The following is a 288,358-nucleotide window of genomic DNA, read 5'->3' as shown; positions in this document are numbered from 1 at the left end:
ACATGTTCACTAAGCATGAAAGAACCAAAAATAGTAAAAGATGCCTTAGAAGATGTGGACTAGAGTAAGGCCATGGAAGAAGAAATTGAACAAATTGAGAAAAACAAGATGGTGTAGGAGCACCTACATAAAGAGTTTTTTAATTTCATTTCCACATGTACATATGTCCATCATGCATTATGATAGATCATGTTATTCATGTTTGATAGGTTGTGTTCATGTCATCTAGTCTTTTAATTGCATTTAGTTATAATAAAGGCTTATTGTGTAAGGCACTTACATGATTTGGCACACATATAAGCCATCATGTTCAAGTTGTCAACTAGTCTATAAGCATGTAATTAGTTCATTTAATTCAATATTAGGATCATCTAACTGTTTCATAAGGGTCACACAAATAGAAATGCATGGTAGTTTAATATTGCTTGCATAATACAAAGTTGCACTTTTAAAACTAGGAAATTCTAGAAATTTTAGAAGTATAAGAATCTTTTAAATACACAAGAGCTCAAAAGGCCAAGAGTCACATTTATATATGTTTTTTTTGTTGAATTATATCATAGGGAAAATGTATGAACAATGAAAAGGGTTTTTTTGACAAGTTTGGATATAGAAACAAGAGAGATTTTTTGATGTTTGAAAACATGTTTGTTGTTGTCTAGTTCCCATTTGTATATGAAACCTTGTTAAGGTCTAAAACTTATATGGTTGGATATATTTTTTAATTATCTTTCAAAAAAATCCATTTAGAGGTTCTAACTCTTCCATATGAGGGAGAAAACTAAAATTTACTGATTAATGGTTAAAATTTTAGGTATATTGTTTTTCAGTTTTTTTTCTTGTTTCCAACTTTGTCATGTATTTGTGTGGAAGGATAAGGGTTTGAATCCTTCATAAATATTTAGGGGGTTGGAATATCTTTCAAATTAATTAGATTTGAAGTCTTTAGATGCTAGGATGTGTGAAATATGATAAAATCTTTGACAAAAGGTCTGAATTTGCTTGAAAACCAAGGGTTTTACAAAGAAATTTGTTGTTTTTGATATCTTTGCATCACAAGACATGGACTCTAGTTCCTAGACTTGAAGAAAAAAGTGTGATTGGCACCAAGTGGGTGTACAAAAATAAGCTAGATGAAAATGTTGAAGTCACAAGGAATAAGGAAAGATTAGTCTATAAAGGATATGCACAAGAAGGAATTGACTATGGAGAAACATTTGCCCCTGTTGCTAGATTAGAAGGAGTAAGAACTCTACTTGCTTATTCTACATATAAAGGTTTCAAATTTTATCGAATGGATGCTAAATCTATATTTCTGAATGGTATATTAGAGGAAGAAGTTTATATAGAACAGCTAGAAGGATTTGTTGATGTTAACAATAAAATATGTTATGTAGATTACACAAAGCTTTATATGGTTTGAAGCAAGCACCAAGAGCATGGTATGAGAGATTTCATAATTATCTTGTGAAGATTGGATTTAAAAGGATTGATGATAACAAAAATCTATAGTTGAAGATAGAGAAAGGCAAATGTATTTTTTTTCTAAATTTTTTGTTGATGATATCATATTTGGAGGTCAAGATACTTTATGTAAGTCTTTTGCAAATGAAATGAAGCAAGAATTTGAGATGCCTATGTTTGGAGACCAAGTTCTTTGTGGGTTTGCAAGTACACCAGATAGAATATGATATACACATCACTCAATCAAAGTATTTTAAGGAGATACTGAAAACTTTTAGATTGGAAGATTCTAAGCCAGTAAGTACACCTATGGTGACAAGACATAAATTGTCAAGAATGATGATTCAACTGAGGTGAATCAAACATTATACAATTCTATGATTGAAAAAGTATAATATGTAGTACACAACAGACCTAATATTGCATTATCTGTAGGGATAGTTGCAAGATTCTTCACTAATCCCAAGGAGAACCATTTGATGGTTGTAAAAAGAATAATGAGATATCTAAAAGGAATAGAGAAATATGGTCTATACTACAAGAAAAATGAGAAATTTGAATTAAGAGCTTATACTAATGCTAATTGGGCTAGGAATATTGATGATTGCATGGACTAGTAAGAAACATAACTACACTTCTTAATCTACTGCTGAAGCTGAATATGTTGTTGCTACAGTAAATTGTACAAACATTGTATGGATCAAACAACTACTTAAAGAAATGAAGGAAGAGATTACTAAACCAGTGATACTTTATTGTGATAATACAAGTGTTGTAAATATATCAAAGAATCATGTGATGCACACAAAGACTAGCACATTGCAATCAAGTATCATTACCTAAGAGAATTAGTTCAAGATAAAGAGGTGAAGATAGAATATGTTAACACAAAAGAGAAAATTATTGATATCTTCACAAAAGCATTACCTAAGGATGCTCATTAGTATCTAAGAGGTAACCTATAGGTGATACCCCTATCAAAGGCTATCTAAGAAACAAGAGGAGTGCCCTACATCAAAAAAGTTGATTAACATATGTTACACATTGATGCAGTGGATCTTACTTTAGGAGCTGCCTAAAGTAATCAAAGATCTGAAACTACTAATTAGTCACAAGCAAGGTGACAAAGGGAGGAACTGAAAAAGTTCATATCTTCATGTTAAGGTGACAAGTCTTCGGCATTGTTGTCAAAGATAGAGATAGTAACCGATCAAAAGGGAGATATACAGGATTGGGGAGATAGTAACTGATTAGAAGAGCTAGTGAAGACACACATTGAAATTGAACAAAAAGGGAGAAATCCTACAATATAGTATGAGAGAGAAAGTGTATCTGTAGGTTACATCTACCTAGTAAGAGGAATATAATGTAGAAGGAGATATAAGAAGTAATTTAGAGGGAGTTGTAAGGATGAATTAATTGGCTGTTGATTAGAACATAACAAATTTTTGTAACCTATTCAAAAGATGAAATTTGTTGATAGAAGGAGAGATTTCAATACAAGGAATTATTTTCCTTTTTGGTATTTTGTTGGTCTTACTATTTAAACCAAATTAGTTTGGCTGATTTGTTTGGTTTTCCATCAATGCCAAAGAGGGATATTGTTGAAAATAGATTGATACAATTATGATAGATGTGTTTCAATCATTATTTTGTCACTAATGTCAAACTTGCTATTTGTTGGTAAGACAATTGCTTATATGATTTAAGTACTATCACTTATTTGATTGATGAAGAGGATTTGATCAAATGATGTAACAATAGTACCTAGAGGAAAGATTGAGTTATGATATGAAAAGAAGTACAAGAATCAGTCAAGATAGTGATATCATAGTGCATTGATAATCTACTTAAGGTTGCAAAGGTTTGTTACACTAGGAAAGTTCAGAAGAACAAGTTAAATAAAGTTTGTCTACCAAGCTTGACCAAGTAGACAGTAGGTGCCAAGCAAAGTTAGTATAAGCCAAGTAGAAAATCAGTTGGAGCCAAGTAAAAGTCTATTCTAGTGTAAGCTGAGTGAAATAGTTGATATTGAGTAAAGTTCAGTTGATGCCAAGCACCAATAAACTTTAGTTTGTGCCAAGTGTTTTTATAGAGGATGATGAGAAACACAATATATGTCAAGAATCAAAAGCAAGTTAATGTTGAGTGTCAGCATTATTAGAAAGATCATGAATTCAATGGATCTAAGCTAACAAATTTGTTTTCTTCGATTGTGTGAACCATGTGGAAGATAAGATTGATGAGTTGGTGGCACAAAATTCATGGTAAATCATTTTGAGGAAAATTCAAAGAGGATTGGAGGAGAAGTTTCCAGAATGGGGATGCAATAAAATAACGGGTCCCAAATTAGGATTCCACGTAAATCATTGTGTCAAGTTTTTTATTGAATCTTTTATGTTTCATGTTTACAATTCTGCAAATTGATTTGATAGTAACCTACAAGTTTTAAGTGATTGCATAATCTTATGGATGCATGCATGATGATAAATTTTTTATGGGTTCACTAAGCTAAGAAATTTTTTATTTGTACATCTGGACCTTGGATAATTGATTCACCCCCTCTCAATTATTCTAAAGAATTCCAACACAAAACACTTTTTCCACATTTGGGAAAGTATCTTGGAAGACTAACAGATCAGTTGCAATATAGATAGGTGAATTTATAGAGCAACTTGGAGATAATTTTGAGAGTGTAATGACTAGCTATTTTGAAGACTTCAAGAAGTCAATGAAACAAAGACATAGGATTCTAGAGTCACTAGTTGAGAAGTACTTCAATGATGTTTTCTTTCTAGTTGATACTAATTTCACATATGTTCAAGTTATTGTTCCAAGGGTGAGATGGCTCAAACCAATGCCTTATGAGATTAATGTTGATGAGGCATTTGCAGCCATCATTTCTTTACTAGTAGAAGAAGTAGATAAGGATGCTACTAATTTTGGAAACTATGATGTAGCAAAGAAAAAGATCACAACAGATTTAAAGATAGCTTTTGTGATAAGGAAAAATAATAAGCTTGTGAAGAAACTCAAAGAACAATTTAGTGAAGGGACAGAAGGAGATGAAGAAGAAGAAGATAATGAAGATGATGAAGATGCACCTACCCAAGCACCACTTGTCATCACACAGGGTCAAGGTGAGGACCAAAGTGAAGAGGCTCGATGAAGGTGTTGAGCGAGAAGATTCCAATGAAGCACCTCTAGCCAAAGAAAAGAAGAAAAGAAAATCTAAAGCTCCAATAGTTAGAAAACCAAAGAAGGTTGTAAAACCTACACAACCTAAGCCTATAGTTCTTATTACCAGGGCTAGCACTAGAGTTACTACCAAGAAGACCCAGGAGGTTCAAAAGCCTAAAGGAAAGAGAGCTAGTACAACTACAAAAGGAGAAGAACCTCAGCAGAAGAAAAGGAGGAAGTATATTTTCCTAGCTGAATCAAATGAGGAGAGAATAGAGTCAGATGACAACAACCAATTCAAAGTTGTAAGTCACCATCCCTCTTCTAATTTGGACAACTTGTGTGAAAATATTAAGCATAATGTTGATTTAAGTGGATTCACACATGTTGAGTTTGATAAATTTGGAAAGTTAGATATGGATAAAGTAGAAGAGTTTGTATATGCCATGATGGAAAATTTTAAGATGACACTAATTGAGATTCAAACTCTCTACCAAAGAACATATATGATAGAGTTGAGCAAAGGTGGAAATATAGTCTCACAATAGAGAGAAATATTAGAAAGATTGCACTTGTAAGTGTGATCCCAGATTTTCACAAATCTGAGATGATAAAATCTATTGATAAGTACAAGGGAAGTTTTGCTCCAAAACACCAAGATTTTAACATTTTATAGAATAAGATTAAAGTTGTTGTCTAGCAAAGCACACAAATATGGAAGGTAATTTATGGGCCAATAATAGAAAAGGCTATTGAGCAAGAACCTCAAGAAGTAGGTGAAGAAAAAAAAGAGGAAGAGGTAGGTGAAGCAACAAATGATGAATCTATGATGGAAGTACATGGGGAAGGCGCTACAGAGGTAATAGTTGAAGAAGAGCAATAGCTAGACCAAAATGTACCAGTAGTACAAATGTTGAGTGCCAGTCCTCAAGCATATATAGTAAAGGTTAAGGATGTGTCTGACACCACCATTCAGAACATCAATCCCCTAATAGGGGAGGATATATAGAAGATACTAACTATTTCCACCACCAAGGCACAATTATGCAATCATCCTATATTGGTGAGTGTGGATGAGATTGAGAAGGCAGAATTGGCATCTGCATGGGAGAAAACTCAAGCATTATCAAGTACCCCCTCTTAATCTACAGAGGTGCAATCTACCATGCATATGGTAGTGTACCACAAAAAGGACATCATGCCTTCACATATCAACACCAAGGTACCAGTAACTACAATAATTGAAAAAGAAAGGACACCAGTTCAAACAGGCCAGGAAGCCAATCCTGCACCTACACCACAAGCAAAAGGTGGAGAAAAAATCAAAGAGAAGGAGAAGGATAGGACTGAAGATTCAATCTTAACTATGAAGTCTGAGGAGAAATTAGCAATACAAACATTGGTTACTTTTCCAAAAACTACTACTCCTCCAAGTCAAGCACTTCATAGGCTAAGTGTAGAAGCTACAACTTTGCAAGCCTCAAGTCCAAGTCCTAGCACATCTAAGGTTGATGAGGTTACATCCTATGGTGACATCAAATTAGATGAGATGATTGAGTTACCAAAGTATGATCTTAATACAATCACAATAGAGAAGTGTTAGAATCTGATAAGATTAATAACCCAGAAAACTAGTGCAAAGAATAAATATATAAACTATGAATGCAAATGATACAAAATCAAAATAGCATCATAGAGTTAGTCTCCGAGAGAGTAATGCAAATGTTGGAAGAAAAATAGCATTAAGAGGATGCAAAAACAAGAGATGCAAATACAAGCCAAGTAGCATGCTTATATAGGCTAGGAAGAGGGAGGAGGTGGCAACACCAACCAATGAGGAGCAACCATCTATCGGACTAAAGATAGCAAAGTATCTTCCCAAGATAGCTAATGGATGCTCACATGTAGGAAGGTGACACCTCACAACCATTCACCTAATAAGACATGCTTTATTAACCTAAGCGAGATTATTAAAAGTGTAGGAAAAACCTAGCAAAATAGGAACAATAAAAAACTACACTAACAAGAAGATGAGCATATTGCAGGATGCTCTAGCAAGGAAGAAATACCAAGAACTACCCAGAAGGGAGTACAAGTAGAAACAAACACTTCATGACATCAAGGACATATTTCTTGATGCATTCAACCTCCCTACACCTGATGAAGCCAAGCCCATCATTGAGCACTTGACAAATATTATAGAGAAAATTAATAATGAAGACCTAGGTACCAATGTCAAATTATTGGAATGGTCTAGGAAGAAATGTCAAACCAAGGTGGATGAATAGATGTCTAGTGTCATTGCACTACACCAGGTTGAGTTAGCAACCAAGATTGAGGGTGTGAAGAAAGTATTAGAGAATATTTTCTCTTTACACCAAGTTGTGTGATACAATTCTATTCACACAAGAAGTGTAGTACCATATTACAAATCTAGAGAGAGATATGAAGATGACAGGTACTACTTTGCCAAATTCTCTAGCTTAGAGTCAAAATCACTTCAGGAATTTGATGAATTCCTAAGGTCAGTTGGTAGTCCTGCATGCTCAAGATGCAAATATTTGAGCCACATTGATAAGCATCCAATCTATGTTGACCCCACACATGGACATATTACATAGGGAAATCGCCTTTGCAAAAAAATTAATGAAGAAATATCCCCATATTTATACACATGAAGGCTTAGTTCACCTTGTCACCAAGTTATCTATCCAAATCAAATCATTGGAAGTAGCATGTGATAATTGTTGATGCAGCTCTTAAGATAATACTTGAGGTCCATAAAACTTTCTTGGACAAACACACAATTCGTGTACAACCCATGACATAAGTGTCAAAAGGGATAGAATAAATGAAGGGAGAGAATGAAAAAAGGGGGAGAATGCATGAAAGGAGAGATAATTTTTGGGGGAAACTAAACAAAGACAAAGTCAGCATAGCAGATCTACTCACCAAGAGTATTCAATTTCAGTTTAGAATTTAGAATAGAATAATCAACTTAGGGGAAGTTATTGAATTTTGAGGTATCACTGATGAGTCATAGGTTTTGTAAAATTTTGAATTTTTTTGAAATTTCGTATGTAAGACAAATACCAAATGGATATTATCTAAGTTGTGCTTGAAAGGCTAAGGTTATTCATGCATAACAAAGTATTTTGCCACTCATGTCAAAGGGCAAGATTGTTAATCTTAGATTGGTTTCAACATATGAGTGGCAATATACTTAAGTCATTTACTTAGTACATGCCAAACAAGTAATGTATGTTGAGCATAAGTTGTCAGATAGTATATGTCGAGCAAGAAATATATAGTATATGTTGAGTAACAAGTAAGTGTCAAGTCACTCAAGTGTTAAGAAGATAGTAAGTGCCAAGTCATTCAGATGTCGAGTGATTAGTGAATGCTGAGTCATTTAGAGGTTGAGTTAACACATTGAAGTTTCAATTGATGTCAAGCATCAGGAACTTCAAGTGTTGAGTAATATAGTTTTGACATAGTTGTTTGTAATGGCACAAACTACTACATAAACCATTTTGGAGCCAACTTGAGGATTGTTTTGCAATCCTAGATGATAAGGATGAATCTTTATCCGGAATCCCTATGTATTTCATGCAGCCAATTAGAAAAAGAGAACGAATAGGCAACAATATGGGTGAATCAAAATTGTTGATTCATACCTAAGCCTAATTCACCTAGGTCTTCTTAAGGAGGACAAACCATAAATTTTTTATGAAAGTAGAAGGGAAAAAAAGAGAAGTTTGCATGCGCAAATAAAGCATTCATAGTGACTAAGGTATTGTGAATTGAGATACATTGCAGAATCAATTAGAAGAGAACATAAAGGAGGTTAGAGGATAGATGAAATATATCTAATTAGTGAGGATCAAGTTGTTGGTAACATGGTCAGTTATACATCTTGATGGTTGACATTTATGGCAACATATACTCAGTATTTCATTTATACATTCATAGACTTGTCTAAGTATTAGACAGTTTGCAGGAGTACAATGAATAGATATTAACAATATGAATGATGCACAAAGAGTTAAGCTTATGCATAGTTGAGGAAGGTCTGTAACATTTCCATGATGATGTGTATGAGTACACATGTATGTACAGTCAATACTGCGCAAGTTATAGTAAGTTTAACTATGCTTGTATTTAACAGTGCCAAACAGAGCATTGCAGAAACCAAAGGTGTTACAACTTTAAGAATTTTTTTGATTTCAAAATAATTACTAAGTCATGATAAGATGACTATATGGATATTATTTTATATTATGTTAAGTGTGTGAAGACATGGAAGCCAACTGAGCAACAATGTACGAATGCACAAGATATAAGTAAAGATCTTATGTTGCGCAAATAGGTGGGAAAGTATATTGCGCAACAAATAGATGGGATGTGAAAATACCGTGGAAGTTGCATGATTAGATGTGACATGTGGACTATTTTGATAACCATTTGTGAGGCTTATGTGATGAGAAATCTTATGTAAGATCAGAGTAAGTGCAAATTACAATAGCAAGCAAGTATTATATGTATATCTATTCTATGAAGGAACTGAATTGTATAATTGCATGTTAGGACAATGGACTCTTCTTGCATACATTGTAATTGATCTTTCAACTCCTAATGGGGTTGAGGCTTCTAACAAGGCTTAGTCCTCTAACAAGGACTTGAGACACTATATGTACTTCATAGACTCCTAACATGGTCAATATTCTTAACAGGATCCTATTGTTTAGTGAATCATCTAGTAGGTATCATATCCACCAGGGTTTTCCCTTGGCTAGGGTTTCCTTAGTTAAAAAATTATAATGTTATGAGTTCTATATGTGTATGGTTATATTTACTATTCAACATTGTTGGTTTACTTTCATATGCAAGTTATAAAGTAAGTAACAATATTCTGTTAATGGCAAAAATTTATAGAATACTGATTCACACACCCCCCCCCCCCCGCGCCCCTCTTAGTATTATCTATTTCTAACACAAGTGCACATTAGGAAAGAGGTGATCTATTATCTAGCAGCAAAGTGCTAACTAAAGGATCATTGTTGACACATTCTAACAGGTGAATAAATTAAATCCCTTAATAGAGTAGTCTTAATAGTTTGTTGTAAATCTTTTAACAAGGTGCTTACTTCACTATAAGTTAATGTCCTTTTACTAGGCACACTTCTAACAGTGTGTTGAAATCCTTTAATAGGGTAAGATCTAACAATCTTGTAAGCCATTAACATGGTAGACCTTTCACAGGGTAGATCACGTTTCATGATCAAACATTGTAACCTTCATTGGATACACTTTATTACTGCAGTGTTGGTACCCAATATGGACCCAATTTTTAAAATTTTAAGTGTGAGATCTTGAACCTCTTTGAACAAAAGTTCAAAGCAGTTTGAAGTGGTTTGGTGGTCCAAATTGTTCATTTTGTAGGTTCAACATGGAAGTCCAATGATTTGAAGATCAACAATTCCAAGTTCAAATCTTGTGTTACAGATTCTAAATGGCAGGTTTCAGATTAAGATTCAAATCCCTAACATGCAAATTTGAGTGTCATTATAAGATCCATAAGCATGAGGGTTGAAGTTCAAAGTTTGATACTATGTTGTGGTTTGAATTCAGTGATTCATTTCCAATTCAGAAGTGTAGCTCATCAATTCAACATGGTTCACCGTGGTCCATCTAGTATAGTTTCTTGATTGGCACATAAAGCTTCCTCTATAAATGTGAAGATAGATAGAAAGTATCCCCAAGATGTATATTTGCATAATAATGGAGGGAAATTACATGTCACTATGGAGGTACTAGATATACACAAACTCTCCCTCTCCTAAAAAGGGAGTCGATCTTAAAATTTCAACAAAGTTGGTCACACACTATTGTCTGAGTCACAATGTGAATTCCAATTGTTTCTATTCTAGAAGAGGAATGCAAATCATTTTCAGAGAGATGCCAAAACTGGTGTTCTATTCGTGATATGCAGCTCAAACAATCCAGAATGCAATGAGCTCATCCCTCATACTAAGGCAAGTAAAATACAACATAAAAGCAATAGGAGTAAATCAAGCACCACGGGAAACAATAGGAACAATGTCTAGTTTGTCAAATTAAACAAATGCAAATGGCTTCTTATGATAAGTGGTCGGTTATGGTGAATACATGAAGTGAAATTCTGAATGGGAACATGGTCTATATATACGATACCAACTCCAGACCTAAGCCTTATTAACACAATAGATTAATGGTCATTGCTACCGCTCATCACCTTCATACAAAGATTAGCAAATGTCAAAGCACAGATGGTTCAAGGTCCAACTATTGAGCTTTAACACCAAACGTTTTAAATAACCCAATCCATCTCCATGTTCACAAATCATGCCTGGCAGAATGACATGGATTGTCACTCAGGCCGAAGGAAGCGCAGTATAAGGGAATTTAGGTGAACGTGTATATCTAAGTGCTACCCGTAGTGATGTCAGACTATCATGGAGGATTTCGATCACGATCTTAGGAAGGATCGAGTTCTTGCCAAATTTTGAATGGTTGAGCATTCCAAATGCCTAGTTCAATTCACAAAGCAACAATGTCTGATTAGCATGATGGCCAAGGAGTTTATACATAGAGGCTCTAAATGTAATTATGGATGTCAGCGCTAACCTAAATCATGTTTCTTTTATGAATGCTCAAATTCAACCAAGCATTCTAAATAACTTGGAAGGAGATACCAAGTGTCAAAACAAATTGTGAAAGCAAGAACGGTGTGTGTGAAATATTTGATAGAGATATTTGTGTCCCTCCTTCGCATCATCCAAATTTTCACTTAAATGATTGGCCTGAGTCTTCAAAGGAATGGTGTGCAGTTCTTCAATGATGTAATAATAATATAAATATTGGCTTAATCAAAATTGTAGAGCAATGAAAGTTGGGAAGTCATCTCGTAATTGTTTGACATAATGCACAAACTGATCTTTTGGCATTGTGTCACAAAGAGACATCGAATTGATAACACATTTGGGGGTTGTAAGATCCAAAAAGAGGAAGGATAAACCCCCTCTCACATGGTAGGTCTCTAGCTTCGACATGCAAGGATGCTAGAAGACGCACATGGACTATTAAGCAAAAGCCGATGCATAGTCATTTCAAGATTTAAAGTTTGAAACCCACGAGATGTCATTTTGAAGGTACCAATTACTCAATAACAAAAACTTGCACTATTTTCCAAAGTGGTACCAAACACCGGTCGTTTACCAAATTCCTAATTCATGCATGGTAAGTATTAATTTGTTAGTAGGTGTGCAGTAAGGGTGATCACGACTGGTCTGTAGGAATAACAATGTCGTCATGGTTGTGTTTCCATATCAAGTGCTCAATTTTTAGAATGATCCGGAGTTGCATTATTTGTGTATTGGGATTTAAAGAGTAAAGATTGGTTCGTCGTAGGTTACATTGATAACAACCACCAGAATAAATATGAACAAGGATGAAATCATACTTGTATAATCACAAGAAGTTACACACCTAGAATATAATTAGGACTTTATATAATCTTTTCCACAGACAGAATGCTCGAATCAAGAAAACACGTGGAATGATACAGGGGACAAAGACCTCAAGAGGGATAAGTATTGGCAACCTCTTGGAATCATTCAAGATGTTCCATATTCATGTGCAGTAACCCACAATTATTTGCAAAATACTCTATGAGTAATTTCATGTCTAATACTCCTGATTGATATTTGTTTTAAAACCTATCAATTAAATATGTGTGATCACCAGAGTTATATATGGTAAAGTTTAGGTATCTACACATTTGGTTAGATATCATAAAAATTATTAAGAGGATATGATTTTCTATTTGCAATGAAATAATGTGCAGAGAGATAGACAAAAGAAAGGGTAATTATAATTTCCAAGATTCCGTTATTGTAACTATGAATATCATCAAAGTGAGAGGAGGTAATATAAATATGCCAAAAACAATAAGAGAGGAGACTTTTTTTCTCTTTTCGAAGGGCAGACTTGGTGCTACAACAAGAAAGAGAGAGAGTAGATTATGCGACTATAGAAGAGCAGATCTTTATTTTCTTTTCTGAACTTTGTGTTAGTAAGAATAGGAAATTTTGATTTTAAGTGTAATGTAAAGGAGGGAAACTCTATTTTATTCCAAATAGTGATTTTGATGCAATATGTATTAAAGTCTGTGTAATTTTATACATGTTAGAGAAGGGAGATTTGGGAGAAAATTGTATACCAAAATTTTGAGTTTGAGCAGTTTTCTTTCCACTGATTGTTATCTTTGTGTAACTTTCAATTTTCTCTAAACACATTTAGTGTCACTATTTCCTGAATATATTTGATTTCAAGATACCTTTAAATTTTTTATTCTTCACTTTCTCAAGATTTTCATTCACTTTGTAATGCAACATCTGAGCAAATGAACTTTGTGTCATTTTGTTGTTCATTTTCCTTTAGCTTCTTAGTTTTTTCGCATCTATTTCGTGTTTATGGATATATGTTTGTAAACATTTTGTGATTTCTAATTAAAAGCATCCATATTTGTATTGCTATGAATTCATTGTAAATCATGTATGGGGAGTTGTACCAAGATAAATTCAGAGGAAGGTTATCAATTTAATGATAATCTATCCAACTATTAGTGCTGATTTCGTCTTCTCATCTGGGCATTTACGGTTATTTTGTATATATTTTCTTGGAAGACAATCTATTCACTAACAGATTTTTGGTAACTTCGCTGGAGATTTGGAAACAAAGATCAGCATTAATATTTGTTTCATTAGTTTTTTTATTATCTCAGTGTGTAGGAGATTGGCGACTCTATAAAGACCATGCCAGATATTAAAACCATGAAAAGATCAAGGCCAAACCCTTCTCTCCCAAAACTTTATCAAATGGATGATAAAGTATTGCATGAATTTGTGGATAGCTACAAAGAAAGCATTTCTCAGGGTGCCTAGAACAATATAAGTCTCAAAGATGATGCCTCATCTTAGTTGCTATGGAAAAGCCTCTACAAGAGATTTCATAAGTTGAAAGAGTTGCAAGAGCTTGAGCAGAAAGTATCTCTATCGAAGAAACATTTGGAGGTGGATGACGATGAAGCCCCAATTGTATCTTCACATTTCATCTCATGCAATTATTCAGTCCTGAGTGAGAAAGGATTCCAAACAGCTAACAATGGACAAAAGTTAAGCACTAATAATGAAATCTTGCCTCAAGATCCTGCTTCACCTCATGTAGAAAGCTTTCCAGTTGAGAATCATGATGATCATTCTTTTCTTAAAGTTTCCATTGAAATGCCTTCTAACAATGCATTATTAGAAGATGAGTCTTGAGATGTCATGAGAGATTATAAGAATATTGGTTTTTGTATGTAAATGTTGAAAAGGACCCTATTCTAGAATCCTTTCACTTTGGAAATAATGTAGCAGTAGGCATTATTGTTAATGTTGATTTTAAAGATGATGCTGAAATTTGTCTTGAAAGAGATTATGTTGTGACTGAATTTTCTACCAAAGGGCTGAATATAGAAACAAAATCACAACAAGAGTCGTTCTTCCTTCAAGAAATATCATAGCCTCACAAAGATCAGAGAGGGGTAGATAAAGACTCTCAAGCTGAAAGTGAAAACCATGGTAGCAGTGACAATGAAGGTAAGGATGGGTTGCCAATTAAGAGGGAAGAATCCTCAATAACGTCATCTCACATCACTCCTAACTACCATTTTGTTATTGCTGATCATGATGGTACTCAGAGAAGTATTAATGAAGGTTCCTCTAAATCATTCTCCTCTCTAGCTTTAGAAAGTTTCAATTTTGAGAGTGATAATGTTCATTTTGTTTCAGAAGTTTCTAGTTATGAAAACTTGCTGCCAGAATTTCAGTCTTTCACCTTTAATGAAATGGACGAAAGTGATAATGGTCATCTTTCTTTAGAGAGTTTTGTTTGCAGAAAATTTCAGAATAACATGCAGCTTGAAAGTGAACTTTCCACACATGTGGAAAATAAATATGAGCCCTCATGTTTAAACACTTGTAATTAGCCTACAAAGAGGCCTGATATGTTTAAGGAGAAACTCTATCTTGAGGACAAGGTGAAAGTATGTGTAGAAAATTTTTCTTCTCATGCTAAAAATTAGATTGAAGAAAGAGATGCAGAAGTTATCACTCAGCCTATAGGTTATCCAGCTAAAACATGGAGAGACACATTACTTGGTCAAGAAGAAGAAATCATAAGCAAGTTCTTATTATCTCTTTACCTAGAAGACCTCTCTCAGAGGTATGAAGCTAACTTCCAACCTAGTGGTGACTCGACTGGTATGTGGAAGGACACTCTTCTCAATGAGGAAGAAGAGATTATAGACACATTTTTATCATCACTTAAGCCAGATCATTTCTTTAATGATGACTCAAGTATTCACTCAAATCACATTGAGAATGAAGCATTGATTGATAAATTTTCTTTCCATTCTTCTATGTGTGGCTTTGATGATTTGGATATTGGAAGTAGTGTTGGAAAATGTGATAGCACTTTGGAAAAGGAAAAAGATGGAATGTGTGGCATGTTTGATAACAGTTTGGTTCTTGAAAGAGATGAAGAAAATACATATTCAAGGTTTGATCCCATGTTGGATGAGGCATCCCTATGGTTGCGAGTTGACCATGACATTAAAAGCAATGTCCAAAAGCTAAATCTTGAGGACAACATTTTTAGACATTATACACCATTTCTTGATGAGGTTTATGCTTTTCATTTTTTTCAATTTAAAATGAAATTTGATCTGATGAATGTGAAAGATCAAACCTTAAGTGAAGAAGAATGCTATGATGAGTTATGGCTCTTCGGGAAGAAATGCTTGGTCAACATATGCATGTGTACTTTCAGCTTGAGTTTTAGCATTGAATAGATCACTAGAAGGCAGTGGTTCAGAGCTACCCTATTGAGGAATGGGTTTTTGATGTAGAAAGGCTCCTACTTATCCCAGCTGGTAAATGGATTCAAATGAATTTTTCTTTCTTCCTATTCTCATGGTAGGTTCTCTTCCTACCTTTGTAAATATTGTAAATATGTTTTGGTGTGCGTAGGATTAATTTGAATAATGTTCAAGCTTCGTGCTTGTTGGTAGCTTAGGTGTTTTGGTTAGTTGGCTTTGCCCTACTCCCCTCTGCCCTCTCTACAAGTATCTCCTAGTTTTCTCTTCTTGGTGACCCTATCACCCAATGGATAAGGCACTAGTCTTTTATTAGACATTGTTGGAGTTCTCTATTTTTGTATAAAAAATAGTCCCGCAGTTAGAGCCCCTGTTGGTACCCAATATGGACCCAATTTTTAAAATTTTAAGTTTGAGATATTGAGCCTCTTTGAACCAAGGTTCAAATTAGTTCAAAGTGGTTTAGTGGTTCAAATTTTTCATTTTACAAGTTTAGCATGGAAGTCCAGTGATTTGAAGATCAACAGTTCCAAGTTCAAATCTTGTGTTGCGAATTCTAAATGTCAGGTTTCAAATTAAGATTCAAATCCCTGACATGCAAATTTGAGTATCATTATTAGATCCATAAGCATTAGGTTTAAAGTTCAAAGTTTGATATTATGTTATGGTTTGAATTCAATGATTCATTTCCAGTTAAGAAGTGGAACTCATAAATTCAACATGGCTCACCATGGTCCATCTAGTATAGTTTCTTAATTGGCACATAAAGCTTCCTCTGTGAATGTGAAGGTAGATGGAAAGTATCCCCTAGATGTATCTTTGCATACTAATGGAGGGAAATTACATGTCACTGTAAGGGTACTAGATATACACAAACTCTCCCTCTCCTAAAAAGGGGGTCAATCTTAAAATTTGAACAAAGTTGGTGACACACTATTTTCTAAGTCACAATTTGAATTTTAATGGTTTCTATTTTAGAGGAGGAATGTGAATTATTTTTTAGACAGATGCCAAAAGTGATGTTCTATTCATGATATGTAGCTCAAACAATCCAAACCACAACGAGCTCATCCCTGATACTAAGGTAAGTAAAATACAACATAAAGCAATGGAAGTAAATTGAGCACCATTGCAAATAATACAAATAATGTCTAGTTTGTCAAATTAAACAAATGTAGATGACTTCTTATGATAAGTGGTTAGTTATGGTGAATACGTGAAGTGAAATTCTAAATGGGAGCATGGTCTATATATAGAATGCCAACTCTAGACCTGGGCCTTATCAACATGATAGATTCATGGTCATCGCAACCGCTCATTACCTTCATACAAAGATTAGCAAATGACAAATCATAGATGGTTCAAGGTCCAACTATTGAGCTTTAACACCAAACATTTTAAATAACCTGATCCATCTCCATGTTCACAAATCATGCCTGGCAGAATGACATGGATTATCACTTGGTCTGAAGGAAGCACAATATAAGGGAATTTAGGTGAACATGTATATCTAAGTGCTACCCATAGTGATGTTAGATTGTCAAGGAGGATTTTGATCATGATCCAAGGAAGGATTGGGTTCTTGCCAACTTTTCCAATGGTTGACCATTCCAAATGCCTAGTTCAAGTCACAAAGCAACAATGTCTGATTAACATGATGGCCAAGGAGTTTATAAATAGGGGCTATAAATGTAATTATGGATGTCAGCTCTAACCTGAATAATGTTTCTTTTATGAATGCTCAAATTCAATCACGCATTCTAAATAACTTGGAAGGAGATACCAAGTGTCAAAATGAATTGTGAAAGCAAGAACAATGTGTGTGAAATATCTAACAGAGATGTTTGTGTCCCTCCTTTGCATCATATAGATTTTCACTTAAATGATTGGCATGAATCTTCAAAGGAATGGTGTGTAGTTCTTCAATGATGTAATAATAATATAAATATTGGTTTAATCAAAATTGTAGAGCAATGAAAGTTGAGAGGTCATCTCATAACTGTTTGACATAATGCACAAACCGATCTTTTGGCATTGTGTCACAAAGAGACACTGAATTAATAACACATTTAGGGTTGTAAGATCCAAAAAGAGGAAGGATAGGCCCCCTCTTGCATGGTAGGTCTCTAGCTTTGACATGCGAGGATGTTGGAAGATACACATGGATTGTTAAGCAAAAGTCGATGCATAGTCATTTTGAGATTTAAATTTTGAAACCCATGAGATGTCATTTTGAAGGTACCAATTACTCAATAACAAAAACTTGCACTAATTTCCAAAGTGGTACCAAACACCAACCATTTACTAGATTCCTAATTTGTGCATGGTGAGTATTAATTTGTCAGTAGGTGTGCAGTAAGGGTGATCACGACTGGTTTGTAGGAATAACAATGTCATCATGGTTCTGTTTCCATATCAAGTGCTCAATTTTAAGAATGATGGGGAGTTGCACTATTTGTGTATTGGGATTTAAAGAGTAAAGATTGGTTCATGGTAGGTTACATTGATAACAATCACTAGAATAAATATGAACAAGGCTGAAATAATACTTGTATACTCACAAGAAGGTACACACCTAGAATATAATTAGAACTTTATATAATTTTTTCCACAAACAAAATACTCGAATCAGGAAAACATGTGGAATGATACAGGGGCCAAAGACCTCGAGAGGGATGAGTATTTCCAACCTCTTGGAATCATTCGAGAGGTTCCATATTCATGTGCAATAACCCATAATTATTAGCAAAATACTCTATGAGTAATTTCATGTCTAATACTCCTGATTGATATTTGTTTTAGAACTTATCAATTAAATATGTGTGATCACTGGAGTTATATATGGTAAAGTTTAGTTATCTACACATTTGGTTAGATATCATAAAAATTATTAAGAGGATATGATTTTCTATTTACAATGAAATAATGTGCAGAGAGATAGACAAAAGAAAGGGTAATTATGATTTCCAAGATTCAGTTATTGTAACTAATGAATATCATCAAAGCGAGAGGAGGTAATATAAATATGCCAAAAACAACAAGAGAGGAGACTTTTTTTCTCTTTCTAGAGGGCAGACTTGGTGCTATAGCATGAAAGAGAGAGAGCAAATTCTGGGACTATAGAAGAATAGATCATTATTTTCTTTTCTGAACTTTGTGTTAGTAAGAATAGGAAATTTTGATTTTAAGTGTAATATAAAGGAGGGAAATTCTATTTTATTTTAGATAGTGATTCAGATGCAATATGTATTGAGGTTTATGTAATTTTATACATGTTAGAGAAGGGAGATTTGGGAGAAAATTTTATACCAAAACTTTGAGTTTGGGCAGTTTTCTTTCCACCGATCGTTATCTTTGTGTAACTTTCAGTTTTATCTAAACACATTTAGTGTTACTATTTCCTGAATATATTTGATTTCAAGATACCTTTAAATTTTTGATTCTTCACTTTCTTAGGATTTTTATTCGCTTTGTAATGTAGCATCTGGGCAAATGAACTTTGTGCCATTTTGCTATTCAGTTTCCTCTAGCTTCTTAGTTTTTCCTCATCTATTTTGTGTTTACTGATAGATGCTTGTAAACCTTCTGTGCTTTTTGTTTAAAAGCATCCATATTTTTATTTCTGTGAATTCATTGTAAATCATGTAAAGGGATATGTACCCAAATAAATTCAGAGGAAGGTAATCAATTTAATGATAACCTATCCACCTGTTAGTGCTGATTTATTCTTGTCAACTAGGCGTTGAGGGTTATTTTGTATGTATTTTCTTGGAAGATAATCTGTTCACTAACATGTAGTAGTGGAGATTTTTGGGTGTCATCCCCACCCCATTTTTACCTTTTCATTGGAGGGTGTCTTGTGTCATACATGTGTTGAATTTTATTTGCTTTCATACTATGGATGAATATGTTTAGCTAGCTATTTCAGTTTACATGTACATTGCAAGATGGATGTGTGGTGAATGAATTTATGGTTAAAGGGTTGATTCACACCCCCCCCTGCCTAAGAGTTTACTTTCCCTGTTGTATTTCCAATAAATTCTTGTGGCACTCGATTCTTTTTAGAGAAGATGTTCTTGAAGACTGATTTTTTCCATACTTATATCTTATTCTGAAGATATAGCAGCTTCATATGAAATTGACACATTCATGTGCCATCAAAAAAAGGGGTAGATAGCCATCACTATTTGATACAAGGAAGGAATTGTGGATTCCTCAACCACATCTTCTCAAATTTAAAGGATCATTGTAGTTTCTTGGGAATAGAAGAATGAATAATGGAGAGAAAGATTGGTGAATGATTTGATGATATGAGGTGTAAAATATATGATTTCATACTTGTGTTTAGTTGATACCAATTCCTAAAGAGGAGGAATCTATCCAATCTCTAAGCTATTTCATGAAATCCTCAATGGTGATTGTTGGTGAATATATATCTAGTGATTTCATCATTGAAGTCCCCCCACCACCACCACCCCCCCCCCCCCCCCCTGAGAATAAATTTTTGAATAAGGTGGTATTGAAACAAAGATGAAAATCTATTTCATAGCTTTCTTTAGGCATCATTTGAATCTGGACCATAAACATTATATAATATTAATTAAGTGTCAAAGAAAGAAAATTGAAAAAGATACCAATGGAAGTGTGATGAAATATTATCGACCTGTATTGTTTTGGGGTTCCATAGGTACCTTTTGTTGCTTGAGAAAAGAAGTTGCATTTCTTCCATTTTGTAAAGATGTCATTTGCCAATGAAAGGGACAATTTAGTCTCTTGCAGTAGAATGAGATCTAGTCCTTCTACACCCAAATTTGAATAATATGTTGATGCATCTATAGTGAAGTCTCATGCCAGTACAAGAGTTGAAGAAGGAAATCCTTCTAATTGATCTTCCCTATCTGAGTTATAATCCATGTAATCAATTTCTACCTTTGGTTACTAGCTACCTCTAGGAGTAACAATTGTCTGCATCAAGAGTTGCTAAAGGTTGAGAAATGACATTGCGAAGCACAAAAATAGTGGAGGAGCACAATCATTATAAATCAATATCACCCCTTAACAACAATACCATTTTGGCTACCCACCATTGGTGTAAATGGTTAATTCTGCAGATTCAACTAGATTTGAGAATTGTAAGTTTCTTGGGGAATACATGATGGTGCCTTTCAAGATAGCAAAATCTTGTCATCTTGTTCAGACACATCGCAAACCATCATTTGATTACATTTGTATGGGTAAAGGGTGAGTGTGTGACAGTCATGACAAACATTAGAAGAATGTTCCACCACCACTTGTTGAAGTTGAATCCTAGAGACAAGTAAGCTTTATATGAGTCAAGAAGGCTTTGGATGTATTTATTAGGATGCATATCCTAGCATGAATAGATGGATTTGAGTAAATAACTTCATCCAATTGGAGAAAAATCCCAATTTTATTGGCAATAAATTCCAAGATTTATTGTTCCCCATATTCTAAAGGAAGATGGGGAAGTTGAATCCAGAAAGGTGCAAATCTAGAATCAAAATGAGAAGGGATAAAATTTGGATTCCACGGTTGCATGCATAAGCTATATTCTTCATGGATCCAGGCTTTTTGTCTAAAGACAATATTTATTTCTTCTATAGAGTCAAATAGGGAAAGAAAAATTCCAGAGATCTCCTGTGTGTAGAAAACTTGGGAGACTCTTTTCCATTCATTAAAAACAACTTTCAAGTACAAAATGTCAAAAGTTTTATTCCATAACTTACAGATTATACTTCACACCCTAAGGTTTGATGAGGCAGGAAGAATTTGACTAGTAGGGAGTGTAATCTTTGTAATGCCTTGTCTAGATAGACCATGTTCTTGAATAAAATGTACATATTTTTTGTACTCGATTCTTCTTTTTCACACATTTCATCTTGTATTAGGATTGTTTATTTCCCTTTGGATAGTTAAGGGCTCCAGATTTGACATATGGAGGGTTCTTGGATGATTCTCCTACCTCCATTGAGATGATACAATTTGTGTGTGGTATTTATCTCTCTACAAATGACTAGGTCCCTATGATCAGTGGGTGCCCTAAAATCCCCTCCCATTTTTTTGGGCAGGTTGGGGCACTGCAAGGATGAAATGAGGATTATTTTTTTGGCTTGGCTCTAATGACCATCGAAGGCCTCCTAAATATTTTCTTAAAGAGGATAGAGAAATATTCCACCCTTGAGTCTATTTCTTCCCCATATATCTCAAACATCCTATGTTGCTATTTTTATTTGGATTTTTGGCACTCTAATTAGAACCACTTACACGATGGAAGAACAATTGGGTGGCGCAAGAGCACCTAGGCTAACTCCTAGTCCTAACTCTATATGTTGGGTTTTGGCTTGTACTGATCCTTGGGTCAAGTAGGTGTGTTTGGACCTTAGAAGGTCATTTTTGGGTTTTTCCTAGGTGGATTTGACTAGGTTCAATCCACTCTAAGTGGTTTGGCTTTCTTGCTTTAGGTTGCTTGTGTTTTGGGTGTTAGGAAGCCAAACTAGGGTTATGGGTCTTATACCCTAGAAACTTCAGAAAGGTGTGGTTTTGATCTATATTTTCCTATATGATTTCTTTACATCCTTGTGCATAGATTGGAGGCTATACCTAAGTCATTTGGTAAAAGTTGAGGAAAGATGTCAAAAAGATGTCAATTGTGCAAAAGTTGTCAAATATGTAAAAATGGTCAAAACCATGTAAATTGATTTTCTAAAGGATAGATCATGATTATAAATCATAAATTGATCATAGTGGACAAATTTTGAAGTTCCCAAATGAAGGAAGTCAAAGTTTTTAGCAAATGCAAAAAATTGTCAAAGTTGAAAAGTTGCTTGACAACTTTTTGACAGCAAAGTTGCATAGTGCAAGAAAGAGGTTGATGGTTATTATAACTATCTAAATCCTCTTGGGAGACTTATAAAACCACAAAATGAACCCATCCCAAGGGTTGGAGGTTGTAATAAGCAAAGTTTTACAAGTGGATCCATGAGATATAATTCAGAATTTGACAGTTTCTGAGCTTCTTGATTGCATGTACAGATTAATGGATTGAAAGGCTCATTTTTGTGTTGGATTCATATTTTCCATGTTGTTACAATACTTTTCATTTTATAGTTCAATTTTATCAAAATTTATTTGTGTTTAAATTCTTTAAAATAACTGAGGGGGGCGTGAATTAGTTATCCAAGGTTTAGAAGTATAAATATAACGTTTCATAGCTTAGTGAACCCATATCCATAAAACATGTTCATCATGAATACATCCATTAGATCATACAATCACTTAAACTTGTAGGTTATTGTCAAATCAACTTTGTAGAAATGTAGGCATGAAACATAACAGATTCAATAACACATTTGACACAATGATTTTACGTAGAAACCCAATTTGGGAAAAACCACCAGTAACATGCTCCTCATTCTCACTCTTCTAAAGTGATACCCTATGAAAGGAAAACCCTATTAAAGGTTACAATACACACTATTAAATGTGACCCCAGTTAAAGGATTTCAATCACCCTGTTTGGAGTGAGCATTGTTAGTGGACTTCAGATCATTCACTTGGAATTTCACCTAGTTAAAAGATTTATAAATGATTGTTAGGTCAATCTTAATCCAAAGGATCTACACTAGACTTGTACAATGATTAGAAAGTAACATTAAGGCTCTATTTGATAATAACTTACAACTCACTTACAGAGTAAAGATCTTTGTTTCATTCATCCATTCTACTTGGCTTTCACGCACTTCAACTTTGATAGCTTGTTCACCCTTCAATCATCCATACTCTTAAGCCTTCTTTCTTTGCTTGCTAATAGAAGTCTCTTTTATTTGGTCTCTAAATGAAGCCATACCTTAGACCTCTTGTCTAACTTAGGTTCTCAAACTTTGATCAACCTTGCTTCTGACTAGTCATCTCTATAAATAGAAAATTAAGATTTTTTTTGTTTATCCTCTATTGTCCATCATAGGGTTAGGTAGGATTAGGTAGGATTCAATGAATCTACCCATCTTTTCATTTTAGTCCCTTCTAGATACTTCTCCTTCAATCTTTTTTTAATTTTCCTCAAAATCGTTTATCATGAATTTTATGCCACCAACTCATCATAGTTATCTTTCACACACTTGACAAAATTCAAGAAAACAAAATAGTCAACTCAAATTTAACAAATTCATGATTTAACATGAATACTAGCACTTGGCATCAATATGTTGTCACTCGGCTTCCATACTTTTCTTCCACTGGATCACTTGGCAAACACTAAAGTTTACTAGTGCTTGGCATCAACTAAACTTTACACAACTTACATTGTATCACTCGAAATACAATGAACTTTGATTTTGCTCAGCTCCAACTAATTTTTTGCTCAGCTTGCACTAATTTAACTTGGCACCTACTATCCACTCGGTCAAGCTTTGCGGACTTAATTCTTCTTACTTGTTCTTCTAGACTTTGTTAGTGTATCCAACCTTTGCAACCTTAAGTAGATAATCAATGCATTATATCATCACTGTCTTAACTGATCTTTATACTCTTTTTTCATACCATAGCTAAAACTTTTCTCTAGGCTCTTTTTTATCTCATTTGATCAAATCCTTCACATCAATAAAAAAATATGATAGTACTCAAATCAACTAAACAATTGTCTTACCAGCAAGTAGCTAGTTTGACATCAGTGATAAAACAATGATTGAAACACATTGTCATACTTGCATCAATCTATTTTCAACAATCTCCCTATTTGGCATTGATAGAAAACCAATACAAGTACAACCAACAATAATAACAAAAAGAAAATAATTCCTTGTATTGAGATCTCTCCCTCTATCAACAACTTTCATCTTTTGTATTAGTTACAAAATTATGTTCTGATCAATAGACAATCAACTCATCCATATGACTCCCTCTTGATCACTTCATTTTTAGGTATCTATCTCTGTCCTTATATCTCCCGCAGCACTATCTCCCTCTTCTTAGGTAGATGTATGTCTTTTAACCATCAGGTACACTATCTCCCTTTGAGTAGATATTTCATGTTTCTTCCTTTCTATATTTCTTTCTTTTTTGTATTTCTCCCATTTCTTTCTTCTGTTGTATTTCTCCCATTTCTTTCTATTTCTCCCTCTTTGACAAAAATGCAAAAGACTTGTCATCTCAACATGTAGATATAAACATTGACAGTTTCTCTCTTTGTCACCTAGCTTGTGACTGATCTATAGCTACAGCTCTTTGATTACTTTAGGCACCTCCTAAAGTAAGATCCACTACATCACTATGTAACATATGTCAATCATCTCAGTTGACACAGGGCACTTCTCATGCTTCTTAAATAGCCTTTGATAGGGGTATCACCCCTAGTTTATCTCTTATATAATCATGATCATCCTTAGGTAATGCTTTTGTGAAGATATCAGCTATTTACTCTTTTGTATTCACATATTCCATCTTCACCTCTTTGTCTTGAACTAACTCTCTCAAGTAATGATACTTGATTGCAATATGCTTAGTCTTTGTATGCATCACATGACTCTTTGATATATTTATAGCACTTGTGTTATCACAATAAAGTATCATAGGTTCAGTGATTTCCTCCTTCATAACTTTGAGTACTTGTTTGATCCATACAATGTTTGTACAATTTATTGCAGTGACAACATATTAAGCTTCAACAGTAGATTGAGATATGCAACTTTGTTTCCTTCTAGTCCATGTGACCAACCTTTTCCTAAGAAAAATGTTGCTCCACTAGTGCTCTTTCTATCATCAATATTTCTAGCCCAATCAACATCAATGTAGACCCTCAACTCAAATTTCTCATTTTTCTTGTAGTATAGACCATAGTCTTATGTTCCTTTCAGATATCTCATTGTTCTCTTAACAAACCATCAAATGATTCTCCCTAGAATTAGCAGAGAATCTTGCAAATATCCCAATAGATAATGCAATATCGGGTCTTCTATGTACTACATATTGCAATTTTCCAATCATAGACATGTACAATGTTTGATTCACCTTAGTTGAATCATCATTCTTTGACAATTTGTGTCTTGTCACCACATGTGTGCTCACTGGCTTGGAATCTTCCAATTCAAAAAAATTCAATATTTCCTTTACATATATTGACTAAGTGATGTATATACCATATTTCATCTGATGTACTTGCAAACCCACAAAGAACTTGATCTCTTAAAACATAGACATCTCAAATTATTTCTTCATTTCATTTGCAAAAGCTTTACATAAAGTATCCTAACCCTAAAATATGGTATCGCCAACAAAAATTTCAGCTAGTAAAATACCTTTACCTTTCTTTGTCTTCAAGTACAGATTGTTATTATCATCAGTCCTCTCAAATCCAATTTTCACAAGATAATTGTAAAGCCTTTCATACCATGCTCTTGGTGCTTGCTTCAAGCCATATAAAACTTTGTATAGTCTGCATACCATGTTTTTGTTGTTAGCATCAACAAATCCTTTTGGTTATTCTATATAAACCTCTTCTTCCAATATGACATTCATAAATGCATATTTAACATCCATTTGATAAACTTTGAAACCTTTGTATGTAGAGTAAGCAAGCAGAGTTCTTACTCCTTGTAATCTTGCAGTCTTGCAATAATAGTGAATGTTTCTCCATTGTCTATCCCTTCTTCTTGTGCATACCCCGTGCAAACTAATCTTGCCTTATTCCTTCTGACTTCACCATTTTCATCTAACTTGTTTCTGTATATACCCACTTGGTGCCAATCACATTTTTATCTTCTAGTCTAGGAACTAAAGTCCATGTCTTATTCTTTTCAATCTATTCAATCTCTTCTTTCATGGCATTACTCTGGTCCACATCTTCTAAGGCATCTTTCACTAGCTTAGATTCTTGCATGTTAAGAAAACATGTATCATTTTTCAAATTGTTCCTTGTTATTGATATTGCATCTTTATCTCCAACAATTTGTCCATAAGGGTGGTGTCTTTTGGCATACTTTGACAATCTTGGTTCTACTTTGTTTTCCTCATTCAATCTATCAACTTCTGAATCACTATGTACTTCTCTATCAGGTAATTCAACATATCTTTCATGTACACTAATCTCAAAATCAGAATGTGCCTCAACTTCATCCTATAACTCAACACTTGATTGTAGCTCGATTCCTAGATGCAACTTAACATTCATTGTATGTGACTCGATAGTCACTGAAACTTATTATTTATTTGCAACTTGATTTACAACTTCTTCATCAGTAGACATGCCTTCATAAAAGTATACAAATAATTTGAATTCATCTAGTCCCTTCATATGTTTAGCCTCATGTACCTTTGTATATTCATCAAATTTCACATTTGCACTTTTCACAACTTTGTTAGTGTTAGTATTTAAACACTTATAAGCTTTACTTCTTGCAGAATAGCCAAGGAATATACCTTCTTCACTTTTAGCATCTAATTTACCATTTCTGAAATCTCTAAGAATATAACACTAGCTTCCAAATACCTTAAAATTATTTTACATTGGGTGAGTATACATACCATAGTTCAAAAGGTGTTGAATGAGTAACTTTCTTGACTTGCACATAGCTCAAGGTATAGATAGCTATACTTATAGCCTCTCTCTCGTATTTCAAAGCAACATTTTTCTCCATCATGAGTGTCCTAGCACAATCCATTACAAATCTTTTCCTCCTTTCAGTAATTCCATTTTGTGAAGGGGGTCTAGGAGCAGATGTGTGTCTTTTGATTCCTCTATCATTAAAAAATACCTCAAACTCATTTGACATAAATTCTCCTCCTCTGTTAGATCTCAAACACTTCAAATTTTTATGTATTTACTTCTCAACTCTTGCTAAGTACCACTTAAAAATTTAGAAAGCATTAGATTTATATTTCAAAAACATAAATGTCATCATCCTAGAATAATCATCAACAAATAACATAATGTACTTATCACCTTTGTAGCTTTGCACATCAATTGATCCACACAAGTTAGTATGAACAATCTCCAAAATTTCTTTAGAGGTATGAGTCTTACTCTTAAAACTAGACTTTATTGTTTTTCCTAACTGACATTGTTTGTAAATTTTATTGTCAGGCTTCTTCAACTTAGGCAAGCTTCTACCTCTTCTCATGTTACTGATACTAACCAAGTTATCAAAATTAACATGACATAACCTCTTGTGCCATAACCGCACATCCTCAATTTCTACAACTAGACAAGTAGCATTTTTCATATCAAGATAGAATAGATTATCTCTAGGCTAATCACCTTTTCCCATTAATTTTCCATCAGTATCATATATATTAGCAATCTTTTTCTCAAACTCAACCTTACAACCTAAAATATTTAGTTGTGACACACTCAAAAAATTATAGTTAAGTCCTTCAACATAATAAGCATTGTCACATAAAATATTTTCTATGATTTTGATGGAACCTTTTCCTTTTAACAGACAGGATGCATCATTACAAAACCTTACACTTTCCATCAAAATAATTCAAGGTAATGAACTTACTTTTATCTCCAGTCATGTGTTGTGAACACCCACTATCAATGATCCATCTATCATTTTTGTTGACACAAGACACTAATGCAGTTGCCTCATCCTCATCAAAATCATCCTTCATTGCAACATACACCACTTCATCATCATGATCGTCAGATCCATCTTTGGTTTCCTCTTCTACAATGTAGTAAGACTTCTTGTCTTTGTCTTTGTAATCTTGTTGTCTTCATCTCTTCTACTCTTATATTTGTCTCCACCTCTATAGTTCTTCTTCTCTAGACATCTAGTAGCAATATAACCAACGTCATTGTAATTAAAACACATGATAGATAACTTACCTTTGAATTTTCCTTTACCTCTGTGAAATCTCCTTGCTAGAAGTGCTTCAAGTTATTCTACATCCTCCTCATCTATATCACTATCACTAGATACATAGTTTTCCTTTTTCTTCTTCTTCTCATTAGGTTCCTTTTATGATAGCTTAGCTTTGAAAGCAGATTCAAGATTGTCAGATTTGAAGTTATCAAAATTAGATAGCTCAAAAGTAGTGAGCCTACCTACCAGACCTTCAAGAGTCAGACTAGAACCTAGTATACATCTTAGTTCTTATATTGCAGAAACTCTAATAGCATAGATAGGCAATAGTGATCTCAAGAATTTGCTTAGTATAGTCTCATCATATATCTTACCAGTAGATCCTCTTATAGCATTAACAACATATTTTATCCTAGAGTAGTATTGAGCAACATTTTCACCTTCTTACATTCCCATATCATTGAAATTACCTCTAAGACATTAAGATTTGGCTCTCAAAATATTTGCATCACCTCCATAAATGGTGTGAAGAGCATCCAACACCTTCTTTGCATTGTCACAACCCTTGATGCCATCAAAATAGGCATAGCTTAGGTAGAGGCAATCTCCAACATTTCCTAATTGTGTTCTTTCTTCTTTTTCAGATCTTTAGCTGTTAGGGCTCTAGTAGGATCAACATGCTCAGTAGTGATGGCAGATTGTTCATGGTCTCCAAGACCTCCTAGATGTAGCTTCATCAGACTTGTCCATGTAGGAAATTTATCTCTATTAAGCTTGGGTACCTCTCGTTTTGACATCTTGATCTAATGCTTTTAAGTAGATGGCTTTGATACCGATTGTTGGAATTATTTAAAATAACTGATAAACGGGGTGAATCAGTTATCCAAGGTCTAGATGTACAAATAAAACTTTTCATAGCTTAATGAACCCATATCCATAAAGCATATTCATCATGCATGCATCCATTAAATCATACCATCACTTAAACTTATAGGTTTCTATCAAATCAACTTTGCAGAAATGCAAGCATGAAACATAGCCAATTCAATAACACATTTGACACAATGATTTTATGTGGAAATCCAATTTGGGAAAAACCACCAGTAACATGCTACTCATTCTCACTCTATTTAAGTGATACCGTGTGAAAGGCCAACCCTATTAAAGGTTGCAATACACACTATTAAATGTGACCTGGTTAAAGGATTTCAATCACCCCATTAGGAGTGAGCCTTCTTAGAGGAATTTAGATCATTCACTCAAAATGTCACCCGATTAAAGGATTTATGAATGGTTGTTAGGTCAATCTTAATCCAAAGGATTTACCCTAGATTGGTACAAAGATTAGAAAGTAACAGTTTGGCTTGATTTGATAACAACTTACAACTAACTTGTAGATTATAGATCTTTGTTTTTGTCCCCCATTCTACTTAGCTTTCACACACTTCAGCTTTGATAGCTTGTTCACACTTCAAGAATCCATACCCTTAAGCCTTCTTGCTTTGCTTGCCAATAGCAATCTCTTCTGTTCAATCTCTAAATGTAGCAATACCTTAGACCTCTTTGTCTAACTTAGGTGGGTAAAAGTACAAAGCTATGTCACCTTTTAGTCTGAATTATTAGAATGACTGAATTTGAGTATTTCTATCTAAAAATTAATTTTTTCCAAACATATGATCTAGATAAATTCATTCTAGCTAAGTTATATATGGTCTCACACTTTTTCAATTGAAAATGTGTATTAAATGCATCTTTTATACTAGTTTGTATCCAATTACTAAAGAAATACAATTATTTCAGAAAAGTGGCATTTCAATAACTCTTACTATTTTTTATGATTTTTTTTTAATAACATATAAACACCTTTTATAGAGCTCGGAGTCAAGAATATTCTCATAGAGAGTTTATAGTGTTTTAATTAGATATAGTATATTGTAATTAAAAAATTCTACAAGCACGTATTTTAACACTCAACAAGATGTAAATTTTGAGAAAGAAAAATATACTAAATCATATAAAAATAATTTAAAAATTATATGAAGTTCTAGAGGAGAGAGTCCTCTTTTAGAATGTATAATTTTTCTCCTAGTTAAAATAGATTTGTTTTGAAAAATGTAGTGGGAGATCAAAACTATCAATTTCAAGTGAGTTGAAGTTTGAATCATTACAAAAGAGGAAATATAGGTCTAAAGCTGATTTTTATTTTTGAATGTTCTAGCTATATATTTTATCTATAAATTAGTCTGAGATCAAAGCGAAATAAGTTTATTTCCATCTATTTTTGTGGTGGGAACTAGACCCCTAATTTTCAGTGTTTTTCAGTAGCTAAAAATTTATCTATAAAAATTAAGAAATTATATCAATTCTTATTCCAAATAATTATTAAAAATCCCAATCCTAAACTTCATCCATTTCTACACATTTCATTAGTTTACTTCATTTTAAAATTCAAAATAATAAATACCAATTTTATGTCATTGAAGGTGACCAGTTATACTTTTGTTAGCCTTTTCCTTTACAAAATGGTGACACAGGTTTGTGCTTTTACACAGGTTCTCAAACATTGACCAAGCTTGCTTCTGACCAACCACCACTATAAATAGAAAATTTAGATATTTTGTCATTCATCCTCTATCATCCATTTTAGGGTTAGGTAGGATTAGGTAGGATTTAATGAATCTACCCATCTTTTCATTTTAGTCCCTTCTAAATACTTCTTCTTCAATCCTTTTCGAATTTACCCCAAAATGGTTTAACATGAATTTTGTGCCACCAAGTCATCATAGTTATCTTCCACATGTTTCACAAGATTTAAGAAAACAAAATAGTTGGCTAAGATTCATCAAATCTATGATTTGACATGAATACTAACACTCCACATTAATATGTTGTCAATTGGCTTCAATATTGTTCTTCCACTCATCATCCACTAGATCACTCGGCAAACACTAAAGTTTACTAATGCTCGACATCAACTAAAATTTACTCAGCTTACACTGTATCACTTGGCATACATTGAACTTTGACTTTGCTCGGCTCTAACTAATTTTCTACTTGGCTTGCACTAACTTTTCTCAACATCTACTGTCCACTCGGTCAAGCTTGGAAGACTCAATTCTTCTTACTTGTTCTTCTAGAGTTTGTCAATGTATCCAACCTTTGCAACCTTAAGTAGATAATCAATGCAATATATCATTGTTGTCTTAATTTATCTTTGTACCCCTTTTTAACACCATAACTCAACATTTTCTTTAGGTGCTTTTGTTATCTCATTTGATCAAATCCTCCTCATTAATCAAACATATGATAGTAATCAAATAAACTAAACAATTGTCTTACCATTGAGTAGAAGGTTTGACATCAGTGAAAAAACAATGATTGAAACACATTGTCATACTTGTATCAACATGTTTTCAAAACATTTGTGCATAGTTAGGAAATCAATTATACATAAACTGTTAGTTATTTTTGCTTTGACAATTTTTGGGAAAATGGATCCTCCATGAATCCTCACTATGGAATCATCATTGTTTTTGGGGATATGGGATTGGAGCCCTTGTACATTGTACATAGCAAAAGAGAGGCCAGGGAAAGCATGGAAACTATTTTTAAAGTGATGCCCTAGCTAAGCCTTTGGTGCATGGCTAGGTGATCATAGATCTAACATGTTAATTTGAGTGGATTGAATGCATTGGGCAGTTCAATCTAAGTGTTGGATGAGGGATGTGTGAGGAAGCCTTGTGATAAAGGAGAAGGTTCCAAGATTATTTTTACCATATGTTTTTTTAGACCCTAATGAGTGATGTTTGGGTATGTTAGAAACCCTTGTTTTTAGGCATAAAAATAACAAAGGAGTGTATGGACAGGCTGAGGACCTCAAACCCACAAAATATTGAAATGTTAACAAAAGGGTATCCGTATCTGAGGTTATTTTACCACCTTGTTAAGGGACTTTTGAAGCTATAGCCCAAAAACCAACTTTGGAGGCCTAATTCTATTAGGACTATTTAGGATAGTTTTGTCAAGTTTGAGGAAATTGATAAGGAGACCTATGGAAATTGGGTCTAAAAGGTTAGGGAAAGTCTAAAAATCATCAATAAGAATCCCTCACTCCATGTTTAAGGAATAATGACAAGGTTTGATGAAATGGCATGTTTGAAGGACAAAGGAAGATGTCCCTAGGAAGGAAGGAAGTGTGAAAACCTTGGTGTAACTGGATAGTGAAGTGTGGAGGGTAAGTTAAATATTTTCTTGAATTTAGGGTGATAAGGAGGAGCCATAATAGGTTAGGAAGAAGTCCTAGTGAGTCCTTTGGGAAGGAAAGGATAGATCAAGCAATCCAGCTAGTGGCATGTCTTTGTATACTAAAGAATCAGTAGGGAAAGAAAAATGGTGACCAATGAAGAACTTTCCAAGGAGATGAAAGAGAAAAAGGAAAGGAATAGGCTTCTAGAGGAAGCTTTAGAGGAGATGAAGACCAAATTGGAGGAAGTTACTAAGGCAAAAAAGAAGATAGACCAAGAAGGAGAAACCAGCAATAAAGGTAAGGAAAAGGTTGATGAGGAAGACATAATACCTGAACCAAACCCTCCATTGTCTGAAGAACCAATACTAAAATTCATCAAGGCATTAGATGGAAAGGCCCTAGAAGGAATTCCTTTGTTTAGTGGGAAGATGAGCCCTGAACTAGTGATGGAATGGGTTGAAGGAATGAAAAACCAATTTGAGTGTGAGGGGGTCACTAAAGCATGGAAGGTCAAGGTGGCCAAATCTAAGCTAAGAGGATCAACACTAACCTTGTCGAAGTATCTCCATGAAGAAAGGGAGAAGGTGGGAAAGAAACCAATCACAAATTGGAAAGCATGGTGACTAAGGTAAAAGAAAAATACCTACGTGAAGACTATGAGATTAAAATACACAAGAAGAGGTAGAGCTTAAAGCAATAAGAAATGGATGTAGAAACATATACTGAGGAGTTTCAAAAGTTATGTTTGAGATCAGGGACTCAAGAAGAAGAACCTATTAAGGTGGCTAGGTATCAAGGTGGATTGAAGTGGAACATACAAGAATAAATCATCCTATGGACACCTACAATAGTTCATAGGTGCTTCCAATTGGAATTGACAATGGAAGAAAAGAACAAGAATAATTTTGACACTGATTTTAGAGGTAGAGGTAGAGGTGAAGATGGTGGGAATCAAAGAGGGGATGGTGGCATAGGTTCAGACTCAAGAAGCCAAGGGAAAAATAAGTGGACTGAACAACAAGAAGGGAATTCTAATTGAGGGGGTTTCATTAGGGTAAGAAGCTCAAACAATGGTGGAAGAAGAAGAAGAAACAATCAAGGTAGTGGATCCTATTTTGCAACCATGAAGTGCTACAATTGAAATGAGGTACCACAAGAAATGCTCAACTTCCCAAGGGAGTACAAAAAGGGTCAATTTTGTGGAAGAAAATTCTAGTAGCAGTAACAAACCATCTTAAGTGCCCTAAGAATTAGAAGAAGGAGAAAATCTAATGATAAGAATGACATTGACTAAGGAACCTAGTAAGGAAAAACCAACCCAAATAAGAGATCTCTTTAGAGTGAAGTGCAAGATGATGGGAATAGTGGGTAAGGTTGTCATAGATTTAGGTTCCACAAATAACATTGTGTTAGAGGAGGCAGTGAACAAACTAAACATGAAAAGAATTCCACATAGCATTCCCTTAAAGGTTACATGGCTTAACAAAGGACATCATGTTCTTATAAGTGAAAAAGCATGGGTTGAATTCTCAATGGGAAGGTACAAGGACAAGGTGTTATGTGACATTCTACCTATGGATGCATGGTAGACAAGTAATGCATGATGGAGCCTAAAATGTATATTCATTCAAGAAAGATGGTGTAACATTCAAGATACAGTCCTTAATAAAAGATGGAGAAGTGAAATCCCAAGTCCTAATGTACCCATGGTAGGTGAGAAAGAGTTCTTGCAAACCTTGGAGGAAGAAGAAGGAGTAGGGGTATCCCTAGTGTTGAAGCCTAAAGAAGTAGTTGCTAATAAGGAAGGAAAGAAAACAAAGCTTCGTAAAGAAGTGCAAGAAATGCTTGAAGAATACAAGGATATTGTTAGTTATGGAAAACCTACTACCCTACTTCCCAATAGACTTGTTAGCCATCAAATCAACTTCATTCAAGGAGCCACCCTTCCTAATAAAGCTACCTACAAAATGACCCCTCAACAGAGTGAGGAAAATTGTCAAGCATATCCAAGAACTCTTAGACCAAGGCCTAATTAGGAAAAGTACAAGTCCTTGTGTTGTGCCTACTATCTTAGCACATAGAAAGGGGGGAATTTGGAGACTTTGTACTGATTCAAGAGCCATAAATAGGATCAAAATTAGGTATAGGTTTCCAATACCTAGGATTGAAGACCTAATGGAATATTTAGGGGAAGCAATGTACTTTACCAAGATAGATCTTTAAAGTGGCTATCACCAAATTAAGATAAGGGAAGGGATGAATGGAAAACAACCTTCAAGACCATACAAGGTTTGTATGAATGGCTTCTCATGCCATTTGGCTTATCAAATGCTCCATCTACTTTCATGAGGCTTATGAACGAGGTGTTGAAAGACTAAATTGGTAAGTTTATTGTTGTATAGTTAGATGACATATTGATTTTTAGCAAAACTAAAGAGGAGCATATCAAGAATTTAAAAATTATTTTCAAGAAATTGCATGAGGAAAAGCTAATGATAAATTTGGAGAAGTGTGACTTCATGAAGGAGGAGTTAGTGTACCTTGGGTTTGTTTTGTCCCAATGTAACCTCAAGATGGATTAGAGTAAGGTGGATGCCATCCTAAATTGGCCTACTCCCAAAGTTGCTACAAAGGTGATAAGTTTTCATGGTTTGGCCCAATATTATAGAAAATTTATCAAACATTTTAGTGTTATTTGTTCTTCTATGTTAGACACTATGAAAGGTGGAATAAAGACAAGGTTTCATTGGACTCTTTGAGCAGATGATGGGTTTCACACACTCAAGAAGAGGATAGCAACTCAACCTATCCTTGTTCTACCTAGTTTTGACAAGCTCTTCACATTGGAGTGTGATGCTAGAAATGTGGCAATTGGGGTAGTCGTAAGCCAAGAAGGGAGGCCAATGGATTTCATAGTGAGAAGCTAAATGATGCAAAGAGAGTACTCTTTCCTAGGACCTAGAGTTGTATGCTCTAGTCCAAGCTTTAAGGAAGTGGAGGAATTACTTTCTTCCAAAGGAGTTTGTGGTCTATTTTAATAACCAAGCCCTTAGTTTCCTTAACTCCCAAGACAAAATCAATAGTAAACACATGAAATGGATGGAATATCTACAAGCCTACAATTTAACATCAAGTATAAGAGAGGGGTGCATCATAAGGTAGTTGATGCACTAAGCATGCGACTCCTAATAATGCAAGAGGTTCAGTTCTAGAGCATTGGGATTGATAGCTTCAAGGACCTATATGCTGATGATGAAGGTATACAAGGCTCGTATAAAAATAATTTCCATAGTGATTTTTTTGAATATACTTTGTAGAATAATTTACTATTTAAGGGAAACCAACTATGTGTTCCTAGGGGATTGTTGAGGGAGAATTTGATTAAGGAAAAACATAATGGGGCACTTAGTGGTCACTTTGGAGTCAATAAGACACAAGAACTAGTTTCTAGGTTCTACTTTTGGCCTAAAATGAATAGGGATATTAGACAATGTGTGGAGTATTGTGTGGTGTGAAAAAAGGAAAAATGCACATCTTCCCATGTAGGTCTTTACTAGCCCCTACCAATTCCTAGTAGACCATGGGAGTGTTTAAGCATGGATTTTGTTGTAGGGTTACAAAGGACCAAGTAAGGCTTTGATAGCATTTATGTTGTGGTGGATAGATTTAGTAAAATGACACACTTTATCTCTTGTAGGACAATACATGATGCTTGCCAAATTGCACACTTTTTCTTTAAGGAGGTTGTAAGTATCAATGGCTTACCCTTAAGTATTGTTTCAGATAGGGACACACAATTCATGAGTCATTTTTGGAAAACCTTATGGCACAAGTTGGGAACAAATTTATCCTTTGGATCTACCTACCATCCTTAGAAAGGTGGCAAAACTAAGGTCATTAATAGGAGTCTTAGCAACTTGCTCAAGTGTCTTACTAAGGAATATGGGAAAGTTTGGGATTAGTTCATTGGATAGGTTGAGTATGCTTGACACTGTCAATAGATCAACTAGTAAGAGCCCTTTTGAGGTTGCTTATAGGTTGCATCCTAGAAGGGTGTTTGAACTAAGAGAATTGAAGGATGGTGCCAAAGGGAGTGGATATGCTAAAGACTTTTCCCACTCCACAAGGGATGTCCATGAATCAATAAGGAAAACCTTAACTGACAATGTTGAGAAACTCAAGCATAAGGTGAATGACAGAAAAAGGGAGGTGCAATTCCAAGTTGGGGATCTTATAATGGTCCACCTAAAAAAAGTTAGGTTGTAGAAGGGAGTCCCTCATAAGCTGTAGAGGAGGAGGTTGGGACCTTGCCAAATATTGACCAAGTATGGTAACAATGCCTACAAGGTAGAACTTCATTAGGACATTAGGTTATCACCAGTTTTCAATGTTAGTAATCTAGTTAAGTATGAAGGCCCCCCTTCAGATGCTGATTAGATACTAAAGGAGGTCACTCAAGATGTGGCAAATCTGAAATTGACTCCACTCCCTCCTAAAATAACTAACAAAGTACTTGATTCAAGGGTCTCTGAGAAGACTGGGACTACGACTTGTTGGGAATATCTTGTCAAGTGGCATGGTCATGCAGATGTAGAGGTTACTTGGATCAAGGAAGTATACTTCAATAAGTTGGGCATAGACCCCAACTTTCTCAATCCAAGGGTGGATTGAACTTTTGTTTTCAGGTGAGTATAGTGTAGGAGCTCCTAGGCTAACTCCTAGTCCCAACTCTACATGTTTGGTTTTGGCTTGTATTGACCCTAGCCAAGTCAAGTAGGTGTGTTTGGACCTTAGAAGGTCATTTTTGGGTTTTTTCCTAGGTGGATTTGATTAGGTTCAATCCACTCTAGGTGGTTTGGTTTTCTTGCTTTAGGTTGCTTGTGTTTTGGGTGTTAGGAAGCCAAACTAGGGTTATGGGTATTATACCCTAGCAACCCAAGAAAGGTGTATTTTTAAAGCTATATTGACCTTTATGATGTTTTAACATCCTTGTGCATAGGCAGGAGGCTATACCTAAGTCATTTGGTAAAAGTTGGGGAAAGATGTCAAAGAGATGTTAATTGTGTAAAAGTTATCAAATAGGTAAAAATGGTCAAAATCATGTAAATTGATGTTCTAAAGGATAAATCATGCCTAGACATCATAAATGGATCACACTGGACAAATTTGGAAGTTCCCAAATGAAGGAAGTCAAAGTTGCTAAGAAATGCAAAAAGTTGTTAGCAACTTTGAAAAGTTGCTTGACTACTTTTTGACAAGAAAGTTGCATAGCACAAGAAAGAGGTTGATGGTTGTTCTAACTTTCCGAAACCTCATTGGAAACTAATAAAACCATGAAATGAACCCATCGCAAGGGTTGGAGATTGTAATAAGAAATTTTTTGCAAGTGGGTCCACGAGATATAATTCAAAATTTGACAGTCTTCTTGATTGCATGTAAGGATCAATGGATTGAAAGGCTCATTTTTGTGTTGGACTATTATTTTTCATGTTGTTATATTAATTTTTCATTTTAGAGTCCAAGTTGATCAAAGTTCATTTGTGCATAGTTAGGAAATGAATTGTACATAGACTGTTTGTTGTATTTGCTTTGATAGTTTTTGGGAAAATGACTCCATGAATCCTCGCTATGGAATCATCATGGTTTTTTGGGATATGGAAGTGGAGCCCTTATAGAGTGTACATAGAAAAAGAGAGACCTAGGAAAGCATGGCAGTTGTTTTTAAAGTGATGCCCCATGCAAGCCTTTGGTGCGTGGCTAGGCGATCACAGAGCTAACATATTGATTTGAGTAGATTGAATGCATTGGGTAGTTCAATCTAAGTGTTGGAGAAGGAGGAGGGATGTGTGAAGAAGCCTTGTGCAAAAGGAGAAGGTTCCAAGACTAGTTTTACCGTATATTTTGTCAGACCCTAATGAGTGATGTTTGGGTATGTTAGAAGCCCTTATTTTTAGGCATAGAAATAGCAAAGGGGTGTACGGACAGGATGACGACCTGAGACCCGAAAAATATTGAACTGTTCCCAAAAGGGTATCTATATTTAAGGTTAGTTTACCACCTTTTTAAGGGACTTTTCAAACTATAGCCCAAAAACCAACTTTGGAGGCCTAATTCTATTAAGACTATTTAGGACAATTTTGTCAAGTTTGAGGAAATCGATAAGGAGACCTATGGAAATTGAGTCTAGAAGGTTATGGTAATTCTAAAGATCATCAATTGGCATCCCTCACTCCATGTTGAAGGAAGAATGACCAAGTTTGATAAAATAGTGTGTTTGAAGGACAGAGGAAGACGTCCCCAGGAAAGAAGCAAGATTAAAAACCATGGTGTAACTGGATAGTGAAGTGTGGAGTTTAAGTTAAATACCCTCTCAAGGTTAGGGTGACAAAGAGGAGCCATAATAGTCTAAGAAGAAATCCTAGTGAGTCCTTAGGGAAGGAAAGGACAGAGCAAGCAATCCAACTTATATCATAAGGGTTGTCTTGAACATGTGAATGAGATCCCTCACCTGGCTGCAAGGTAGTAACCCACAATCATTGCCCCTCAAAGGAGCAGGGCCAATGCAATCTCACCATGGGAGTCCATTGAAACTTTCTCTATGTGAACCTTCCCTGCATGAACCTGGCATTAACTCTACAATTAAGATGTTATCTTTGTTGAACCTTTAAGTGGAATCATATTAAGAGATTTCCCCTAAACATTAAAGTGTCTCCCTTTCCCCCCTAAACATTAAGTATCATATCTTGATGGAAAATTTAAATGAGATGGAAGTCATACTATATTATATACATTTTAAAGAGTAGATTACAAATATTTTCATGATGCCTTAACCAAAGGACATAGTTTAGTATTTATCTCTTAGGTAAACTTGGGATCATATACCCTTCTAGTTAGAATTGAGATTCTTGGTATGGCATCAATCAAGTTTATGATCAACCTGGACAAATGTGACTTTATGAAGAAAGAACTTGTATATCTTGGATTTATGATGTCAAATGAAAGCTTAAAGATGGATCTTTCCAAGATTGAAACTATCCTTAATTGGCCATCCCCAAGGTAAGATGGTGATCTTAGCATTTTTATAGCCTTTATATTTTCTATAGTAGTTTCATTAAGAACTCTATCCATATATGTGCACCCATGAAAAATACCATTAAAGGAGGAAGCAAATGTAAGTTTGTTGAACTAGCAAGGTGGATAAGGGATTTGAGTATTTGAAGAAGAGAGCAATATAATAGTCTATATTAATTTTAACTGATTTAAATAAGATTTTTACTATTGAACATGATGTTGGTAATTAGGCTATGAGAGGATTTTTATGTTGGGAAGGTAAGCCTATCACATTTTTAGTAAAAAAATCTAATTAAGAAAAGAGTAAGTACTCCTTGTATGACCTAAAATTGTATGCCTACACTAAATAAATAGAGACATTATTTATTGCTAGTAAAGAATTTATTGCTTACATAGAAAAAATATTCTTTAAGTTTTCTAAATGGGAAGGTTGAATTGAATTACAATAGCATGAAATGGGTAGAGCATTTGTATGCTAACACCTTCACCATCAAACACAAAAAATATCAAGCCAACATAGTAATAGATGGACTCTAACAAGTGTCACTTGTGTTACTCTAAGCTTAGTTGTTAGAGAACAAGAATTGATTAACTCAAGGACATGAACAAGGATGATGTATATTTTAAGGAGATTTATGAGGTTTGTAGTAAGTTTCACTTGTCACAATTATATATTTTGACTTTTTATTGTATAATGGGACTATTTTTATGGTGATTTAGTTGTGTTCTAAAATGTTCAATGAGGGAAAATACTATAAAGGAAAATTTTTGTGGGAGTTTGGGGGGACATTTTGGTCTTGATAGGAACTTTGATTAGGTTAGGAAGTACTATTTCTAGTCCAAGATGTAATCATGTGTCATAAGGTCTGTCAAAGGGTGAATGATTTGTTAGAGGGCTAGATGGATAACATCGTATGCAAGACTTTATCAACCAATTCCTATTCCCAGGAGATCACAAGAAAGTGTAAGCATGAATTTTGTGTTAGGATTACCAAGAACGTAGAGATGTCATGATATAAGTTATCTACTTAGGGACAAATTCAATAAAATTGTACATTTCCTTCCATAAGAATACATTAATGATGCTTCAAACTTTGTAAGTATATTCTTCAAAGAGATTGTAAGAATCCACGAGCTATATTTGCACATTTTCTCATATAGGGGCTGGAAATTTGTAGATCACTTTTTGAAGACCTTATGGAAAATTTTGGGAACTAATTTGTCCATCAACTCTTCATACTAGTCCCAAATAGTGAGTCAAATTGTTTACATATTTACTGGGAACCTTTGAAGATGTCTAACAAAGGAAAATAGAAAACCTTGGGATATAGACCTACCTCAAGCAGAATATGCCTATAATTATTCCACAAATATGAGTACATGGAAAGTCCCATTTGAAGTGGTATATGACATGCTCTCAAGAGGTATATTTGAAAAAAAATATCTACAAAAAACAAATAGAAGAATAATACAAAGAGAATGCATTCCAATATCCATGAAGGACAACCATTAATGGGTTGGAGAGACTCTTCAAACGAGTGTAGAAAAATATGAGAAAAGGGCAGATGAAAAGGACATGGAGTTATTCCTCAAAGTAGGATATTTGATGTTAGAATATTTTCTTGAAAGAGAGAGTACAAAAGGGGAAACATACCAAATTTATGATGAATAAGATAAGACAATGTTAGATAGTTCTCAAGTTTGAGAAAAATGCCAATAAAAATAAATTGCCTTCTCCAAGATAGAAATATCCACTATCTTTAATGTCTCTAATCTATTTTCATATAAATATTTTTTTATGTAAGGTGATTCACATACAATAGTAGAGGTGAATGATAAGGGGGTTAAAGAACTACGAGCTAGCCAAACTTTGAGGCTTGAGTGTATTCTAGATAAACACGAAGTAAAGAGGACTAGAAAGAAGATATATTTAGACAATACTTGGTCAAATGACATGGTGTCCCTATAGAAGATGCCATGTGGATGGATGAAATAAAATCAAGAAGCATGGTACCTATGTTGAAGACTTGATCTTAAGAGGGACTTGATATTCATTCATTCTTAGGAGTACAACAAACAAGCATTCATGACTCCATCAATCAACTAGGATATATAGGCATGATTTCTGTGTTATTGAGATTTTAATAAGGTTTCATGGATGATTTAGGGATGTTTTGAATAATTTTGTAAGGTATTTATGCCAAATTTCCCTTTGTAATTATTCAAGACCTTATTGATCAAACTATAGTCAAATCCTCTAAATATCTTGGAATGGAGTGGAATTGATTTTTATCAGTTTTTAAAGAAACAATTGGCATATTCAAATATTTATAGGTGCATAGAAGATCATTATATAATCAAATGGAAAAAATGTAATGGTTGTAAAAGTTGCTTGAGCAAGTTTTGCAACTTTTATCGCAAAACATATCAACTTGTAATTGCAATAGTCCAATGACTTAGAAACCAATTAGGATTGGCTATAGAGGTTGTAGTTTTTCTATTTATACCTCTTTGGATTGATTCATGTGGGATTCTTGAAGCTTTAAATGTAGGCAATAAATATGTTCTTTGGATTTTCTTGTTGTATAGATTGGAAGGAGTCTAAAACATACATGGATGTGTAGATAGTTGAATTATCTTTATTTTTCTCTATTTTTTGATAGAGATCTATTGAAATTTAATGTATTCATACTCAATTTTAATTTTAATATAGTGTGAAACCCTATCTAGCTAGGGTTTTGTAATAAAAATGACCTTAGCTCTTCATTTCACCACTGAAAAAAATTCTTAAATTCTTAGTTAAATGATAGAGTTTAGGGTTATAAATAATATTTGGCAGGATTATAAGTGATCCCATATGGTGACAAGGATTAGATATGCATTTTAAGGGTCTAACCTCTCTATATGGTCAACCAAATTGTAAGATTTTGTATGCTAAATGTGTAACAATGCTAAATTTTAGAGGTTTAGGCACTATATAATGGTGGATTATGGGGTTTGGTGGAAAAATTGAACTAACCATGCCATGTGCGGGTTGTATGAAGAATCTAAAGGGTACTTGTTTTACTAAAGAGGCATAATTGTCCCATTATGCAACTCTAATTAGTCATGGATGATGCTAATGGTTTTGAGACATCTTTTGCAGTTCTCAAAAGGATGCTTGAAAATGGTCTTTGTTTTCTTTTTTGATCAGGGAGTCAATATTTATTTTCCAAAACTCACTAAATAGGGTTATAGGGCCCAATAAGGGCTAGAGGAGTAAGTTGACCATATAAAGGTGGTGGGTCTATTTGGGTGAGTTTCTCATTTTTTTTGAGTCTCAAAATGAGGTCTAACATTAATCCAAAAATCTCTATAACATTTGGTGTGATATTTTCTTATAACCTGTTGAATTAAGGATTTAGTTAGATTGTCTCATTTGAGGACTTAGATTTGGTTTGCACATGTAGTTGTTAAGTATTTTTGAGTCTCTAAGGTTATAAAAACCCTAAACTTCATATCTCTCTCTTCTTGAAGAAACTTAGTGTCATGCTTGAACAAGTAGCCTAGTCGAGGTCCTAAGCCAAGTTGGGTTTATAGTGAAGTGTTCACCTCCTACAATTTTGGGTTGTGGAGCTTTGTGTATAAGTGAAATGTGGGATTTTTTGGGTCTTCCAAGAACCCATATATCATATTGCATGACCTATTATCTTTTGTACATGATGGATATGTTTTTCTATATTTTTGGCAACCAATAATAATATTATTTTTTGTTTTTTCTTGCACAACTACTCCCTTTCTTTTCATTGCACACACAACAATATACACTTTTCTTTTTAGAATCATTATGTTACACATGGGTCTAGGAATGAATGTAACTAGTTTTCAAGGAAAGATCATGGCTTTCAATCACATGGTTCTCAATTATTTTCCAAACAAGGAAATTATCGAGTTTCTTATAAATATTTTCTCATTATTAACATCTTTACATTGACGTGCTACTCTTTTAGCAAATTTCCTTTCCTAGATTTGACAAATTTTCTCATTTATGTCGATATATCTACACACACACACACACACACACACACACACACACACACACAAATTTAACAAATTGATAATTGGCTCATCCATGTTGATGTATAAAGTAAACTAAATAAGCGTGATCTCCCTTTCTTTTCTAGTCAGTAATAAGTGTTTTTTTATTGAATTCAAATCAAATTGGGTTAACCTTGGCCTGAACCAAGGGCAGTAACAATTAGGGGTACTACCATCTTGGAGAAAACCAAGACAAACAAGAATCACTACAACAAAAAAATAGGAGCTAGAACTACAACTTTCTCCTACCCGGAGACTGAGATCGAAGAATTATCCCAAAAGGCTCTTTCGCCCCATGTTTCTCCTTTTTCATTTTCACAACCTACCATCCATCTTCAACACTTAAAAATTTCTTCTGCAAGTCTACCATCTTTTGAGTATGAATATTCTCTTGATGAATATTATCATTTTTAAGTGAGGTTTCTTATGTTGCAACAAAACCATGTATCTTACGTTTCTCCTTCCTTCTCGTGTACCAACACCATGATCAGTTTGTAACAAACTCTTTGCTCCCTCCACAATAGAAGTGTTGCCACATCATTTTTGAGGCTCTTTTGACACTACCTCTAAAGACTTCCTTGTTGGGGGCTTTGTAACAATTTGGGAGAAACTATTTTGTTTATCACCCCCTTCTACTTGCTTCTCCATAGTATAGTGTTGCAAATCACTATCTTGCCACCAAGACACATCCCTTTGGATTCTTTCTTTTGAATAATTTGAAGCCACATGTCCTACTTGGTGGCATATCTACACCTAAATGGAACACCTTCATAATCTAAGGGTTACACCCAACAACCCTTTGAAGTTCTAATCTTGATTTCTACTAGTAACCCATGTGAAATATTTATTTCTACTAAAATTAGATTAAAGGTGGAATGAAAAAGGTTTGAGGAACCATCATCTACCATTAAAAATTCACCTAACGAGTTCCCAATAGACTCCAAACAAGAATAAAACCATAAATGTAATGGAAAGTAAGGGATCCTTACTCATAAGGGTACCTTGTCAAAGTCTTCTGAGTCAAGGAAGAAGTCTGGATGACACGATTTCAACATTAGAGCACGTTGATCTTCCCAACACCAGAAATAATCGCACGAGACCATCTATCTATCTTGAGTATTTTTCAAAGACAACAATAAAAAAAACCCTTAACAATAGAGTATATTTGGATTGTCCCTGTTAGTAGGCGTCCCCAATTATCAAAAATCTATGCATGCAATTCACACAGGCTTGGCCACAAACCATTGAACCACCCTATTAAGCCTAAATAAAAAAAACTAAAACATTGTGAACTACCTCCTCATTTGCATAAGCATTCAAAGCCACCGACACTTCTTTTATTGGTTGAACACAACTTAGCAATGGATTTGTGAAATAGGGCATCTTCCCCTTAAAGTTGTTATTCTGGAACCTTACAACATTGTTTGTGCCAAAATCCCCTCCTCTCGGTTGTTGCATGAATTTTCCAAGGGAGTCGTTTAGCCCCCATTGAGCATCCCTATGTTACAATTCCACACCACTTCGCCGAATCCAAGCATACCTCTTCCCCACCCCTAAACTCGGAGCACCATGTATTTATCTAGACCTACTATAACATTGGATGTGGGATACCTTTAAGAACCCATTCTTGGATGGCTCTCCCACTTGGAAACCACCTAAGGACTTTCACTTCATTCGAAAAGCCATAGCATCACCGTCACGTGCCTTCCACAGCAAATTGCCAACCAAGCCATCACCCTAACATGATTGACCATTGCATACAATATCCTTAGGAGAAACCCTAGCCCTAACAGTGGAGGGAGCCAAAGTTGAGAGCACAATTAAAATATTTATGTTATTTTTAATAAGTGAGATCTCCCTTGATAATATAGATATGTTAGTTTTCTGTTAATAGACTTGATCCTTAAAGACTACTTTATTGTTCAAAATTTTCTCACACAATCCTTAAAGATATATCTTCTACCATCACAATTTTTAAAATAATATAATATCATATTTATACTTTATAGAAATAATGACTATTCTATTTAATAAATCCATACATATTTCCTACAATACACTTATTTTTCTCTTAAAAATCTATCTCAAATCTAAACATTCAAATTTAATTGATATCAACCTAGATTTCATGCCAGACTTTTTATTTTAGGTATACTACTAAGGTTTGAGTCTTATGGAGGGGACCTATTTAAAAATAAAGTCATTCATACTTTTTAGAATTATTTAAGATCAATGTCCGGAGTTTTTTTAGTCCATTTGAACTTAAAATTTTAAGCAGTTAAATTTAAGGAGGCTATGTTCCATAGATTTCATATTGAAAATCAACTTAAGAGATAACCTTTCAATTGTTTGGTCTCATTAATTTTTTTAAAAATTTTATCACCAATTTGAATAAAATTTTGTCTACCTTTGTAATCATACATAATATATTATTTGTTGTAGTTTATAGGAGCTATACAAGAAATAGAACACAAGTTCTTTTACAAAAGAGGAAGGATAGATTTTGCATGTTTTTCCTAAAACTATTTAAAGGGAGGACAAAAGATATATTTTGCATGTTTTTCTAAAAACAAATTAAAGGGACTAGAAGAGATTATACTTTCACAGAGATCAATGATTGCACAGAAGTACAAAACAAAATATCTAATATTTGATATAGATTTGTAAACAATGATTCAATAATATATAAATAATAAAATTTCAAAAATATAATTTGCGTAAATACATTAACTTTGAGAAAATTTTGGTTCTAATTTTTACCTTAAACTTTTGAACGTTTTTTTATTTTTATGAAAGTAAAGAATAATTGACTTGTGACAAGAGCTAATTTTAAGTAGGTGAGATATTTTCTACCACATAATGTTATATAAAAACCTTATATTCTTCATAGAAATTAAAGAATATTTCACATATAGAATATTTATACAAATCAAAAAATATTTAACATGTGATAAAAAAAAATTCTTAAATTAATGACACAAATTCTCAATTTAACAAAAGTTCTTGATGGAGCTAGAGTCCTTGCCTTTTGTGAAGAAGTGAAGGTAGATTTGTAATATTATTATTGGTGAAAAAATTAATTATTATCATATTGGGTATCAACTATACCAAACTTTTAATTTAACCCAATGTATTCTATCATATCACAATAATAGTAATTACAAATTGAATAATTATTAAATAAGATAAATATTACTCTTATAATTACTAAGTAACATTAAATTGATAAACAAATGTCTTCAAGAGATTATTAAGTTATTTTATGATTTGTTGTATAATATTAAATATAAAAAACTAAGAGAAATTTAGCACAAGTTGATGAGAAATGAGTTTATAATTAAACCATTGTAATATCGATATATTAAATATAGTTTAAATAATATGTATAATATTAGATATAATATATATTTTTAATTTTTGAGATCAAATTATTTACAAATTTAGTTAGTAGCTAAAATGATTATTATATCTTTATTACTACATGATTATATTTAATTGATAAATGAATAATTGAAGAGAATACCAAGTTATGAATTTTTTGTACAATATTAAATAAATTTATATCATATACGTTATTGATTATTAATTTAAACATGATATAAATATATAATATGAAAATAGTCAATAAAACTAAAAGCAATTTCGTAATAAATCTTATTATAAATTATTACATGTAGAATATAAAAGTTAAATTTGGAATTTAATTATTTTTAATTATTTTAAAAAAATATAGAACTTAATGCATTGTAAAATCACCAAATTTAAATTAATAGATTTTTAACCAAGAAATTTAAGATTTTTAGAATTTTATTACATAAGTTAAGTTTAGAAATTAATTATTTTTATTTTTTTAAATTAATATATATTAAAGTCTATATATAAAGCAATACAACTCTTTTTTTTTTATTAGACTGCAGGAATCGGGTGCAACACGGCCCCCCCTATAAATTGCAGTGCGCCGGGTAAACTTTTTAACGTGACCGATAGCGTTGGCGCGACATGCCCACCAGTACCACGAGGACAGGAGAGACTAGAACCCGTGACAACTTCTTGCAACAGAAAAAATTTAGCCAACCGAACTAGGGCCCCCGCCCAAAGCAATACAACTCTTAATAGAAATTATATATTTTAATAAAAAGTCAAATTTAATAATTTACAATGATTATTGATTTATATAAAACTAATTTTTAAAATAATTTAAAATATATAACATTTTAAAAACTATTTTGAAAACTAAAAATTGTGATAGTTAATATTGATTAGACATTATTTTTGGTGTGGAACATAAAAACATTACTTTTTTGAAAATCTAATAAATTGTGACAAATATGGAAAAAGATAAAGTTGTAATTAATAATAATAATAATAAACTTGTTTCAAATATGGAAAAGATAAAGTTGTAATTAATGAACTCATTAATGCATGATAAAGTTGTTAGAAAATATTGTATTTTTTGAAGTAAAAAAATAAAAAAAACCCAACAAAAATGCAAGGACCAATTAGAAAAAGAGAATAAATTAATATAAATTAATTTAAAAATAAAAAATTTGTTGAACTTTAGAACTTAGTAATTTTTTTTGGGTTGCACAAATTAATAAAGATCTAATGAAAACATTAAACCTAAAAATTCATCTAAAAACTAAATTTATAATTTATGACATGCTTTTAACCTCTACAACCTCAAAACTAATCTTAAATTGGTGACACAATTTCTTTCAATTTAAAAATTCATCTAAAAGCTACACGAGAATGCACCAATTTACAATAGAAATATATATAACTTCGTTAGACTGTGTCTGTTAGACTATTTTACAGACACTGCATGTTGGTGAATATAACTTGTCCGCTAGGCATTGGCCAACTACCTAACCCTCCACATTTATGTCCTTTTCAAGGCCCAACTATGATGAAGATTTAAGTTGGTTAAAAAAGCACGGGCGAACTTTTCCCTTTGCGCATCTGATCCGACAATGATTGAGTTTCTCCCACTCCCTTTTCTCTTTTTGGTTAAGAGGACCTCATTTCCTCCGTTGCAGGGGAATCCACATATTTTCGCTTTCCAACCAAACAATCGTTTTCCGAGAAGGGAATTCAGGCAACCCCACATGATTTGATTTGTCCCGCGCATCTTTCGTGATGTCAGAAGAGGAGAACTTTTACGGATCCATTGGCCCATTCGCCATTGCTCTTTTACGGATTCAGACCATTAATGGAAACGAGGTTTAAGGTACAAATAAATGGACCATTTCAAGTATAGCCGCTCCCAGATGAACATTTCCGGACATAAATCAATCAGGTACGCCCTTCCTCACATCAATTCTTTGCATTTTCCTGCTACATTAAGTATACGAATGAGCTGTTAGCACGGATCGCTGTCCTTTAATTGAAACATTCACAGAATTTCCTAAAGTGGCGCAAATTTACAGTCTTCAATGTACTTCTGTCTGTGGAATGAATCTGCACCATACACGTAAATATTTGTTAGCTTTCACGGCTTTCTTGAATTTAATTTTAGTTTCCTACGTTATTTTTTGAGAGGGATTTGTGTGGTGTTCTGGTGCGATCTTGTGCTTATTTTGAGACGGAGTGTGAATTTACGTTTTGAAGCTTGGATTTGAGATGGCGCCAGAGAGAATTGCGATAAAGAAAATAGAGAAGGCGGCGGCCAGACATGTGACCTTCTGCAAGCGGCGTGGGGGTTTGATTAAGAAAGCGAAGGAGCTTTCGATTTTATGTGACGCAGATGTAGGTCTTATCATATTTTCTTCATCCGGAAAGCTCTTCGAGTATGCAAGTTCCAGGTATTCATTATTTTACCGATTTTAACCAAATGATTATGGATCTGTCTTCATTTTATCCCAACATTTCTCGTTATTTGATTGATTTCAAAGAATCTAATGAAATGCGCAGAGGTTTTTTGTTTTTTAAGAAAAGCAAATTGTTTCTTCGTCATATTTCTCATTACTTTACTGATTTCAAAGAAAATATAATGCAACTTGATGAAATCTGCGAGTGGAGAGGATTTTTATTTTCAAAACAATTTATTTTATTTTATTTTAATTGTTTAATTAATTTTAATTATAAATTCTTCCTTCATTCTATCATATTTCTCATTCTTTTACTGATTCAAAGAAAATATAAAAGGAACTTGGGGAAATCTGCCAGAGGAGAGAGGAGTTTTTGATTTTCAATTTTTTTTTTCATTTTATCATAATTTTTATTCTTTTACTAATTGTAAAAAATAACAAAATTGTATTTGCTGCTACTTTCAGAAACGATTATAGATGAAACTATGAACTCATGTAAAAGCCACTATCTATAATAAAAGTTGATAAAACAATAGAAATCAAGCGAATGTTTTCTTTATTTAGCACATTTGAAATCTATGAAAAACTGCTAACCGTAAAATGGACTTTCTGCTATGTAAATATCAGACTTTCACGTTTCTGTTGGTTTAGTTTCTCTAGTGAGTGAAATTTACACGAAATTCAAAGTTACATTGCCGTACGAAGAACTTTAGCGTCAGTCCCTCCATTGCAGCAATGCGTAATCACCGTTCACATTTAGTTTAGTGCTAGCATTTTTTATTGGTAAATTTTTCGTTTATTTGATGAGTAGAGTACTGAGATTTGTGTTACTGGAAACCCCAATTTTATACCTCATTCTTTTCTGAACGTTCGAAATATGGTTTTCATTCGAAATAACTGTTACAGGGAGTTCTGCCTGAGAAGGAAAACTTGCACGGCATATTGTATTTTCCCCGTATATTTCCGAAGTTTCTAGGTTCCTCGGTAACAAAAGCATAAAACATTTTAACCTTTTTTTTAAGATACATTGGTTTTTCTTTATTATTTTTTATTTTAATTCTGTCCACATATATATTTATTTTTTATTAAGTGAGGAAATATATAATTTTCTTTTAAGCAGTGGGATGTTGAACAACACAAAGAATGTTGGTAATAACAATAATGTCATTATTAAAAATTATTTATATGTATTATTTTTATAAAATCTTTAAATTTGATCATTTTATTTCTAAAAGACTAAAAGATGAGTATGAAATAATGAGTTCAATAATGTCTCAATGTAGAAAAATTAGTTAGAAATTTGAAAATAAAAAATTTCACAATCTCGATTTAGTTGCACGCAACCTTGCAACTAAGTCAAGGAATGCTAATAGAAATGAAGATTTCTCAACTGAAGAACTCGATAGAGAGTTGTTCAATAATAATGCAAGGGTAATGCTAACTACAATCCTATGGATAGAAGTCGGTCTTGTGAATGGATCACTCGGCTATATTAGAAATATTGACTATAAACCAAGAACAACTCCACTTGAGCCATCGACATATGTTATAGTTGAATTTGATAATTACTCTGGAATACCATTTGCTGATCATCATCCAAAAATAGTACCAATAGTACCATTGCAAAGGGGTAGGACCTTCCAACTGCCATTAAGGTTGGCATGGGCATTGACAATTCACAAATCTCAAGGGCTAACCCTTTCAAAAGCCACAATTGACATAGGTCTAAGAGAAAGAGCAGGTTTAACATTTGTCGTCATGTCCTGTTTTAAGTCACTAGAAGGCTTGAGAATTATGCCACCCTTTACATATGATTGCTATGAGAAAATAAAAAGTGGGAAACAAATTTCAAAGAGAAAAGTAGAAGAATGTAGACTCAGATGTCTTGAAAATCAATAATGTATTTACCACTTATTATTAAAGAATGTAGAATTATTTTTTCTCTTATATTATCTGAACATCGCCCTTAGGTATTATATTATTAATCTTATTGCGTGCATTGCCATTTTACATTCCACATTTAATGAGAAAAAAAGTTTATATGCTCAATATTATATCATTACCTTATTATTTTAACCTTTTAATTGTACAAGTAAGTATAATCCAAACCCAACTTCTAAACCTAACTCTTTCTCTGATCATGTTTCTTGAGCCTTACATCTAACTCTAACCCAAGACCTAACCCTACCTCTAACCCTAACCACAACTCTAAACCTAACCCAATCCGTAACTCTAACTCTAACCCTAACCCCAACCCTAACCCTTACCCTTACCCTAATCCAAACCCCTAAACTAACCCTAACTCTAACCCTCACTCTAACCATAATCCTAAAGTCTATACTTGACCCTAACCTTAACCCTCACCCTAACTTTAATCTTATCTTATCCCTAATCCTAACCCTTACCATGATCCTAGCCCTAACCCCAACACTTTACTTTCACCCTAATTGTAACCCTAATCCCAACTCTATCCCTAACTCTAACCCTTACTATAGTGAAATAACTTGCATAGTGGAAGAGATAATATGAAATATTCTACAAATACTTGATAATAATTGAGAGAAATAGGCCACTTCGAGGGGGAAACCTCCAAATATCTCCAATGAGAACAAACTTCACAATATATGCCCTGAAATAAGACACAGCCTCCTATATATACCGAATTATGCTTAGGTCGAGTAAACACAACCCAATATAACACCTAGGCTGACCTACCTACCTAAACAATAATATAATCATGATAACATGACTTAATTAAGGATTAAGATAGCGACAAGTTGACTATTCATAACCCTATATACACCAATATTAAGGGCGTATCATGCCCCCTCTCTTCAAAGAAGCATTGTCCTCAATGCTAACCAAGTGTGGATTCTTTTGAATGAACTCCCCATCCTCCCATGTAGCCTCTTCAACTAGTAAATTCTTCCATTGGATGACATATTGGGTAAGGGTTCTATTCCTTAACTTCTTCGTGCATGTTTGAAGAATGCACTTTGGTTCCAAAATCATTCTTCCTTTCATCAAGCTCTGGTAGTACTATTTGAGTAGGACTGTGCTGCCCAATTACCTTCTTCAAACAAGAAACATGAAAAACTGGATGTATCTTTGTTGTTGGTGGCAACTCTAGCTTGTCGGCAACGCCACTAATCTTTTGCATGATTTGGTATGGTCCAGAATATCTTAGAGATAATTTATTATTATATTTTTGTTGCTTCATTGAGATTTGTTTATAAGGCTGCAGTCTCAAGAAGACCCAATCCCCAACTTCAAAATTTCTTTCACTACGATGTTGGTCCGCTTGTTGTTTCATTCTGTTTTGTGCCATAGCTAAATTCTCCATGAGTCTTAAAAGTACTTGTTGTTGATGAAGCAAGTGGTCCTCTACTGCCTGAACTGCTAGTGACACCTTTAATGATGATGTGATGGAAGGAGGATGGTATCAATAAAGTGCCAAAAATGGAGACATTATTGAGGAGATATGAAAAGAAGTATTCTACCACCATTTTGGTAGAGGCAACCAATCTGGCCATTGAAATTGTTTCTGTGAAGTGAAACAACATAGATATCCTTCCAAATATTTATTAACAACCTTAGTTCGCCCATCTGATTGAGGATGATACGAAGAACTATGAGCCAATTGAGTACCCAAACATGAGAATAAATCTTTCCAGAAGTGACTAGTGAATATAGGATCACAATCACTGACAATAACCTTAGGTGTACCATGTAGCTTTTGGATATTCTCCAATACTTGCTGTAAAAGGATGTAATAATAAAATGAAATGTGCATATTTAATGAGGCGATCAACTACTACCATGATGACACTATGACCTTTAGATTTGGGAAGCCCTATGATGAAGTCCATGGATACCTCTTCCCAACGTTGGCTAGGAATAAATAAGGGTTGCAAGAGACATCGTGTCTTAATTGTCTCCCCCTTATTTCTTTGACAAACCAAACATTCCGCCACAAATTTTTGAACATCACCTTTTAACCCTTCCCAAAAAAGATCTTGCTTGAACCGATGACATGTCTTCAAAAATCCTAAATGACCACCAACTGTAGACTCATGTAGCTTTGTGAGAATCTTGTGCTGAAGAGTAGAATTATCACAGAGATACACACGCTCTTTATACCAGAGAATACCCCCCTTAAAACAAAACTTATCTAAACTACTAGGATCACTTTCTACTTGTTGGATGCGATTACTTGTTGCAACATCATTTTTCCATTCTGCTTTGGCTTCTAGCACTCAATTTGCTTGTAATATTGAAAGGGCACACAATAAGGCTTCATCTTTTTCATCCTTCCTGGAAAGTGCATCAGCCTCAATATTTTCCTTCCCTTTCTTATATACAATCTCAATCATATCCCAACATCTTAGTGACCCATTTTTGTTTCTCTTCCAAGATAGTCTTTGTTCCAAAAAATATTTTAGGGTATCATGATCTGTCTTAACCTTGAAGTGTTGACCCATTACATAAGACCTCCATTGTTTAACTGCGTGAAGGATTGCTAGCATTGCCTTCTCGTAAATAGGTTTGAGCTGATTTTTACCTTTTAATTGATGACTCTCAAAAGTAATTGGTATACCTTCTTGCATGAGAACTGCTCCTATCCCATTTTCAGAAGCATCACATTCCACAATGAATTCCTTGGTGAAGTCCAGAGTGGCAAACACTGGAGTTGTACACATAGCCTCTTTCAATTGCTCAAATGCTACATTAGCAGATTCATTCCAATGAAAATAATCCTTCTTCAATACAATGGTGAAGGGTGCTGCTAGATGACCATAATTCTTCAAAAATCTTCTATAGTACATTGACAATCCCAAGAAACCCCTGAGCTTCTTATTGGTTTTTGGAATAGGTCATTCCATGATAGCCTTAATTTTGTTAAGGTCCACCTTTATTCCTTCATGTGAAACTATGTGTCCCAAATAATCTACCTCCTTAAGACCAAAAGCACACTTGGATGGCTTAGCATAGAGTTGATGATCTTTGAGTAATTATAATTTGCTTGATCTTTACATGTTGCAAATGTTCTTCCCAAGTCTTGCTGTAAATTTATCTATCATCAAAGAACCCTAACACAAACATTCTCAAGAACTCAAAAATGGAATTCATCAAACTTTGGAATGTAGATGGTGCATTGGACCCTCATGAGTTCGAAATGTTGTCTTACAAATGTCTTCCTCCTTAATCCGAACTTGGTGGTAACCTGATCTAAGACCTAACTTGGTAAAATACATAGCGCCATTTAATTCATCTAGCAAATAATTAATGATGGGAATAGGAAACTTATCTTTAATGGTGTACTTGTTGGGCACTCTATAATCTGGACACATGCGCCCAATTTCATCCTTCTTATGCACCATCACCATAGGTGAGGAGTAAGCACTTTGGCTATGCTTGATAATTCTTGCTTGTAGCATTTTCTCAACAATTTTTTGTATCTCACTTTTTTGTATGTGTGCGTATCTATAAGGCCTCATGTTTGGTGGCTAGCTCCTTGAAATTAGTCGTATGGCATGGTCATGATCCCTCTTAGGAGGAAGTCCTTTAGGGAAATCTCCAAGAATCACTGAGTGACAATCAATCATTGCCTATAAATATGGATGAGTAAGAGCATTAGATTGAGAGACTTGTAATGAGCACAGTTAGGCCACAAATCCATCCGCTCCTTTCTTAAGCAACTTTTGCATTTTATGAGAGCTTACCATTTGTGGAGATTTTGCCTTCAACCCCCTTAGCTCCACTACCTTTCCTTTTGATTGAAATCTCATGAATAGTTCTTGGAAGTTCATCTCAATTGTTCCCAATATAGTAAGCCATTGTACTCCCAAAATAATATTGACCACACCCATGGATATCACATACATTGGGGTATTAAGTTGATAATCTCCCATGGATAATTTAATGCTATGACACTTCGCTGAACAACTAACAGTACCCCCATCTGCAATCAAAAACTGAAACTTTGGGGCTCGATATATAAAATAATTTAGAAGAGTTGCCAACTTTTTGTTGATGAAATTACGAGTACAATCTGAGTCGATCAACACTGTTACTTTCTGCTTCTTTAAGAAACACATTACGTTGAGAGTTTGTGGTGCAGTGAAACCTAAAAGTGCATGATAAGAAATGATTGGTTGAGAATCTTGTGATTCCTCACCTAACTCTGTATCCTCCTCTAGTATGGGTTCATCCTCATCTTCCTCACTTGGACCTTTAATATAGAACAATTTCTTTTCACTACATTTATGTCCCCGATTGTATTTGCTATCACTATTGAAATATAACCCTGTAGCTCTTTTCTCCCCAATTTGTTGTGGAGTCAACCTAGTAGGTTGAGGAAGAGAAGGTGTTGAATATCCTTTTTCTCTTGTCACATTAGCCCCTTGCTTTCTAGGAATGAAAAATTCTCCTCTACCTTGTGTGCTAATATAAAGGACTTATTTACTAAGCTAGGACTAAACATGTGTACCTCATGTTGAATGTGATCCTTGAGACTACCCAAGAATAAATCATTCAAGTTCTCCTCTGTAATTGTATCCACTCTTAAGGATAGAATTTGGAATTTTTGAATATAATCCTTAATTGATCCTATTTCTTGAAGCTTAGCAAGCTAGCTAAAGAAATTGTTTGTCACACTATTGCTATATTGTACTCGAAGTTCTTCTGTAAAAAGTGACCGCAATACTATGAGACCCTTTTTCTTCCAATGAGTACAAAGCCAACGATACCAAATGAATTGATCTAGTTCTAGATATAAGGAAGCCATCATGAACTTTTGTCCATATGGGGTTTGATGTACTTCAAAAAATTTCTCCATTTGGTTTATTCATGTTAGAGGATCCTTACCATCAAACTTGCACATATCCACCTTTGGAAAAAAATTCCTAGATCCCATAGGATTATTAAAATTTGTGTCATTATTAGTCGACTTGAAGGTTTCACCTTGATTGCTTAAGAACTCCTTCCTTGGTTCATTCATATAGGTGCTTAACATGCTTCATATATCTAATATATCTCCTCATAGGTCACACATAGCCCTCTTAACCTCTTCCTTGAACTTACTTATTTTCTCATTGGAATTATTATCCTCTGTTGTTTCCCAATCCTTATCAGAGGTTTTCCCCGTTGTGGTAGCATTATTTTTGCCTCTTGTTGGAGGCCTCGTCATGATGAAAACGAATATTTTTGAAATAAATCACACAAATGATATGTAGATTCTTTGAATTTTTAAAAATATTTTTTTTTGCTATAACTTACTAGGGCCAAGATACCCTTATTTTGAAAAAATCCAAAAAATTAGCAAATTTTCTGCCTTGAGAGTGAATTTTCCTAATTTGCTTATTTTTGCTTCAATTTCACCAAGCTTAGAAATGTAGGCTTCTCTACTATGTATTCAAAAACTCAATACAAGTTATACTCCAATTCAACAGGATGCAAGCGATATGTAGATCTCAATAAATTGTGTAGAAATAATAATTCTGCAATAATTTGCTCAAATTTGCTCCAATCCTTTTAAACTGTAGCTTCTTTAATATGGTCTTCAAAAACCCTCTAAAAATCATTAAAAAAAGTGCTAAAATCTAAAAGTTATGCTCTTCCCAAAATCGCCTCCGATGTTGAGAAAAAATCTTGCCTCTATGGTGCCAAGATCATGCTTTGATACCACTTGTAATGTAATAACTTGTACAATGGAAGAGATAATAAGAAATATTCTACAAATACTTGATAATAACTAAAAGTAATACGCCGCTTCAAGGAGGCAACCTCCAAATATCTCCAATGAGAACACACTTCACAATATATGCCTTGAAATAAGACTCACAACCTCTTATATATAACTAATCATGCATAGGTCAAGAATAGACAAACCCTATATAACACCTAGACCGACCTACCTACCTAAATAATAATATAATAATAGTAACACGACTTAAGTAAGGATTAAGATAGCCACAAGTTGACTATTCATAACCCTATATACACCAATATTAAGGGTCTAGCACTGACTCTAATTGTAACCTTAACCTAATTTTAATAATAACTATAACCCTAACTCTAATGATAACCCTAACCCTAACCCTAATTGTAGAGTCCTAACTATAATATTTTATGTAACAATGCCTTTAAAAAAAAATAAAAAACTAAAGTAGTGCAAATTGAACACCATATATAGAATTAAAAAATAAAATGTTGAAGAATAATTGATACTAACCTTACCAAAATAGAAAAAAAATGTTTTTCCTTTTGCACTGCGACTTCCATTAGCTTATATATATATATTACTTTGAGAATAATTATTGTCGAGGTGCGTATTTTTATTTAATCTGAAGGTTAAATTTTTTTAGTTGGTATTTATGAAAATAGGCACCTTGAGAATGATTAATCTTGGTGATATATATATATGTGTGTGTGTGTGTGTGTGTGTGTGTGTGTGTGTGTGTGTATATGTATTTGTATATACATGTATATGTATGTATGTATGTATATATGTATGTATGTGTATATATATGTATGTATGTATGTATGTATATATATATATATATACATATATACATATACGTACGTATATAAATATGTACGTATATATATGTATCTATACGTACGTATATATATCTATATGTATGTATGTATGTATGTATGTACACACACACATGCCAGTTATTTTATTTCTAAAAGACTAAAGGATGAGTATGAAATAAGCTCAATACTTTATTAATGTACAAAAATTAGTTAAAAATTTGAAAATGAAAAATTTCACAATCTTGATTTAAATAAAGTAGGAAAGATATATAAGAACTTTATTTTTACTGGTTTATTCTATATAATTTATTATTATATTATAGATTTCTTTTATGGTCCAAGTATTATCTTGAAATGATACTATATCTTAATTATCCTAGGGTAAGAAATTATGAAGGATGCAACAAAATAAGGTTTGTGGTAAAAGTTGTGATACAAAACTAAAAGTCCATAAGAATATATTTAAATCGTCATCTTCTATTTAGTTTAACATAATCTTATTGTTATCCAAATATATCTATGTTTATTATCTAAGGTATTTAGACTAAATTATTCCGAAAATCTAAATTTAAATACCAGTGCACATATCCATATTAGAGCTAACAAGTGTTAACAATAATTGAATTAATTAAAAAAAACTTGTTAGAAATGCTTTTGGATTAGATCGTGTATATAGTTTTTGCAAGATAGAAATATTTTTTTTCTATCTTTTCTTTTGTGCTCTCTTGTCCTATTGAATGTGATTTGAAAGATCGATGCAAAAAATGTATAAATTTTTTTTTTGGATTAAGGTAAAAAATGTTTTACAAGGATCAAAAACCTACAAAGTATCAAATTATAAAATATAAACAACAAAGTCCAAAATAAGAACTATGTTGAAGAAATAAATAAGTCTGCATAACATCCAACAAGCTAGCATATGGAACCATCAAAAAACCAAAAAAAACAAGACACACAAATAGGAAAGAACAAAGAACCCAAACCTAAGCCAGCTCCTTAAGAGCTTTACCATCCTGGATCTCCCTCACATCGGGACTATCTTCTGGATCCTTCTAAGCCTTGGTCGTCATATTTCTATTGAGTCTACCCCTTTTCTTTTCCTAGGACCATCAACATCATCTTGTTACATTCTTTTTCTTTGTTGTACGGATTAATTTCAAGCTCAATACCCTCCAAATCCATCTTTCCTTTGTGTTTCACAATTTTTAGGATAAAAGAATGGACCATGTTGTCACTATCCTTAAGAATTTTATTTATTGTGTCCTCAAAATACTTTAATTGGTCTAGAATTTTGTCATAGTTTCCTTCCATCCTTTTCCTTACCTCCACTTCAATCTACAAACTTTTCTCCAGGATATCCACATTCTTTCAAAGGTAAATAATTTCATTATAAGCCCGACCATCAAAGGCCAAAGTAAATTCAACTTTCTCCTTAGCTTTGTTGAGAATATCCAAGGGATTTAGAGCAATGATGGTGTCTTGGTCCCCATAACTCTTCGTGTATTTCATAGGATGCACATCCCCAGAATTAGAAGTAGAGTACCCAATGATGTTAGCCACAAAATCCTCCTTCCTAATATTGTTTTGCTTACTCTATTTCTCCCAAGTCTTTTTATCCTTTTTTGGCAACAAAGTACCTATGTTCTTACTATACTTAGCGGTAGATGGAGAATTTTTATGTTTCTTAAAAGTGGGAAGCTCCTTAATCTCATCATCTATCTCCATTCCATCAACATTATCTTCCCATAGGCCCACCAATTCCCTATCATCCTGGGATTCAATAAAATTGGCATCATCCTCATCTTGCGTATCCATCTCAGATTCATCACTTTCGATACTTTTTTTTTCCCTGCTAGAAACAAGGATTTTCTACAGGTAAAGCACAAAACTATGTCACCTTTTAGGCTAACTTATCAAAACAACTAAATTTAAGTATTTCTAACTAAAAATCAATATAGGTCAAACATATGATCTGGCTAGATTCATTCTTGCTAAGTTATATAAGTGTTCAAACTTTCTCAATTGAAAATATCTATTAAATGCCTATTTTTGACTAATTTATGTCCAATTACTAAAGATATATAATTATTTTAGAAAATTGATGTTTTAATAACTCTTACTCTTTTTATGACATTTTTTAGTAATATAAAAATACAATTTTGCAGAGCTCAGAGACAAGAATATACTTATATAGGATTTATAGTATTTTGATTATGTAATGACCCCATCTTTTAGCCTTCACGTTCCCCAAAGTCTAAGTGGAGCATAAAAGGAAATTAACTTAATTTCTTATGAAGTCATTAAATAAATTAAAATTGAAAATTAAAAGGTGACTTTATATTTAATTAATTAAATTAATTATTGTATTACAAGGGAGAAGCTTCTAGAGTGTGTATTAATTATTGGAAAGGTGGAAGCCTCTAGTAATTTAATTTTCTAGAAGCACAATTAATTATTGTATTGCAAGGGAGGAGTTTCTAGAGAGTGCATTAATTATTGGAAGGGGGAAGCTTCTAGCACTTGCAATTAATTAATGTTTTAGTTCCTTCTAGAAGGGTGAAGGAAAAGGATAAATAGGGGTGAGAGTCTCCTTGTTTAGTATGCGATTTTTGGTGAATGACATTTGATAAGAGCTTGGATGTGTAAATCACATATCTTTCTTGGCAATAGAGGACGTTCATCCTCTCTTGTAACATTCTAGACGTCATTCCCTTGGGGTTTGACCTTTGGAATACATTGCTTTGTACTTGATTTCATCATTTTGAGAATTAAAATAATTTCAGCACTGGTTCCGTCTTCAGTTTGCATTAAAAAATCTATTTCGGCAATTGGTTCAGTTTTTGGGCATTCTAAGGTGCCCATTACAGTGGTATCAGAGCTATAAGTATTGCCATCCTGTGGAGATCTTAGCATTTATGTTTGAGCATGCGACAAGGGCTTTATAATTTTCGCAATACCAGAGGAAGACAAAGTAGGAGTTCAGACTTGCAGAATGAATAGGGTAGTTCATTCGTGCAGAGGGACATACAATCCAATCATACAGATACAAAGGAGACATTCTTTGAACAAGACAACAGTATGGGTGACCGAGATGATAGGAATACCGGTCCAGATCAAGAAAATGTAATGTTCAGGTTACTGGGTACATTAGAGGAGGGGCAACGGATGCAACAGGAGCAGAATAGGTGAATGGATATGATGCAATAGGAGCAAAATAGGCGAATGGATATGATGTTGCAGCTAATGGCTAGACAGATGGGCATCAATATTAATCCAAGTGATGCCAACAGTGGAAACAACAATAATAGGGGCAATGGTAAAGGAGGCCGAGACAACATTAATGGTAATAATGGACATGACAACAATGGAAATGAGGCTGATAATTTAGACATGTTGCACGCTCAACTCAAACAGTCAGGTCGAGACCTCTTCTACCCACCTTCCCACCCAGAGATCTAGTTCAACCGATTAATGAACCGCAGATTGCGAAGTTACAGGATCAGTTTAGGAGGGATTGGGAGGCTAGTGGACTGGAGTTTCAGGCGGACATTTCTCTTAGAGATTACTTGGACTTGAGGATGAGACACATGCCCTGATCAAGAGGTCGAAGTCAAAACCTTGAGCTGAGAAAGAAAGTTGGGAAACTTTCTTTACCTTATTATGATGCTTCAAGGAAGATGACCACACGAGCTTGGGTGTAGAAGATGGATACATTTTTGTAGCAGAATCCTATGCCTGAAGAGAAGGCAATAAAGTATGCGGCTATTCACTTGGATGGATCGGTGCATGAGTGGTGGCACCATGGCATGGTAACCTTGGGACATAATTAGATCACATCTTACGAGAAGTTCACTGAGAAGCTCATATAGAGATTTGATACTAGGGATCCCGAATTACAGTTTAAGGAGTTGGCACAACTCAACCAGTGGGGATCAGTTGAGACGTATATGAGTGAGTTTGAGAGGTTAGCTGTGTTGGTCACAGATATTTCAGAGAGGAGGTTAGTAGTAGTGTTTATGGATGGACTCTCAGAACCCTTGTGAGGTTGGCTCAAGGGGCATGACCCAGCTATGTTGCAGGAGGCCACTAAAAAGGCTCGTGACTTAGCACCTTCTTCATTTAGGAGCAGATTTCCGCACAAGGATTCTTATATAAAAAAGGACAAGGAGAAGGACAAAAAACCTTTTCACAAGGATGCTCAACCCAAAATAGATAAGTTGGATAATGACACCTTGAATGATTTAAGAAAGAAGAAGTTATGTTTTCATTGCAGAGAGCCTTGGGATTTATCTCATAAGTGTCCTTCCAAGGCTAAGGCATATTAAATGGAGTATTTCTCAGCAGAAGAGTCACAGTCAGAGAGGGAGGATCAACACTCTGATTCAGATGAGAATAGCACTATAGAGGAGAACAACATTCTTGAGGATGAGAAGTCATTAGCACGATTAACAGGGGCTCAGAAGGGAATCACATTTAAGGTCAGAGGTATTATCCAAGGGCGGAAAGTGATCTCACTCATTGATAACTGGGGCTACACCTAATTTTATAGATTCACAATTGGTAGCCAAGAGAGGTCTACAGATTGAGGAGCACGCTAGATTTAGAGTTATGGTAGCTAATGGTGACAAACTATTATGCACTCGGAAGATATCTAATCTTCACATTAGGTTTGGAGATGGTTATGAGTTGGAAGATGAGTTCTATGTGGTAGACATGGGAGACTATGATGTCATCCTCGGCATGGTATGGATGGCCTCGCTAGTAGAGTTCACACTTAACCTAGCGAAATTGGAGATGAAGTTTCAACATGAGGGAAGAACAGTTGTACTTAGAGGACTTTCAGATGGGAGTTGTAGAGTAGTTTCCCTGAGGAGAATGTAGAGACTTTTTTGGTATAATTACATAGAGTGGGCAGTAGAATGTTTCACTATGCCAACTTCACAAGAGTCACAGGTGAGGAGTCATCCACCAGATATCTAGGAGATATTTGACAGGCACATTAAGGTATTTGGCAAGATTCTGCATGGGGTTCCTCCTGACAGGGGGATAGAGCATGTTATTGAGTTCGAGGAGGGAGCCAAACCAGTCATGATTACTCCCTATTGTCATCCTAAGAAACATAAGGATGAGATAGAGAAGGCAATTAAGGAGTTGTTGGAAATAGAGTATATCAGGCCTAGCAAGAGCCCCTATGCTTCAGCAGTAGTGTTGGTAGAGAAGAAGGATGGGATGATGCGCATGTGCATTGATTATAGGGCATTGAACAAGAAGACTATTAAGAACAGATATCCTATCCCACGAATAGATGAGTTGATTGATGAGTTACATGGTGCATTTTTTTTACAAAGATTGATCTACGGTCAGGGTATCATTAGATCAGGATGAGGTAGGAGGACATTGAGAAGACATCTTTTCGGTGTCCACTATGGCCACTTCGAGTTTTTGGTTATGCCATTTGGGCTAACCAATGCCCTTGCTACATTCTAGAGTTGCATGAATTAGGTATTCAGGGAGCAGCTTAGGAGTTTTGTCTTGATTTTTTTTTATGACATTTTAGTCTTTAGTAAGACTTGGGAGGAGCATTTACAACATCTTGAGATGGTGTTGTCCACTTTGGAGAAAGAGTTACTGTATGCCAAGGAATCTAAGTGCGAGTTTGGGATGATTGAGCTACTATACCTTGGGCATATCATTAGCGTAGATGGAGTTCGGGTAGATCCTGAAAAGATTAGGGCTATTGTTGATTGGCCTACTCCTACGAATCTTATACAGCTTAAGGGATTCCTTGATCTTTGCGGATTTTACAGGAGATTTGTGAAAAGATTTTCATAGATCGCTGCACCCTTGACAGACCTTACCAGGAAAAGGGCCTTCACATGGACAGAGGCAGCTCAGAGAAGCTTCAATCATTTCAAGAAGGTGATGTCATCATGTCCAGTACTAGCTCTACCAGATTTCACAAAGCAATTTGAGCTTCATTGTGATGCGTTAGGAGATGGGATTGGGGCGGTCTTGATGTAGGAGAAGCATCCCATTGTTTTTTAGAGCAGGAAGCTCCGTGGAGTGGAGAGGAGCTATTCCATCTATGATCGAGAGATGTTGGCTATAATGCATGCATTGGCTAAGTTTCAGTCCTACCTAGTTGGGAGAAAGTTTTTTATCAAAATCGATCACAACAGCATCAAATACTTAATGAGCCAACGTGATTTGAATGATAGACAACAGAAGTGGATTACGAAGTTATAGGTCTACAACTTTGACATTGAGTTTGTCAAAGGTAAGAAAAATGTGGTGGCAGATGCTTTATCCAGGAGACCTCATATTTGTGCTCTAGCTAAGATTACAGGAGATTGGAGAAATAAGATCATAGAAGAGTATGCAAGGGACACTTGGGCTTCTGGAGTAGTTGCAAGCACCATACATGATGATCGTTATGTGGTGATGGACGGATTGATAAAGTTTCAGGGTAGGATATATTTGATTCCTTCATCATAGTTTAGGGAGGTAATACTGAAGGCATTTCACGATGCACCTACAACTGGACATCCAGGGGTCTTTAAGACCTACAGTCAGATCCATGAGCGGTTACATGGAAAGGGCTCAAGGATGATGTTCAAAAGCATGGCAGGGAGTGTGCAATTTGCCAGTAGAATAAGGGAGAGCACACATATCCTGCAGGGTTGTTACAGCCTTTGCCCATTCCGAGTAGGAAATGGGAAAGTATTTCTATGGACTTCATCACCGGGTTACCACGAGTACAAGGGAAAGATTGCATCTATGTGATAGTTGACTGGCTGACGAAGTTTGCTCACTTCTTTGCTATTCCATCCACTTACACAACAACACAGGTGGCTGATCTTTTCATCAGAGAGATATTCAGGTTACATGGGCTACCTAGTTTCATTGTCAGTGATCGGGACACTAAATTCATGAGTATTTTTTGGTAGGAACTGTTTAGGTTGTGTGGTACAGATCTTACACCTAGCACTAGTTATCATCCACAGACAGAGATTGTGAATAAATGGGTGGAAGGATATTTGAGGAACTATTCGACTACACAACAGAGGGCTTGGGTCAAATGGCTACATATGAGAGAGTACTGTTATAACACCACTTATCATATGTCTATCAAGATGACTCCATTCATGGCACTGTACGGTTATGAAGCACCTAGTTTCATGGATCTAGTTTTGGGGGATAGTAGAGTGCCCAAAGCAAAACACTTCTTGTAGGATAGTTAGGATATTTTGAGGGTGCTCAAGGAGAATATACAAGAAGCCCAAAATCAATAGAAATTGTATGCGGACCAACACTAGATAGAGCACAATTTTGAGGTTGGGGATATGGTTTACTTGAGGCTACAACCATACAGACAGTCATCACTCAAGAAAAGTGGAGCAGAGAAGTTGAAGCCTAGATTTTATGGCCCCTACAGAGTGATTCGCAAGGTGGATGAGGTTGCTTACGAGATTGAGGTTCTAGAGGGTAGTTGGGTACACAACGTGTTTCGTGTGTTAAGGCTTAAGAAAGCCATCAGTCAGAGAGTTGTGCCTTCAGCAAAATAAGCACCATTAGATAAGGAGGGAAAGCTCGTATTAATTCCTAACGCTATTCTGGATACTAGGGAAAGGACTTTGCGAAGCAAGTTGATTAAAGAATATTTGGTCAAATGGACATATCTGCCAGAGGAAGATGCTACTTGGGAGAGTGAGCAGGTACTACAGAAAATGGGACTGAGATTGCTTGAGGACAAGCAATTTCAAGGAGGGCGGACTGTAATGACCCCATCTTTTAGCCTTTACGTTTTCCAAAGTCTAAGTGGAGCATAAGAGGAAATTAAATTAATTTCTTATAAAGTCATTAAATAAATTAAAATAAAAAATTAAAAGGTGACTTTATATTTAATTAATTAAATTAATTATTGTATTACAAAAGAGAAGCTTCTAGAGTGTGTATTAATTATTGGAAAGGTGGAAGCCTTTAGTAATTTTATTTTCTATTAGTACAATTAATTATTGTATTGCAAGGGAGGAGTTTTTAGAGAGTGCATTAATTATTGGAAGGGGGAAGCTTCTAGCACTTGCAATTAATTAATGTTTTAGTTCTTTCTAGAAGGGTGAAGGAAAAGGATAAATAGGGGTGAGAGTCTCATTGTTTAGCATGGGATTTTTGGTGAATGACATTTGATAAGAGCTTGGATGTGTGAATCACATATCTTTCTTGGCAATAGAGGACGTTCATCCTCTCTTGTAACATTCTAGACGTCATTCGCTTGGGGTTTGACCTTTGGAATACATTGCTTTGTACTTGATTTCATCATTTTGAGAATTAATATAATTTTAGCATCGGTTCCATCTTCAGTTTGCATTAAAAAAATCTATTTCGGCAATTGGTTTAGGTTTTGGGCATTCCAGGGTGCTCATTACAGATTAGACATAACATATTGTAATTAGAAAATACTTAAAGTATGTATTTTGATAGTCAAGAAGATGTTGATTCTAAGAAAGAAAAATGGTAAATCATATCAAAAAAATTGAAAATTATAAGGTGTACTTGAGGAAAGAGTCATCTTCCAAAATGTACAATTTTTTTTTGGTTGGAATAGAGTTGTTATGAGAAATGTTGTGGGAGATGAAATCTATCAATTTGAGGTGACATAGAATCTAAATTCTTATAAAAGAAAAAATATAGTTCAAAAACCAATTTTTATTTTATATTGCACTAGCAATATATGTCATCTATAACATATTTCGAAATTAAGGGAAAAAGGGTGTTTTTACAAATGTTTTTTTGGTGGTAACTAAACCCTTGGTTTTCACACTTTTCAAATAAAATCATCTTTAAAAACTAGAAAAATCTATCAATTCTTATTTCCAATAACTAAATTAAAAATAATAATAATCCTAAACTTCATCCATTTCTACACATTTCATCAATTTACATCATTTTCAAAATTTAAACAATAATCCTACTTTTATGTTATTGAAATTGAATAGTTTTACTTTTGTTAGCCTTTTCCTTTACCCCCTCCCTTTTTATTCTTAGGCTATATTTAGGAATTTTGGCCTTGCAATGCTTTGCAAACATGAGGATAAGTCCTTCATGGAGGATGATATTAGAGGATTTTTTCTTATGTTTAGTTGGACTCCAATTTAAAGATTTCAGAATATGATATGTGAAAGAATTTTTTTCCCCATACTAAAAGTGATTAAGGAAGAAAAATTGAAAAAATGGACTCTCTTCTTTCTACCATTTGAAGTAAAATATGTGTTAACACAACTTGGAACATGCCTTGAACTGGGCTTAATTTTCTTGTTTGAAAAGTAATTACCCACCTTGACCAACGCTTTTCTTTCTTCGTTGTCCTTGGGGAATTTCTCTAGAGCCTCCTTAGTGAACTTTCTTTCCTTGAGAAAACTTAAACCCTCATAGGGAAAGCTAGTGATTATTTAGATGAAGTAAGTGTTGAGTGGAAAAGAGACCCCATACATTGATTCATTATACTCCTTCCAACCTATGAAGAACTCCATCATAGCTTCAGAATCAAACCCATTAAGCCTTTTGAGGTAAGTTGTGACCCTTCCATTCTCAAGTTGTTCCCAAACTTGCAGCATATCTCTCCATTCCATGTAGGAACTCAACTCTTGCCTCCTTGGTTCTCCCCCCATGACTCAAAACTTACTATGAAAAACGTTGAACACTTCTTTGAAACACAATGTACTCTGAACATTGCCAATGCTTATGAGAAAGAAGGCCAAAATAACCCAGAAAATGTATTGCTCATCAATGCTCTGTATGACCAAACTCCTCTGCATTAACTCATAATGATAAAGGTACATATTTGAAATACTCATCATAATTGTTTAGGTTTCCAACAAGACAACATTTCTTGTCCTTGTTTATTCTCCCTTTTATAGTATAATCTCTTACAAGAGTTTCTTGCCATAAAATTTGTTTGCTTGACCCATACACCCATGTTTGCAATGCAATTAGTAGCCGAATTTGTGTCATGATATGTATGGGAAATAATGACCTTATCAGAAGTGTTTAAAAATAATCTCACCTCTTTTATAATAGTTACAACAATCCACGTTGCTTTTTCGTAACGACAGATTAATAATGTTCTTCTAATCACCTTCCACCCAAACATTTCTGGAATTACTATCTTTGACTAACTTAATAGCTAGGAGAGAACCTTTAACTCAATCACATGGCTAGTTTGATTGCCAAGTGGATAAGCCACAACATTGATACAATTTCATTTTAGATCCCTAATTATATGTCCACAACTAGCTTGCTTGGGGTTGCCTTTGGAAGCCCCATAAAAATTGGCATTGATCCAACCCTCTGGGGGGCTAAACCAAATAGCTTTATTTGTAATTTTTTTGTTTTGAATTCTTTATATTGAAGTCACAAAATAGAGGGGCATCCTGGATTAAACTCTCATTGACGAGATCAATATTTTCCCTTATGACAAGGAAGTTTTCCTTAATACCTCTAGAATAGCTTTCCTAGCACTCACCTAGGTCAGTGCCTCCTTATACCTAAAAATATGATGGTTTCCTTCTTTCCAAATATTCTAGCATATATGAGGATGAGATATATTCCACATTGTATTGACATTGTCATTCAATGTCAAACATTTTCATTGTTTAACAAAGTCTTCAATATTTTTGGGGAAAATCTAATTAAGGTTCCAACTAGTGAGAAAGTTAACTCTAGACTTCACGAGAATAGGAGCAATCAAAAAACATATGGAAGACAGTCTCCTGATCATTTTTGCAAAGAAAATATCTATTACTCATATTAAAATGCCTTCTACAAAGATCATCCAAAGAATTTTGGTTTGAATCATAATTAAGTAGAAAATACCCACTTTCGGAGTGGTACCTCTAATCTAACAAGAGCCTAGAACGGGATTACTTCCATGGAGTTGAGGGAAGACAACCCTAAAGCAACAGAGTAAAGGCCATTTGGACTATTACACCAAATCAAAGTGCCAAAAATCTCCCCATTGACAATCCAAGCATTGATGCTTAACTGGGTATTTAGTAAGTTGGGATTGATCAAAAGAAGATTCACCCATTTACCATTCTCCCAATAACTTGAAACCAGATGGCCATAGATATCTTTACATTGGCATATAATTTCTAGATCCTCAATCTTATCCCTCAAAGGACCATCCTGTTAGTGTAGTTTTTTATTTTTTCTATTTTGCTAGGTTTTTCCTAAACTTTTAATAATCTCGCTTAGGTTAATAAAGCATGTCTTATTAGGTGAATGGTTGTGAGGTGTCACCTTCCTACATGTGAGCATCCATTAGCTATCTTGGGAAGATACTTTGCTATCTTTAGTCCGATAGATGGTTGCTCCTCATTGGTTGGTGTTGCCACCTCCTCCCTCTTCTTAGCCTATATAAGCATGCTACCTGGCTTGTATTTGTATCTCTTGTTTTTGCACCCTCTTAATGCTATTTTGCTTCCAGCATTTGCATTACTCTCTTGGAGACTAACTCTATGATGCTATTTTGATTTTGTATCATTTGCATTCATAGTTTAGATATTTACTCTTTGCACTAGTTTTCTGGGTTATTAATCTTTTCAGATTCTAACACATCCTCCATCCAAATATCCTCCAAGAAGCAAACCCTTCTCTCAATTCCTAATTTACACCTAGCACCCCTTGCTAGCCACTTGTTTACAATCCTGGTTAGATCTCTAAATTCTATGAATAATTTAATCCAAAGCACTCCTAACATTTTTCATGGATTGTGGAAATCTACTATCTTTAAAACTTTACTTATTCTTTTTTGTTGATCACATGCCCTTATTTTAATGATAGAAATGACCATGCTAATTTGGAGTCAACTTCCTTGTTTGCTCCCGATTCTATATATATTAAAAAATATTAATATTAAACACTATCTATATTCATATTGGACCTTAGTCTTGCATGAAGACACGTTAAATAATTTTATAGATTTGGTTATAAATTAATGAATAATGAGTATAGATTATAAACTATAAGCATACATCTACAAAGATTATCCATAATTATGTCTATGAATACATTTCAAATAAACTTTGTAACTATATGTAAAAGAATGTGTATGTGTCTATATATATATATATATATTTGATACATATTTAATTGATTTAAGAACTACAAATTGAAGTCCTTAGAAGCTTGTGCATGCTATCTACACAATAATATCTCTAAGATAAACTGATTATTAGTTGCTTATCTTCTCGACAAGAAGATCAGAAGCTTTAAATTGAAACTTTATATTCTAGTACAGGATAACACACTAAGAAAGACATAAGCAACAATCTAAATATATGTCCTTCCATAAGAGTATATGAAACATTATATGATTATCTATATATGTACAGTATAAAAAATTAAAATCCTTCTATACATATTTATGCATACGAATTATAACACATATATACATATATAAATAGGAATTTTAATTTGTTATAATATTTCACATATATATATATATATATATATATATATATATATATATATATATTTGCATATGTGTGTACACGTATATTTATATATATACATACATACATCTAAGTGCGTGTGTATATATATAATATACTTTATTAATATATCTACATATTAATCTTGGAAATACAACCTATTTTCTAAAAGTTCTATGAATCTAAAATAAAATAACCATAAAATAAACTCGTCACTAATGTCAAGGTTTCCTGATATGTCTGCATTTTATAATATAATCAGTTTTTTGGACTAATTTCTAGGTTTCCTGATATGTCTTAATTAAGCATTTTGTAATATAATCTTTTTTTTTTTGGAAACTAATGTCTAGGTTTCCTCATATGTCTTAATTAAGCATTTTGTAATATAATCTTTTTGTTTTTTTTGGAGGTTGGACTTTATCCAAATTCAAAATTTTTGATATAATTTATAATTTTGTTTTTAACTTTTAACTAGTTTTTAAAATTGATTTAGCTTCAAGTTTAAAAAAAAGTTATTCTAATTTATTTTTTAAATTAATAAAGATTTTTAACTTTCAAAAATAATTTAAAATTTTATTTTTATTAAAGAACTAAAGATTTTTTTAAAATTGTATTTTATTATATTGAAAACTAATTATAATTTAAGTTCATCATATAAAATTAACACTTATAGACTTGTCAATACAAGTACAGAAATGTACTACTATCAAATACTTATGGACTTATCACTACTATCAAACACTTATAGACTTATCATTACAAGTTAAAAAACGTGCAAGTAAACTGAATTTTGATAAACTATAAATATAAGTCGAGTTACTATATTAAAGAAAAAGAGTAAAATTAAAGAACTCTCTATCAGTCTGGGTCTAACTTTTGACTACTAATGTCTTTATAAAGATCATTAAGCTCTACCAGTGCCAATTCCTCATTTGAACTATCCCCCAGACCCAGAGTTGCCTTTGGTTACAATTTTCCTAGTACGACGCCTGGCAAAGGAGTTTCTAATTTGAATCCGAATTTTGTTCAAATCTAGATTCATCAAAGCCTATGGGGCCAGATATCCTTTTGCCTCCACATAGTAAATGCGCCACTCTTTATCACCCGTCTGTATCACTTGTATCCATTACAAGTGAAAACGAATGTTACACTTGATCTTTGGCCAGTGAATATTGGAGACATTTTGAAATCCTTGATTGTAATGATTAGGAACCATGCAGCGTGGGTTATCCCAGTAAAACTTCCCACATCATTGATTGTGTAGACAACATGCTCAAGAGTCCAAGATCCAATCTCAAGGAATATTTTTAGTCCCTCCCTATCTATACTCAGGGAATGTTCCTGATGGCTCCTTCAAAAACTTATTCAACTTGCAAAGGTTAAAAGTAGATTTATTTGTAAATTAATTTTTATTCAATAATTATTATTTTTATTGGCCTAGGGCTATTATTGATTTTCTATTTCAAAAATATCAAAAAAAAACTAATTTCTGAAAACTTCCGGAGAACGCTAGAACTAGTCTGTCTTACATCTTCGTTAGCAACTTCTTGAGATGACCAAGCCTGATTTAAATGTGAACCGCTGTTCTGTATAGCAAATCAAAACTATACGAGCTCCGGCCTCAACCTTCACATTATAAATTTTTAAATTCAAATTAGCTTTTGCCCCCAATTATCTGAGCATCAAATCTGCTCTAACATACTTCACATGCCAAAGCCAACAATATCAACTCCCATCAATAGCTTATGACTTTTGCTTGGCAATTGTCATTTTCTACACCATTTATGGCTTTCACGTCTGACTGGGAAGAGGAGAGTGGATTTTGCTTGTGCTTCGGCTTCGCCCAAGCTAGATTTGATTTCATTTTTGCTCTGCAACGCCGATGAGAGTGGAAATGGGTTGAGCGATGAACATAACATTATATACCCTCAAAACCATCCTGCAACAAACATATATCATTTTCATTTCCGTTCTCCGTTTAATGATATTGCATGTCAACGCAGATTCATAATAATACCAATTTTCAGGCCTGCTTGTTTTTCAATTGGAAAAATACGCACGCAGACTCATAATAATACCAATTTTCAGACGTGTTTTTTCAATTGGAGAAATGTGCTTTTATAGAGTTACATCAGAAAACATTAATGGCATTGTTGAAAGAAAGAGAGTTTGTGAACTATGGAGATGAAAAAGGTGAAAGAGGCACATTGTCGTTGAGGCGATATTGTTATGAAGTGATGCTGCCCTGTAGAAGATAGTGAAAAAATCGTCTAAAATCATTATTCGCTCCTATACTATGTTGCATGTTGCAGGCATATAGAACGAATTCCGTAGGATTTTCACCCGTTCTAGAGAGCCACAGCCAGCGAGACTCTGTCGAAGTTTCTAGAATGAGTATAGTGACTTTTGCTTTTGTAATTTTGTAGTAGAAAAAGAATTTGGAAGGTAAACAGGACGTCTACAAGTAGAGTCACCCCACCTGAAGAAAATGGACTTGTACACTGCTAAATAAATTTGTCACATGAAACCACTCCTTGACAGAGGATCTGATGTATTACAATTTCGACTCCATGTGACAACATGCCTTAAATGCCTTCACCCATCTGCACAACAGTCCTTATTGACTCCACAAGTAAAGCAATGTGTCTTGTTCAAAACAATCTGTCTTCTCAAATGTCAAACAAATCTGATAACATATAAAGATTTGCAAAACCACACAAACTATTTGCATGGCCTTGTTAGAAATATTAATTTCTACAAATCGTCCGATGCTTCTAGATTATTAGGTTTAGGTTTAAGGTGTGCCGTCTAAAGTATTTTATAGAAGTTGGGTCAGCCGTACCATTTTTCAGAAACATGTAGATGTTTTGTCTTGTCAGCTAATGTTAGATTTCTCAAAATATTGTACACTTGCCTATAAAAAGACACTATGTACTCATTTGAGATCACTGTGAATGAAATATAATATATTTTATCTTGCGACAGCACATTGTGTTTTGTGTTTGGTATTTTGTATTGTTCTGTGTTTATGTTATTTTTCCTGCTGCCCACTCAACAGATTGGTATCAGAGCTAGGTTGGATAGAAGGTTGGACAGAATTTCAGAGTGTGATAAAAAAACAAGTGTGCTGGTGCTGCTAAATGGTGGAAGATTGTTTGTGTTATGAGAATGAAGAAGACTGCACAAGAAGTGTTAAGCAGGAAAGAGGGCAAGTCGGCAAGAAATGTATGGTGCGAATTTTTATAATTATTTGATGGCATTTGAGAAATTATCCTATTGTATTTAAAAGAAAGGAAGATCATAGTCAGAAAAAGGTGTTAACTGAGAAGTGAGAAGTCTAGCTATCTAAAGGGATTATTTCAAGTTGTTTGAAGATTTCATTCTCGAAGTAAAAGGGTATTTAAAATTTTCTAAAAGACAGAGTAAAGTGTGTTAAATTGTTGATTTCAATGGGAAAAGCTGGTGGAGTTCAAAAAGAGAAGACAAATAAGTTAGAAGAAGAACTAGTGATGGTGAAGAAAGAAAATGCAAAATTATTGTGTTAAAAAGATCTTTTGCAAAAGGAATTGGAAAAAGTAAGAAATGAAATGGGAGAAGAAAAATCTAAATTTTTAAATGAAATTAGTGTCCATATAGAAGCAATTGAAGAGCTAGAGGATAAGCTAAAATTTGTGGAAGAAGTACATAATTGGTAGGTGAAGGAAACACGTAAGCTTAGAGAGAAAAATAAAGAATTAGAAGAAAAGTTAAATTTGTTTGATGATGTTGAGAAAATAAGCAAAAGATTTAGAAGAGAATGTGAAGAAATTGGAAGAGGAAAATAGTATGCTAAAGAAGGATCTGTTTACTTTGAAACAAGAGAAAGAATGTTTGAGTGTAAAACCATTTGTATGTGATGTATCTTGTGACACAAATGATTTGAGTGAATGTGATTTTTTTGAAACTGAAAGTGTTTGTGATGAAAAGTGCAAGAAAGTAAATGACAAGAGGTTTGCAGATTATGTTTGTTATGATAATAATAGTATTGGCTTGAAGATTATGAAAAGAATGGGTTTCAAAGGTAAAGGTTTAGGAAAGGATGAACAGGGATTAAGGAATCTGATTGAGGCTACAATCAGGCCAAAATATGAAGGTCTTGAATATGATGTAGGCAGTGGAAATATGAATAAAGGTTCAAGAGAATCAATTGAAAGAATAAAGATTGTACAATGTTCACATTGTAACAGGAAAGGGCATACAAAGGATAGATGTTGGGATTTAAATCCATGTAATATTTGTGGCTTAAAAAATCATTGTGACAAGACATGTTGGAATAGAGATTACAAAAATGATTCTATGGTAGGTTGTATAAAAATAGATTGTGGATGGAGCTATGGATCAAATTGGCATAAATTTGCAATACTGATCAAAGGTTTATTCGATTACAAATGTTTAAGCATAAGGAAGACTTCAATACAAATAGGAAACAAATTTGAGCAAGGCATCAAAGAGGCAAAAGTGATGCAGGCAGTGGAAAGATGAATAAAGGTTCAAGAGAATCAATTGAAGGAATAAAGATTGTACAATGTTCACATTGTAACAGGAAAGGGCATACAAAGGATAGATGTTGGGATTTAAATCCATGTAATATTTGTGGCTTAAAAAATCATTGTGACAAGACATGTTGGAATAGAGATTACAAAAATGATTCTATGGCAGGTTGTATAAAAATAGATTGTGGATGGAGCTATGTATCAAATTGGCATAAATTTGCAAGACTGATAAGAGGTTTATTCAAGTACAAATGTTCAAGCATAAGGAAGACTTCAATAGAAGGGGGAAACAAATCTGAGCAAGGCATCAAAGAGGCAAAAGGTTATCGGCATTTGTGATAGATGAGGCAAGATTATCAGTGGATCCTATGGAAAGAGGAAATCATTGGCAGCCAATTGCTTACAAAATATTGTAGAAATTAAAAGCCACAGCCTTGGGAGACACTATTAATGAAGACATTAATAGATATGAAGATTATTGAAAAATAGCATTTTGGGATTTGGATTTGTATGCAATGAAATTTGATAGTAGAAATTAGGGGGGAGTGTTAGAAATATTAATTTCTACCAATCATCCGATGCTTCTAGATTATTAGGTTTAGGTTTAGGGTGTGCCGGCTAAAGTATTTTCTAGAAGTTGGGTCAGCAGTAGCATTTTTCAGAAACATGTAGATATTTTGTCTTGTCAGCTAATGTTAGATTTCTCTACAATATTGTACACTTGCCTATAAAAAGACACTATGTACTCATTTGAGATCATTGTGAATGAAATATAATATATTTTATTGTGCGACAGCACATTATGTTTTGTGTTTGGTGTTTTGTATTCTTCTGTGTTTATGTTATTTTTCCTGCTGCCCACCCAACAGGCCTAATGTAGCTGGACAATTAGAGTTAAAATTGAACAACTTTCACCATAGATAGTTGACAGCTACTTTCCATCAACCCCAATAACCTGATCTAAACTCAAAGTACATCATTTTAACATCACAACTTATGTCAATTACATTTGGCATACATTGTTACTCGTTTTTGAATTGCAAAGTTAAACCATTAAAGAGATTTCTCACAGGGTATGAATTTGTAGTAAAAGTGTCGCCACCTAGCTGATCTAGACACAACGACCAAATTATTTTTCCACAATATCTTCAACGTGGTGCATCATTAATTAAAGTGACTATCCTTTCCTTTACTCAAATGTTTTCTTCAAATTTGGAAAAGATGGCGAAACCAATTAACCACAGGCTTCTTTCGCTTACCTCCTCAATTGAGGTTCTATGTTGAATTTTTTTCACATTTTATATCATCTATGGTTTCTTGTAGAAGTCCACGTGAAGGTATTTCATTCATTCTTCAGTCCACACAATTAATGAACCTCCATAGCTTCATAAAGTATTAACAAAACCATAGCATATTACATTTTATATATAACTTATCAGCCCATTTCGCTCTAGAATCTGACCTGACCTAACAAAAAACTCTTCGTTTAATTAAGCAACTCATCTCACTATAGAATATGACGTCAAAGGAGCTGCATTCTTGATAAACTTCTTAATTGCTGGACTTAGCAAGTGTGACATTAAAAAATGCAAAAAGTTTGGGAAAGCAAGAGATTTAATGAACAGAGACGCAGAGAAGGGTATGCAACGTGGCAAATGGCTGTGAAAGTGCTTAAATTACCAGTCTTTTAAGTTTTAATACACGACGCCACAAATCTTTTGGAGGTGGTGACCAGCAGAAGACGTGTTTGAAAAGATTCTTTCACATGGTACAGACTTTGTGGGCAGCTTAGGAAAATATAAATCGTCCGGCCGTTTGTCAAAGTGCTCATAGTTAAGGCTAGAAACTGTGAACAGTTGAGGAAACTAAATTGGATTCTCGTTAGTAATAATGCAAACAACAACTTTTTTTCAATCTTATTCACCTCACCACTCTTCACACCAATGAGTGAAACTATAATCAAAATAAATTTTCACCAAAATTTTTAATTGCACACATACGCGTATACACTTATACAGAAAGTGCTAGCCAAACCTATAAGACACATGGCATTTGAGCTAAGATTAAAATAAAACAAAAAAACTTAAGTATGTACTTTTTGATATGAAAACATTGGTAAGGGATAATAATTAATAAAAAATGATTTCTTCCTAGCTCTCATTGTTGAGATAGAATAATGGTGGATCTCTTGATTTTTCAATTAGATCAAGCTTGCTACTTCAATGAAATCATTCATATATGGTTTCACCTTTTTAATGAAATTGATTAAACAAATCTATTTTATGTATTTTTTGCAATTTTAGAATTCACTTATATCATATTTTCATTGATAAACCAAACTTTTAATTCTTAATATAATTTAGGTCATTGTGGTTTTTTAACTTATAGGATATTATTAAACATTTAGCATATATCTTATTTACATTTTAAGATTTTCACTTAATCATCTTAAACTCATACTAGATGTTTAATTTTAAATAACAAATAACTATCAATATTACGTGAAAAAAAATGATTAATCAATTTATAAATTCCCTACTAAAAGTGACTTGATAATCAATAGCTTAGTTCTTTCAGTAACACTAAGTATGGCGTAGCATGTTTTAATCCAAAGATCAAACTAGAATTAAAGGATACTACAATTAACTAACATAAACATTTGGAATAATAAATGTAAAGTGCAATCAACAAAATCAAAGTTGCTTTCAGAAAGGATCAAATCACAGTCTCCTTCATAATGTCCGCTACAATATTTGCTTCAATTTCACTTGAATGCTATTTGTGTAATTACAAACAGATTATCCAATTAGTAAATTATGTATTTGATTTACTCTATTTCAGGATTTATTTAATAAATAAACATTGATTAAAGAGAGAGAAGCAGTTGAGGCCGCAACTACGGAGAACAAGAGCAAGTATATATATCCTTCGCCCTTTGCCATTTCTATTTGTGAGGTCTCACTACTATGCGATAAATGTGATGTCTACTATAGGAGCCAAGATGAAAATCTCATTGGCTCCCTTTAGGTGATTTATGCACCCACTCTGAATATACCTATGGATTTTAATGTCACAAATTTCAGATAATGATTTCCTTGCAGAATGCCATCAAACCTAATAGAATAACTGTTCGTACTATGCTTTATCCTCTTTCCTCTGTCCTGTCAATCACACCAATCATTGTCAGACCTTATAGACCAGGTCACAAACCTTGGATCCAAATATCAAACCTCGGATCTCTAAATAAAACCTCAGCAACAAATTTTTTCCAACTTCTCTTTGTTTTGCTTATCCTTGCATATCAACTTGTTTCTCTTCTATTGTGCTCTTCGTGCTTCATGCAATCGTCCATACATAATAAACGAAAATGTCCTTCCTTTATACCAAATCCATAAAACAATTCCCTGAGTCAGCTATTACACCTTCTCAATTAATTATTATAGGACCTTATTAAGAACATGTTATACTTAGCGATAACATCAATCTATCACCTTGTAACTTGAATGGCTTTCCACACGTGTAATATTATGACGAGCAAGCTTAGCCACCTAATCTCCAACATGTCATCTACATGCCTTTAACCTTGCTTCTTAGAATAACAACTCTACGAAGAGATATAACAAGTTTACCTGAACATGTTTCTGTAAACTCTATCTTAGAACAGTCTTCACCAAAACTTGCATAACTTCTTCCAAACTTAATATCTTTTGCTCCTGAGGTTAGCTGCATATGCTAGACACTTAGTAGTATCTCTCATTAACCTTGCTAGTGAAAATACTCAACAATCTATCCGTACCAACTTGATCTTTACTGCTGTTCTTCTGTTAGATGCCACAAAAAATTGCTATGTTGACATCAATGACAAACATAGTCATGAATGTAATGTATCATCATGATAATGATCTAATCATGTTTTTTACAATACTCCCCCATAGGAATATCATCAACATTCATGTTTTCAACAGTTTTTACGTGGTTGTAATGATCTGGGAGCCTCTATGGCCATCCTATTAGAGAAAAACGACCCCTCCTTATTATTGAATTTCTCTAGCTCAATGGTTGCAGTTTTGTCACTACCATCAGGGCTCAACCTCTGCATGACTATGTATAGGATGGTAAGAACTTCCTCATCCACCTTGAAGTTAGGAAGGAAACGATATGCTGGATTAAGGGCAGAGGCAGTTGCATGGATGGGCCTATGGAGTTGATTCTACCATCTCCTATCAATATTGTCCCTAATGGGGCCATACTTCTCTGACACTCCTGCATGCTAGGCTCTAATGGCTTCCTTGGCCCTATTCATGCCCTCATATATGTAGCCTATAGAGGGCTTCTCCCCATCAATAATTCATAGGATAAATACAAGGGGTTCACTGATCTACATATAATGTAAAAGAAATTTGAGTGAAGACTATATTATAAAGCTAAATCATTAAATAATTAAAATTATTAAATAATAAATGACAATACTAAATGTTAAATTATAAAAACATTACCTTGATTATTTCTTGAGTAGGTGCCCAAAAACCATCCTCATCAAAGAGGATATTCCCCACATCTATACTCGTGGTGGTCTTAGCATAGGAAGAAGAAACAAACTCCTCCCCAACAATCATGCACCTTAGTTCTTCTCTTGATGTCATCAAGGACTTTAGTGTGATGAAATTTGAGGCAAACCTCGTGATGCCCGAATAAGCAAACTCCCTAGTTTTCATGTATTTCCTCATTGTGGTGAGGACAAATGCATGATTGCATATAAACTTGCATATAATTTTTGCCCTTTCGACACTTGATTTGACCCACTCGATCTTACCAATGTCCTCCAACATGAGGTAGGCGATTTGCAACACAAGGAGTTCAAAATGTAGTGGGGTGCTGTAATGTCCCCGTTTTTTGGAGGAGTTAAATTATTTATAAAGTTATCAATAAAAATATATTACAAGATAACTTTATATTTAATTAACTCAATAAAGTGATATTTTATAAAATAATTAAATAAATCAATCTTCTAGAGGTTGCTGGAAGAAGCAATGAATAAATAAAAAGGAGGCCGACCTATCGAGAAAAAAATAAATAAATAGGCATTGAGGGCTCATTGCCTATCATGGAGATTTATTATTGATTTTTGCTTATGTGCGTTGTGGAGCCTAGGGTTTCCGCAAGTAGTCACAATTGGCCATTGAGAACGAAAACTCTCAATTGGTAAGCAATTTTGAGGGTGTGAAAGATCACTTGAATCATTGCAGCTGTGGGAAGGATATTTCAGTCCTTTCACTTGTGCTTAATTGCTGGTTTGGAGTTTCTAGTGGAGTTGCACTTTCACCATATCATTTTCAGCATTCAGTCTCCACCATTTGATCAATCCAGGTTCTTCATTTCAATTTGGAGTTGCAACAAGTTCTCAATTGTATACAACTAGTTAGGGTTTCTCTGTAATGTGCTATGTCATAATGTTTTGGTGCTGAAATTTGCCATATCATTTGTAGAAACATTTGGTTTTCATTGAATGAATACATTGGCACTATTATTTCCTTATTTCAGCAATATATTTTAGCATTGTATTAAATTTAGGGTTTTGTTTAGTGGCCTATTGGTACGGGTCATTACAGGTGCCTCTCTATCAATAGTTTGCCTGTAGCAATTTTAAAATTAATTAGAATTTTACACATTAAGAAACTTAGAATTAGAAAAGTTCAAAATTTGATAAGTTAAACTGTTAAACATAAAACTTAAAAGTTTACCTGTAGCACATATTCTTCCCCCACCTCTGTTATGACTTCGTCAAGAACCTCACGCAAGTATGTGACGTTTTTGACTTGAGAGGAATCATCAATAGATTTGATGAACATGGTGGATTCTACAAAATTGAAATAGAGCAAAACATTTAATTATCATGATTATGATTCATGGACCATCAATAAATTAACAATCAACAAATTAGCAATCAATAAATAAAAATTAAACGTACCATGTAGGAAAGTAGAATGATCAATCTCCTCCACATGAAACAAGAAAATTGAGGAGTGTTATTCCCCTCCTATCTATCCAACCACCATCAGTCATAATGTTGCAACCCTTTATGGTCCATTCCTTTCGGTGGTCGGCTAGCTCAAACTTCATGTCCTCTACCATTTCATCTAATAGGTAGCTACTCAACTCAGCCTCAGTAGGGGCTTTAAAGCTCGGACCACAAATAGTTACAACATCTATCATGCCTTGCCAATAAGGAGTCCTGTCACAAATAGATTATGATTAGAAGTTTAGATAACAAATCATTATTTAATATCAAATATTAATCTATGATTACACAAGTAGAAATATTAAATAATTAGAAAAGAGAACAAATAAAAAAGAAATGATTACCTCGCTGCAATAAATGGAATGTTGTACAAGTACCAAGACTTGAAAATATGTTTTCTGGCAGGATCATGAATCTTTTTGGTCAAACCACCCATGCTTTCAAACGAGGGTTGTAAGCCAAGAGTAGTGCGTGACACAAAGTAACTATCCAATCTGAACTTCCACACTCTAGGCTGTAATATAATAGGCCTAGGCTCAGTATAAGAACGACTAGTACTAGGACAAGCATTAGCACTAGGACTAGCAGTAGCAGTAGCACTAGCACTAGAATAAAAGGGAGGCCTAGAAGAACCCTCTCCAATGTAACCTATGGATGCAGATGAGGGTGCATGGGAGCCAATAACACTTAACTGTTCAAGTTGTCTTTTCTTATTTAACTTCTCTTATTCTAAAGCCTCTAATGCCATAAAACATTTTCTTTTTGCCTCAGCGGTTTGTTTAGTACACAGGGTAATATCATGTTCAAGTATATCTGCAATATGATATTTGAATCTATAGATGTTACCCGAGTTGATTTCTTTACAAAAGAAACATTTTGTTTGATATTTTGTTCTTCCAAGAAATTCTTTAGTATAGATCCAAGCCTCATCCTTTTTAGGTATTATGGAAAATGAAAGCTAAGGCTGCTACAATAAGAAAAATCCATTAAAAACTTAAACTTAAAAAAAAATAGCAAACCCTACATTATTTTTGAGCAAATTGTACAATGTAAAATGAAATAGATGTTTGCAATTTGTTATAAAAAGTTAAAAACATTGTAGGGTTTGCAAGATTGCACTCTGCAAATTAGTAAAATAAACATGTAGAAACTAAAAGACATTCAAGATTTATAAATGAAAACTTAAAAAAATTGACAAAAGAATGGAAAATACATTAACATACAAAAAAAATCAACACTTACCTTTTGCAAATGAGTTGAGGAGTGTTGCTATTGGCTCCTTAAAGCTCCCAATGCAATCTTATGGCCTCCCCAAACTAATTCTTGATCTCTTTGATGCTTTTCTTTCTTGCTGTTTGCAACCCTATGATTTCTCTTTTCTCTGCTTCTCTCACTTTTCTTCTCTTCTTCTCATACTAAATAGTTAGGAAGCTCTTTAGGGTTATAAGAAAGAGGAAAGACAAAATAAATTATTGAAAAAGTGTTTAATCTTTTATGTTTTTAAGGTCCAAACTTATGCTTGCCATGACAAATGTTTCGAGCCGATTTAAGGCAATTTCTGGTGAATTGCAATTCATGGTATTTTGACCCAAAAATCAGCGAGCTGATTCACCGACTCACCATGAATTGCTTAGCCTAAGTCCGATTGCTGCATTGATTGAATCGCCTCACTCATAGCGATTCACGTTACTGTGATGGAGAATACATTCTCAAAATATTTGTAGAATGCCACATAATTATGTTGTCATCTCTTATACGCCCTACAGCTAGTTCACAAAAACTTTCCTTGTGTTAATAGAATAGAATCTGTAGTGACATTTGGAATGTTATACAATATTATTATTTTTTTAATGGATATAACACCTATAATTCTTCAACTGTCTCATAGCTTGTAACTATCCCCTTATATTTTATGTAATATTTTGCTGAATAAAAGGAATGGACTGCTAGGAAACATATCCGTAATCAATGAGAATTTTTTTAATTTCTTCTACATATCACTTTGAGGCAAAATTTTCTTGAAACCATAGGTGTAAATTGTTGACATTAAGGTCAATTTGTCTATCAGTGACTCAACACTTAGTCAAATGGTTACATTTCTATCGAACTCTATAGTTTCTATTGAGTTTATCATTCATCTAACAGTGTTAACCAAGTGTCTCAGTTGCTACCAAGCTAAACAGACAGTTTGCAGTTCATGCCAAGCTACACAATACATATACCAAGCATCAGAGACTGTTTATAGTGTGATGAAGACTCTAGTGTTAACCGAGCTCTATAATGTTAACCAAGTTCTACAGTGTTTACCGAACTCACGATGTTAACAAAGTGAAGCTAGTGTTGATTGAGTAATGCAGAGTCAACCGAGTGATTCAGTAGCTATCGAGTTTCTTAGTGTTTACCAAGTCACATAGTGTTGACCAAGTTCGAGCTACTCGAGAGTGATCAGTATGGATTGAGCTTCAACTTCAACTAAGTGACAAAGTTTGTCGATCATTGATAGTGTTTACTGTGCATCATAACATCATCGAGTTTGTCTTCAGAACCTGAGTTATAGTAGTTGGGCTGATTTTGTGAATTATGATGAATTTGGTATTGTAGCCAACTCCATAAGGTAATGAATTAGATTGGTATATATGCAATGCAATGTATCGTATCCAAATATGAATGTGAAGAAGAACAAGTGTATTAGTTAAATCCTTTAACTAGGTAGATTTAACATTCTTTTGCTAAATCTCCCAACAGAGTGCATAAAGTGTTGTATGTTTGTAAATCCTTTAACAAGGCGGACCTCACAGTCCTTATTGCTCCTAACAGGGCGGATCACCAAAAGTGGTCAATTGTAAAGTTTAACAGGTTAACTTTATACTGCAGTACTCAAACTTGCGGGTATCATCTCCACCCAGTTTTATTTTCTATTTAGAAAGTTTCTGGGTCACCTTATCTTATGTCAAAGTGTTATGAATGTTTTATTGCTTTCATTCTTTCATGCATGCAATTAGAGCAAAATAATCTATGAAGGATTAATTGGTGAAGTAAGATAAAGTTTTATTGGTTCGTGATTCACCCCTCGCCTCTTAATAATCGAGCCTGCCTTATATTTCCACAATAATTGGTATCAGAGCTACTGGTTCCCACATCAGAAATTTGATAGCTTGAGATAAGATCAGAGGCACTGGAGGTATACAGGCTAGATAAGGCAATTGAGAATGAAAATTTGGATCTAGCATTGGCCATGGAACAACTCAAGAAAAAAAGGAGCAACTCTGTCAATCATTGAAAAGAAGGAAAGATCTTGCAGTACAAATGGATGACGATCTCTATATTGAAGAAAGAATTGAATATTTATATTAAAAAAGAAACTCAGATGAAGCTGATGCAACAATCAAAGACTCTAGCAAAGAAGAATTCAAATCTTCAAGAAGTCAGAAAGTTGAAAAGAGAACAAAAAATCAAATTAGTCAAATTGTGTGTAGACATGGAACAAAAGGACAAAGCTAAAGAAGTAACAGAAGAAAAGGACAATGAAATTCAACAACTATCCCTTCAGCAATCAGACTTTATTGATCAACCCAATGGTACAAATCAAGAGCTTATCAATCTAAGGACAAAGAATGAAAGAATGTAGAATGATCTCAACATTAAAAATCAAACCAATGAGAGAATGATGAAATCTCAAGAAAGCATGAATCAATGAAATAAAAAAAATCAGTATAAACACAAAAACAAAGCTGGATTAGGATATGAAAAAGAAGGTGAATCATCTCAGCAAGGAGCTCAAAAAAACAAAAGGCCTAATTGTAATCATTTTGGTAAGATAAGTCATAGATCAAACAAATGCTTGAACAATGGTAAAGCAAAATTCAATAGAAAGTGTTGAAATTGCAACAAGCATGGACATAGAGCAAGTGAATGCAAAGAGAAACCTAAGTTTGAAGGAAAGTGTCACAATTGCAAGAAACAAGGATACAAATCTTCAGAGTGCAAGACCAAGAAGTGGAATCCAATAGAACAAATTGTGAAAGCAATATTTGAATGAGATTACAACACATGGTGTAGATGTCACTACCGTGGTAAGATTGGGCATATTGGAGCAAACTATGTGAAACATCTTATGAGGAAAAGAGATACTACAAAGCATAGTAATATGGGGACGTGTCCCCCCACCTTTTTACCCGACATCCCGGAGATTTCAACGCACTAGGGACTTGGGGACTTTGTCTCCCCATCCCTAGTGGCACCACCAGATTCTGTTACCTCCACCAAGGATGGGGGACATCCCACTATTGACTATTTACATATTCAACTATTTATGTTTAATGTTCAATGTTCCAATTCAATGCAGTGTTCAAGTATTTACTCTTTTACATCTTTATATCTTATATTGCAATACATATTTTCATAACTAGCATTTTAAGTACCATATATATATATATATATATATATATACACACCTCCTATCCCTGGCCGCCATCCCCCATCGTCCCCAAATTAAAGACCCTCTGTCCCCCCGTCCCAGAAACTTGTCCCCTCGTTCCGTCGTCCCCTGTCTCCCAAGGCAGTGTAACTATGCTACAAAGAGATGTTTTATTTGTACAAAACTTGGACATCTTTCCGAGAACTATATGAACACACGAAGAATTGAAGATGAAAAGAAAGCCAAAGCTGACAACATTAGAAAACAAATGAGGCAGCAGTGGGTACCAAAATCTCCAGAGAATGCAAACCAAAGTCATGAAATTGTTGACACCCAAGTCAATGAGTTGGGTGGCTCAACCATTTCAACTTAGTTCCCTATGGAGATCACTGGAACTGTGATTTAGAAGAATTCATCTAATATTAGTTCCAGCCAGCAAAGCAAAAAGATCCATATCAGCATTCAAGATTCACAAGGATCATTGAGCGATAATAGAAGTTCAAGACCTTACCGAGCAAGGTTGGGCTACAAGACCTTATCAAGCATGGTTGGGTTACTTATCATTTCATTATATAGACGTTGAGTTGATGATTCTAACGAGTACCAAGGTCAGAGTGAATGATGGTGATGTTATCGAGTTTTGAAGTTCTCTAAGTTGGTAGTTCCTATCGAGTTAGGAGACCTTACCGAGTTGAAGGTGTCTTCCGAGCATTAAAGACCAAATCGAGTGGAGGATAGCTTGTTACTGAGCGAGAATACATACAAAGCATTAATGGCAATTGAAAAGAGGAAATTCATTAAAAGGAAGAATTAGAATGCATTATTTCACCATAAATTTTCAGGGTACAGAGTGAAGAGTGAATTCAGGGTTTCCAAGCGATTTGAGCAATTGTTGTTGAAGATTCTCATGTATTTCAAAACCTTACCAAGCAATGGCATCTTCGAGTAGCAAAGTTAAGAAAGGATCGAAAATATTGGTTCATGGAGTGGGTTGCAAGGCTCCCGCATTCAATCTGAGTCTAGCAATTGCAGAGACTTTAGATCCCAGTGGGGCGTAATCGCAAATTTTTCCCAAGGTACTTCTTGTCCACAATATTCATTTGTTCTATCATTGTTCTATTCAAGAACTTTAAAACTTGGAAATGAATGAAGCATTGAATGAGTTATGTGTGGATGGCGTTCTCAAACCCGAACATAATCATTTGGAAACAAAGGGCTTAACACATATTATTCATATGCCGAGGGACTTTAGAGTTAAGTGGATCAGATTTATTCTGAGCCAAGTTCATAATGGATAGTGGTGGTTAGATCACCCTATCTTGATAATAAAAAAGATGATACACATAGTCATTGGATTGCCAATGTTGAATAAAGCTAAGACCACTAAAACCCTAGGTCGCGTAGAACTAAAAAAGTGGACCCTTGTTGAGTGGAAAGGAAGAGGCATGAAGCTAAGTGGTGTAACAGACATGGAGTTGAAGTTTAAGATCCATGTGATTGCTCACAAGATATACAACTCAAGCCGATTGAACAACGTGTCATGTGAGGCCGTTGATCTAGCATACAGGGTGGTGAAGAACAACTTGTCTTTTGAGCTTGCCAAACTGTTGTTGAGACAATTCAACAAGAATACGGAAAGCATTAGTGTCAAACAACAACCCGTGTAAGTTTGGTTCTCTTTTGGCATGTCTATTTTTCTTTGTTCAAAAATTTTCCCTTAAAAAGGATTTGTAGTATGGAGAAAGGATGTCTCAATATTGTACCGAATCAATGAATACATAACAAAAATGGGTGAGAATTTTCGCAAAATTATGGATAATTACTTTGAGTCGTTCAAGGAAAAGATGCAAAATAGATTTAGGATACCTAGTAAGCTTGTAGAAAACTATGAGAAAGATATTTGTTTCATGGTTGACTGTGACAAAGTTTATATTCAAGCAGTCGGACCTAGAGTGGCATGGGTTAAGCCTCTTGAATATGAGGTTAACTTTGATGACCCTAAAGATATCATTGAAGCTCTACTGAATGAGCCGATGGATCCTAAAGCCACTTATCTTGGAATATATGATGAAGCTAAGGTTAGAATTGAGCTTGAGATAAAACTACCTCAAGCAGTAAGTAGAGGAAGAAAGAGAATAGAGAAGATAATCAAGAATGCCAAATCATCAATTTCTCTTATGCTTGTCAAGGGTAAAGGAGATGATGTAGAAGATGAAGATGAAGAGGATGAAGGAGAGGAAACTAAATCTAAGAAAGGAGAGCCTCCCAAGAAAAAGGGGAAGGTCATTATAACCAAATCTGCTAAGTCCTCCCCTGCAGTGTTTACAAGAAGAGCAACTAAGTCTAAGAAGAAGTTGAAGTTGGGGGAAGATGAAACCGAATAGATTATCTACAAAAGATCTGCACCTACACATCAAGAAAAATTGAAGAAAATGGAAGAAGGATTAGGTATGGCATGTTTTAAGTGTGTTAAGTATGAGATTAGAAATGAAGAAGAGAAAAAGCAGATTAAAGATATCCTTGTAGAAAAATTGGGCAAGTGGAAATACTCACCTTATGAGCGGTTACAAAAAATTTTCAGATGAACTTTTGAATGCAATTAAACCTAGATGGGAAAGTGAAATGAAGACCACCTAGGACATCTGTGAACAAATTTTGAAACAACTTATGCCAAGTCTCAATGAGAAGGAGGTGAAGGAATCCTTGAAGTAGAATGAGAAGAAGCTCACTCTCAAATTTAATACTTGTATGATATTGCTTAAGGACATTGAATCCGTGGTGAAGACAACTACTACCACATGGAAGAACATCTATGGGTTGCACAAATCCAGTGACTTTGTGGTCCATGTTGATGACAAGGATGGTGAAGATGAGGATGCAGAAGAAGAAGTAGAAACACAGGATAATGAGATAGAGGATGTTGATCTTGATGATGAGTGGTGCATGTTGATGACAAGGATGGTGAAGATGAGGATGCAGAAGAAGAAGTAGAAACACGGGATAATGAGATAGAGGATGTTGATCTTGATGATGAGGAAGAAGGTTAGGAAGCCACCGAAGAAAATCTTCCAAAAATACAAAGAATTGAAGAAACTGATGCAGAGAAGATTGTATTATTAGTTACGACTTCATCTTGTCACTCTCCAAGCAAAGCCTTTGTCATGTCCCCAATTTCTGCCCTTCCTTAGTGACAATATTTCTAGCAGGGTTGGTCTATTATCTGGTTCCCATAGGCCAGCAAAGTGTAGAGGGAACCAACCCAGGGACTTTGAGAGTCATGCATGAGCTTCCCAAGTAGTTTGGAGCAGTAGACAACAGTTTCCTACAATTTAGGAGGGATTCCTAATTTGTAGGGATTGACTAGGAGTTGTCTAGGAGGCATTTGGAGACCTCGGCGAACGTTTTGGAGACTTAGAGTGCATCTCCTATTTTTTAGGAGGAACTCTCAGTTCAGTGACAGTTCTCTCAGAGGTGCACACAGCAGGGGAGTCATTGGGACTCAATTTTGGTTGATTGTGGCTGTCTCCTACTTTTTAGGAGCATCCCTAGATTTTAGGGATGGACTACCAATTGACACATCTTGTCCGGCATCAGTCATAGACAGGTGACAAGGTCAGATTCATGTTTGATTGGTCATTTTGGGCCTTTTGGGACCATTTGGGAAATATTTTAATATATTTAAATATTTCCTAAGTTGGTGATTAAATAAATTAAAATAAGGTTAATAATATAACCATTTTGGAGTAATAAGGAGATTTTGGCTTCAGTTGATGAGGTACACCTATGTGTTATAGCTCGTTGGAAAGGTCTCAAATTATTATACATGATTTTTACTATCTGTAGACTTTTTGGTGCCTTCAGCTATACAATTTTAATAAAGTAATGTTTTTCCTATAGCATGGACGACTTTAATTGGGAAAATGTTATTTTATTATATTTTATTTAAAGGGAAAAGTGTAATTTCCCTTTAGGGTTCGATTTACAGTTGGAAGGGGATATAAGGAGATGGAGACCTAATTTATTATTATCTTTTGCATATTGAAAAACTTGTTTTTGTGAATTGGCTCTGAGAGAGCAATTCTTCATCTGGGACGCAAACCCTAGGTTCTGGACTGGCTGGGATGTAGCCCTCAGCAGTTATTGACATTGGATTCTTTAGACAGTGTGCATTGCTATTAGGGATAGAGTACACCATTCTTTATTGTGGATTCAGGTTGCAGATTTATGGTTTCAAGGTTACAGATTGATTCTTTCAGCTGGGACGTGATTCCTTGTAGTCTTACGGCTGCCATTTGCAGCAGTTTGGCATCATTGTTGGATGTAAGCTCCTTAGAACTGTATTGCATTTATTATTTGGCTTTATAAATCAGAAATCTGCCTAGTACGATTTATAGCAATTCTGATTTGGCTCTATGTTCTTATTTATTTTCAGTCTCCTCTCATGTTTATTGTTCATTATTCATTACTGTTGTGAAAACTATCAAAAAACACAAAACAAAAACAAAACCTTATGCAACTTCTGTCTATTCTCAAAGACCATCAAAGAAATCACAAGAAAATATAGTTTATTAATTTAAAAACTACAGCAGATCAGCAAGGGCATCTATCAGGGATCTTTCAGCCTTAGTGCAATCAGGTTTCAAGAAGGCTTCTACCGAGTTGGTTGAGGTCAAACCTACTACACCAAGCACACAACCAATCTTTGGATCTATATCACAGAGTGTTACATTGAATGAAGTGCCCAACACTTCATTTGCCATGCAGCAAGCTCTTTCAACATCATGCTTGATCGAGCAACAACAAGGTATTCCTGTTGTTAGTGCTATTTCTCTACATTTATTGCTATTCCATCTATTTCTACAATTGTTTCTATACCTAGTGCAATGACAGCTGAGAACCAATTTCAATTGAGTACTGAAGTTTTAAATAAGGGTAAAGAAATTGTTTCATCAATAATTTCAAAGGTAAAGGGTAAACAGGAAGAAATTGATCCGGATGATGACATTGTTATTCCAAATTGGGATATCTCTATCCTCACTCCTGATCAAATGGATACCTTGGGAGAACTCTTGAAGAAGAGGGCTAAGCAACAGAGGCTTAGAGAAGAGAAGAAGAAAGCAAATCAAATCCTTGAGGATATACAAAGCATATTTGTTGATGCTCCGAGTATTTAGGTTGATAACGAACAACCTATTTTGGATCAGTTGGTTGAAATTGTCCACAAGTATAATAAATATTTGAATGGACAAGGAAAACTGTTTCAAAGAGCTAAAAGGAAATTTGAGAATAAAGTGTTGGAGCATGTTGTACTAAAAATTGCAATAGATCAAGTAGAACTCTCTAACATTCTTGCTACACTAGAAACATCTGTAAATAATGTTTCATTATTTTTTAAATTGAGTGACACATCTATCTTCACAAAAGAGATCAAGAATAAATTGTCCAAGATAGATGAGGATATGAAGGTAAGTACACACCGTCACTTGATCCGAGTTATAGTTCTGCACACTTCACAAAGATCAGATATATGACAAAGCTCTAGGCATACTTATTGAGAGAAGAAGCCAGAATCAAGGTCATACTTGCAGAATTAAGGGCACGATTCTTCCAAACATGGATGCACTGCAAAAGAACATTGAGCATGTAAAGACTCATCCGTGATAACAACTTCTCCATAGCTGACCACATGATGGAACTACCAACAGAAGTATAGATAGCCTTTCATGCAAGTTAGGTATTGCAAGAGAATTGAGACAAGACTATGGTGCTAATTCTAAAGGTATATTCTGATTTCTTGTCACATTTTGGTATTGATTTATACATATTATACACTTTTATGTCAAAAAGGGGGAGAAGTAAATATGCTTAGGGAGAAGATATAAGAAAAGAAGATTATTTGTATAGAGTATGATATACTATTGATAAAGGAGAAGAAGTGTATGTATAGAGAAGAATACTATGCTCCAGATGTATGTATATAGGAGAGATATATGTATGGGGGAGTAGTATAGTAATATGCAAATATCTTTACAAAAGCAATTTAAAAAAATTAGAAAAACAGAGTATTTTGTCGAGCTCCAGTAGCAAAAAGACAAAACCAAGTTACAGATATAGTATGTTGATAAAGAAATTTTTTGACTTGAAATTTGAGTATTCATATTTTTGGTTCGAGAAGTGTTTTTGTCACTAATGCCAGAGGGGGAGATTGTTGACATTAAGGTCAATTTTTCTATCAGTGACTCAACACTTACTCAAATGGTTACATTGCTCTCGAGCTCTACAATTACTACCGAGCTTATCATTCATCCAATAGTGTTAACTAAGTGTCTTAGTTACTACCTAGCTAGACAGATAGTTTGTAGTTCATGCTGAGCTACACAATATCTACCAAGCATCAGAGATAGTTTACAATAGAGCTTGAGCGTAGTAGTGTCTATCGAGCTATCTAGTGGATGTGATGAAGACTCAAATTTTAACTGAGCTCTGTAGTGTTAACCAAGTCCTACAGTGTTTACCAAGTTCGTAGCCGAGCTCACAGTGTTAACAAAGTGAATCTAGTGTTGACCAAGTCATGCAACGTCAATCGAGTGATTCAACAACTACCAAATTTCCCAGTGTTCACCAAGTCACACAGTGCTGACCGAGTTCGAGCTACTCGAGAGTGATCAGTATACCTTCAACTTCAACCGAGTGCCAGAGTTTGCCGAGCGTTGACAATGTTTTCCTTGTATGAGAACATCACCGAGTTTATCTTTAGAATCCAAGTTACAACATTGTGGCCGACTTTGTGAATTATGATGAATTTGGTATTGTAGCCAACTTGAGAAAGTAATGAATTGGATTGGCATATATGTAATGCATTGTATCATATCCAAATATGAATGTGAAGAAGAATAAGGAGTATATGAGTGCGAATTGAAGAAGGCTACAAGTAGTGTAAGCCACAATAGAGATTTATCTATCACAACCACGTGATCATTCCAATTCAAGGAATCTCATTCAGCAAAACAAAGTTTCAGATCAAAGATCAGCCATTGATTCATTCTAACAAGTGTATCAATTAAATCCTTTAACCGAGTCTACTTAACAATCTTTTGCTAAATATCCTAACAGAGTGCATACTTCGTTGTTTGTTTGTAAATCCTTTAACAAGCTTGGACCTTAGAGTTCTTATTGCTCCTAACAGGGTAGATCACCAAAAGTGGTCAATTGTAAGCCTTAACAGGTTAACATTATAATGATGTACCAAACCTTGTGGGTATCATCCCTACCCTAGTTTTACTTTCTATTTGGAAGGTTTTTGCGTCACCATATCTTGTGTCAAAGTGTTATGAATTTTTTATTGCTCTCATTCTTTCATGCATGCAATTAGATTAGAATAATATATAAGGATTAATTGGTGAAGTATGATAAAGTTTTATTGGTTCTTGATTCACCCCTCCCCTTTCAGTAACCTAGCCTAATATTTTCAACATAAATGATGTTGCATAGTTTTCTAAATGCAAATTAATACAAGGTATGCAATAAAAAACTTTAGTCTCCTACCTTAATGCTAAAGACTAACAAGACAACAAACTTATGATTTCTCTTTTGATGTTAATATACATTATTCAATAGATACATATGAAGTAAAAATTATTGTAGTTATATATTTGGATGACCTCTTTTGTGTATCTATACATATAGAGATACATCAATAGGGGTTTATTTAATAATTCATGATTATTAAATAAATACACCCAAGTTGTTTTTTCTAAAAAAGAGCGGTAAAAAATTATTACAACAGAAAGGATTACAACAAGGAGAGCTCAATAAGGAGCTCTGTCGTGATCAACAAGTTCATCAAATTCTTGTAACAGATCAAGAGGTAGCTGCCCTCTATCCAATATATTTCAGCTTGATGCATGAATAAAAGCTCATTTGGCCAAACAATTAGCATCTCTGTTCCATTTGTGAGGAATGTAACTAAACCTAACAAACTCAAGAGAGGTACAAAAGAGAAAAGTCTGATTAACAACAATAGCCTGTTGCCAGCTAACATCCTCAAGCTCTTGCGGAGCAAGAAAGTTCACCACCACTTGGGAGTCAGGCTCACAGATAATCTTCTGCCATACCCTCAAACAATAGTGTTTCACAACATATAAAATGAACTGAGCCTCCATGTGATTGTTAGAAGAAGTCAAATGTACTCAAGTTAGACTTCTTTTAATGTTTTCATTTTTTAACCCCATGCAAAGTATAAACATAGTTAATATATATAAATATATATTTATCTATATATAAATATACTATATGTATATATGCATATATATGTGTGTGTGTGCCCGTGTGTATATATGTATCTCTATACATATGTATATATGTGTGTGTGTGTGTGATTTAATCCTTATGGATCTAACGTTGCGAAGGACTTAAGTAGGATTAGTTAAGATTCTAATGAAATCATTATTTGACCTATTATTGGCTAAAACATCTGTCATTTTAAATTACCCTTCCTTTAAATATGTCAAAATTTGACATTGTTGAAATTATGAATAAGTTAAAGACAACTCTAGTTCTAAATTTAGCATCCAATTTGGTCTTTTTCTATGTCTTAACACATTGAGAATAACTCGAGAATATCCTTTAATTATTAAATTATTGATACTTGTCTCTAGGCCTAACCTTAGACCCTCAATCAAGATTTATATCTCAACCATGTTATTAGTGTCATCTTCAGTAGTTTGGCAAATTTAGCAAGAATAAAACCATTGGTAGAGTGGATGATACATCCTAATGCTACCTGCCATATGTTTCCTTAGGAAGCAACATCAAAATTCAATTTGCATCAACCAATTGAGGGGAGATTAATTACTTCTTATCAATATCAAATTTTCCGTAGTGGGAAAGAATTATGAGGTTGAATCATTTTTTTCTCATATTTGCGTCCCAAGCTGAAAATATTACCTTCTAAATTATGAATGTTCCTTAGCCTTTTATTGATGACTTATACTATACGAGCCTCTATTTTGTTTGTTAAACTATGGATATCCATTTTCTTGTCTTGAAACATTCTCGTATTTTGCTCCTACCATAATTCTAATAGTACTATTGAGAGAGCCATAAGGCAAAGGATTTTATAATGATGAGAACTTGATCTTCTTGGCCAGGAATTGAGAAGTTGAAGAATTTTTTTCAGGGAAGGGAGATTTCCAACTAAGTTGATTACAAATCCAATTCCGATATGTTAATGCATAGGGACAAGTAAAAATAATGTGATTCACATTTTCTTTGTGATTCTCACAAAGTGAGCATCTTGAAGGTTCCTAAAAGCTTGTCTTTTAAAACTATTCAGTCATAATTATTTTTTGGAGGGTAGAACATAAAATATCCAGTCATTTGGCATAGTGATTTAGTCCCAACCTAGATTAAGGGGAAGATCCACATTTTCTCATTCTTGGAAAATAATAAGAACATCATAACAACTCTTAACATTATAAGTTCCAAATTTAGACCCCCACCAGATCAATCTATCAGGCCTATTCTTCAAATCAACATGTCTAGATTCCAAGACCTCAATTGTCATCCATTCTCTAAAATGTTAGTTATGAGAGATAGGGAGTCGTTAACATATTTCCTCTAGGAGCTAAAACAAGACTTCATTTATTCTTCGTGTTTGTTTGAAACTATCCATTCATGATAATCCTTCCTACAATTCTTCCTTGAATAAAACATTTTGCCCATCCCCAATATCCTACATCAAAAAATTGAAAATTAGAGGTCTACAACCTAACATAAAATTCTAGATTCGTTACCCCCTTGATGGCTTCTTAACTCAAAATAATTGAATAGGATCAATATTTTTCAGGTGCATGTAGTATAGAATTCTAGCCTTCTTCCTATTTGACTTGTGATACATACACCAAACTTATTTGGCACCCAATGCATTATTTTACAAACCCAAGTTTCTAACACCCAACCAATCTTACTCTTGTTACATCTACTTTTATAATTGATTTGGCTCTTTTTATTAAAGCTTATTGGTTGTGTGCTAGTGAATGTTGTTGTCTTTGTGCCTCAACTTGGACCTTTCTCTTCTAGCTTATTTGTGATACCATGACGAATTGGCTGACTTGGTAGGATGTGGCTGCTAATGCTTAAGATTTTTAGATTCTAGGAGGTCGTCACATTCTTTCAATATGACCATTCATTCTCACTGCCATCATGAGACTTTACAAGAGTGTTGTTGGACATCTTAGGACTCCATAGGGCTTATTTGAATTTATTAAGAGTTCTATTGGTGTTAAGCAAGGCTACCCTCTTTCCCCTACACTTTTTAGCATCTACATTGCTAAGCTTGAGATATTCCTGAGAGGTGCTTCGTATCCTGAAGATGGGTATTGTCTTCACGGGGTTCGGGTGTCCACCCTTCTCTTTATAGATGATGTGGTGCTCCTGTCATCCTCTCCTGATGGGTTACATCATCTTTTGGATGGTTTGGCCTCCTTTTGTGATTCTCAGCAGTTGGTGGTCAACTTGGGTAAGACTTGAGTTATGGTTTTCAATAACTTGAAAATCTCTGATCGCTGATTCTTTTTCGGTGGGACTAAGGTTGAGAGGAATTCCAACTACACCTAGTTGGGCATTTTATTTTCAGGACCATGGTTCAGTTTGAGACCAACCATGACATTGTGGGTAAACAAGGGGTTGGGTTCACTGGCCTTGCTTGAGCAACAATGCTTCAAACACCATTTCCAGGATACTACGTCTAAGATGTCTATCTTAGACGCCCTGGTTAGACCTACTATCCTTTATGGTTCGAGCTCCTGGAGGCCCTTCCTCTTGACCACCAACTGAGCCTCGGTGGAGAGAGTTCAGATTCTTGTTTTGTAGCGCCTCATCTATTGTCATCCAACTACCCCTACCATTATTATTTTGGCCGAGTTCGGTGCCTGTCCCTTCAGACTTTGCACGATATTTGATCTAGTTTGATTACTTCACAGACTCAGGGGTTTGGGGACTCTATTCATGACAAATACCATTATTCTTACCTAACCTACTATTCCTCAACTTCGATTGCTACCTTAGATTTGACTAGTCGTGCTTGTTGTTGGTATGCTCAAGTTTCTAGGCTCCTCAACACTGTTGGTATTGATATTGATCACCTTCCCCCTTTTTAGTATTCATTGGATGCTCCTGCTCATCTCCTTCCCTCTCGATCGGAGCAGAACGAGATTACCAGGATGGACATCTACATGAGGTATATTCAAGTGACTTGGGTCGACTTGTTAGGGGGTCTTTGTCCTTGTATGGCCTTCTATGCGAAGAACTTTATTGACATTCAAGACGGTATCAGTGTTCATCCCTACTACTTTTCTCGACGATGGTCACATGCCCTGCGTATCTAGCTGGGCTATTTCAGAGCGGATTCTCATTGGCTCTGTATTTAGACAGATCATCAGACTAGCAGAGTTGAGAGAATTTATCAGTATTGTGACATGGATGCGGTTGAGAAGAGGATACACTTTATATTCTATTATCCCATATAGTATGAGATTAAAGGGAGGTTTTATACCTTATTCAGAGAGTGCAGGTCCTTGTCCTCCTTTTTTAGGTATGATGACCAGCGATGCCTTGCTCTTTTTCTATAGGAGGCTTTTCGTCTTCAGGATTTCGCCCTTTTGGAACTATCTGTCCCTAGGTCTGAATCTCTTCATCCACTTATCACTTCCTTTTTCACTCTGATTACCTCTCCTAGGGGAACAAAGCGGCCTTGGTGCCTGTCCACGGATACTCTCACCAGATCAAGGAGACCACGCAAAGATCACTTGCACCACCAGCAGCAACGTACCTCCTCTACTCGACATTGGGCTCAGATTTCTCTGCACACAGCTAGCTATCCTTCTGTTTTGAGCTACTTTTCCATGGTTACGAACCACTAGTTTTGCAGTTTTGTAACTCCCTTTTTGTTGTTATTCATCTTTCTTTACTTCTTGGTCTACTTGTTTCTGTTTTTCTTTGTTGTACTCTGACACCATTTGGTGGTCTGTTTGCCCTCTAGCTCATTATTTGTATTCTCAGTCCCTTAGACCCGTTTGTGGTCTCCTGTTGGACATTAATAAATTATCTTATCTCATGAGAAGGGAGCTAAAAGAAAATCTTAATGTATTCCTTAAGTGGTTATTATATTCTAGGTTGTGGGTACTTGATATCGAAACCTCGAAGGGTTGTTTGAGTTAGGCTTGTTTCCTCTTTTGTTGCTAGTTATTATATTTTTGTGTAGGTGGCGCTTTGTTTCTATATCATTTCTAGGCTATTTTTTGTGGTAGCATTTTTTCTTTGTAGGGTTTGGTCTCCTCTCATTTTTAATGTACAAGATTTTGGGCCCCCTTCAAAAATTGTATTTGTATAATAAAAAAACAAGATCTAGAATATCTCACTACAATATATTCCCTGACCTTGGGAATAACCCTTCGTGAGAAACCATGCTTTATGCTTTAGAATACTACCATTAAGATGACTTTTTGTTATACACCCATTTGCACACCCATTCACATTTCACAAGCTTATGCCCTTCAAGTAAATGCCTTGTACCATGCCCCAAGTGTTCTAGTTCTTCAAATATTTGATCTCATCTTTCACGATTTCTATTGAGGAATTTGCACCATGCTTACAATCAAAATCTAACATTTAATAACCAAATCTATTTGGTTTATAAATACTTATTGTAGACTTTCTCAAATGTTGATGTTGAGGCTATTTATCCTCATTTGCACTTCAAAAATGGTAGTGTTCTCCTTATAGGTGGTTCCATTAGGAGCTTTCCTTTCTCTCTCAAGGGTGAAAGGAATTTGAACCATCTTATTTTTTGTTGTCCACTTTCTTTACCTTTGGACGAGTAGCGACAAGTTTAATCTCTCTAAAAATAATACTTGTTTTCTACAAAACCTTCTAGATGTCATTGGATCCCAAAGCTTGTAGCCTTTTTACATCAATATCATAGCTAAAAAAGATACCCTTGGTCGTTGTATTGTCCAACATAAATCTCTTTTCACTCATAATGTGAGCATAAGATTCATAGCCAAATAGTCTAGGATATCTCATCGAGGGTTTCCTTCTTGATTATAGATATACATGTATCTTACTAGCAAGTGTTTGATGTACAAGAACTGTCGACTAGATAGTAGGGAGTAGAGATGACTTAGCCCAGATCCCTATCATATGAAGGTTGCTCCCCTTAATATTACAAACACATAACATAAATAGAAAAACAAAAACAATTTGCAATAACATAAATTGGGCTTCTTATTATCTCCAAAAGTATAAAATTAGAAATTTCATAAATACAACATGCAAAGCCACATAGGCATCTTTCTTAAAATATTCTGTAAGCTAGAGCGACCAATAACCACCCAAAACTGCCTAAGAGAACCCTCCAAGTCTTCTCTAAATAGACCATTTTACATTGCCCATGAAGTTTTTAGAAACCTAGCGTTAACCCTTAAGGCTTACCAACCCTACATTATTTTTCTTTTCATATTTTATTATGTTAGCGTCTACCTAAATAATTTTATTTTTATATTTTAAGGTTGTTCAACTTCTAGAGACCATAACGTTGTAACTATAGCTCCAATCAACTATGATAACCACTTTTTGGAAATAAAAACCTCCTAATTTACACCACCTATATAGTGTAAAAACTGTTAGTGTGGTTTAAAATTATTCTAGAGCCTCCTAGGCTTTCAAAATTGAGTTCAAAGATTTTGTGCAAAAAATTCTCAATAACTTCTCCTACATAGATGGTATTGCAATGAAACTCAATTGACAAGTTGATATATCTATAAGATGAACCTTTACATGTGAAATTAGAACATCTTGAGCTCAAATGTCCAACTTACTAAAATTAGTAAGTTTCCACAAATAACAACTCTACGCTGAAATATCCTTATTGAGAAAGATAAAAAATAAATATTTTTGGGTGATGGAAGATTCTCTTTACACCTACGATGCTTCTGTATTAGACACCTGAGGGAAGTTGAGAAGTGACCCTGTTATGTCTCAAGTGTTTAGAGTAAAACTAAGTATATTAATCTCATCGCTTGTTAGCTATGATGAATCTTCTATAGGTCGTTCTTTCCATTTGACTAGATGGTCTTCATATGTCCTATTTATTGTTCTTTTGCCAACACAATTGTCCAGTAAATCTTCGATCTCATTTACTACTGAAGTAGTTGCTGGAATACTCCATTATGCTTCTATGACCTCATCTTCAACACCTCCTTGATGATACTCTGTTAAATCTGGAATGCTAAATATTCGTGAAATATTTATTTGATTAGGGAATTTTACTTCATAGGTATTTCTTGAATCATCCTTCTTTAATATCTTACACTGTTTGAACTACTTCATTTTCAACTCATTATATGTTTCTACCTAAAATCATTTCTTTCTCAAATGATCCATGACATCATCCCCAACCTGAAATTCCTTATGCCTTCTTTTCTTATCTGCCTTGGCCTTGTACATTGCATTCAATTTAGTGATATGCTTCCTCACCTCCTCATGAATGCTCTTCAAGTGTTCTACAAAATTCCTAGCTTTAGTGCTACTTGTCTCCACTATGTCCAATTTCTTCAATTCAAAAGCATTTTTGGGACTACTTCCATATACTATTTGGAATGATGATTTACTAGTGCTCCTATTGACAAAATTTTTGTATGTACATTTTTCCTGTGCTATAATAGAATACCATCCCTTTGGCTTACTTCAACCAAACATCTTAAAAAATTTCCGAAACTCTCATTAACTGCCTCTATCCATCAATCACACTGTGAATGATGTGATGATATGAACTTCAAATATGTCTTTAACTTATTCCGTAATGTACACCAAAAGTACCCAATAAACTTGGTGTCTTGATTTGAATCTACGCTCTTTGGTAGACCATGTAGTCTCATTTCTTTGAAAAACATTTCTATCACTTAAACAACATCATTAGTCTTCTTGTAGGAAATGCAATGCACCATCTTTGAAAACATGTCAACTACTACAGAAGTTGAATTACACCCTTGTTGAGTCCTTGGTAAACTAAGAACAAAGTCCATATTGATATTCTCCCACAACTTTTCTAGTACATATAATGGCTGGTATAAATCTATATTCTTCTTTTCTCCCTTTGCCATCTGACATGCTCGACAACTATGTACAAATATCATAACATCTTGATAGAATTGCGGCAAGTAATAATTCTCACTAACTAGAGCAATAGTTTTATCTGGGCCAAAAATTCTAGCCAACCCTTCACTATGCTTCCCCTTGATGATATTCTCCCTCATAGAACAACTTGGAATGTAGAACCGGCTTCCTCTAAATAAAATACCATCATGGATGATAAAATCCAACCACTTGGATCTAATTAGACTAACAGGTTCATGTACAAGCTTTTTAAGGTTTACACAAATAAGGATCCTTTGGATACAAACTCTTGAATTCCTTGAACTCAACGATCTCAATCTACATCCTCGTGAGTAAACTATGTCTGTACTGTAAAGAGAATTTTTCACGTTGTTAGACTTCCAATTCTTGTGTTTCAAAAGAAACGTATAACTCAGAAAAATATTAATCCATTTCAAATGCCTTTGAATCAATTTTACTTGACTATTTAAATATTATAAAGCTTGAAGATCTTTTATAAAACAAGCTCTTTAGATGGACACTAATTTCTCTATTTACTCAATTCCTAAACTATAGCATAAATTTCTTGATCATAAATATAGTATTCTTTTCTTGCATCAAATTTTTTTTCATTGAAGTAAGAAATAGGTGTACATTCTTGAATCAAAATAATTCTTATTACATTATAACTAGCATCACAGTCTACTTGAAATACCTTATTAAAATTTGGAAGTGCTAAAATAGGTTATTCTATAAATTTTTCTTCAACAATTCAAAACTCTTATATGCTCTTGATGTCTACTAAAACTCCATATCCCCTCTCATTGTTTCCATCAAGGGTCTAAATGTTAGAAACAATAGTCCACCTGAATTAGTTATCCAATAATTAAAATATTTATCCACCTTAGATAATCTTAACCATTCAACTAAAGTAAACAGAAACCATAACAAGATGCATATAGACAATTACACCAGATCTTTTAACTAGGGAAACCCTTGATCAGAGGGAATATCCCGGTGGGAATGATGCCCACAAGATGATGTACTAATATAAATATTCCTTGTTAGAGGATGGATCCTGTTAGGAGTCTATTACAACATTTAGTACATATGAGTCCCTATTAGGAGACTTTGAGTCCTTGTTAGAAGATTCCAACCCTACTAGGAGTTGTGCCAACCCTATTAGAAGTTGTAGAAGACAGAAGGACCCACTATCCAACCCGCTTCTGGGGTAAGATCACTGAACTCACTGTCCAACTGATCTCTTAACTATTCCTTGTAGAATAATTGTATGTATTGTACTTTAACTTCTTCCCTCTATCTTGTCAACCAGACCAATCACTGTCAGACCTTGTAGACTAGGCCATGAACCTCGGATCTAAGTATCAAACTTCGTATCACACAATAAAACCTCGCCAATGAAGTTTCCTTCACTTCCGCTCTGCTCTACTTATCTTCGCATTCCGCTCTTTGTGCTACTTCCAATCTTTCGCATTTGTCCATACATGATAAAGAAAAATGTGCTTCCTTTATACCGAATCCGTAACGCAATTCCCAGAGTTGGCTGTTACACCTTCTCAATTAATTATTATAGGACCACATTAAGAACATGTTATAGTTAGCGATAACATTAATCTTTTGCCTTGCAACTTGAATATCATTTCATACACGTAACATTATGATGAGTGAGCTTAGCCACGTCATCACCAACATATCTTTTTTACATCTTTAACTTCGACTTCTTAGTATAACAACTCTGCTAAGAGATATAAATAGTTTACAATAGCATGCCTCTATAAACTTTATCTCAGAACAGTCTTTACCCAAACTTGCATAACTTCTTCCAGACTTAATGTCTTTTGCTTCTGAGGTTATATACTAGACACTTATTAGTATCTCCCTTTAACCTCGCTACTGAAAGTACTCAGCAATCTATCTGTACCAACTTGATCTTTTCGCTGTTCTTTTGTAAGATACCACAGAAAACTGCTATGTTGACATCAATGACAAATGTAGTTATGAATGTAACATATCATTATGATAATGATCTAATCATGTTTCTATAATACTCCCCCATCAGAATATCATCAACATTGATGCTTCCAACACTAGAGACACTCCTAAAACTCTTGATAAACTTTATGTTACAAAAGATAGCCAAACCATGAATATATCTTCCCTTAGTATCACTCCATGGATTAGGATATTTAAGGATAGCCTTCACCTTCTTTGGGTCCATTTTTAGACCTTGTGCTGAAACTACAAATCCTAGATATACTAACTCCTTCACAAAACTACACTTCTTCAAATTAACTAGAAATTTCTCTTGATTTAACTTCTCAACTACCCTCTAAATTGCATTATATGCTCCTTTGATGTCTTATTGATGTTCAAAATGTCATATAGGTAAACAATGTAAAACTTGTGCATAAATTTTTTCAATACCTTATCCATGAGCTATATTAATGTGCTTAGTGCCTTTGATTATCCTAAAAGGCATGGCTAATTACTCATACAACCTTTCCTTTATCTTAAAGGCAACATTCCATATATCTCCTCCTTTGATCCAAATCCAATGTTTAGATCTACCTCTGTAAATACACAACTTTGCTTAAACAATCAATAATATCATCCATCCTTGGCAAGAGAAACCTGCACCTGATTATGATTTTATTGATGGCTAAAACATATGTACATATTCTTCATTCTCCATTCTTCTTTAATGTTAATACTGTTGGTACAATACATGGACGTAGGCTTTTTGGGTCAATCTCTTTTATAACAACTTGCGTACTTGTCTATTCAACTCTTGACTTTCTGCTTGTGTCAATCAGTGTGCTGACTTTTTTGGAAACCTAGCTTTTGGAATCAATCCATCCGATGGCTGATCTTTCTCCCAATGGCGATCTATCAAACACATCATCAAATATAATATCCTAAAAGTCATCCAACAAGCTTGCAACTTATGCAGGTACATCATTCTATCCTTTGATGCCGTCTAGAAAATTCTTCCACCAACTAAAAATATTTTTGAATTATTACATACCTTTTCTTCTATGTCCTTCAATAGCTTTATCTTATATGTCACTGCATCCTTTGTCAAGAAATAGGTATTCACATGAACATCATGTATAACATGTGTGTCAAGCTACAACAACCTTCCCAACAATATATGATATGCATCCATGGACATGATTTTATATTGTACGTCATTATAGTAGCTCCCTATCTAGACCCTAGACAATTTGGTGTAGACATGGGTGTCTTTCTGTTGAGATTTAACTTTGGGACCATCTCCTCTAATACAAAATTGTCAGCGCTCCCACTATTGATAATAACATCACAACACTTGTTCTCACACTTGCACCCAGTCCGAAGTAAGATCCTTCTTTAATTAGGTTGATTCTCATCACTCAACACTAAGACTCTTTAGTTAACTTGGACTTCTTCTCATTCAACATCTTCAAAATATGATGATTTCACATCTTTACCTATATATACATCATTTGTCTCATCTTTAATTTTCATATTTGTCCTTTCTTGGCGTTGAGAATACTCATCAACTCTATGAACACCTTCTCTGTAGTGAAAACATGTTCCACAAAAGCCTCCTCTTCCTATTCCTCACTCTCTTCCTCTTCCTCTTTGATCCCTATTATCTTGATCATGGAAACCATTGAACTTATTTTCCCTCTAATTTTTACTACATTTGGCTCCATCCTTCTTTTTCTTATCTTCATTTTGGCCTTCATAAGACTGCCTACTGGATCTTCTACCATGACCTCCTTTACTTTGCCTTCTCTCAAACTTATTGTTCAACTTACCTCTACTCTTCAAAAAAAATAGTATGCCTCTTCAATACTCGTTATTCTAGCTAGACTCAAATCTTTCTAAATACTTGGCCTCAACCCATTAGGGTAATGTAAAATTTCTCCTTGTCAGCTTTTGCATGGCCTACTCGTATGAGGACTCAATAGAACTCTTTTGTATGTTCCTAAAAAAATCTTCCCACTTACTTCAACCCTTGCATTTTCTTTAGAAAATCAAGCTCATAATCAACATAAATGATTTGTCACTTCAACTTATCCACCCTTTGATCCCATCTTGTTCATCTTCAGAGGGTGGTCCCACAATACTGGTTCCCACTTTTTGGCCAACTTTGACATTGAAATAGATGTGTTACAAAAATTAATTTCATATTCTTATTACTACAAAATAGTACATAATTTGAAGACGATGTAAACTAGTGATTTGTAGAATTTTTGTTCTTGTTTATAAAAATATTTTTTCTTTTATTTTTTGAATTTATTGAAGTTCATTTTTCGTTCTCCTTCAAGAAGTGGCATATATGAAAAATCAAAATTTTTAAAGAATGATGGTTGTTTTGATCAATATAACTTTAAAAAATAAAAAATAGGATAATGACAAAATTCTTTCAAGGCTAAAATGGTAATATCAACACCTAGAAACTTTAGTTTGTTTCATTCAATTTTGTTAAAAATTGTGGATTTTATTCGATGGTAAAGTGACGTCAATGATAAATTAGACATAGGTTGACTTTGATCGATATAATTTATTTGGATAAATCAAAATGGATTTTTTCTTGTTTTGATAGAGGGTAACACACATACCTTTGATTAACATATTTTAAAAAAATTATTTTCTTCTGTTTTCTACTTTTTCCAAAGCTTCAAACAATGATTTATGAAATTGGCCAAACAACCCATATTTAATAAAATTACCAAAAAACCATCACAATAAACATAATATATATTAAAAGTATAGTCATTACAAAGCTTATTCCGAGTACAACAATGTGATATATTTAGTTTAAGAAATAGACCTATTTAGCCCTTGTTTGAGTCCTCAATAGGGAAAAATTTGATAGAAAATTTAGGAAGTTCGTAAAAATTTCTATTTTGGGACCTTCGAATGAAGGGGGTTTTTAATGAAGCACTTAGAGAGGCTTCAAACAAAGCAGGCTTCATTCGAAGCCCCTAAGGAGCATTTTTGGTGGCCCCAAGAGGGTTCAAATGAATCCCCTAACCCACTTTTTGGCCCTTTATCGGTCCCAGGGCATACGAAAGAAGCCCTTAGCCACTTTTTGACCATTTATTGGCCCCAGAGGCTGCATTCGAAGCAGTAGAGGCTTCATTTAAATCACTCCATGCTGATTGGCACAAGGGGCTTCGAATGAAGCCCTTAGGGCCGCGTGTTCGAATGAAACCATAGGGGGGCTTTGTCCTAATTGTAGGCTTCATTCAAAGTCGCTAGAAAATGATTTTCACACTTTCCATCCGATTTCTTTGTTATTTTCTTCTTTCCTCTTGTATTTTGCTCGAATCAAATCTCATGGCACCAAATCTTCACATGACCCTTCAATATAGCCTTTGCAAACTTGAGCTTATCAAGATCTTCAATATCTTCATACTCAAAATATTGTTAAACTCATTGATCTAGTCAATTAGTTACTTCGAGTTAAGATCTCCCAAAAAAGTGGGGACTTCAATTTTGGGTCTTTTCCGATCTTGAAAATGACCTTGAAAATCCTAAATTCCTCAAGTTTCCTAGTTTCTTGTACTCCTTATTCAACATTTCTCCCTTCAAATTCATCCTCACTTTAATCTCTTATTGTAATATTCACTTCTCTATGAAAATCCTCTTTCAATACTAGAACTTGTCTCTAGAAGGCTCAAAAGCCCTTAGTTATCACACCTCCAATACTTTTGCTATGTTCCCTTCATGAAGGCATTTTTGTGCTTCTTGCTGAAATGCACAACCACGGTCCTAATATAAAATTTGTCGTAGTCGGTGATATGTCTACACACTTAGGAACCTGACTTTGATATCTGTTGATGAAGGTTGCTCCCCTTAATATCACATACACAAAAGAATTAGAGACACAACAACTTGCAAGAACAACATATAGGCTTCTTATTATCGTTCGAAGTATAGAATTATAAATTTAAGAAAAAAAAATGTAAAGCCACATGAGCATTTTCATTATAATGTTTGGTAAGCCAAAGCCAAATAACAACCCAAAACTACCCTAGACAACCCTACAAACCTTTTTTATATAGGCAATTTTCAACTCCCCAAGAAGGTTTTAGAAATTTATCCCTAACCCTTGAGGTCGACAAAACCTAGTGTTTAGTGGAAAATAGAAGCACTTTGATATGATGTAGGCCTCCACTTTATGCTGCTAAAGCATTCCAATTTGTGTGTGTAGTGAATGAGAGAATCTCCAAATATGATTCGTCTTACAATCTAAATTAGATTGGCAAGGCCAAAAGGAAGGGATGCCAATAGTCTATGAATTGAGAAAATGAATGCAATATAAGGAAATATACTCTTTGGCCTGTGTTTGATAATGTGTATGCAAAATTCAACTAATTGACTAAGTAATATAGATCTAGATGTAAAGTATATGCAATCAGACCAATTAAGATATATAAAAAAGAATAATTTTATAAATGGAAATGAAAGATAGAAGATTCACCTTGAAATATGTAGAAGTGTTTTAACTCTAAAAGGTGCAAATTTAGACCTAACTGAAAATTGGATTGTTGGTTCCTGAATAGAATGAAAAACATAGAAAGACCCTTAAACTAATTTTCTGGCCGAGGAGCAGAGAACAAGTCAACTTGGTGACAACTATTTTGGAACGATTCCCACAAGGTCACCATGTTTCCAAATTTCTCAAAAAGCTTTTGGAGAGTTATTTCCAGATTTGTAATCATAATTTTCCCATCATCCTCTTGCACACATAACATAAAGGGTTTTGTTTTTCGGTGGGTGAGGGCTTTCCTTGGTCAAGCCCTAGGTTGGAGAATCAACTTTAAGTTGAGAAATGTAAATTTATGTAATTGAAACAAGATAAATGTAAGTATCCAGTTTTCTTGGTAAAACCCTTGTCAATAGGGATTTTTCCTTGTATATTGTAGATGCTGAATTTAACATATAAATGTACGATATCTCCACAAGTTGCAATGAATCTACCATAACCAAAGCATGGAGCCATGGATGTAAATCTGTACCAACGAATAAGATGATGAATGCCTCAATGTAGAGCTCTTATCTTGATGGGCAACAATATGCTAGATCTTGAAGAGGAAATGCTCACAAAGAATCCTTCTATGATTTATGAAACTCCTTTTCTTGAATGCTTGAATGTGTTGAATGCATAAATTTCTTTTATGCCTTGTAAGTGTAGCTTATATCGAGGTATAGGATTCCTTATGGTTTCAACTTAAAGCCTCCAAGTCCCCTTATATACTACTTTTCATTTGGGAAAATAATACAGGATGACTACACAACAAGAGTTAACAAGTTGGAACCCCAAAACTTTTTGGGCCTCGAGCCCCATGACCATGGGTGGACCAGGCCAACCTAGGTCAACTTGTTCCTAGAGAAGAGAAAGGGCACACCACAATTAGTTCAAGAGGAATGCATAAAGATCTGGGAAAAGGTTGAACAAACTAGGGGAAAAAGGGCATCAAGAATAGATCCATCCATTGTCTAGGAAGTCACTATGAAACAAGTCCCAAATGGTCTTAAATGATAAGTGCATCTTTTTATGACATTACATTTAGCCCTCACTTTAGTGGGAGTATAAGTTGCTTCAAACTCACGACAAAGTAGACAACAAACAAAGAGTTGACCTTATCATGACTTAGGAGCCAAAGAAATCATCAAGCCCCCAAGAGACTCGAGTCTTCTTCATATTTAAAATCATAATAAGAGAGATATCACTACAAGAGGGGTGTAGGTACTCACCCAATAAGGTTTTTTTTTTCCCTTATTGTGAAACTACAGGAAATCCAAATAAAAATAGAAACAGGGGGAAGGTCTCTAAAGGAGATGACATTCAATGGTCTAACAATTGTTTGTGGTATACTAGTCAACTAATTAAATATTAATTGAATGGTCTAGTAATTGTTTGTGACATGTTATTAATCCATCAAAGGATCCAACTTCAATGGAACTCCATGTCGCAAAATGAAGAAATGAAAAATAACCCAGACATAAGGATGTATGTGTCCTTAAGTAATCAAAATATGATTAGGCTTCCTAGATTGTCAGTAATTGAAAGAAAAGATCGAGCCTTCTAAATTGTTAGCAGTTAAGAGAGAGATCCAATGATACAAAGCCCTTAGGAACTATCAATAGTTCCATGAAACGAATAGTGCACAGAAGGAGAGAGAGAAAGAGATGAAGTAAAAATGCATAGATTTAAGGACAACCCAGAAAACATACCAAACATACAAGTTTAAAGCAGTCTAAGCCACACTTAGAATTTGTATTTTCTATTCCATAATCAAAAGGATGAGCAATGTGTATGCCCCCATGTTAAAGCAATTGTACACACCTCAATGAGAGGAATGGATTTAACCGAAGCATACATGCATTCACTAAAAATCTTTCCACTGTGAGATGCCCCCAACAAAAAGAACATACCAGTGGAAATGAACACATAGCAAAAAGAGAGGACACAAAGGGATCTACCAATGTTGGGGTTAGTGTGATCACATGACAACATGTAATATTATATGAAGTATGAAATATAATCATTCACAAAAGGGACTAGAAGTACAACATAATGGAGGAAAAGACACATAAGAGTTACAAAGAAGAGTTTGTTTGGCCAATAGCATGGAGACCACAAAGAATCAATGCTACCAAATCATATGTGACCACGAAGACTATATAAGATCACTGGTTTGTATCGTAGCACTGTACAACAATGTACATGACAGGTTTGATTACTTTGTCCTCTTGCACTGATAAAACAAAAAAGATCATCTAGAGAAATCTAAATAAAATATATGACAAGCAGCACAACACGGGGAAGAACACAACATAAAAAACACAAAGATTGTCATGTTAAAGGAAGTAAATTTTAAGTGTTCTGTATGCCTCCAATCTCAATCTTAAATGCTTGGGGAAGGATGGTGACTTGTGAGAGGAACGACATCAAACACATTAGGAATCACAACTAGATCCAAGCAAGAACTCTCATGGAATTCACTATGCTCGTCACTAGAAGTGATAATAAGTTTCATAGAAATCATGTTAGGAAAATAATAATATATGTTGTACGGTTTGCATTTGAGCCCTTTTTGTTTTACTGTCTGTCATTTTGCATTTAGTGCGGGAATTTATTTTAGCATATAATAGCCTCGACAATCTTTGGCCTAGCAGTTATTGCTGGTGCTGGAGTTGCTACTGCATGCGAAAATGGCCCCGCCGAGCAAATGCTCGCACAAATTTGTGTCTAAGGTATTTCATGGGGTAATTCCTCTCTCGACTTGGTTCTGAATATTTCTGCTTTTGAATCTGATTGCCATGGCTAGAAACCCAAACCCTTATTGGGTATTTTGTGGGTCGCACTCCATCTGAAAGCACGCTGCGTGAATGGGTATCCAAGGTCTGGTCCCCCTAGGGGATTCGCCTTGGAGGGATTCAAAACCTCACCAAGGGTTTTTTCTTGTTTCATTTTGGTAACCCCTCCCAGGCTGAGAGTATTTTCAACCATGGGCCATGGACAGTTCGCTCGTCTTTACTTGTTTTATAGAGATGGTCTCGAGACTTTTGCGTCTTGGATGACTGCAAACTTCGGGTTCTAGTTTGGGTAGAGTTCCCTGGGTTGCCCATCCCTTGCTGGTCTTTTCTCACTGACATTGCCCAAACTATGGGCAAAGTCATTTGTGTGGAACTGGACAAATTTTTTAATGCTCATCCTTAGCGGAGGGTCTGTGTTGAGGTCAACCTTACTAGGGACCTTAAAGAGATCGTGGAAATTTAGATTGTTGCTACCACCTTTTCTCAAAAGGTGCTTTACTTGAATCCTGTGAATACTTGTTTTCGCCGTCAATCTGCTAGTCACAAGATCAAGGATTGTCCTCTTCTTGAGCACAATCGCTCTTCGATGTAGGAACCCAAGCCGACTTTGGCTGTTTAAAAAGATGAGTGGACAACGGTTGTCAAGAAAGGCAAGGGCGTTGCTAAGCCAAACCTTGTTCCACAAGAACCTAGCCGCCCTAGCTTGAGTGCGGCTTCTCTCGTGCTCTCGGCACTAGAGGCTTCTATGGTTGTGTTGCCGCCTGTTTCAAACCTTGCATCGCAGGGGACAGCTAAGCCGGAGGTACGAGTTGCCTAGGTTTGGGCTCCTCAAGAAGCTTCTATGATTTCTTCTCCGTCTCCTCGTTGCTCTCACAGCCCTAAAGGCAATAAGCGAAGAGCCATCACTTTGGGTGACTCTTCGTTTGAATCCTCCGCTTCCTTGCATAATAGTTTTTCCTCGCTTGAGGATGAGGAGAATATGCAAGTTGGTTTATGATGAATTTTCTCTCATGGAATGTGTGGGGGCTAATAGACGTCCCCAGAAAGTATTCTATTTGTGATACCAAGCGTAGGCTTGGCAATATTGATGTTCTGTGTTTGCAAGAAGTCAAAGTCTCTAGGTTCCTTCTCAACTCAGCTTGCCGTGTGATATGGCCGGAGGGTGTTAGTTTTGCTTCTCAGAATGAAGCTGGTCAAGGTGGTGTAGTCACTTTCCTCTCCCCTCGACTTCTCCCCTTTGTTATTTTCCATGGTTCTAACCCCATGCAGAGAGTAGTTTGGATTTTTTTTGTCTTCTCAAAATCATTCTTTTAGCATTGTCAATATCTATGCCCCTAATGATGTGATTAAGCGCTCACACTTGTGGAGGTGGCTAGCTGATTCTTTTCCACCTGTTACCTGGTTATTCTGCAAGGATTTTAATATGGTTGACCTGGCTATTGATAAAGTGGGCCTTCTGCCTTTCTAATGGTCAACTAGTGAGCGAGAAGCCTGGTTCTACATGTGGAAAAAGTTGGGTTTTTTTTATCCCAATGTTCATCGCCATCGGATTGACGACGTCTGGTACAAATGGTCCAACTTTTGAGAGGGAGTTGACAGGGTCCTTAAAAGGTTGGACCGTGCTATGATTTCTGCTCAGTCCTTTTTTTCTTTTTCTCACACGAGTCTGCTACCTATCACTCTGCTCCCTGACGTGACTCTTTCAAATCATTTTCACATCCACTTCTCCATTACCTGGCATTCTGCCTCTCCTTGTAATTGTAAAGCTTAGTTTTACCTTAATACTTCCGTGCTGTCCCATCTACCCACCTCCGCTCATATTTTACAAACTTGGAACCTTGAACCTAGGCCCCACTCATCCTTTGGGTGGATTCAGTGGTGGAATGACGCCATCACCTGTACTGTGAGGTTTCTTTGCATTTATGGGAGGCAATTGGCCATGTACCGCAAGAGATCCTATAAGGCCACTATCAAAGATCTTCGTACGACCACTGAAGCTCTTGCCATGAATCCGTTTGATACGGATCTCCAAGTTTGGCTTGCCAACCTTCACCATTAAAAACAAGTTGTAGACAATTATACTGCCTAGGGAGTTCAACTCAAAGCCTGCCTTCACTGGCTGGAGGTTGGTGATCAAGCCTCCAAGGAATTCTTTAATGCATTGAGGGCACACCACTCTATGGTGGGGATCAAATGCATTCGGGAGGGTCAGCATACCCTCTGTGAGCTTCCTGATATTCTTCAAGCCTTTGTTCGCCACTATGAAAAAGTTTTCATAGTGCAGGGTCCCTCGGTGGCCAGGGACCAAGCCTTATAGGCTTGTTTGGCTGTCATGCCTAAAAGACGCGCTCTAGAACAATATGTGTTTTGTGAGTAGACTCTCACTCTAGAGGAACTCAAGGAAGCTATCTTCTCCATGGCAGATGATAAGGCCCTTGGTTGTGACCGCTTCCCTTGTGAATTTTACAAAGCATTTTTGGATGAGATTGGTCCAGACCTGCATAATGTTTATATTGAGGCATACGATTCCCGTTCTCTGGGTAATCTTATTAACAAAGGGAATATTAAGTTCATACCTAAGGTGGGCGACCTTGAAGACATCTCCAATTGGAGGCCTATCACATTGTTGAACATCTCCTTAAGATCATTGCCAAGGCTCTCTCGCTAAAAATCTCTCATCTTCTTCCTCAAATCATTCGCCCTGAACAAATGGGTTTTATCAAGTCCCATTATATCTTGCACAATATAATTGTTGTGTGGGAAGGGATGGAATGGGCTCGTCATTCCAAGCAATAGGCCATCTTTGTCAAAATTGATTTTGCCAAAACTTATGACAGGATTGAGTGGCCTTTCATTCCGGCCATGCTTTAGGCTGTTGGGTTTGGCCCTACCTTTTTGTAGTTAGTCCAAATGCTCTTTGGAGATGCCTCTGCATATATCTCCAATAATGGCCGTCAGTCTCAAGCGTATGGGCTTTATCGATCAATTCGCCAAGGCTTCCTGCTAGCACCCTCTTTATATGTATTGGTAGCAGAAGGTTTTGGGTATTTGCTCACAAATGCCATCTCTTAAAGAAGGGTCCGAGGTATTTCCCTCTTGGATTCCCTTGATCAGCTTGTGAATGGTCATTTTGCAGATGACTCTTTCCTCATTGTCATTTTGCAGATGAGGATGAAGAGAATATTGCGTCCGCTTTGCAATGTCTTGACACATTCTGTCTTGCTTCAAGATCTGCCATTTAGTGGCACAAAACCCTTTGTTATAGGCAATCTTACCTTCCTCGTCCTGCGTGGCTTGAGCAATATCAATAGAAATGGGTTCAACATCGGGAAGTTTTTCATTTTCTGGGTATCCCCTTCGCCTTCCAAGCCTCAACTGTTTAGCTCTGTAATCCGGTTCTTGCTAGAATAGAGAAGAAGTTGGAGTATTGGATTAGCAAACCTCTTTCCGTAGCGGATAAATTCCAGATTTGTTCCAAAGTGTTGGCTGCCACCCATGTTTATTATTCTTCGTGTTGGGCTCCTTCAAAGGCCTCGTACCTCAAACTTGAGCGCCTTTTACATGACTTCCTCTAGGCATTAGACGCTTCTCACCAGGGCTTTCATAGAGTTGCCTGGGATTTCTGCTGTCTTCCCAAGGAGTCTGGTGGCCTAGGCTTGTTGACCACCCAGAAGCAAGGTACTGCTTTATGTGCCAAATGGGTGATTCGAGCTCTTTTCGACAATGAAGCCTATAAGACTTTGTTAAGACATTGCATTTCCTCAGGCTTTCCGGTTCACCGGTTAGCTTGGAAGGCGATTGGGTTTCAAACCCTTCTAGTTACCCCTAAACCTATCCAAATTCAGGGTACTTTTGTTGCCAAGAGTATTTGGAAAGCCTGGGAAGCAGTTAAGCCCTAGCTTCGTTGGGTTGGCAATGGATTCAGAAATCCTTGAACCAGCATAATCTCTGGTGGTCACCTTTATTTGCTATTCAAGGTGTTCCCCTGGCTAAGGTGTACGGGGCTAGTGCTCTGCGCTTTTTTAAACGTAGCATAAGGACCCCTGAAGATCTTTTCTCCAGAGTTGCTATGAGCTTGCGGTAATGGGAAGACATGAGAGTGCAATTTCGGTTCACTCGTCCAGATTGGCAGAGTTTTGATCTCCTAGTTTTTGCGGTGACTTCACGTTTGTTACACAGTGGGCATTCAGTCTTCTCACCCTTGGTGGAAAGATTGGAAGTGGTATCTAGATACTTCGGTAACCAGCTATAAACCTAGGCTGGGTTACCGATGGCTGATTCCTCACCTGCCCATGGTTGATGTGCTCAACCAACGTTGGCATTTGCAATCCTTGCATCGCACTTGGAGTCATAAGTTCTCCATTGTGTGGCATGCCATTACTGAACCCAAAATTATGCATTTTGCTTGGTGTATTCTTTTGCAGAGCTTGCCTTTGAGCTCACGGCAGCGGCATCTGGGAGTTCCTGACCCTCGTCCTTTCTGTGGTCAACCAGAGTCCTTTTTGCACATTTTTTGGTTTTGTAGATGGGCTCAGTGTTACTGGTGATGGATCCATGATCTCTTTCGCCCCTGTCGCCTAGAACCTTTTTCTTGGCATATGGTTCTTCTGGGTGATAATACTTTGATACCCTTCAAATACGCCTAGATATGGAATGCTTTTAGATTGGAAATCTTATTTAGCATTTGGAAAGATCGCAATGCAGTCATTTATGCTCACAACACACTTGACATTAATGTGGCTATGTACGCTAAGGCATGTATTTATAACAATATCATGTTGTAGATTCAAGTACAGTCAGATAAAGAGGCTTTGGAGGTGGCTCACTTACAAGAGCTTTTGGGTTATTGGGGAAATGCCCCCTGTACAGTTGCTCGTGTTCCGTCAAATTTGGCCTGCGGCAACCGCACTCCTCACAGTCGCTATCGAGGATGTAGCAGTGTTGGGCGTTCGTTTTGCACGAGGTCAATGGCAAGAATCCATAGTGTAATTCCTCTCTTGAAAAGCAAATCTTTTTAAGGATCCACTCCAAGGTTAAATGTTTGTCTTTCGACGTACCAAAATCCGCTCAGTAGAAGATAAATGTGAATGTTCATGAGGAGGCCTTTGCTGGTTCCAAAAACTCTTTTACCTTGGAATCAAGTAAAATCTGTTTGCTGTCTCAAAATATCACACCAAAAGAACAATATTTTTGTATTTTCTATTTTTTAATGAATGCAACTCTAACAATGCAACTACTATGAGGTCCTACTCTAACAAGGGGGTTAGCAAAGCAAATAACGAAACTGAAAGCAACTAACATGAAATCAAATAACTTGAAATTGAAATTCCTAAATGGACATAAGCTACAGAACACAACACGCTACGAGTTAAACCTTCGAAGAAATCGGTAGGAAACCAATGAAAACAGGAGCAACGCTTCCTAGAATCCACTGATGCAATCGTCGGTGAGAATCTTTAACAAATCGAAAGATGTTTCACTCTTCATCAAATTGAAAGGCCACGGAAAGTGCGCTCATGTGAGACAAAAAGCTATGTAGACACAATCGGGTGATTTCTTCTCAAGCTCGTTACGTCAACAAAATTCATATATCTGTAGCAAACACCAGAACTAAAAGATCGCACAACCAGAAACAACGCAATAAACCTTTGGCTCAATCACAATCTCATGAATAAAATCCACAAAACAATGACACATTCAAGCAAGAATAACTACACTCCAAATGCTAGCACCAAAAGCATAATTTTATTGCATAATAACGACGGCGCTTTTTACATTTTACAATGGGGTATTTATAAGAAATCGTCTCCTCAATTTGTGTTGAGAGCGAGAGATATCTTGATGCAATAAAATGCTTTTAAAACATTAAAACAAACTAAATATATACAAACTGGTAATCTAACTGGTGCTTAGAGGGACTCCATCCATATTTTATTCATTAATTGGATGCATGAGCCCTTAACATGTTAAAACAATGAAAGCATGAGAGAGAAAGTAGGAGGAAGCCATCAATTGAAGTAGAAGTGTATGGAGACACCAAAAATAGAAGCTGGCCCTTAACTTGATGTGTGTCGGAGTTAACTTGCCATCAAAATGCGTTTCCAATGCATGGAAAGTGTTATTTTTGGAGCTGGCGGTCAACTGTCGGCGCACCTCTGAATTGCTGTAATGTCCCCTCTTTAGTTCGACATGGCATTGATCATGGATTTGCCTATTCCAGACTCTCGTAGGCAAATGGTGTGGAAAGAGAGTCAATTCTGCGGATCAGATAGTCATATCTTGCTCTTGAAGAAATGTTAAGAGGTTATATTTTATCATTATGTGATATTGGGGCCCACATGTTATAATTTTAATTTGAGTTGCACTTTTTATTTTATAAAATTACTTTATTATAAAAAAGTGCATTACAATGAGAAATTATAAAGGATGTTTCTAGAAGTTCTAGCAACTTCTTAGAAAAGTGAATAAATAGAGGGCTGGGCCTCTCATTTGGACATGCTTGGATTGGAGAACTCTTCTACTTCTTCATTGTGAAGACATTTGTGGACTTTGGATCTGCAAATTATTCGATCTTTGGGAACGAATCACTCCATTGGATTGGCGATTTTGAGGGTGTGAAATATCACCTGAATTGTTGCATAATTGGAGTTGGTATTCAGCCATCTCATTGGAGCTTATTGAGAATTCATTGTTAGGGTTTGTTTTTGGTTGGAATAAGGATTTCAGATTTGCCCTATCATTGGAGAAGCATTTGACAAGAGTTTGAAGACAGAATAAGTGCATTTTCAGAATTGGCAAAGCAGGGTTCGGAACCACATAATTGCTCATATCTCCTCAACCCTTTGGAGTTCTTTTTTATGGTTTTACAGGGTTACTACCTAACCCTAGGCGCCCATTTTCCTTACATTTGGGGGTCCCAAAACCCTAATATTATTTTATTTCAGCAGCCGTACAGGTACGGCCTAGTACGGCCCTGCTAGTTTGGGCAGCAGCAGCAAATTAAGGACAGTTTGGGGGTGCGGTTGGAGGTCTTCATCAACGATCTGCAGCAAAACATGGTGTTCTTCCATAGTTCTTCAAACCAGGTTCTTGCATTCTGAAATATGTCAATTTTTGGGTAAATTTGCTGTCATACAGTCATTGTAATAATCAGTCCAGAATTGGTAATAAAATAATTTCAGAATTTATTGCATTGTAATTGAAATATAGTTCAATGGCTTTATATATATTGTAATTCTGTGATTATATTCGGAAAGTATCAAATCTGAAATTACCATATTCTGAATATTGTTACTGTTACACGCCAAGTGTTTGACAAAATTCCTAAGTTCAGTTTGAGGGTTTCTGTGGCCTTTATAGAGAGGGTCATTACAGTGGTATCAGAGCTATAAGTCCTGCCATCCTGTGGAGGTCTTATAGGGAATTTGGAACAGCTGGATAGGAGGGAAAGTGTTTGACGAAATGTCAAAACACTAAAATCAGAGCATGCGACAAAGGCCTTATAATTTTCGCAATACCAAAGCAAGACAAGATAGGATTTCTGACTTGCAGAGCAAACAGTCTAGCTCATCTATCCAGGTGGACATAGAATCCAGTCATACAGACACAGGGGAGGTATTTTTTGATCAAGACTATGACTACAATGTGGATAGAGGCAGGAATGCTGGTCCAGATCCGCAAGAGGAAAGATTTTTACAGTTATTAGACACCCTGGCACAGGGACAGCGATTAGCCGAACAAAGAGCACAAGAACAGAATCAGAGAATGGAGCTTATGATGCAGATGATGGCTCGACAAATGGGGTTGAACGCTAACATAGGTGGAGGAAATAATCAGAATGGTCACAATCAGAATGGGAATAATCAGGATGAGAGATATAATGGAGGCGAATAAATTGGGAACAATTTCGGTCATGCCCCCCAGCAAGCTCGGACAGTAAGTTCAAGGCCTATGATTCCTATGTTCCTTCCTAGAGCTCCAGAGCAGCCGGTACCAGAACCCCAGATCACTGACATACAGGATCAGCTGAGGAGAGATTGGGAAGCAGGAGGACCAGATTTTACAGCTGCAATCACCTTTAGAGAGTATATGGATGTGCGGATGAAGCATATGCCCCGTGGACAAGACAGGACTCAGAACTATGAGCTACGAAAGAAAGTAGGAAAACTACAGTTACCATATTATGATGGCTCGGGGAAGTCTACAGCAAGAGCTTGGGTTCAAAAGCTTGACACATACTTTCAATTGAATCCTATGTCTGAGCAAGAAGCTATTAAGTATGCAGCAATTCACCTGGATGGGTTAGCACACGAATGGTGGCATCATGGTATGATCACTATGGGTCATGCACACATTACCTCATATGTGGAGTTTACGGAGAGACTGATTGAACGTTTTGATAAGAAAGATCCAGAACTCCATTTCAAGGAATTAGCCCAGCTTAAACAGTGGGGCTCATTGGAAACATATATTTCAGAGTTTCAGAAACTTGCAGTGTTAGTAACAGATGTATCTGAAAGAAGGCTATTGGTTTTATTTATGGATGGGTTAGTTGATCCGTTGAGAGGGTGGATTAAAGCTCTCAACCCTCCCACTTTGCAGGAAGCCATTAAGAAAGCTCGTGACATGGATTCCTCTTCAGCTTCTAAAAATAAATTTCAGGCAAAGAGTTTCCCTTCAGGAAAAGATAAGGATAGGAAACCCTTTCATAGAGAGGCACAGCTACCTAAGGAAGAAAGTAAGAGGCTGGACAAGGAGACACTTAATGACTTGCGTAGGAAGAAGCTATGCTTCTATTGCAAAGGCCCGTATGAGTACGGCCATGACTGTCCTATGAGGCCAAAAGGGAAGGCCTACCGGGCAATGTGGGCTTATTACGAAGGCTCAGATTCAGATGGTTCAGAACATCATGATGAGGATCCTGATGAAGCAGAGGGAGAGCAGGAGATAGACAGTGCAGGGAAAAGGCAGGAAACAGAGCTACATTTACAGGAAGCACGACTGTCTAGTATCCAGAGAGAGGGATCTTTCAGACTTCGGGGAGTCTTGGCTGGACAGAAGGTTATTACATTGTTGGACACAGGTGCCACGCATAATTTCATTGATGCACGATTTGTAGAGAAGCGTGGACTCATGACTGAGGAGTTCGAAGGACTAAGAGTCAAGGTAGCTGATGGATACACTCTTCGTTGTGACAGGATGGTACGAGACTTACCTTTGCGCTTGAACAACTATGAGTTTAAGGCGGATTATCATGTGGTCAACATGGGTGACATGGACATAGTACTTGGGATGCAGTGGCTACATTCATTGAAGGTGGTTACCTTGAGATTAGAGGATATGGAGATACAATTCGAAATGAATGGTAGGATTCATGTGCTAAAGGCTATCCGTAATGGAGACATCAGGACTATCTCATTTAGGCGGCTGGATAGATTAACTAGGCATAATGATATAGAGTGGGCAGCAGTTTGTGCTTTGATACCTACACAGGAGGAGCAACATAAGGCGGAATATCATCCTAATATTCAGAAGTTGAGGATTAAGTACGAAAAGGTATTCAGTGAGATTCCACCAAGCAGGCCACCAGACAGAGGTATTGAGCATATTATTGAACTGGAGGAAGGTGCTAAACCTATCATGATCACACCATATCGACATCCAAAGCGACTCAAGGATGAGATCGAAAGGACCATTGAGGAGTTGCTAGCTATGGGGCACATCCGACCTAGTAAGTCACCTTTTGCATCTTCTGTTGTTTTGGTAAAAAAGAAGGATGGAACGCTTCGGATGTGTATTGATTACAGGGCATTAAATAAGAGAACCATTAAGAATAGGTATCCTATTCCTCGCATTGATGAGTTGATAGATGAATTGCATGGGGCCTGTTATTTCATGAAAATTGATTTGAGATCAGGATATCACCAGATCAGAGTCCGTGAACATGATATTGAGAAAACTGCTTTCAGATGTCATTGTGGGCACTTTGAGTTTGTAGTCATGCCTTTCGGTCTGACCAATGCACCTGCCACTTTCCAGTCCACTATGAACAGAGTTTTCCACCATCAGTTGAGGAAATTCGTGCTGGTGTTTTTTGATGACATTTTGATCTATAGTCGATCATGGCAGGAGCATCTAGAGCATTCGGAGACGGTGTTGAGCATTCTACAGAAGGAGTCCTTGTATGCAAAGGAGTCCAAATGTGACTTAGGGATGACCGAGCTGTTATATTTAGGACACATCATTAGTGCAGAGGGAGTGCGGATGGATCCTGAAAAGATTCGCGCTATTGTTGATTGGCCTCCACCAGAGAACCTTACACAGTTAAGGGGGTTCCTTGGTTTATGTGGTTTTTATCGCAGGTTTGTCAGTGGCTACTCACGACATGCAGCTCCCATGACAGATTTACTAAAAAAAGGGGAATTTGTGTGGACTCAGAAGGCACAGGACTGTTTTATGAGATTTAAGGAGATAATGACTACGTGCCCAGTTCTAGCATTACCTGATTTCACGAAGCCATTTGAGCTTCAATGTGATGCATCTGGAGAGGGAGTAGGTGCTGTACTTATGCAGAATAAGCACCCCATAGCTTATGAGAGCAAGAAGCTCAGAGGCCCTGAGCGTTCATTCAGTATATATGATAAGGAGATGTTGGCCATCATGCTTGCTTTGGCCAAATTCAGACAATATCTTGTGGGTAGCAAGTTTTGTATTAAAACAGATCATAACAGTCTGAGGCATTTCTTGGGACAGCAGGACCTGAATGATCGCCAACAAAAGTGGGTAAGTAAGTTACAGGCATATGATTTTGACATCTCATATGTCAAGGGAACTCAGAATGTTGTTGCAGATGCTCTATCTCGAAGGCCACACCTCACTCTTATGGTTCAGATATCAGAGGATTGGCGACACTTGATTATAGCAGAGTATGCCAGGGATACATGGGCCTCCGATATAGTAGAGGGAACAGTGATTGATACCAGATACACACTTGTGGATGATTTGATCATTTACAAGAACAAGATTTACCTAGTCCCAGGATCGAAGGTTAAGCAATTGATTATGAGAGCACTTCACGACTCACCGACAGCAGGCCATCCCGGGTACTTCAAGACTTACAAGTCAGTTCGAGAGCGGTTCACTTGGAAAGGGCTAAAAGCTGATGTTTTGCAGTATGTTCGAGAGTGTCTTGTTTGCCAGCAAAACAAACAAGAACACAGCTATCCGGCAGGGCTCCTACAGCCACTTCCGATTCCCGACAGGAAGTGGGAATGCATCTCCATGGACTTTATCACAGGTTTGCCCAAGGTACAAGGACGAGATTGTATTTATGTGGTGGTAGATAGATTAACGAAATATGCTCATTTCTTTCCTATCACCACTGCACATTCAGCAGCTCAGGTGGCAGAGGTTTTCTTTCGAGAGGTTTTCAGATTGCACGGCTTGCCTCAGAACATTGTGAGTGATAGGGATAGCCGTTTCATGAGTCACTTTTGGCAGGAGGTATTCCGGTTATGTGGCACGGAGCTTACACCCAACACTAGCTATCACCCACAAACCGATGGTCAGACAGAAATTGTGAACAAATGGGTGGAAGGGTATTTAAGGAATTATGTGGCAGCTCAGCAGCGAGCTTGGGTCAGATGGATATATCTCTGTGAGTATTGTTACAATACTACATATCATATGACTATACAGATGACACCCTTCATGGCACTTTACGGTTATGAAACACCTAGTTTCTTGGATTTGTTGTTGAGCGACAGTCGGGTACCCAGTGCAGGTGAATTATTACAGGAGAGTAAGGATATAGTTGCTACCCTCAAAGACAATATTGCAAGAGCTCAGAACCAATAGAAGCAGTATGCAGACCAGAAGAGAACTAAGCGTAGTTTTGAGGTAGATGATATGGTTTACCTCATGTTGCAGCCATACAGGCAATCTACTCTTAAGAAGAGTGGGGCAGAGAAACTTAAGCCACGCTATTATGGACCATTCAGGATTATCAGGCGAGTTGGTGAAGTGGCTTATGAGTTGGAGCTTCTCGCAGACAGCAGAGTGCACAATGTGTTTCATGTGTCACGCCTCAAGAAGGCGTTGGGTCAGAATGTGGTGCCTTCTGCAGTATTACCTCCTTTAGACGATGAGGGAAAATTGATTTTAGTACCAGAATCCATCCTGGAGAGCAGAGAAAAGCAGCTTCGTAGAAGGGTGATCAGAGAATACTTGGTTAAGTGGAAAGATTTACCTGTTGAGGATGCTGCTTGGGAGGGGGAGGCTATTTTGCAACACCCAGCATTAAGATTGCTTGAGGCCAAGCAATTTCAGGAGGGGCGGACTGTAATGTCCCCTCTTTAGTTCGACATGGCATTGATCATGGATTTGCCTATTCCAGACTCTCGTAGGCAAATGGTGTGGAAAGAGAGTCAATTCTGCGGATCAGATAGTCATATCTTGCTCTTGAAGAAATGTTAAGAGGTTATATTTTATCATTATGTGATATTGGGGCCCACATGTTATAATTTTAATTTGAGTTGCACTTTTTATTTTATAAAATTACTTTATTATAAAAAAGTGCATTACAATGAGAAATTATAAAGGATGTTTCTAGAAGTTCTAGCAACTTCTTAGAAAAGTGAATAAATAGAGGGCTGGGCCTCTCATTTGGACATGCTTGGATTGGAGAACTCTTCTACTTCTTCATTGTGAAGACATTTGTGGACTTTGGATCTGCAAATTATTTGATCTTTGGGAACGAATCACTCCCTTGGATTGGTGACTTTGAGGGTGTGAAATATCACCTGAATTGTTGCATAATTGGAGTTGGTATTCAGCCATCTCATTGGAGCTTATTGAGAATTCATTGTTAGGGTTTGTTTTTGGTTAGAATAAGGATTTCAGACTTGCCTTATCATTGGAGAAGCATTTGACAAGAGTTTGAAGACAGAATAAGTGCATTTTCAGAATTAGCAAAGCAGGGTTCGGAACCACATAATTGCTCATATTTCCTCAACCCCTTGGAGTTATTTTTTATGGTTTTACAGGGTTACTACCTAACCCTAGGCGCCCATTTTCCTTACATTTGGGGGTCCCAAAACCCTAATATTATTTTATTTCAGCAGTCGTACAGGTACGGCCTGGTACGGCCCTGCTAGTTTGGGCAGCAGCAGCAAATTAAGGACAGTTTGGGGGTGCGGTTGGAGGTCTTCATCAACGATCTGCAGCAAAACGTGGTGTTCTTCCATAGTTCTTCAAACCAGGTTCTTGCATTCTGAAATATATGTCAATTTTTGGGTAAATTTGCTGTCATACAGTCATTGTAATAATCAGTCCAGAATTGGTAATAAAATAATTTCAGAATTTATTGCATTGTAATTGAAATATAGTTCAATGGCTTTATATATATTGTAATTCTGTGATTATATTCTGAAAGTATCAAATTTGAAATTACCATATTCTGAATATTGTTACTGTTACACGCCAAGTGTTTGACAAAATTCCTAAGTTCAGTTTGAGGGTTTCTGTGGCCTTTATAGAGAGGGTCATTACAATTGCAGAGTTGCGAACTTATGGATCTGCAGAGCTGCGGACCTCGACTGGGTCAAAATCTCAAAAATTTACTAAGTGTCAAAATTGGAATTCTGGCATTTGGGTTTTGCTCATGTTCATCCTAAAGATATGTTTGGATGTTTGCCCTTGAATTTCTCTATAATCTCAGTAATCTTAGTAGCATCGGAAAGATCCAAAGCCTCATACTTATCTTTGACCTTTTGTTTGTAGTTATCCACCTCAATTCGAGTTTTTGCAAAATCCCCAATTTTGGTATCCAACTCTAACAATGCTTCTTCTGTCCTGAAGGCTTGTCTGATGTCTTCATCACTGGATGCTTCCTCTAAAGTCTTTCTGAAGTTTTCTACAACCACCTCAACTGGTAAAAGCTTCTCTCTTTCTTCATCTTCAAAAATATCCAAGCATGCATCACTATATAACTTTTCTGCTTCCAAAATTCGCTCTCGGGGTTGGTCCTTGAGCCTATGTATCTCATCATGCAATGTTTCCATCACCTAATTTCCCTCTGCAATCTTTTCTATCCAATCATCTATCATGTCTAACTCTTCTCTAGTGTATACATCAATTAGAATGCGGTACCTTTGTCCTTTTATGGCCTGTAGAATTTGCAAATCCTTGCTCCAAACCCATACCTCATCCATAATACTGAAGTCTTGCCTCAAAATTGCCACGATCTTATCAACATTGTCTTGTGAAGCATGTAATAATTTCAGACTTGTTGTAATTATAGTGACACCCCTATCCTCAAGGTTGTCTCGCCAATCTTGACAGGCTCTAAAGAATGGACTGAGCCGTACACCTTCCCCTTCTTTAAGAATGGTAGTCAAAGTCTCCTCAGAGCGTTCATAATCAAGAGGACCAATAACTTCAGCTAGATATCCTTTCAAGATCTCAACTTGCCTTCGAAGTGCTCTGATTTCAATCTCATCACGTTCCATATGGTTAAGAACCTCTTTGACTCCCATAGTCATCATCTGTCGAGAAGTATCTCATCTAGGCTTCCCTAACATGATATCCTTCACTTCATAGTCCTGAAGGCTGACAGCTTCTTCATCTGTACCTTTCGGAGGATGAGTCACTTGTGCAAATAAGTCCTGATTCCGAGTAGTGGTAATGAATGCAAATGGTGTTGCATCCTGTAATGGAGAGTGAGGCTTGTTCAAAATCTCTGCAATGTCACAAATATCATCCTCTGAAGCAAGGAATTGATGCTTAGCACATCTTATTATTTCCTTTTGGAACCATCTCGGGATATGTCTTTCTGTAACCTTGGCCCTAGATGATGAAGGGATGTGTTCAACTACCTCCTCCCCTCTGTTGCTTTTGCTTGGAGTTTCCTTCTGTGAGGGTTCTTCTTCTGTAGTCTCGGTTTCTGTAGATTCCGTAGTTTGATCCTCAACTTCTTGGAAAGGCTGCTGTATACATTCCATTACCCGTGCCTCTTTTGATGGCTCACTAGTAGTCCTTGGTTCTGGTTCTCCTTGTAATGATGATTCCTTCTGAACATGTTCCTCTGAACTCAGAGGTGGAGGTGTCACTGAAACCTTATCTACCATCATAGCCTGAGGTGAAGATGGGGGCGTTGGATGAGGACCTTGTGTCTCAGGTGGCATCTGCGTCCAATCTTGTTGTTGAAATTCACCTGTTCGAGTATCTCTAATCTTATCTCCAACCAATTCTGTACCCACTGGCATGAAATCAAAATCTGGAATGGAGAGAATATTATGACCTAGCTCTCTTTGCTCATTCTCCCATCATTGTACTTCGTCTTCCGAAGAAGAGAGCTCTACCGTTTCAGCTTGGTTGGGTGGTGGGGTATTTGTGACATGCTTCTTTCTTTCCAATTCTGTGGCTTTGGCAAGTAGGGTCCTCCCTTGTAGAGGCACTTGTTCTTCCTCCCCATCTGACTCTGTCTCATCCTCATCTGATTCTCCCTCGGGAATGGTTTCAGGAACAGATGGATTAGGCACTAATCTTTTATGAACTCTCTGCCTCTTGTTCATTCTAACCTTAACCCTCCTTTGCTTCTGTGGAACCATAGGAGAAGCGGGTTCTTCATGCATCGGATGAATGGATGTCTCTGGAAGCTCTCCTTCTTCTTGTTGGCTTGACAAAACAGGAGGCAATGGAAAATCAACCTGGATATGAGAAATTCCAGGGTCTCAGGGGTCTTGGGAAGTAGATTCATGTTGCTGCAAAGGGGCCTGTTCTTCAACATGCTCTATCTGGATCCTCTGAGGAGAGGCTCTCTTCCTCTTTTCTTGCTTCTTCTCTGAATGATGGTAGTATCCCACTGGACGATCAAGCTAGTAAACTATTTTTGGCCTGATAGGAGACTGGAGCGCAAAGATAGGAACTGTGACTTTCCTCCCCTTTACCCTTTCTGGGTGAGCATGTGCATGGAATATCATTGTGTTCGGAATTGGATCAAGTGGAAATGGTTTCTTGACCCAACTCTCTGTCATTCTGATGACATGTCTTGCTCGATGATTAATATCATCTCCTTCCTTTCTATCAATTTCTGCATTTAGGATGGGCCTTTCTCCAACTTTATCTGTATTCAATAAGGGATCCAGTAGCTCCTGCAAATCTTGTAACCTTATCTCATCTGGGATGGTCAAATGGAGAGCCTTCTCAGCTAAATACAAAGTCATTCTACAATAGTCCCTGATACAAACATCATAGTCATTTGTGGCATTCATCCAATGATCTTCAATGGCGTCTTCATGGTAGAACTCTTTTCCTATCAGATTTTCCACTTTACCAACATTGTCAAAGAATGGCCGGGGAGAGTTATATTCTTCGAGAGGATAATTTTCCCATTCCCATTCGAAAGTCGTGATATCCTGCTTTCTCTTTACCTGGTATGCTCATATTACAAAAGGCCAATCCCAACAAGGCCTTCATTGTTTCTTGATCCTCTCATAAGCTGACTCAATCTGTCGAGAAATTTCCATTAGAACCAACTTGTCACTTGGGTAACTTGGGAGCTTGTTTGGATGGATAGATGCACCACCAACACGAATGTATATGAATGTCCGGAACTGGATGAAATATGCACCAAGAGCCGTGATCTATGCCTTGGCCTCATCAGATAACCTCTTCCCATAATCTCCTTCGATGAATCGAATGATGGCAAAGATGACGACATCATTCACAGTTCTGTACTCTTTGCTTTGCGGCGAGAGCTTCTTCTTAACTAGCTGAGGATAAACTATATACAGCCATGCGTTAGGATCTTGCATACTGCCCTTCTTGTACAACCCTAAATAGTCGATGGCTCTTGCTGCAAGTAGATATACCACATAAGAAATCATATAGAACTTCTTCTTGTCCTTTACTGTTCGCAACTGATCACACACGTTCTCACTAAGTGTGGTGGCCCAATCCAGTGGTATCTTTGTGTGTCTGATGGTCTCAATGAAGTTAACCATGAATGGAGCGAGATGACCCGCTGCAGCCAATCCCATAACTCTGCTCAGGAGAATGATTGAATATCCAATGTCATCCTTCATGTATCCTCGAGCCATATCTACTTTACTGATTGTCTTTCCCCGAGATGGCTTCTCAATGAAGTATGAGGAATATATGATGTTGATGGCCTCCTGGTGATGATCCTAATGCCACCTCTAAGCTTCTTCATATGAAAGCCTCATAAACTGATCAGCTCTAGGTAAGTGAAAGACTCCCTCGATATTATCAAGTCGTAGATTTAAGACCACTTCTCCAGTGATGCTCTTTACCACCCTTTCCTCGGGAACAAAATGTTGAGATACGGTCATAATCAATTTAGCTGATTGAACGGTCCCAGGATGTGATGCTGCATTTACCAATCCAGACTGGATAAAGGTAGATCTCAAAGATCTTTAAGTTGGGTTGTTACAAACCCTCAAAAATTCTCCCAAGTCCGTGTGTCCAAGTTCTGTGTCTTTGATCTCAGAGTGTTCATCGTGCAATCGTGACTTCGGGGTTATGCTTTGGAACTTGTACACAACTGGGTTTGCTGTTGATCCGGATGTGGATGCCATTTGATTATATTACCTGCACGTCACAAAGAAAAAGAATGATTAATTACCGAATACATTAAAAAACATTTTAAAAAAAACAATATTCTAGAACTTATTTTATTTGTTCTGTTTTTTTTTATTATTATTATTTTAATGTTTTTTTTTGGGTTTTTTGAATCTTATATAAAAGAAAAAAATAAAATTAAAAAAAGACAAAATAAGTGAAAAAATAATGCGACGGCGGCCCAAAGGGCGTGGCGGCCCAAGAGGCGAGCGCAGCGATGGCCGCGTGCAACCCAGGTGGCGCGCGCAGCGCCGCTCTTTTGCGCATGCAAAAGGGCGCGGCGGTAGCGGCTGCCGCACGGCCCCGGAGGCGCGTGCAGCGACGCGGCACACGAGCAGCCTAGAAGGGTGCTGCGGTGGCGTGGCGCGCGCAGCGCTGCGTTGCGTGCTTCCTCTTCTGGTTGCACACGCGTGCGAGTGCTAGGACTGCATGAAAGGTGGAGGGGGGAAGGTTTCCATACCTTTCCCTCCTCAGCTCTGTTGCTTCAACATCAAAAAATAAAAAAAAACAACGGGGGGAGGGGGTTTTTATAACTTCCCTTACTCCTTTTCTTTGCATGCGCGCGCGCGAGAATTTTTTTTTTTTTTTTTATAAATGTTTTGTTTTTTTTCCTTTTTTTTGACTTATTGACTTTTTGACTCTTAACTTATTTAACCGAGATTTCTTCTCCCGACTCTCGAACTATGAGTCCGGGAGTTTGAAAAACTAAGGGGTCCCCATTCCTAGTGAGGAATGGGGCTTGTGTTGTGGATACCACAACAAGCACTTCCATTGTCCGCTCGTAAACGACTCACTCTCAGCAGCACCACTCTCTTAGTGGTGGTGCTTTTGGGCGGTGCTGCGTTTTTGGAGGTTCTGGCGGGCAGCACCTCTCGGCCTCGCCTCTCCGGAGGTCTGGTTCGAGGTGGTCTCCAATGGCTCCTCTTGCTGAGCCATCTGCTCACCCCACTTTTGGGTGGGGCTTTGATGAATAGTTGATTTCCGGCCACTGGCCGTATGAACTCGCGAGGTGATCCTGTTTCCCCCGGCCCCTATTTAGTGAATATGTAACTTTATTGTATTTCTTTTTAATATAAGGAAGGGACTATATATATATATATATATATATATATATACACACTCATCATCACTACTAACATGTTCATCATCAAGAGTGTCTTCCATATCAAGATTAATAGAATCTAAAATACGAATAGAATCATCATGGTTATATATTTGTATATTGTTACCTTGATTAGCTTCTTCCAAATACTCAAACATAGTTTGATCAAAAGAAGGTAAAGGTTGAGAGGAAGATATGGGTTGGGAAGCAGAAGAACAAGCCTTAGCCTTAGCTTTAGCTTGATAATTCTTGCGGTGCTTATTGGTATGTTGGTTATAGATAGTTCTACGAGAGGGATTAGGATCAACTAACATAGGTTTTGAAGAGGAAAAAATTGCAGGTTTAGGAACAATAGTTGAAGGAATAGATGGAGAAGGTAAAACAAGTTCTCATGTACTTGTTGATGAGATGGACAGGGTAGGCAAGATAGGTGGAGGAGGTTCAACCTTAGGAAGGCTTATAGTAAAAATCTTGTCTACCTTATATTGTTGATTGGAGAGATAAAAGTGATCAGGGTGAGTAGGTATTTTTTCAAGAAGAGATGACCAATAAAAATAAATCTCAGCACAATCTCAAGGACACAAAGGTTTGTAAAGGTATTGGTTAACATAGATGATTTCTTCAGCATAGGGAAATTTAATGCACTTGTGAATACGAGAAGCTACAACTTGCAAAGAAGAAAACTATGGAATACCAAGGTTAACTTGACACTGATTGGAAGTAGGAATAACAATAAAGGTAGTATAAACAACCCTATTGGAAAGAGCATTAAGGGTGACATAACCTTGAGGATGATAAAGAAAACCATTGCAAGTCTGAATCCATGTAAGAGATGCATCGTAGGTATCTTTATGTAGTCATTTATTATAAAGGTGCTCTTTAGTGACCACATTCATAGGGGAAGAAGGACCAATCAAAACACCATAAGAAAGAATATGAGAAACTCTAGGAGTAATGTAAAGAGGACCATAAGGTGGCTTAAACATATTAGATTGACTAAAGCTAATAGAAGATTCTTGTTTAGGTTCAGCTGGAGACAAAATCGTAGGTTGAGGTTGAGACTTAACTTGATTAACCACATGATTAAATTTTTCTTTCTTATCATTATAACTGATGTTAGATGAAGAAGGTTGATTGATGACAGTTGTTGAATGTGCCTGCAAATGATTAGTGTAAATGGGAAAATTCTTATTACGAGGTGTAATAGATTTATTTGTACTATTAACTTGAGCATCAATAGATATAGAAATTGAATCAATAAGTTATTGAATACAATTCTTCAAAGCATAACATCTCTGAGTATCGTGACCTAATTAATGATGACATGGACAATTTTTTTGAATCAAATGACTTGTGAATTAATTGCTAGTGTCAATAGGAAAGATAGGAGGAAGCTTTAGAATTCTAGCATGAATCAATTTAGTCATGACCTCGGGTAAACGTTTTGGTAATTGAGTGTAGTTGCAAGTATGATGATACACAAACGAAGAAGTAGCCTTACCTTTGGATGTAGTAGCCACTTGATCAACAACTCTATTAGTTGACTTGATTTTGATAACGTTGTTAGGTTTAGAAAACTTATTTAAATGACCAATGACATTACTTTTATCACTGAAAATAGGAGCCATCCGAGTAGAGCTCTCAAGTTGACTCACTTGTAACTAGTAATGGTGAAGCACTACACAAAGATGTGAAAAGGAGCTATACTCAGTAAAGAGAATCTTATCTCTATTGTCTTTCTTTAAGTTATAAATAAAGATATGTTGAATATCATGATCAGGCACAGCACAAGATATCTTAGAATACAAGTGTTTAAATCTTTCAATAAAATCAGCAACTTTCTCTTTAAAAGTTCATTTGTAATCCATTAAATTAGTCAAATAAACTTGTGGACCAACATTATTCTAAAATGGTTGAATGAAAGCACTGACAGGAGTTGAAAAGGAATCTATGGATTAAAGGGGTGGAGAGAAATACTATAACAAGGTTCTATCCCTAAAAGTGCATGTATTTATTTTAGTCATAAGCCTATAGTCATGAGCAAAATCAAGTTACATATAGTCTCAAAAGTTTTAATTAGAATCAGGGATCAATCTTACTATTATAAGTCTCAAGAAAAGGTACCTCAAATGTTGCGGTATAACAACATGAATGATATCTAAGGAAAGGGGATGAAAAATACCACATGTAGGAATGTTAAACTTAGATTAAGTTTAAAATTGAGGCATCTACTGTTCTAACAAAGTGACAGTTTAAGCCAACCTACTAACACTAGGATCATAAGATTCGATATTAGGCACAGGTATGTTAAATGTGCTAGGAAAATTGTAACAAATGGAAGGAAGATGCAAAGATGTTGGCAGAGGATTAGAAGTAACATTTAAATGATTGGAAAATTTGAAAGGAACTGCAATATATGAAGGTAACAAAGAAGGTATGAAAGTAGGATAAGCACTCACATGAAGTGAAAGGTTAAGAAGACCGACACTTAGAGGAGTCGAGACGTGTAGAAGTCATCATCAGAGGTGGAGCATATGTAGGAATTCTAAAAAGGGTAGTAGAAATTGGAATATAAGGTTCAAAGATTGTTGAAGGAGGATGATAGCCTAACTCTTGATCACATTTTGTTAAAGGCTTAGCATGAGCATTAATAAGGTGAGATATACCCTTCAAGAAAGAAATTTTGTCATCATCATTATTAAAAAGATTCTTAATAGCCTCAGTCAAAGAAACACTATTTAGATTTTGACTTTTTTGTACAAGCTAAGTTTCCAATTTATCAAACTCATGAGAGAGATTATGAACTTGCAAAAGAGGAACTCTTAAGAATTCTTCTTCTGTTACAAGAGTCAAGAATTGGCAGATTAACCGATTTTCAGATGATTGATTGATTAACAGAGGAACAAATGTGTTCCTTATAAAGAATTACAAGGACGTTTCTAAAAGAAACAACGTAGACTGTATATAAATTTAGAAACAAATCTGAAGACAGGATAGGAAACATTCCTATCTAGACTGTAGACAAAAGAGACAGGATAGGAAACATCCTATCTAGATTGAAAGAGGGACTATAGACAAGTAGTTGACCATTATAGAAAGTATTTAACTAAGGAAATAATATCTTAATAAAGATATTAAAGATATTATCTTAATACCCTCCCTTAATGGTCAACGTACAGATGTCGGAACATTCTGGGATAACAGAAACCCTCACTGGATCTACAGAATGCTGAAACCAAGAAGCTTTGCCAGAAGAGTGCTATGACTCAAAATAGCTTGCAATTACAAAACTTCATTTTTATAGAAAAAAGGGTAAAACCTAGAATCTCATGCAACCTTTTGTATTACAGACAACGTGAAATGATTTTTGAGGAGAAAATCAACAAACCCAGGGAAAATAGAAATAGATTTAGAAGACGAAAAATGCAGCTTTGCCTTGATCAGGAAGCTTGATAACTTGTGCTGATGGCTTGGAAGCATTTTGCCTTGCTTGGGCAGCCAAATGTTTCTGGCACTCAAACTTCATATGGCTAAACTTGTGACAGTAATTGCACTGTACATTTTCCTTCCTAGAGCCATCTAGGGATTGAGGAGAGTGTTGATGCTGGAAAGACAGGGAAGACTGACGGTTGTCGATGTTCTATTGAAAGGATATTGTAGCAAATGTCTTCTTTGAGGAGGCTATAGAAGCACTAATACCAAATTATTGTTTCCAACGATCCTGCTGCAGAAGTTTGGTGCATAATTCTGGAAACTTTAGATCAACCTTAGTTGACGTAATGTTGAGTGTTTCTATGAAGTGCTCATAGGACGATGGTAGACTTTTCAGAGCAATGACTACCATATCCTCTTCCTCCATTTTCTGACCAATAGCTTTGAGCTAATCATGGATGTCCTTAATATTTGGCAGATGCTCTTGCAAGGATGTACGTTCATCCATCATAATGGAGAACAGCTGATTCTTCATAAAGAATGCCCAAATCTTGTCAGATGTTTTATGCAACTCCTTCAAATATTTCTAGATTTTTGCACCAGACTTGTTGGAAGGAATCTACGGTAGCTGATCATCGATAACAGAGAGCTTAAGAAGCATAACAACCTCTCGATTGCGATCATCAAACTTGTCCTGTTCTGCTTGGTCGGAGGTCGGACGAGTCTTTGTGCCTAGAACAAGCTCATCCAAACGACGATAATCGAAGATGGTTAACATGTGCTGCTTCTAGTGGTTATAATTGCGGCCATTGAATCGTAGACTACCCTCTAACATCATATTAGTCAAAGATGCCATTTCGAAGAATTCAAATACAAACTTCAAGACTGAAATTCAACAAGCATAGATTTCAAAGCAAATTCCTAGCTGACCCAGAAAAATTAGAGTGACTGAGAAGAGAGCTCGAAGGACCCAAAAATAATGTTGTCAGAATTTGGATCCGTTGGCTTGAAAATCGAGACACGTAGAAAAATCAGACAACCCAGTTGAGCTCTCATAAAACCCACCAAGAATCTGCAAACAAAAAAAATTTCGGACCCAGAAAGTTAGGGTTTTGGGGAAAAAATCAGGCGGCGGCCATGGAGGTCAAATCTGTAGGAAAATGGCAATTTCTTGGAAATAAATGGCCATTTTTGTTTTAGAGTTCTACTCGGCCCGCACTGAAGATTGGAGTTTTAACTCCACAAATGGCTGAGATTGTAGGTTGTAGGTCGCGAAAGACGTTTGCACAAAAAATGCCAAAAATGATCTTTGAAAATCGTAAGTTTGCAAATGGAAATGGGGCGATTTGCAGTTGTAGGCAGACACAAAAGGAAATACGCGATTTCCTGTCTTGATTTGCAAAGAGAACGCCAAACAAATGTGAGCACGAAGTCATGATTTTGCAAGGAAAAAATGCCAAGAAAAGTCTGCCTGCGGTTTCCAGAAAACGTGAGATGAGTTTGAAAAAATACGGGAGTTGCAGACGGGCCGATGTAGGGTTTGCAGAAAATGCCAAGAAAAATTTGCCTGTGATTTGCAGACCTTGCACTTGAAATCTCCAAAATCACGATTTGCTGACCAAATAGAAACCCTAGCTGAGATTCGAAAAATTTGAGCAAAGAATTTCGAATGAAATTATAAATCAAGTATTGGCTCTGATACCATGTTACAAGATTCAAGAATTGGCAGATTAACAAATTTTTGGATGATTGATTGATTAACAGAGGAACAAATGTGTTCCGTATAAAGAATTACAAGGACGTTGTTTCTTTTTAGAAACAATGTAGACTAAAGATGAATTTAGAAACAAATCTGAAGAAAGGATAGGAAACATTCCTATTTGGACTGAAGACAAAAGAGACAGGATAGGAAACATTCCTATCTAGATTGAAAGACGAACTATAGACAAGTAGTTAACCATTATAGAAAGTATTTAACTAAGAAGATAATATCTTAATAAAGATATTAAAGATATTATCTTAATAACTTCATCGTGGGATGAGTGAGAATATTTATGCTCCATTAAAGGATTTGGATCTTAAGGAAAGATACTAGTGTCATCATGCATCCTAGGGAGAAAAGAGGAATTGTATCAAAGAAGCCCATGAATTTATGACTTTGCCTAACTGGAATCCTATAGGTTGGGCTTAGTGTAATTAAACTCATAAAAGGGGAGATCACAAAAGGAGACTCTAATAAGATCTAACCATGCATAAATTTAAGAAATGGCTTAAAAAATAGAGATCTAATAAAAGATAGCTAAATCTAATTCTAAGATAAAAAAAAAGAATACAATATTTCACAAAAAGGAGGTAAAAACCTAAAACAAATAATCAAACACCAAAAGGGGGGACGAGTCAGGTTCACTAAAAGAAGGTAAACACCCCAAAAGAAACAATCTAATCTAAAGAGAAAGGAGCACATGTCGGTTTCACCAAAATGTTTAGTGGTGAAATAGAAGCACTTTAACAGGATGTAGGCCTCCACTTTACACTACTAAAGCATTTAAATATGTGTGTATAGTGAAAAAGAGAATCTCCACATATGATTCTTGTTAGAATCCAAATTAGATTTGCAAGGCCCAAATGAAAGGGGTTTGAATACTAAATTTGAATTAAGAAAATAAATGCAATCTAAGGAAATATACTTGTTCACCCGTGTGAGATATTGTGTATACAGATTTGAACAAATTGACTAATTAATGTAGATCTAGACGTAAAGTATATGCAATCATTCTAGTTAAGATAAAAAATTATACTAATTTTATGAATAAAAATAAAAGATAGAGGACTCACCTTGAAACATATGTAGGAAGTAATGTTTTAGCTCTAAAAGGTATGGATTCAGACCTATCATTGAAATTCTATGTGTAGAAATTGGAACAAAATGAAAAACCCAAAAACTGATTTTCCATATGAGGAGCATAGAACAAGTCGACTTGGTGGTAAATATTTTCGAATAATTCGCACAAGGTCACCATGTCCCTAGGGCACTATAACAAAGTTGACCCTAATTCATCAGGAAGCTTTCATGGAGTTATTTCAACATATGCAATCATAATTTCATTATCCTTCTCTTGCAGATAAAATAAAGGTTGTTTTTGTTTGGTGGATATGGGCTTGCCTTAGTCAAGCCCTAGGTTGAGGAATTAACCTTAAATTGAGAAATATAAATTTAGATAACTAAAACAAGAAAACTGTAAGTATTCATCTTGTTTGTGAAAACCCTTGTCAATAAGGATTTCACATTGTTGTATGTTGTGGGTGTTGAGTTCGGTATGTAAATGTAGGATATCTCCATGAGTTGCAATGGATTTACCATGACTATGTTGGCCATATGATTAGTTAGATGTCTAGAGTGTTGTCATTTATGACAACATATATTCAGTATTTCACTTATGTATTTAGAGTTAGAAAATCGTCTAAGTATTAAACAGTTTGCAACAGTACAGAGACAAATGTGATGTGTGTGAATAACACACTTTGAGTTAGCTCATGCGTAGTTGAGGATCGATAGACGACAATGTGGTGATGACGTATGTCAGTGCATAGATCTATACGGACTATACGATGCAAGTTACAATTAATTTACCAGTTTGGGTATTTAACAGAATAAAATAGAGCATATCACAGAATTGGATTGTACAACGTAAGGAATTATTTGGGTGACAAAATAATTACTAAGTCTTAATGGGTTGACATCCTAGATGTTTACCCTAAGTTAATTTTATATTAAGTCAAGCATGTGAAGACATGAAGGTTGACTAAGAAGTGTTTTATTAATTTGCGAGATATAAGTAAAGATCTTATCTTACGTAGATAAGGTGAAGTGAATAAGTGTGATGTAGGCTATTGTGAAGAAAGCTTATATTATATGCGAGCCTTATGTGATGCAAAATATGACGTATGATTAGAGAAAGTGTGAGATACAATAGTAAAGACAATATTGTATGTATACCTATTTTTACGAAGAACTTAATTGTACAATTGCATGTTAGGAGTGGGCTCTTTTTGCATAAGTTGTATTTGGTCTACCAACTCCTAACAGGGTTGAGGATTGATAAGTTGAGGATTCTAACGGGACCTAGTCCTCTAACAAGGACTCGAGACGCTATATGTATTTCACAAAATCCTAACAGGGTCAATATCCTTAACAAGATTCTTTAGTGTAGTGTATCATCTTGTGGATATCATTCCCACCGGGGTTTTCCCTTGGCCAGGGTTTCCCCAGTTAACAAATAATGGTGTTATGAGTTCTCTTTGTGTAAGGTTATATTTACTATCCAACATTGTTAGTTTACTTTCATATGCAAGTAATACAGCAATCAACAATATTAAGTTGTGGACAATAGTTTGTAGAACACTGATTCACCCCCCCCCCCCCCCCCCTCAGTATTATATATTTCTAATAATTGCTATCAGAGCCCAGTTACTCGAAATAGGCTTAAAAGCTTGAGTAAAACCCCTATGGTTAAGGAACAGTTGAAGAGAAACCTTGAAGAAACTCTTGAACAAATTGATCTCCTCACTGAAGAAAAAGACAACCTAAAAGATAGGTATGAAGATGCAAAAGTCTATATTGTTTAATTAAAATATAAGATAGATGATCTGAAGTCTAAAAAAGAACCTAGTGAGAAAATTAGCAGTAATGATGAAGTAGAAACATTGAAGAAAGAAAATGTGATCTGAAAACATGAATTTAAAAATTTTGAACTTAAGTCTAAAGAAGGATGATAGCAAGAATGAACTTGATCTGGAATATGAGAATGCATACCTTAGGTCCCAATTAAGTCAAGTAACATTTAAATTAGATTTTATCAAGATTGAGCATGCTAAATTAGAGAAGTAAAGTACACCTTTATTGTGAAAGGAGAGTTGACACAAGCTAAACAATAGTTAGAGAAACTTTATTCTAGTAGTGAGAAAATTGATGAGGAAATATTTCACCAAAGACCTTTTTATGATAAGACAGGTCTTGGTTACTTTATTGGAGAGAAATCTGCCAAGAAAGTTGAAATTAGAAAAGAACTAGATTCAGTTGTCAAATCACCTAAAAAGTACGATTTGAGTAAGATTGTATCAAGCACAACTACTGAAGTGTCAAAGGAGATTGAACTAGTTGATTTGTCTACAAGACACGATGACCCAAAGGAAATAGACAAAGTGTATAAACCTAAGAAAGATGAACTAGCCAAGGAAGTAAGACATGAATTCAGAGGTAGATGTTTCATATGCAATGAAGTTGGTCATATGAAAAGAGATTGCACAGGTAAGCCTTTTAAACCTATTACTAATGTCATGGTTATGGACATAAAGTAGTAGATTGTAAGAAACCTAAGTTTAATAGTAATAATGCAAATAGTAGAACGTCTAGGAATACTACCACTAAAGTTAATGAAAGAGGAAGATCACGAAGTAGATCTAATGATGGAGAAAGATCTAATGGCGAAAGAAAATGGTTTGTATGTTACAAGTGTAACAATCCTGGACATATTTCAAGGAATTGCAAAGTACCTGAAAGTCAAAAAGGAACCAATCAGAGAAGGAATGCACCTATATGTTAGTTATGTAATAATTTTGGACACACAATAAGATTCTGTAGAATGTACAAAAGGAAGTTGAACAAGAATCCAAATTATAGAAGGAACAATAATTGGAATGACAGAAGGAATGATAACAACAATGATATCAATAAAAAAGAAACAGTAAAAGAGCACGTGGATGAATTCAAAGAAGCATTCGTGAAAGCTAAGGATATAGAAAGTTCTTGTACACACTATTTTGCAAGAACAATATTTTGATCAACTTGATGGAAGATTGAAATCAGAAATTGTCTGTGACTCGTCTTATTTGAATTAAGCATTTACAGTAGAGGTAGAGTGTGTGTTAGTCAGAACTGATGTTGTAAAGAGAATCAAAAGTTGCATAGTTAGCAAAAGGTAGAGGACATAGAGAGGAAGCTATGGTCAAGTGCACAAGCTTAGATATGATCATAGGAAGTTGTTACTAAGAAAACAAGATTACTGGGAATCAACGACAGTCTTTGAACTTGTGGTGGATATGCATTTAATGCGAGCAAGATTTGAAATGATTATAGAGTGCAATCAAGACTTTGAGTACCATTTGATCGTGTGATGATTTTAGTGCGATTCATGAGTGATTTGACATAGATTTGTAGTGTGAAAAGAAACATTTGAAATGCAAAGTTGTAGAAGACCTAAATGTGACATTTAAGGTATTTTATGAAGCTTGAATTTGAAGTATTCTTAGACTATACAATTAAAAATTATGGCAAGTTATGTAGCATATGATGTCAGTGATAGACCGAGGTATAAATATAAGAAACACCCATTTGTATCTTTGATGGATGATCCGTTGGGAGAATTTTCACAAATCCTATTGAATGTGCTTCATGTAGAAGATATTCAAAGTTATATTCTGATGTAGGAGCATCCTAAGTCGTCGTGTTATCCTGCTCATTTGTGTTCATTCATCCAGCTGTTGTTGAGCTGCAGTCATTGTAGAGTTGTAGTAATTGTCGAGTGCCAGTAATTTTGCAGTATTTGATGAGTTGAAGTTATCCCACATCATGTTAACCTTGGGTTAGCATGTTATCCTATCTTTCTTTATAGTGTGTGCCGAGTTCCATAGTGTGTGCCAAGCGATCCTTCATGTGCCGAGTTCCATAGTGTGTGCCAAGCGATCTTGTTGATGTCGAGTGTCAACATTTAGGCTGAGTGTTCTGTGTCCTTCATGTGCCAAGTGATCTTGTTGATGTCGAGTGTCAACATTTAGGCTGAGTGTTCTGTGTTTTAGGAGTTGACTTGCGTGATTAATTTTGCTTGTGAATTTAATGATAAGATCTTGTCCTAGGATGTGTCCAGATCGTTTTTAGCTCGGCCTTTTTGTTATGTAATGTTCTAGAATCATTTGTAAGCAGTTTTAGCAAGTATAAATAGGGTGTTTAGGCTTAGAGTTAGGGCAGATTTTGGGGAGATTTTGGAGAACTTAGAAATTTTGATGCATATGTTTTTGGAAGTGCAAATTTGAAGCTGGATCTTGGATTTTGAATGTATTTTGTATCTCACCGTAACACAGAAGGCCTTACAGCTTGGCATGTATGCTGATTATTTGATGAATCAATAAAAGTGTTTCTTTCTCTCTCTTTATAGCGTTGTTCTCTTTATGTGTTTGCTTTCGTTGTGTTTACTGCAAGGTGGTATGGATTGTTGGGTGTGCCTTTGGCCCTATTTCTTCTTATCCTCCTTGTGTTAGGTGGTATCAGAGCTTGATGTTTGTCTCTGTGGAGATTGGATCTTGTAGAACCTTGATTTGATTTGCTTGTAGGGTTGCAGATCTGAAGATTTTACCTATAACTTGCATAGCATTACGATCTTGCAGGAACCTAATTTGTGAAGGTGATTTGTGGTAGAAAAAATATCGATAATGCCATATTGGATATATTGAGACAAATTGTAACTAGATTAGATGCTGTGGAGACAACCCAGAGGAGAGGAGCACATCTTGATGATGTGAGTGATGATGAAGCGGTAGCACCAAACCCTACTTCGGAACCCAAAGAAGTTCTAGATGAGGAAAGATTTTTTGAGAGTATTGGCTTGGGCACATTCAAAGCCTGTTGTAGAAGTTGGACAGCAATGTTGTGTTTGATTGGATATCTGATATGGAGAAGCCCTTTGAGTATGAAAACACTCCTGATAATAGGAAAGTGAAACTTGCAGTTACTAGGTTGAAAGGTCATGCTTCACTGTGGTGAGAGCATTTGCAAACTGATAGACATAGGAGACAAAAGGAAAAGATCATGGGTGAAAATGGTGAACAAGATAAAGAAAAAATTCCTTCTTACTGATTACCAAGTTAGCTTATTGAGAAAAATGCAATATTTGAGACAAAGAGACATGACTGTGAAGGAGTATAGTAAGGAATTTTATAGATTGGACATCAGATTTGTACATGTGGATGATGATGTTGAGAAAATTGCAAGATATCTAAATGGATTGAGATCTGGAGTTCAGGATGAAATACATGTTGTGAAATTGGAAAGTGTGGAAGAAGCATATCAATATGCCTTGAAAGTTGAGGCAATCTTGACAAAGAAGCATGAACAAAGAAAAAGAGATAGAGGTGGTAAATTCCAGAGAGGCAGAGGTAGATCTTATGGTGAAGGTGGCAAATCTAATAGTTCTATGCAAGATAAGGGCAAATCTGAATGGAAGAATGATGATAAAGGCAAGACCAAGTGGAAAGGTGGCAACTCATACCAAGGAGGTACTGCTTCATACCGAGGAAGAGGTAATTCTAATTCTAGAGGTAGTTTCTGTGGTAATTGTTTTAGATGTGGTAAAGATAGACATAGATCCATTGAATGTAGATCCTCTGAAAGTGGACAAGGTAATAGAAATGTTAAGTCATTCAAGAAGACATTGCAAGTTCACCGAGTGGACCTGAGGTTTGAGAAAATCTGATGGTGAGAAAAACTTTATGTAATAAGGGAAGTGATGAGGAACCTGTCCTAAGGAGAAGTATTTTCATGACCTAATGTAAGATGGCTGGAATAATCTTTCAAGGTGATCATTGATAGTGGAAGTTCTACGAATTTGGTATCGGAAGAGCTGGTCACAAAGTTGCAGTTGCAGATGTTGAAGCATCCTAAACCCTATCATGTTTCATGGATCAAAGATGAGCATAAGATATTGGTAAGTGAGCAATGCATTGTGAAGTTCAAGATTGGATATTATTTTGATGAAGTGCTGTGTGATATTATGCCTATGGATTGTTGTCATATTTTGTTAGCTAGACCTTGGCAATATGATAGATATGTTGTACATGATGGAAGATTGAATCAATATATTCTGTGGGTGAATGGGAGAAAGAAAATTGTTGTGTTTGATTGAAGGTCTAGATTAGGTTAAGTGTACTACTATGAGAGTTTACATGGTTAATGGAAAGAAATTTGAAAAATGAGTGAAGAAGAATCAAGTTTTTTTTGCTATAGTTCCTAGAGGAACGAGTGTTGCTACTAATGACCAAACAACCGAAGCTGGTAATGACTGAGTGATAGCAGAAATTGGTAGAGACTGAGTGCCAGAAGAAATTACAGAATTGCTGAATGAATATAAGTATATTGTTGCTGAGGATATTCTTGATGGTTTAGTGCCAGTTAGAAGTATATGTCAATGTATGGCTCTAATTCCTGGAGTTAGTTTTTTGAACAAAGCACCATATAGATTGACACCTACAGAGAATGAAGACCTTAACAAACAAGTGCATGAAGTGTTGCAGAAGGGTTTGATCATAGAAAGTTTGAGTCCATGTGTTGTACCTACTATATTAGCACCCAAAAAGAATAGAGAATGGAGGATGTTTATTGATTCCAGAGCCATTAACAAGATCACAGTGAAATATAGGTCTCCTATGCCGAGGATGGATGACATAATTGATTGTTTGAGTGGAGCAAAGTATTTTACCAAGATTGATTTGAAGAGTGGCTATCTCAGATTAGAATAAGAGAAGGTAATGAATGGAAGATTGCTTTCGAGACAAAAGATGATTTTTATGAATGGTTGGTTATGCCTTTTGGTTTGACTAATGCACCTAGTACTTTCATGAGGTTGATGAATGAAGTTTTGAAAAGATTTTTGGGTAAGTTTGTGATTATTTATTTGGATGATATTTTGATATTTAGTAAGACCAAGGAAGAACATCTTGAGCATTTTAGACAAGTATTGCAGAGATTGAAAGAGGAGAAGTTGATGATTAATTCGAAAAAGTGTTCTCCTCATCTTGAGCATTTTAGACAAGTATTGCAGAGATTGAAAGAGGAGAAATTGATGATTAATTTGAAAAAGTGTTCTTTTATGCAAGAGGAGATTGTCTATTTTGGATTTGTGATTTAAGTTGTTTGTTTGAGAATGGATCTTGAGAAGGTTAAAACAATTTTGGAATGGCCTATACCTGAGAATGTGGGTGAGGTAAGATCATTTCATGGTTTTGGTATTTTTTACAGAAAATTTATAAAGAATTTCAATGCTGTTTGTAATGCTATGACTAAGACAATGAGAGGCAATAAAAAGAAATTCAAGCGGGCACATGGAGCTGATAAGAGTTTTGAGACATTGAAACAAAAGGTTTCTGAGTTACCTATATTGACTTTGCCTGATTTCAATAAGATATTTCAAGTTGAATGTGATGCAAGTTGTACTGTAATAGGAGCTCTATTAAATCAAGAAGGTAAATTTGTTGCTTTCTTTAGTGAAAAGTTGAATGATGCTAAAAGGAAGTATTTTGTGTATGATCAAGAGTTTTATGCTCTTGTTCAAGCTTTGAAGAAGTGGAGACATTATTTGATTCCTAAGGAGTTTATGTTTTATACTGATCATAAAGCTTTACAGTACTTGGCAAGTGAACATAAATTGAATCAGAGATATATGAAGTGGGTTGAGTATTTACAGAGTTTTAATTTGTGATTAAGCATAAAAGTGGAGTTACTAATGTTATTTGTTGACTGAGATGAAAGTTGAAGTTCTTGGTTTTGATGAGATGAAAGAGTTGTATGATATTGATCTTGATTTTTTTGATGCGTAGAGAGAGGGTAGAGTACCAAATATAATAGATCACAAGTAAGTATGATGAATATTTTATTCAAGAAGGTATGTTGTTCAAAGGTATTCAATTGTGTATCCCTAGAAGTTTTATGAGAGTTAATTTGATTAAGGAAAAACATAGTGGTGGATTGGCTGAACATTTTGGAATATATAAGACATTGTGTTTGTTGAAGGAGAAGTATTATTGGCCACAAATGTATAAGGATTTTCGGAAGTTTGTGAAGATTTGTAGGGTTTGGCAAGTTGCAAAAGGAGTAAGTCAGAATACTTGATTATATGCACCTATTTTTGTTCCTGAGAAACCTTGGAGTGACATCAGTATGGATTGTGTTCTTGGATCTCTTAAAACAGCAAAGGGTATTCTTCTATATTTGTTGTTGTGGATAGATTTTCCAAAATGGCTAATTTTATACCATGTAAGAAGACATCAGATGATGAGCATGTTGCTAAAATTTTCTTCAAAGAAATTATTAGATTGCATGGTTTACCAAGTAGTATTATTTTTGATAGAGACAATAAATTTGTTGGTTACTTTTGGAGAACTTTGTGGAAGAAGATGGGTACTGAGTTGAAGTTTAGTTTTACATTCCATCCACATACTGATGGATAGACAGAGGTTGGGAATAGAAGCTTGGGTAATTTGCTGAGATGCTTAGTTGGAGATGAAACACATAATTAGGAAATGGTATTGGCACAAGTTGAGTTTGCATATAGTAATTCTCTGAATAGAAGTACAGAGAAGACACCTTTTGAGATTGTTACTAGAATGCAGCCTAGAGGAGTATTAGATTTAAGGGATGTTGCTTGTGAAGAAAAGAGAAGTGGTGCAGGAGAAGAGTTTGCTGATTTTATGGAGTCTTTACATAAGGAAATGAAGCTGAAGTTGGAACAAAGTAATCGGAAGTACATGGAGAATGTTGATAAGTCTAGAAGACACCATGGTTTTGAAGTTGGTGATAAAGTGATGGTTCATTTGAAGAAAGACATATTTCTAATTGGAACATACAATAAGTTGAAGATGAAGAAGTTTGGACCTTGTAAGATCTTGAACAAGTTTGACAGAGGTAATGCTTATGAAGTTGAGTTACTCGATGACATGGATATATCTCCTATATTCCATCATGTTGATCTATATAAGTATCATGAGTCAGATGATGAAGTTGTTGTAACTGATGATATCCTAAGAACCAGATTGAAGAGGCTGAAAAGATATTGGATCAGAGAGTTGGTTAAAGCAGAAGAGGAATAAGTACTATGAATATTTGGTAAAGTGGAAGAACATACAAGTTGAAGATGCTACATGGATTTCTCAATCTAAGTTAGATTTTGCTCAGGTTGTTACACTTGCATGACTAAGGAGAATCATTTCTGTCTACCCTGGTTGTTTGATGCAGGAGCATCCTGGGTTGATGTGGTATCCTACATATTTGTGTTCGTTCTACCGGTTGCTGCTGAGTTCCTATAATTGCCAAGTTATAGCAATTGCCGAGTGCCGGTAATTTTGTAGTATTTGCTGAGTTGAAGTTATCTCACGTAATGTCAACCTTGGGTTAACATGTTATCCCATCTCGCTTTGCAGTGTGTGGCGAGTTCCACAGTGTGTGCCGAGTGATCCTTCATGTGTCGAGTGATCCTGTTAATGCCGAGCGTCAGCATTTTGGCCGAGTTTTTTGCGTTTTGGGAGCCAACTTGCGTGATTAATTCTGATCGCGAATTTAATGATAAGATCTTGTCTTGGGATGTGTCCTGATCATTTTTGGGTCAGCCTTTCTGTTATGCAATGTTATAGAATCATCTGTAAGCCATTTTGGTAAGTATAAATAGGGTGTTTAGGCTTATAGTTAGGGCAGATTTTGGGGAGATTTTGGAGAACTTAGAAAGTTCAATTCATGTGTCTGGAAGTGCAAATTTGAAACTAGATCTTGGATCTTGAATGTATTTTGTATCTAGTCGTAACATAGAAGGCCTTAGAGCTGGGCATGTATGCTGATTATTTGATGAATCAATAAAAGTATTTCCTCCTTTCTCTGTCTCTCTGTGGTGTCATTCTCTTTGTGTGTTTGCTTCTGTTTTGTTTACTCTGCAAGGTTGTTTGCATTGCTGGGTGTGCCTTTGACCCTAGCTCTTCTTACCCTCCTTGCATCATATTCATTGCAAGATTGAAGCATCGGAGATGAAGACATACACAAGGATTTAGGAGTATTGTGTAATAATGACCTGACCTTGAAATATGAGGTTGCGCACCTAAATGAGCTGAATTTGATCAAGTATATGCTCTACACAGAGTTTGATAATCATAAGTGGACTAGTATTATCTTGGGTAGAGTTCATGATTAGATGTTTTGGATAAGTGATGTACCAGTTTCAATTGACAATGATATAATTCACAAGGTCACAAGTCTGAGCAATGAAGGATGCAATCTAGTGAATGATAGAAATGTAAGAAAGATAGTCGAGATAAACTTGTATACAACATTTGATGGAAGGATCATGAAGGTAGACATGATTTAGGACAAAGGAGTCAAGGTGTTAAGTGAAATTTTAGGATACAAGTTTAACCACAGTTCTAGAGTGAACTCAGTGTCAACATGATTTATACATATGTCATATGTAATGGCTGTAGAGAGAAGGAAAATAAAGCCATGTGAGATAGTCAGAACACAAGTATTGGGCAACATTGCAAAGTTGAAGAAGACTAAGAATGCAATCTTTAGATTTGAGTGTTTATTAACTCATCTATTCCTCTATGCAACCAACCAGTTCCCCGATATGACTAGTTGGGAAAGTAATGAATGTTCTATGAAGTTGGTAACACAATGTCACAGGGCCATATTGGAGAATGTCAAAGATAGTGACATTGACAAAATGATGAAATTTTAGACTGAAATGAGACAAAGATACAAAATCCCTCCTTCCATGGTGGAAAAGTATTAAGACGAGATATGTTTCATGGTGGAAATTGATAAAACCTGTATGGAAGCAATAGAACCTAGGGTGAAATTTATTGAACATCTGGGATATGAAATGAGTGAACTCATAGAAGGGTATGTGTAGATCATACTCTAGTTAGAGAAAGATACTAAATGCTCTAGATGGGGTACATATGAAGAAAAAGTAAGGGAAGTACATTCTGAACTTCATAGGAAGGAAATCAAGAAGAATGTGGAGAAGAAGATAGATTCTATTCTCAAGGAATCTGGTATGATTAGAGAAGAATTTAATGACATTAAAGGAATTGCGCTAGAAATGAAAGTCAGTGGATAGAATGAGGTGATAGAAGCAACACTAATTTCTATTGCATCACCATTTAAACGTGTAACAGTTGTAGAACCTAGTGCATAGGTATCTACTATATCCTATATAGCAGTTGCACAAATGTAACTAGTCAATGTTCAACAACCTAAGAAGCAACCAAAGGTTAAATCATCAATTGCATAGAGAAAGTTTGAGAGATTGATGAAAGTAAAGCAAGAATCTTCACCATCCTCCATGAAAAGGGTCAAATAGACCACTAGTGGACTAGAAAAGAGGAGAAAGACACTTTAAATCAGTGATTCAGAGGGATCAGAGGAAGAAACTGGAGACAAGCTAGTTGAGCAAGCAATCGAAGAAGGAAGAACACCTACAGGCAAGAAAACATGGAAACTGAAGGTAGAGAATCTTAATATGTAGATTATAGAAAATGAGAATTTTGTATAGTTGAATAAATATTATAGTTTGTATAGCAATATGGATGGGAGACAACTAAAGAATGCTATTGTAAGGAATATGATTCTTAGAAGCAAAAGATTTGATAGCATTCAAGGAAGTTCCCAAAAGATCTATATACTAGGTTGTTAAACAGGACAAGAAGAGTAGTAGACGAAGACTCTAAGCTGAGAGAGAGCATGATTAATAAATTATGTGAAGTAAACACAAAGGAAGACTTAGAATTTTGAAGGGCATTGAACCCTTGCTGAGGAACAAAAGAAGATCTGTTCTTCTGATGGGAGGAAATTATGAATAGGTCAGAAAAGAAACTGAGGAAGCCATGGTCAAATACATGACTTCCATGCCAAAAGATAGTGTACAACCAATATCAACAAGCCCAGTGTATGTAGAAGCGAGTACACCATCTTATGGCGAACAAGATGTTGAGGAGACACAACAAGCACATTCACCTTGTCACATAGTTATGGGTACTGAATCCATGCAAGTGGATAGTAAACACATAATAGGAAATACTAAAGAGAACCCTTTTGCAATATATGGATCGCTCAATGTTGGCAATATTACTGCATATACTAGTTCTGATGAAGAGGATGAAGAAGAGGAAAAGAAAAGGGCAGAAGAAGATGTAAGGAAGAATAATGTAGAAAAGAAATATTGAGAAGAAGAGAATGGGAAAGAAGAATAAAGGAAGAAATAGTAAGAAGAAGTAAAGAGAAAAAAAGAGGACAGAAAGAAGAAGCAAGAGGAAGAGGAAAAGAAAGAAAGCCGAAAAAAATTCAGAGTTGAAGCAGCATAGATGGAAGATTGTGATGCAAGAATCAACATTCTTGCCTAATCTAAAACATATGAAAAGGGAATCTGAGAAGGTAGAGTTTTAGCATGAAGTTGACATAACTTATGTTGCACCATCAGTTATAACTATTGCAACATCAACAACCCATCATCAGTAGTCAAACTATTGCCCTTATTATCTGATGATGATGATGATTAGAAAGGATTGATGAGCTCTTTGGGAAAATTGTTTCAAAAGAAGTCTTGGATAGGATGCTGAGGATAGTTCACACAACTGTTACAAATCTAGACTTGCAGACTAATGCAAAAGAGTTGGTGAAATCTTTTGATGAAGAATTCAAAAACTTGTCTTAAATTGCTTCAGTACAAGCAAAAGCCAAGCATGATGCATCACTATTAGATACAGTATGCACTAATGTGAGAAATGATATAAAATCACTTGATGTATGCATCAAGGACTTGAGAAAGAACATTGATGAAGGTGAGAAGTTGTATAGACAATGCACACTGTCATACAGTTACCTATTAGATTTTGAAGATAATATCAGAGGTTAAAGGAGTGAGCTTCATACACTCACTACCAGATTACAACAACTTGAGGCCATCATTGAAGATTTTGGAAATAAAGTGGAGAAGACTCACAATGCTATTAGAACAATTGAAGCTGATAAGGAACTGATAATCAGAAGGTTCTCTATTCTTGCCTCCTATGACAAATTTGCCTATATTGATTTGAGTGTGGATTACAAGTTGATTAGTGTAAGGTCACACAATTTTTGTATACAATTTTTGACACCTTTGCCATTGATGTCAGATAGGGATAAGTATATGTAAGAAAAATTGTATATGTTTGTAAAAAGAAGAATGTATATGTAAGGAGTAGAACACCTATATACCATTGTAAGGAGTGTTAAAGAATGTAATGATCCCATCAAAACATGAATGAAATATTTTCTATTTTGAAGGAAATTTTGTGTAGTTATTTTTTGGATTCATTTTTGTATGAGATCATTTTGGGACTTAGCCCATTTCCCCAAATGTTGCCATCAATTGCAAAGGGAGAGTTTGTTGGCAATATGATTAGTTAGATGTGGAGGGTGTTGTCATTTATGGCAACATATATTCAATATTTCACTTACGTATTTAGAGTTAGAAAATTATCTAAGTGTTAGATAGTTTGCAAGAGTACAAAGACATATGTGATGTGTACGAATGACACAGTTTGAGTTAGCTTATGGGCAGTTGAGGATTGACAGATGACAACGTGTTGATGACGTATATTAGTGTTGATGAAGGATGCCCTCCTTAATACCATAAACACATTACAGAAACAAAGAAATAACAAAAAATGTGAGAACAAAATATGTACTTATTATTTGCACTGCAAATGCGGAATTACAAAATTCACGCCTTCATTACAGTAATTTTCAAGACTAAGCTGCGAACTACTACCCAGAGTTGTCGTAGACAATGTTCGGGCCTTTCTTTAATCGGAAATTTTAAGGTTCTAGACAATGAAACTTAATACCTAGGGTTGCCAAACCATAATAATACATAGAGTCTGCCAAATACATCTTTGAATATTATTTTAGATATTTCGAGTAGCCCAACTTCGGAAGGCCATAACTCACGAACTGTTTCTTCAATTAGCTATTATAACGACTTTTCAGAAATGCTAGGTCTTGATCTACAGGCTTGGAACGATACAAGCACCCTTGCATCGAGTTTTTTGACCTCATCTGAGCACTCTAAGGCTTCTAATGGTGAGGCTGAATATTTTTCTGTAAATTTTCCACTGAAAATCTGCAATAACTTCTTCGATACTTATGCTTGAGCAATGAGATTTTTATGGTAGGCTTAGAACTCTAAAATGAACCTTCCTGTAGAAAATGAGAACATTCTGAGCTCATATGAAAAACTTACTAAAAATAGCAAGTTTCGATGAATAGTAACCACCTTGTCTATTATTCCTTATTAAAATATAAAAGAATGAAAATAATATATTTTTTGGGTGATGCAAGATTGCTCTTTCACCTAGTGTGCTCCTGCATCAAGTGTGTAGACTTGTGTAGACTATACGACGGAAGTTACAATTGATCTACCAATTTGGGTATTTAATAGAATATAATAGAGAATATTAGAGAACTGGATTGTACGACTTAAGGAATTATTTTGGTGATAAAATAATTATTAAGCCTTAATGGGGCAACATCCTAGATATTTACCCTAAGTTTTATATTAAGTCAGGCATGTGAAGATATGAAGGCCGACTAAGCAAAGCTATATTAATTGGTGAGATATAAGTAAAGATCTTATCTTGCACAAATAAGGTGTAGTGAATAAGTGATGGGAGCTAGTGTGAAAAAAACTTATATGATATGCGAGCCTTATGTGGTGCAAAATCTAATGTACGATCAAAGTAACTGTGAGATACAATAGTAAAGACAATATTGTATATGTACTTGCTCTTGTGAAGAACTGAATTGTATAATTGTATGTTAGGTTAGTGGGCTCTTCTTGTATACATTATATTTGGTCTACCAACTCCTAATAGGGTTGAAGCAACTCCTAACAGGGTTGAGGCTTCTAACAGGGCCTAGTCCTCTAACAAGGACTCGAGGCACTATATGTATTTCACATAATCCTAACAGGGTCAATGTCCTTAACAAGATTCTTTTCTTTAGTGGATCATCTTGTGGGTGTCATCCCCACTGGGGTTTTTCGTTGGTCAGGGTTTTCCTAGTTAACAAATAATGGTGTTATGGGTTCTCTTTGTGTATGGTCATATTCCCCCCCCCCCCTTTTAGAATTATTTGTTTCTAACAAACTGCACATTGAAGTAATGGATGTAAATATGTATCAATAAAGAAGATGATGAATACCTGAATGTAGATCTCCTCCCTTGATGGGCATCAATATGATAGAGCTTGAAGAGAAAATGCTCACAAAGAATCCTTGAATGCTTGATGAAACTCCTTCGTTTGAATGCTTGAATATCTTGTATGCCTTGTAAGTGTAGCTTGCTTCAATGTATAAGATTTATTAATGTTACAAAATGAAGCCTTCATGTCTCTTTATATACTAGTTTTCCGGTGGAAAGTCAATATTGATCGACTAGAGAACGAATGCTTACAAATTAAAACATTAAGACTTTTGGGGCCCTGAGGTCCATGATCATTAGGGAAGAGCTAATCCTGTATCAACCTATTTTGCACTAGGTCGACTTGGGACGAATGCAAAATGATTCTAGATAAGGTGGGAGAAAACAACAGAAAGAGGGCATTGAGCATAGATCCATCCATGGTGCAAGAAGTCACTATGAAACGTATCCTAGATGGTTTTAAAAGACAAGTGCATCTATTTTAAGTTGGTAAACCTACATCATTATATCTTTCATATTTTATTGCATTTGATTCATTCCAAATAATTTTATTTTTAAATTTTAAGGTAGTTAAACTTCCAGAGATGACAACTTTTTAACTGTAGCTATGATTGACTATGATAACCTCTTTTTAGAAACACCTCCTAATTTACAGCGTATCAACCGTATGAGCACCATCAACCAAGGTTTGATCTCATTCTAGAGCTTCTAGGGCCTTCAAAATATATTTAACCATTTTATACCATATATTCTCAATGACTTCACTGATACAAATGGTATTGTAATGGAACTCAATTGGCAAGCTGATATTTCTAAGATGAAGCTCCACTTATGAAAGCATAATATTCTCATCTTGACTAAAAATAATAGGTTTCTACAAATAATAACTCTTTGTTGAAAGACTCATATATGAAAAGATAACAACAATATTTTTAAGTAATACAAGATTGCCGTTACACACAGGATGCTCCTACATCACTATCCCTCTTCATTAATATCAGGGTCATCCTCTCTACATCTCCATACTGCTTAGGAGTGTATGGAGTTGTCTTATGCATATCATTCCGATATTTTTTCATGGATCCTCACAAAACTTAATACTAGTTTCATTCTCAAAAGCCATTAAGAAATAAATTACATGTCAACAACTCGTTCTTTACAAATAAATTAGGGATAGATTTGAAGAACTGAGGTAGATTACATCAACTCTTAGTTTGCACATCAAGTAAAGAGAGATTTGGAAAATCAAGATATATTCTAGATCAACTTTAAGTTTACAAACCAATGAAGTAAATTTAGAGACATTGTATTTATAATGACAATTATAAGTATTTCTCTAAGATAAAGAAGAATTCCGATCTCAACATAATTGTAAGTTAATTTTCTTTATTAATAAAATCTAACTATACATAGAAACAAGTTCTAAATATTGTGATACATTTTATAAACTTTTTTTCAAGAAATTAGTAAAAAAATAATTTAGAAATATTTTTAGTAAAAATAATTTAAAAATATTTTTAATAAAAATAATTATTCCTATTTCACTATCACAAGGACATATATAATCTCTTTTGTAGTTCATCTCCTTTGCTAATGAACTATTGTAATCAAAGTTAACTTAGAATGTAATGTCAATTTTAAGTATAGTATAAAGAAAGAATTGTTGATCTTGTGAACAAATATTATTATTTAAAAAAATAAAATGATGTTTATTTCATTATATTTTTTGTGCAGCATGAAAATGGTTTTGCAGAAATACACGGTACATGACAAACAACCCAAACTTGAGGTATACCTAGGACTTATAAATTCCTATTTATTGTACACATCACGATCATAATATTATAGTGTCTTTTTATTTTGATTTAAAAAAGACATCTATTTTTATTTTTATTTTAATTTAGCTAGACATATTAGCATTTTAAATAAGAATGCATAGTATTTATATTGAAGAATGTTACACATAGTTGTTGCACTAATTTTGAGTATTGTAGCTTAATTGAAAGTAGAATAAGTATTGATGAAAGTCTACTCCACTTCAGAGAACATTTTAGCTCCGAATAGTTTATATTATTTATTTTAAAATTGGAGAATAAGTTGGACTAAATTGGATAGCTGAATTGTCACGACCTTAGCAAGATTTTATCAAATGCCATTCTATTTGTCATTATTTTAATTAATTACTTTCCAATAGAAACTACATTTTCACAATTGTCTATTGAATACTTTTCTTACATTTTCGAAGCCTGTAGTTCTAGTTACTCTAAGAACATATTATCGAAATATTTTTGGAAGTGTGTCTTAATTAACTACTAGATTCACCAATACCATTAGGGTTTGTTAGGTTGCAGGAATCGCTGAGTGCAGCAATCGACTATGGTGGAATAAGCTCACTTTAGAAATTCACTTATTCTTAAAATAATTTCAGGAATATCACAAACCTGTTTGATTGACCCAGAAGAGAAATCTGAAGATAAATGTTTTTGTGTTTGGTTGCGAGAATCAAAATTAGATTTTTTTTTTTAATAGTTCTTTTATCAAATCTTCTGCACATTCTACAAAATGGTGCGGACTTGTCAAACATAATACATGAAATGTTGCAAGATAAATTGGCAAATAAGGGTTATTTTATTGCAGAGAACGATGGCATAGTGGGACACGATGTGCTAGAATCAAAGAGGATAATTTGGTTTGTGTTAGCAAGGATTCATTTTATGCAACGAGGATTCCACATTGGCTACATTTTAATATATTGCAAGGGTCTGACTTTGGAGATAATGTTTTCTTGTCCCAGCTTGAAGAATATATTGCCAAAAATATTTTCTTCAGTAAAAGAGGAGATATGCTTCTTTATTAATTTTGTACTTCTCACTTCTGTGTTCCTTTGTCAATCAGGACTTAAAGGATCTGGAAGTCTCTCTGAGATGATGTTTTGTGTCTCATGTTGCGCTTCATTTCACTTTCTCGCAGTTATAGGGAATACCTGAGGTGAAACTTGTATGAACTCTTCCCTCTTGCATAGACAACACCTCTATTTCCATAGAATGGGCTCTTGCTTATCTCAGAACAAATCCTCATGTCCAAGAGAAGGCTTATGAAAATATTGTACGGGAGAGTAAAAGTGGGTTTTATAGTTTGGATGATTTAAAGAAGCTACCATACATACAAAGTGTGTGTTGGAAACTTACAATTGGAACAATTATTGTTTTGTCAATGGTGTCAAATCTACTAATAAGACATGTTGCTATTTGATCTAAATGTGATATCTATTTGATTGATGAAGAGGATTTGAGAGATTGCTCATAACAATAGCACCTAGACATTGCTCATAACAATAGCACCTAGACAAAAGGTTGAGTTATGGAAATGAAGCTACAATGGACATTTGGTTAGTTAGACTTTGACAAGACAAAGTGATTGTTTATATCATGAATGTAAAGATTAACTGAGCAATAGAGTAAAAGAACAAGGAATGTTGATTGATGCTAGTGTTGACCGAGCATCAATATCGACCAAGCCAAATAGTTGATGCCAAGCCATAAATTCTATAGCACCCAAGTGATTAAGTGATCAATGAGTGTTAGAACTTAGTGATTATCGAGTGAGTGTATTTTGAATGTGTTTAAGAACTGTGATTTCAAGCTGACTCAGTTGATTTGTTGCGATATGTAAACCATGTTGAAGAAAAGATTGACGAGTTGGATCATTAAATTTAAGATGAGGATTAGGTATAATACCTATGATCCAATTCGAAGGATGATAAGTTTCTAGAGGATGATCGAGAAGATTTTTTCCAACTATTAGTTTCTTCCTTGTCAAGTTATAATTGTTGGTATTGATTGAGTTTTTGTTCAAGATTGCATGTGTAAGTAGCGTCTAGGTGACCTACTTCTCGTCCTTTCCCAAGGCTCTCACTTTGTACCTTTTTCGAGTCTCCTTGGCATGGCCTTTACCTATTCTTCCATGAGAGTTTCCTGTTATAATAATGTGTTTGGGGTCTAGGTGATTTAGGAGCGGTTGAGATGTGTTGGGCGACCCCCTAATGAGAAGTAAATTTTCTGTTTTTCAATATCTGCTATCTTGCCCTAGTATACCATTTCCTACAGATTCTAAGCAATCAAGTTGTTTTCCCCTTTGGCGAACTTCATCAAGCACGTATCTGAAGAACAAAGTCAACAAGGCATTAATAAGCTATGCATATGGTTATATTATAATGGAATGATCCACGAAGGTGCAACTCAAAGCCATGAAGGTCTCGAGTTAAGTTTCTAAGGTAAAAATCTACTCAAATTTAGAAAGACGGTTTTGCGGGTTTCTAGCTACTCACTAGTGGAAGTGAATATATTTTGTCTTGCTTCCGAAGCTAATATAGCTTGTGCCAATTTTAAGTCTTTTTGTACAAGCAGTATGAGCATGATGTTAAAAAGAACTATTTTGAGCTCATAATCAATGATGCATGCTCGAGATCTAACCTCGTAGCCATTAGACTCAGATTAAAGAAAAAATACTGCAGAGTTTTCTTTACTCCGAAAAATGTTGCTTGGAGAGGGGTTTTCCATCCCTAGGTAATGTGAAAGGCCACTTCTCCAAAGTCTTTGAAAATAGAAACTAAAGTCACTTTAATGTGCGAATATTCTCCGGAGATGCCCAAGAGATACTTCTAGAAAAGTCAGCTATGAAGGTGCGGCCCCAATATAAAGAAAACTAATTGTTAAATGATTAAGGCAAAAAATGAAAGAGTGAAGTGTGCAAGCTATTAAAGGATCATTCATCGCACTACGATTTCAAATTAAAGAAAAGTTGTGCTTATGGAAAAGTTTCTCTCTCCACTGCACATGTTAAGTTATCGAATATATCTTTATTTCGTATTCTGAAGTGCAACAAGGCACTTTCCGCAAAAGTAAAGCCCTTGTTTTGGTAAGTGACTTCTAGTGATAAAACTTTACTTTAAGTAAGAAGGCTTTTGGGGTTATGATTTTTTATGTGCGTCAAAATGGAAAGTTTAAATAGTCGTTGATTATGAAATTTAATGCAAATCCTACAATTATGATGGTTGGCATGCAAATCCTACAATTATGATGGTTGGCCGAACTTAATTTTGTTTGTGTAGCACCAACATTTGGATTCTTATATCTATTTCATCAGAATTGCTTGAAATTTGTTTCCTCAAGTATTTGAAAATGACTAGTTATCGAGAAATGCATCATGTGCAATCATAGCAAATAGAAATTAGAGTTGTGGGTTATGATAAGCTTATAGGTCTAGAGAGTGAATTGAAGGATTTAATAGATACGTCATTCAAGTTTTATGATTTAGGTGATCTCCATAGAGGACATAAGTCTCAACCTATTCACCTAATCACTCAAAAGCTAAAAGAGAGCGGATTGATAGAAACGGTCAGATTTCCCATGGTAGTACAAGCTCCAAAGTTAGTAACAGATGTATTGAGAGATACGATCCAGAAACAAAGCAAATTCTGTTTCCTGATCAGGCCATAGTTCTCTCAATCGACAAAGCTTTAATGCAATATGCGTTTGTCATCCCTCTAAAGGAATATTGTGATATTGACTTCGGCTCTTCTGTATCCATGTTGAACAACAAGAAGACCCTAAGGAGGGAGGATATGCAAAGGACTTGGTTTCAAACACCACGCTCGAATAAGAGCAAGATGCCCAAGACCCTTTTCAGAACTAATTTGAAAAGGGAGATCGTAGAGACCCTCGCCTTGCTGCTCAAGCTAAAGGAAAAGGGAGAAGTTCTAGAATTTATTGAGCACCAGTTTTTCCTAGTGCAAGCTATCTATGCCGAAGGTCTTCAAATCGATTGGCCTGAGATCATCTCTAATGAGTTAGTTTCATGGATGAATTCAGCGCAAGTATTCAAACATTTCTACATATCCTCTTATCTAATCTATGCCTTGGCTTCACATCACCTATGGCCTGACCTTCCCAATGTTCAAAATTATGATAAACGTATAAAGGTGTATGAGTGCTACTCGCACCTAGAGCTGTAAAGTAGTTTCAACGAATATGTGGCAGTGCATGATGCCTTTAGAATGCGATTGTGTTGAGAATTACAAGGCTGCCTTAAGAGAAGATTTTCACCTGAAGCAATTTCGGCTAATAGCCAATTTGGATGCTCATTCATCTAGTTTCCATGCTTCTCCTACCTATGGATATGCGCCTTTGATGGATTTCCCAAAGGACATCCTAGATACCTGGAGGACAAGGTCGTTCTGGTCTAGTTATGTCGAGAATTTCTTAAAGTGAACACCTTGTGTTCAAATGTGAAGAAGATAGCTAGGATTTCCTTCCCCATATTGGATGGACCCTATTCTAGTGCTTCTAGATCCGATGCTTGAAATCTAATGAAGAGCTTTGAAGGCAAGATCAAATTGATTGATTATGAGGTACTCAAGGCTCAATATGATCCAGTGAACCTCATGAGGGGCCATTTTAAGTTGGGATATGCCCACAGACATGTTCTAGACATCAAAGATTACTGGGTTTGATGTCTTAATGAGTACTAGACTTGGGAGAAGTTTTGGTCCTGGTTAAATATTGATGAAATTAAATTGTACAATGATTATATTGATGTTTCCGACCTTGTAGATGATGGCTCGTACATGCATACCTTGTCTTACGAGAAGATCAAAGACACTTCCATTATGTCTACCCTACCTACACGTCCTGTTGTTGACACCATGGAGGTCCTCATCCACAAAATTATAGAGAGAACGAATAACTGGGTGTAGTGGACCCGAGCAAGGAAGAAGAGAATAGGAAGCACTAGTTTTACATGTGTGGTATCTTTTAGAGTTGTCCAATCAATTGCAGCAACTACCACCACAATTGCTACTTCAACATCTGCAGGGCCAACACAGTGTATTGGCAAAGGTGGAGACCAACCTCCAGACAAGAATGTGCCAATCATTCCTACCTGTAGAGGTGGCTCTCTTCTGCACACCAAAAAAGTTTGGAAGAAGGAAGGAGACAAGGGAAAAAAGAAGGAGAAAGAGCAAGAGAAATCAGTGGCCAAGCCAACCTCTCCTGTTGAAGTCATCAATTTGGATGGTGACACTAACCCAATGGATGGACAAGATACATCACAAGAAGGAGATACTTTGGCCCTCTCAGTAACTAAAGTTGCTGCCTTCACTGCTGCTTCTTAGAGCAAGAAAACTCACCTAGTCCCTTGGAAGTTGTTTGATCCTACTGCCCTGTAGTCTGCAACCAATGTCCTCTCAACAAAGTCATTGTTGGAGGAAACCATTCATCGAAAGAAGCAAAGGTATGAAGAAGTCGACCCATCAAATGATCTTATCACACAAGCTACTTCTTCTCATCCACCCTTGAAGAAGACAAAAAAATAGAAATCCATTGCAGCTTTGGCTAGTGATACTTCTACTGGACATATATTGGTAGAGATTGTAGAGCCCCAAAAAGAGGGGAAGCTCTATGAGCTTACCGTAAATGACTTTCAGAGCAGAATGGTGGACTAGGTATCCTTATTCATGACTCCATGGTGAATATATGGAAGCCCACCAATGAGAAAATTGAGCACAGGCTAGAAGAACTAAGAGCTGAAAAAGAGGTCCTCAAGGCCTCAAACAAATATTTGATGGAATATATTACATTTGCATTTGGGAGTACCTAAACAAGCCAATTCGACCTGATTGCATAGGAGAACAACAATTTAATTATGAAGCTGCAGCGAGAAGGTAGTTCAGGCAAATTGGTTGTGCATGAGTTGATTAGATGAAGGCACAAGGTCCCCCACTCATTGAGAATTTGGGAAATCTACTGTTAGATGCTCACAAGTTAAGAGAGGCAACTTCTAGCCATCAAATTACCATGCAAAACACAACAGATAGACTAATAGAGCAATTGGCACTATTGCAAGAAGTGGTCAATAAGAAGACCAATGTTGCTATCTCCCATGGGATCCTTAAAATAGGTAATGAGCCATTGTTTCACTAGAAGCAATCTTTGGAATTTATAGTGGAAAGATCTCCAAGATCTGCAAATGAGCTTAAGGACATGAATGACCTGGTGCAAAAGCTAATAGAAAAGCTATTTGAATATTTGAAAGTGCTGAACATAGAGTCCTTTGTGGTTGCTAATGGCAAACTAGTAGATATTCAGAGGATGAAGTCAAAATTACTAACATTTGTTGATGAACCTGTTGATTCACTCAATTTCCAAATGTCAAAAATCCAAGAGCTTTCAACAGCTAACGCGAACATAAGGAGGGCATCAGAGAAGTTCCAGTCAAAGGTTGCTAGAGTGGATGAGTTAACAAAGATGCACTACTACTGGATGATTCGAGCTAACAATATCATCATCCCAGTATCGAGGAACTAGATAAAGTAATTGCTGCAATGAAAGCTTATAGAGCTAGGGCAGTTACTCCTAAGAAGGCATGATGCTCTTACATTCACCTGGACATGTCTCATTCACTTAGCTTAGCCTTTGTAATGGACAATGATTTAGTCATGTCCTATTTTTAGTTTATTTTATTTAGAGATCCTCTGCATTGCAATCATCTAATGTAACTGGCCATTCTGAGAAGGCCTATAAATGTAACCTTTTGTGAAGTTAATAAGATCGACAAAGTTACTTGTGGGAAAACCTTTGTAGCCGGGACTACTATGTCTGACTTTTAGTCCATTTTTAATTCTGCTATTCATTTAGTTACAATATTGATGCAGGAGCATCTTGGGTTGCCTTGTTATCCTACTCATTTTTGTTCATTCTGCAAGTTGGTGCTGCTTAGTTATTGTAGCAATTCTTTCATGTGCCTCGTTATTGTAGCAATTCCTTCATGTGCCGAGTTACCTAGTGTATGCCAAGTGACTCCATGTGCCGATTTACCCAGTGTATGTCGAGTAACCCTTCATGTGCTATATTTTCCTGCTTATGCCAAGTGTCAGCATTTGGACGTGATTTCTGCGAGCTAACTTGCAGGATTTATTTCAATCACAAAATTTATGTTAAGATCTTTTCTTGGGATGTGTCTAGACTATTTTTGGGTCGGCATTCGTCTTATGTAATGTTCTAGAATGATTTGTAAGCCGTTTTGGCAAGTATATATAGAGTGTTTAGACTTAGAGTTAAGCAAGTTGTTGGGAAGAGGATTGGAGAGTAGAATTGGAAAGTGCGAATTTGTTATTGGATCTTTGAATGTGAATGTATTTGTATTTTTCAATAACCCAGAAGGCCTTACAGTTGGGCATATATCAAGATATTTTGATGAATCAATAAAAGTGTTTCACTCTTCTTCCTCCTTTGGTTGTTGTTCTTTGCGTTTACTTCCGTTGTGTTAACTCTTGCAGGGTGGTTTGGATAGCTAGGTGAGCCTTTGGCCCTAGTTATTTACCCTTTACCTATGTTAGGTGGTATTAGAGCTTGAGGTTCATCCTTGTAGAGATTGGACCATGTAGAACCTTGATTTAGATTTGGTTGTAGGGTGGCAAATCTGCGGATTTGACTTATAACTTGCAGAGGGTTACGATCTTGTAGGAACCTAATTTGTAAAGATGGTTTGTGGTAGAGGAAATGCTGATAACGCCATATTGGATCAATTGAGATAAGTTGCAGCTAGATTAGATGTTGTGGAGACAACCCAGAGGTGAGGAGCACATCTTGATGATGCAAGTGATGATGAAGCAGCAACATCAAACCATAATGTTGAACCTGAAGAAGATCAAGATGAGGAAAGATTGTTGCCAGTGTTGTCTAGGGAAAATTCAAAGCCTTTTGTAGAAGTTGTTCCTTATGATGGAAAATTGGATACCAATGTTGTGTTGGATTGGATCTCTAATATGCAAACAGTCCTGATAATAGAAAGGTGAAGATTGCAGTCACTATGCTGAAAGGTCATGCGTCACTATGGTGGGAGCACTTGCAAACTGATAGATAAAAGAGAGGAAAGGAGAAGATCATAACTTGGCCAAAGGTGGTGAACAAGGTAAAGAACAAATTCTTTCTTGCTGATTACCAAGTTAGCTTGTTGAGAAAGATGCAAAATTTGAAAGAAAAGGACATGACTGTGAAACAGTATACCGAGGAATTCTATAGATTGGACATCAGATCTGGACATGTAGATGATGATGTTGAAAAAATTGCTAGGTAAAAATAGATTGAGATCTGGAATTCAAGATGAAATAAGTTTTGTGAAGTTAAAAAGCATAGAAAAGTCATATCAATATGCCTTGAAAGCTAAGGAGATCTTGACAAAGAAGCATGAACAAAGACAAAGAGGTAGAGGTAGTAGATTCTAGAGGGGTAGAGGTAGATCTTATGGTGAAGGTGGCAGATCTGACAATTTTGTGCAGGATAAAGGCAAATCTGAATGGAAGAAAGATGACAAAAACAAGACTGAGTGGAGAGGTGGTAGCTCATACCGAGGATGTTCTGGATCTTACTGAGGAAGAGGTAATTCTAGAGGTGGTTTTCGTGGTAATTGTTTCAGATGTGGTAAAGAGGGACATAGATCGTTTGAATGTAGATTGTCTGAAAGTGGGCAAGGTAACAAAAATACTGTGATTCAGGGAGATGACGAGGGTTCACCAAGTGGACTTGAGGCTGGAGAAAATTTGATGGTGAGAAGAACCTTATGTAATAAGGGAAGTGATGAGGAACCTGTTTTAAGGAGAAGTCTTTTCAAGACCAGATTTAAGATGGCTGGAAAATGCTACAAAGTGATCATTGACAGTGGAAGTTCTACAAATTTGGCATCAGAAGAGTTGGTTACAAAGTTGCAATTGCAAAGGCTAAAGCATCCTAAACCCTCTCCTATTTCATGGATCAAAGATGAGCATAAGATATTGGTAAGTGAACAATGCCTTGTGAAGTTTACGATTGGACATTACTTTGATGAAGTTTTGTGTGATATTATGTCTATGGATTGTTGTCATATTTTTTTGGGTAGACCTTGGCAATATGATAGATATGCTATGCATGATGGAAAATTGAATCAATATACTCTTTGGGTGAATGGGAAGAAGCAAATATTGTTGCCTTTGATTGAAAGTCTAGATGAGGTTAGTTGCACTACAATAAAAGTTTTTATAGTTAATGGAAAGCAATTTGAAAAAGAAGTGAAGAAGAATCAAGTCTATTTTTCCATAGTTCCTAGAGGACTGAGTGTTGGTAGTAATGACCGAGCAACAAAAGCTAGTAATGATTGAGTGACAATAGATAGTGATAGCCGAGTACCAGTAGAAATTACAGAATTGTTGAATGATTATAAAAACATTATTACTGAGGATATTCTTGATGGTTTACCTCCAGTAAGAAGTATAAGTCATTGTATGGATCTGATTCCTGGCGCTAGTTTGCCAAACAAAACACCATGTAGATTGACACCTATAGAGAATGAAGAACTTAATAGACAAGTGCATGAGATGTTGTAGAAAGGTTTGATTAGAGAAAGCTTGAGTCCATGTGTTGTACCTGCTGTATTAGCACCTAAAAAGAACGGAGAATAGAGAATGTGTACTGATTCCAGAGCCATTAACAAGATAACAGTGAAATATAGGTTTCCTATGCCGAGGATGGATGACATAATGCATTGTTTGAGTGAAGCAAAGTATTTTACCAAGATTGATTTGAAGGGTGGCTATCATCAGATCAGAATCAGAAAACTTGATGAATGGAAGATTGCTTTCAAGATAGAAGATGGTTTGTATAAATGGTTGGTTATGCCTTTTTGTTTGACTAATGCTTCTAGTACTTTCATGAGGTTGATGAATGAAGTTCTGAAAAGATTTTTGGGTAAGTTCATGATTGTTTATTTGGATGATATTTTGATATTCAGTAAGACTAAGGACGAAGATTCTGAGCATACCAGACAAGTATTGCAGAGGTTGAAAGAGGAAAAGTTGCTGATTAATTTAAAAAAGTGTTCTTTTATGCAGTAGAAGATTGTGTACTTGGGATTTGTGATTTCAGCTGATGGATTGAAGATGGTACCTGAGAAGGTCAAAGCAATTTTAGAGTGGCCTATACTTGAGAATGTGGGTGAGGTAAGATCATTTCATGGTTTGGCTAGTTTTTACAAGAAGTTTATAAGGAATTTTAGTTCTGTTTGTAATACCATGACTGAGACAATGAGGGGAGATGAAAAAGAATTCAAGTGGACACATGGAGCTGATAAGAGTTTTGAGACTTTGAAACAAAGGGTTGCCGAATTACCTGTATTGGCTTTGCTTGATTTCAACAAAGTATTTCAAGTTGAATTTGATGCAAGTGGTAATGCAATCGGAGTTGTATTTAGTCAAGAAGGTAAATCCGTTTCTTTCTTTAGTGAGAAGTTCAATGATGCTAAAAGGAAGTATTCTGTGTATGATCAAGAATTTTATGCTATTGCTCAAGCTTTGAAGAAATGGAGACATTATTTGATTCTTAAGGAGTTTGTGTTGTATACTGATCATAAAACTTTACAATACTTGGGAAGTCAACATAAATTGAATCAGAGACATATGAAGTGGGTTGAGTACTTGCAGACTTTCACATTTTTTATTAAGCATAAGAGTGGAGTTACTAAAAGAGTTGCTAATGCATTGAGTAGAATACGTTCTTTGTTGATTGAAATAAAGGTTGAAGTTCTTGGTTTTGATGAAATGAAATAGTTGTATTCTGCTGATCCTAATTTTTCTGAGGCATGGAGAGAGTGCAGAGCACCAAATCTGACAAATCACATAAGTAAGTATGATGAGTATTTCATTCAAGAAGGTATGTAGTTCAAAGGCATTCAATTGTGTATTCTTAGAAGTTCTATGAGGTTGAATCTGATTAAGGAAAAGCATAGTGGTGGATTGGCTGAACATTTTGGAATTGATAAGACATGGAGTTTGCTGAAAGAGAAGTATTATTGGCCACAAATGCATAAGGATGTCCAATTTTTTTTAAAGAATTGTGGAGTTTGTCAAATTGTAAAAAGAGCAAGTGAAAATACTAGTTTGTATACAGCTATTACTGTTCCTGAGAAACCTTGGTTTGACATCAGTGTGGATTTTATTTTGGATTACCTAAGACAATGAAGGGGTATGATTACATATTTGTTGTAGTGGACAGATTTTCTAAGATGGCTCATTTCATACCATGTAAGAAGACATCAAATCTTGAGCATGTTGTTGAACTTTTCTTTAAAGAGATTGTGAGATTGCATGGATTACCAAGAACCATTATTTTTGACAGAGACAATAGATTTGTTGGTTATTTTTGGGAAACTTTGTGGAAGAAGATGGGTACTTAATTAAAGTCTAGTTCTACATTCCATCCACAAATAGATGGACAAACAGAGGTTGTGAATAGAAGTTTAAGTAATTTGCTGAGATGTTTAGTTGGGAATAAGCCAAGTAATTGGGAGATGGTATTAGCACAAGCTGAATTTGCGTATAATAATTCTGTGAATAGGAGTACAGGGAAGACACCTTTTGAGATTGTTACTGGAATGAAGCCTAGAGGAGTATCAGATTTGAGAGATGTTGCTGGTGAAGAAAAGAGAAGCGTTGCAGGAGAAGAATTTGTTGATTTTATGGAGTCTTTGCATAAGGAAGTGAAGTTGAGGTTGGGACAAAGTAATCAGAAGTATAAGGAGAATGTTGATAAGTCTAGAAGACATCATGATTTTGAAGTTGGTGATGAGGTGATGGTTTATTTAAAGAAAGGAAGATTTCCTGTTGGAACATACAGTAAGCTGAAGATGAAGAAATTTGGACCTTGTAAGATCTTGAAGAAGTTTGACAGTGGTAATGCTTATGAAGTTGAGTTACCTGATGACATGGATATATCTCTTATATTCAATATTTCTTATTTATGTAAGTATCATGAGTTAGATGATAAAGTTGTTGTATCAGATGATTATTCTAAGAAGTAGATTGAAGAAGTTGAACAGATATTAGATCAGAGAGTTGGCAGGAGTACAAGAGGAAAGGATTACTATGAATATTTGGTGAAGTGGAATAACAGTTATATTGAAGATGCTTCATGGATTTCTCAATTTGAGTTGGATTCAACTCATGTGCCTAGTTACTGTAGCAATTCCTTCATGTGCCTAGTTACTGTAGCAATTCCTTCATGTGCTGAGTTACTATAGCAATTCCCTTATGTGTTGAGTTACTATAGCAATTCCTTCATGTGCTGAGTTACCCAGTGTATGCCAAGTGACTCTTCATGTACCGAGTTACCTAGTGTATGTCGAGTTACCCTTCATGTGCCGAGTTTTCCTTCTTATGCCGAGTGTTAGCATTTGGACGTGATTTTTGTGAACCAACTTGCGGGATTTATTTCAATCGCGAAATTTATGTTAAGATCTTTTCTTTGCATGTGCCTAGACCGTTGTTGGGTCGACATTCCTCTTATGTAATGTTCTAGATGATTTGTAAGCCGTTTTGACAAGTATATATAGAGTTTTTAGACTTAGAGTTAGGCAAGTTTTTATGAAGAGGATTGGAGAGCAGAACTGGAAAGTGTGAATTTGTTGTTGGATCTTTGAATGTGAATGTATTTGTATTTGGCCGTAACCCAAATGGCCTTACAGTTGGGCATGTATGAGGATATTTTGATGAATCAATAAAAGTATTTCACTCTTTTTACTCCTTTGGTTGTTGTTCTTTGTGTTTGCTTCCATTGTGTTCACACTTGCAGGGTGGTTTGGATAGCTGGGTGAGCATTTGGCCCTAGTTATTCACCCTTTGTCTGCGTCAAATATAGTATTTGGAATGAATGTGCTATTGTTAAAAATTGAATTATTGCGAATGAACTTGGTTTTTTTTCCTTCATTTAGTGGATTGTATGCTTTACTTTCTTCAACATAAGAATTTTTCTATTCTTCCAGCTATACACTGTAGCTTATATGTGTAGTTTAGTTCATTGTATGAGAGGGCCAGAAATTGACTAATGGATTAGTTGAAAGATAGACAATGTGGGTATTGTCAAAATATTAGTTAACTTAATAATCCAGGAATTGCCCATTTTCTCATCCTTCCTACTCTCTTTCTGTCATAGCTAGTCTTGCATGTTTCCATATTTGCATTTAAGTCACAATAGAATTCATTTCATGAGTTAGTCCCTATTTTGAATTCCCTAGGGTGTTTAAGGTGTTGAACAATATGGTCTTTGCCTCTCTCTCTCTGGTTAGGAGCATACTGCTAAAACTTGAAAAATAAAATTTATTGCAAATCTTGTATCTAAAAGGCAATTGTACCTTTCAATTTAGGGGTCTTTGATATATTACTACACTAACCCATTCTATTGGTAATGTTTTTGTTCTCCACTAGCCATTGGGGAATTTAAGAGTCAGGGTATAAACCGAAGAATTAAGGGAGACAAGCTATCAACCAATATAGATAAACAAATACAACAAACTTGATGAACCAAATCGTAAACCCTAAGATCTACAGTGATCATTGAAATTGACAAAGAAAGAATTACTTATTTAAGGAGGTATAGAACCAAACTTTGAGAGGATGCACATAGAGAAAAATGGAATAGAGATGCACAAGGGTGAACACAAGTGTCTAAGAGTGAGAGTGAGGCAAAAGGAATTACTTGCTCAAATGTCGTTGAAGTTGATAAATGAATCTATAAGTAGAAGGCTTAAGTTCTGATGTGAAGGGGGATGATTGCTTGAAGGGTTGCCAAACGAGTTAAGAGACTCAGTTGGCAAGGGGACTTATCAACGAATCAAAACATGAATGAAATAGTGATTTGAACCTGCAAAATTGAGTTATAATCATATAGATTAAAATCCTACTGCTTTCTTTCTAATCATTGTAAATAGTTTGTTTTGAAATCCTTGTAATCAAAGGTTGACCTAACAGCCATTTCAAGGACTTGAAAATCTATTTAAATCTTTCAACAAGGTGACATTCTAAATGGAATGATCAAAGTCCTCTGATAAGGCCACTGCCAACAGGGTGATTAAATCCTCTAACCAAGTCACATTTAAAAGTGATGACATGATGCTGGTGGCTTTTCCCAAATTGGGTTTCAATGTTAAATCCTAGTGTCATAACTTGTGTTGAATATTTTATGGTGATTTACATTTACATATTTACATTCAACTTAATATATTATTTTTAGGATAGTAATTTGTTTATCATTACATCAGGGAACGAGCAACAACAGGATAAGCAGAACACTGAATGTTTTGATGTATAATTGTACAAATTGTACTTATGAACTTTGAGTTATTTATTCACCCCCTCCTCTCAGTTATTCTAAACATTTATAACAATTGGTATTAGAGCTAAGTGCTTATAGAGAAAAGTGTGAAGGTACTTAAAGCTAAATATCATGACTCACAAAAGAAAAGTACCAAGGCTGAACAATGAGAACTTTCATGCATGGAAAAACTTGACAGGGTTGCATATATCCAGTATAGGTGATGCTTCTATCAATTTTGTGGACAATGAGTATGTGAAGATAACAACTACTCCTCTGATAGATGAACAACTAATACAAAAATTAAAAAACAATCAAGCAACATTGGAGATTGCTCAAGCCCTAAGCCATGTCAAGTTTGATGATATAAAAGAATGTGACAATGCAAAGAAAATGTGGGACAAACTAAAGACTATATATGGAGGTGATGAAAATGTTTTGAGAGCCAAATCAAAGAGCCTGAGAGGTAAATTTGATGAAATGAGAATGATAGATGTTGAGAATATAGTACATTAATGCTCAAGAATCAAGGAAGTTGTCAATACTATTCGAGGTGCAAATGGAACAATTGAAGATGAAATAATGATAAGCAAGGTATTGAGGACTCTACTCTGTATATATGCCATTAGAGTTTCTGCAATTCAAGAACTAAGATGTACTCGAGGTAACGCGTTATCTTTGGAAGGTGTAGTTGGTAGACTTACTGCTTTTTAGATGTCTAACTTTGATAACTATACACCTACCACTATTAAATATGTTTCTAAGTCACACCTAGTTCTTAGCAAAAAGAAATGGAAACATCTGAAGAGTGACAGTGATAGTTCTGATGATGACCTTGATGAAATTGAAGCCCTTATTGCAAAAAGATTTGGAAGAGGTAGAAGTAAATACAAATGTAAATTACCTATTATTTGTTTTTCATGCAACAATATTGGTCATATTGCTGCTAGGTGTCTTAAAAAAGAAGACAAAGATGAGAAAAATGAAAGCAATTAAAGAGGAAGAAGAGATGATTGAGACTACAAGGAAAAAAGGAATGAAAAAGGTAAGAAATCTTGTTATATTGCTGAAAATGAAACTAACACTGATTATGAAAGTAACAATGATGAAGTTGTCTATGTTGCTATGAAATGAGATTCTGATGAAGATGACAAAACTGCATTAATCTCTTATATGAAGAACAGTGATAGATGGATAATTGATAATGGATTCTATAATCATATGACTGGTGATAGAGGTAAATTTGAGGATATTGGACCATACAAAGGTGGATGTGTTAAATTTGACAATGATATTCCATGTGTTGTAAAAGGTAAGGTACAATTCAATTGACTGATAAGATCAAATGTGATAATATTTATTGGGTTGAAGGACTTAACTATTATATGTTGAGTGTTTCACAATTGAACAAATCAGGATAGAAATTTGAATTTGCATCACAAGAAGGCCAAGATATATGATGTTGATGGTAAGCTAATTGGAAGTGGTGGTCAAACAAGAGGTGACTTGTTCTATCTAGATTTATCTAATCAGACATGTTTGTTTGCACAGCAAGAAGATGTTAAGTTATGGAACAAGAGGCTATGTCATGTGAATTTTGATAATTTGATAAACATTAGTAAAATGAAGAAAGTAAGAGGGTTGCCTAAATTGAAGAAGCCTGACAATACTCTGTTTAAACAATGTCAATTGGGAAAAATGACCAAGTCTAGTTTCAAGATAAAATCATATACTTCTAGTGAAATTTTGGAATTGGTTCATATCGATCTATGTGGCCTTATTGATGTTCAAAGCTATTGTGGAGATAATTATTTCATTCTATGTGTTGATGACTATTCTAGGATGATGGGTGTGATGTTCCTTAATGCTAAATTTGATGCTTTTCAGTTATCTAAGTGGTATTTAGCTAGAGTCAAAAAATAAACAAGAAAGACTCTGAAGCGCTTGAGATCTTACACGGGTGGTGAATTCATTTCCAATGAGTTCAATATTCTACAATGATAAAGGGATCAAAAGACAAATGTCAACACCGAGGATCACTCCTTAGAATGGGATAGAAAAAAGAAGTAACAAATCAATAATGGATTGTGTAAGAACATTGATGATGGAGAAGAATATATTAGAGAAGTATTGGAGAGAAGTTGTAAGTACTGTTGGTCTGTACCCTGAACAAAGTACAAGTCAAAAAATTTACAGGTGTTATACCTTTCGAACTATGGTATGGATATGCTCCTAATGTGAAATATTTCAAACTCTTTGGAAGTAAATGCTATATACTCAAAGATAATAGGAGTGAAAAACTTGATCCAAAGAGTGATGAAGGTATATTCCTAGGATTTTCCACCAAGAGTAAAGTTTATAAGTGTTTAAATTCTGACACCAACAAAGTTTTGAAAGTGCAAATATGAAAGTAGACGAGCATACCAAAAGAAGTGACATTACATGCAATAAATAAGCAAACCAAGTTGCAGTTTCCCAATATATAGGTAATGAGGAATTGCAAAAAAAAGCTATTGAGCAACAGATAGTGGTTGCCAAAAAATAGACTGACGATGCAAAGTCGCAGATAGGCAATGCCTACCATCAGAGAAAGAATGTCGAGCATGCTGAACTTGGACTAGAACTTGAATGAGCAATAATTAATGAGCCTGAGGTTGTTTTCCAGAATAAACCTATTGAATAGTAGAGAGGGAAACCACCCATGATAGTCAAATTTGTGAGAAGAAATCACAAAGTTGAACAAATCATTGGTGATGCTGAATCAAGTGTTATGACAAGAAAAAGACTAAAAACTGATACATGCCTACTTTGTGAATTTACGCCCAAAGTAGTAAAGGATGCTCTAGACAATGAAATGTGGATTCAGGCAATGAATGAAGAAATTAAACAAATTGAGAAGAATAATACTTAGACCCTAGTGCCAAGACCTAAAGACAAAAATGTGATTGGAGAAAAATAAGTTGGTGGAAACAAACTAAATGAAAATGGTGAAGTTACAAGGAGCAAGGAAAGACTCGTATACAAAAGATATGCTCAAGAAGAGGGAGTTGATTATGGAGAAACTTTTTCTCCTATGGCAAAATTTGAAGGAGTCAGAACCCTGCTCGCATACTCATCCTACAAGAATTTCAAGGCATAGTAGATGAATGTCAAATCTGCATTTCTGAATAGTATACTCGAGGAAGAAGTGTACATTGAGCAACTTGTAGGATTTGTGGATCCAGATAAGCAGAACATGGTATGCAAACTTAATAAAGCACTCGATGGATTGAAACAAGCCCCAAAAGCATGGTATGAAAGACTACATAATTATTTGGTGAAGATTGGATTTGAAAGGACAAATGATAACAGTAACCTATATTTGAAGATTGATAAAAAAAATGAAGTAACTCTATCTAGAATCTTAGTTGATGTGATATAAAGTTGGCCTGTTAAGGCTTACATTGATCAATTATGATGATCTAGCTTGTTAGGAGCAATAAGGACTTCTAGGTCAACCTTGTGAAAGGATTTACAAACATACAATGAAGTATGCACTCGGTAAAGTGATTTACATAAGACTGTTAGGTCTACTTTGTTAAAGGATTTGACTGATCCACCTGTTAGGATGAAATAGCAGCTAATCTTTGATTTGCAACTTGGTTTGCTGAATGAGATTCCTCTAAGTGTACAAATCACTTTGCTGTGATAGATGAATCTTTGGTCCTCCTTATACTGTTGTAGCCTTTGTAATTCGCTCTTCTGCTCTTCTATGATGATTACATAACTTCCTTTTTGATTCCATACATACATTGGATGTGATATAATACATTGCATATATATCAATCCTATGACATAATTACAAAGTCGGCCACAATACAAGTTTACACGATATATTACAAAGTCGGCCAAAGTGTAGAAACTCGGGCTTTGAAGATTGATTCGGTGAGGTTTTGATACTCGGTATCCACTGTCACTGCTTGGCGTTGTCATGCACTTGGTAGACATAGAAGCTCGGTCCATACTGATCACTTCCAAGTAGTCTTGAACTCGGTCTGCACTGGTGACTGGGCGAATACTGTGAAACTCGGCATATAAACTGAATCACTTGGTTAACACTGCATAGATCGGTAAACACTATCACCTTGAGCTCAATATAAATTGAGTCACTTGGTTAACACTGAATAGCTTGGTCAATATTGGACTCACATCACATCAACTGCAAACTCGGTAAACATTGCACAACTCAATTTATACTGGTAAACTTGGCATACACTGAAATACTTGATATACACTATTGACTGTACAATATGCTCGGTATGAACTCACAATCTAAGTAAGTATATGTCACTAATAATAAACATGACTGGAATGTCAACAATCTCTCATTTAGCATGATTAGTGAAAACACTTATCAATCAAAATTGGATCATTCATCACCTTATATCTCCAACTTGGTAGAGTATACTATTTTGAGATTTTTCCAAATTATTTTTGTAAAGGATAGATGTCTTGGTAATGCTTCCTCTCAAAGATAATATACAATATACTATACATACAATATATATCTCCACACTTTCTTTGAATTTTCTCCCCCTATCTTTTTACATCTTTCTCCTCTTTATATAATTTTATATCTTTTCAATATCTTCTCCCCCTTTTGACATCAATGCCAAAGAGTTATACTATATGTATTTACACAATAATGCCAAAATGAGACAATAAATCATAATGTACCTTTAGTATGATTGCCAAAGTCTTGTCCTAGTTCTCTTGCAAGACCCTGCATGTGCGCAATGCCAGCTACACTTCTGCTGATAGTTCAATCATATGGTCTGCAATAGAGAAATTATTATCATGGATGAGAATTTTTGAATAGGCAATATGCTTCTGTAGTGCATCCATGTTAGGGAGTAACATATTCTGAATATCTACCAATGTAGATCTGATTCTGGCCTCTTCTTTAAGCAATTCTGCTTGCATGTCTGTCTAAAATCTAATCCTTTTGAAATGGGTAGAGCTTGAACTCGGGTCAAGCTGCAATTGCTGAGCACTCGTCTTTAGATCTTCATCAATCTTAGACAATTTGTATTTTACTTCCTTTGTAAAACTTGGAATATCATATAATTTACCAGAAAGTAAAGTTACATTTGTACAAGAAGTTTCAAGAGAACTCAAAGTAGTAGATAACTCTACTTGGTAAATGGCAATAAGTTCTAAGACCTTATTCTCAAACTTCTTCTCTGCTTCTTGTAATAATTTATCTTTTCCATCTTGATCTTCATTGTACTTCTGGACTGCTTCTGCTAACTGATACAAAACTAGCTGAGAAGAATCAATCTCTATACCTATAGCCTCTGCCAAAATATTCTTGGCATCCTCAATGATTTTGAATTCTTTATCTCTTTCCTTTGTTAGCCTCTGCTTCTTGGCTTTATTTTGGAGTAATTGTCCAAAGGTTTGCATTTGATCAGGATTGAGCTTTGAAATATCCCAATTAAGAAACGCAATTTCCTCATTAAGATCTACATCCTCCTCTTTTTCTTTAACTTTACCCAAAAATTTTGTGCTTAGTTGAGGCTTGGTCTCAACTTTCCTTGCACTTATTGCTTGTGAACTTGGAATGGAAAGAATAGTACAAATAGGGGGGCTTGATGCAAAAATTGATACTGCACATATTATAGAAATATTAGTAGTACCTATTAAAGCCAAAATTGATGTATCCAAAACTATTGTATTCAAAACTGTTGAAGAGGGAAGAGTCTACAGCTCGGCAGATGAAGTAGTTGATACTTCAATCAATGATGTGTTGAGCTGGACTGGTGCAAAGATTGCTTGGATGCTTGTGCTTGCGGTGCTAGACACTATCAATCTTGTAGAGGTTGTCTCTGTGCTTGATGATGTCACTATTTTGCTTGGAGAGTGAGGAAGTGAGGCAATAACTGCTGCAACAATCTTGACTGGGTCAGTTTCCTCAACTTCTTCTGCATCTAACTTGGTAGCCTATTGCTTATGTTCGTCTTCATCATTCTCACTATCAAAATGTGTTATCTCTTCATTGTCTTTTTCTTCATCCTTTTCTTGATCATCATCTTCATCATCTTTATCACTTATGCTAATTGGAAAATCACTCGGTTTGTGAAGAAGATAGATATTTTTCCATGTGTTTGTTGCATTCTTCACAACATGCTCTATTTCTTTCAACAAAATTAGACAAGTATTGAATCTTAAAGTCAAATTTTCTTCATTTTTCTTTAAAGATTCTTTGATTTCCTTGTTAGTTAGATCTGGCATCAATTGCCTCAGAGTCTGCTCATGAATGTCCTTAGATGTTTGCTTTGCATGTTCCTATCTTGGCTTGATTTTATCCATTAAAGCATTTGGAAATTGTTGAGTGAGTTGGTCAAGTGAGTATTTCCATTTGCCCATTTTAGATATTAGAATATCTTCAATCGATTTTTTCTCATCATCTGTTCTGGTCTCATATTTTAGTGCTTTGAAATTTGTTATCCTAAAACCTGATTCCAATTCCTTGATCGTCTCTTCAAATGTGGGTGGAAACCTCTTGAAAATTATGTGTCCCCCTTCTTTGTCTGCCTTCTTCCTAGAGGATCTCCTGGTGAATACTGTAGTGGATGTCTTGACAGGCTTGGTAATGTTTACCTTTGGCCCTTTTTCTTTAGTGGTTCCTCTTCTTCTGATTCTTCATCCTCTGCTTCTTCATCTTCACCTTTGCCCTTGGTTTACAAAAGAGTAGAACTTGTTTTTAACTTTGCAATCCTTTTCTTGCCTTTGCTAACAGCCTGAGGGAGCTTGATTTCCAATTCTATTTGGGCCTTAGCCTCATCACATGTTCCAAAATATGCAGCCTTGGGGTCAACTGGTTCATTAATCAGTGCCTCAATAATATCCTTAGTTTCATCAATATTTACCTCATATCCTAGAGGTTTTACCCATGCAATTCTAGGCCTAACTTCCTGAATGTATACATTATCACTATCCACCATAAAACATATATCATCCTTATAATCTTCAACTGGTTTCTTGGGGGATTCGGTATCTTTTATTCATTTTCTCCTTGAAAATATCAAAATAATTATCCATAATATTGGTATAATTTTCTCCCCTTTCAGCAATATATTCATTAATTTGATAGAGTATTATTGGTACATCTTTCCTCCACACAACAATACAGTTTGATGGAAAGAATTTTTGAACATAAAAGAATAAACATGTTAACGGAGAGCCAAATTTACACTGATTATTCTTTGATGTCTTGGTGCTCTCCATGTTTTTGTTGAATTGATTCAACAGTAGCTCGGCAAGGTGAAGAGAAAGGTTATTCTTGACAACTTTGTATGCCAGGTCAACTGCTTCATACAATACACTATTCAACTTGCTCGAACTATAGATCTTGTGTGCAATGACATGAATGCCAAACTTCGATTCTATGTCAGTGAAATTGCTAATTTTCATTCCCCTACCATCCCACTTGGCTAGGGTTTTCTTCTCTAGTTCGATCTGACCTAGGGTTTTTGTCATTTTAGCTTTAGCTAGTATAAGGAGACCAGTAATCCTATTAATCATCTTCTTTATAATAAAAATATGTTGCTCCAACCACAACTCTCCATTGTGCACACGGTTGAGGATATACCTAATCCATTTGACTTGGAAATCACGGGGCATGTGAGGAATATGGGTTAAACCTTTAACTTCGAGATGTTGGTGCTCAGGTTTCAAAACGCCATCAATACATAAGTCTTAAACATTCATCCATTTCTAGGGTGCCAATATCTTGAATTGCACATTTAAAATGACAACGGATGTTGTTGATTAATAGTACCTTGGAAGGGATTTGCAACTGCGATCCACTCGGGTCTAGGGCTTCAAAGATTGCAAGAGTAAGCTTGAAGTTTGGTACCTTCCATTCTACACCATGAAGTAGCATGTTTGACCCTTGCTTTGCCTTGCTACTTATTGTTGCCATCTTCACTCGGTAGGGTTTGAGAGAATTCGAAAGTTTTGACAACAATTCGCTCAAATCGCTCTGAATGCTCTTTAAGATCGCTCTGTGCAATTTGCTCTCAAAAATTCATGGTGAAAATGACTTTGATTTCATTCCTTTTATCAAATTTTTCCATAAATGGTTGGAACGGAAGTTAGATGGATTTGACAGATTGTCATCCACTTTGCTTGCATTGATTACTTGGTGAAGTCCTTCATCATTCGGTAACCACATGTAAAACTTAGTTGCTCCTGACCTTGCTTTGTAGAGTTTGTGACTTGACCTCACTCGGTAAGGAAGATAACGCGGTAGTAACTGGTACCTTTTACTTGGTGATCCCCTTCACATCTTGAATGTTGATATGGATCTTTTGTCTTGATATTTGGAACTTATTTAGATGTCTTCTTTGGTAGCCTAGTTCCAGTTTTCCTTTGAGAAAATCAAGTGGAAATAGTGGAGTCACCCAGTTCTTGAGTGACTTGATCATCATTGGTTGGACTTGTATTCTTGGTTGACTTTGGAACCCATTGTTGTGTCATTTGTTTTCTAATGTTGTCAGCCTTTGCCTTCTTTTCATCTTCTATTCTTCCAGTATTCATACAGTTCTTGGCAAGGTGACCAAGTTCTGTATAGATGAAACATCTTTTGGTAGTATCTCTTTTCTTCATGTGATGTTTTACACAATTCATACCAATTTGTTCGAATTCTCCACAGTAATGACATCTGCACCAGGTGTTATAGTCCCAACCAAATATAGCTTACACAATTTGTTCTGCTGGATTCAATGTCTTGGTTTTGCATTTTGATGATTTGTGACCATGCTTCTTACATTTGTGACATTTGCCTTCAAATCTTGGTTTCTCTTTGTATTCATTTGCTCTATGACCATGTTGATTACAATTGTAGCATTTTCTATTGAATTTTGCTTTCCTATTTCTTCAACATTTGTTTGAAGTATGACCTGTCTTACCACAGTGACTGCAAGTAGTCTTTTGGTTCCTTTGAGCTCCTTGCTTGGATGATTCTCCTTCTTCTGTATATCCAATTCCTGCTTTTCCCTTGTGTTTGAAGTGACTTTGTTCATTCAATTGATTCATGTCTGTTTGGGATTACAACATTCTTTCATTGGTTTGTCTTTCAATGTTTAGGTCATTCTATAATCTTCCATTCTCTGATCTCAGATTCATGATATCTTCATTTGCATTGGTGAGCTGATCAATGAAGTTTTCTTGTTGAAGGGGTAGGTGCTGAATTTCATTGTTCTTTCCTTCTATCTCTTCTCTTATCTTATTTTTCTGTTCAATGATTTCACACAATCTTACTGACTGAATTTCTTGCTTTCTTCTTAGTTTTCTTACTTCTTCTTGAAGAGTATTATTCTATTTGAGTAGTTCTTTGATTGTTTCATCAGCTTCATCTGAATTGCTTGGAATGATGTCTTCTACTCTTTCTTCAATGTAGAGTGAATCATTCATCTGGATTGCAAGATCTTTTTTTCTTTTCAAAGATTGAGAGAGTTGCTCTTTTACTTTCTTGAGTTGACCAATGGCCAATTCCAAATCTAGCTTTTCATTGTCAATAGCGTTGTCAAGTCTGAATGCCTCCATTGCCTTTGATCTTTGCTCAAGCTGTTAAATTTTTCACTAAGAACCACAAAGCTCTGATACCAATTTTTGGAAATATTATGACAAGTTAAGTTACTGAGAGGGGAGGGGTGAATCAGTAACTTCTAAAACTTTTATCCCAATTAGCAAATAATCCTTTATATGAATTCTGATCTAACACTATGCATGAGAAACTAAGAAAACATGAAAGCATACATAACACTTTGACACAAGATTTGGTGACCCAGAAACCTTCCAAATAGAAAGTATAATTGGGGTGGGGATGATACCAATAAACTTTAGTACTGTAGTATAAAGTTGGCCTGTTAAGGCTTACATTGATTACTTCTGATGATTTCTCCTGTTAGGAGCAATAAGGACTTCTAGGTCCTCGTTGTGAAAGGATTTACAAACATACAATGATGTATGCACTCGGTAAAGAGATTTACATAAGATTGTTAGGTCTACCTTGTTAAAGGATTTGACTGATCCACCTGTTAGGATGAAATTGTAACTGATCTTTGATCGGCAACTTGGTTTGCTGAATGAGATTCCTCTGAGTGTACAAATCACCTTGTTGTGATAGATGAGTTTTTGTTGCTCCTTATACTGCTGTAGCGTTTGTAATTCGCTCTTTTGCTCTTCTATGATGATTACAGTACTTCCTTTTCAATTCCATACATACATTGGATGTGATATAATATATTACATATATATCAATCCTATTACATAATTACAAAGTCGACCATAATACAAGTTTACACAAAATATTACAAAGTTGGCCAAAGTGTAAAAACTCGGGCTTTGAAGATTGACTTGGTGAGGTTCTGATACTCGGCATCCACTGTCACTACTTAGCATCTTCATGCACTCGGTAAATGTAGAAGCTTGGTCCATACTAATCACTTACAAGTAGTTTTGAACTCGATCTACACTGGTGACTTGGAAAATAGTATGAAACTTGGCATATAAACTGAATCACTTGGTTAACAGTGCATAGGTTGATAAATACTATCACTTTGAGCTTGGTATAAACTGAGTCACTTGGTTAACACTGAGTAGCTCGGTCAACACTGGACTTGCATCACATCAACTGCGAACTTGGTTTACACTAGCAAACTTGGCATACACTGAAATGCTCAGTTTACACTGCTGACTGTACAATATGCTCAGTATGAACTCACAATCTGAATAAGTTTATGTTACTAATAACAAACATGACTGGAATGTCAACATAAACAACACTAGTGGGGATGCATTCTTTTGAGGAAAGAGATTGATGTCATGGAAAAGAAAGAAACATCAGCTGAAGCCGAGAATGTGGCAGCTACAGTGAGTTGTTCAAACATTATGTGGATCAAGTGATTACTGAAAGGAATGTAGGAAGATATTACAGATCTAGTCATTATCTAGTGATGCATACTAAGACCAAGCACATTGATATCAAGTATCACTACTTGAGGGAACTAGTTCAAGACAAAGAAGTGAAGTTAGAATATGTTCACACCAAGGAACAAATTCATGACATATTCACTAAAGCCTTACCTAAATATGGTCATGAATATCTTAGAGGTAAATTAGGGGTGATTCCCATAAGTAAATCGATTTAAGGAGAAGAGGTGAATTGTATCAAATGTGCTACTTAGAATACCCTTCACATTGATGTGAAACAACTCTACCTTGGCAGATGCTTAAGGTTGGCAATTAAGGACAACATAACAGATCAATCATAGACAAACGACATAGAACTTAGCCAGACATGCAAGGATCTGCATAATCTAGATTTATGAAGTAACTGAGATAATGAATGCTAAGTGTCTTTGGCATTATTATCAAAGAGGGAGAGATATACCAAAGAGGGAGAGATATACTAGTGAAGGACAAAATCATTGAAGAAGAAGAGAGATATACCAAAAAGGGAGAGATGTACCTCAGAGAGGGAGAAAACCAATGATGCGAATCAGAATGAAACTAAGGATATTGATAGTAAAACCTTTTGCATTGCATTGTAACAAAGTGTAAGATTATTGTAAATTGTAAGACACATTAAGCTATTAAGATATTGAGGTGTTGCGAGCAATGCCAAAGAGGGAGGTTGTTGGAGACTTACAATTGGAACAATTCTTGTTCTTTCATTGATGTCAAATCTACTAATGAGACATGTTGCTATCTGCTCTAAATGTCATATCTATTTGATTGATGAAGAGGATTTGAGAGATTGCTCATAACAATAGCACTTAGAAGAAAGGTTGAGTTATGGAAAGGAAGCTACAATGGATGTTTGATTAGTTAGACTTTGACACAACAAAGTGATTATTTATATCATGAATGTAAAGTTTAACTGAGCAATAGAGTAAAAGACCAAGGAATATTGAGTGATGCTAGTGTCAACTGAGTCACAGGAAGTGCTGAGAAAATCTAGTGTTGACCGAGTGATTAGGTGATGACCAAGTGTTAGAACTTAGTGATTATCGAGTGACAATATTTTGAATGTGTTTGAGAATCGTGATTTCTAGCCAAGCCAGTCAACTTATTGCGATATGTAAACTGTGTTGAAGATAAGATTGATAAGTTGGATCATTAAATTCAAGATGAGGGTTAGGTATAATACCTATGATCAAATTCAATGGATGAGAGGTTTCTAGAGGACGATCAAGAAGATGGATAGATACAATGAACTTGATGAACCAGATCATAGACCCTAAGATCTATGGTGATCATGGAAAATGACAAATCAAGAATTACCTATTTAAGAAGCAACATATCCAAACTTTGAGGGGATGTGCATAGAGAAAGGTGGAACAGAGACACACAAGGGTGAACTGAAGTGTGTAAGAGTGAAAAGCAAAGCAAAAGGAATTGCTTGGGCAAGTATTGCTGAAGTTGATAAGTGAATCTGAGTAGAAGGCACAAGTTTGGATGCAAAGGGGGATGACTGGTTGAAGGGTTTCTGAGTGAGTTAAGCAACAGAGTTGACAAGGAGACATATTAGCGAATCAGAACAGTGATCTGAACCTACAAAAGTGAGTTGTAATCATATCGATCAAAATCCTACTATTTTCTTTTTAATCATTGTAAATAGTTTGTTTTGAAATCCTTTTAATCAAAGGTTGATGTAATTGTCATTTGAGGTACTTAAGTGTCTATGTAAATCCTTTAACAACGTGTCATTCTAAATGGAATGATCTAAGTCCTCTGACAAGGCCACTCCTAACAAGATGATTAAATCCTCTAACCAGGTATCATTTAGTAGTGTGTATTGTAACCTTTGACATGGTTGTCTCCCAACAGGGCTCACTTTGAAAGAGCAAAAACTGGTGACATGTTGCTAGTGGTTTTTCCCAAATTGGGTTTCCACATAAAATCCTAGTGTCAAAACTTGTGTTGAATGTTTTATGGTGATTTACATTTACATGTTTTCATTCAACATAGTATATTATGTTTAGGACAGTAATTTGTCTATCAGTACAGTAGAGACCAAGCAATCATAGGATAAGTAGAATAGTGAATGTTTTGATGTATAATTGTTCAAATGGTACTTATGGACCTTGAGTAACTAAAGGTACTTGGGATTATTAACCTTATAGAGGATTGTAAAGTAATGAACATCACCATTCTTGCAAACTCATGAGTGTTGTTCAATCTACACAATGTGTCAAATGATTTGGAGGCGTAGAAGGAGCCCGAGGAGTTTAGGCTAGAGAGGTTCATGGGGAATAAGAATGAGATGGAGAATGTGAGAATGATGTATCTGTTGATCCCTAAGGTGTGTTGTTTATTAGTGTCAAACACTTAGTCATTTATTTGGAAAAGCTTCTTGATCATCACTTTGGAAAAGTTGGTTGATCATCACTATGACCGAATCATCCTACTAAAGCCGAGGTCTGTATATTGGTCTTGATCATATTTCAGTTAAGGTGAAGTGATTGTTATTTCCAAAGAAGTCTATAGTCATCGAGTACTCCTATAAATGCCGAGAGAGATAGAAGACATTATAAGTCAAGCTATACAGACTCAATTCATGTCGAGCCATACAATATGTGCCATGCATATAGAGATTGAGGGACTTCATGAAGATTAGTTATGACCTAGTATCAGAGAATTCATATGTTGAGTAAACCAATTTTGACATATTTGTTTGGGACGTCAGAAACATTGAGATAAATTATTTTATCCGACTTAAATGGATGTTTTAATGATCAAGGAGTAATTTAAGGAGATGATTGCATGTTTTGTTATAGATCACTACTACCTATGCAAGGTGATTAACCATTTAGAAAAATTGAAAGTATAAGCGAAAAAAGGGAGAGATCTGGATTGTTGGTCCTTATCTAGAACCTTCTCTAGTTGGCTATAAAAGGAGGATTGAAACCCTATTTTCAAAGTGTGTATGTTTGCGCGAGAAAAGAGAAGTTTGGATGCAAAATACAAAATATATTAGATCAAAGATTGGAAAGAGGACACTTGTAATCGACATATTAAGTGTAAGCCAGAGGATCAGGCACTCACACATTGTAGCAAAGTGTTTTAGGGTAAATCTCTTAACAAAATAGTCCTAATAGACCTTTGTAAGTCTCCTAACTATAAGTCTAAATCCTTTAATCAAGGTGGACCAAATAAGTCTTGTAAGCTCTTAACAAGGAAGACCCCTCACAGAGAAGATCATCATAAGTGATCAAACTTGTAGCCCTAATAGAAAATCCTTATTGCTGCAATAGTGAAGATTTATGGGAGCCGTCCCTACCCTAGTTTTACCTTCAGCTTGGAGGGTTTTGGGTAACCAAAATCTTTGTGTCATGTGTCATTTACTTTCATATTTCATCGATGTGATTAGCTGTTAGATTTGATACATCATTACAATAAATGTTTATGTGACCTATGATATTGTTGTTAGAAGGGTTAAGGTCAAGTTAATAGATTTGATATTTGTTTCAAAGGTTAAAAGTTTTAAAGAGCTTGGTTCACCCTCCCTTCCCCCTGTCACTATCTTAGTTTTCCAATAGACTTAAAAATATTGATATCAGAGTTGTGTTCTCTTAATAGAAGTCTAACCACTTGAGAGTCAAGATCTTTTAGATGGAGGCTTACAAGCTGGGAAAGATCATTGGAAATCAAAAGCTTGATATGCAACTTGTACTGCAACAACTTGAAGCAAAATGAGAAAATATTAGGAAATTCTTAAAGAAAAGTAAGGAGTTGGAGAGGATGTAAATGTAAGGAAATTCTTAATTCTACTTGATGATGTAAATTATAGTAAAAGTGATGCAACAATATAAGATCTATTGGAGAGGAGCAACACGCTAAATAAAGTGGTAAGAGCACTAAAGAGAGAGAATGAAATCAAATCAATAAGAGTGTGTGAAGTGACTGAACAAAAAACGAAAGATGAAGAAGTTAAGATCCATATGACTGCAAGACTTGATGAAAGGAACAATGAAGTGCAAAGGCTTACACACAATCAGCTAGACATGGCTAATAGAGTACTCCTTACAACTCAAGAGTTCAATAGAAAGGATGCAGAGTTTGCAAATCTGAAATCGAAGAAACCATCTAAGAATGAATTGAAACATTAGAGAGAACATATTGAAAGTTTGAACAAACCTAAAGAAGCTGTGAGATACTATGAAGTGCTGATGAGATCACATGGAAAACCCCATGACACATCTAGACTACGTTATACTGAGAACCTATCATTTATCGACAAAGGTGAATCATCAAAGACTGGAGAATAGAAGAATGTAAAACCAAAGAAGAAACCCACATGCTATCTATCATTGTGGAAAGCTAGCCATAAAATCTATAGAAGAAAAATTTGTGAGCAAAATCCTAAGCCCAAATTTATTGGTTATTGTTTTAACTACAAGAAGAGAGGACATCAAGCATATGAGTGTAGATCAAAGGTTAGTAATGCACTAGTGGCACCTAGATTTGAAGGATATTGTTATACTTGTCAGAAGTATAGATATAAACCTCAAGAATGCAAATCTAAAGAAAAACCTATCTGGACACCTAAGAATCAAGGAAATTTACCTAAGCTAAGCAACAAAATCAATTGAGATTAGAATACAGTGTTCAATTGTCAGTGATGTGGTGAATATGGCCATGTTGCAGTAAATTGTATCAGGACACATTTTCGAGGTAACTCCAAGAGTTGGATGAATGGAAGTTTGGTTCGTCATAGTTGTCACAAGATTAGACATGTGAGAAGGAATTAAGGAACCCAAGAACCAAAACCTAGTAATGAACAAGATAAAGGTGAAAAGATGGTTGAGAAGACAAACAACCAGATGAATCAAACTTGGAAGAAGAAAGAAGCAAGCAGCAGTGGAAATACTGAAACTGAGTTCACGCAATCCAATGGATTAGGTAATCACTATACCTCAAACTAAACAAAGGTGGTATGTGAGGAATTTTAAATCAAATGATTTATCATGCATCATTTCCTAACATGTGATGTAGTAAAGTCCATATCTTCATAAGATGAGATGCATTGGGACACATCTAAAGTGAGAACCGAATAGAGAATGAATATACACTATTGATGTCGAGCATCAGTATTGATTGCTGTCGTAAGCGAGTCACACTATAGTGAGTAAGCTCCTGTATTGATCGAGTGCATACGTTTGACCAAGCTGTGATTGAGAATAGGAATGTAGTTGAGACCGTGTTAGTGAAGTAACTGAGCCAGTGAATGTAAGTATGAAGGCCTAGTTGTTTTATGCAAGTTGAGACAACTGTCATGCAATTTGCATTTACCTACTATAAGTATGGAGCATTAAATGAAAGGTTATTTGGACTATTTGAAGGCATATAGTTGATTTTGAGTTCGACTTTGCATTCGCCCAACAATTTAGAACCCTTCAAGCAATATCAAGGCAATTGTAGAGAACATTTTGTGAATTGTAGAAGGATTCTAGTGCATCTCATTGGCTAAACTATTTAAGCGTGCAAAGTTTCTTTGAACCAAATTGATCAATTTGTGAAATTACTTGGAGTTTAAAACTCTAGTTTACAATGGCATTATTTATGTCTGGAAGTGGGAAGAGAGAGGCATTGAAGGATAGAAATACTCAGATTTTGCATAATGATGGATGCCCTCCTTCAAAATTAAGGCATATCTAGATATTTTGATGACTGGAGAATCATTTGGAGCGTTGTCAACATTTCCACCCTACGTTATTATTGTGCATGATGTAAGGTCTTGCTACATGTGAAAAATTGAATACATTGGTGTTTCTATACTAAGGAACACATATGATAAACTATACGAGAATGGAGTGTTGAAGGGGCAAAACATAGTCGTGACCGACAAAGGATTAACTCGTGCCCTAGCTTTTCCCATGGTAGTCAAAGTGGAATGGTTGAGGGATGTCTATTGATACAATCACAGATTGAATCATTGAGATTGCATTCTGAGTGATTGCACATAAGTTATATCAGTTGAGCCGATTGAATAGTGTGCCTTATGTAGCAGTAGACATGGGATACAAATTGGTCAAGGACCATAGCTACAATTTTCTCGATCTACAATTGGTTCAGCTTGCAGAAAACCTAGGAATCGTCATGAAAGCCAAGAAAACATCATGAAAGTTTGGCTCTTTTTTATTATGTATATATTTTATGTTAAGAACCCTTTTCCTACAATTGGAGATATAGTGTGGGATAAGGATTGACTCGTGACTAAGTAGATTATTCAAAGCATATTAATCAATACATTGAATAATTAGGTAAAAATTTTGGAACAATTTTGGATAGATATTTTGAAGAATTCCAAAGAAAAATGAAGAATAGGATGAGAATACATAAGTCAGTGGTTGATCAATATTATGATCATATATGCTTTATGGTTGATACTGACTATACCTATACTCAATCAATCATAGCAAGGGTGGCATGATTAATGCTAATATAGTATGAGGCTAATGTTGATGAAGTGTTCAAGCAACTATTAGAAAACTATTGGCAGAAATTTAATAAGAGTGCCGAGCCATTTGATATATATGGGACTGCAAAGATCAAAATGATGATGCCAAAGAGACAGAAAATAATACAAGATTTAGAGGGTAAGCTTGGAGAATCATCACTATAGATCGCAAAAGGCAAAGGTAAAGATCATGGTAGTGAAGGTGATGATGATGCAGAGGAAGATGAAGCCAAAGGAAAAGAGCTTGGTGTTGTCGAGCCCAAGGAAACCAAGGCAAGGAATATTGTGGTGGTAGATCTGAAAGTAAAGAAGACTCTAAAGAAAGTTGTTATACTATCCACATCTACACCACATAGGAGAGTAACTAGACAAGGATCCAAGGCAGCAACTCTTGCAGCTGTCAAGCCAAAGAAAAGGCTAGTAAAGATAACAAGGCCAGTCAAAGGCAATAGTCCTAAGAAGAGGACATCAGAGGCCAAGAAGATTGAGCAAGGTGAGTAAAAGATAATCCCAAGGAGAAAACTTATGGTTAGTCCTGATGATGAGAAGGTTGATGAAGCTGTGACGACTAAATCTGATTAAGAGATCATGAAGAAAGAACGAACATCGGTAAAGGAGGTAATGTAGAGAGATCCTCATCTCTCTATTGCTGATAGTTTGGTTGATCTAGCTGCTAAACTAGAAATAAAAATTTAAATTTTAGGATCTTTTAGAACAAGTTGGCATAATGTTAGACAATTTCCACATCCTTGTGATTCAATTCCTAATTTGCAAGCATTAGTTGATTCATCAGACCCAGTTGAATGTTTGTGAGCTTCCGCAAATCTAATATACTTTCTCCATACCTAGTACCCATTACCCTTTAGTCTTCTTCATCCATAGTATTGTCCTCTTCAACTTTCTTCTTTTGTTCAATCACTTCAGATAGTCTCATTGATTGAATTTTATGCTCTCTTTTCAGTCCTCTTATTTCTTCATTTAGAAGTTTATGTTTTTAAAGTAGATCTACAGATGCTTTGTCATTTGGATTAATTATTTCAAACAATCCTTCACTTTCAACTTCTTCACAGGAAAATTGTTTTATTTGGATGGAAATTTTCTTTCTACTTTATAGGGAATCTTTGATATCTTGTCTTGGCTTCTCAAGTTTCTACAATATGAATTGGATGTCAATGACGTGATTGGCAATAACCTTATATAGTTCAAAAGCCTCCATCTCCAAGATCTAATCTCCAAGTGATTAAGCTTCTCTTAGAGAACAAATGCTTTGATACCAATTATTGACTGATGGAGGTATAAACAAGATAAACAAGACACTGAGAGGGGGGAGGGTGAATCAGAATGTTAAATACTTTAAAGTTTTTAGCAATTCATTCACATGTATTAGTAAACTTGTGTATGTAAAAACATGTAATGATAACTTGTTGTAACATAAAAATCTAATCTATCACATGCATGAAAATAAACACATAATACAATATTTGTTATCCACAAACCCTCCAAGCTGAAGGTAAAATTGGGGTGGGAATGACACCCAAAAATCTTCACTACTACAGTAATAAAGTTAACTTGTTATGGTTATAATGTTTGATCATAATATATGATCTACCCTGTGAGGGGTATACCCTGTTAAAAGCTTAAGAGACTATTAGGTCTAACATTATTAGAGGATTTAACAATTACAACAAAGTAAGGCTTCTATTAGGAGATTTACAAAGATCTGTTAAGACCACTCTGTTAAGAGATTTACCCTGATTCAAGTTTGTTAGAAGTGAAAAAAGTAAGGCTTCTATTAGGAGATTTACAAAGATCTGTTAAGACCACTCTGTTAAGAGATTTACCTTGATTCAAGTTTGTTAGAAGTGACTCAGTACCTGACTCTTGGTGTGCTTTGTAAGCTGATTTCAAGTCTTCTCCTTGCTAACAGATCCTCTCCTCTGATCTACTAATAATTGTCTTCCCCTTCCACTTCACTTCTATGATTACGTCACTTTCTTTGTTAAGTGGTAACAAAACCCTTCACTGACTTCTGATTTGATCTTGATCCTTCACTTGTATATTACTCCTTGTTTGCATGCATACACTTCTCTACTCTTGCTCTTTCTCTCTCTCTCTCGCACATGCATGTCGTTATTTAGGTTAAGATCTTTGTTATTTAAAGAGTTTCCCAAATGCTTCCATATTTTGCCTCTTCATCTGAATTGTTGATCACACAACATAGAGATTGGTGATCCACGTCATTAACAACGTCTATAGATTAAATGTTCTGTAACAACCTCTACAAACTTTAAATGTTCCTTACAAGTCGAGTTGAAATTTTTTTAACCTTAAATTATGGTCCATTTACAACTTTTATGCATAAACTCTACATTGCTCGGTCTTTACCATTTTTTGGTGCTCAACATTATTCTTGCTTTCTCTGTATTTTCTTGGCACACACTATGGAACTCGACACTTGTATCCTTGACACTTTCTTGGTCGTTGTTGACCTCAGATCATATAGACAATACTTGGGGACCATGCACTTATTTGGCTCCCATAGAGATCGATACATACTTTCTTATGTACATGACTCGTCCTAAATAAAGTAGCTTAGTTGCACTAATGATTGTTTGACTTTGCCTTGTAAATGACGAGGTGGTTGACACTAATAAGCAATAATGGTTAGAGATACTAAAAATTATACAGATTCACAAACCTTTTTGAGACAAGTATGGCTTGACCCTCACCCCTGCAGCTAGTAGTGACAAAAACGAGGGGGAAATGACACAAGTGAGAAATGAACAAGGAAATGGACATAAAAGGGAAATGCAAATGACATGGATATGATAAAAGGTATGATTCTGGAAATTTTTTAATTTATACTCATTTTGAAGTCAGAGTATGTCAGAGCTAATGTATATATGTTGTATGCTAAGGTCTTTTGGAAGACTGAGTCATAGCCTAAGGGGGAGTATTATTTTTCAGTATTCGATGTAATATTGCATCACAAAAAAGTGTTTTTGGACCACTAATGTCAAATAGGAAGATTATTGATCCCTAAGGTGTTTTGTCTATCAGTGTCAAACACTTAGTCATTTATTTGGCAGAGTTGGTTGGTTATCACTACAATTGAGCCATCCTACTAAGCCTGAGCTATATATATTGGACTTGTTCATTATTTAGTTGAGTGATTATTATTGTTGAGCAAGTCTATGGTTGCTGAGTACTCCTATACATGTCGAGTGAGACAGTAGATAGTATAAACTGAACTATAGAGAGCTAGTTCATGCCGAGCATTAGAGTATTCATATATCGCATAAACTAGTTTTAACACATTTTTTTAGGATGTCACAAACATTGAGGTAAATCATTTTAGCGGGCTTGAATGCATGTTTTATTGATCGAGGAGTAATTTGAGGAGATGATTACACATTTTGTTATGGATCATTAACCCTTACACAAAGTGATTAACCAATCATAAAAATGGAGAGTATACGTGGAAAAAGGGAGAGATCTAGATCATTGATCTTGATCTAGAATTTGCTCCAGTTGGTTATAAAAGGAGGATCCAAACCCTATTTTGAAAGTGTGTGTATATGTGTGCGAGAAGAGTGAAGTTTCAATGCTTGAAGTGAAGTTTGAAGGTGAATCAGACAGAGCAACCGAGTAGAGCAATGAAAAGAAAAAAAGATATATCAGATTAGAGATCAGATTATAGATTGGAAAGAGGAGATTTATAATCAACATATTAAGTACAATCTGAAGGATTAAGTACTGATATATTCTAGAAAAGTATTTCCGGGTAAATCTCTTAACATAGTGGTCCTAATAGAACTTTATAAATCTCCTAACAAAGTGCTTACTTAGTTGTAAGTTTAAACCTTTAATGAAAGTAGATTGAATAAGTCTTGTAAGTTCTTAACAGGGAAGACACCTCATACGATAGATCATTAGAAGTGATTGAACTTGTAGCCTTAATAGGTGAGCTTTATTGCTGCAGTGGTGAAGATCTGTAGGTGTCATTCCAACCCCAATTTTACTTTCACCATGGAGGGTTTCTAGGTAACCAAAATCTGTGTTATTTGTTGATCATTTACTTCCATATTTCATTGATGTGGTTAGTTGCTAGATCTGATACATCATTACAAACAATATATATGTGATTTATTATATTGTTGTTACAAGGGTTAATGTATAGTTATTGTATTTTGATATTGATTTCAAAGGCTACAAGTTTTAAAGATCTCGATTCACCCCACTCTCAGTATCTTACTTTTCCAATAGATTTCCAAGAATATTTTGCATTTGGAGCAGGAAGAATGGCCAATAAAAATCATTTGCCTTCATAGGCAAATGATGGAAATACACTAGACCCGACCCCACATCAATTTTTTTTTTCAAAAACATGGAATAGGAATAGGCTATTCCTATTCCACCTTTTGTGAGGGAAGAACGTCATGCCCAATTTAAACAAAATTAGATGTCCCCAATTCTAATTCTATTTTCATTGTTTACAACCAAACAACCTAGATGATAATTCCAACATTTACATTTGCCTATTCTAGCTCAATTCCTGCTACCAAACGGTGCCTTATTTTTACATATTGTGGGAGGGTTTTCCCACCAATTCTATTGTATGTCCATTAGAATGATAGGTCCACAATTTCTTAGAAAATTACAAATTATATGATTTTTTGAGGTTTGATTCACCCTACATTCACATAAGATGTGTTTGATTTAAGCCAGATACATGAAATACATGTATAGTATTTCAAATTCCTACTAAAACCACCAAATAAGGATTGGTATATATACAAATATAGATCAGATTTATTTTTCCACAATTTTTTTGATGTGGAGCTCTGAATTCAGATTAATAGCCAAGTTGTAAACTATGGACAAGCATTGTCACATCTCCGGCTACTAGTGATGCTCATTGAAAATCTGAAGGTAAGTGAATTTTTTTGAAGAGTTATAATATCATTCTTGTTAATATATTTTTACGTTTTAGTTCATTGTTTTTGGGTGGAGAGAATTCAAACATCTAGTTTCTAGGCTCCATAGCCAATGCATTTTAGAGTATGTTATTGCTTCTTATTTACAAGTAGATCTATAGATTCTTGCAGCCTTTATTTCATTGGAGATGTAAAACAAGAAGAAATGTAAGAATTGAATGTGGCGAAGACCAAAAGAGGACAATAAAATACAAAACCTTAATTTTACACTTTGACAACATTTGTGGTCAAAAAGATGAAGTGAAATCATCACAACTATGAGATTCACAGCTTACAAGGAATACTAATAAAGCAACAAATGTGATATCTTAGATGAAAATGATGAAGATATTCTAGTAGACACCCAAGGTAGTAGGAATAAAATAATTGTCATGGGCAACAACATTTATGTAATGATGATTTACAAAAGCAGAAAGGAAATCCAAAAAAAAGGGTTGGGAGAGAGAGATAGCGGAAACTTTCAAATTGACCATATATGTGAAAGTATCCATTCATTGAACTAGTTGAAAATCCAAAGAAAGGCGACAAGATGTTGCATTAAAACTTGACACTATAGAAAAGTATATTTATAAAGTTTACAGAAGCATATTATCTGCAGTTTGGAATATGATGTGGATTTGAAAAGACAAAGCAAGCTTGTCGAATGTGGACATTTTTATCAAAGGTATTTTTGGAATAACAATAATAGTAGCACATCTAGAAAAAAAATGTTAATATTTACATTTTATATTTTGACTAAAGTGCATCCTATGAAAAAATACACTATTTTTAGTACTTCATTATAATTTTTGGATGTTCCTAATAGTCATTAGTCAATACATAATGGATGTGAATGACAAGTTATCTTGTTGATGTTGAATAATAAGATATAAGTAAAAATTAAGAGATTCAAACTTTATTGTACTATCTTTAGACAAAGTCACAATAATTGATAATGTTTTGGTTATTGTTGTGGTTTCACAACAAACACCCCATTTTGCACTCAAAATGGGGAACCCTTTTTTAAAAGCACCTAGTCAGGCACCTCGATGGATCAAGATCTCCCTAAAAAATAAGAGATTCAAACTTTATTGCACTATCTTTAGACATCACAATAATCGATAATGTCTTGGGTATTGTTGTAGTTTCACAACGCACACCCCATTTTGGACTCAAAATGGGAACCCCCTGTTTTAAAAGCACCTAGTCAGGAACCTCGATGGATCAGGATCTCCCTCTAAGTATAAACCATTTTAGGGTCTCCAGTCAGGCAAGCCCAAGCAGTTCCAAAAGGTCATAAAATAAAAAAATTCTTCAAAAAGTTAAAAAAGTGTAGGTGTCTAGTAACGTAACATGCACACTCACCTACAACTCGGGACGCACACATCCACATGTGCTCATCCTCTAAGGTATGCACCCTCCTGAGCCTCCACCTATAAATGAGACACCCCTCCCCTCATACTATTCACTTGTTCGCACAACCACTCTAGTATTACACGTTTGCATCCCTACAAGCTTCACATCTCCGTAATTTTGCACCTTCACACTAGCAATCCAACCTTTGGTAAAAGATAAATTAGAGGTTTGCATAAGTGTACATGTGCATGTTGTGCATATGCGCATGTGTGCTAAGTGCACAACATGCAAACTACATCTCAATAACACTTTGCACAAGTCCTAAAGGTGTGCAAGTGCACAATTTAGACACTATTAGGGCTTTTGGGCAATTTGATCTATTTTGTTAGTTTTCAGCCAACCAAGTCATGTTTCTAAGGTCATCTTAAGTTTCCATCATTAATAATACTAATATTTTTCTTTTGTGCAGATAAAATATCATCGTTTTTATCCTCTATGGCTGTGAAGATTTCTCTGAAACTAGTTGCCTTCCAATGTTAAGGAGTGCCCCTAATTTGTAGATAAACATTCAGAAATCGAAGACAATGCTTGGACATATCGATTGGAACACACTCCTATTATTGTGAAACAAGTGCCAGGAGAGATTAGCTATGGTATCTTTGTTGATTTGAAGCAAACTAGTGAACACAACTTCTCATTGGTATCAATCCAATAATCGAAGTTGATTATGACTCTAGCACATCACCATGTACTGGAAGAGAAAATGGCTAAGAGTGTGATACTCTTGGACATCAGGCCTCGAAACATTGAAAAGGTCTTCGATCTCCCTCGGGTAGATCGATACTTATAGATTTCTTATGATATGGAAGACAGAGGGTATAGAGAAAATGAGTCCAAAGCGAAAGAATTGGTACAAGGAAAGTACCTCATTGGTAGGACAACAATAAACCAGAGAATTGGAAGGGTCGATATGACCCTAAGTTACATGATAGATGACATTGGCTACTCTATAGTTATTCTGAGTAGAGCCATGGGTCTACTTGCAACTAGTCACTTAGAAACATGGATGGTACACTTCATAGAGACTGTCAGTATAAGGAAGACGCCTATTGATTGGGCTATAACCCTTAGCGACAATCTCGATGAGTAAATAATTTTAGTGAATAGTGATTCCCACTTCTACATGACCTCTTACATTATATATCTTCTAGTAGCAAGACCAATAGATATTTGGGGGTTGGTCAGGAAGGGGAGCATGTAGGACTAAAATGCATGACTGTACATAGCCTATCCTCAACTTGTGAAGAGGCTTCCCTTCAGGAACCCTGAATATAGGTCGGTCAATGATGGAGTCATCTTTGCCATCTTTTGGTTTATAGAAGGAGACTATGCCAAGAGAATGTCGGTAGAATTAGCAACACGTATAAGGCAGATTAGAGCTTATTTCAACCAGTTTAACACATTTTCTTATATCCGGGAAGCTAGTACTCTCCTATGCCTGAATAATCTCACACAATACCCATAAGAGAAACTACTACTATTAGAGATAACAAGGCAATTAGTCTTTGCTTATGATAGGGTGAGGAAAAACATAATAAGATATGGGTTTGGCCAATCACCATTAGGGCTTTTGAGGTCAAGGAGAAGCATCATGTTTCTACTTGTAACTTAGAATGAGAGTAGTATCCTTCGGAGGATTATCAATCACCATGGGGGCATAAGGAGAATGGTAAAACATTCGCTTGTATCATGAAGAACCAAAATAAAGATCTTTTGGCACATTTTGTTGTTTCGCTTCCCCATGTTGATACATAATAAATAACCCGAAAGGATTACTAGATGAAGGAGATAGTGTTGGGTAAGCCTATAGTGGATACAACTAAGGTTTTAATCACCACAAGCCTTACATAACTATTCTTAAACTTAGATAAGGGTGAATCCAAAACCTTGCTTTTGAGGAAATAGAATGAGTTTTTGAGGGGATACCTAAACGAAGTGGTGGGCTTGATAGATTTAGATCATCTAGAGATTTCTTTGGGGTTCTTTTTAGAGAGAAAAGAGACTAGACAAGTCTTGGGAGAAACTGATTCATTTTTGGATGCTTGCAAAAGATGGCGTCATAGTTTTGAGGATAAAGGAGTACAAATTATAGAAGTTAATTTGAACCTTCTACATAGCATTCAAAATAATGTCAACAAATTGGTTATAATAATAAACCAAGATTTTAGGCTAATGGATGAAGTGCGTACCTGAGCCAATGATCTTGAAGTGCTCAAAGCTATCAAAGAGTAGAGGTACCAGATTTTGATGGAAATATATATGGCAGAAGAGTTGGATAAGGTAGATGATTGGATAGAGAAGGTATCAACTGGTAATAAAGTTATGGAAGGATCATACAAGGATATTAAAGAAATATAAAATAAAGCTTAGGCATTGTTTTTGGAGGTGGATAAGTATTATAATACTGCTAGCCTAGAGATTTTTGGGTACGAGTCAAGGATTGAAGTTTCTTCGGTACAAATAGTTGTGCAGCAATTTAAAGCATTATTTGAGGCCGCTTCGTCAAAAAGATGATGTTAGATGTATCTTCAAGATAAAAGAAACATTATTGGAGTTAGATTCCAAATTAGAAGATTTTATAGATACTAGAATAGAGATAAGTAGTTACCACTAGGTAGTGTGTGATAAGCATGAGTTGTTGGATTTACCAGAAGTTAAGGAAATCACGATGATTATTAAAAAGTTCAAGAACAAACATCCAGACATCATTTTTGTCTAAAGGGAAGAGAACCTAGATGCTGGAAAGTGAGTTTTGACACTTAGCATAATTTTTGTATTTTTTGGTCTTATCAAAAGGTGTGCTTTTCTAGAGGTGCTCTTTTCAGAAGGTGCACTTTTTCCAAAGGTTCACTTTTTAAAAGGTGCACAAAATCAAGGGTGCGTCGACAATTTTGAAGATGAAGTAATGCGTCGATAGTTAACTGCCAGTTGCTTTTTTTAAGCACTCCATGCATTAGAAACATGTTTTGATGACAATTCAACTCCCAAAGACACACCTGGACAAGGTCAAACTTCCATTTTTAGAAGTCCTTTTGACTCTCAAATCGTATCATGGCTTCTTTTCTTATCTGCTTATATGTAAAGGACTAATGCACGCATTAAGTGATATAAACAAGGGTGGAGACCTATATAGTACAATTTAGAGAGTCAGTTTGTATATATAAGTAGCTTTATTTTATTAGTTTTTAGCATGAGTTTGCATTGGAAGAGCTCTCACTCCTAACACAAAAAAAGGAGATGATTTCTTTTAAATACATGGATGCAATATGTACTCCAAGCTGATATTTTGATGCAATAATAAATGTTATTGGTGCTCTCATTATGAGCGTAGTAAATCTTGCTGGTGTGTGTTATTTTTTGTGAACTGATGTTCATGAATGATAATGGCGTTAATAATTTTATTGCATCATTATGATTGTGTGATCTTTTAATTTTGGTGTTTGCCTTGTGTTAACAAATTCTACTAATGTGACAAATTGGAGAAAGGATCACTATTGTTCTTGCATAGTGTTTTGTCTGGTTTGAGCGTGCTTTCAATGGCCACATTATTTAATGAATTGTCAAAAATCTTTCAATTTTCATTAAAGTTCCCATCGACAATTGCATCGATAGAATTATCGAAACGTTACTCTTAATTTCATTGGTTTCCTACCAAGTCCTTTTGATAATTTAATTCGCAGACGTGTTGTTACTCTAGCTTATGTCCATTAGGAATTTTCCTTTCAGTAATTTTCTGTAAATCTCTTGTTACTCTATCTTTGTCACATTCTTTTCAAACATTTCGTTAAAATAAGAATTCATTTAGTTGCATTGATTAGAAATTGCATTCATTATAAAAACAAAAAATACAAAAATATATTTGTTTTATGGTTGTGTTTCAGTAAAGTTGTGCAGAATTGGTAGATACCAACAAATGCCTCCTTGTGAACATTCACATTTATCTTCAATTGGGCTATCCAGTAGGTTAGAAAATAACCATCCGGAACCTTCGAGTTAGTCATTGATCAGCTTTTCAAGAGAGAGATTCGAGAGGATTTCTGTCATTAGTATCGTGCAAAACAATTGCTGAACATGTATGTGTACATGTTTATAAAATATAGAATCATGTAGTACAAGCTCACTGCCATGGGTTACTAAATTGAAGGAGAATACAATAAAAGCTCTGTTTCAACTAGTTAAGATTAATTGAACTAATTGGTATAGATGACTTAGACAATTTGAAAAATCATTGGTATATGTAGGAGTGAATGCAACTTATATAATGTAGGTCACAGTAATTACATTTGTATAAAGGTACAAACTTCTTGCTCATCCTACATGATTGTCGTTCACTACATGACCCATTAATGAATTTAGATTTTATAATTATGAGAAACTATCATCCAACTTAACAAATGTTGTAGATTACAACATTATGTAGATGATCTAGATATGGAGCAAAGTGGCGTTGGGGACAAAGCATTTAAATGTGGAGAGGTTGGGAAACAAGTACAACTCAAATGACAAGTGGTCACTAAAAGTATGTTGATATGTATCTATCTCCTTTAATGAATAACGCATCAAATTTACTTGAAATATTGCTTGATTGGATTAATGCATGCACATCATCACATTATAGACAAATCTCCTAACATGCTTTGCAAGTTAAGTGATAGAGAGAAAATCTTATCTTCAACAAGTCTTCTCCTTGTACTAGAGGAAATGAACCTTCTTGTAGAAGAATTCTAAGAGCGAGCTATGTATATTGTAAAATATGCTAAGCTATGTAAAATGACATATACAACTCTCAATAATTACTATCAATCACAACAAATATTCATGTGAACATAAAAATTTCTAGATGGAAGACACAAATAGATTTGAATGGTCTTGACAATTTTTTATTGTTTAGCGCAAACGAGGAGTTTTTTGTCGTGCATTTCAATTTGAGATACAAGTGCGCTATATTTGCATGGTTACAGAACCATGAAAGCTCCCTAAGAAGAAATAAGTAAGTGTTACTGGTGCAAGAGCACCTCAAATATTCAAGCCATAGTTGATGATTATAAAGATCGCAAAGATCTTCACAACAAATCAGAAGGAAGGAATGTATAAACAAGGTCATCAAATCAATTGGGCAGTCTTGGAACCTATAATGATGCTAAAATAATATTAGGTCTTCAAGATAGGTTTAGGTATAGAAAAAAGTTTAATGTTTAATAAAATCATTGTATGGTTTTTCAAGTTCAAACATTAAATAAAGAAAAGGTAACGGCTGGTTTAGAGGGAAGTTTAGTTTGTAATAATTTTAAAATACCCAACTCAACGATGATAGTTGGCTGGAATCAGTTATTTTAGGGTGTCTTATAAATTGGAAAGAGTATCTGATGTAAAAGGGGAGAAAAATATTGGAAGATTGGTGTGTACGGACTGGTGAACAGCAATATTAAAACTTAGATATTCTGCAACTCAAATTCCATATTGTGGTCTGCAAACCTTTTGGTTGGCTCTACAAATGCATTAATAAGGTTTCCTTCATCATTCCAACTACTTTGTTGATAAGTTTCATGTTATTATAGGTTTGCTGTTACGCCTGTTGCAGAACCAGTAGATTTCTTTTAATTATTTATTTGTTGCAGTAGGTTTTAAGGAAATGAAGATCTTTCCATGAGGATGAAGGCCTGATACTCATGGAAAGAGTTAATCTAACATGTATGATATATTACTAATCAAGCACGTGCAGAATTAAACAAGATAGAGAATCTATCCGAACAAGAGGTCTATTTGCTGATTGGGGATATTAAACAATGTCCATGTGAAGGTGAATCCATTGTTAGTTGGGATTGGAAATGTGTGTAATCAAGTGATTGAGAAAACCCTAGTTCAAGAGTAAGAAGTGCTAGGAGGAGTCTGTCATATGGTTCCTTTGTAAATTGTATCCTTTATTATTTTATTTTCATTATTGTGAACTCTCTCCACATCAGTTACGAGGAAGATTTTAGCAAGATTATTGAAATAAAGGAGGGTTGAAAATTTATACAAGCTGAAAGAGAAACAAGAACAAACAGAGAAATGGCATCAAACAACCCTGTCAAGATCAACCAAGTGATCAAGTTGATGTGACAAGCCCATCGGAAGTTCAGTCTTTTCAACAATGTTCCAATTACACATGGTCTGAAGCCTACTTCGCCAAACAATTAACAACACTATTCCATTAACAAGATTATTAAGTCTTTAATTTCTGCTCTAAAAATAAATGCCTGTTCTCTTTCCTTAGCAATCAGAAAAAGATTCCATTTTAAGAAAGTACTTGAAGCCATACCTATTGTATTTCCCCAATATTGCGAGCTCAACATTCCAATTGACTATCATTATACGCTAATAACTTGATAAGATAATTTTGCAAATTTGTAGAGTTCAATAGACAAACTATAGGTGGAATTTAAGATGAAAATATTTTTAGGAGAGAAATCAGCCCATTTGGCAATAGATATGAAGGAACAATTTCAAAAACATAGAGAACCACTAGTAAGAGAGATTACTAACAAACCTTTTGAAAATTTTAGGTTAGATCAAATTTTGCATTATTCATTATTAGAAGTGTTTAAATTTGCTGATTTTTCTCAAAACATGATATTGCCTTTCGTGGAGGATGAGAGAGTTTTTAGTGCATTGAAGTTTTTAAGATCTAAGAGAAAAAATGCAAGACAAGAATGGTATGATGTCAAAAGTTTTTCTTATGAAAGGACATTGCGAATCTAGAATTCCAAATGTAAAAGCAGGTTGTGGAACACTTTAAACCAAAGTGGGACAATTGAGGGTGATAGAATGAATGACAGTGACACATGTACTTGGAAATTTTAAGATGTACAATTAACCAAAGGTATGCAAATCAAACAAGAATAGAGAACAATCAATGAAGGTCTTAATTTGATAATGAGGATGATGAGATGATAGTGCAAATTTAAGAGATTAGCACTAATAGTTACTAGGCATTTATTGTTGTATTTCATCATTTATTTTACAAAATTTTAAATATGGTTGATGATATTTAAAATATTTGATAATAGTATTAATATTTATTTGCAATTACATTTTTCAAATTATATTTAGAAATTAGTAGATTAACAAACTATATTTTTAGTGTTTAATAATAAGGTTGCTTTGGTAATTATGTATATGATTCAAGATTCAAGATTTAAGAAAAAAAGTTGTGTTAGTAACTGAATAGGGGAGATATTAATAATAATTACACATTAATATAAATAAAGTTAATAGAAGCATTGATAAATTAATTTTTCCTTGAAATCACCAAGAAGGAAAAACAAAAAATCTGAAAGAATTTGGAAACATAACTATACAATAGATATTACAGTATTAGTGTATCAACTTTTTAGGGTGCTCCACTCTCCATATGACGGAAGTCTAATTTGTTCTATTATACTATAAGTAACTAGTTCTAAAATTGGAATGCTGAAATTGAGAGTTATACCTTGATGAGTTTCCTTTGTGTCGAAGGGCTTATAAAAATGTTGAAGTTGATTTGTATAGTTTAGTTTATAAATCCTCAAGTGTGGATGATATCTTAAATGCTTCAAATCTGAATTTTATTTTAAATATCTTCATAGTACTTGATTTCTTTCTCATTTATAGGATAATACATGTGATGTGGTCTGCTAATATGAGATTTTTGGATATACTGTCTCAAATAAGGCGCAACGGTTGATTTTATATCTCTAATAAAACATGTTTGATTTTTTGAAACAAGCCAACAAGGAGGAATTTTTGCCAACAAATTTCAATTCTCGAAGGGAAAAGAATTGGGCCCTTTTTAGCAACTCAATTGCACCTTAAAACACCATTAACAATTTTGGGGCCTCCTAGGTATCATTGACAAACCAATAAAAGTTTAATCAAGGACTAGTGACATAGGGATAGATAAAGCTATCAAATTGCTGCTGATGTGAGCATGATCAAACCTGATTAAGTACACAAAGGGATATAAATCCTAGGTGAGCATGAAATTATATTGGGATATAATTTACAATGCTACGAAAATGACCTCAAGCATCACAATGAAGGACATGGGTTGAATTTTTGTTTCACTTTTCTTTTCTACTTTATCCAACTCTTATTGAAATAGATTTTTCTATCTTTAAGAGTCTCCTTCTATTTAAGGTTTTGTATAAAGGTTGCGTTTGATTTGGACAATTGACTTTATAATTTCTTGATCATGGATGCCATCTTAAATGGTCAAAATTTGTATTTTATGTTACCTTCTTGGCTTGATAATGATAGATTGCTTTCTTAATACTAGGATATGCTATCTGAAGTGATTTTATATGTGAGATTGAGTGAAATCTATGTGCATAATGTATCATAGGAGGGTTAAGACTGTATTTTATATAGCTTTCCCCATGAAAGACATTTGAATTTTTTAAGCATGACTTGGCATAGACGAGGAATTCTTGGAAACACATTCTGATCATTGAGGGTACGAAATTGGGCAGTTTTTAGCAGGTCAATAACATCCCAAAACACCATTAAATTGTTCAATGATACCTAGCACACCATTGAAAAACCAAGTAGAGAAAGATTGTAATGGTCTGCCTGAGAATTATTGAAACACAAGGATAAGAAAACACACTGAATAAATTTTTTCTTAAGATAAATTACTTAAAAATAATGTGGAGTAACCACGTACAACAATGAAACATCTATTCAAGAGAATAAAACAGGGAACATGACATAACTCGCATGTTCACCTGCAGAAGAAAAAGGTTTTTTAATACTTCCAAATATTCCCATACACTAAGTCATCGCTAACAATCAAAGATCACACAATCACAAGGATGATCGAAAAAGATCTGGGTAACATTCACAGACCTAGGAAGAGGGAGATACTAAAACTATCTATCCGAAGCAAGATATTCTTTTTAAGCCTAAACTGAAATTTCCTAGCATGGGAAAACATGTGTCTATACTAAGTATAACATAATTAGAAATAGTAAGTAGAAAACCTCTTACTCTCTTGCACAAGACAATGACTTAAGGTTACAATCATTTGTCTACTTGACACCACGCTCAGTCCTAAAATCTGGCTGTCTAAAAACCTAAAAACCTCCAAAATCTAGAATCTACATCTTAACTCCTATAGAGCTCATACCCCTCTCAAATCAATCCATTTTATATAGTTCCGATGCTGGATTAGGCCAGAAAAGAAATACAGAGCACCCATGGAACCGATCAAAAAACATCAAGCAAATCTCCCACCAGTTAAATTGCATCTCAACCCCAAAATAATAGAGTTGTTGCTAAAACTCGTAGATGCCAAATAAACTGGTGAAGTTCAAAAATAACATAGTCCAGAAAGGTCATAGACAACAAACCTCAGGCGCATACGCTAAACTATAGAGAAACCAAAATGCAAGTGCCATTCCGCTGAGAGAAACCTAAATTCACATAACTGCGAGAGGACAGATGCCAGACTCCAGGCGAAGATGACCTTTTAGTAATTTTAAATAATAATACATAAGGAAAAATTCCAAAACTAATATGAAGTCAATGCATAATTGAAATGCATCTACCTCCATATTGGGGAGTATTAAATATAGAAAAATTGAGGAAATAACCGCTCGAGTACATCGAAAGATAAATGTAACGCCTAAAATACAAGACAAGATCAATATTAATACCTACAACATCAAATGTAAATGAATCTCATTAACACTGCGATGAAAACAGAAAGCATATGTGTGGGGAAAAATAGAATCAACCACTCTACCATCTAATGAAGAGGGAAGACCTAGAGTCACCTTCTAAAGTAGGTCTGAATAATACAAAAGGAAGTGTTCATTCATGACCTAACGTAAAAGGGTGAATTGCTTGGATTTACTTCCCTCACACCTCCAACTTAAGAAGGTTTTAGGCAAGTAGAAATGTAATATAAATCTGAAATATAAAGAAATGATAGTGTGTTGAAATGGAAAAGGGAAGATGATATATCTTTCAAGATACAAACCTAAAAGAGATCTGTTAGACAACCTCCGAAAATTTAGAATCTTATTATTTGGATTGAAAGTGAGATCTACAAAACCCATAAATCGTTCGGATATTTAGCACACTCGAATTTTCTTATCCAAGATGAATTAGTAGTGTCTGATCTCAAAATAAATTTTAGATCACCTAAGGTTGACGAAAAGGGTATCAGAATTCAGAACCTGTTCTTCCTTCCAAAATCCGCAATATGTAAAATAACATCATTTTTATTTTGTTATTAGAGGGGTTGTGGGTTTGCCTCATTCAAACCCCAATTTAAAAATGACCCTTAAATAAAAATAGAAATTAGAGAATGCTAGCAAGTAGTAGAGGTAGATCTAACATGAAGTAGTGTAAATCTATGAACATGCTTTTGAATTTAGAATGGAATCAAGTATGTAGATGCAATAACCTTGACCAAACTTCAAAAACTATAATAAAGAAAATTAAAGTAAATCAAAACCTTCATGAATTAGTGTGCTTGATATTTGCCATATAAATGAATGGAAGGATGAATGTAGAAGATGCAACAAAGGATCTTAAATATATGATGAGAGATCTTGATTGTTAAAAATGTTGGATCTTTCATAAAATCCTTAATAGCTCGAATGCTTGAGTCCTTGATCTTGAATGGAGACCTTTCTTGAGTTCCTTGAATGCTTGAAGAATGCTTATGCATGAGTGGGTTGCATATGCATATAATTGATGGATGTAAAATGAGGCAAATGAATGGGTTTATAAAGGGCTCACAATAACTTTCTCCCGTGGGCCGACTAAACTTAGAATTTTACACCTTTAATAATCATTGACATGAGAACCAAGAAGGGGACCCAAAATAGGGCCCAAGAAGGGATGTATTGCATCTATTGATTGACCCAACAAGAACATAGAGTGTTCCTAACTAAGAAAGGATGGACTATGTCCTTGCTAACCATGACCTAGAACCCTCAGGATTCCCTTGAGGTAGGAAATCCCAAAAATCAGGAATGGATTTCGAGAAAGATCTTTTAAGATGTGGAAAATAGATTCTTAGTAATGGGATAAAGACAAGGGAGGACCTAAGTGGTTAGATCATACCTCAATCTTTATGCCATGAAATAGGAACGCTAAGGAGGATCTACCATGTTCTACTCCTATTCCATCTAGGAGAAATGTGAAGAAAAGGGGAGGAATGAAAATGAATGATGAAATCACATTAAATGGGTGCTAAACCATCATTAAATTGGGGTGCTTCCAATTCAATATGATACAACATAAAACTTCTAAGTCTTGTAGTTGAAGGACGTTTGTCATTTTTCAATGGTTCCCAATAATGATATAGTTAGTGACGCCTCCCTACCATATTGAACCCACAGGCCTAGCCCGCGATGCTGGTGGAGATAATAACCAAGCCACACCAAAGGCATATACACAAGAAAGGAATGTATAATACAAATATAAGATAAATACATAGTGTCATAGGATATCATGGTTCCTTATACAGGTAACCAGAGAGGAATACGATCATAGATGGGAATGCTCAATACAATATCCACTAATGTCCAAATATAATCTAGGACAATAATATTCACAATACACCAAGGGTACTACTTAATGCTAATAAAGGCTTAGCGTGGAGACATTAGAATTGAGTGTCATCACAAAACTCACAAAGACTGTGTGACATAGAACCACTCTTTTCTAATCAAGGATATTTCACATAGTCAAATTTATATTCGCAAATGACAAGGCTATAGTACACCATACCAACATCCTCAAACGATGGCAAGGTACTGCACCATATTGGTATCATGAATAATGACAAGACAAGACATACCATATCTATATCCTCAAATGATGATAAGGTAGTTAACCACATAAATCTCGTGTTAATGTTTTAAGATTTAACTCATTTATTTAGCTATCACTAATTAAGGACTTTGGCGAGGGATACACTAGGACCCCTCTATGTCCTAGATAGCTCAATTAGCCACTATGCCAAGAGCAAAGATTACCCTAAAACCCATAGGCTATCTCGCTAAAAATGAGAAATTTACTAAACTCCCAAAAGCAACCAAATATCCAAATTCTGGCAAAATCTAACAAAGGGCAAAAATATAAGAATGAGGTACAAAATGCCCAAAGCACTCCAGCCATTTTAACCTCATGATCCTACTGCTTGTATCAAGGACTATTAAATCCATATCTCAACCAAACCACAACATGGTAACATATAGTTTCTGGGTGGCATGCAAAATGATACAAGTAGTAAAAACCCCGAAAATTAGGCATTACATGAATCAGTGAAATTAAAACCCTTTTATTAAAATCCACCCAACATCACCGTTTCTAAATAAAATCTTGGATCTGGATACTATGGAAATCCAACAAAATATAAATGGAAAAAGCTTCAAACCCCACATGGGGAAACTTCAGAAACTCACACCCATCCAATTGGGTGGAGGAAAGAAAGGAAACTGTGATGGAACTCTAGTTCCCAACACATGAACTAATAGCAATTTACTTAAATTGAAAAGACAGAGCGCATCAAAATATCACAAGACCCCTACCTCACACGATTGGTAAAAAATCAAAGAAAAGGGAAAATTAAATAAAAAGTTCACTAAATTGGATGAAACCTTCGAGGAAGAAGAACAATTCTAGGACAAATCCAACACATTGATTTTGCCCAATAAGCAAAAGGAGGATTTTGTTCAAAAGGATTTGAAGAAAAATCACCAAATTCTCATAACATAAAAAATGAAAAGTTAGAATAAAAACTCACTTTTGGACATTATAAGCATGTTTTCTAAAAGTGAACTTCAAAATAAAATTTTAAATAATTAAACAATCTATTTACTCTTTTTCCAAATTAAATAAATGAGTACCAATTAAATGGAATCCAACTATAACAAATTAGTCGGTAATTAAAATACCAGAATAAATTAAATCAACATTTAAATAAAAATGCTTCGGTAACAGTTGCAGGGAATTTTAGTGTACATATTTTCACTGGTCTATCACAAATGCAACATGAATTTGTATTTACCAATCACATTCCAGCAAGATAATATAAAATAATAATAATATTCTACATCATTCAAACAAGTGTGTTATTTCTTCTAATTTCTTCATGCCATAGAATTCCAACTAATTTATACAAATCAAGATTTGTGACTAGAGTGGTTGATGCAATAACTAATCTAAAATATGATTGTGGAAAATAAATAACAAACGGAAGTCTTGAGATCCTCTTTTGAAATCATTGATGTACAGGTATCTAATTAAATTAATTAAATACCTCAATTTCTACATAGATATAGTCTTATACTCACATGTTTTGATTCACAATTGATCCAAATCCATATTTTTTGATTTATATGCAAAATTACATATCTACCTACATTTATACAAGGAGGCCCAACTAAGTTTGTCTGCAGTTTAGAATATGACTTTGACATACCAAGAAGAGTCATATGGTGTCTTCTTGTTTTAAAATTAGTAATACACATGATTCAAATTAGGTTTGAGAGACTTAACTTTATATCTATGTATTCACTTCTTTGATTCATAACTTATTTAATTCATTCCTATCCTTATTTATTGATGATTCATATGCAAAATCACTTCAGTACTTAAATATGTACAAGGAGTGGTGCATTCCTTTGTCTCCTAACTAATTATGAAATCTTCATTTAAGCAGATTTGATTTCAATCCCTTAAACTATTTTGAGTATATCTATATTTAGCAAAAATACTTGCATGCTAAGCTTCTTGAAATGAAATCAAGTGCTTTCAAAACACTCTACTATATTTAGTAGATCTCCTACAAAAGATGTTGCCTTATCTCTTTTTATTATACTTTTTAAAATTTGTCTACATTACTTCAATGTTCATACAACTACTAATTTCAATTGAATTATATTTTATTTGCACTATTTAGAAATGACCATGATATCATGAATAAATTATTATTTTTTAATTATATAACTAGTACGATGATACACATTTAATAGGAAAACTCTACAACTAATTTATGTTTAAAAAATATATTAGACAAGAAATTCCTAAACTGTTCTAGATTTGTTCCCCTATTTATAAGCACACTTACATTTATTACGATATACTGTATTTTATTATAAAAATGAAAAAATAAAAAAATAAAAAAAATATTTTTAACACCTTACGTGATATGAATGCACTTCAAATATCATTTTTTTTTGTATTTAATAAGATTCTAACGCTTTGATCATTAGATGGCGTGTAATACAAAAAGTAAGAAATGCAATTTTTTCTCTTACGACTATTAAAGACGAATTGGTAGTAAATTTAGCTAACATTTTTGCAATAGTCCACCACGTCGGAAAATCAGGATGTGATGAGGATTAATCAACAGATTGAAGACATGGAGCAGTCTGTGAGGTAAGACATGGACGTACGTTATTTGATGTGGGAATATATTATTATCTGAGATTTTTTATAATTTATATGGGCCTGGGTAATTCTTGTAGGCGCATGAATGGAGAAGACCTGCAAATATTAACTCTAAGAGAGTTAGAACAGTTAGAAGTACAGTTGAAATTCGGATTGGAGCGAATTCGAGCTGAGAAGGTACAAATTTAAGATGTAAATATAAAGACAACTATCTTTTTTCCTTAGTGTTCAGAATTTTGTCGAAACAAAATGTACTTGGACTGACATAGTTCTTTCCTTGGTATCTTATTTCAGAAAGAACAGTTATTTAAGGAGACATTTGATCTCGAGGAAAAGGTGATGTTGATTTTTGCTATTTGATTTATATTTTATATTTATGTGTTTATTTATTTATTCTTTAGATATCAATTATTTATAGAGGTGGAAATGATATTAAACTTTTTTCAAAAAGAAAAATTATTGGACAAATATAATATCATTTTATATATGTTTTGATTAGATAAAGTGGTATAGGGCCTGAATTCATATAATGTAACAAAAAATAAGATTGTAGAAAAATAACATCAGGGCCAAAACGACATGAAGCAAGGAATTCACAAGAAGTGAATTCAAAAGGGTTTTGAAGGGAGCCACAACCAGCTGAACCCAAGGTCCAGCACTTATCATTTTAAATTTTTAAAAACAAATGCTTGAAACCCGAACCAACAACTAGAATACCCCTAGCTCCTGAGAAATGAGGGACAAGGAAGAGGAACAGAGGACAGCAACAAAAGAAATGATAACTCCAGCAACTCTAGAAGGCAACAAAAAACCAACAAATCTAAATAGGAAAGATAGATATTAGCAAGAAGGAAACTTGAAAGACCCAAGAATTGAAAAGATGGGAAAACTTCTCCGAACATGAGTGCAAGGGAATAGACAGCAATAGAATATCTCCAACTAAAAACAAACTTACCACCAAGCAATTGAAAGAGGAATGGCACCCAAAACAATTGAACTCTTCTTACCAACAACAACCCACCTCTAAAGGATACGTCTTCACCTCAATAGGAGCTACCACCTCAAAACAAAACTTGAAAGAAGAGAAAAATGGTAAGAATACAACATCCATCTCCAAGAAACCAGGTGAAATCTGACTTCTAAAAAGAAAGACTCTCCCTTAATAGGAGTCTTGTCGGGAGATAACCAAACTACATCTATAACTACGTTTTGGAAGTTCATATTAACACGATTTAGTGTGTTGCACTTGGAAGAGTTGTGGTTCCTTCTTGCCTATGTAGAATATTATTATTATTCCACTTACTACATGGTTTGATTATGGGCCCTTGGGATGAGTGGTTGATTGGTAGACTTGGTATTGTTTTATGGATTATCATATTCAATATTGCTCATATAGTGGGAGTTCTTGTATATGTATGTTCATCCACAAGTTTCATACAAATAGTTTTAATTATGATATATGGGTTGGATATGTTGTTGGCATAGGTTATATCACTTTTTTCATAGGTTCTATCTCTTTTGTCTTATCTCTGACTCAAAAAATAGCAGCTTACATTCAAATTTACCTCCCAACATTCATTTATCTATCAATAAATATTATCTGAATACTATATTTGTAGTTATTCCTATTTCCCATCGATTTAAAATTAAGCTCGATATTCCTTGTTTTTCTTTCATACAATCTATAAATTCTCCCATCCTTAAATTTATTTATATCATAGAGATCAAAACCAGCAACCAAAGTTTGAAGACCATATGAAACTCAAATCTAAGACCTTCCATGTACTGACCCCTAACCCCTATAGATTGGAGCTTCATTTTGTAAGATTATCCCCCAAACTCATTCACTTGCAAATAAATGTACAAAATTGAGTTTGTTTACAGTTACCTGAGATGTAAACAATAGCTAAAGTATGTTCTCAGAAATAGATCTAAGCACGGCATAGATGTAGAAACCCATGACAACTCTAATACACCTTCTAGAAGGTGGATGGACAAAATAAACTAAAACTGGAAAATACTCAATGTTCTGCCGCACTAATATATTTCATTAACTTTCACATATCAATTATATTTTGACCATATCAATTACATTTTGCCCATATCAATAACATTACAAGATGCCTCTATTTATAGAGGTCTTTGATTATTTCTAGAAACATCTAAATTATCGGACAAATAGACATTTCTAGGACGATCTAAACATACATGACTTCTAGAACTTTACCTAACCCTATTTGTCAATCTAGGAATTTCTAGAATCCTCTATTATGCATTTACATTTCATTTGAGGGGGAAATTACACATTCCAACACTCCCCTCTAATTTCAACTTCAAATGTTGTTGCATACAAATTCCATTGTGACATGATTATTATTTATTTTTCTTTGCCTATTTTTCATGTCCACATCGAAGCTTGTAGACATTGAAAGCTTTTGCCTCTTTGATGTCTTTCTCTAATTCGTTTCCCAATGCTGCTGCATTCCTTCTTACGCTTAATTTGTACATAAGTAAACCTCTGATCATTAATGTTGGGGCATTCAAATTCTCTTTTTTCTTGCCTCTTGTTTTCCTTTTTGTCATCATTATTGACTATCCAAATCCTTTTTTTTGTCTTCCAAGGCTACGGCCTTTAATTTCTAGAACATTTTTTCAGCAATTGACCACAGTTGGAACTTCTTCTCTTGACGTCTGTCAATAGTGACAGTATCCATTGGTAATTTTGCCTCATCTGTCATAAATGTCGGTGACAGGATTCACTAATAACCTTGATCAGATTCACGTCTTCTCTCAGTGACCCCATGATAGCCTCCTTATGACACCTACCACAAATGGTGATAGGATTTACTAGAAATTTAAATTAGCTTCATCTGTCACAAATGGTGACAGGGTTCTCCAAATAACCTTGTTCTGCAAAATAAAAAATCTCTTTGTTGTCCAAACAAATTCCTTCGTTCTTCAGCTATGCCTTGATTAGCTGCTTCTGTCAAAAGTGGTGACAGGATTCTCCCAATAAACTTTCGTCTGTCACCAATGGTGACAGGATTTTCTTAATTCGGCTCTGATACCACTTGTAGAAACCCACGACAACAACTGAAAAATACTCAATGTGCTGCTGCACTAATATGTTTTATTTCGATTACATTTTGTGCATATCAATTATATTTTGTCCATATCAATAACATTACAAGATGCCTCTATTTATAGAGTCTTTGATTATTTCTGAAAACATCTAAATTATCGGACAAATAGACATTTTTAGAACTATCTAAACATAAATGACTTTTAAAACTTTATCTAATCCCATTCATCAATCTATGAATTTCTAGAATCCTCTATTATGCTTTTACATTTCATTTGAAGGAGAAATTACACATTCCAACAACAGAACATGACAACGTGGCATTGAAGCTACGAAATAAAGTACTTTGAGTAAATTTATTTTGAGGTGTGAACAAATGGGAGCGTGGCTGTCTGTAATAATTGCATTGTCTTGATCTTAGAACGGATAAAAATAGTAGCTGCAATTAATAATATGCATGGTCGTTTCCTTGAACTCTTAATTATATTTTTAGCAGATAGCTCAATTAATGGACAGAAATGGCGAACTCCATGTACAGGTAGCTACGATACTTATTAAATTAGCATTTATAATTCTTCTTATAGTGCATAATATAAATATTGAAATACTTGTACATGTTTAGCAGTTGAACGCAACACATTTTTGCACCTCGGCACAAAATAGCAATGAAGAAGAAACTGTGTTTTTTGAGCTTTTGAACGGACAAGATCGTCCTAAGTCACATGATTCCACAATTTGTTATGCACCCAATTCAAGCGAATTACATAAGGAAAGCATTAAAGAAAATGGGGTTCCAGACACATTCTTGCATCTTGGGTACACCATGCATCAATCACATCAAAGTTTTCTGTTCTGTTTGCTTCCAGTTAAATGTTCCGACATAATCTTGTGAGATTTTTCGTGCTGTTTCAGGTTGTCTACGGGCTATAATCTTGATGTTGCGGGATAAATAAACACAAGTGGAATTGAGAATATTTGATGCTAAAACTTTACTCTCGATCCATAAACATAAGATTTCCATTCTTTGCACAGCTGAGATATTCATTTATGTTTCCATAGGAACATGTTAAATGCAGTCATCAACGGTCACGCAACATCAACAGTTCAGTGCAATTATTACACTCGTCAAGAACATGTAACTTTTGTATTCTTCTTCTTCCTTTGATAGTGCTTTGTAATCGACAATAAGACTGCATCTATAGGCAGTGTACAGGTATGCGAAGTTCAATATTAATTTTGTTTGCATGGAGTAACAGCAGCAGGGTTCATGAGAAGCCAGGGCTAGGTGATACGCTGTAATAATTCTTGGTAAATTTATTTTGTTTGCTGTTTTTTTTTTAATATTAAAAAAGCATCCAAATTCATTAGTAAAAACACAGCCACTCTTTCCATTTTTGGCTGATTTTTAAGTCCTTATTGGGCAGTCAAGATCACGATAGATTCTTCTCCAAATTGTTAAAGCTAGTCTCAAATATGAAAATAAAATCTGTATTATCTTTCAAAGATATTTGGGATTTAGGGAAGGAGGATATAATGAACCATTACATAAGAATAGGTCAGTAAAATCGAAAATAGTGCTTATTTCAATTAAAAGAGGGGTAAATTTTTTATTGAATACTATAGAGAACAGAACAACAGAGGAAACAAAGAGTGTTAAAAGAGCTTTATTCTGGTTCGCAAGTTAAGCCAGCTTTCCAAATAAATCAGGGGGAAGCATCCTATGATCAATAATGTTCCAATCCAGCGTATGCTCGAAGACCCATTTAGCCAAGCAATCAGCCACACCGTTCCACTCACGAGGGATATGCATAAAATACACAAAATCCAGAAAATTGCATAACTGAGTGATCTGTTGAATAACCAGAGCCAAATGCCAATCCACATGCACAAGGTGCCTTCTATTCAATAAATTCACAACCACCTCTGAGTCAATCTTACAAGTAATTCTTCTCCAGCCACGTTGATAGCACCGTTCCACTGCAACCAAGATAGCAAGGGCTTCCATGAGGTTATTTGTATGGTAACCCTTGTAGATAGAAAACAGTAACTGAACATCACTAGAGCTGTCATGCCCAACTTTCCCAAAGCCAACCAGTCTAGGATTTCCTTGAGAAGAGCCACCAATGTTGATTTTAAGAACTCCAGCTTGGGGTGGAGTCCAATGCTCCTCATGATTAATACGTTGAGAACGTTGCCTAGCTCTATTCCTAGAGCATCTGAGGGGGAGAGAGAGAGAGAGAGCCACCCTGAAGAGGAAAGGAAAGGCGTGAGTAAATACCAGCTTCTCTAGGGTCCAAACCTCCACCAAAGCCACATTTAGCCAAGAGTGTTTCATGAGAGAATTTGCAATTTTCCACCACAAGAGCCTGATCCCCAGTTGCACATCATGAAAGATCCTTCTATTTCTCTCAAGCCAAACATGCCATAAAATAAGGGAAGGGCCAATAGTCCAAGCCACCTGAAGAAAAAAGGTCTTGGAAGGGGGATGGCCTAGATGGTCCCAAAACTCAAACAAGGAGGAAACACATTAGCACGTGTATCCCCACACTCCACTAGAAGTGCCAAACCTGCTTGACAAAGGAGCACTGGAAAAAAGGTGGGAAGCAGTCTCTTCACTATTACAGCATAAGACATAGATGGAAGGCCCCTGGAAGCCTCTCTTGTAGAGGTTCTCCCAAGTAAGACAACGATTGTAAACCAAAAATCTAGAGGAAAAAGTTACACTTAGGCCAAGAAATGTTATTCCAAGCTTTTTTCCACCAAGAGACCTCCACCTCTCCAAACAGTTTCTTAGTCAGTGCAAGGTACCTTGAAGAAACAAAATACTTGCCAAAAGAAGCACCTTCCCAATCCAAAACATCAGGTTCCTGCAGAGAGTTGCACTCCCTAGAAGCCAAGATCTGAGAAAGTTCCAACCGATCCCCCAAAGAGCCACTCGATGGCCAATCAGAAGAACTCTTCTATTTGTAACCAACAACAAGGCTTAGGTTATGGGTCTCCTTATAATGAGCCACCTTATTCCATCTAGCAGAAAGGAAAAAATCACAAAGAGACTGTAAGTGCAGATGAGAGGACAAGAGAGGAGGATGCCCATTTCAGAAATCACTCCAAAACAGAGCCTCAATACCTCTGTTATAGATCCAAAATAGACTTCTCTTCACCAGGTGAGCACCAATCTTGAGGGTATTCCACACCATAGTGCCTCTTTCCTCAAGAGGAAACATGAAAACATCTGAAGGTTCAACTCTAATCAAATACTTGTGTGACATGATACGGGCCCAAAGTTGAGACTGACTGTAACACCGGTGCCAATAGAGCTTGGCAGCAAGATCTTGACTGCACAAGATAGTAGAACGAAGGCTGAGGCTTCCTTCCTTTTTTGGCTGGCAAACAATATCCCAATTGATGAGGCTCCATTTAGTATTTTGCAAATTGCCGCTTCAAAGAAATTGGCCAGAAACAACATCAAATTCCTTAAGAAAATATGCTAGAGCAACCTAAACGATGCTTTTATATATGGGAAGGGCTTGTATCACAGATTATAGGAGAGTCACCCTGCCAGTAGTAGAGAGCCACCTATGAGTCCAATAATTGACTTTTTGTCGAAGCTTGTCGAGCAAGCTCTGCCAGAAAAGCCTGGGTTGTCTTCCCACCACAATAGGGACCCCCAAGTAAGTCAAAAGGAGAGACTCATTCTGAAATCTCAGGATATTAGCAATCCTCTGTTGGATAGGCTAACCCATTCCTGACTAAAGCCAAAAGCTAGAAGAACTTTCCACAAGAAACCCCGATTGACTCTGTTATAAGCCTTAGCCATTTCAAGCTTGATGAACATGGCGCATTCTCCAGAAGTACACATAGAGTGAATGGCTTTAGGAGCAATAACCACCCCATCGAAAATTTGTTTTCCAACCAAAAAACCCCCTTGTTCCTCAGAGATAACCATGGAAAGCCAAACTTTAAGCCTCTCTGCTAGGAGATTAGTAATGATTTTATAGATTGCATTACAAAGAGCAATGGGCCCAAAGAAGTCCAACTGATTGGCCTTTTCCTTCTTTGGAATAAGGACTAGGAAAGTAGCATTCAAGGCTTAGAGCATATCTTTGTTGGAATAGGACTCCTAAACCACATCCATAAGGTCATGATTGATAATATCCCAAAATTCCTGCAAGAATTCAACAAAGAAGCCATCAGGCCTTGGAGCTTTTCCCTTATGCAAGTTGAAGACCACATCCTCCAAGTCAGACATACAAATCGGCCACATAAGAGAGTCATTCATCTCCTTGGTCACAATAGAGGGAATACAGGACAAGATTTTATTCTCCACAATCTTCGCTGGAGGCAAGTTAGCTGAAAAGAGAGCAGAGTAAAATTGAATAGCTTCCTTGGACACAGCTTGAGAGGAGGTCAGATGTGTCCGATTAGAAGTAACAAGAGAAGAAATGTAACTCTTGTTATGTCGAGCCTGCATAGATTTATGAAAAATGCGGTGTTCTTGTCCCCTTCTTGAGGCCAGTCAACTTGTGCCTTTTGTTTCCAATAAATTTCTTCTCTAAGATCCCACTCTGCTAAATCACTAGAAGCTTGGGATTCCACTATGCCAAGAGCTTCAGAAAAATCCAAATCTCGAATTTGCCTAATAATAACATCAAGACGATCTTGAGCCCTCTTCTTCATAATGTGGAGATTACCTAAACAATTCCTTTTCCAATTCTTCAACTTCTTTTCTACATGTAATTTTTTAGAGAAGGAGAACATAGCAGTGCCATAGTTAGGGCCTCCCTTTCTCCACCAGGGAGCCATTAAATCATGGAGAGAAGAGTCTCCAAGCCACATCAGCTGGAACTTAAAGGGAGGCTTCTTGGGGACAACAACATAACTAGCCGTGAGCTTGATAGGCCAGTGGTCAAAGCCTCTCTAATCAAGAATTTCAAAAGAGAGAGAAAGAGAGCCACAATTCCAAAAACAAGAAACCAGGAACTTGTCCAAGTGTTCTGAGATGGCATCATCTCCAACCCTTCTATTGTTCGAAGTAAAGAGCACATTAAGAGGTTTGACATCAGAGAGATGTAAAAGATCTATATTTTCCTGAAAAAGCTCAAAAGAAAGACCCAAGCGAGCCAACCCACCCCACTTCTCCTCTAGATTGATGATAGAGTTAAAATCTCCGGCCACAATCGAAGGCAAGAATTGGTAATAGCTTCTGACATGCCAAATATGTGCGCAGAGCTTAATCTTGCCAGGGAGATCAATAGGGGTATACACATTAGTAACAAGAATCAGCTCTCCAGTTTCTAGAGAAGAGGCCACCATTGAGAGAGCCGAGTGGCAAGAGATCCAGTAGAGAGGCGTAACTTTCCTAGGATGCCAACAAATGGCAAGACCACTAGAGCTCCCCACAACACCAACACATTGACATTGCCTCAGAAACCAAAATTTAGGAGCACATCTAAACATGGAATCCATTGAAAGCTTGGTCTCCTGGATACAAAGGATATCTGGAGAATGATCGGCCACCAGCTCATGAATAGCTTTTTGTCTGGGGATGCTATTCAGCCCCCTCACATTCCATGAGAGAATAAACATATTGAGTAGAGTGGAGAAAATGTTCATCCATGGTCTTTACAGCCCCAAACTCTACCAATAAATCTCCTGTAAGTTTAATTTTTTCCTGATCCTGCTTTCGCCCAACTCTTGAGGGAGTAGCAAAAGAGACTTTCTTAAACGGTCTTTGCATCAGGCCCAAAGCAAGAGAAGATCCCTTTCCTTTACCAGAAGCAAACACATCTTTGACCAAATCTACCAGAAGAATATCCTTTTCTTGTGGAGCAGGAGAAAGAACAAGGGCCCCAGACTCAGGGCCAAGAGAAGTCTCTGACTTCTGCTGAACTACAACATCCTAGTTGCCACTAAGAATAGAACTCCTCCCCTCTGAGCAAGTAACCCCCCACTGAGCCTCTGCAAGAATGCCTTCTTCTATGACCATATTTTCGAGTACCTTGAATCGATTGAATCTTGAGTCCACTTGCTGATCTAGATGAGATCGCTTTTGACCCCTCCCCTCAGCACAGTTTCAAGCAGGGATAAAACCATCCTTATCAGGATTGATAGTATTGGATGGTCTTTGCCCTTGACTTGAAATGTTCATTTGAGCTTTCCCTTTACCAGTCCTATCAGTCTGATCATTCCCTTTTCTAGTACTAATAGTTTGACCATTCCCCTTACCGTCATTAGCCATCCTTGGGCCTGAGAACCTGCTAGGGGTACCATTGCCTTTAGAGGCTTGAGGGCATCGGTGCTGTAAATGACCATACGCATGACAAATGTGGCATCGGAAGGGAAGGGGTTCATAGTCTAGCTGCTGAATCCAGGAAGAAGAGCCTTGGCAAATTTTCAAAGAATTTGACAAAGGATTATTTAAATCAATTTCAACACAAATACGAGCATAAGAAATAACCTTTTTATCCAGTGATTGATTTGCTATAGTAGTTGGGTTCCCAAGCACAGTGGCAATGTGTCGAAGGATATCCTGTCACTAAAACTCCAAAGAAATCGGCTTCCCAAGCACAGTGGAAATCTGTAGAAGGATATCCTCTCGCCAAAACTCCAAAGAAAGCCGCAGCAGGCAGACCCAAACATGAATCCTCGAAGGGAGATCCTCAATAGAATTGAACCCCGTATGCCAAGCTTTCACAAAAAGACCCACTCGGTCATAAAAATATGGGCCTCTCTCAAAGACTCGGTTCCAATCTGACATGCAAGAGAAAGCCACTAAAAAGTAGCTATTACTAGCCAGCATAATATTCATATCACCTTCCATGTGCCACGAGTGGTGAATCCAAGCTTCCAGAGCTGACAAGGAAACTTGGATACCAAGAAACTTGCATATCATTGCATGTGTGGTCAAATAGTCCACATCTTCCATTACTGCCTCTGGAGGGATAACCAGCATAGGCCAATCTTGGCTATGCAGAAGGGAGCCATTAACTTTATTTAACTTCGAGTGCTCGCTAACATAAAATGTCTCCTTTTCTTGTGAACTCACCCTAAGAAAAGATCCACCACAAGTTGAGGCCCCAACAAAAATGAGACTCTTGACGACCCCGCTCATGACTAGAAGAGCCCAGCAAACAAACTCCGTCATAGCTTCCGAGAATATTTTCTCACCGGACCAGAATTATAATAGACAAAAACGCATAATTTGTTCCCTAATAGTCGAAGATAAGCAGATTTAAGCCTTCCCTGAAAGATTTCCAATGTTTCCTTCAATTAACAAAAAACGTTAAAAAATAAAACCCTGAAACAAGTTAAATGACGCAAAGATTTGTGCTTTTCTACAATGAAGGTTGTCTCCTTTGAGTCAAAGAGGAGCGCGGAGTAGCCAGAGATCTCTGGCGGCCCCAGACGTACGAGGAACGATGCAATCTGTAGCGAAAGGAGCTCGAATTCAGAATCAGAAGCCCTAATTCCACCGCCTCATCGGAAACCGACATCCTGCAGTGACATTGTCTATCAATGACTAGATACTACATACATAGTTTTTAATAGTGCTTATTTGTTCAACAATGGAGAGACAATTTTATTATACATCTGCTATACTGATAGCGAACTGCTGAAGAATGACAGCTAACTGGAGAATAGATCTATAGCTAATCATACTCACAAATACAACATTAAATTTTGACTTTTTCCAAAGCTCTCTTCTATTATTCAACATATCTCAACATAATGCAAATTTAGTTTTGCCCAATGACTACTGGCTCTTTTGGCTGCTGCTATTAGCAATTGCTACATTTGTTTTATAGTTGGAATTTGTCAGATGTTAGATTTGTTTATTTGAAATTGAGTTTTGTTGAGTAGAGAAGTGTAAATTCAAATTTGATTTAATTTCAAATGGCAATTCCAATTCTACTTGAATTAACAAATCCTCGTTTCTAACCAAATTGAAAGTTCAAAACTCATTGTCCAATTTCCATTTGACACATCCAAACTAAAGATTAATTTCAATTGCAGCGAACAAACTGAACTTATTATATTTTTACTAATTACCCTTCATTATAATTACCTTAAAAATTTTAATTTTTCCATTAAAAAAATATAATTCCAAAACGGTTTCAGATTACCGTAAAACATTGCATAAAGTCGTTTCTAGCTAACGCATGGTCTCAGATGATTATGACCTATCTGTCATGTCCCCTTTTCAAATAATTTAAAAAAAAAAGAAAAATCTTTGCTAAGGCAGGCAGGCCCAAGAAAGTGAAGTTTCGGAAAAAGGGAGTTAATCTTTGGAAACCGTTGGACTAATAAATGATAATTATTATTAAAATATGTTTCATTAACCTCTCTTGGACGTGAGTTACAGTTATGCCCTTTTTAAAGAGGTTTGGAGGCATTTTGGGGGGATTCCAGACTTGATTTTCGCTCATTCTTTGTTATTCTTCAGAGGCTGCCAAACCTGTGGAGAAGGAGACCCAAGAACGGGAGTTTGCAGGTTTCCAGGGAGACCCAAGAACGGGAGTTTGAAGCCATTCCATGTGCATGCTCATACAGAGTTTGCCTTTGTGCTGAACAGTGCAGATTTGTGAGTTTCCGGGTGTATTTTTGTAAGAGTTTGGTGTTTCCGGTTGAGTATTTCATATCAGTTTTGGTTGCTGCTGTATTTTAGACTTTAAGCTATTAAAATAGATCTGAATATATATATTGGGACGTGATTAAACTTCTGAGATAGATTATTAGTGTTCTTGTGGTGTTTCCGGGCATATTTTGTGCTATTTCGGGAGCCCGATGAGCATAGTTTTGGTCCTACATTTTTGAGCTGTTGTGTAAAGGCTATACGGATCTGGAAATGTCAATTTGTAGGCTGTTATGCTACTGAAAGTTCTGTAAAAATTTCCATTTTCAGATTTATTAGTAATTGGTGAAGCTGTGAAGCTTTTGGCACAATTTCTGGCATACCCGATTTGGGGTTTCTTGAGAAATTTGGAGGATCTTTGTGATATTAGTTGTTTGATCTTAAAGATCTGATTAAAGGTTGGAAATATCATGTAAAATCAGAAAAGGGACATTTCAGTGGTATCAGAGCCATGATCTTGCCAGCCTGAGGGTTTGTAGAAGTTGCAGGTCAGTTTTGACAACTACCCAGATATTGCATTTCAGTTTTGAGAACTACCCAAATCTTGCATGTCATAATTTATGATTGCATGTTGCTTCTAATCAGCTGCATGTAAAAATTTATGGTTGCATGCTACTTCTAATCATTTTCATGTTAGTTCTTGGTGAATTTGGTGGTTGTAGAAGTTTGCATTTCAGTTTTGACAAGTACCCAGATCTTCCATGTCAGTTTTGACAACTACCCAGATCTTGCATGTCATAATTTGGTGGTTGCATGTTGCTTCTAATCAGTTGCGTGTCCAAATCTATGGTTTCATGCTACTTCTAATCATTTTCCTATTAGTTCTTGGTGAATTTGGCGGTTGTAGAAGTTTGCATGTCAGTTTTGACAACTACCCAGATCTTGCATGTCATAATTTGGTGGTTGCATGTTGCTTCTAATCAGTTGCATGTCCAAATCTATGGTTGCATGCTACTTCTAATCATTTGCATGTTAGTTCTTGGTGCTTGAAGAAGTTATATCCTATTGGGGTTACACTCTACTTTATCCAGAATGGACATGTATAGTACAGAGTCTCAGAGGGAACGATCTTGGACAATTGATAGCCAGAGTCAAAATAGTAGAAAGGATGGTTATTTAGACATTCGAGATAAACTTATGAAAATAAGCCATGACATGTCTAAACAGTTGGTTGAGCACCACCGTATAAATGACATGTTATCTGACCCAGCTAAGGTGGATAAGTTGACTGGATTTCTATTGGGCAGATTTTCTCACAGGACAGATGACACAATTCCCAAGAACTTGCATGAGGAGTTTGAGAAACTAGCTGATAGCCAGGTAGTGGTCTCAGATTCTACTTTGCCACAGGAGGTGGTGGGAAAGGATATTACACAGATTGATAGTAACAGTCAACTTGATACTCAAATTGAGACAATTGTTTACAGGTTGTCAAAGGGTGATGCCACAGGTATTCAGGATGGTATAGTTACAACAGGCAGTGACTACAGTGTAGTGGGTTCAGATGATGATTATGAGGATGTTGTTGTGCAGGATGGTGAGATACCTAGTAGAGATGAGCAGACATTGAGCATTCATGAATTTGCTGAGAAAGAGTACCAGGCGCAGTTAGATGCTTCATCACATGAGGTTGAGGCAGGTAGTATTTCACATGATTTATCCCGCCAGCTGAAGGTGAGTGAAGATAGTATTGTGACTTCATTACCTTATCATGACAGGTATGTGGAGTTAGTTGGTATTGGTCATATTACTCAGGTGAGGAGTTTGCTTGAGTTACCAGTTGATTCTAGTTTACGGATATGGACACGAGATTGTTATATTGGTGTTTGGGATTCAGTTGACTGGAGATCTTTAACACTTTTTGGTAGCAGTGTTTGTTTGGGTGCTATCATGGATTTGATTAGCAGATTACATGGTGTTGTCTTTTCTTGTGCCAGTATCTTGTCTGATGTTGGTATTAGTTTTTATACACCAATGTTGGGCCTTGTTCATATATCCAGTCGGCCATACTTGTTGGAATGTGTTGATGATATTTCATATTTGGCAGTGTGTATAGATGAGTCCCAGGATCATATTGGCATTGATGACATCCAGAAGGATGCAATGGGCAATTTTGAAGACTTAGTTTCCTTGGGTATAGAGGAGTTGGACAGAAATGCTAATGTTTTTGATACTCTGTATGTTGATATGAGTTTTAGATTTGATTCACAGGATATGGATGGTAATACTTTAGAGACTAGTAACTTTGAGGATACTCCTTTAGACAGTGCATCAGAGGAGGTTTGTAGGAGACAGTCAAGCCAGTGCCATCATGTGTCTAATCAGTTGAGAGTTAGTGACCAAGACATTGCTATCACTTGCCAGCATTTCGATGCTGCTCGTCAGTTGTTAGCAGTTTATGGATGGGGTTCTCCTACTAGTGATGAGCAGGGAGGCAGTTATCTTTCCTTGACAGAGTTCCACTCTTTATGGGAGGCTATCCAGATTCTGAGACAGGATTATATGCAGTTGGTAGCCGACAGAGATTATCTTATGAAGTGGGGCAGTACAGCATATGATGCATTGTTGGCCAAGGAAGATGAGGTGAGTGAGATTACTGAGCAGCTTGTGGTGACTTCTGAGATTCTTGAGAGTACACAGTTGGCTTTCAAGGAGTCACAGTTTCATTTGGCTAAGGTGACCATGGAGTTAGAGCGACTACAGTCTTCACCTGATTCTGTACAGTCACAAGCAGTGGTGTTTGGTGATCCGAGGATGTCCATGGCCGAGATTGTCAGAGACAGTGGAGATGGGGATGCATCCATTCTTGATACTAACATTGGAATATCAGGTTCATTCCCACTAGAGTTAGGTTCAATTGAGTTGGGTGTTGTAGCAGATTGTTGTATGCCTGACATGGTGGTGACCTCTAGTACTAATGGCACGAAGACTAGAGATGTTGTATCAAAGACCATGTGTGACATTGGTGAGCTGATAGTTGGCATGGTTCCTACTAGTAATACTACTCCCTTCGCAATGTCTTCAGAGGTAGTAGTCAGTTCCAATTTGGTTAATGATCGATTGCAGTTAGTTACATCTGGATTGCAGTCTGAGCCACTGACTGAGATTGGTGCATTCTATCGGCATTACACTGTGAGGTATGCTCATCTGTCTACCTTTGATGACCATGTTGATGAGATGATGATACAGAGATGTACTTTGGTTCCTAGTGCTTATCATCAGTTATGGGACAATTTGATGCCTCAAGATGAGAGTTGTGATGGGCATGACATGGCGATAGGTTCTACAGTTGACAGCTTGATAATACATGACTTAGAGCAGGAGTTTCAGAGTGATGCTTCAGCAGGTGTTGTTATTGATTCTACTCCTTTGGCTATGACATCTCTTGACTTAGCTGGTGATCAGTCACAGTGGGTTGTATCACTTCTTCATGGTGAGCTGTTGACTGAGGTTGGTTTTTTTTATCAACATTATATTGCAGGGTATGTACATCAGTTAGCATTTGATCCTTGTGCTGAGGAGTTGATGGTAGACAAATTTGGTTTGGATTCCATTTCTTACTCTTTATCTTGTAATGTCTTTTCACCATCAGCAGTGTATGGGAGTTATGGTTATGAGATAGTGGCCGATGATTTGCAGAGTTGTGTTGACTGCAGGAGTTGTACAGTGTGTGGATTCTCCATACTTGGTACAGTTTCATTCAAGAGGGTTCACCATTGTTTCAGAGTTGGATTGTACATTCCATATAGGCCAGTGGGATGCGTTGATGGTATTTACTGTGTTGGTAGTTTGATTTGTCCACTTTACTTGGGTTCTGATGTTCTAAGAGTTTGTGCCTCATGGGTTTTTGTTTGTGGTAGTGGTGATTTCGGAGTTTGGTTGAGCTATAATTGTCAATTTGATTATGGATTCCTCTTGGTCATATTGCAAAGGATATTGCAGGAGCCTATGTTAATTGGTAGTAGTATAGTTCATGACTACATTTGGGATCCAGGTGGATTGATTGGTTTATTGTTCAGCCATTGCTTGAGGACAAGCAATGATTGGGAGGGGAGGACTTGTCATGTCCCCTTTTCAAATAATTTAAAAAAAAAAGAAAAATCTTTGCTAAGGCAGGCAGGCCCAAGAAAGTGAAGTTTCGGAAAAAGGGAGTTAATCTTTGGAAACCGTTGGACTAATAAATGATAATTATTATTAAAATATGTTTCATTAACCTCTCTTGGACGTGAGTTACAGTTATGCCCTTTTTAAAGAGGTTTGGAGGCATTTTGGGGGGATTCCAGACTTGATTTTCGCTCATTCTTTGTTATTCTTCAGAGGCTGCCAAACCTGTGGAGAAGGAGACCCAAGAACGGGAGTTTGCAGGTTTCCAGGGAGACCCAAGAACGGGAGTTTGCAGGTTTCCAGGAAGGCTAAGGACGGGAGTTTGAAGCCATTCCATGTGCATGCTCATACAGAGTTTGCCTTTGTGCTGAACAGTGCAGATTTGTGAGTTTCCGGGTGTATTTTTGTAAGAGTTTGGTGTTTCCGGTTGAGTATTTCATATCAGTTTTGGTTGCTGCTGTATTTTAGACTTTAAGCTATTAAAATAGATCTGAATATATATATTGGGACGTGATTAAACTTCTGAGATAGATTATTAGTGTTCTTGTGGTGTTTCCGGGCATATTTTGTGCTATTTCGGGAGCCCGATGAGCATAGTTTTGGTCCTACATTTTTGAGCTGTTGTGTAAAGGCTATACGGATCTGGAAATGTCAATTTGTAGGCTGTTATGCTACTGAAAGTTCTGTAAAAATTTCCATTTTCAGATTTATTAGTAATTGGTGAAGCTGTGAAGCTTTTGGCACAATTTCTGGCATACCCGATTTGGGGTTTCTTGAGAAATTTGGAGGATCTTTGTGATATTAGTTGTTTGATCTTAAAGATCTGATTAAAGGTTGGAAATATCATGTAAAATCAGAAAAGGGACATTTCACTATCATTGTGAAGAAATTAATTCACAATACACACTTTCGATAATCTCTAATCACTATAGACTTTATTCATAAATTTTATGCTTTCCTTTTTACTTGATTACAATCACACATGGTGCTAGTTGAAGCCACTTGCATGCAACAGAGTATCTAGTTGGAGCCACTTACATGCAGCGGAGTATTTCAAACTCTGCCAAGGCTGGTTCAAACTCATATTGATGCAGAACATTTCTTCTAAATAGAGTCTCCAACTCTCCCCTGTACTCTTCTTTTGCTGGACATCATACATAGGTGATCCTTCTTCCAGCGAAAGCTCTTCCTTTCACATTAGTTAAAATGTCACTTTAAGTTGTTGTCTAAATTTAGCAGAGCAGCAAATGGAACAACTCCTCACAAACACATCGAACAAAGATACGGAAGATAACATTCTCAAGCATTGCTTACACAAATTCACAATGTTGCACATTCGACCATATTATTTATTTATTTACTGACAACTTCGGTTGAATTTCGCAAATTAAGACACTTGATACCCCTCTTATCTTCAAATAGTAAACGGGTAAATACAACAAACATTCTGACCAGTTTCTTCAATATCGACTTCTTCAACCGTTGTGGTAGTTTTTTCAGAAACGTAATTCATTATTTTTGCTTTGATTTGGAGGGTAACAACATTACTGTTCTCCCCCTCAATTCTTCAACTGTTTGCAAACAATCTGTTCAAAATTTTACCCTTTAACAACTTCACTTAGACTTGCTACAACTTTAGCTTCAACTACTGAACTCATCGACTGCAACATAAATACTACAGATTTCTATGGCTTTCTTTGAAACTTGTACTCCCCAATCCACGTCACAAATATTTTCTTTTCAAGTCAATCTTGACAACAAAACACAGGCTTGCACTAATACATTTGGCATCGATTTGCGACGGCTAAGTGTTGTAATGACGACAGCAATGTGTCACCATTACGACGGTAATAGACGTCGTCATTTTTTAGTCGCAAATTACGACGTCTATCTTCTGACGTCGCAATTTCGACGCCCCTCCGTCGCAATTTCACCATTCTAATCCTGCACAACTCCCGTCGCAATGCATGCGGTCCTCGTCGCAATTCTGACGTCCTCCCCACACATTGCGACGGGGCCGCGTCGGCATCTGGCTACGCGGTCGCTGTGGCGGCAGCCTTCCCATTACTTTCGTGGACGTCGCAATTGCGATGTCCATGGCAAATAGTGACGGGGACGCGACGGTGCGGGTGGCGCGGTAGCTGTGGCGTTGACGCCGCCGGCTGTCGCAATTCTTCCAATGGTGTCGACGCCGTCGGCTGTTGCAATTCTTCCAATGGCATCGACGTCAATGCAAGAATTGCGACGGCGAAGCTATGCGTGCGACGCACGTTTTGTCACACGTGTGGTGCGGACGTCGCAATTGCGACATCTGCGGCTAGCACTTTGGTGGGGCTTCTGTGGCGGCGACACCAACTACCGTCGCCATCACAACGACCCCGCCGCAAGCATATTCAGCCTGCTGCGCTTTCAACCATGGTGTTTTTGGTACTTTTGGCTGGAAATACATTTAGTTTCTTGACTATATTTCTACAACCTATGTGGATGCATAGCTTTTACACATGACCCATTCATTTCCCTTCCCTTACAGAGCAAAGTACCATTTTTGCCTACTTGCCAAAAGGAACATATAAAGATTCATTAGGACTAAAAGCAATTTTCTCAAAAATAAACATATACACTGCAGCATTAATACAAAAAACAAGCACCTGAAATAAGGAACTACTTCGAGGGATAGGAGCTTAGCAACTTCACTCTCACTATCTATAGAATTGTGGACCACACTACCATTCTCTAGATCCTCACCAGCTACAAGTTTACCATTTGAATCATTTTTTGAAAGTTTAGTAGCATGATGCCGAGTAATAGTACTTGTCAAACCATTTGTAGAATGTTTGACATTCTCATGATCTGTTAGCATTAATTTTTGAATAAGCTTCAGAATTTCTACCAATATAGTTCTCATTATCATTGCTCACATCACAGTTCCAAGAATGTCTAACAACCATAATATTAAAATTACCCACAGAATCAGTTCCCTCTATGTCTTACCCAAATTTTTGTTGGTATAAACACAGGCTTGGTCCTACCAAGGCTATCCCAAACCAAAACAAAATGCAACACGACTTGTGAAATTTGAATTTTAAGAAACAAGTAAACATTTCAAAACATATACATGTTTCTAGAAGTGGGTAAAAAAGAATGTTTTGGCACCCAATTTTTTAAAAAAAATTCTTTTAGAAACTAATACCCATTTTATAAATAATGGGTACTTGTTTTGAAATGAGTACCCATTTCTAATTATAAAAACAGTTCCTCGAGGACTTACGCAGTTTTAGTACACAACTTCTTGCATTTATCTTATAAACAACATGCATTTAATAGAGATTTCTAAATAGAAAAGTTGGAACACTTATATAACTTAGCTATAATGAATCTAGCTAGATCACATGTTTGAACAAAATTGAGTTTGGGTTAAAAATACTCAAATTCGGTCATTCTGATAAGTCAATCTAAAAGATGACACAACTTTGTGTTTTTACCCAGTCTATTTCTACCTTTCTCATCCATTTAAGTATTGTTGACTATTTTTTATTCTTGATTTTAATTTAATGATATAAATTATATATTGATGTGATAAAAGTATAGGAAAATATTTTTTTATATTATTTAAGTGTGATATTTACTACTACAAAGTTAATATTTAAAAAGTTTGTAACAAAATTGAAATAACTAATATTTAAAAGTTGTAAATTCTTGAGCAATATAAAAAAACAAAGATTTAAATTTTTACTATTTATCATGCAATAAAATTTAACATTTATTTTTACGGCATCGTCTAACCCGTAGAAAAAGGATGCTTTTCAAATTTAAAAAAATTGTATTTCTTGTTTACTCCATCTTTTTCAACACAATTTAAATAAGTTTCAAAAATAATGATAATATTTGTTTTAGCCAAAAATTACATATTGGCTATGTATCAACTTCATTTTAAGTTTTGTAGTTTTTGAATTACATGTAGGAATGTTTGGCCAACTTTTTGGGTAAATGTTTTAAATTCAACTTAGCTTGGATACAAACAACATTGTATTTTCCATATGAATTATTTGAGAAGTTGGAACACGTTTTATTTTCTATCAATAAGTTAATTGTATAAATTTTCTAATACTTTTTTATTAGATTATAATTTGAAAATATTTTAAAATTTAAACTATATATTTTAATTTTCTAATATTATAAAATATAAATTATCTATATAATTTTTTTTTTTTTAAACACAACAATAACATACTAAGCTATGATGTCATTATTTTTATTGTTAAAAATTATTTTTTAAATTTAATTGTAGCTCATTTTTCAAAGTAGCATTTATTATGGAAAAATATGTACAAGAAAGTGCATTATTAAATGGAAAAAGTATTGCATATTTTTTCAATATTTTTTCACAAATACTAATAACTTATGTTACTAAAACAAAACAAAAGAATCTATTATTAATGAATGATGTGTTTGTTTTCAAAGTAAACATTAAATGTCTACTAAGAATTGAGGAATATTTTTTTATTAAATAAAATAAGTTTGAAAAAAAATCAATACTTGTAATAAACAATTTATTTAAAATCTAAAAACAAAATCCTATATATATAAAACTATCTATAACCCGACAAAATCTTGAAAAATCAATAACAAATGGATCTAATTTTAAAGAAATATATAACTAAATGTCATGGAAAAATGAAAGAGTAAAATGGCTACATGCCATAAATTCAATAATGGAAGTAAGTGAAATATTATAAAATTTAGGATGCAAGGTAAATGTAATTTATTATTTGCTAGGTTAAATGTAATTTATTATTTGTCATATATGTAGCTACTAGTATGCAACATTATATTTCTTGAAAATAATATATAAAATGTTATGTATAATATAGATAATTATCTTTCATTACTAAATTATATGTGGTTGATTTTTTTTTTTATGGTAGATGCAATTTATTATTTGTCATATATGTAGGTACTAGTACGCAACATTATATTTCTTGAAGATAATATATAAAATGTTATGTATAATATGGATAATTCTCTTCTAAACATTATATTGTTTGAATATAATATATAAAATCTTATGTATAATATAGATAATTATCTTTCATTACTAAATTATATTTGGTTAATTTTTTTATGGTAGATTTAAATTTTACAAATTTAAAATTATATATAATTATAATTGTTTTGTAGCTTTATTTTAAATTTTTATATTGTTACCCAAACATTTTACAGATGGTTTAATTATATTAATTATTCAATAAGAGAGAGATTAGTCCTATTGAAAAATCAACCTTTCTCTCTCCCCATACTTTTCTCTCTCCACGTACTAGAACCTTTTAGACAGAAGTACGGGTTAAGGTTTTGGTTTGGGTTTTCACTCTCTCTTCCAACTTTTCTCTCTTCACGTACTTTTCTCTCTCCACATACTAGAACCTTTTAGAGAGAAGTACTTGGTTTGAGTTAAGGTTTGAGGTTTTCCACTCAATTTCTCTCTCTCCACGTACTAGCCATACTCTCTCTCCTCGTACTCAAACTTTTTAACCTAATCCCAACTCGAACATCCCAACCCCAAATCTGCCTGTTAAAACAACTACTGGCTGGAAATAAAGTTCACATGTCAATTAGGATGAGTTTGAAAGTAACAGTAACAAAAGCAAGACCATAACTGTTGATGATGCCTATCATTGCATTAAGATAGAGCTCTTATTTCGAGGATGAAAGCGGTGTGCTCAGAATATTTCAAAATCTTGGAGTTTAATTCCAATGTGAAAGAAGTCACGTATCATGTATGAAGTACCTATCTTCATAATCATACACAATGTTCTCCAACTCATGATCTAAAAAAGATATTACACATGCAGTTGATGCATCAAATAGAGGTGACCAGTTGTGTGATGATCTGTGCAAAGGCATGGCTATTCCTTCACTGGAGGAGCTCAGGAGATTGAGGAAGGAGATCACTGAGGATTACAGGAGCAAATGGAGGGGTAGATTCCTCGATTCCTTCACCAGCCATCATACCAAACCTTGGCTCACCACTCTATCTGCGTTGTTTACAATTTTTATCATCATCTTTACTCAAGCTCTCTCCTCCATTAATGAAGTTTTCGCTTATTTCTATGAACAGAGACCTCAAGTCATGGGATAGGATTTCGCTATGAGAGAGTGGAAGCTTGTAATAATACCATCAAGTGATATAGAAGGATTTCGATGATGACCCTGTCCTTTTTGGAGATGTTGAATATTGTGACAGAATTTGCGAAAATGTGGAGTTTGGAATTTGAAGAGAAAAATGCTTTGGTATAAAGGAATGGAGGAAATCAAATAATAGTTCCGCAAGCACTTCATCTATTCAGCAACCAAGAAAAAAGAAGCAAATTCACCAACAAAGAAGGAACATATATTTTAAAGGATACCTATAATCTATTTGACAAAATGAGCAGCTAGAATGCTAACAAGAACACTCTCAAGCCGTCTCGCGGGAATCACTGACATGAATGAAGCAAGAAGACTAAAAAGAAATAAAGCTATCATAATATTGTTTTAGGTATGGCTCCAAAGAACCCTACAATATGCCCTATATGCCCTATGAATGATATCAACAACAATTGACAATAAATCAGGAATATAAACATATAGAAATATTGATAAACTATATTATTCCTGCCAGGCCAAAAAAAATTGATGATCGTGCTGATGGACTACCATCTTGCAGTAAAGATAAATTAGATCAAGCTATCAATGTCTTAAGCTTTGGTGGAAAGAATTTTAGTGGGTTGTGTTTCTTCACTGACAAAAATAATCTAAGCTTGTTAAATTTCTTCAAAGATCATAATAAAATATTTTGAAGTAGGAACAATCAGTATACTATGTAGTGTAGGTAACATTGATGTGCCTAGAAACCTTTTGTTTTTAGCATAAATAGATTTAACATAAACTATTAGTCTATTAATGAGGAATGTAGACCTGCTTGGACTTGTTACAATCCTAAAAACTAGAACCAATTATTTTTTCCTTTACTCACAAGGTTATAAAAACTACCATAACCAAAGTCCAAAAAATCCAAAATCCAAAATCCAAAAAGGCATGAATTGGAGAGAAAACTCAAAAGCTTGATAGAAAGAACTTAAAACAATACATCGTTTCAAATCTCAGTACAACCTCAATGATGAACACAATTCAAGAACAAAACTTATTTATTGACCAAAAGAATACCTTAGAGCTTCTTTTAGATTGAGATTTTTGCTTGATAGTTTCAGCAGTTTGAAACACCAATAGATGACACACTACTTGAGATCTGAAATAGAACGAGCTTCAGCAATACATTGCAATATATATATATATATATCTTTCTTTTGGCACTGTTACTAAAATCATTTACGTTCTAGGTAAGAACATAAGTTTGTTTCAATATACAAATCTTCAAAAGGAATTTCATATCAGAAAAAAAAAGTAACAAGAAATAAATTAAATTGCAGTGCACTAGGAATAATATAACACATAATGAATACTAAACCTCAATTGAACAAAAGACTATACAGTGGCTTCAATAAAACTGATGCTACACTTAAACCATCACTTGTAGCAAGCTACTTGAAGATATATAGTACAAACCATCCCAGAGAACAACCTCTAATTTTTAAAAACTTTCGCTTTTACTGGGTGAAGTTTTACTTTTTGCCTTGGCAAAGTCAACCAGGTCTTCAAACAGCTTATCTTCAGGTTTAAGTTGTTTGTTGGAAGTTAAAGATTGTTTTGGATATGCATCATTGTAAGTTCCATCATGAATGGAGATGAAAGCCAATTTGCTTGACTAGATTCTTATAATGAATATATGAGAGCACTTCAATTTTATTTTTGAATTCTACTGCACCGTGCACTTGTAGAGATCCTTTCTTGTTCCTCTTTGTGCCCACCACTTAGCCCACATTATTGAGTGTCCTATACAAGAAAGTCTTATAGCAAGCAATTTACCCAAGATTATTGGAGTTGTTCCACTATAAGATATGATGAAATCATGAACTAATTGCCTATTATTTAAGAAAATGAGAAACACTATAAGACACTTTGTAGTGCTGCAATAATAGCCAAATCACCAAAGTAGGCATGCTTTTTGGATCATATTCTCTCTCAGACACAGATGTAACATGCATTTTGGTTGCAGGTGATTTCTAGGAGCTTGGGGTTCACTATCAATTCCAACACCTTCGACTAAATTTTTTGAATAAGTCAAAAGTTGTTCCACTATAATGATTAATAATAAGTTCTTTATCATTGTTCAAGTCAAAAGTTTATCATTAGCAAAAATGGTAGATAATTTTGTTCATGGTCTCAAGGAAAACAAAGACTGCTTGACAATAGCAAGAAACAACACAAATGACTTAGAAATAGTCTATCACAATGAAAGAAATATTTTGCCCATCATAACACTAGAAGTGCTCTACTATCTCATTTTTGGTAATAGAGACACCCCCCAAACATGAAGGATTCACCCCCAAACATCTTGAAACATGAAATGATCCACTGTCTATTAGACTGGTGTCTAATCCAGGCTAAACCTCCATCAACAATTACCATCCAACACTGCACTTACACCAAGTTTTCCCACTCTCCTGCATTTGGTTAATATAGTACACATAAATTATCACAACCTCATTGTCTCCCACCAATAACAGTGACTACAGGTGGTAGGAGAGAATCTACATTGGAAACTTCAGAATAAGTACAGTTGACTGTGCCTAATCAGTCACTGGTTTGAATGCACCAGTCTATTATTCCTTACTCAACCTGTAATGAAAATTAAAAGAATGCATGGACAAGATATCAAAAATAATAAAATATTCTCACATTAAATATTAGTCAAAATGCATTTGATACATCATAGGAACTCACCGTTCCATGGGACAGAGACTGAATTGCAGAGAACATGATTATTTTATTGATTAAATTTTTTTCACAATGCCTTGTCTCACCACCCCAACTCTACTTCTCCCCCAAACACTCGACAAATCCCTTCTAAATAACCAGAAAACAGTAAACAACCACTGCTCTCTAACTATCTGACTGTTACCAGTTAGTTATAAACTAAAATTTGTTGTCTAAGTTGACACAAATTGTCAACTTCAACAACTTACAATCATATATGCCTTTAATATATTTCATTAAACCTTTTCAAAGGTTTTATAACTTCACTAACCCTTCCAAAGACACCTAAAACCCTTACAAGCTGTACTAGGCCTAAAGACACCTAAAACCCTTACAAGCTTTTCTTTGCATTTTTTTTTACATTTGATACTTTTCTTATAGGTGGACATGTCTATCACAAACATCCAACATGTCTGTCCTTAGACTTCATGGCAAAAACCCTACAAACAACACAAAAAAATAAGGACATGAACCATCCAAACATCTCTAATAGCTTGTGGATATCCCAAAGGTGCATAAGTGCATGACTTTTGAAAACCAAAAAGATAAGACTAACTTGTATAACAAGCGAATAACCAAAATGATTTTATGTCTGTGTTATGTTTGACAATGACAATGATATTTGGATTCAAGTATGAGGAAATTTGTATCAATCAATTCATTAAATATCATTTGAATACAAAGAAGATTTTAAGAGATTCAAGAGCATAATTATAAGCCAATTTTGTGGAAGACCTAAATCAGACCTAAGTGAACAAACATGTGAAGGCTTATTTTGAATATGATGAGCAGATCTAAGGAAAAATTTTTATGAAGGTATATTCCAAGTTTAGAGCATTTATTGAAAAATACTATTTCAAATCTTGGTGGATTATTCATAAGTACAAGGCAGATTTGTTGAAGACCTCGAAGGAGATCTAAGGAAAATCTACCTACATTATAAACACTTTGCATTCCAAAGGTTAGTTCCTTCTGCATTGTAGGATTTGAGGTTGGTGTCTCTTGCTAATTGAGTCTACACATTTGTTTGAAGTTATATATAGACATACATATATGTGTGTGTGTTTACATACACACACAATTCACCTATGAGGATTTCCATGCTAAATAGTATATGCATCTTGTCTTCTTTTGTTAGACATCAACTATGTGAATGCTTTCTACATTGCTTTTAGTTGACTAAATATATATAATAAAATATGCAGGTTTCTATGCCAAACTAACTCCAATGTGGACAAATATCTAATAATTGGGATTTAAACTAAGAAAGAACTACATGCTCAAGGAACCAAAAGATGATTGCAATGAGACTATTACAAGCGAAAAAACTTCAGTCTCGTTAAAGATAATTGGGATGTGTGTTTGAAGACTTAACAAATTTGAGCTTCACTTGGTTTCAAGAATACTATAATTTTCTCTACTTAACAAGGCCAACCACATGAAGGTGGAAGTTCATCTGGCCTCACCCCCCTCCCCCTAACACCAATCTAAAGTACCCATTATCATTTAATTACATACTTCATTCGTTCATTCATCCATTTATAAACTATAACATTCAATCAATACAATCACATAACATTCAATCAATACAATATAAAATTTATTAATACACAATACTAATCAAAACTTCATTAACACATAACAATATTCATTAACATAAACTAAAAAGCGCTATTAATACGAATAATTCATACAAAATTACTTAAAACAAAGTTCTTTCATTATCCAACAAGGTTTATCAAAGAAGATTTTTAAAACATCATTTCTTTTTTTTGTTTTTTTGAGCTCTCTTAAGAAAAGTGCTCATAGGAGCATCCATATCTACTTCATTCTCCTCCTCTTCTAGCACGTGTAATGTCAAATTACTTTGGCTCCTTCTTTTTGAAGGAGCAGGAGGTTGCTCCACTAAAGGGGGCTCTGTTGCAAGAACAAGTGAATGCGATAAAACTTTATAGCCTTCCTTCAAGGAAATTTTTCTATCTTCATCTGTGACCTCCACATTGAAATCTGTGCCCTGTGTTTTTTTCTTGATAATGTCAATTTTCCATGTATGGTTTCATTAAACAAAACTATTTGCAACATTATATTAAAAAAAAAATACAAAATTCATTGCTCTACTTACAAGTTGAGACTACACATTCATATAGCCACTAGAGCCAAGTTTGTGTTGGCCAACCTTTTCTATTCTCGCTTTTGTAGCCACGGATGTGTCCTACAATCTATGAACAATTTCAAACATCTTAGATTATATATTTACAAATATCAATAATTAGTGCATGATTACAATGTACTTAATACTATAATGACATACCTCTTTTTGCCTTGTGCTGCTTCATTATCTCTATCTTCACATAGCCTTTTCTCCTTTGCATCTTCTATTATTTCATTCCGCTCCATCGGTGGAATCATAGGAGGACGGTCGTACTTTGGGTTATCCTTAAGAGCCCTTCTATATTGATCCCTCACAGTCTTTATATGCTTTGCTACTATTTTTAGAAGTAGGTTAGTGTCAAAAATGTTTTTCCCAAATTTCTTCTCAATGGATGCAATTAGCCGATTTTTTAATTCCACAGCTTGTAAATTCCACCTTCTAAAAAATAAATAGATTGTTAGACTAATAAATTTAATATATTAGAATAAATAGAAGAAAACAAAAATTATGTAGCAATGATATGAAACTACATACCTTTTACGTATGGTGGGTCCAAATAATCTCAATGTCATATGAAAAAGATGTTCAAAGAAAGCATTATTACCTACAAAAACATAAAGGATTTATCAATCCAAAATGAGTAATGCAAAAGTAAACTAAATTTACACTTTAAATAATATCAATTTTAAAGCACCTAGAAGCTTTCATTCTCTTAATAGAAACGTAGTTTTCTTATTCAGCAACAATGTCCCTCCATATGAACCAGTACTAATCACACGAACTGCTCCAAGAAATGGATCAGGTTCAGTAGTACTACTCTCTATTGCTCTATCAACTGAAACATCATACAATTAAATGACAATTTTAGTACTGCTCTCTGTTGGTCTACCTCCCTGCCTATGTCCATGTCTCTCTATGTGTGGCTATATATATATATATATATATATATATATATATATATATATATATATATGTATGTATGTATGTATGGTGTGTGTATGCATGTGTTTGTGTGTATGCAAGCTTCTGTAAAAACCATTTAAGCACTAATATGCTACTTCGTTGTTCATCAACTTGTAGAAAGACATTACAAAATATAGCAAAACAAGTTTTTACTAGTTCTACTGGGCATAGACAATGATGTTTGCATGGTCCTTGTTGCCGACAATGCAGCAAACAATAGTGGACCGCCAATTGAAGGAGGAGTTCGCACTTTATCATAAGCTGAAGAATATAATATTGTTAGCAAAGACATTTGCAATGGATAAATATCAAATGGGATACTAGCGAGAAATATCCACAAAAAAAAAGGTAAATGTTATAATGTTGATCAAAACAAACAAAGTGTTACTTAGACGAAGGTACTATGCAACAATCTTGACCATGTTCACTATGTGACCTCACAACTGGCACATATGTCTATACAAGAACACATAAAATTAGAGATCATGATCCATAAGATACTATAAAAGATTAATATCTATTGAACTTTTATTACTACTTACTTTCAAAGATTGGATTCTACGGTCCAATTCTATTCTCAGTGCCTCTTTCTCCTCACTTCTATCACCCTTGATGATAATTTTAACAAGATCATCAGTGTATCTTTTCATAATTTGTTGGGTGATGAATACAGGGTCAGTACTAAGGCCAATGTCATGTAGATATGATGCCCTTATTTTAGATTGCATTTGATCAGCGATCATTGTAGCTTTTTCCTATCATTTGTGACATCAAATATTCGTATACTTTCATCAAAATAACTCCAAAGCCATAAAGAAAAGAACATAATAATAGGACATTTGTTTCTATATTAACGTTAAAATTTACAATAAGTAATGTTTACCTCTATTGAAGGTGTCTGAGATGGTGCATCCATATCGCCCTGTGAAAAAAATTAGTAAGTCTTAGAAATCAACATTGAAATTAAAGTAATAGACTTACCAAAAAAAATATTAATAATAAAGTAGATTGTATATGTAAATCATTTGTCTTAAGTTAAAAATTTAGCGTAAATAATGTTTATATCTAAAAAAATATTTGACATGTTCTACTTAATGTTTATATGTGCACATATGGTTGGGAAAGAAATATTTGGTCATACAAGACCTTATCATAGTTGACATTGATCGTATCTAAAGATTTCATTCATCATCATGATCTTCATCCATGTCATCATCATCATCATCATCAACATCATCATCGAACTTGTCACTTTGATTGTCGTCGTCACCACCACCATCTTCATCACCATTATCATCCTCTTGATCACTATCATCATCATGACCATCATCGCCATGATCATCACCATGATCATGATCATCATCAGCATCATCATCATCATTATCACCATTATCATTAGCATGACCAAAATCATCACCATCTTCTTCTTCTTCATCACTGGGTAACTGTCATTCTTGATAATCATTTACTTCCTCTTGTGCTTGTTCAATATCTTCTTCTTCGATCACATTATACTTTATTGGCCTTCCTCTTGGGTCATGTCTAACAATAAATGACCAACCTGGTTTGTCTGGAACACCAAAGTAAAACACTTGCTCGCATTGACTTAGAAGAACATAGGACTCATCTCCAACTGGCTCAAATGACCTTGTATTAATCATAGTAAATCCACTATCGTGTTCAATAACAGTCCTATCAAGATCATTTCGATTCAGTTGTAACCTAAGCCATTTGACGATAAATAGAACTATTTTGAATGAATCAAAGTCGCACTCAAGTATATCATCCAAAATGCCATAGTATCAATTTTTAGATTGTTGAGGATGTGTGTTAGTTCTAGATGAAATATTGGTGACTGTGAAGACAACACTTATCCCGGAATCACATGTTTTCTTCGTTTCATCTAACTTTTTTGTTTAGAATTTATAGCCATGGTAGTACATAGCTTTGTGGTGTTTGACTTGAAATTATTCAAACATGTCAATAATATTCTCATTGATCTATGAGTTGATATTAAACTTATGTCTCATGATTAGTAATCTTATGCATACCTTTGTATCTCTTAAGCCATATATTAGATCAAGTACCATTGGTGTAACATTGGGATTTCCATTACGATGAGCTTCTTTAACCAATGATGCAACACCATCCCATGTTAATGAGCGATCATTTTCTTGAGACTGTTCAATCCACACTATCATCCAATCAAGATTATTTGCAATCTACAAGTGTAGTGCATCCCACTCACAATCAACTATAAAGAAGACAATTACACCGGTTAGAAACAACTTATATATATATATATATTGATGATGGATAAGAATTGTTAAATTACAAAAAAAAACTTATAATTACCTGTCACCCTCCTCAATCTACCTTTCCCCCTCAGGTAGTCCCCTTTGAATTTGTCATTAGAGTTGGGATCCCAAATGTGATTTACATGGATACCTGCTGCAAACTTTGGAAGATATTCATTGATATACACCATGGTTTGGTATATCATATATCCCTCTATCATAGAACCCTCAGGATGTACTCTTTGTCGAACCAAGCCCTTCATAAATTTCAAGTGCCTCTCAACCATCCACATTGATCTAGCTTGTATAGGTCCACACAATTCAATCTCCTCAACTTGATGTATGAGGTAGTGTTCTTGAGCATTGAAAAACATTGGAGGTAAACACTTTTGTATTTCACACATAAGCTGTGGAATTTTTCTCTTCCAATATTTAATAACTTTTTTATCAATTTCTTTAGATGATAACCACTTAAAAGAGATTCAATACGCAAAAACACATAGAGGAGATTTCAAATAGAATTATACAATAGATTTCAAATAAAAAGCTACAAATCTAAGAAAAACACTCTTCTAACCTCATGTATTTTCCAAGATCATATATAACTTGTTTAATACTGTTGTCAAACTATTGTGCAAGGGATAGAGGTAGGATGAACTGCAATCATTAAAAAATGATCATTTCAATATATTATTAAATAATGCAACTGGTACTACATTCAATCTTACAAATATACTATAAATAGAAAACATGACTTACCTTGAGGAAGGTATGCTAATCATGTGTCTTCAACCTTGGCCCAAAATCACCTTTCTTTGATAGAAGAGTGATTATATTTGCAGCGAATCCTGTTGAAAATTTTGTTTTTTTAATGACTTCTTTTAATGCATCACTTTGTTCCTCTGTTAATAACCAAGGAAGGGCACTTGTATTTATGCGGTCTTCATTCCTATTTGATTCAATGAAAACTTTTAGTGCATGATTAGATTCATGAATGTCAGTACAAATTTTAGAAATTTGTTCTCTATCATGCCTTCCATCCAACATTTTCCAGTGTCTCTATTACATTTTTTCCAATATGCATAGCATCAAACAAATGCATGATTGGGAGATCCTTGTAGAATGGTGACCTACTACATTGAGTAGGATAACTTTTCATTCCTCTAGGAAGTTGGTCATTGATGCCTTGATGACCTTCACGAGCATCAATTACAACATAAGTAAATATAAGACAATATCGAAATACAAATTGTAAACTTTGAACTACCAATTGGACATTACTTCGATGATTTAGTCAATCATATTCCAACTTTCATAAATGAGGTGTCATTCTTCGTGGCCTTGATGATGTCTCTTCTTTCCCATTGAAAAGATATTTTTTGGCAATTCGATACTTATGATTATGGTGGAGAAAGTGTCTAAACTCATCAAACACCTACTTTCCTAAACTTCTCGAATGACGACATTTCATCTTCGAACCACAAACTGGACATGCAAATTTTTCTTTTGTCTGAAGACTTAAAAGATCATGTATAATTGGAACATGTACAATGATCACGGCAACTTAAGCATTCGATAGTAATGTGTAACCACTATAACATACCAAAAATATGTAATCTTAACAATATAACATACCACAAAAATGAGTTAGCCCAAGGGCATCATGTATTGTCCATACAAGCATTACATGGAATTGAAATTGTCGATGTCCTATCGATAGTGATGCCATTCCATAACTTCAACAACTCGTTAATTAGGGGCTCAATATACACGTTCATTTATTTAACTTAGTATTTACCTAGCAATTGAATGAACATAAACATTACGTAATTATTATAACCATTTTCATGCACTATTTATAAATTAATTTAGATAACTATAAAATAAAAAAATACCTGGCACAATTATTGACAACATTATGTGCTCCCTCTTTATGGACATCCAAGGAGGAATGTTATTGTTACTAACAAAAATAGGTCATACTAAGTAAACAGATCTCATATCTCCATATGGATTAACACCGTCCGCCGCCAATGAAAGTTTCAAATTATGAGGTTCTTCTTTAAAGTGTGACCATGTTTCTTCTATCTCTTGAAATGTAGAACCATTGGTAGGCATTCGTATAATGTCATCCTAACTTCTATTGCGTGCGTGGTAATCCATAAATTGTGCCAAGCTAGTGCACCTAAATAACCGTTCAAGTTGTGGAATAATGGGAATGTATTGAAGAACTTTGTGAGGCACTTTTTTTGTTATATGATCTGACCGATATCTACTAACATGACAATCAGGGAATTTTGTTGCAAATTCATGTTGTTTATGATATAGAATGTGATCATTGGGACATGCATGTATTGTCTGATACTTCATTCCAATCTGATCCATAATGTTAGATAATTCTCGGTACGAACAAGGAAAAATGTTTGATGGTGGTAACAAAAACTCACTAATCAACCTACAACAACAAATATGCATTGTTAATATAATGAATAGTAATTGTATGCTAACATTGAAGATGACAAAATGGGCATACCTTAGCATACGTGACATTGCTACATTGGATATACTATTCATAACCTTTAAGTTCACCAACAACACTATAGCCGACAATAGAGTTGTTTGGAAGCCTTCGTATAAGGGCTTGTGTTCCTTCTCAAGTAAAGGTATATTAAGACCATCTTCTTAATTATTATCAAATTCGCGAGTACCATCATTGTGAGCCTCTTCATCACTTGCCTCAATACCATCTTCTTCAGTCATGTCCTGTAGCACATTATCATCTTCTTCCATGGGAGTTTTATCCTCAGCTTGGTTATTCACACCTCCATGTTCCTCTAGTAGGAAATCCACATTCAGCAATGGACAAAAATCATTGCCCCCTTCAACATGACCATATTGCCTACAATGACTCTGGGCTGTTGTGATTATAATTTCTCAATTCTTTAAGCCCTTACACTTTTTGCAAGGACAATAAAATTTATCAAGTTTTCTTCAGAACTGAGCCCACAATGCAACTATTGTCTCATTATTTTGTTCTGGGTTCATATTGTTAGGCATGGTCTTTCTTCATAGGAAAATATACTTACAAATAAATTGGACATGTTGTGATTAATGTTTATATCTGCACATATGGTTTTTGTTAATTAATGTTTTCAAATGTAACTAAAATGATTACAAACATATCAAAAAGGACTTTCACAAGGTCTTATTACATATCTATTGGCCATGTACTATGTCCCAGACCACTCAATTTCAAGAAGAAAGGCATGTGAAAATATTTGGAAGTGGTGTCACCGGAGTTTAATTTTATCTAGCAATTCGCCAAGTCGCTAACTAAAAACACTTGCAACTTTCTAGTGGCGATATAGAAAATGCTTGTATTTTCCAAAGATAGTGTCTTTCTGAGATTAGAAGTAATTTTGAGGATCCTGAGGAAGATATGGTGCACATTTCACTTTTGTCCCTCTGCAGGTTATTGTCTTTTGTAGTTTCTTTTTTCAGGCATTGTTTTTAAAGTGCTTATCGAAACTCTCCATATCGCTAGCCGAATTTGTGTTTTTTATTCTGGTAGTGATGTAGAGATTGCTCATAAAATGGTAATGTAACTAAAAAATCCTCAAAGGTGGGCCCCGAATGAGTGACATGATAAGACTGAGCTGTGCAGATCAAATTACATGGTGGCGTCCTATTGAAATATCTTTGAGCCAGAAAACATTGATTCATCAAAGCTCGCCATGTCGCTAGCTTGATTGTTGGTTTTTTTTGCCGATAGTGACATAGTGACCCACCTGAAAGTCATAAACACGGCAAGGCCCAAGACATGTGATGTCATCAAGAGATTTAAAAATATATATGTGCCAGCATGTTGAGCTAGCTCAGCGATAGCAGTATCATGGACCCATTTCCCATGTATAAAGTACAAAGATTTTTGATCATGAGATTAAGCCAGGATCAAAGGCCATCGTTAGCTCACTATGAAGAAGTGCTTGGGAGTTATGTATAGTGAGTTGGCGAGTGGTGGCCCACCACTGTTGCAGTAAATTGTTGACTACAAGATCAAATCTAGATCGACGACGCTCATTAACTCACTATGAGGAGATGTGCAATAAATAAGTATAGTGAGTTAATGAGCAAGGGACCCACCATTTTATTCTTAAAGGTTGTTTCAATTATCTGCCACACGATTAAAGTAAGATCAGTGGTTATCGCTAGCTCGTTGTGGAAAGGTTCTCGAGAGTTATGTATAACGAGTTAGCGAGTTGATGACACGTGTCCATGGTCATCCGTGGGCCCTGTTTGAAGTGCCAACCTTGAAGGAAAGGTACAAATGGAGGTATTTTATTGGTTTGACTGACAATGTGTTAAGAAGAAAGATGAGTCAACCTAGTTGTCATTCCTAGGTCATAGGATTTTTCATGGATCAACGACACAAGTTTAAAAAAGAAAATGCAACACCACTCTGTTTTTTTGTCCTACGCATTTATGATAAGTGACAGCTTCACGTGTGGAAAAAATAGAGTATAATATAGGAGATTTTCATTAATTCTAGTCCCATGCAAACAAAGATTGCAGATTTTTTTAGCACAAGAGCCTATTGATTTCATCGTGTTAAGCTTGGTAAGAATTTGAAAACTATTCCTCAATTTTTTGAGATCAATTACAGAGCTTCAGAGAAGAACAAGCTCAACAAGTCAAGCAAGTACTCATACTATAACCTCTGTGGCATTCTAGTTCTCTCAATACTGTCAAAATGCCTCCTAAGAAGCCATTTTCTAGGCAAACTAACTACATGGATAGGAATGTCCATGATGATTTATTAGAATTACTCCCAGAGTCTACTGTAGAGCCTGCACAAGTTAAAAAATTAATTTCCTTAAACCCTAGGCTTAAAATTGTGGATGGCCTATATGACAAGGGGAATTGGGTAAGGGATGCAACAACTACTCAAACTAGTCTGATCTTGTTTAAAAAGTGGTTTTCAAAAAGAAAGTTGTTTGCCCCGCATGCTAATGTCTAGAATTTTGATTTGGAAAAGTTAGTAGTCCCAAGTGTTTTCATGGATTATGATTTGCTTGAATCCATTGCTAAGGATTATGACCAAGCCATTAGGGTTGTAAGAAGAAAAGATGGTGTGTCTCTGGTCTCAATTACTCCTGAAGAAATTAGAGAGGTTTTTCACTTGGAACCATTATCAGATTACCATGTGCAAATCAATCTACTAGAATTAGAGAATGAATATAAAGCAAAGAAGGATGTAATCAAGGGAGGTGCACTAAGGGCACATATTGGTACAATAGGAACTTTTCCAGTAATTACTATAGTATTTAGAGAGCCTTTTAAGAAGAGTTCTTTTACTTCCCGAGCTATAGAGATAAATAGGACCTTATGCCGAGTTTTTGGTGAAGATGAGCAAGAACTTATGCCCATTGGTTTCATGTACATGATGGTTCAGATTGCTTCCTTTGGTGTAGACGTTATTTTTTATTTTTCTTCCTTTTTGGTTGAAGAAATTCACATTGGTTTAGTTGGGATTGCAAAGGGCAAGGTGGAAATTTTTTTTGGTCACTACTCTCTATTAATGCATATGTTTTTGTTCAAAGGAGTGACATATTTTTGTAATGAGATAGAACTAAATAGAGAGGAGAATGGGGAAATACTACAAATCTAGTTGTGGAGTGAAGATATGACCTGGGATGCAAGTAATGCTAGTTTTGTTAGATTTGATAGATATTTTGCTTCTAAGCTGAGGTGCCTTATATTGAGTGACAATCCCAGAATCCCTAAAGCACTAATGAGTCTCATTAGGCCTATGGATAACCCCATGACTTGAAAGTTTCACATAATTGGGGAGATATCATCCCTTACTCTATTTCTACTATTTTCAAAATATATGGTTTTAAAGGGAGTCCTCATGTTTTTCCTTACCAAGTACCTTTGAAGGTAGGAGTGGTTGAAGTTTTTGTGGTAGTTAGGGGGATTTGAAGAAATGTTTTTGTTGAAAAGGAAATTAGGGTCAATTTTCCCTAGTTGCACAGTGGCCATCAGTTTGTGATTACAAAAGGGGGATGGCTCTTTTTGCATAAATTTTTTGAGTAGTATATGATGGCTGTCTCTCATCCCCGTTTTTGTGATTCTGAGAGATTTTTCAATCAGATGTTGAGGCATAGAATCAAGTCGGGACCAGTAAAGCACCATTCTTATTATCTAGAGGACATTATAAGGAATAAATTATCATTGCAGGAGCAGGAAACTAAAAAGGAAAAGTGGAGAGTTTATTCCTGGGTCTTAGAATTCATTCATTGTTTTGATAATAAATATGATCCTTTAGCTAATGCTGTTACAGAGGCTGACAATATAAGTAAACTCATGAATACCTTCCTTGAAATAATGGAAGTCATGAATGAAAAGAAACAATTTTTTATTGATTCCTATCTTGATAAGGCCAGAGAGGTCATAAGGAGATTGGCTTTCACCCCAAATGTGGGAGCTAGTAAAATAATTGTACAAAAGAGGCTTGGGTATACTATAATTTAGAATAAAAGGGTTCCTATAGATAAGGGCAAACAAATAAAAGGATCCACTAGTATAGCCCAGGAGGAGAGACCTGATGAGCCTAGTCCTAAGAGGCAGAAGGTAATAACAGAAGAAAGGCCTCAAGTTGAGGAATATTCGCCCACTCAGTCCCCTCTAAGGATTGGAGAATAACATCTCACTAGTGAATAGATCGAATAGATGGGATCACAGGGAGGTATTTTTATTACTCAAGAAGAATTAGATGAGGGTAACCCTCCATAACCTTCCCTCCCAAGTTTGGATCTAACTGTAGAAAATTATAGTGGCAGGGAATTGGACCTTGTGTTAGAGCAAGAAAGTCATAAATTTTTTACTGATGACAGTTTTGTTAAATCTAGGGCTTTTTAGCAGTTTGCATGGAGGGAAAAAATGAACATTTTTGAGGAGAAATGTAAAAAGATGAAAACAGAGCATCCAGAAATGGATGAAACTTCCATTCAGAACCAAACTAAAGAAGAAATGATAAAAGAATTATAGAATATAAGCCCTAAGGAAGGGAGGAAAATGGTCAAGGCATCTAACATTTTATTGTTTCCAAATTGGGATATTGTTGATGCTTTAGTTTATAGTTTTGTTTCAAATAAATTGACTTTGCAAGACTAGAATAAAGAGAACTTTCAAGGCACTGCATTCATTGAAGATCAAGCTGCATTAGTCAGTTGGTCACTGAGAAGAGGATCTAGAGCCACATCATCGTAGTCAGATGACTCTGGCTTGATGGGAAGCTTAATTGTGAGAAGAGTTGCTGATACCTCACATGTGTAGGAAACATCTTGGAATGTGGAATCTTCCAAGTTTCTTTTGGATACTACAAAGAAGGAGGAACGAGCCATGTCTGAGTTACAAGGTAAATATGAAACACTTCTTGGGGGCTATAATAGGGAGGTAAAAAGGAGAATTGAACTTGAAAACAAGGTAATGGGGAAGTCCACAAGACCAAGAATAACATACCCTTGTTCTCCAGTGGAACCTTTTAAATCCACCCCCCTTGTAGAACTACCAAACACACCTCAAAGGCCAAAATATTATACAGCTGAGGATTTTGAAGAAGAAAAAAATAAGCTACGGGCTTTACATGGAGAGTTAAATACACAATATGAGGATAAGCTTAGAAAGGACCTAATGTATTTGGTAGATAAGATTGAATGGCCCTTGTTTGTTGATCAGTTGGCAAGAGTAATAAGTATATGGGAGCAACTAAAAACCCATGATGAAATCCTCAAGCCTATTGTTAACAAGTGGGGAAAAAGGGAAAAAGAAATCACCCTTTTATGTTATTCAGTTATAAGGTCTTCAAATGACCATATTGAAAAATTATATGATATTGCTAATGACTTGACAGATTTTGATAACAGGAGAGTTGCTTTGCAACTGAAAATTGTTTCTTATTTGAATAAATACAAGAATAAAAAATTTGATATGTTTCCTTGTGCTTTGGATAGAAAGAACCAATTGAAAAATAAGGATGAATGGAGTAAAGAACTAGATGATTCTTAAATAAGGTTTATTTGGCTAAATGCAGTCTGGATGGGTTGTATGCTGGTTTTATTGTTGCTTTTAATTCAAGAAATTATATAAATTCTTTAGTAAATCAGTAGGGTTTATGAGTTCATAAAAGGGATATTGCATAAGAATGGAGAGTGGTGATTGTAGTTTATTAATTCTTATACAAGTTATTTGAATTAGATCTCCCACCAATAGTTAATTTCTTGCCCAATGGATAAGGCACTGGTCCTATAAATAAGAAGTAAACAAGGATGAATTTTGTTGCTGGATATCAAGTCATCTTATAAAATCAAAATTATTTCAATCTTGTTCAAGAATTATAAATGTTGGTCTCAACTCATTTATATCTAATTCCCAAGTCTTAAGTAGCTGTTATTTCCAGGAATATTTGTAAATTTTAGGAGAATTATGACTAGATCTGCTAGTAAGGGATGTGTATAAGTTTGAGAGCATTGAAGAATTGAAGTGAGCTGTGTATGTATGTGAAGGTAACATATGAGAATTAGAATGAAACTAAGATAATTTCATACACATTTACATTAGAATTATCCCTAGGTATACCTGCCTTGGTTTAGCAGAGCTAGAAGAGTAGGAAACCATCGTTTGGTTTTGTTGAAGTTGGGTTATGGTGATTCATTCATATAGTTGATATTGGGAATTGGCTAATCCCTAGATTGTGTGAGTCATTTTATTGTGATATTAAGCATTTTGTTGCTTGATAGTTTCAATAGTTTGAAACACCAACAAGATACATGCTACTCCTAATCATTCAAAGCACAAGCATGAGGGAAAAAATGAATAATTATTTATAGCAAGACTATCTATGAGAGAATATAACATAGCTTCAAGAGTATGAGTTGTGTCTTTAGCCAGATATGATGAAGAAAATTGCTTCTTTTCTTCTTCTTTTTTCTCCCACACAAGCATACCCATTTGCACGTCATCTGCTAGAGTCACTATATTACATTTTCTATTTTGGAGAAATAGTTCCTTAAAATGGTACTTCTAGATTGCACCAGGAAAGCTTGTATAACTTATAACAATGCATCTCGTATAGTTTCCTCATAGTATTTACATTGTTGGGGCTCCAAACTCTACAATGAAGTTCTTTTGAAAACTTGCAAGCTAAGCTTCCTTTCTTCTTTAAATAAAGTAGTGAAAAAGACTCTTGACTCAACAAGGTCATGTTGTGGATGCAAGCCATACAGAAAGATTAAAACAAACTACTGGAATGAAGAGGAAAGGAATGCAGATACAAATGTTCTACAATATATCAATCCTCCCAAAGATTGAGTTCTTGTTTAATGTCTTGCAAAGCAATCTATAGTAAAATGGCCACAAACCTATGTGAATGCGTCTGGATCAAATTCTGTCAGAGGTAATGCTGCTAATTTGAGTGAAAAAGAAAATGGGAGCAGCTATGGCATACTACATTCTTTGTTTCCGATCTAGAGTTTTCCAACACCAAGACATCTCGAGATTCCCTGCATGCAAAAGAAATACAAAAAATGAATAGTGCATTATATCAGAAATATAAATTTTCCACAGCTTTATCCTTGCACTTAAATATATGCTAACCTTGAACCTAAACATCATCTATAAAACAACTTTGTGACCTGAAAGAATTAACAGTGGCTCTGTTTTTTAAATTGTGATGAGTAGAAGAGAAAGAGAAAATGTAAAAGCATTGAATAGCTTTGGAATCCACCTCTGCAACTTTTTGATAGATAACAAACTTGGAATGATATTTAATGACCAGATTCTTACCTCCTTTCTCCTCTCCTATTGACCTTGCACTAAACTCCTGCCCATTACAATCACGGTGCACCCCAAAACAAAATTAACACTGATGTGACCTTTTTTCTTATGTTCTGAAGGTCAAAATTTAAACAATTTTACCATATTCAAAATTTGGTCAAAATTTTGACCATATCAGGCCCTTTTTTCAAAAAAAATAATTTAACAACCCAAATAGGCCTTTGATCGAAAATGGGGGCCTAATGTACTAGTGATAGTAGCATTCAACATTGCTCTTATTGGAGTTGTAATTCTTCTTACCTCCTCTAGAGTTGTTTTGAAAGGTGCTTGCTCCCTCTTGGTTTTTTTCTCATCCTAAGATTTTTGCACCAACATTCCTTTGACCATTCCTTCCATGACCTCTACTTTTTGAGCCTCTACTAAAGCCATTTCTTCCTCTCACCCTAGTTCTTGAATTCTCTTGATCCTTGAAAGACTGCTCCGGGGAAGTTGTTGCTGATCTGTTTATTTGGTTCTCGTGGGTTTGAAGAGTTCCCATCAACTCATCCATGGTCAATGTGGTGAGATCCTTTGCTTCCTCTATAGTCATTGCAAGGTTGTCATATTTTTGAGGTAAACTCTTCAATATTTTCTCTACAATTCTTTACTCTTCATAATCTTCTCCATTTGGCTTGAGATTGTTTATCAAAGTGGAGATATGTGAGCTCAACTCTGCAATAGGTTCATTGTCCTTCATCTAGAGTTTCTTAAACTCTCTTCTGATCATTTGTAGCTTCACTACTCTAACCTTATCATCCCCCTTGAAATTTGTCTAAAAGATATCCCATGTTTCCTTTGCATAATTTGATACTGTAATCATGGGAAAGACTATCTCTATCATTACTACCTTAATCAAACTTAATGCCTTAGCATATTTTCTCCTTGACTCCTTCAACTAAGTCTTTTGTGGGTTTGTGAGGGCAACATACACTAATGGGACTATAACATCATTAAATCCATTTACCACAAACTTCCACAAGTCGTTAGCTACCATTATGGTCTTCATTTTCTTTGCCCATGTGTCATAATTAATGCAAGAGCATTGACCTTGGATTTTGGTGGATTTATGATTTTCATGGTTAGGGATGTGTTGGAGACACATTGTAGAACCTTTTCTCATGATTGCATAGAGATTGGATAGATTGAGTTGAAGTTTGAGTCATTTTACCTTTCTTTTGGAGATATATTATTTCGATGTCTATTGTAGTCTGTGTAACTAATTTTCTACAATGAATTAGAGGATGAAAATTTCAGAGATTGAAGAGGACTTAGATTTCTACCTATGGTTTCAAGTGTGAGTTCTAATTAAATTGGAGCTAGGAGATATTGTGATTTTACTCAAACATCAATTTTGGGCATTTAATTATTGTTGCAAGCTGACTTGTGGCATTTAATTTATGTATTTGTATTTAATTTGTATTCTGGGATGACTTGTGGCTTAGATTGGTATATGTAGGGGTTGTGGGGAAGTCTTTAGTCATTATTCATACATTGTGGAGAAGAGTAGTAGCTGAAGAGTGAGTTTTCCTGAGTTTGTGAATAGAGTGCTGAATGTGAGGCAGTTTACAACAAGATTATGATGGAGTTGTGAATGTGTGGATAGAGTGCTAAATGTGAGATAGTTTACACTTGGATCTTGGATAAATTTGGAGTAGAGCTAGTAGCTACAGATTGGAAAACAAGGATATTTCTTGGTGGGCTTGCGAGCACAAGTTGAGATATTCCTTGGAGGTTTCTACCAAAGTGTGGACATGAACTAGCTAGGGTTTAGATTGGATCCTGAGGGATCTTGTAGAACTATTATTTACTTGCTTTGTATTTGGCCATAACTGGAACGGCCTTATAGCCACACATTTCATGTAATTAGTTATATATTTTATGAATATATTATTGTAATTTGGTATCAGATCTTGCATTTTTGTTTTTTGGTGTTGTTTTTCCACTGCATGGTTGTATAGCTGGGGTCTAGGAAATCTCCTTTGGGGATTCTCTTGCCTTACGCTGCATGAGGTAGTATCAAAGCAAAGGTTGTTCTTGAGTGTGTAGACAAATCATCGAAGCTGAGGCATTTTGCACCAAGACTTGGTTAGAGAAGTAGATCTGAGTTGATCTTGATTTGGTGATGGATTTGTTTTCTCGAGTCCTAGATCTCTTGGTTGCAAGGTGGAAAATCATGGTTTTGACTTGTAATTATAGAGGGCTTGTAGATGGATCAATGGATGCAAAGATGGAAGACTAATCTTGTCGAGGCATGATCATAGGGAGTTTGTGGATTGCAGATCCATGGTCCTAGACTTATGATGTGGTTCTTGATTGTTCATGTGAGGTGGTAGGTTATGATCTAACTTGCAAACAATTCGAGGTTGTCACAAGAAGCATGGGAAGGATTTGTTGTAGAGGGTTTACAAAGATCTTGGAAGATGGCTTTGAGAGGATTGGACCCTGAGATGATTGCGAATCTTTGTGATGTGGTGGAGAGGAGGTTTTCTGAGATGTCTGCTTGGTTTGAAGCTAGCTTGGTTGATCAAGTTAAGGATGGGGTGAGGAAGGAATTTTGTAGATATTTGTGGAGCTGGAGTCTACTAATCTGGAAGAGAGTTGTTTGGACGATTAAGAGACTTGTTCGTGAAAGAAGATGGCATACCAAGGTCGAGGTTGAAGAGGTTGGTTTTGTTGATCAGATTATGGAGTTTGATATAGAACTTGCAAAGAAGCTAGAGGTTGTTTCTCAAGATATTCCTAACCTTGTTGATGCTGGGATAGAGGTTGGTTTTGATGATTAGTTGGTTGAGTCTGACATGGAAATTGTAGAGCACTTGGTCGTAGATGATTTGGTTGCTATTGGTGATGAGTTGTGTGTTGTAGAACATTTTGTTGTAAACATTGAGATTGCTGGTGTTGGGAGTTTGGCATGTGTTGATGAAAATCTATGTATTGCTACTAATGTAGAGTTTGTTGTTGCTGATGTGGAATTTGTTGTTGCTAGTGTGGATTCACTAGTTACTGATGTGGATAAGGATTTATTGATGAAGCATTATGTTTAGTTTGTTCCTGGGAGTGAGCATGCTGATTGGATGGTTGAGATTCTAGTGTTTGATAGAGTGATGCAAATGTGGATGATAAAGAGATTAGTTTTCTTGTCCTTGTTGGAGTAGAAGCCTTTGGTGAAGATGAAGATGGTTGTTGCTCTTTCTTTGGGCATCAAAGTGTGGGACACACTTTTCTATTTACCTAGGGAGTCTAATGTAGGAGCATTGAGCTTGGATTTTGGTGGAGTTATGCTTTTCATGGTTAGGGATGTGTTGGAGACACATTGGAGAACCTTTTCTCATGATTGCATAGAGATTGGATGGATTGAGTTGAAGTTTGAGTCATTTTACCTTGCTTCTGTAGATATATTATTTTGATGGTTGTTGTAGTCTGTGTAACTAATTTTTCACAATGAGTTAGAGGATGAAAATTTCAAAGATTGAAGAGGACCTAGATTTATACCAATTATTTGAAGCACAAGTTCTAATTCAATCAAAGCTAGGAGATATCACAATTTTACTTAGATATCAATTTTGGGCATTTAATTTATGTATTTGTATTTAATTTGTGTTTTGGGCTGACTTGTAGCTTAGATTGATATAAGTAGGTGTTGTGGGGAAGTATTTAGTCATTATTAATCCATCATGAAGAAGAGGAGTAGCTGAAGAGGGAGTTTTCTTGAGTCTATGAATAGAGTGCCGAATGTGAGGTAGTATAGCAGGATTGTGATGGAGTTGTGAATGTGTGGATAGAGTGCTGAATGTGAGGTAGTTTACACTTGGATCTTGGATGAAATTGGAGTAGAGCTAGTATTTGTGGCTTGGAAAATAAGGAGATTTCTTGGTGGGCTTGCAAGTACCATTTGAGATTTTCCTTGGAGATTTCTATCAGAATGTGGACCTAGACTGGCTAGGGTTTGGATTGGATCTTGAGGTATCTTACAAAACTATTATTTACTTGCTTTATATTTGGCCATAATCGGGAAGGCCTTATAGCCAACACATTGCATGTAATCAATTATATATTTTATGAATATATTATTGTAATTTGGTATCAAATCTTGCATTGTTGTTTCTTGGTGTTGTGTTTCCATTGCATGGTTGAATAGCTAGGGGCTAGGACATCTCCTCTAGAAATTGTCTTGCCTTGTGCTGTGTCAATAATTCTATTTGTTAAAGGATGGTGGCTGCTACCATATATTTCCTACATATCTTGCCATTTTAAATATCCTACAAAAAAAAATGCCCTAACTTACTGTGGATGTGGGGCCTCAAAGTTTAGATACCATATGAGAGATAAAATCACAAACTCAAAAAATTTTCTCGACACAAGAAGGTGCCAAGTGATAGGTTGCTTGACATACAAAGGATGCTGAGTGATAGGCAGTACATGTCAAGTGAACTTGGCACATGAAGGAGTTGAGTAGCTTGGCACTAAAGGGAAACTTGGTAGAAGAGGGTGTCGAATGAGCTTGGTCATCGAAGGAAAGGTGGAGCTTGACTTAGTGATTACCAAGTGAAATTTAGTCAACAGGAGTATCGAGTGAACTCGGTAGGAACTATTAAATAGAGAACTCAGTTAAAGAGTAAGTTGAGTGAGTTGTTTAATAGACTTATAGTGTGGACATTTCCACCATTAAAACACAAAGAGGATAACTTCAAAATTTGCAAGTATGAATATCTTGAATGCAAAACATGTAATGTAAAATAGAAGGGAGACAACAATGAACCAAATATGCCTACTTTCTTGCTTGCTTTCTATTCGACTAGGTTAAAAAACTATTACAAATATGGGAGCATTCAACTTCAACCAGAAAAAATACTAGAAACTTCAAACTAATAAAACTAAACTCAAACTTAAACTTACAACACTAAAAGTTGCATACAGTGAGCTTGGAGCAATCACTGCTTCACAGGACAAAACAATACAAACTCACAGAGAATAAGGAGATCAAGATCATGCTATTGCAAACATTATCTTCTTCTTGAACCTTCTTTCTATTCTCTAACCTCTAACTTGATCTGTTGATTTTCTTCCTTCTCTGCTTTGTGCTTTGCTTTTCTTTGCTCTCTTTTTCTTACTTAATCAAAAGAATTAGATTAATTCCCTTTTGTCCTCCAGAAAAAATTTCCCCTCTCATTTTCAGATTTGAACTCACCTACCAAGTTGAATGATATCAGGCAAGTAGGTGGGCATTTGGCTCTAGGAGCAACTGAGCAAATGCATTAAATTTTTGACAATACCAAGTATTTAGGAACTTTATTTCTAGCTAACCACAATTGAGAAATAGGTAACAAATCAATCAAATAAGGAGCTGGATGGAAATTTTCTCTAGCCAACTAGTGCACTATAACAATCTCACATTCATTATGGATTAGCAATTAATTAGACTACAAGTCTTGTGCAAAAGTCTACCATTTAGGCTTCAATATACACAAAACCTAACCTTTGCCTTCATCAAATTTCTAAGCCCAAAAATATTATATTATTGCACCCAAAAAAATTCTTCCACCTAGAGTTGTATCGTCCAAACTAAAATCTTTCGTAGTGAGGATCTCGATTGTTCAAACAATAATTTTCAAAATTTTGAATCAAATATTTTTTTGAGAACTTTATTCACCATGCAATGAATACAACATATCAGTGTCTTCAATTAACACAAGTGAAGAGTGCAACATAGAAGTAGTTCCTCAAAACCACACAATCTTATCTTACTACATGATCAAAGATGCTTTGCAACTGACTGATCCCATTATTGGCTGTTGATACAATGTATCGTAGGATCCCTTCTGATTAAACTAATTGTGTCTTCCAAACTTCCATGTCATTTTCAATATAAATATTGATAGCTCGATACAAACAACAATTTATCAATTACATTTACAACTTGCTATGGTACCATATTAGAAATCCTAGGTTTTATAGATGATGCAACTTATATAGTACTTGTCAATTTTTATGTATATTATCAAGTTACTATTTCAATGCATATATATGTGATATAAAGAGGCATGTCTGTTTAATATATTAACTTATATTAGTTATAGTTATATTATAAGTAATATACTCTCAAATGGTTATATAACAAGATTATATATATACATTATTAACATAAGTTAATAATTCCATATATAATAATTGGTATATATTATTTATATATCTCATTAATATAATTATTTTGACAAAATTATAACATTAACACAAATAAAAGATGTGATGATAAAGAAAGGACACATATTTTTATATAAAGAAACTAAACATGGATCCAATTCATATAAATATAAGAACAAGTATTAGAATAAGAACTTAGATATTGTAAATGATGGAATTATGGATTTTGTAGATCTTGAAACAAGAAAAACTATTTTCAATTTGACAAGCAACATGCAAGCGAGAAAAGTTGTTAAAGTGGTTTCTACACCTAAGATATCCTAAAATGTCTTCAAAGAAAAACCTTGGATACCAAGACCTAGACATGAATTTACACTAAGAGAGTATCTTGTATCAACTTATAAGACTCCCTTTAAAAAAAAAACAACATTACATTTCTAGATAATTAAAGACCATGTAAACTAGAAGTCAATCCAAATGATGGAACAATAATGACTATTATGATTATCAACAAAATAAAGGTCATAAAATGAATAATTGCATGCAACTCATACACATTATCCAATATCTTATAGAATGTAGAGATATAGTGATATAAGAACACAATTCAAATGTTGACAACAAAGCTTTCAAGGAAATATTTTCTAAGTATGAGAAAGGGGAAGGTTCCTCATCCAAGTCTAAAAATAATCCTAAGGTGAACTACATTTACTTCAATAATTATAATGTGATCAACATGATAGAACTAATTTGTATAAAATATTACAATGTGATCATTGTTAACAAGAAGGAAAAAAGGCTGAAATCTATAAATGTTTTAACAAGGTCACAAGCTATGATCACTTTTAAAAGAGTCAGAACATTATCTTCAAATCAACAAACATCTTCAACAAATAAACAAACTATTGTAACTACTAACAAGACCTTGAAACAAGCATCTTTATCCAATACTTCTAGTTACAGTATCCTTGAATAGTTATAGTGTACCAATGAAAAAATTATGTTCTTTAAATTATTTAAAATATCACTTGTTCATAGGGAAATCTTAGAAAAATCCCTTGTTGAAGAAACTATAGCTAAAGATTTAGACTTGGATTAGTTTCAATTTATGGTGGGTTGTTTGACCTCACCATATTTCTTGTCCTTTTTTGAAGAAGATGGTAATTCCTCGAATCAACCATATAATCAGATACTATACATTGAAGTCATACTCATAAGTTATATGTCAAATGTGTATTAGTAATGGAGGGACTAGTTTGCATATTTGTAACTACAAACTAATAACATAACTTGTTTTTACTGAACATGCAATGAATCGTTACAAGAGAATCACCACCAAATATTTATGACAAAGAAGAGAGGTCATATAAAGGAGTTGTATTACCTATCACAATTGGAATTGTTGAAAAGGTTGTAATTTCTAATTTCCTTATCTTTCACTATCGTATAATAGCCTATTGGGAATGAACATTTGATACATAAAATGTAATATATACCCTCTACATACCATCATTATATCAAATTTCCCTATTGAAGAGTTAAGGTGACTATACCTACTAACTTTATCTATTCTTGCAATGCACTGAACAATCTATTGACATGCTTATGCCACACAATAGAGAAGCTACTAAAAACTATGATACAAAGATAAAAAGGATTTGGGAAATCATGAAAGATGGAAGATACAAGAATGGAGGAGTACAAGCTAAAACATGTACTATCATTGGCATCCCTCCTTCCATCTCCTTATTACCATGGTAGACCTTTTAAAGATAAAAATGTATTTACTTCTCAAGAAAATATTATTCATAATGGTACCTTTATAGAATAAATTGTGTCCGTTAAAGATGAAGATGAAGCTAAAGATATTTTGGCTTGGCTTAATAAACATGAAGAAAAAAAAAAGAGGTGAAACATTATGAAATCTCACCTAAGAAGTATGGGAGAGGATACAAGTTGATTCAAAAAATGGGGTATAAAGGAGAAGGTCCCATTGGAAAGAATGAAAAAGGCTTACTTGAACCCATTAAACCTAAATTTAGGAATCCTAAAGACAAAACATGCCCAAGTTTCAAGAGAGTACAATTTCATCTAAGAAAAAAAAGGAATGTTCTAGCCCTAGAGAATCATAGTTAAATCTTAGATGGGGATGATCTATTTCCTTATCGTATTTCTAAAGACATCTCCAATTTACTTCTTACTTGTGAGGAGAAATCTCCACAAGTAAATACAGCCAAGGGAGATGGTAGTTCTGAAGAGACAACTTTAATGGTATAAATAATACCTAAGAAATTACATATCATACAAATAGCTAATATATAATATCAAGGGGAATTTTATACACCTCCATAATTTTGAAATGGTGAATCTAATGAAGAGAAAAAAACTAAAGGAATTTAATATAACAATGAACAAGATAAGAAGGATAATGAGAGTGGAGAAAAAAAAACCTATGACTATAGGAGATTGTTTAAAGTTTCCTCGTGAAACTAAAATAGATTCACATAAATAGGAGTTTGATTCATTAAATGCAACTACTATAGATAAATATATAGATGTTGTTCAAAGCTATGAAAACCAACTTTATGTAGGAGAAGTATCTAGGGTTAGGTCAGATGAGTTAGATTCTACTTATGCTAATGTGTCCCTCTCTAATGATGTTAGAACTTCACATAATGATTTGAATGTACGTTTAGAAAAAATCACTCTAGGAATAAACTCATCAGTCCAAGATTTTGAAAATTTTATAGTGAACACATTCAAACTATCAAACTCACTTTGTACCTTAGTGCTATCAAACCCATAACATATTACACTAGTGAACCAAGGGTAAATATGAAAAAGGAAAACATCAAATATCTTAGCCTCAAAATAAAGAATAAAAGGGATAAACATTCTTATGGAAAAAACCACATTGTAGCAGTATTAAAAAAATAGTAAAAACAAAAGAAGTATCTAAGGGTGAAAACCTACTTGAGGCACCTAAAGATGAGATGTTTAATGTCCTCTTGAGTTAATTCCATGATAAATCATCAATTTTAATAGAACTAACATATCTAGTCAACCTAGGAACTAAAAAAAGTCCACAGATTATACACTTAGCTTAGCTCTATTAGAGGAAGAGAATAAATAATTTACATCATCTTTTAGAGGTAAAAAGATTATTTTTGCATCAACATATTCAGATATTCTAGGTCTAGAACTTGATCTAATCACATCTTTCATCTATCAACCCAGAGTTAAACCTATGAAGTTAAAACAAATGAAAACATATCCTCGCATAGTGTTTCTAATCAAGGAAGAACTAGAAAAGATACTAAAGGAATGACTCCTAAGAGTAATAGAGTATGTAGATGACACTCTAGCTAAATCCATGAAAAGAAAAAATATCCAGAGGATATGAGTCCAATTTAGATTAATGCCAAGTCAAAAAAAGCTTTCATTTAGCATTACATTTAGAAAAATCTTGGACTATATTGTATTAGATAAAGGTATTGAAATGGATCTTGAAAAGGTGGAAGATATTATAGAAATTGCAACCTTTGAGGAATATTTGTTGGATGTGAGGATTGCAAGGAAGACTTTAATATATTAGGAGGTTCATATTACAACTATGCATTCACAAAAACTCTACAGGAACATGTCACATGAAAATGTATGAAGAACATAAAAAGAGATTAAATTATTTGAAATAGTACCTTGCAAGTATACTAATCCTAATTCCTTCTATTAATTGAAACCCATTAATTTTGTATATCTCAACAACTTTAATGTCATTGTGGGCATGGTTAGCATAGAAGAATAATAATAAAAAGGGATGATCCATTTACTATATTAGCAAAACTTTGGGCTTGTATGAAATGAAATATACTATCATCAAATAGGTTTCTTGGTATTTTTCTTTTCTTCTCAAAATCTTAGGCACTTCATCTTGGCTCATTCTATCAAGATAGTAGTAAATATTGATCTCTTGAAATATGTGTTGAATAAATAAACTTTAGTAGATAGTATTGTTAAATGGGTCATGATCCTTAGCTAATTTGATATTGAATATATTGACCAAAAATATATTAAGAAAAAGTTATTGCTGATCATTTGGGTGAAGCACCATTGAACGATGATCAACATCTAAATATTAAGCTCCCTAACGAGTCTATAATACATTTTATGTAGCAAACATGGAAGAAGTTCTTGGATGGCTCCTTCATGAAACAATGGTTTGGTGGTAGAACTTTGTTTATCTCACCTCAACAATACTCTCTTCCCAAGGTGTACAAGATACTCTTTTCTTGTAGTAATAAAATAAAATAATATGAATCCTTGGTCAATGGTATGAAAATCACTATCAAGAAGAAAGATGATGAATTGTATATTTATGGGGATTCATAGGTAGTTACAAATAAAGTGAATGATGTTTAAAAAATGAAACGTGGAACATTATTACACTAAAAGAGTAAGGTAGATGATCTAAAGAAGTATGTTCTCAATGTGAGTTTTCAAAAAATTCCAAGAGCTAATAAAATAGTGGAAGATTCTATGGAAACACTTGCTTCAATGCTACAAATGCCAAAGAATGAATTTTATTATGAGTTCTTGGTGGAGATGTTATTCTACTCTACTTGTGATTCCCCTAACTCCTAGATGATTTGTTCTTTCATAGGAAAAGATTCATTTTTCTACTATCATATTTATTCCTATCTTTGTGACCAAATAAATCTTGAAAATCTTACTTGAAATGACAAACGTCACCTTATTCAAAACACTTCATACTATGTAATCATAATAAACAACTTATATAGATGAGGCTTAGATGTTACCTTTTTAACAACATTATGATTCTAAATCCACATTAGTCGAGGTACATGAAGGTGTTTGTGGATCTCACTCAAATGACTTGACATTAGCTTGGAAACTACTTAGGACTATCTATTATTGGCACAATATAGAAAAGAAGACTATTAAATTTTGTAAATCTTGTAAGAAGTACTAGCTTCAAGGTGATTTGATCCATGCTCCATCTAGGGAGATAATACTATTCATTCATTAGGAAGTAACCTTTTTAGCAATGGAAATTTGATCTAATAGGACAAATTTTCCCATCTTCCTTGATTGGACACAAGTTTTTCATCACACCTACATAATACTTAATAAAGTGGGTAGAGACAATACCTCTTACTAAATCCATGGGGAAAAAAGTAGAAATTTTCATCTTGAATTATATCATTTTTAGGTATCACATTCCCTATTTTACCATTATAGAGAATGGGGGATGGTTTAAAAATAAGGAAATCAAAGAGATCCATGCTAAGTTAAAAATTACATAACATTGGTCTTCCATTGACTATCCTCAAGGTAATGGACAAGAAAAGGCAATAAATAAGAGATATCCTACATTGAACAGTTAATAATCTTTATGGGACTCGGACATTCAACTAAATCTAGCTCTATGGGCTTATTGAACTAGTATGGAGCACCTATTGGGGAAATTCCATTTGGTTTGGTATATGGATAATTTATCCTACCTATTGAGGTTGATATTCCTACTCCATGAGTTCTCTAATAGGTTGTATTATTGATTAAGATTATAGAATATGAAAGCTCAAAGAGCTTGAACTACTCAGTGAATGTTGTCAAATGGTGTTTCATAATTTTAGAGATTTTTAGAAGAGAATGTCTAAGAGGTATAACAAAAAACCAAATACTTGATAATTTCAAAAGGGTGATCTCATTCCGAGAGAGAATCTAGAGAAGAAACAAAATTGAGAACAAAAGGGTAAGTTTGAACCTAACTAGTTTGGTTTGTATATTGTTACTACACTCTTTGGATCAGGTGCATATTGGCTCTCAACTATAGAAGGAGAACAACTCCTAAAGCCTATTAATACACTTCATCAATAGAAATTCTACAACTCAAATTCTCAATTTTTTTTTGTACATATTTAAAAATCTTGAAAAATCCTAAAAAACTAGAAAAGTCTTAAAAAAATTGTTATCCTAGCAAAAATATAGCAATAAGAACCTTGGTAATCCCCCTTAACAATCAAAAGATAAAAATCCATAAAAATAAAAAATAAAAAATAAAAAGAAAGAAAAGAACAATAAAAATGAAATAAAAGAAAAAGTGACTTGATGAAAACCTAGCAAACATATATCCTATTAGCAAAAATAAAATCTTTTTCAAGAAGGAAAAAACCTAACAAGTGCATCTTGTACCAAAATGCTTCATCTATCAATATGTCTCTTGGTTTCTTTACTACTTTCCTTCTCTTACAATTTCTGGCTTTTGAGTTTTTTAATTTCTTGCATTTTCTACTTTGATCTATTGCTTTGTCTTGTGGATAGATTTGAATAACTTTCATGGTATTTTTGGTTCTTCCTTGAACCTTCATGGATTGAAACCAATTGGTGTTGTAGTCTAGGGGAAATTAACCTATACCGAGTGGAATCAACCTATACTATGGGGAAATGTCCTTATATCTTAATCAAGTCATCCTTTGTGTTAGTAACCATACATCAAATCTTGGTTAGTTTTCTTCCTCTTAACTACTGAAGGGTTTTTGCATTAATACATTGAAGACCAATTATAAGAGACAACCAGATATATGACAAAAACAAATTGAAATATGCTTGAGCTATGTTGATATCCTTTTTTGTGTTGTATTTTAAATTTTATTTTTTCTTTTTATTCCCCTTTGAGAAATTGTAGGATGTCTACATTAAGTAGAGAATTCATGACTAGGGAAATAAAAAAATTTCCTTCTTGTTGGTTTAATTCAATCGATCCATAGTTTCAAAATAAATTATGGAATCTATGTTAAGATCCTGTATCACAATTGGAACACCACATATACCTCAACTCATTTTATTTGGATGCTATGGTAAGGTTGGGGCTTCTTCTTATCTATTTGAGTAATATCTCATTTCTATTATAATCTCGATAATTACCCTAAGATATGAATGTGCATGTCCTTATAGGTAGGTAAAGCTATATTCTATCTTAGGTCATGAATAATAAAGGTTCATTGCAGAAAAAAATCAGAATTAGATAGCATGAGAAAAATCTCTTGTGTGTTGGGTGTGCTTGTATGCAAGAAATGTTATGTTCATCTTGGTATTTATGCCTAGATTTTTATGTTATTTTACTAAATAAAATAGAAGGTGTATTCAAGTCATAATGGATTCTTGTGCCATAATTCTTTTGTTTACTTCCAATAATAAATCCAAAAATGTCAAAATCATATCCTCATGGATGCCTCACAAGTGAGAGTTGTTTTGACATACTATGTCCCACAATTACTAATGATAAAAATAAGCTATACATTTTATTGACTAAAGTTCTAGGATCACATTCATTCTACATTTATATTTAATGAGCCTAGTATACTAAATTTACTCTATTTAACTATATTTGAAAGATGGGAAAGAGAAGTACAAAATCATGTTACATTCTTATCATATTGCACAAGTGGTTGACTATGAACCCTATCCTCACCAACATGATTGAGAACCTATCATGTACAAATATATCCTACATGAGGTGTTAGTTTCATTTTTTGGATTTGAACAAATACACAAATCAAACCCACAAGCCCTCAAATCACCTGCACATAGAAAACCTATCACAAAGAAGAAAAAGACAAGAAGAGGCAAGGGTTTGGTCTAAAAATAAGAAAATTATATTCTTAGATAAAATGTAAATTACTGTACAATATTATTTTGATATGCAAATACACTAGGAGAGTTTGTTTATAAAGGCCTCCAGGAAGCTTTTAAAATGAGCTAGAAAGCACTAGGCGATAAGCATGACAACTCAATACGTCCACAAAAGATGGATTATCCTCCATGTAGATGAGAGGATAAGTATGACAAGGTAGGAACAAACTCCTGTGTTGTCAACAAGTTAATATGTAAAAGTATGCTAACTCCTAGATGACAACTAATAAATAAATGCATTTATCTTAAGTAAACTTAAGTAAAGTGTAAATAATAATAATTTACACTAACACCTCCCCAAGTGCAACTTAGGGGAATGCACTTAAGCTCACAAAAGCTATGATCAAAATGCATAATGGGTCTCAACAACTAGGCCATGCTAGGTACTCATGTACAAATGCAATGCAATCTCTATAAAATGGAGACAATAGAGAAAACCCAATGGGAAAAATGCTACTCCAAAAAGCGATAGTTGAAAACCTAGTGAAGGATTGAAGAAGCCTCCAACTAGAGGAATGTCCTAGAAAATAGGAACAAAGAGAAGATCGTGAAGAACATCATTGAAGCATGTAGACGCTGCAAACTTTATCAAAAAGAAACTGTTGATCTATAGAACCTCCTCTAAAATAAAAGGCTGCAACTAAAGTAGGAATGCCAAGAAGAGTGTCCATATGGTAGATGATCCATCTCACTGAAATGCATAGATACCCAACCATTGCAATCACCTAGTATATAGGATCAAATACTGAATACATAGCTCACTCCAATGAACCATTGAACCAAGGAAGCATTAGAAACAACAAAAGAACCCCTCCCTAATGTAGACAGGGTGTGGTGATAGGCAACTGAGAAAGTGGGCCAAAATTCCTCTGTAGAAAGAACCAAGAACAATGAGATTCAGGAAGAGGACAAACACCTATAAAGGCACGTGTCACTGACACATCATGGGGCCAATGTGGTTGAAGGTACACTCACTTGACAAAGGAAGAGGGCACTAAAAAGGCATACAACTATCCCCCCATGGCACTTTATAATGGAGTGCAAATACAACTGACTCAAAGCAATATTCAAGATCCCAAAATGCAAGAGTGACACTTTATCTTAGTGCATTTGCATAAAGATGCTTACAAATTATATAAAAAATGATCAGAAAGAGAAAAAAGCTAATACAATAGATAGTATAGCTCAAAAGAAAATATCCCATGCCATGAAAATGATCCTCAAACTTGGAACACCCAAGATATCCACCATAGTGCAAAAATGAAAAAAAAAATGATAGAAAGAGCATGAGGTAGAATCTAAAGGAAATTATAGCATTTTTAAAAAGATGACAAAACCAGATTTCCAAAAATATAACATTTTCAAAAAATGGAGATGGGATGCTCAAGATATGTCCGTCAGAGTGAAAAATAGAACATCTGGCTTTGATTGCAAAAATAGGCAACCAAACTACATCAAAACCAAAAAATACCTATACTAATGTCTCCATCTAGGAACCATCTTTCTGGCACTTCTTTTGGATCAAAAAATACCTCTATATGCCTAAGTTATGGCCAAAAACCAAATAGTAAGTCAAAAAAGGACCTAAAGGGGTTGCAAGAGGTGTTCATGTAGTACTGATGTCATCATTTCACTAGCTTAAAATTGACATCTTGGAGGTTGTCATAGCAAAAAAAATTACCATGTGGCATCCACGGGGTAGTATGGCTTGAAAAGTTGATGTGGCACTTGACACATGGAAGGTGCCAACTTGGCGCTCATGCCACCTAGTAGGTACCAACTGCACCACATGGGCAGACTACAGGTGGTGGCCGTAGGGGCAATGTGGAGGTGGTGCCACTAGCTATTGGTGGTTAGTGCAGTGGCTGGTAGGAGGCTGTAGTTGGTGGAGCTAGTTGGAGGGTGGCCCCCTAGCGACAAAAGGGAGTGAGCTACATCGTAGTTGCGCATCTGGTGCTAGCTAAGCGTGGGTTGCACTCTAGCAACGACGGGGTGGTCGATGGGTGCCTACTCGATGGTGCGGTCCGTACAGGCTGAAAATAATTTTTCTTTATTTTTTTGATTTTCTATCACTATGGCCCTTTGGGAGGCAAATTTTTTTTGCCAGAAGCTACAATGTCCAAAATTCAAAATTTTTATATGAATCATGACTGTATCGAGCCCTCTGAGCACAATGGCAGTGTCTGTTTTGTCTCAAACTACACCAAAAATTAATGACCTCCCTATTTTCTTAGGAAATCCCTAAAAAACTCTAGATCTAATCTGTCAAACCCTTACTCTCCCTTTCTCTCTAAATTCTGAACAAGCTACAAAAAATTTAGGTCTGATACCATGTTGGATTTGAGCAAATATGCAAATCAAACCCACAAGCCCTCAAATCATCTGGACGTAGAAAACCTATTATAGAGAAGAAAAAGACAAGAAGAGGCAAGAATTTGGTTCAAAATAAGAAAATTTTATTCTCAGATAAAATGTAAATTCCTATACAATATGATTTTGATATGCAAATACACTAGGAGAGCTTGTTTATAAAGGCCTCTAGGAATCTTCTAGAGTGAGCTAGAAAGTGCTAGGAGATAAGCATGACAACTCAACATATGTCCACAAAAGATGGATTATCTTCCATGTAGATGAGAGGATAAATATGACAAGGTAGGAACAAACTCCTATCTTGTCAAGAAGTCAATACGTAAAAGTATGCTAACTCCTAGATGAAAACTAATAAATAAATGCATTTATCGTAAGTAAACTTAAGTAAAGTGTAAATAATAGTAATTTACACTAACATCATCCATATTCACATAATTGTATTGTATGCATCCATTTAATTTACATTTACATATCATATCCATAAACTTGGCATTTGCACAATAACGTCATCCATTTCACATTAAAGTTAGAAAAATAAAAAGAAATAGAAATCATACATAGTCATCTACATTACATGTGCATCAATATCAAATCCATAGCATGATATCAAGTGTCTCATGTAGTGCATCGATTACAATATATCAAGAATCAAAATACATTCATCTATAATGTTACATCACATAAAACAAAAGGGCATATAGGATCATCTAATGTAAACATATAACATAATAAAATGCAACTATATCAAATCAAATGTTGCCATATCATAATAAAAATTTCAAAAAGCATGATATTGTCAGGATTAAACCTCAAATAGAAATAACAGTTACATGCAAATATAACCAATTTCAGAAAATAATATATTGCACAAAAGAGATTACATGACATCAAGATTTAACGTGGTTCCCCCAATCCCTAGGCTATGTCCACCAACAAGAAGTCCAATTATTAAATTATCCAGTGATTATAATCCACAATCCCTTACAACTCAATATTGCTGGAAGAAGTTACAATATCACCATTACATTATGAAATCCCTAACCCTAAGCCTTTTTATACATACTTTTTTCACTTAAAAAATTAGGGCTATAATAAGTTGTCCAATGGAAAAAATAGCAACCAACACCTTTTACTATATAAGGTCATTTTTGGCTTCAACGACACTACCCCTAAAAACCCCCACAAGGGCGTTGCCCCTTGACCCCACCCTATATTGTGACAGGGAGCACATCTAGGGTGCTGCCCTAGGACCTTGCAGGGGTGTTGCCCCTTGACCCCATCTTGGGGGTGCTACCCCCAAACCCCTATAGAAATAATATAGGGAGAAAACCACACCAAATAAACCTTTGAGTTTGATCAGGCTCCACATCACAACAATCTCCCACTTGGAGATTGATCAAAATCCATAATAATAACCTCCCACTTGGAGACTGATCAGAGCATTGCTAAACTTATAGCTCCCACTGGAATATCAATCCACCTTGGACTTTGCTATTCTTTTATTTTTTTTAGTCTAAAAGACCAACCAAAGCTAAAGAGGAATTCAACTTCTCCCTTGTTACTACCTTGGTAAACATATCTGTTGGATTATCATATGTATGTATCTTGTCCAGCTTTAACTGTCCATCATCCAAAATTGATTGAATGAAATGGTAATGTGACTATATGTGTTTTGTCTTGGAATGAAGAGCTAAATTATTTGCAAGATGAATGACACTCTGACTATCTATAAATAAATAATTATCCTTCTGAGGGTGTCCCAACTCTTCCATGAAGAATTGAAGCCATATCATCTCCTTGGTTGCCTCTGTAGTAGCAACATACTTTGATTCTAAAGTGGATAAATCATTAACTTTCTGTAACCTAGAAACCCATCTCACTACTACCCCACCAATAGTAAATACATAACCTATAGTACTCCACCTGGTATCAATATCCCCTATCAAATCTGAGTCAACATAGCCCTGTAAGTTAGTAGTAGAGCCCCCAAAGTGTAAACACTTACTGGATGTTACTCTCAAATATCTAAGAATCCATTTGATTGCATTCCAATGCTCAAGTCTTGGATGACTCATATACTTGCTAACAAATCCCACTACATGTAAAATATCTAGCCTTGTACATACCATAACATACATCAAGCTTCCTACAACTGAAGCATACTGTACCTTGGACATCTTATCCTCCTCCTCTTATGTCTTTGGATGTATTTCCTTAGTCAACTTCAAATGACCAGGTAAAGGTGTGTAGACAACTTTAGCACTTTCCATAGAGAAATGTTACAACACCTTCTCAATATAATCAGCCTAAGATAAAGTTAATTTCCTATTCATCCTATCTCTACAAATCTTCATACCAAGGATTTGTTTTGTTGGCCCCAAATCCTTCATAGAAAATGCATGTGCTAACTAGCATTTCAGCCCCTTAACGTGATCCATGTTAGACCCAACTACAAGCATATCATCAACATATAAATATAAAATAATGTAGCTATCATCATCCGACCTCTTAAAGTAAACAAAATGATCTAAATTAAACCTACTATATCCATGCTCATGTGTAAACTTGTCAAATTTTAGATACCATTACCGAGGTGCTTGCTTCAAGTCATATAATTTTTTTTTCAATCTACACACTAAGTTCTCCTTACCTTTGACCCCAAATCCCTGTGGTTGTGCCATATATATCTCTTCATCCAAATCACCATGAAGAAAGGTTGTTTTAACATCAAGCTACTCCAAATGCAAATCTTTAGTAGCCACAATACTTAAAATAGTGTGAATAGAAGTCATTTTAACAATAGGAGAAAATATATCATCAAAATAAATGCCCTTTCTCTATGCAAATCCTTTTACAACTATCTTGGCTTTAAATCTTTTCTTACCTCCATCCTATTCTTTTAACCTATAAACCCATTTATTCTGTAAAGCCCTTTTACTTGCAAGCAACTTGCATAAATCTCATGTCTTATTTTTGAGCAAAGAGCTCATTTTTTCTTTCATTGCAAACTCTCATTGAATCTTTGTATTCACTTACATATCTTTGTCATAACATTCAGGTTCACTAGCATCAGTAAGTAAAACAGAATACAAGGAAGGAGAACATCTTTTTGGAGTTTTACTTAGCCTTGTTGACTATCAAACATTCACTAGGGTGTGTGGTATTTGTTTTTGTGGTTGTTTTACATCATAGGGAATTATTGGAACAACATCTTTTGGAGTATCATCCATCACTACATAATCATTTTCTTTCTTCTCATGTTGTTGCAATAGATCTTTGTACAACACTTTCTCATTGAATATGACATCCTTGCTTCTGAAATTTTACAATTTTCAAAATTTCAAAACCTATAACCAAATTCATTAATGTCATATCCAACAAATACACTTTTTTTTGACTTAGCTTCCATCTCTATTCTATTTTAAAAATCTATATGAGAAAATGTTGCACAACCTAGAGTTTTGAGAAAAAAATAACTCACCTTCTTACTAGTCCATGCTTCCTCTAGAATACCACAACCAAAAGGAGTAGAGGGACCTCTATTAATCAAATATACAATAATATTGATAGCCTCCACCCATATATTTAAGGGCAACCTTGCATGCAACCTCATGCTTCTTGCATGCTCCATTATAGTCATGTTCATGCATTCAGCCCCTCCATTTTCCTATGGATTCCTTGGAATAGTTTTCTATCTATCAATACCATTACTGGAGTAATAATATTGAAATTCATGACTGCAATACTCACCACCATTATCAAATCTGAGACATTTTAATTTTTTACCAGTCTCATTTTCAACCAAGCATTTCTATTTCTTAAAAGTTTGAAAAACATCGTATTTTTGTCTAAGAAAATAAACCCATACTTTTCTAGTTGCATTATCAATAAATATAACATAATAATGAGAGCCACCAAGAGAAGATACCTAAGTTGGTCCCCATACATCTACATGCACAATCTCTAATCTCGCACTTTTCTTTTCCTCTTAGTCTTCACAAAACTCACTCTCTTTTGTTTTCCATACACACAACTTTCATAGAAATTTATATTAACACATTTTAGACCTGGTAAAAATTTCTTTGAATGGTGTACTTTCATACCTTTCGCACTCATGTGCCCAAGTCTATTGTACCACAATGCTATATCAAAATCTATAGTGGCTATTTGTTCTCCTTGTTCAACAACAACAACTATTCCTAGACATTCATTTTTCTTTGAAACAATTAAAGTAGGAGTAGTGTGACTTGTGCAAAGATATAAGGTGCCTACCTTCACACCTTTTGCTACTAAAACGGAACCTTTTGAAACCTTCCAATTTTTATCATTAAAAGTAACTACATAACCCTCATCACCGAGTTGCCCTACTGAAATTAAATTTCTACTTAGGTTTGGAACATGTCTTACCTCGTTTAGTAGCCAATGATTCCCATTCTGCAACTTAATCTTCACTTTTACCTTTCCAACAATCTAATAGGGTTTATTATCCCCCAAAGAAACAAGCCCAAATCCCCTTGGACACAATTAATGAAATAAATTCTATGAGGTGTAGCATGAAATGAAGCACCAAAATCTAAAACCCATGAATCATCAACACTTTCTAAAGACAAAAGAAAATCATCCTCTTCAAATTTGTTACTTACCACATTTGCCTCCTTGTTCCCTTTTGGTTTATCTCCTTCATTGTTCTTTCAAGTCTAACAATCTTTCTTCTTATGCCTTGGTTTACCATAATACCAATAATCTCTTGGTCCTCTAGATTGAGACCTCTTCCCCTTTGACTTTCCTCTTGATTTCCCACAATTTTTAGAATTATTTCCTCTCAACCATCCTGCCTCTTCTTTTTGCGCTCAAAGCACTTTGTGATGTAGATCCACCTAATTTTTTTTTACAAGTTTTTTCACTCAAAATAACACCAATCACATCATCAAATTTTAGGGTATTAGATCCAAAAATAGAATTACTTACGGCCATTACCAAGCCATTCCATCTTTCAAGAAAATAACACAAAATCAAGAGGGCCCTAATTTCTTCGTCAAAATTAATACCCATAGAATATAACTGACTAGAAACACTATTAAACTCATTTAAATGATCCACAATAGATCCACCTTCTATCATTTTCATATTAAATAAATGCTTCATGAGAAATACCTTGTTTGAAGTAGAGGGCTTTTCATACAATTTCGCTAGAGTTTGCATCAACTCTTTTATCGTCTTTGCTTTTGTAATATTAAATGTCATTGATGGTGCCAAGAATAATCAAATGCTTCCAAATGTATTTCTGTCTAAAATCTCCTAGCCATCATCTCTAATAGCTCCTTACTTCTTGGATTTTCCTTCCAATGGCTTCCATAAATTCTTCTGATAAAGATAGTCCTCCATTTGGATCTTCCATAACTAAAAGTTATGCCCATTAAACTTCTCCACCTTTAGCTTACCCTAGTTTTCAATTTCTCCCACTCAACTATGAGACTCCCACTCAACTGTGAGACCTTCCTACAGAGGATCGCTAAAAAATAACACCTTCATTTTTGGCTTCAGGTGCCTTTCCCCCCAAAACCCCTCCAGGGGCATTGCCCCTCAACCCCACCCTATACTATGATAGGGAGTGCACCTGGGATGTTTCCCTAGGACCCCACAAGGGCATTGCCCCTTGACCCTCTCTTGGGGGCACTATCCCCAAACCTCCATAGAAATAATATGGGGAGAAAATTGTGTTGAATAAACCTCTGAGTTTGATTAAGCTCCACATCACAATAGATATGGGATGAAACATATAAAAACATAGGAATAATTTCTAATTGCACTTGTATCCCTTTCCATCAAGTGAAGGAGGAGGTAGTAGTGCATTACCTCGAGGTGGTGGAACTACACCCTTAGACAACTGAAAGTAGCATGAGAACCTGATAACCTATTGATCCAAAGGAATGATTACTTAGTATGCCAAATCTATGCTACTTAGTTTCTCTAGTATTTTTCCTCATTTCATAAGGTGTTACACCTCACAACTCAACCAACTATTGGTATCTCTTTTCTCTCAACTCAGTGATCTAGTAGTCTCTATCTGGATTTAAGGCACAAGAAATGTTTGTAATATGTAGTTGACCCATTTTGGAAGTCTTAATTGGGAAAATAAGATACTGAAGGTGGGGGGGTGTGAATTAGGATCTGTAACACTTCTAATTTTAATAAAATTTTAGTGCATTCACCACATTTACCATCTCATATCTAATGCATGCATAACATATTTTGTAAAATCAAAATGTAGTAACATGTAGATCTAATTTATCAATCACATGCATGAAATGTAAACACATAATACAAATATTTGATTACCTATAAACCCTCCAAGGTGAAGGTAAAACTAGGGTGGGGATGACACCCACAAATCTTCACTACTGCAATGATAAAGTTAACCTATTTGGGTTACAATGTTAATCACTTCTGATGACATACCCTGTGAGGGGTCTACCCTGTTAAATGTTGTTAAGATTTTTAGGTCTTACCTTATCAGAGGATTTTAAACTTACAACAAAGTAAGGAATTAGTTAAGAGATTTATAAAATATCTGTTAAGACCACTCTGTTAAGAGTTTATCCCTAACTTAATCTGTTAAAACTGATTTAGTACCCAATCCTTGGTTTTCTCTAAAAAGATGGTTTTGGATCTCCTCTATTCAATATGATATGATCTCTGATATGATATATCTTTATTGTCCTTCACTGCTTGATAAGGTCTCTTCCTATGCTATGCAATAACAAAACTCAACTCTATTTCCTTGTTCACAATGTTCGCACTTTTACACTTGATCTGTTCAATGATCGCATAAATAGCTTTCTTGTTCCTTCTCAACATGTCTAAAATATGGTTTTGATTTTCTCTTTTTAAATATTTTTTAAAGAGTTTTCTTGATGCTTCCCTTTTTTGTCTCTCCATATGATTGGTTGAACATTGCTCATAGGGGTCTGTAATCCACATCATAAAATGTGTAATAGCCTCTATAACAACCTCTAAAAATATTAAGTGTCTTGTCCATGTCAGCTCAAAATGATTTACCTTTTATTTTTCATCATTCTTGCATGAATGTAAATTTAGTGTTGCTCAATACTTACTATCTTTGATACTCAACATTCATTGTACACGCTGTTGTTGCTTAGTCTCTACTATGTTCGACACCTTTTGTGTAACTTGACATCAATGTTCTTGAACTTCTTGACAATCATTAGGCTCAACTTAAACTAAAAATACTCAGCAACCAAAGACTTGCTCCACTCCTATAGAGCTTGAAATATACATTTTTATTTACAAGTCTCTATATGACTCAACCTGTATAGAGTAGCTCAGTTGTAGTGATGACCATTTAACTGTACTTAGTATATGACTAAGTGTTTGACACTAATAGATATTAATAGTTATTGATATCAATAATCTCCCCCTTTTATATTAGTGGCAAATAAATTTTGTCATGATTACATCATTACAACGATAATATGGTTACAATGATAATATGGGTACTCCCCCTAAGCCTATGACTTAGTTCTTATAGAACTACAAATTTTTTTTTGAATGAATAAATAATGAATAGTGAAAAATATAATAATGCACATATGTGCATGACTCTAAGTACTTTTACTTGTGTCAGAGTCACATCATGTTTGTCTTCTGAACTTGGATGTCTAAATTTTTATTTTGACTATGACTCTTTTGATTGTCCATTCAAAATATGTAATCATCATTACATTCCCCTTTGTTTTTGTCACTTATGGCTATTTTTGGGGTTGAATGGGTGGAATCAAATTGTATTTCTTAATGAATGGTTTGTGAAACTAGCTAATCATAGAAAGTTCATGATCTGGGTTTTGGTTGATTCCAAGATGTGATTTTGCAACTCCAATCTAGCTGTGAAATCAATCAAACTATCAACAACTGAAAGATTATGATCTTATTGAATAAGATCTTGTGCTAACTTCAATTCATGTTGCATAACCTCAAAATGAGGCATCAACATAGAATGGATAGAGATCAATTTTGACCTCATGCTACTATCAACTATCTGTAGCTTGACCAATTTACTTTGAGAAAATAATAACTTATTGCAATGTCTTGAGCTGGATTCAGATGACTCTAAAATTGTGCTGCTTGTTTGTTGCATGTCAGCTTGAATCCATTGGATGTTTTCTTGAAGATCACTTGTGAATCTTGGCACATCACACAAAATGTTGTTCCTTTTGTATAAATTCCTTGGTATTCTATACACATTCCTATAATTTAATTTTTTGATCAGCAATGGTTGTTGAGATTTTCTCCACAAAATTATTCTCAAATTTCTTGGCTGATCACATGATCAAATTTTCATTTGCTTCTATGTCTCCAACATTTATTTGTTCAACAATATGTACAAGCTGGGAAAAAATTGTGGCTTGCCCATCAAAATTTTGTATATCAAATGTGCCAACAAAAATGTCCTTTATATCATGCAACACTTGCTTCTATTGTTGCTCCATTCTCTTATCTTCTAGTTTCTTCTTTTTCACCAAAATCTCTTGCAACATGATTGTTTGTTCAAGAGTAAGATTTGCGAAATCCCATTGTGGCATCTCAATAACTTCATCAAGACTAACTTGAATATTTGGAGAGCTATCCTTTATTTCTTTCACTTTACATGGTGAGGGAGTGTTTCTTCTTAGCACAACCTTTGGAGTTGGTGAGGAGGTGTCACCACTTGGTCTTTCTTGAATATCAGTGCTTAGGAGAACAATTGTAGCACTCATCACTGCTTTATTTTCCTCCTTATTTCCCTCAATTTAAGATTCTAACACATTTGGTCCTGATTGACCTTTGGTAGAAATATCTACACTTTTGTCTATAGTTGATTCATTTGTCTCTTTCTTCTCTTTATCAGCATCTAAGGGATTCTATTTCTTGAAAACTAGAGTGTTAGGAGTGGTAGCATGAATAGGTGAAATGTTGTCGTGTAGACTCGACACACCAAAAATCACTTCATCACTTTGATCATCTTGGATTGTCACTATCTCAATTTCTTTCTTCTATGTCACTTCTTTAGTGATGAGGCAAAAAATGCTCTTTCATAGTAACTCATTCTATTGAACTACAACTTCAATCTTATTTTGTAAATTCATAGAGATTTTGAACTCAGGAATAAATCAGTTCTTGTACTTTTCCTAAAATATTTCCTTCTCCTCCTCTAACAAATCAAGAATAACCTTGGCTAATGTGCCTTCTCTAATGTTTTTCTCTATTGTTGATGCTTGTTACCATCTTTTATCTAGTCTATTATACAAATAAATTGGAATCTTCTTTTCCAATTTAGAAGGAGCCAAATTATTATTATCCATCATATCTATCATGGCCTCCTTAACTTTAATTCTATCAGTATTATTCAATATGTCATATTTAAAAAATTCTAAAACTAGATAAGCCTGTAGAGCTTCTCATGTTGGCATATACCTCATCAATGGTCTTTGCTCTTCTACATATTGTAGTCGGTTCATCTGATTCTATTCACATTGCATCATCTTCTTCACTCTCTTTCTTCTTTACCAATATTCTCCTCTTGGGCTAGCTCATTGAGGCTTGTGATTTCTTCTTCTCTACACTTGAGCCAGTTGGCTTAGTAGTTTTTACTACTCCTTTCTTTGAAGATGGCTCGACACGTGTTACTGCTACACTGGTCCTTGTTTTGGTTGGTAGTGGAGCAAAGATGGGGTTCCACCTCTATCTTCATTACAACTCCCTTTTCTTTAGGCTTAACATATTTAGCCTTCTTGGTGGGTGGTGTAACAACAACTAGGGCTTTACCTTGATCTCTTTCTTCTTCTTCCTCATTACCATTGTCTTTCTGTTCATCTTCTCCAAAACCTTGTGTGAGCTGCAAAAGTCATTTTCCTTTGCCTTGTGTGCCTAGTTTTTCCTCTAGGTCTTCAATAATTTTCTTTCTTTGCTTCTCCTTAGAAGCTATTTTGATATCAATAGTAATTTTTTCCTTGGCTTCTTCATACTTTCTAAAAGGTTTTGCTTTAGTATCAATCTCCTCTTTGAGTAATGCAACAATATTTACACTCATAATGTCACTATCAATTTCATAATCAAATGCTTTAAGTCATGCCTTCCTTAGCTTCACTACTTGCACAAATGTATTATATGTCTCCACTAAAAAACATACATCACTATAGAATTTTATTACCAACTCTTCTAGTATTCTCATCCTCACCTTCATTCTCTATTTGAATTCTTCAAAATATATGTCCATGACATTTTCAAAATTTTCTCCTAAGTTATGTATTCACTAATTTGTCTTTTCACTAGTTTACCTTGCTCCCAAACAATATTACCAATACCAGGAAAATACTTCTAAACATAAAATAAAATACAAATAATCAGAGATCAAAACTTACACAAAATTCTTTGCCTTTTTGATGGATATCAAGTTTTCTACCAATTGTAATTTTTGCAACTTGGCAAGATCATATTCATGATCTTTCACAACAATATTCCTTGCCTGGTTGACTTCCATACATGACACACTGTTCAATCTGCTCAATCGATAGAATTTGTGAGAAATTACTCACTTAAAATTCAATCAATGGATTAGGGATGTTCAAAATGGATAACCCTTGTCCATTCCACTCATCCTTTGTGTTCACCTAAATTTCTTCATGACTTAGACATTGTATGGTCTTTTTCTTGTCTAACGTCGCATACCCTATAACCTTGTGAACAATCTTCTTTGTTATCTCAACGGGTCCATTGTGTATCCATAACTTCATACCATGGATCTTACTTAGTACAACCTTCATCAATTCAATCTTAAAGTTTCTTGAAAAATATAGGGCATGTGTTAACCCTTTCTTGTCAACAATTTTAAATTTATCCTCCAAAACTCCTTCTTCACACAATTTTTCATGCAACTCTCAAATCTCATTGTCACCAAATTCTCCAATATTACACATGTAACAACTTATTACATCATGGATCATGATTACTTTAGGTGGTATCGAGGATAACACACCCATTGAGTCACCTTTCATTGCAATCTCAGGGATAGCATGGAATTTAGGTGGAGGAAAAGTGTCACTCTTCACCAATTAAATTTTTCTTACTTCTATTCCTTGGCTCTTTCCTATGGATGATGAAGCTTCCAATTTTATTTGTTAGGATTTGAAACTTTTTTTTAATTTGAAAAACTTGACACTACTCAAATCTTCACTTGATAAAACTTCTATCTCAAATTTGCTCTTGATCTCCTTGAAATCTCTTTTGCAAATTGCTCAAATTTCTCCGTGCTCTCAAAGTTTGTGTGCAAGGTGTGAAAAATGTCTTCAAATTTCAATATATACTTCCTTTTACTCAAATTAGGGTCTCCATTAATGTTTTGGTCATTGGTAGGTGGAATCTAGCTATCTTGGTTGATATTGTACCTTTTAAGCTAGGTCTTCATTATATGGCTTAGCCTATTCCATCTAACTTGACCTATACACCAATTTGGCATCCGAAGTACTCGGTCCATATTACAATGCTCAGTCAATATAGACAATTTAATAACATTCGACACTAACTATGTAAATGATTATTTTTCACTAGTCTTTTCATAGATCTATTTGTGTGCATATTTACTTATGTAGATACAAACTTTTAGTTTATTTTATTTTTAGAGCTTATGTAAGATATATCATTTATATATGCAATTTCTTACATACCTTTCTTGATTAGTTTGAGACGATATGATCACCTCCTCCATTGGATTGGATGATCTCAAATCCATTTCTTCCACTATTTCCATCTTCTACCTTTTTCTTCCATGTTTGTTTCATCTTCTTCCTTGTTTGTTCAATGTATACTTTGCCTTCACCCTTGATGTGATCATGATTTGATGTTGGTACTATTACTAAAATTCTACACATGTTGAATTTTACTTCAAGTAGCATTGTAGAAGGAAATATTCATTTTCTATTCAATTACATTTCATCATTTTGCAATCATATAACAAAATCATGAGCAAAAGGAGATACAATGTTCATTGTATAAATTATCAATCGATATGTACAATTTTCATTTCTACAAAGTATGAAATGAATGGAAGAATGTTGGAAAGTAAGTATCTCACACAAGCCATGAGTCTAACTATTGCCTTTTATACATATTGAGAATAAGGAAAACATAGCACAAAAAAGTAGAGTTAGAGGTAACTAGTCATTGCCTTTCAGCCTTTGACTAGTTAAATGTTCTTGATTTTCGCTCCTAGTCTAGCTCTCGATCTAACAAGCTCCGTTCTTCATTCTTGTGCATGGAAAAAAGTAGGGTTAGATCTTAAAAGATCTAAGCAATGAATAATTCACTGTGACTATGTACTCACACATGCAATATCTTTCCTATTCTAAATACATATAAAAAATAGTAGTGCTCAAATGAAAAAATCAAAGAAGTATAATGTTAAAGGGACATATTAATTCTGATATGAAACCTTTCATTATAATCAAGTGTAAGCATATTGATCTCATAAGAAACAGATGTAGATCATAGAAGAGTAGTTTCATGAGTGTCACAAGCCCGTGCTCAAACCTCATAAGATACTCTTGTAAATAGCACAAAATAAATGGAATTTGGAAGATGGAAAATCATGCTAACTTGCTAAATGTCATAGGAAATTAGAATACAATTTTGATCAGAAAAGTGGAATTCATGAAAATGTCCCTTACAATAGTTACAATAAAATGTATCTTCAATAGCTTAGACAACTAGATGGCATGAAAAGATTTTATGGAAACAAGTTCTAGATTTCATCAAGAGAGATAAACATTAGCAATGGTATCACCTTTAATGATGACATTGATTTGTTAGGGAGGGATGAATTGAGCAAGAGATTCAACAATAAACAATTCATAGGAACAACAAATGGAGAAGATGGAATTATGAATGCTGTAGTAGCAACACTTGAGGCATGGGAAACATTTGAGATCATAAGAAACCTTGCCAATTCAAATCAAGTACACATCAAAGTTTCAAATAGAATGTATATGCAAGCTATGTCAAAATATTAATGACTGCTAACTCTAATGAATCATCACCAATTACAAAGGCATGTATAATGGCTGTTGATAAACTTCAAAAATGCCCATTATTGTAAAACTCAAGCAATATAGATGGAAGTGATCAATAATCAAGAAGATCACTTTGATTTTGAGTATTTAGATTTGAGTCAATAGAAAAGAGATTTTTGCAATAAGGAAGAGATTTATTTGACATCCTCTCTAGCAAGCCTATCTATGGATGCTGTAAAGTAAGAAAAACTAGAGGAAGTGACAACTTGCTTCATATTTTGAACAAGGAGCAATAGCTATTATCAAGAAGGGAAGATATAATAAAAGAAGTCTTATACATAGAAGGAATATACAATGATAAAAAAAATCCCTATACAAAAGGTAATTAAGTGTTCAAATATGCTATAGCTAGAGAAGATGGTAATTCAGCTTCAAACAATCAAAGGTCTGAGATAACGCAGGTTTGTGTGATGGTTGGATGTTTCATGAGACATGTGCCAGAGCTAGCCATTATATTTCTTCAGTGCAACATATCTATAATCTACACTTACTACTTACGGCCTCAATGCCACTGTGAAAAGTCAAATGTGAAGCTAGTCTTATAGGATGAGGCAGATGCAATGACAAAAGATGCTCAGTTTTCCTTGCGTAGGATTATAGAGAAGTAAACCAAGAGCACAAGGTTTTCTCTCATATGTAATTATGTGCATAAGATCATTCCAACATTACAATCAAGGTGCACGTGATTTTTTTTTGCTCCTCTTGATGTTGCAAATGTTATATAGAGACTTCAACATATCATAAATGCAAAACAACTTGACGTTAGAGAAGGTGGCTTGTCAACAATAGTTAGACTCAGTAGTGGTGAGATGAGAAAAGCTTTGAACATTTTACAGTCTACACAAATGGCTTATACTCAAATAACTGAAGAAGTAGTCTACCTTTTTTCTGCTATTGATTTTCTTGCTACTAGATATAAGTCTCATGAAAGAATAAAAGCCATGAGGAAAGTAATAGGCTAGCTAAAATGTTAAAAGAGAAATATCCAATGAAATTACACAAAAAAAACCCCACTTGGGTTTTGTAAAGAATGAAACATAATCTCCAAAAAAATTTCTCTTCACAAAGAAAAATGCAAAAAATGTAAAACCAGAATGTGTATGTGCAACAAAACCCTTATAGGCAGAAACAAAATAAGAACATCAAGTTTGAAAATGGCAAGCTAAGCATGTATACAGAAAACCCTAAAAGGAAAGAACAAAAGTATATATTCATGGTGGCAAACAAGATATAAAACCTAGAACAACATACCTTCCAACATCCTTCATTTTTGCGGCATTAAAAGGCCAGTTAATCTTTAATGGAGGTTTTCCTCTTCAAAAACTAGTAAATCTATGTTCATGATAGTGTGCAAGGCACAGGAAAACACAAGAAATCTCTCATGGTGGCATATGAAAAATTGACTGAAGAACCATGAAAACCAAGAAACCCTCATTTTCCCTCTTCACCATTCTAGATTTTTCCAAAATGCAAAATGTAAAATGAAACTATTTTAGGGTTGCAAAGGGATATATCATGCCCCATTTCATTTTCTATAATTTTTGAAATCCACCTGCCTTTTGGTGGGGTTTATTTTTGATGGGGACAAAACCCAACAATAGAATAGACACAACAGAAAAGGGAAATTGTATTAACTGATAAAATAAGCTAGTACAAATAGTACAGAGAAAATAAACTTCAAAACATGCCCAAAGGCTTACAATAGCATAAATCTGGAGATAATTTCTCCTTTCAGTACCTCCTCTCAAACTCCACTCCGAACTGCCTTTTACAATGCCAAAAATCTCCTTAAATAGACCCCGAAGGGTTAAGGACTAGGAGTACATTCTAGAAAGTGCTAGTAGGCATCCAACGACCAAATAGAAGGTTCCAGAAGCTATGTTAGAAGTTGGTGCGAATCTAGAAGAATCCAGAAACGGTAACCGAACTTCTAGGAGGCATAACTTTTGAACCGTAGCTCCGATTGATGAACCGTTTACATTTTTGGAAAGCTCTCGAAACACTCTATAGACCTATGGACAACTTTGCTCGTCCCCCATTTTTTGGCCCTTCTTGAGGTCATTTAATGCCCCTAACCTGACTTTGAAGCATTCTTAGGAGGTCTCCAAAACCTGAAAAATTGCAATAACTTTCAAACCGTGGGGCCTTTTGGCTTGATTCTTTTTCTGGAATGCTCTAAATCACAATTACATTCATCTAGCCAATTCACACCTTCTAGGTCACCAAAATAATGGCCAAATTGCATGCTCCTATTTTTTCAGGATTTTCTAGCTCACTGATAGTGGAACTGTGAGAGTTGGAAACTTTATTTGGCCCAAATGGGTATCCAAAAATGAAAACACATGAAACAAAAACTAAGTGTAAGTGCATTTTTTTGGGTGACACAGGATTGCCCTTATACCTCTGGATGCTACTGCATCAGACACCCAGGGTAGATTGAAAAGTGACCCTGTCACTTTATGAATGGTAGAGGAAATCCCAAATGGGAAACCTCAGCTGCTAAAATCCAAGTTGATTCCTCGATCAGTCATCTTTTCCATTTGACCAAATACTCTTCATACTGCCTGTTTCTAGTACTCCTACCCACACGATGATCTAGAATGTCTTCTATCTCCTCCTTCTTAGAAGCAGGAATTGGACATGGCTCTAACACTGGCTCGTCATCTGCACCATCATCATGATACTCTGTTAAATCTACAATGTTGAAAATAGGAGAAATGTGAATATCATCTGGCAGCTCCACCTCATGTGCATTTCCTGAGTCATGTTTCTTCAGAATTTTGCAGGGGCCAAATTTTTTCATTTTCAGCTTGTTGTAAGTATCGACTGGAAATATTTTTTTTCGTAAGTGCACCATGACTAGATCCCCTACTTGGAATTCCTTATGTCTTCTCCTTTGATCAGCCCTAGCTTTATACTCTTGATTCATCTTGGTAATGTGTGCTTGAACCTCCTCATGTAGACGCTTGATATGTTTAGCAAATTCCTCAGCTTCATCACTTGTCCTCTCCCCTTGTTCTATCTTCCTCAATTCTGGTGCAGTCCTTGGGCTACTCCCATATACAATTTGGAATGGTGATTTTCCAGTACTCCTATTTACAGAGTTATTATAAGAAAACTCTACCTATGGTAGAATCAAATCCCATCCCTTGTGCTTATCCCCAACTAAACATCTCAGCAAATTGCCCAGACTTCTGTTTACCACTTCTGTTTGGCTGTCAGTTTGTGGGTGATGCATGGAACTGAATCTCAAGTCTGTTCTCAACTTTTTCCACAATGTCCTCCAGAAATACCCCACAAATTTAGTATCTCTGTCAGAAACTATACTCCTTGGAAGACCATGTAGTCTTACCACCTCTTTGAAAAACAAGTCTACAATATGAACAACATCATGAGTTTTGTGGCATGGAATGAAATGTGCCATTTTGGAGAACCTATCAACCACCATGAATACTAAGTCATTACCCCTTTGTGTCCTTGGAAATCCAAGAACAAAATCCATACTTATGTCCTCCCATGGCTTTGATGGAACAGGCAATGGCTGATATAGGCCAGTATTGTGACTAAACCCCTTGGCAACTTGACAAACTTGGCAACTCTGTACAAACTTCTTCACATCCTGTGAAATTTGAGGCCAAAAATAATATTCTCTAAGAATGGCAATGGTCTTATCTTGACCAAAATTTCTTGCCATCCCTCCACTGTGTTTCTCCTTAATTAGATTTTCCCTCATGGAACTCCTTGGAATGCACAATTGACTACCCTTGAACAACATGCCATCCTGAATCAAATAGTCTAACAACTTGGTTCTATCCATAGCAACAGGTTCTTTACAAGCTTTCCATGCTTCAACAAAATTAGGATCCTTGGGGTACAAATTCTTGAGTTCATCAAACCCAACTACTTCAACCTGCACTGTTGTAAGCAACAACTGTCTCCTACTTAGTGCATCTACAACCCTGTTAGATTTTCCACTTCTATGCTTCAACACAAATGTATAGCTCTGCAAGAACTCTAGCCACTTCATATGCCTCTGATTCAATTTACCTTGACTATTTAGGTACTGTAATGCCTGATGATCAGTATACAAAACAAATTCCTTTGGCAATAAATAATGCCTCCATTTCTTTAAGGCCTGAACTATTGTGTAGAATTCTTGATCATAAACAAAATACTTCTTCTTTGCATCATTCAATTTTTCACTAAAATATGCAATAGGCTTATCTTCTTGGCTTAATACATCCCTAATAGCGCTACCACTGACATCAAAATCCACCTGGAAAAGCTTTCTAAAATTTGGAAGTACCAACACAGGTTGTTTTGTTACCTTCTTCTTCAGCAATTCAAAACTTCCCGCAACTACTACAATCCATTTGAACTCTTTTCTATCCCCTCTTATTGTATCAGTTAGGGGTACACATATGCCACTGAAATTCCTAATAAACTTCCTATAAAAACTAACCAGACCATGAAATGATCTTACCTCAATAGCAAACCTTGGAGTAGGCCATTCCAAGATGGCTTTTACCTTCTCTGGATCCATTTTGAGACCTTCAGGTGATATAACAAAACCCAAATAGACTAACTCCCTTTTTGCAAAGATACACTTCTTCAGATTAATTAACAGTTTCTCTTCCCTTAGCCTTTCAAGGACACTATGAATATGCAGTAAATGTTCTTCCAAAATCTTGCTGAAAATTAAAATATCATCCAAATAGACAATAACAAATTTTCCCAAGAACTTCTTAAGTACCTCATTCATGAGCCGCATGAAGGTGCTTGGGGCGTTCGTAAATCCAAAGGGCATGACTAAACACTCATAAAGACCCTCCTTGGTCTTGAAGGTTGTTTTCCACTCATCTCCTTCTCGAATTCGTATCTGATGATAACCACTCTTTAGATCTATCTTTGTGAAGTACTGAGCTCCACTCAAGCAGTCCATAATATCATCCATCCTTGGCAAAGGAAATCGATACTTGATGGTGATCCTATTTATAGCTTGAGAATCTGTACACATCCTCCACTCTCCATCTTTCTTTGGTGCAAGTACCGCAGGTACTGCACATGGACTCAGGCTCTCTCGAATCAAGCTCTTCCTCGACAACTCCTGAACCTATCTATTTATCTCCTCTATTTCAGTAGGAGTCATCCTATGAGTAGCCTTGTCAGGAAAACTAGCTCCTGGAATCAGATCTATCTGATGACTGATTTGCCTTACTGGTGGCAATCCATCTGGAACATTATCAGAGATAATATCTCCAAACTCCCCTAGTAAATCTAAAACTTCAAGTGGTATTTCACTACTACCTTCTTTATCTTTCCTAGGAATCAAAGCATAGCACATATATTGATGTTTCATGCCATCTAAAAACTTCCTTCCATCAACAAGACAAATCCTAGCACTGCTACATACCTTTTCACCTTCCTTTTTCATGGGCTTCAATTTGTGGCGAACTCCATCCTTTGTCAGAGAGTATGTGTTTGCATGTCCATCATGCACTGCATGTCTATCAAACTGCCATGGTCTACCCGACAATAAATGGCAAATATCCATCGAAAGAACATCACAGAGAACTTCATCATTGTAACTCCCAATTTTGAATTTTACTAAACATTGTTCACTTACCAGGACCTTATGATCATCTTTTACCCAAGCAATCTAATAGGGCTGGGGATGTTTCTCCCTCTTGAGCTTCAACTTAGAGACCATCTCTTCTGATACCAAGTTATCAGTGCTACCACCATCAATGATCACGTCACAACATTTATCCTCACACTTGCATCTGGTACGGAACAAACTCCTCCATTGTCCTGGTTCAATCTCACCACTTAGTAGGACTCTTTCATTTACCAAGCTCTCTCCTCTTTTTGCATCCTCTGAATGTGATGATTGTGCATCCTCATCCACATGAGCAACCCTAGCTTGGCCCTCAGCTCTCCTATCTGTCCTTCCTTGTCGTTGAGAGCATTCAAAGGCACGATGACCTTCTTCATTGCAATGGAAATAGGTACCACAGAAGCCTCCTCTTCCTTGTCCATGTCCTCTACCTCTTCCTCTTTGATTTCCAAAGTCTTGATCATGGGAGCGGTTGAAACCCTCATTCCTTTGGTTCCTGCTAGTACCCACATCTTCATTTTTTTTTTTGAGTTTCATTGCGGCCTCCAAATGATCTACTGCTTCCCCTTCCTCCTTGACCACGCCCTCTTTTTCTTCCTTCAAACCTTTTATTTAGCTTCTCTTCAACTCATAGGGAAAATTGGTATGCCTCTTCAACACTGGTCATTCTTAGCAGACTTAATTCCTCCTGGATGCTAGGTCGCAACCCACTGATATAACGAACAACCTTCTCCTTATTTGCTTCTGCATGCCCCGCTCTAATCAAGAGTCGGTAAAATTCCTCTGTATATTCTTGGACTGATCTTCCTGCTTGCTTTAACCCATGCATCTTCTTAAACAAATCAAGCTCATAGTCCACAAGAATGAACTGCTTCTTCAATTTGTCCACCATGCGATCCCATCTTGTGATCTTCTCCTTTCCTCTTTTGTTTCTTTCCAATTGAACCTCTTGCCACTAGATTTTGGCATGGCCTTTTAGTTTGGCCTTTGCAAACTTAACCCTATCTGGGTCCCTGATATCCTCATACTCAAAGTATTCTTCTAGTTCATTGATCCAATCGATCAACTCATCTGGTTTCAGATTTCCTGAAAATACACCCACTTCAATTGTGGGTCTTTTCTCAAACTTAGTAATGGCCCTAAAAAGCCTTTCCTCTGAATGATTCAAAACTTCCCCATCAAATTCCCCTTTTGGTTCCATTACTTCTTCATTGTCATCCTCAGTGTCATCACCTACGGCAACATTTGCTCCTCTACGGAGCTCCTCTTGCAATGCCTGCATCTGCCTTTGGAGGGCTCTAACCTCCTCAGGATTAATAGCTCTTGCTCTTTCACCACGCTCTCTTCATGGAGGCATCTTCTTAACTCAAACCCACAACCACACAGTCCTGGTGTAAACTGCCTCATAGTCGGTGCTCTGTCTACACACTTAGGAAAACCTGCTCTGATACCACTTGATGGGGACACAACCCAACAATAGAATAGACACAACAGAAAAGGGAAATTGTATTAATTGAGAAAATAAGCTAGTACAAATAGTACAGAGAAAATAAACTTCAAAACATGCCCAAAGGGCTTACAATAGCATAAATCTTTAGATAATTTCTCCTTTCAGTACCTCCTCTCAAACTCCACTCCGAACTGCCTTTTACAATGCCAAAAATCTTCTTAAATAGACCTCGGAGGGTTAAGGACTAGGAGTACATTCTAGAAAGTGCTAGTAGGCATCCAACGACCAAATAGAAGGTTCCAAAAGCTGTGTTAGAAGTTGGTGCAAATCTAGAAGAATCCAGAAACGGTAACCGAACTTCTGGGAGGCATAACTTTTGAACCGTAGCTCCGATTGATGAACCGTTTACATTTTTGGGAAGCTCTCAAAGTGCTCTATAGCCCTATGGATAGCTTTGCTCATCCTCAATTTTTTGGCCCTTTTTGAGGTCATTTAATGCCCCTAACCTGACTTTGAAGCATTCTTAGGAGGTCTCCAAAACCCAAAAAATTGCAATAAATTTCAAACCGTGGGGCCTTTTGACCTGATTCTTTTTCTGGAACACTCTAAATCACAATTACATTCATCTGGCCAATTCACACCTTCCAAGTCACCAAAATGATGGCCAAATTGCATGCTCCTATTTTTTCGAGATTTTCTAGCTCACTGATAGTGGAACTGTGAGAGTTGGAACCTTTATTTGGCCCAAATGGGTTTCCAAAAATGAAAACACATGAAACAGAAACTAAGTCTAATTACATTTTTTTGGGTGACACAGGATTTCCCTTATACCTCTGGATGCTCTTGCATCAATTTCTTTTTTGTATGTTGAGTATTTGATATCATGAGGGGGGAGGGCGTTTGTGTTTAATTCTTTCCCTAGGTTTGTTTTTAATGTTTCCAAGACCACCTTGTTTTTGTATTCTTTTAAACATTTTAAAATAATGTTTGCTAAAATAACATTTTATAAGTTATTTTATGCTTTATTATTATTATAAGAATACACATATGTATAAAACAATCATAACTCCATGCTTATTTCTGAAAAGTGACATTTGTCATAAGATGGAGTTGTCATTATGAGCTTGTTAAAAGTAGTTTAGAAACAAATGGAAGGGAATAGGAATCTGGGGTCAAATTTGACTGCACCCTAGCAGTTAAATAGCCTTTATTGATTGTTAGAGCATTTTTAGGGCTGTTTTGAGTGAGTCATGGGGTTCATTATGAGGTAGTGGGACTTTCTCAAGGATAGGACTTAATTTCATGAGTCTTTAAGTCCTCTTTTTTGTGCTATCTTTCTGCATTCAACCCAAGGAGTTGAGTTTGTATTTAGTGAGTTTTTGAACTCATTTGAAGGGAGTTCTGATTATGCACAGTAGTTTTTGTGACTCTTTTCTGAGTCCTTAACTTTATTTGCAGAAGTTTGTAATTCATTTTGGAAGTTCAATACAGGTGATGACAGTTGTGTTTATGCTATTTTGTGTCAATTTTTGGACCTTCTTTTTCTTTCTGCAATTTTGTGTGTAATGATAGAATGATTTGATAAAGAAATTTGTGAACTGTTCGTGTTCCTCATTAGTTTATCTCATTCCAGCACCTAGTTGTAGAAAAGTAAGCCTATTTGCGAGTTGTAATTTGTGTTTTTAAAAGGTGAAATTGGTGAGAGAGAGGCATCTATATTCCTCCTTTTGCTAATTCATTCCTCAAACCATATTACAAATTACTTATGCAAATCTTTACAAAAAGAAGTGTTTTGTTTGTACTAATAGTTGAATAGTTCTTCTCTGTCATTTATGTCTAAAATTTCATATCTCTTCTGATATATCACCCATTTGTTAGTTTAACTCTAAGTTTTAAGTTTATTCCCAGTAATTTCTCTCCTTTTTCCTTGCAAGTTTAGATTAAGTTCATGGAGATTTCACTGAATATTTTATAGGAGCCGGCCTAGAACCTAGAGGTTTCACTTCATTTGCATGTCCCACGTAGTGAAGTGATTCCCATGTTAGGTCAGAATTGTTGAACTTTTTGAGTTCAATATTGGGTGAAAATTTTGGTACTTAACAGGTACTTGGATTCTCTAGTTTTTGCTTGAATGTCCAAACTTATGACATTTGGAACATATATTATTGGATGTTTCATTTTTCCTTTTGTTAGTCCAATAGGGCCTTTTCTATTCTCTACATTCATATGCTCTACATCCAAACTTTTGATAGTTGTAACATTAGCCTTCAAAATCTACACTCATGTATTTGATATCCTTGATTCTTGTAGTAAAAATAATAACTAGTAAACTTGGGTTTAGATTTTTGCATACTATTTTTTCTTATTTAGATGTTTGTAGTGTGACCAAGTTTTCCACAATGATAACATGTTGGCTTGCCTTTTGACTTTGCATTTCCCAGTTCTCCACTCTTGGATTATTCTCCTTACTCAGTAGATGAATGTTGATTTACATGACTTGATCACAACATATGTTTTCCCTACACGTAACCTAATGTGCGAGTCTTAATTGGGAAACTAGGATGCTAAGGGGGGGGTGAATCAAGATCTATAACACTTCTACTTTTAACATAACTTTAGTACATTCACCAAATTTACCATCTCATATCTAATGCATGCATACATATCTTATAAAATCAAATTGTAGTAACAAGTAGATTTTTGGTTAAGAGCTTGTCTTCCTTGGATTTTGGTTTATACCTTGACTCTTAATGTGCCCAATGTGGTGAATGAAAAAGTTGTTAGCAATAGAATGGGTCAATCTAGGTGTTCAATCAAGGACTCCTAAATTAAAAGGTATGGGTAAGTGCACCGAGTTGTGGTGCCAAAATGGTGACACCATTTTTTTTTTTTTTTTCATTTTTCAATAGTGCATACATGCTTTTAAAAAATATTTTTTTTTATAAATGGGCTGCATACCTACAGCCCATTCATTTTAACTCTTTTTTTAAACCTCTCATCATAGTAGCATGTACGTAAATTGGAGAAAATCAAACTTTTCACCACCCACCTTGCCAATATGCCTCCTCGCTAGTGAAATTCAAGATCATGAGCATGTCGTATGTAATATAAATTTAATTTTGTATTGTTTGATATGTTTTTTATATTGTTTTGTAGGTTTTTAATATTTTTTTGTAGAAGTTTTGCAATTTTTCTTTAGATTTGTTTATTTATTTAGATTTCAATTGATTTTTTATTAGGAAATGTCAATAATCAACCAGAAAATCCCCAAGAAGCTCAAAACCCTCAAGAAAATCAAAACCAAAACCCTCCCCAAGAAGAACAAAAAATTCCATAGCTTGAACTAACTGTAAGACCTCTACCTAGCACACAAGAAAATATAATAAATGAAATAAAAAGAGGCAAAACTGAATTAGAAGGACTCATTGGTCAGGTGAAAGAATCTGGACAAACCAATCCAATGAGGGCTCAATTGGCATTGCCCCTTGAATCCATTAAGACCTAGATAGCTTCAGTTAGTGGTTAGTTAAATGTTTGGCGGGTTAAGAGAGATGAACAAAAAAGATTTTATGCAATTAAATTGTCATATCAAGATGTTAAAAAAAAAAAGAAATACCAAAATGTAGAATATGTGCATTATTTAGAAAAATCGGTGACCAAAATACTATTAGAGAGGGTACTAAATGGTTCCCCATCCATTGGTGCATACACGATGCTATTAGAAATAATTTTTTGGATAAATGGTGGATAGTTTTTGATGCCCCTCCTTACAAAAATCATGAGGTCCCCATGTATTTTTTTAAAAAATTGTATTGTGAGTTTGTCCTTGGGGAGATCCCCAATTATTTTGATATATTAAACTCCTAGGGTAGAGGTGGGGGGTCATCATTTGAGAGGCCAAGAGCACGTCATGACCCTAATGTAGTTAGGGCACCTATGGTCAAGCCACAGGGTGAGCATGTGACTATTCCTTTAGTTGTGAAGGAACATGTAGAGGCCAGCACTCTAGGGACCATTAATGCTTTGATGCAGACCCTCATCCATTGCATGTGTCCATTAGTTGAGGGGGAGCCTTCTGTGCATTGCGGTCACATGTGCACATCATATGGATCCTTATGCACTTTTGGCACTTGTGCTGGAGACGGTGTGGACGATGGGCTCATCACTGATTAGTTCCTAAATGACACATTTGGCATTGATACAAAGATTAATTACAACTATAAATTACTAATTTCATCACATTTCATATGTATAGTGAATGATTAATTAATTAGCATCTATTAACATTGTTCAAAATTCAGGGTTAGAGTGTTGGCGGGCCTAGCAGTGATCCCTCGGCCCCATTTTTTGTCCCATCCACGAGTCCAGAGGTATGTATTGATTTAATCATTTAAATTAGTACATATATTTATTAAGTAATCATATCAAGGATTGACAAAAAAATTTATGCATGTACATCAGTTCTCTACAAGATTTTCGACATTTACTATAGACTCGAAGCATAGACATCATACGAGCTACATAGAGGTACATTTGTTTCATGTTAATTTAATTCATTTGATTATATTTTTTTCATGTTTCCTGTTACATATAATGTTTATTGTATGACATGCAGCTCATGACATCGAACACTCCTCTTCATCTCCGACAGTTCGTCGATCGTCGAGTGGCTATAGCTATGGCTAGCTCACAGCTATTGACTGAGGTATGAAAGAATTTTCTTGGTTTTAGTTGTTGTTTATAATATTTAGTATCAAAATTTATAATGTTATTTATAAGTGATTATATTGATTTAATTTTTGTAGGGTCTCGTTACACCTAATCATTCATGAGCCTTCAAGGTGGACTTGCAAAGCGACTATTTGATGGTAGTAAGAAAATAATTAATTTTGTGTATACATGTATTTGATTTCAATGTATAATAATTATTGATTCATATCTACTTTTTTTGTATAAGCTTGAGTTAGAGAAGAGCCTCAACAAGAGGATGAGTGAGTGTGTTAGGAGGACCCCATCATTGCCACTGTCTCCCTTCACATGATGACAGAAGGCCTCAAGAGATTTGTTTCCTTCCCCTCATGGGAAGGAGAAGATATAGTTGATAGACATGTATATATATAGGCATTAGTGGACATATTCGATAGACATTTGATGTATATATGACATTTTATATTTTATGTATGACATTTATTTGATGCATGACATTATTCGACTTATGACATTATTGGTTAATATATGATATGTTTGTTCATGTATGACATTATTGGTTATCATAATGAATTATGTGTTTGTTTATGTACATGAAATTATTGGTTATCATTTTATATTATATGTTTGTTCATGTATGACATTAAATTCAATACCTAACCAGTTTGAAACTTTGATAGAATATTGATTAACAATAAACTTTATCACTGTTTAAGCATAAGTTTATCATTTCCAATATGTCATCATCATATGATTTATGATCTTGTTCATGTTTAAAGTTTTCCTTCTCTATCATTTTTTTATCAAGTTTAATTCAATACCTAATCAGTTTGAATTTTTGATACAATATTGATCACCAATAAACTTTATCAGTGTTAAAATAGCTATTTTATCCCCTTGCTTATGTTTGAACTTGGTGTGGGGCCTTGTGTTATCTCCTAGCTTAGGGGAGTGGGGCAGTAAGGTTCCATGTTTGGGTGTAAAGTCTTTTATCCATTGAGTATTTTTCTAGAGTTTTTCAAGAGCCTTGGATGATCTTTCTTCACACATTCCAATTTTGCATCTTTTTTTGTGTGTGATTAGATGTTGAAACATCATATTTTTTTATCATGACTATGATATAATACTTATGTATCCATTTTTTATAGAGATCATGTTGGAGGAGAAAAATGTTAGAAGTATATGAAAACATGATATATAATGATTACTTGCTCCTTGTAATATGTATATGTACACATGCTTAGTTGCAATAAAGAAGAATGGGTATATCAAGATGACTATCCTTGGTATGCTTATGTGATTTTTATGCTATCTAATTATAATAATGGATTCAATTATTTATAATGAAATCTTGTTCATATATTTATGATGGTTTTTACTTATGGGAACTTTTTTTTTCTTTTTTTAGTAGTGATGTTTGGGGACCTATAAGAACTTGGTTGTTGAGTTAATATAGAATATTCATATATTTAATCAATGAGATATATCAAAATATTTAATGTTAGAAGAATTGAAAATGAAATTTATTTGCTTCAATTTTGTGTTAAAAATAGAATAAAACTTATTCCATTTTTACCCTTATTAGTTATGTGATCTCTTAGGTTCCCTGCCAGGGGGATACAAGGATGAATTACTCTCTAGATTTCTTAGATTACTGGATGAATTTCTTGTAATATTGTGGTTATTGAAATTGAGACATGTGATGCCTTGGATTCTTTAGGTGTAGATAGGTGACAAAACTTACAAGCAAGTTAAATTTACTGCTAGTCTATTTTACTTTTTAAATAACTTATATATATATATATATATATATATATATATATATATATATATATATATATGTATGTATACATACATACATATATATATATATATATGTATATATTTATATATATATATATGTATATATGTATACATACATATATATATATATGTATATATGTATACATACATATATATATATATGTATACATATATATATATATATATATATATATATATATATATATGTATGTATGTATACATATATATATATATACACATATATATATATATATGTATATATGTATATATGTATATATGTATACATATATACATATATACATATATATATATATATGTGTATATATATATATGTATACATACATACATATATATATATATATATATATATATATATGTATACATATATATATATATATATATATATATGTATACATATATATATATATATATATGTATGTATACATATATACATATATATATATATATAAATATATACATATATACATATATATATATATATGTATGTATATACATATATATATATATATATATATATATATATATATATATATATATATATATATAT

The 288,358-nt window shown here is 35.2% G+C and overlaps 2 protein-coding genes across 4 annotated transcripts; one reads left to right on the top strand and one right to left on the bottom strand.

Annotated features, from left to right (window-relative positions):
- Positions 1-48,993: 48,993 nt before the first annotated feature.
- On the top strand, positions 48,994-209,165 carry LOC149533991 (MADS-box protein AGL24-like). 3 transcript variants are annotated; one of them, XM_089804400.1, is made up of 9 exons: positions 48,994-49,115; positions 49,427-49,620; positions 152,078-152,132; positions 204,767-204,837; positions 204,927-205,026; positions 205,144-205,185; positions 208,428-208,469; positions 208,554-208,747; positions 208,844-209,165. In XM_089804400.1, exons 2-9 carry the CDS (start codon positions 49,439-49,441, stop codon positions 208,878-208,880), a joined length of 723 nt encoding a protein of 240 aa, XP_089660526.1. In that variant the 5' UTR covers positions 48,994-49,115; positions 49,427-49,438; the 3' UTR covers positions 208,881-209,165. The 3 variants fall into 3 exon arrangements, with proteins under 3 accessions (XP_089660526.1, XP_089660527.1, XP_089660525.1); XM_089804401.1 differs by lacking the exon at positions 48,994-49,115 and adding an exon at positions 49,133-49,289 and having other exon boundaries at positions 208,557-208,747; XM_089804399.1 differs by lacking the exon at positions 48,994-49,115 and adding an exon at positions 49,133-49,289.
- A 3,173-nt stretch (positions 209,166-212,338) lies between these two features.
- On the bottom strand, positions 212,339-214,282 carry LOC149533990 (uncharacterized). The gene is made up of 4 exons (XM_089805952.1): positions 214,157-214,282; positions 213,704-213,830; positions 212,906-213,429; positions 212,339-212,848 (listed from the first exon to the last, which is right to left on the bottom strand). The coding sequence occupies exons 1-4, from the start codon at positions 214,280-214,282 to the stop codon at positions 212,339-212,341; spliced, it is 1,287 nt and encodes a 428-aa protein (XP_089662078.1).
- Between the last annotated feature and the right edge of the window lie 74,076 nt (positions 214,283-288,358).

Source organism: Cupressus sempervirens, chromosome 10 (genome assembly GCF_028749045.1).
Source record: "Cupressus sempervirens isolate cs-2001-9-10 chromosome 10, ASM2874904v1, whole genome shotgun sequence".
In the NCBI taxonomy this organism is placed as follows: domain Eukaryota; kingdom Viridiplantae; phylum Streptophyta; class Pinopsida; order Cupressales; family Cupressaceae; genus Cupressus; species Cupressus sempervirens.
This window is presented reverse-complemented; position numbering and strand designations above follow the sequence as displayed.

Bases quoted from the DNA above. Each gene is read 5' to 3' on its own strand.
- LOC149533990 (XM_089805952.1), bottom strand. From the start codon at position 214,282: ATGAACCCCTTCCCTTCCGATGCCACATTTGTCATGCGTATGGTCATT. The intron at 213,430-213,703 runs GTAAAGGAAAGG...ATCATTCTCCAG, and splicing joins CAAAGATGTGTTTGCTTCTG to ATATCCTTTGTATCCAGGAG. The intron at 212,849-212,905 runs GTTTCTTGTTTT...ATTCTTGATTAG, and splicing joins AACACTTGGACAAGTTCCTG to AGAGGCTTTGACCACTGGCC.
- LOC149533991 (XM_089804400.1), top strand. From the start codon at position 49,439: ATGGCGCCAGAGAGAATTGCGATAAAGAAAATAGAGAAGGCGGCGGCC. The intron at 205,027-205,143 runs GTACAAATTTAA...ATCTTATTTCAG, and splicing joins AGCGAATTCGAGCTGAGAAG to AAAGAACAGTTATTTAAGGA. The intron at 208,748-208,843 runs GTACACCATGCA...GTGCTGTTTCAG, and splicing joins GACACATTCTTGCATCTTGG to GTTGTCTACGGGCTATAATC.